Source organism: Sander lucioperca, chromosome 1, assembly GCF_008315115.2.
Source record: "Sander lucioperca isolate FBNREF2018 chromosome 1, SLUC_FBN_1.2, whole genome shotgun sequence".
NCBI lineage: Eukaryota > Metazoa > Chordata > Actinopteri > Perciformes > Percidae > Sander > Sander lucioperca.
In genome coordinates, this window is record NC_050173.1 from 44,454,767 (window position 1) to 44,743,124 (window position 288,358).

General features: G+C 40.1%; 1 protein-coding gene and 2 long non-coding RNA genes across 5 annotated transcripts; all 3 read right to left on the minus strand.

Annotated features, from left to right (window-relative positions):
- Positions 1 to 13,511: 13,511 nt before the first annotated feature.
- On the minus strand, positions 13,512 to 214,964 carry htr4 (5-hydroxytryptamine receptor 4). Of its 3 annotated transcripts, XM_031317118.2 has the most exons (8): positions 214,442 to 214,964; positions 153,670 to 153,748; positions 108,026 to 108,139; positions 98,253 to 98,453; positions 77,991 to 78,144; positions 72,343 to 72,908; positions 45,954 to 46,053; positions 13,512 to 15,842 (listed from the first exon to the last, which is right to left on the minus strand). In XM_031317118.2, the coding sequence occupies exons 2-7, from the start codon at positions 153,723 to 153,725 to the stop codon at positions 45,990 to 45,992; spliced, it is 1,155 nt and encodes a 384-aa protein (XP_031172978.1). In that variant the 5' UTR covers positions 153,726 to 153,748; positions 214,442 to 214,964; the 3' UTR covers positions 13,512 to 15,842; positions 45,954 to 45,989. The 3 variants fall into 3 exon arrangements, with proteins under 3 accessions (XP_031172978.1, XP_031172975.1, XP_031172977.1); XM_031317115.2 differs by lacking the exon at positions 45,954 to 46,053; XM_031317117.2 differs by lacking the exons at positions 45,954 to 46,053; positions 214,442 to 214,964 and adding an exon at positions 171,511 to 171,622.
- Positions 134,852 to 152,570, minus strand: LOC116062449. The gene is made up of 3 exons (XR_004107972.1): positions 152,317 to 152,570; positions 136,320 to 136,326; positions 134,852 to 134,862 (listed from the first exon to the last, which is right to left on the minus strand). It is a non-coding gene; the product is annotated as an uncharacterized LOC116062449 (long non-coding RNA).
- A 53,874-nt stretch (positions 214,965 to 268,838) lies between the features above and the next one.
- LOC116062448 lies at positions 268,839 to 269,893 on the minus strand. Its single transcript, XR_004107971.2, has 3 exons — positions 269,662 to 269,893; positions 269,318 to 269,323; positions 268,839 to 268,866 (listed from the first exon to the last, which is right to left on the minus strand). It is a non-coding gene; the product is annotated as an uncharacterized LOC116062448 (long non-coding RNA).
- Positions 269,894 to 288,358: the final 18,465 nt, after the last annotated feature.

Sequence of the window (288,358 nt, forward strand, 5' to 3'; positions counted from 1 at the left end):
ACAGCCCTATGTTCCCACATTTCTAGGACATTTTCAAAATTAGGTCTTGTGTTACATTTCCTTTAAATTTAAGCCCTATCCTCCTACAACATTTTTTAGGGTTAGGGTTAGGGGTTAGGGTTTGGGGGATAAAATCTGATACAAGTTTATGAAAAAGGAAATGTGGGAACATAGGGCCTAATTTTGAAAAAAATCTTAGAAATGTGGGAACATAGGGCTGTGGGAACATAGGGCTGTTGGAACATAGGGCCTAATTTTTAATGAAAAAAAAATCCTTAGAAATGTGGGAACAAAATGTGGCAGACCGGGTTTATGTACATTCATACTCAGCTATATTCCATATTAACTCAGGCAGGTGAAGATGGATTAAAGGATTCTTTTTTTTTTTAAATCTTGAAACAACCATTGCAAACTGGCTTCTGCTGCATTTGCCACGTCGGATTTGGAGACAAACACTGGAGGCAAACGTCTGTCGTTTTTCAGATCATTTTGTACAGAAACGATTCCTAATACAACTGATAATGACAATTTAAGTTTTTAATCCGTGTGAAAGATACATGCTGTGGCTGGACTTTAAGCTGGACTGCTGTAGCATGATTTGTTAGCTTGGTGTCTGTTCCCTTGGTGACAGTTTGTCTCTGCCACAGGCAAGGAACAGTCAGAGAGCTGTCCTCGATCGGTAACCACATTATACTCTCGTCAGGAAGGATTTTCTCCTCCTAATTGAATCGGCTCGACGTGTGGGCTGGCTGCTTTGCTAACTTCACTATCTCTGTCTGCACTTCTTGTCTTTAAGTCTCTATATCTTTTCTGTCCATCTTTCTTTTGTTGGTTATGTCACTGTCTCTCCCCTTTCTAATTTGGAGGTGCTTTATTGCTGTAGAATACAAAAACACTTCCTGCCAAAAGGAAAAACAATATAAATAGGGTAGGATTCAGTTTGCAAAGAAAGCATAGCAGTATCAAATTAATCAGTTTTGATTAACTGATAGATTATCTTACGATTGCATATGATTTAAATTACTGCCAATCATTTTCCAGTGTATACCTGAAGAGTTAACATTCATTTGCAAGTTTTATTTTGCTAAAAAGCTGGAAAGCTGTCAATCATGTTAGCGATACTGTATGAAATTCATCACTGGGATAATTTTGACATTGGAGATTTCAGAAAGGGCTTCACAGCATCCTTTTTTACAGCATCCAGGTTGCTGCTACTAAGTCATCTTTTTAGATCATTTAACTGATTTTGTGCAGTTTAAAGTTAGTTAAATATAAAATTGTATTTTATGCATTTTACAGCAGTCTTATTTCAGAGATGGTGTGATTATATTACTATATATAAAATATAGTGCGCAAGGACAGACAAATGTTAAAAGTTGGATTACATCTTGCAGGATGAAAAGCAAACTCTCCCTTGTAGCTTTTCACTTTTTTTTTATCATGCCTACTTGTGCCTACATGGGTCATTTTTTGGCAGACACAGGTATCTGACAGTTGGACCCAATGCAAACACCACGGACTGTACACAGTACACTGTAAGAAATAAATCCGTAGAAAAAAGGATACTTTCCTGGCAGGAAATTACCACTACCTTTTCCATTAAGTTTACAGACATTTCTGTTAATCCAAATATGGACAATTCTCTAAATTTAAAGGATATCCTCTATACCTTTAACGGACATTTCTGTTAAAGCTTTAGTGCGTACATTTTTTATATTAATAAACGTCTGTTACAGTCAAGCCATTGCCAAATGAGTTGATACAAAGCTAATTAAGACTATCAGCTCCACACAACTCTCTCTGTATTTCTCAGTATGACTATGTTCAGAAGATTGTGTCGTCCGGTGACTTTCCTGCGCAGAAACTCAAGTGAAGATAATTTCCTCTTCTGAAGAGTCCATCATGTTTTTTTAATCCTCCGTGTCCTCCTTGGCTACTAGCAACTGCGTGGGGGGGGGTGGCTGCTGTGCGCGATCATGGAAGGCTTGTATCATGTGGAAGCACCGACAGTTTTGTTGTCATTACTTTGAATTCCTCATGGGGCAGACAGAAACTACGCACTATAGCTTTAATCCAAAAATCTAAATACGGAAAAATACCTGTGAAAAATCATTACAGAAAATTCCATCATATTAACACGGAATATCAGCCAGAATTTACGGAATTTTTTAATAGTCTATTCAACCTTGATAGACCACAGAACGAGGGGAACCTGCTCAGAGGAGACTTTCCAGGTCAAATGCAACAAACTCACCTACTCTGATGGATTTCAGTAACTTGTTAATGAGAGAAGCCAACGTACAGGGGTGAGAGGTTTGACTGTTATCCTGAAATTGCATGGAAAAAACAAATTCTCTTTAAAATTGCAACGACTGGTATTCTCACGCCATTTCAAAGCGCCTGTTTTCATATTTTTATTATGAATTACTTAGTTGCAAAAAACACAGAATGGGAAACGGGTCAACATTTTTTGGCTTCTTATCTTTCAGTATGGTGCAGAACAATCAGCAGCTGAGCTGTGCACTGAAAATAAAAAGCCAGTAGCAGCTGGGATACCCCTGATAGCACACATGAGTGGTATAAAACCAATAAACAAAACTTGCATTCACTGTGGAGCTAAATCAATAATGATCGTTATCTTGTGGTGCAATAAGTGATTCTGCGCGAAAATAGTTGATACTTGAACTCAACTGCCAAACTAATACACCACCCCGAGATTCACAGACAGAGAACTACTGGCATATTCAAGTGCTGCCCCTCCCTACTATCAACTGTCACTGCCTGTTGTTGATTGGCTGGAACAAAGTGATGTGGCTCTTGCACTTTGTTTCCCATTTCCACAGCAAGGGATTTTGTTTTTAACGCACACAGAAAATAGAGCGCTAGGTGACTGTGAGGAGATATTCACTGATTTTGACAAAAAGTGTATTGGATTAACATCACTTAATATACCTTTAAGCATAGGCGTAATTTACACGGGGGATGGGGGGGTTACAACCCCTCCCAATAATCAAAAATGGCCAGTGCAACCCACCCCAAAAACCTATTATAACTTCCTTTACATAAATAAAGACATTTGCACCATAAATTGTTGCCGAACAAAATCACCAGAATGCAGAAAATGAAGTGTTTGACACACAAAATTCAATTCAGCTCAGAAGTGGAGATCTCAACCCCCCCCAATGTTGAACCCAAAGTTACGCCCTTGCCTTTAAGGGTTAAAAATCTTTAGGCATGTATCTATGGCAATAAATGAAACATACATCTCCAAGAACCACAGCACAATATACCACTTTATGCTGTAAAACAGTGCTGCCCTGGATGATGTGTGTTTCTCTGAGGATCCTGCAAGGTTGAGTGTCAATGGGAATGAACAGAGTCTGAATCCAAAACATGCTGCCAAAGCAAATTGAAGCTGAAATCCAAGCCGTAAATCTAGAACTGAAGTTCACTCCGTAGAACTTCGGGCAAAAGTTCATTCCCGGAATATGATATATGTATTTATTCATCATTATTTTATTGTGCAGTATTATTCATGGTAGTCTGTGTATATGTTCATTAATATTTATCAGTGTATGTGTATTTGTGTTCATATGCTGGTCTGCGTGGGTCTCAGTGTTGAGACTGCATTCACACAGATGTGTCCAAAATTCCAAAACCATAGATAATGCAACAACATAATCCCATAATATATTATATATTGATCTGAAATTTCCAATTTGTGTAAGAAGTACTTTTGATACTTTAGGTCAGGGGTGTCAAACATACGGCCCGTGAGCCAGAACCGGCCCAACAAAGGGTCCAATCAGGCTGGATGACTTTGCAAAGTGTGAAAATTGCAGAGAAGTAATTAATTCCAAATTTACCACTTTAATCTCAGAGAATATCCAAGTTCTTTTTCCATAAATTAACGACTTTAAAGGTCCAATATGTAATATATTTACTGTAATAAATCCAAAAATGACCCCAATGCGTCATCAAATATTAAGGAAACATGCTAAGTTTAAATACTATCTTTTCTGACAACAATGCTAATGCCAGTATTTTCTCCTTTTGAATTTTTTTTTGTCTTTTGGCCTGTGTGTTGTTATCAACTGCCCAGTTTTTTATGTCATTTCAACATTTGTGTACTCACATTGAATTGAGTAACCGAGTTGGTTACTCGCAAAAACAATTGAGACACAGCCAGTAAAGTGATCCTGCTAACCCTGCTAACCCTGCTAAAAGCTAACGTTACGGATGTTTACAACGTGTAGCCTGCAATGGTGAGTTATTTATTCGGGAAGCGATTGTTGCTGTTAATTCTAAGCCAATAAAGTGTGTTCAGTCGCGTGGAAAGGACGGCAAGGTTGTTGTGTTTTAGCAGTTCATACCGTAATTCTAAGCCAAGAAAGTGTGTCTGTCAGTTGGGTACAGAGCTCCGAGTGAGCACGTTTTTTTTTTACTGTCAATATAGCCGGCATCTTACGTTAGCTATTCCGCTGTGCTGTGAAGTAATGTCTGGCTATGTGAGACAAGCGTCTAGCAACATTGTTGTGAATGCTGCGGTCTCAGCCTGGCAACCAACGTGAACTTTGAGTCTGTGGAGGAGGGGGCGGGGGAGATGACTCTCTCCAGTATTTGTACTGCAGTAACTATTTTAAATACTAGCTGTCAGTATTACATATTGCACCTTTAATCTTAAAAATTCTGAGTTTTTTCTTGAAATATTACCCTTCTCTCCTGGATCCGTAACATTATTCTTTTTTTCTACAATGGCCTTAGAACGCTGTCGGAGCAGAAGCAATGAGTTTGACACCTCTGCTTTAGAATTTTTTAATGCATTACAGAGTATTTCTGCACTGTGGAATTGATACTTTTATTTAAGAAAAAGATCTGAGCACTTCCACTGTACCACTGTGCGTACTCATTACTGACATGTAAAGTCATGTGACATTAGTGAGATGAGGTCTCATAGAGGATTCATACCTGGTCTTGTCAAGAATTATTGGTGAGTTTTTTTTTCTCCTTAAAACCTGCAGATCTCATCAGAGCGTTCCTCAAGATTAATGGCCACACACTGAAAGAAGACAGTTGAGGGATATAGTGATGAATTCAGTTTTCATAAGAAAATAGTTATTTTATTTTATTCACCTTGAAGGCCAATTAGTTATTCAAACCAACACACTGGCTGGGATGTTTCTTGGATACCAATGTATCAGAGAGACAGTGAAGGATTACACAACTATAATTTATTACTTAACACAAATAATGACGTGGCTAACCCTTTTATTTATTTTACCAGTTTATAGTTTAGGATTATCAGTTCACATCCTATGGAAGTACAGCCTGGTCTGCGCTGTTTCTTCACATGGCTGGAGACTAAACTGAATGCAGAATTAGGACAATCAACATTTGCATTTTTTAACACTTAGGAGATAATGTTGCTTTTCTTTTTTATTGGTGCCAGAAAATAAAAATTTAAACAGCAACTCATTCAACATTAAATGTTTTAGAAATTGTATATTACAATACTTTAACTCCCTTGGAGCTGTCATCAAAGTGTTTTGACTTGATGCCTAGTTTGAAGAATTGCCAGTTCAGTGCCACTGACGTTAGACAAATCCTATTTCTGCACACTGACGCACCCAAAAGGATGGAGCATTTTAATTTAAATGACCCCCTCGACCTTTCCTCTGGATCTACTTTCAAGAAGTAAAAAAAAAAATCAGTATGCTGTTTGTTGTGAGGAACATGTCTGCCTATGTGTGCCAGAGTTTTACGAGTTGGACGCATCCAGCCGCATATTTTCAGCTATCCATCAAACTAAGAGATCTGCTTCCATTTTAATCACTGCAGCAGCTGTTAACAGCTCACTCACCAGCTCTGATTTATGTGCTTATAACTGGAAATTTGGGAAGCCTATTCTTGTGCATGTGCTAATTTTCTTTCCACTTTCTTCCATATAAAACTGCAAGACAGTATTACTAAATAATGCACTCCTGCATGAAAAAAAGAGTTGTGTGGCATCCAGGTGGCCTCAAGATTTAAGATGAAAAAATCAATATGAATAAAATTAATCAAAACCAATAGAATAAAGCTCATAATGAAAAGTAATACTAGTTGCAGCCCTCAGCATGAGATAAACAAGTTTTTGTTGTTTTTTTTCTCATTAGGGCCAAGAAACAACATCATAACATTTTTAATAATGGCAATATAGTGTGAGACAAAGCTGATTTAGTGTGTAATGCTCCTTCCATAGTTTTGTGCCTGTGCTAATTTTCTTCCCACTTTCTTCTATATAAAATTGCAGGACAGTATAACCAAACAATGCACTCCTGCATCCAGGTGACCTAAAGATTTAAAGCTATAGTGCGTAGTTTCTGTCTCCCCCATGAGGAATTCTAAGTAATGACAACAAAACTGTCGGCGTGTCCACATGATACAAGCCTTCCGTGACCGCGCACTGCCCTCGCCCACACAGTTGCTAGTAGCCAAGGAGGACACGGAGGATTAAAAACACAAGATGGACTCTTCAGAAGAGGTCATTATCTTCACTCGAGTTTCTGCGCGGGAAAGTCACCGGACGACACAATCTTCTGAACATAGTCATACTGAGAAATCCAGAGAGAGTTGTGTGGAGCTGATAGTCTTAATTAGCTTTGTAGTAACTCATTTGGCAATGGCTTGAATGTAACGGACGTTCATTAATATAAAAAAGTTACGCACTAAAGCTTTAGGATGAAAAACTCAATATCAATAAAATCAATAAAAATCAATACAGTAAAGCTACTAATGAAAGGAAATACTGCTCACAGCCTTCAGCATGAGTTAACAAGTTTTTTTCTCGTTAGGTCCACAGAGAGCAACATCAGAAATTATAAATAACAATATAGTGTGAGACAAAGCTGAGGTGGTGTGTAATGCTCCTTCCAATAGCACAGAGTATCTCTGCTAAGAAGAAGCCCTTTGTGTGCCTTATCTTAAAGAGTTTTTTCTTTCTGAACGGCGGTCATAATCTTCCTGAGTGCCTCCAAGTCATCAATAGAATAGAATAGAAACAGAGAAAGAGAGAGTTTGGATTAGTTCTGCGAGGCAAGCCGACGCGCTCGCTGATTCAAAGTCAAAAAAGAAAGTCAACACCAGGATTTTCAACATCTTTGTAATCTTTAATTAGCCTTTATCAGAACTGTCACATAGCAACAGAAAAAAAGTCATACACATTTCAGCTCCCTGAAAGAGAAGCCTTTTAAGTCCGTTTAATACATGAAAATACCCATTTTGTTCTGTCAAAATAAATACTGAGAGTTTTTATAAAAGTTTTGTTTTTTTGTCTCCTTTAGACAGTCTGTGGGAGTTTGTTTTCTTTCTTTATATACACATTCATGCTGTAAGCTGCAAAACATAAATGAATAAATAAAAAAAAAAAGAGATGAAATGGACACAGAGAATGACATGGAGTACAACTCAGGAAGTTGCCCAAATGGCAGCCATTGTGGAAATCCTGCTTTTTTTTTTGCTCCACATTTATATTGGTAGAATAATTATTCAGGTCCAAACTTGCCCTGTATCCTGCAAATCCAAGCAGAAGATACCAAACTATTACTTGAAATGCATCACAAAGAAAGACTTATGCAGTGGCTGCATGAGAACGTATGCAACTGACATTGAAAAAAGGCAGGTAAGATGTTAAAAACATGTCCAACGGACATTTTCATTTTGCAAATAAAAAAAGGCAAAGAGGCTGTGCTGAGAACTTCAATTACCAATATTACCTGGGCGGTTACATGAAGTGTATAATCCAGCATTATGTGCTAAAATGAATAAAACCAGAAAGTTGGCGATTATTCTGGATAAACTTTTGTTCACCGGAGTTTTTGTATTTGCAGAAATATTGAATCACCAACGACAGGAATAATTTCCAAAAAACAAACAAAAAACAACACAAACATTATTTTGGAAATCAATTTGACATACGCACTGCATCATGGGATATTTTGGTGGCAAAAGGTTATTAAAGGCTACTGATTCTGCTTAAGATAAAGAGGAAAAGAATGGATTGTTAATGGAATTTAATACCTTAATTATCTTCCATCCTCCTGATTTTTCCAACAATGCAACCCTCACCAATCACCAATAGTGGATGACTTACATATTGCATTTTGTGGCAGTGCTGCTTTTCTGGCTCTAAACCATTCTTCTGCTTTGTATAAATGAACAAGAATTCCGCAAACTCTTTTAGTTGACCACAGCTCACCTCCAGCACTCTAAGTGCAATTTGCCTGAAGTTTTTAGCGCTAACTTTGTGTATTGAGTCCCACTGATAAGCAACAAGAGGCTCGAAATCCCACTAATGAACCGGGGAGTTTGAAGACTGGCAATGGATTTCACAAAACTTGAATTCATATTTCTTCACAGGTGGACAGATGCTATAACTGTTTCTTTGAACAAGTGAAAATAAAAATATAGATTTCTAACTTGAAAGTGGCAGCAAGGTTTTCATTTTCTCACTTCTCCCTGAAATAGCTACAAGATGTAGTGAATATCAGATGGTTCCTAACTCGAGCGTGCTCAGATTGATTTTTTTGTATCTTGTGACGTGTTTGGTACCATCTCCAAAAATGGTCTTCCTTTCACTTTTTGGCTCATTAAATTCCATGAAAGTAGGCGAGATTGACAGATTGACTTTCCTAATTCTAGACTGAGCTTCCCACACAGTGCACACACACACACACACACACACACACACACACACACACACACACACACACACACACACACACACACACACACACAAACATCTCCACAAGAATGGACATACACACTGCCTGACATTAAGCTTACACGGATGTCATGGAAACTGCAGCCGTGGAACTGGGCGGCTATTGAACAGCAAAGTAACGACAAAATAGGCAGAATATAGAAAAACAAAAAATGCATGACAGTCAAAGCCACAAAGCCTGTCTCCTTTTATACTTATGGAAAAACAACAAACATATGTTTGTTTGAAAAGAAAAGTGTGGGTTTAAAGATGCTGAAAACATGAGTGTGATTGCTTTTAAAAAAGGCTGAATTTGCAACCTCTTAGGGCTGAAAACGTCTGCGTGGAACAGTTTTATTTAGTTTATAATCTTTGTTTACAGATGTTTGTGGCCTCACTCTGCAGCAAGAGGTCACGTTAGTGTAAAGTCCTTCATGAGGACACACAGTTATTGCCACTAGAGCACATTATTACTAACTCATTTTTATCTCCATTTACACAATGTTGGAAATCCAAAATCATCAGGAAGTAAAGGCTAATTTTCTCTGAGAGCAAAACATATTAGGACAACTTTAGTGAAACTAACTGATATAGCACGTTAACCATCTAAGTCAAAGAGAAATGAGAAATTCTTATTTCACTATATTACGTCACAGGTAACTGATACAAATATACATGATTTCGAGCTTTTGAAATTAAATATCAAAAATGATGTTATTTTATAATAATAATAATAATAATTATAATTATATAATTATATATATAATAAAAATGTTCATTGAAAAATTAGAGGGGGAACAGATAGGTGACTGATCGGTGATCCGAGTTAAATGTACCTCTTGGTTATCTTAACAACATTTTGACATATATTGGAAATATATAATATTAAAATTCACCTAAAAAAAACATCCATGATCTGTTTTTTTGGAAGGGATTATTGAACCTTTAAGGAATTACACTATTTGGGCTTAATAAACTCCTGACATATCTCAGACTAACTGCGCTAAATTGATCCTTCCTTAAATCACAAAAAAAGTGCTTGTGCTTCAGTCATGGAGAGGTCACAGTTTGAAAGAGTCGGTTTTGGAAAAAGAAACAATCAAAAAAAAAAAATGTATAGCTGTATAACGTGTTGAGAAAATAGGGAATATTTCCCATTTTCTGCCTAATTGTTTGATGCTGTAAAATTCATTTGTACTGCAAAAAAATTCAACAATACTGAAGCAGCCACTAACATTCGGCATACAGAAGAACTTTTTACTTTAAGTTTTTAGTTTTTCACGAGTCGAGCAGTTTTACTAACCCATTCTGTCACACTGACCATTTTAGACGTGTTGACAACTGAGAAGCTAAGCTTCAGCTCTCTTCCAGGAGCACTGAGGTGAAGAACATCATCTGAACCAATGAAAATGAAATTACTTGAAATTGCAAGGAATTATGGGTAGGGGGGGGGGAATATTTTTCTGATATCTGATATAGCTAACCGTTTGCCAGGCTTGGAAAGTCAAGTGTAACATCATGAACTCAGGGATAACTACCGTCTGGGATCATATAAGTGTGTTTTTATCAACTGGTGTAAAAACCAAGTGAACAGCAGTTTTTTTGAATACGTCATGTTTCGACCTCGCCCTTGGTGGGATGTCGGGCTACCAGAAAGTGTCCTTGAGTAAAACACTGAATCCCCATGAGCTTGAAAGTAATTATCCATCCCACATATGTATTCCGCAAAGAGTATCAAACACACCACTAGTGCTTTAAAAGCAGTCTGTTAAGAAATCGCTCCCTCCTTCAGACAGGCTGTGGTCTGAATTCCAATTTTCATAGCAGTAAAATATTTAAAAACGTCTATAGAAACTTTTCAAACCATTCCAGCAGCATATTCCACTTTTCTGTTACTGATCCATAGCCCGACACCTCAGCAGAACCTGTCTTTCACCATCTTTTTTTGAAAAGAAATCACTCTTTGGAAGCATACAGATGGGCAGCAGATAGTTGGATTATCCTGCAGGGATGTTTTGAGACAATAATGTGGACATTTTAATACTATAAATCACCATTTCAATCCATTGTAGCCAACATAATCCAAGCTGATTAATGAAACTACAAACTTCTTGCAGCAGCTCAGAATGTGAACAATACTCAAAATAGAGTTTGGAAAAAGTGTCTTTCAAAATCTCATGGATAGTCATGTTTTGCTTAAGGGCACTTCAGCATGGTAAACAGCTGCCTGCAGATGAAAATTATCTCTATGTTAAAACTGGTGCAATACATCAATGGCATCGACAATATTTATTTCAATTATTGTACATTGTCCCTTGTAAATGACAAAAAAAATATATATACACTGTATATTAAAAATTTACATTTTGGATCAATCAATTTAAGTAAGCTCTGTCCTTAATGCTGACTCTCTGGTCTTATAAAATTGCATCTTATGGCTAAAAATGTGGAGATTTCACCATCTGCAATGTGCAATGTTGTAACATGATGGTAAAGAAGTGAACAGAACTGTACAGCATGTCTGATGGCTTGACTGAAGCAGCTGACCCTCCTCTCACTCTCTCTCGGATCTGTGATGTCTGAGGCTCATCTTTATGTATCTGGAGTAACATGAGTGCTGGTGTCATTTTTGAGTTTCAGATTGGATATTTCCTCTGAACTCTGACTTGCTAAGTCAAGCTCAATTGGCTCGTCTCTGCAGGGATTTGTAATTACCTCGGCCACCCAGTGTTTCTAGTCAAGAGCTTTTGGGCTTTTCTTTCTGCCAGTGAATCAGTGCTCAACGGTGTTTTCATCTGATTAACTGATTTGAGAGGGCTGTGTTTGCTCCTACACTATGCAACTCTTCTTTAGAAGGTTCACTTCTGTTCTCTATCGTATCGAGACTATCTCTCTGCCATTATATATTCCATATGTACGGGGATGATCCACCTGAGGTCAGGTACATGGATACTTCTTTAAGACACACCGGCTTGCCCGGCCATGCCCTATGCTATTTCTTATAAAGCACCTGTCCTGGCGTGGACTCACTGATAGTTTGATCTGAACCGTCTCCGAGCGGCCTACAGCTGGAGAGATAGTCTCTTCACTCAGAGAACCAATGTTATAACGTAACTGAGCATTTCTGTGCCTGCTTTGGCTCTGGGAGACACAATGTTCACTTTTACTATCTGTCTATATTTTACAGCTGCCCCTTGAAAACGGTGTGTTACCAAAATGTCAATTTTTCATTAACCAAATAAAAACAACCTTGTTTTAAAATAATTAACAATGTTTTGTTGAGATAATCAATTTGATTACAAATTAAGAATTTGATTGAGAGTTTAAGAATGTTTAACACCCTAAGAAAATTGGTGAATTCTCTGAACCCATAAAGATTGTTCAGTCCTCAAGTTTATCTATATGTATGATCCATGAAAAGTTGGGTAGCAATGCTTTGTTGGGTATTACTAGAAAATGGTAATTTGGGGTCTCTCTTTCACATCTTAACATCTATAACCACATTGGTTCCATCTTTTCAAAGTCAAACTTGGAATAATGCTCTTGATAAAGTCATCTGTTAAGCTGCATTGATGGTTTTTGACCACAAAAACCAAAAGCTGTGAAGCACAGGCACAGTCCTGACATGTCATAACGTTTTTAAATGTTGGTATGGCTAATGTGTTAGCGTGTTTGCACATCCAGTAGATAGCCAACATTATCATTGAAGTCATGTTGGTCCACTTGATCATTGTTAAGTCTAATATTAACTCTCTTTTTAAGGCCCTGACACACCATGGAGACTGTTGGTCCAAATTGTACCGACGGTGAGTTTTTGCAGTGTGTCCCGCACCGTGGCCACGCGTCGGCTTTTGTCGACCTTTTTTGGCCGATTCGTCGGGTAAATGGCCAATCCATCTGATTTGTTGTTCAGTTTGAAAAACAGTAGTGAGGAAAGCAAACAAACAACTGTGAGAGCGCACACAGAAGGCTCTTCTCATTTTTCATCCCATCTGATCGATCCAATACACATAAAGCTGTCAAAACTGGCCAAAAATTAGGTTTGAATGTTCCTTCTAGAAAACACATAGGTTTGAATGATTGGAATATCTATTTTTGCACATTATGTCCATAAGATGGCAAACGTAGTATGTAAAACAGCTACATAACTAACTGAACCAACTGTTCAGGTGTATTTATTTCAACATAAAAATGTTTTTTAAAAGATTGACATATACCGACAAAATACGTTTTTCTTAAAAAAGTTTATAAACTAATATCCTATACCGTGAAATTTAATATTAAGACCAAAAATGCTAGACCTCTCTCTAAATCGTGCTTGGTGCTAAACGAACCAAGCTAACTAGCCGGCCGGCCTATAAATTAGTAATATGTAACAACTTCATGTTTCATTCACTCCCTTTTGTCACATCTTAGGAAAGCACATTGCTATCGCCAGAGTGACAATTTTGTCCGGCTGATTTTCTGTGCAGCATGAAGGCATGTTGGGTGGGTGGAAGTAGCGAGCTGACGTTAGCTAACTAACGTTAGCCAACGGCCGCACAGTCCCTCAGCTCCCCACCGCAGGGAGACTTCTTTGCAGAGAGAACGGATGACAGCCCGGTAGATGGACAGTCTGGTTAGCCATCTTCCATTGTCAGCTGTCTTCCTGATGGCGAGTGAAGCAGAGGGACCGTAGTCTCTGTTTGCTGTACGCTGCTGATTCAGGCAAACGCTGCTTAGTTGTGGGTATCATAGCAACGTTTTTATCTGGTTTCCCTTTTCTAATGACGATTACCGCCCCCTGCTGGCATGGAGAGTTATTTCCTCTCCCGCAGGCGCAGAACGTACGTGGTATTTGGCCGTCTTTGCGGTGTTTTCAAGTGCAAACCTTTGGCTAAGACAAAGGCGATGTGAGGCGAAGTGAGGCGACGTGAGCCGACACCACAGTCGGCCTGCGTCGCCACTAGTTCTTGCCATCTGCTTGGTGGGTCAGGGCCTTTAGATCTGGTTTGGTCTCCATCAACTCCTTAGAAAATGATCAGGATCAAGATGCTTCGTCTATGTGCTGTTAGCTGCTAGGCAGGAGCTTTAATTTTGGTTTATTAGAGCATGTTTACTGAACACAGCTGCTTGTGAGCACTGAGGCCACTGAGCCAAATAGTAAGTGTGCTGTAATAACAAAATAATGAGCTAAACAGGCTACAAAACTTTTCAGAGCTAATTACCGTCGCCTAGGAGTACTGGCCCAATCTTCATGAAACTTGGTGGAAGCGTGTAGCACGGGCCAAGGAAGAACACATTACATTTTGGAGCGGGTCCGAATCACAGAGCGGATACAAATAATTTTTAATTTTCTTTTAACAATAGGGGAGATAGGGCATTTGTCCTTGGTGGAGGTTTCTCCGCTCTCAGAGTGCCTTTCTAGTTCTCTATGGGTTCGTCACTGGGAGTGAGCACTTCACATTATACAGAGTCATTGATCCATAATGAATACAAAAATAGGGATTAGGGTTAGCAAACAGGGGTTGCCATTATACATTATGCAGCCTCCCCTCATGCACTATCCTTTCTCCATTCCAACAATACTCCTACAATATTCTGTTGTGGCAGCAGCATTACTAACTGTGTGGAGAGTAACTGGTGACTAATCATTTGGTGAGATTCACCCTATCTGGGACTAGCCTTTTGGATGAACGAAGTCCTGGAGGACTCAAAGAGGGCAGGAAATGAACTATAACTTTTTTTTTTTTAAAGGAGCAGGTTCATTATGCGTACAGGAAAAACAGTTGGCTTTTGTGTTCTCCGTTTCCATGAACATGAACAAATGGAAACATTTCTGGTACATTCTTTAACATGGGCTCATGGCGTGTCGAGATGGAGCAGAACTTTACATCACATGTGGACATGTATTGTACACACACACACTCAGAAGCACGCTTGTATGAAAACATACATTAACAGCATGGAAACACATACATACGCACACAGACTGCAGAAAACTGAAAATGTAATCACACACACATCATAACAATGCAGGTATTGCTCCAACATCATCACAACGCCTGAATCATTCATGAGCAGCTTTTAATGCGTTGTGATCCTTTAACTTCTTATTGCGAGAAAAAAACAATGATTCAGACGGGGCCTTGAGGAGTGATGAACAGGGAGCGTGAGCTAGCAGCCTCTATAATAATGCACTTCGACAGTTCAGCTCAGAGATTTAACGCAGCCTTGCAACCACATTTTCCTTTCAGCTTAGTGAGGATTTAGAAAAGCTGAAAAACTTTGACCTGGGAGACATTAAGGTTCTTTAGTTTTGTGTCAAGGCTCAAACACGTGATGTTTAGCAAAGGAAATGTTGTTCTAAACTCTGCCTCTTTTCATGAAAAACACTTGTTTCAAAAGCTTTGTTTGTCACCTTATTATGCTCTACCGCCAATCTTTCTGATTTTGTACTGGAAAACAACAGGGAGCATCTTATAATAATCACAATAATGTCCTTTTTACGTAATATCAAATAGCTTTGGCAACATAATTTTCACTTCCTAGTCAGTCATTAATCACATCTCGTGCTGTGAAATTCTCCTACACATTCCACCAAAGCTGCCGGTTCGCCACATGACAAGCTGGACTTCACAGCTAGCTACCAGCAGGCCTGCTGATTGGATCACCGTCGCAATCTGGCTCTGATTCAGTTCGACTGGGACAGCTCAGTCTCTGAGGGCCAGAGGATGGGAGAACCAGCATGACAGAGAACAGCATCAGAAAGACTGGGAACTGGGTTTGTTCCAGTCCACTAGTTTCAGCTGAACTTTAAAACCAGATGCACCCTTTGCAATGTCACATTCCTCGCGTAGATCCCTAAAGTCCCATTGGGGCTCTGTTCTATTTATTTATTATTTTTCTTTTAGATCTGCTGAGTTTGTGGCATCTGCGTTGAATTTGTGAAGGCTGCGGTGTGTTTCCAGCGTCTCTGTGGTGACGGTGTTCGAGCCGAGGTCTTTGGAGATGTGACTGAGGAGTCGTTGTTGGTCACAAGCAGGACTCGTGGGACTCTGTGGCGGTGTGCAGAGACTTTTTCTTCTGCTCTGTGTGGTTCCCGTTCGAAAGGACAGAATACCTGAGAGAGAAAACAGAGGACAAAAACTATAATGAAAATAATTGTTAGCCTGTGCAGCCTTAATGACATGTTTAAAAAAGACAATATATATGAATACTGCATAACAAATGTTATCGATTTGAATCCCATTTCCTGCATTTCTACATACATTTAGGGATTATGGTGATACAAAATCCAGTGTTGTGGCTGTAAGCAGTCCAACAAAGTGCTGCAGCGAGGGACTTAACACTGAGAGATGCATAAACACACTGTGACGCGCTCATGATTGTATTGCAATGAGTTATTCCTCCACACGTAAAATACAACTAGCACTGCAGTTACCAAATGTAAAGTTACTTTGTGAGTCGAAATAAGTGCGTTAGTGCGGCGGTCAACAGAAAGTGTTGGCTCCCAGGCTCCCCCCCTCTCTGTCAAAGCCCAAAAAACCCAGGTGAACAGGTGAAGCAAACAAATACGTTATCACTTCCACTGAAACCGCGATGAAAACGCCCACCACCTACAATATAAGTATATAACAATCAACAAATAACACAAATGAGACCATAAACAACGTACAATATGTGGCTCCTACATCCAGGAAATAATTAAGTTGATCATAATGATAAATTCTGCCAGAAAGAATAGTTCTAAACTATGTATTGGAAAAAGATCTTACTTTCTTTATTGTTTAAAATAGGGGCCGATGTTATCAATACTGCAGACATTTGATTTTGCACAGTAAGAACCAGTTACTGTATTAAAACATAGAGCTCTCATGTGTCTCAAACAAATATCTTTAGGCCTTTACGTAGGCCACAGGCATCACGGTAGCTGTATAGGGTCTCTAGAATAAAAACATAGTAACAAGCCCCCAAAAGTTTGACACGGTCAAACTGCAGTAGAAATAAATTGAACATCTGAACTTTGTTATCATGTCCTCTGCTGCTTTAACCCTTGTGTTGTTCCCGTCGACCATGCAACTTTGTGTTTTTCTGGGTTGAAATTTCAACATTTAGTTGTTCTTTTTCTACACTTTTCATGACGTTTTTGTCGATTTTATTCAAATTTTCTTGTCACTTTTTGTCAATTGTTTTTGGCGGGGTTTTTTTTATTATGTTTTTGTCCATTTTTTTGTCATTTTTTCTGATGTTTTTTTTTTTCTCACTTTTTTCGATTTTTGTCACCTTTGGCAATGTTTTTGATGTTTTTTTTGTCACTTTTTCCAACATTTGTCGCTTTTTTCAACGTTCTTTTGTCATAGTTCTGATATAGAAAGTTTTTGTAAACGGGTCAAATTTGACCCGAGGACAACAGGAGGGTTAAAGCCACCACCCGGCTTTCGTCAAATTAAATAGAGGTGAAAAGAGGCTGCTGTTGCAGTCTGAAAGGGTGTTGTGGGATACTGCAAAGTACAAAAGTAGCACTTCATTCTTAAAAAGCCAAGGTTTTCCAAACCACATGAGCTGGAGCTGACATTTACCCCTGTTACCCAGACTGAACTTTAACAGTAGAATAAGCTTATATTCCAACATTACAGTCAGTATCAGACCTGGTGCCCTCGTCTAGTATATTCACTGCCAAACAGTTCAGACTTGATAGTGCTTTGTAAATGTATAACACACTTAGTTAAAGCCTCATAACAGTCTCCTGGTGAGTCATTTCTCAGCGTAGTCTGATCTCTGCTTACTGGAAAAGTGATTACCCAGACTTTGTAACAAGACGGCGATCGGGAGAAGCTGTCAAAGCTGACCTCAGGTTGACTTTGTTACGAGACATTAGTGGTACAGGAAAGAGTGACAGTAAACTGGAGCAGAGGAGGCAGAGATGCTTTAATGGTTCACACACACTATGGCTGGATCCACGCTCACTTAATGTGTTCAAAATCAAAATACAAGCCGAGTAGAAATACAGATGTTCTCTGAACTGATCCTGTCTTGAATTGTAATCTATCAAATTTTTGTATTTTATTTTTTACGATGTGATGAAAAGTCTAAAGGCCTGTGTGCCAAACCAATCTTTTTTGTTTAATGGTTGTTGTATGGTTTAGTAATTTAAAGATACAGCGAGACGTATTTGAGTCTAATAGTAAAATCATTTTAAATGTATAGATCGGCAAAAGGATGATGATGTGCAAAGTATCCAGGTGTGCAAAGCTTGTCCCGTCATAGCCAAGGTTGTAACCGCTGCCAAAGGAGCTTCAACCAAGTTCAAGTTCAAGTTCAAGTTCAACTTTATTTGTACCCAGAGGTAGATTTTGTTTGCAGTAGACTCCTCATACATGCATATGGGAATAAACAAAGAGGCACATATCACACATCATTCAACTTAAGACAGTGGAAATTAAGAAAATTAATTTTTAAAATTAAAAAGTTCTTACCAGTCCAGATTATACTTAAATATTGATGTGAACTAAATACTAATAATAAAAAGAAAGTAAAACAAAATGAATCAGTAAAAATGAGTTTACCTTGTGAAAACATACATAAAGGTTAAAATATAATAAATAAATACATAAAAGCAACAATAAATAAACACCTGAGCAAAGTATAGCTATGACTTGTTCCTCAGTACAATGGCTGCAGGGACAAAACTGTTTTTGTGTCTTTTTGTTCTACACCTAGGGATGGATCGTAAACCTACGCCCAGAGGGGAGAAGCTGAAACTTTGTGTTCAATGGATGGGAACTGTCGTTTAAAATTGAACCAGTTATGCGCTGTAACTGTTTTGTGTACAAGGTCTCCACGTTGAGCTGTGGCTCACCAATCAGCCTGCTAGACCACTTTACTATTTGGTTGAGTGAGTTTTTATTTTTCAAAGAGAGGTTCCCAAACCAGGCTGCTAGCGCAAAATGATAAAACTGATTCAGGGTGGGTTTACCACGGCGTGGTAAAAGAGGGTCATGATGGATTTGTCAATGTGGAAGCGACCCAGTTTCCTCAAACACAACAGGCGCTGATGCCCTTTTTTACACACAGCTTCACAGTTAGTTTCAAATGTGAGTTTTGAGTCTATTATCGTCCCCAGGTATTTATAAGATTGCACATATTGAACAGTTTGACCTTTGATTGATGTAATTTCTTGTGTCTGGATTTTTTTTTCTAAAATCAATGAGCATGTCCTTTGTTTTGGCTACATTTAGTACAAGTACTGAGTTAAGGGTATGAATACTTATTACTGTAGATATTTCAGTTTCTTTCTTTTTAATACATTTGCAAACATTTCTAAAATCCTGTTTTCACTTTGTCATTATGGGGTATTGATTACAGATTGATAAGGCTGCCACATAACAAAATGAAAAATAAAGTGAAGGGGTAGATAAGATAAGCAGCTTAGAAAATTGAGAAATATATGGAGCAAAATAAGTGTAATATCAGGAGATAAATCAGTGCATTACGCTAATTTACGAGATAAGCAATTCCAAATTGACAAATACATAATGTCACTGTCCAATAAAAACTATGTATCTCCAAAAGTTGTCTAAGGATTAAGTTGTTTTCTTTTCATGGGTTGACAAAAATCTACTTCTTCAGACAAATAATCCATTTAAAATAGGATGTATTGCTTTGGATTATGTCCAAAAGGATTTTCCACAAAGATTAATACAGTACCTGGCTAGAGACGCATGGCTTTCACAGGACAGTGATAAAATACAGTTAAATAAAAGTCAAGGTTGCCATTACGGAAAATCACACTTGACTGAAATGACAAACACATTTTTCTCTGCTATGAAATAGGCCAGAGCTACATTTAGCAAAACACAATGATAAAAAGAAATCATTTGTATGCTGTATTTTACACAAATTTGTTCAAGCAAGCAATTCTAATCTGACAAAAGAAGCATTTAGCAGAAAGCACAAAGGATGAAGATGACACAGAGACTAATTACATGCCCAACTATACTGTAACTGTAATTAGTTCAGGCAAACAGTCTTGCACAAACACATTTCAATGTGACATTAGTGCACAATCACAGCCAACAAGAGCTAGGAGCACATTAGTTAAAGTCAACAGAAACTCATTCGTAAGGCGTAATGGGTCTCATTTGTATACAGTCTATAGGCTTCACTGCAATTGAATGAGAAGAATGAATGTCTGTGGTACACATGCAGGTATTCACGGATGCATGTGTGTGTGTGTGTGGATATGTACGGTGAATGATTATGCACATTTTGTGCAGACACATCTGTGTATATGTACAAATGTATGTGTGTGTGTGTGTGCACCACAGAGGCCTCACCGCGGGCTAAAACCATTACGAGCTGTTTACACAAACACCCTGACCAAAGACACTTCCTGCTGCCGAACTGGCCGTGAAATTTACCTTCCAGACAGCCTCGAACATTTAGGGCTTTTCGAAAGGAAACACAGCTACAGATCCTCGCCAGAGCAGAACCCAAAATTGCTGCCATATTGCAGCATTAAACCCTCAGCTGGTCTCACTGTGGTTCTGTGAGTGGGACGGTGTCACTGCTCATGTTCTTTGGTGGAAACAAAGATGTTGTAGAGCCATGTTTGAAAGGAGAGCTGGGGAAAGTAAATAGATTTTTTTTTTTATTGATCTTACATTTATTAAATCCCAGTAACACATATGTTTTCAGTCTTGTATGTCTCGCAAGGGCGTAACTTTGGGTTCAACATTGGGGGCGTTGAGATCTCCACTTTTGAGCAAAATTGAAATTTTGAGCGTCAAACACTTCATTTCCTGCATTCTGGTGAGTTTTTCGGCAACAATTTGTGCCTTTTCTGAATCAAGCTATGGTGCAAATATCTTTATTTAAGTAAAGTTTTTTTTTTTTTGGGGGGGGGGGGAATGACACCAATTAGGTACAAGCTAATTAAACATCAAATCAAGTGCACCATGTACTGTAAGCGGTTATGGTCTTTGTACCACTTTGATGCTTTTTGCATTCATCGTTAAGTGCTTCATGCTTCACAACACTAAAATGATTCCAAATGATGGTATAAATGAGGCTGCCATCTGTGAATGGATGTGACAGCACACCAAATGGTGTTTCTAGAATGGGCGGGGCTGGTGCAATCAGCTTATTGCCGCTGTGTGATTTTTAGGATTTTCAGATGAACTGAAAGGTTAAATGCTCTTTTGTGGGTTCAGACAACTGTCTGCCAGTCCCAGACTCTACTGTTCTCAAAAGTTCACATTTGGACAGTTTACATGGTTAACACAAAATGCATTAGCTTTTCAACAAACAGAATGCTTTCGATTATAAGTCGTAGCCCTTTTTTTTTTAAACGGCTGTTTTTTATATATGTATAATGTGCCACCATTTGTATCTGCATACGTTTATCCCCAGCTTCCGCAGAGGTGGATGTGGTTTGAACCAACAAATAATCAATTCTCCCCTTATTGTTGTCATTAGTTTGCTATTCAAATCTTTGCTTTGCAGTGACATATAGTATTAAACAATAAACCAACCCTGAACTTGAAGTTGGTATGTTAGTATGAGCTGCAACAACACTGAGGGTCATGCCAAAATTCACAATAGCCGTAGAAAATAAGTCTTTACTTGATATTAATTACAATATAACTGACATGCAAGATAAAGTAAACCAGATTGAAGTTCAAAGTTCTAATTTGCAATTCAAATTATAAATAAGAAGGAAAAACTACAGAAAACTTCTAAAAGCCTCATTAAAAGCACAAACTCTTTACATGAAAGCAAGTAAAGAACAAAGTAAAAGCTGCAGCAATCACTGATGTAACATACCGAAACATGGATAATAACGTACAGAAAACTGCAAACTGGTGTGTGTTCATTTGGGGCATTTTTTATAATAAAATAAAAAAAATTGGAGCAGGACATGTGGCTGCATCCTTTCTGTGTTTATTTGTGGTTTTGTTTGTACACAGCTGAGCCAACAGCAGGATGGAGATTTGTTTAATTAGGCCGGGGGAAAGAGAGACAGAAGGCCCGGATTACGAGCAGACTAAACATTTCTACGTATTTTGGGCAACAATGTGGCGAACATCCATCTTTCTAAAGTGCCCTTTAGCAAGATATTGACCCTGACGTCTGATGTTCCTGTGGAGGCGTGGGGAAAAAAAAGAGAAGATTTCTTCAATGAAGATTTAAAAGGTTTTGAGTCCAGGGGGCATTGAAATATGTATTTTATAACTTGGAATCTATTTGGCAGAGCACTGACATTGTATATCACACCTGTAAAGCTTCTTCGCTTCTTGTTTCTGCTTCTTCGATACAATTTGAGAGTGTTTTAAAAGGGAAAGTTCCTTCCTTCTCTCCAACACATTAATGTGACTCATTAAGGATTAGTTATTACAGTCATGAATATCCACCTGGCTGGCTTTCTTTTCTCCATTCTTTTACACAGAGACATAAACAAATATACACCCTACTTATATTTTGGAAGTTATTGTTTACGGTTACCTATTCCTTGCCCACAGCACAAATTAGGCTGATTTTACAGTATTATCATAATGTAATGTTTTACCTTGATTCACCCTTTTCTGAGCACTAGGATCTTTTCTAACTATTCCCTGTTTCTGTTAGAACAAATTCCTTTCATATTCACTACAGGAGCAGCAGCTTGTTTGGGGACCTTTTTAAAGGGCACCTATAGTCATTGGAAAAGACTTTTATCACCTGTCACTTTTGACACACACAAGCGTTTTCATATTGGCCGCCAGACTGTTGTGGGTGTGGCTTACCTGTGTCACAGAGCTTACAGAGTGGAAGTGAAGCAGACTAAGAGCGAGTAGGAAGAGAAGGGATGTGTTTTCTATATGTTGGAACATTAGACGGTCAAATCCCCCTGTTTTCCGTGTCCTAAATGTCTACTAATGAACTATCAACGGAGTGTCGACGCTGATCGACGCCGCACCAAGGACTGAGCTGTTCAGAAGATGGAGCAGTGCTTAGCTAAGTAGTTTCAAATGCACGGGCAAGCCAAACTTTGGAAGCCTTAGACACCTGATAATATCAAGATATACACTTTAATATCTCTGGTTGTATTTGACCACTTGGCCAATGATGTAAATCAATGAGGGACTGCTTTGCATGTGAAGAATAGTCTATATCCTTGAAGTTCGACTTGCGCGATTACTCTGGTGCCGCGGGAAATTCCGCCGGATGCATGTATTTTCGCCAATGTACGTTTCCTTCCGCTTTCTTTGTGTCGGAATTTTAAACGACAGTTTTAGGACTATGGTTAACTGCTCCTCAGATCTCTGCAGGGTAAATTGAGACAGCTAGCTAGACTTTACGTCCAATCTTTTTTCTCCATGTGGAGTTTAGCGCCGCCCATGACGATTGTGATTGGTTTAAAGAAATGCCATTAAACCAGAGAACGTTTTTCTCCCATCCTGGAATGCTGTGTGGACTAGCCAGACCCTCCTCCGTTTCACAGCGTGTGGATGGTCTGGCAAAGCGAGATTATGTGATGAAGTACCTTGATTTATCAGGTATTCAATCCACTCAATACCTTTGAATACATCATAGATAGGTGATTCACTGAATGTATTTAAAAGATGTGAATGCCACTGTATATACGTACGTGTACTTTTGATCTGGGCAGTTTTTTTCTGGTTTGGACTATTTTCCCTGTGCACAAAGCCATATCCATAAAGAAATGGTTTCCTCAGTTTTCTGTGAAAGAACTTGACGGGCCTGCACCGAGTCCTGAGCTCAACCCCATCTGACACTGGAACAGCGATTGCGAGCCAGACCTTATTGCGGAACATCAGAGCTTCATCTCACGAATGCTCTTGTGTCTGAATGGGAACAAATCCCTGCAGCAAAGTTCCAACATCTGGTGGAAAGCCTCAAACAAGAAAAGAGGCTGTTATTGCAGCAAAATATATCCCACTTTTACCAGGATGACGTGTTCAAAACTCAATGTTTGGGTATCCACAAACTTTTTGCCATGTAGTGTAAATATCACTGCAGTGGTAGCGGGCTTTATCCACCCATTGTAAAGTCACATTTAAAGTAGGTACTAAGAGCATATACTGTCCTGTAGCTGTGAAAATGGCAATACATTTCTTGAATCTTGAATATGTGATGTGATGATATCTTTTGAGCAAAACACACTGCTTTTTCTGACACCTGTTTTACTGAAAGCTAGACTGCTTGAGGTTTATGACACCATTAAATTGCTGGAATTAATGTGTTATCATCTTTTGTGAAAGAAAATGATATTTACCAAAAAACACATCTTCTGATGGCCATGTTTAGTGATTTCGGGGCCAGAATTGAACACATGTTTACACTAGCCTACAAATAAGCAGAATCTCAAATAATAATCTTTGCTAACACACACATTCCTGAATTTGCCTGCTTGAATGTTTCTTTTGGTAAAAGTTGGTAAAAATGTGACTGCATCTTTTTTAAACCCCTTTCTCCAAAAGAGATCTAATATTCCACTTCTCTGGGCGGCCAACGTCCCCCACTCACTCACACTCTCTCTTGATGACCACTCTCGTCTCTCACCCTCTCATCACCTACTCAGCATCTCTCTCTCCCTCTTCACTTCTTCTGATGGTCCCACTCAGAGTCTTTCACTCTGAAGTGCAATAGTTGATCATCCCAATCAGGAAGCCTTTTCCTCTTCTTTTGTATTTTCCTTTTTTTCCTCTTCTTTCGTGTTTTCCTTTTTTTTCCTCTGCTCTGTGTCAGCTGTCTGTTTCTGCTCGGGTCACCAAGACAACAAGTCGCCTGTTTCAGCCACATGCCACTCGAGGCAAAAATACCTGACTGAGAAACGAGAGCTCACAAGCCACTGTGATGCTGATGAAAGTTGATGAAGCAGGGGAAGGCATGAGGACAGAGAAGCAAAGTCCCTCCCCTTTTCGGTGGACCACCATGGGACCTTATTTCAGAAAAAATATGTATGTAAAGTGTTATGAAAAGTAATTATTTGATCCCGTTTGAATTGAGTCCTGAATAGTCTATATCGACAACGTTATATTTATGGGATTGTTCAGGTGCCGCCGGAAATTCCGCCGGATGTCTCTCATTTTCGGCCGGATGTCCGTTACCTTCCGCTTTCTTTGTGTTGGCGTTCTAACCTCCGGTGGATTTCTGAGGACTATGGTTAACTGCTCCTCAGATCTCTGCAGGGTAAATCCAGACAGCTAGCTAGACTATCTGTCCAATCTGAGTTGTCTCTCGCACGACTAAAACAACTTTTAAAGATGTTCCACCAAAACAAGTTCCTTCCCGAGGCTATTTCCAAACGGCCAGAGCAGAGTTTTTCTCCCATCCCGGAATGCTGCGTGGACTAGCCAGACTCTCCTCCGCAGCGCTGTGGAGGAAGGTCTGGCAACGTGAGACTTAGTCATGAATTAAACACATGACGTTCGTCAATTTAAAAGATCATTTTGCAAGTCAAGAAAGTAAAACTGTTAGACATACTGTATAAGACTTTGAAAATATGTAATTACACAGACTATTTGCCCCAAAGTCACATAACGTTTCATACCGGGATGTAACATTACTTACACGAGCGACGGGTCTTGCTAATTCTTTCGCTTCCCGGCTGAGGGAAAGATAGCATTGTTGAACATAGCTAACCAAGCTAGCGATGAAGCCGAGCAGCAAGCAAGGTGACGTATATTGTGCAAGACGAGAGATGCAGAGTTTCTCCACTTGCAAAATTATCTTTTAAATTGACAAACATCATTTGTGTAATTCATGGCTCAATTCAAACAGGATCAAACAATTATTTGTCTCTTGCTGTTCACTACCATATGTATATATATATATATATATATATATATATTTATTTTTTTTTTTTTACGAAATAAGGTTCCATAGGGTCCATCGGAAAGGTGGAGGGACTTCTCTATTGAAAAGGTCAGAATAGCAGCCGAGATGGAGCAGAGGAAGGATGATAAATATGAGATAAACACAATAGACCGGAATTTGAATAGAAAAGAGATTACACAGCACTGAGAATAAAAGGAAGAAGATTATTTTATGCAAACGTTTATAAGGTTTACTCCCACGAGGAAAGTTTGCTTGTAGCTCAGCAACAAAAAAGAAAAATATGCATGTTGCCACGAGCAGAATGACTTTCTGAAAAAAACTCAATTTTTGCACTCCTCTAACCTTAAAGGAAGGTTTGTTTGCAACTTGAAGATAAAAAAACATGTGCACAGGTACTGTAAGCAAAATCATCATGAGTCTTCACTGAAAAAGGCGAGTGTCATCACCTCAATTACAGTGAGACTGAGTTAGAGTTTCTGTTACAGTGTGGTTGGGAAGAGGAAAGGAGAGAGGGCAAAAAGAGGAAAAGGAAAAGCTGAAATAATTTAATACAAGAAGTTTTCATGTTTGCAATCTTTCGCCCTAGCTACATAGCTACACTCGTAAGAAATAAATCCGTAAAATTACAGAAAAGGTCCTGGGAGCTCAGGTCATACCCGGACTTTGCCCCGTGATTAAAAAAAACTAAATAGGGGCAGCCTCTAGCTCACCCAGTAGAGCGTGTGCCCAATGTAGGCTGAGTCCTTTGCAGCGGCCCGGGTTCGAATCCAACCTGCGGCTATGTGTCATCCCCTCTTTCTCTCTCCCCACTTTCCTGTCTATTCACTGTCACTATCTAATAAAGGAAAAAGCCCCAAAAAAAATCTTTAAAAAAAATAATAATTATGTTTGTAGCTACAGTTAAAATACAGAACATGTTCTGTTAGGCCTATATAAAATTATCTCATACAAAGCTGCTCAGTTAGTGAACTTCTGAAAACGTTGAAAAAAACCTTCAGAAATGTCAAAAAAAGCGACTAAAACAAAAATGTTGTAAAAAAACGGCCAAAATGTCGTAAAAAACGCCAAACTTCAAATTAAGTGACAACATGGACTTCTGTAATCTCTCCAAAACCAACCTCCGTGCTTGACAAAAGTTGCAGATCATGTTCTATGGACAATTTCTGTTAAACAGTCATACAACTGTTAATACACAGACATTTCTTAGCTTGTACTGTATGTTCACAGTCATGACGTCTATTTGCACACGTCCTTTCCTGAGTAAAATAAAGTACAAGTAAAACTCAGGCAGAAGATCCAACAATAAATGAAATATGTTGATCGGGCCTCCAGAGTCCAAACGATTAACTTAAAGTTTTCAGCTGGTCAGCTAAAGCAACAGTGCTGACACCAGGTCTACTGAAAGAATCAGAAAGATGTCCTTTCATGGGATTACATTTTACAGGCTAGTATTCTTCCTCTCATGCTCGATAAGGCAGGTCTGAAGACACGTCAGAAAGCATTAGGGAGAGCTGAGAGATTTTTAGCCGGGGCCAATCTGCACCCAATCTGCACCAGGCAAACAGAAAAAAAGGCCAAAGAGATGAAATGCTGAAGGAATGCGGCTGCACAGATCTTGCTGTTTCCACAGTGATGGAGCCCCATGAACATTGCATATATGGTCAGAGGAATGGAGGTGGTGGGCGGTTAATGAGAAACCGGTTCTGAAGTGCGAATTGTATACCTTTTCTCAAAACTTTGCACAAAGATTATTGAAGCGAAAGCTATAGGGCATCAAAACCCCACAGCAGCTGAAAATAGTGGGCAAAAAAACTAAATCAAAAGATTATTTCTACCTCAGCTAAAGCTGAAATGTGTGACTTTCTACATACCTCTTTAAAGCATGAGTCAATATTTCCTACACAGTTAATATTGAACAAATGCCTACATGTAATGTCAATAGTTTGCTTTTAGTGACAAACAGCTGCAGGCAGCACAAAAATGGAACCGTGTAAACCCAATGCTGGTGTAGCAAGTAAAACATCTCACAGCTATGAGCCAGATTTTTCTTTTCACAGGGGTTTGTAGAAACCAAATTAAAATGAAATTACAGGTGCACAGAAACATGGCTCTTGTGGGATGTAAATGTTGCTCTGCCTCACTCGGTAGTTAGTTACCTCAATAGCTAATTTAGACGACATTTAGACAATGACATGTCTGTGCACTCCCATCAAACTGTCTTTATGAACCTCTAGTTCAGCTTTAAATTCCCCACTGCAAACTTGGAAAAAGATTGAACTAAAAATGTGTGGGCTTTACTTTACAGGAAGGTAAATGTGTATGCATATACTTTATTGTGTAAAACTTAGCATTTTATGCAAAATGTCCTGCTGCCCCCCTTTGCAGTGCACAAACCGAGACCAAAAAATATCATAAAAATTAAAAGAGCAAACATTAAAATTATTTCAATTTTGGTCAACTCTACTTGGATTAGTACTTTAAAAGTACCTCATCAATGTGACATGTTTTGTCCTGCAGTGTGCAAAAAACAACAACACACAAAACAAAGCCAGGTGAGTATTTGATGCAGTTCTAATACACTACTGAGGGGACTCTGAGCCTGACTACTGAGCAAGCCGCTACTTCAGCTAATCTGCCAACCAGCATTTAAAACGTCACAGTCTTCCCCGTCTTCCCGACCAACTTCCTTCGATCTAAGACAGCCAGCTCCTCCCCCGCTGAGCCACTCTCTGCAAACAAAAACGTCCTTCCCTTTTCTGTCACAGCGATAACATCTGCAATTTCAAGCTTCGTTTCAGAGAGAGGGACAGGGGACGGAGGGTGTCCGTCATAACCCTGGCGAGGCCTCTCTGGGTTCAAACCAAGGCACTGCACTTGAGGGAGAGCTTTTGAGATGGACACTTTAATTCGGCCTGTTATCTTATGTATTTACTTTCCTTTTCTTTTTAGAGGTTTTAAGCTTGTGGGCCCGTAGGGCTCAATCAGGCTTGGGTCCTCCACTGAGCTTTTATGAGTGCAGAAAGGGGTGCTATCTCTGTGAGAAAAACAGCTCAACGGGAAATGGACCTTTTACTGATAACAGGGACGCTACACAGTCAACATGATTGGCACAAAGCAAATACATATATGAGGACTGGTGGCACTCTATGCTGTTCTCTAGTGGAACACTTTGTCTCTGGCTGACTTTTTTTTCTCTTCAGCTTTCCACTTTCTATTTTCTCTACACCAGTGGTCCTTACTCGCTCCCTGTAGGCTTGTAGCGGCTCTGAAAGTTTGTAGCTCGCTCCTTAGTGAAGGATAGCGGATTCACAGCAGTTAACAAAAGATCCCAATGACCACCCAGAATCCTGGAAAAAAAATGTTGGTCTGTACATTCAGTATATAACAAATTATAAATGGTGCCTGTAACATACCTCTCATAATGTGAATTGTTTTTGTAATGGCCTATTTACGTTAACACGTGTTTCAGACCCTTGTATGATTGGTCTTGGATGGGCTCTTTGCCCACTCACTGTGATTTCTGCCTGTGCTACTGGCCTAAAGAACCATTTTCTGGAAGCTATACAGTGACCATTTCTTGTTGAGTGTGCTCTCAGATGGCTGTAGGCGTACTGAGCTGACCTGCAGCGTTGAGCTGAGCAGCACTGAGGCTGAAAACACTGAACCCCCTGCTCTGTTTGTCTCAGAACATCAAAACAGGATTTAGCCAGGACACACGCACCGAGGCATGAGGGTGAAGTAGGTAGCAGGCGGGCCTGTGGGGAAGTCATCAAAGCACAAATGCATGCACGCGTCAACAGTACGTGCATATGTGTGTGTGTGTGTGTGTGTGTGTGTGTGCATAGTACAATACAGCATGTGGTCAACACACTCATCAAAACAGGAGTATCTGAGCTGAATCCTTAACGAGCAGGAGTTTTCCTCAAGAGAATCCTGCACCAAAATACACATGTGGAGTAGACTAAGCTTCGAGGTAAAGTGGGCCGGGTTTTTTTTTTGAGAATGAGTTCAGTGTGCTGCTGGCTCTTAGTGGATCAGAGGTTTGATTATTTCTGGATGACTGACGCCTGCAATGCACCATTCCTTAACTAATTGCTTACATGACTGGAATGAGGAGATACCACTACTGTGTGTGTGTGTGTGTGTGTGTGTGTGTGTGTGTGTGTGTGTGTGTGTGTGTGTGTGTGTGTGTGACTGCAAGTGTCATACCTGCATGGAAGTTGTGTATATCGAGAAGTGGACTACGTGTGAGAATTCAGGCTTCTGCTAAACAGCCCTTTTTATTCATACTTGACTCTGATTTTCGAATACTAGCATAGACTAATTCCTTGTATTACAGCTACCGCACAGGTCCCAGAGGTTGATGGTTTATTGCCTTTGTTGAAACAAAGGCGTGTCGACAGCAGTTGTTTGGAATTATGTATTTGAGATTTGAGTTATAACTGATCTAACCAAGGTGATTATTGTAATCAAAACCTACAAAAAGTAAGAAAGCCTGTCTACTTGTATGAAAACTGCAAATGTAACATGCTGCACGTAGTTTGTATATAGTGTCTTTAATTTTTTGTAACGTGTGTTTGGAATAAGTTAGTTTTTTTTTTCTTTTTTTTCTGGCATCCAAAATAGTTGTCATTAATTTCTCTGAGTAATTTCTTTCCCTGACCAAATAGTTGGAACTGAACCAAAATAAACAATATTCTCAAATGTCCAAACTCACACTATAAATAAAGTAACAATAAACTGAAATATACTTAATAAATAATCCAAACCCACAAGTAGAATTACTTAGACTTCTTTATTGAGTTTATATAATGAAATTGCTTAATGTGGTTCCATAACATATTAAGTTCAGAGTTAATGACGGATATTATTAGCAAAAATACCAACCATTATGACTTGCAGGACAGTTGTGGCCAAAACATCCCCACAGTTCTGTGTGTTTACCAAACAGCACACTTTAACACATGACAACATGTTTCCCCAAAATGGAAATGTAGCTTTTAGGAATGAAACCTTTTTTATTTTCACATCGCTGCTTTTGATATTCATTATTTCTTGTTGGCTAACCAATCGGTTTGGTTGTCTGGTCAAATGAGATCCTCCAAAAGAGGTTTTTCTGCCTTTTTTCTGGTGGGAGAACATTCACATTGACACTTTAATAGCTAAACGCCCACGGGAAGATTGCGGAGAAGATTGCAAAGAACTGCACAGACTGCAAGCAACAGGCCAGAGGCATCAGCATGGCTCTGGTTTGAACCAGGTCAAGGTTCAAGCAGGGCCAGGAGCGGCTGTGTGTGCACATCATTGCTGTAGTCCCTTCTGCTGTAGCCTACAATATGTACATGCATTGCTACTTGTTACTTTGCTAATACTGTAATACAGGGTTCTTCAAAGTTTTATAAGCAGAGGACCCCTTAACTGAAAGAGAGACCTAGCAGGGACCCCCTAATACTAATATTGTAAAAAATGAAGTTGCATATAAAACTGGGCCTACAATAAAATGTAGGGCGGCCTAAAGCCTCTATGCATACCTTTTTAGTGCATAGAATACTAAGCTATTAAAATAATATGATTTTATAAATCATCTTTTAATGTTAACCATACATCTGGCACAGTGAATCCTTAGGAAGAACTGTATCTGTGGATGGCTACCTTAGTGACTACCTTACCCATGGGCCAGTAAGCCTATCATCAGTGGGGATTTATATTTGCTAATAATACGTTGGATTCATGTTAAGACATTTTAATTTCTGAAAAAACTTTCAAATATTAACAATAATTTGGAGGCTCCCCTGCAGTGATTCTGAGGTCGCCCTAGGGGTCCTGGACCGCCTGTTGAAGCTCTCTTCTGTAATACATTTGTAATGTTACTTAAGGGAAGGGAAATTTAAAATACACACTTTTATTTATATAGGAGTATTGTGGTATTTTTTTACTTCATTAAAGCAGAGATGTTGTAGAACCAAGATGCCCCAATTCAGTTGTTTCCTGTATCTTTGTTACATGGGTTTTGCCACTGCCACGCCTCTTTAGGAGACTAAATATCCTGAGTGTATTGATTCCAATGAAAGAAGCGAACATAAAGACAGATTATGACTGATTATTTCGCCCCATAGTCACCAAAGTGAATGTTGGACCCATTTTACACAAGCCATATCTCCAGAACATTCTGACACTGAAATGGCATTTTTTCAGACGGACACATCAGGAGAAAATTTACTTTATTCGAGACCTGTTTCATGAGATCTGGTTCAGGAACGTCGAAACAAAACAAATTTTCTTAAAGGTCCAATGTGTAGGAATTTCTCCCATCTAGCGTTGAGATCATATATCGCAATCAACTCTCTCGCACCACGCAGTTCAAAGTACGTATTACATCTACGGTAGCCTTCACGCTTCAAAAAGCTGGTCTCTTGCTCTTTTCAGTATAATTTTTCTTTTTCTGGCCAAAGAAGAAGTAATTTGGATTTTGAATACGTGTGGTCCTCCATGTTTCCTTCTTCAAACTTGCCGGGGCCGCGAAGCGACGATACCCATTAGCAGCATTAACAGCACCTGTGAGTTTATCATGTGACAGCGAAAACGATGTCACATGCAAATGCACAATGCAAATACCCCAGTTCATGCAAATGCAAATGTAAAATGTCAAGCCAAAAGTAATACTTGGAATTGATGGTGGTGTTAAATATTCATGAAAAAGGTTTGTTAACGGGCAACACAGATTTTGATAATGAACAACTAAACACGTTACATACTGGACCTTTAATGCTAAATATGGCTTTTAGCTGTGTAAATATCTAATGTTGACAAAAGAAAACATGAATAAATTATGCAAATATAACTTTTCATCCATCCACACAACGTTTACTACAATTTCAAATGAGGACACGCCCATCTAGGAGACAGGAAGTGTGTACAGTTTCATTCCATTGGGGCAGCGTTAGATGTTTAGTTATAATGAACTTAAGTATCCATCTTATATCATCCTCATGCACATAAACCAGAACGGACAAAACACTAATAAAAACATGGCTCCATAGCACTTCTAGTGGTCAAAAACTCCACATGGTCCCTTTAAAAACATTAACGCTCGTAAGGATCTTAATGCTTCTTCCATCCATGCTAATTTGAGCTAAAACTCTCCCAATATGTTATCAAATTCTCCTCAAATTGCAAAAGTCTAAATCTAGCTCTACCTCTATCAAACATCCATTTGTTCAGGGTCATCCATTCCAACATTGTTTTTGCTCTCCAAAACATTTTCAGTATTTTGTTTTTCTAAGCAATTATGGACAAAGTCAGCCATGTATTTTTCATTAAAAGCTCAAAATGTGCCATGAGTTAATTTGAGTGCATCATCTGTAAATTACATTAACACTTCCTACTGTCTAACATCAGCTCAGATAAAATGCTATAAGGCAACAAAGAGCTGACTTAACAGTTATGACTGTAGTGTGTACTGTGGGACTGCATCTTATTGTCATAATCTTCAGTGGTCTCAGAGAAACATATTAAGCATTAGTCATTCACTAAAACATAAAACATTTTGGATGTTCATTTCTTTGAAATCTTTAGCGCAGATGACGCACCATGAGAGAACCAATGTCACTTGTCATCAGCACATGATTAATATTGTCCTTTTAGACTTAGACATTTTTTTATGTTTCAATAAATGCTTCCTAAAAATATACTGGGTATTTTATAAAAGAGCTTGTCAGTATTTCACTATAAACTGTTGTACCTGTAATCTTCCGATGACTTTAAAACCAATGTTTGTCCTTTTTCTTCTTTTTTTCCTGCGTGCGTGACTGGAGACAAACTCAACCATCAAGTTATATAATCTTAAAACCGGGTATTTTATAAAAGAGCTCTAAACACTTGTTTTGCTGTGTTATTGTAAATAGCTCATGTTTGCCATGGTCCTCTGGGTTTTAAAACCAATGTTTGCTGTTGTTTTTTTCTGCTTGACTGGCGACAGAATCAGTTCCTCTGTCAAACTTCAGAAGAGACTGCCTGAATAATGACAGATGCCCGTTAGCAGTGCTGTCCTCTGCCGAAATGCTGAGGAGCCCTAATGAGTGGACATGCACACAAATGCACTCAAAGAGAGCCAGAAGTACACATTTATACTCCACACCAACACACACTGTGGTTAAGACCGTAGCCTCTTATTCATCCGCTCTCAACTAGGGCTTACTAAACAAATGTCATCTTTTATAAAGGGACAATTTCAAATGGAGAGCAAAATAACTCTTTTGACCACTTAGGAGCATTGAACAAGATATACTAGCAGTACACAAATTAAACAATGCTTTCTCATAAACGGGTTCGTATGATATGTTACGTAAACTTTGCACAACAATTCGTATGATATCCTACGAAATTGTGCCGAACGCTGGTCACGTGACGACCAGTCACATGACAGTTAAGTTCAGCAGTCTTTACAATAACATTTAACCGAGAAAAGATGACTGTGAGCCCGGTACTGGTCACCGTGAGGTGCTGGTTGTTTCCAAAGCCGTTGCAGATGAGTTTAGCCAACAAAAAGTGATCATCATGCGGCGACGACAGTTAAGTTTAGACACCAAAACGTATGGTTAAGATTAGAAAAAAAATCGATGTTTGAATTAAAACACTGCTACCCTTAAGTAGTACTCCCGGGACAAGTGTTTCATGGGTGAAAGTATCGAAAGCCCTGTGTTTTATAGTCTCGCATTGCCAGACCTTCCTCCACAGCGCAGGTGGTCAGGGGGTGGTGATGGCGCAGTGGATATGACACATGCCTTTGGTGTGGGAGACCTGGGTTTGATTCCCACTGCAATACATCAACCAGTGTGTCCCTGAGCAAGACACTTAACCCCTAGTTGCTCCAGAGGCGTGTGACCTCTGACATATATAGCAATTGTAAGTCGCTTTGGATAAAAGCGTCAGCTAAATGTAATGTAATGTAATAAAGCGCTGCGGAGGAAGGTCTGGCTCGTCCACACAGCATTCCAGGAAATAAGAAAAACGTGCTCTGGTTTATTGGCATTTCTTTTAACCAATCACAGTTGTCTTGGGCAGCGCAAAACGCTGCACGGCGCAACGGCACCTCTCCAAAATAGCCTCGGGAAGGAACTTGTTTTGGTGGAATGTGTACGTTCAAAAGTTTTTTTAGTCGTGCAACAGAAAACTCAGATTGGAGAGATAGTCTAGCTAGCTGTCTGGATTCACCCATTACTGTGCATTACTCTTCACAGCTAGATGTACAAATGGTTCATGACAACATCCTGAATTATAACATGTTATCAGTTTCTACAGTTGTTCTGGTGCTAGGAAGCAGTTGCACAATGACACGTCGAGCAGGCATAATCTACCCAAACGGTCGTTTTCTGGGTGAGGACGGGCTGTTGTTTTTATTAATCAGGTCTTACAAAAGGACCGAGCCGTTTTTTTTTGTTTTTTTTTGCATTTTGATACTTTTGTTATGAAATGTCTATGTTGGAGGTGATGCTGTCCATCTACTGTTTCTGTTTCATCCTTGTCTTTTAATGGATAAAGACTCAGCCATGTTGTGAATATACTGGCCATGCCTTTACCAATTCTCAAAAAAACCACAACATGCCAAAACATGTTGATTGAAAAGAGTGCAGTGCGTGCAGTTACCTGGTTGTTTTCCCAAAAAGGAGCTTCAAAACTGTTATTTTTTTATATTATTTTTAACGTACAAATGACCATTCTCTTACATGAAATATTGACACATACAGCATCTGTCTAACCTACATGCACATGTGCTGTCACTCTGCGACATACAGTATTGTCCCGGCTGTCTGAATGATACCAGCAGCTTACTGGGAGCATTTAATCTGATTACTGACATGTTGACCGGTTGGTGTTGAGGCCTGAGGAGGACAGTAAGTCCATCTGTTTCCAACTATGCTCACAGCTACCAGCCAGACTGCCATTAGTAAACATGGTATTTAGTGGCCACTTTTAGTGGGAAAGAGGAAAGTACCCTAAGGGACGAGGCCGTGAGAGACAGAATATGTGTATGTGTGTGTCTGTGTGTGTGTGTGTGTGTGTGTGTGTGTGTGTGTGTGTGTGCGTGCTTGAGAATGAAAGAAGGAAGAGTTCAAAAACAGATTATCTTTCTCTTCTTTCTTCTTTCTTTTTCATACATATAAATTCCAGTCAGAGAGAATCGCAGAGAGACCGCAGTGTTACCCATAGCAACATGCACCGCTCAATATTGGCACCAAGATGCCTCGATTATTCCTAACTTTCAAACACGTCACAGGTGACCTTTAAAAACGTTGCGAGGAGAAACTCCTCTTTGTGTTTCCAAAAATAATATCTCAATAATGTGAGAAATCAAGCTGCCAATTACAGGAAATAGAGAACGCTGATCACGATTACAAAGTTGAGAATCTTTGTGCACACTTTGAGCAGCTTACAGGATCTGTAAAACTCTAAACGTGTCAGAGCTCCGCACCATCAGGCATATGAACATCTGGAGGAATTGAACCCTAGAATCTGTTGAAAGAGGGCAAAAACAGTGGCATCTCTGGCAATTTAAACACTTGGTATTTAAATGTTCCATTTTCAAACTTCATAAAATGTCTGCTTTCCATGGGTCTTGTCTCCAAACCTACATCAGTTTTTGATGGATGTCTCACAAGATTATTAAAACCCTTCATTTTAAATGCTGCTCAGTCAAATTACATTTTAACAAGAGCAACATGTAATTTGACTGAATTTAAGACTTTTGAAAGTCTTAAATTTGGCTTTGTGAATCTGAAAATACTCAAGAACAAAAGTGTGAAATTGAATAAAGCCCTGCTACTTTTTAGGTCCAAATCTTTCCGATGAAAATGAGCCATCTCCCATTCAGAGGCCAGATCCTCCATGTTTCAGAACTACTGAAAATATCACCAAAATAATGTTCTTAAAAATCTTTCTGAATGGACATAATTAACTTAAGAAATATTTTTTTATGTGTGAATGTCAGTGTTGTGTGTAACGCGTTACAGTAACGTAACTACTTTTTTCGGGTAAAAAGTAGTGTAACGTGCTACTACTGAAAATGTGGTAACGAAACGTAGTTCCTTTTTCAATTCGGCGCAACGTTACTTTTCCCAGGGACAGATTTGACAGCGACACTGCCTTCTCACAAGCTCCACATGGTAGGCTACGTGACAGAGGCTGGTAGCAGAGCAATCATGGCAAGTGAGAAGCAGCCAAAGCTAACTTTTGAGAGCGTTTTAAGCTTCGTGGCTTTTTGCTGGACGGCGCTCTGAGCCAGGCAGACGCAAAGCTGACAACCTCACAGATGGGTGCGGTGGAGATGGCCTCATACATACATGCAGCGGACCGCTGTGGACTTGTGTCGGTTGCACGGACATGCAAGGATTTCCCGAAAAGGTCCGTGCATGTGTCTACGACAATACACGGACCATCGTGGCTGCTCGACCAGTACAAGTCGATACAGACATTACATAACATAGTATACACTAACACCGTGTAACGCTGATGACCTGCCGATGTGCATTCAACCCGCGCTGGACTCGTTCATAATCAATCAGCCGTCACTCTGTGAGTAGAGAATCCAGCCTGCAGTGTAGTTCAGACACTGATAAACCAAAGATTAGCTTTATGGTCAAAGATAGTTTTTGTATAATTAACTTCAGTCTCTGCCAGAGACGCCTGCTTTTAAAAGTAACGTAAAAGTAACAAGTAACGTAAAAAGTTACTTTCCATAGGGGGTAACTAAGTAAAGTAACAGATTACTTTTTTAAGATGTAACGAGTAATGAGCAAACACTACTTTTTAAAAGTAACTTCCCCAACACTGGTGAATGTACATCATTTACATAGGATATTATTGCATTGGCAAAACAGATGCATGTTTGGACATTAACTTGACTTATGGGTCTGGACAGACACATGTAGCAGCTGTGAACCACATATGGATTGCTAATGGTGAATTTATATTGTGTGTGTTTTCAGATGTGAGCCAGATGCATCTATATTGTTTATGGTAATTACCATAAACATCTTGGCATTATTCATCTTGGCAGAGTTGACAGATGTGTTTGTGTGTGTGTGTGTGTGTGTGTGTGTCTTTAAAGGGAGAGAAGGAGACTACCAGAGGAACAAACAGAAAAGAGAGACAGAGATGGTGAAGTTAGCGAGGCAGCAAACCACACCAATTCAATTAGGAAGTGAAAATCCTTCCTGACCAGATTAATATGGTTACTGACTAAGGACAGCTCTCTAGCTGCATACTACACATTTGTTTCTTACGTATACCTGCCACCAGCTCTGGAGAAGGAGCCACGCACATACTAAACAAAAATGTAACTGTTGAGTTAACGGTAAGGTTCATGCTCTGCTGCAGTTGTACAGTGATTAGTCTATATCCTTGATGCTCCACTTCTGGGATTGCTCGGGTGCTGCAGGAATTTCCGTCGGATGCATGTCTTTGCCGATATCCGTTTCCTTCTGCTTTCTTTTTTGTTGAAACTCTGGTGGATTTCTGAGGACTATGGTTAACTGCTCCTCAGATCTCTGCAGGGTAAATCCAGACAGCTAGCTAGACTATCTGTCCAATCTGAGTTTTGTCTTGCACTATTTTGCAGCGGCTCCGTGCGGCGCTTAGCAACGCCCATGACAATTGTGATTGGTTTAAAGAAATGCCATTAAACCAGAGCACGTTTTTCTCCCATCCCGGAATGCTGTGTGGACTAGCCAGACCCTCCTCCGCTCCTCAGCGCGTGGATGGTCTGGCAAAGCGAGACTATACACTGATGCAGGTAGCTCTGCCTTAAGGCCCTGGCACACCAACCCGACGGCCGACCGTCGGCAGAAAAGGCAGTCGGACTGATCAGTCGGCTCCCAGAGGTCCAAAAAGTGCCTTGGAATACACCAAAGCGACGCCGACTTGAGTGTACATTCTGCACGTGCGCGAGACGTAATATGTCTCCATAACAGCAGGCAGCGCTAATCTGTATTGTCGCCCAAAAAATGAAAACCGGAAATAACGAACGCGTCACGTGGGTCTGGCTTCTTGTTTGAAATACAATCTCATATTTCACTAAAAAAAGTTAATTGATTTAATTGTTTCTGAAAACATTTGAAGAGAGAAATAGGCCATACAGTTGCTGAATCTGTCTTCATTTCAGATCGACAAAGGTCAGTTTAAAAGATTTTCGTCAGATTTTGAGAGGCGTCCATCACTCATCCCGCTCGCCATTTCCGGGTTAACACTCCACCAGTCAGATTGGTCATTGAGTCCGACTGCCTGGCCTCCGATCCAGCAAGTCAGGTCGGCCAAAATGAAGGCCGACGGCCCCTTCGACGGACGACGGCACAGACTTGAGTCATCGACCTCGCCAGACTTATTATCAGGTTGGTGTGTCAGGGCCTTTAAAGGAACACAGCTTTTTGGGAGACTGTCCCATTAATCAACTTGGCTCTTACACAGTGTCACATCCAGTTAATGGAGGTCAACTATGCTGCTTCACCTAAGTTTGTGGTGGAAAAAATGCTTTATGATTTTAATCTTTTGAACTTGAGTTGTGTGCAGTTTTCATACCTCGCTGGGCGGTTATTTATGGAACTATTTCCGGTGAGTGGACACATATTGACCCCTGCCAAGTGAGTTTTGCTGTACAGTTTCCGGGTGTTCGCATGAACCATTCATATGTATAGCTACTAAAAACTAATACACTGGAATTTGTATGTATTCCATGTATTTATGACTGTATGCAGCACAATGACTGCTGATGTATAAGAGCGCAAAGCAGTGCGGAAGACCTGAACACAGGACTTTCAAGCGGGGGAGCGTAGTTCATGTCCTGGAAGAAGTTAAGGGGAAAACAGCCCTAACCCTAACAATTAGACTTTCACCCAGGAAACAGGTGTTTGTGTCCCAGGATTACTACTTAAGGGGACTGGTGTTTTAACGCAAACCACAATCTTTTTTCAATCTTAACTAGACGTCTTTCTCAGTATTTACCTATGTCAGTGAATGAGCTGGATCTTACAGTTCTCACGTGTACCGTTATTTCAAATATACAATAATTTATTCTCCATACAGATCCTATACCATAGCTATCAACACAAATGAAAGTCCCACAGCAATAAAAGCCAGCATGGGCAGTGAGAATGAAAAACACACACAATAATGTTGTTTAGCTGTAAGAAAGGGTCACTGCATGCCAAACAGCAGCCAAACACACGTGCACACACACACACACACACACACACACACACACGCGCACACACACACACACACACACACACACACACACACACACACACACACACACACGCACACGCACACGCACACACACACACACACACAAACATGCAAACATGTCAAACACACGACGGAAATCCATCATGTAAATAGGAGAAAACTACTGCAAAAACATGCATGCAATAATGCTAATGCCAAAGTTTACTCGCAAACACACACACACACACACACACACACGCACACACACACACACACACACACACACTCACAAATATACGCGCAGAAACGCACACACACACACACACACACTCACACAGACACACACACACACACACACACACACACACACATACACACACACACACACACACACACACACACACACACACACACACACACACACACACACACACACACACACACACACACACACACACACACACACATTGCTTCAGTTCTGTCATATGTAAGGATTACTCTTCTAAAACTACAAACCAGCCAGTAACTTAATCAGCCTTTCGTTGCATAATGATGAATACAACATTATACATAAAAAAACTTTGGATGTTTGTTTTTTAACTTGGACTAAAACCTTTAAACATGTCAGCGTTTAAGCTCTCATAAAATATTGTAAATGTAGCTTTGCTCTTTGATACCTCTGTGATGAAATCCCATTGACTAAACAAAGCTTTACATTGTCAAACTGTAGTTTATGAACTCATGATGTTTGCTGTATCCCCAGCGTCAGCATCCTTCCACTGAACTCTGCAGAGAAAGTCGACTGGATCGTGTGTGACCCCAGCCTTGACAGCTCCTATGACAATACAAGAGTGTCATTGAATGCCCTGGTCGTCCCTGCCAGGGACAATGTCTGTTTGTTTTTTTGATCTAATTATTTAAAATATCTGACACAAAGATATGAAGGGCTCAGCACTTTTCTTTCAACATAATCAAAGAAAAAGAGGCCCAGTGTGTAAAAAGAAGCTCCTGACTGACACATGACCTACTGTCTCACAGTTTGAGGGGACCAGAGCTCAGTAAAATTACTCCCACACACACACTAGCATTCATAAACTGTCAGCACACACATAATCTCTGCAGCTCAGGCACAGGTTTACAGTTTTTCTTGATTGCTTTGACTTGCTTAAAGAAACTGAGATCCACTCGGTTTTCATCATCACTGTCTCAGCAGAGCAGAAGACACCTCTTGCAAATGTGTTAACCCTTTCTCATTGGATTGACACATTTTCCCCACCCTTTTGCAGAACAGTTAACACGGATGTCATTCAAGCAGTCCAAACTCCATTGTTTTAGCTATGGTAACCAACCAGAAACCATTTGTTCCTAACTATTAGAAACTACCTCCATCAGTATGAAATCACTGAAGCACCTGTTTGACACTCCTTCACACAAATCTTCAACTAGCAGTCAGTCTGCAGGCCTTAAAGGTGCAGCGTCTGTGTTGTTTTTTGCCAACATGGATGGAAGAGGTCTAAGACAGAAGAGACTGAGTATCAATAGTGGCTATTTCTTATACTCTACAGTAATAGAGGTTTATACTTTATTGTAATAGATTTTAGTTTTATTGTCTTAACTTCTTATACTCTAATAAAAATTATTTTGGTTTACATGTATTATATGTAATATTTACAGTATTTCAGTTTTCAGCCACAGTTTGAAAATAAGAATCAATGGAATCAATAAAATTTGCATCAAAGCATTTCTGATTCTGGATCCAAATCTTTGCAAGAAGGCAAATTTGACAACAAATGTCACTGGCATGAAAGCTGCGTACAGTAATAGGCTACAGTGACAAGCAATGGTGCACTGATTCCCACTGAGTGCTGTATTTTATATTTTGTTGTCCACTGTGTAATGGTTGATTGGAAGAGCTCATACACTTGTTTACAAGTTGTGTTGTTTGAAGGCAAAATTTTCTTTTGTTGCATATTTTAAATGTTTTGGCACGGTTAGAGCCTTTTGCAAACAAAATGTGTCATTTTGACCATGAGTGCCACTGTTTCGGCCTGTGTGTTAACTGTTTTGAAAATGTGGAGTTTGAGTTGACTGCTGTGTCAAAGCAATCAAGAAAAACTGTAAGTATTATCACAACTTAAAAAAAACCACAGAATAAGATAATTCCGTTGCAATTTGTAATAACAAAATTAAAAGTTGGCCCCTCCTCCCCGGCAAAACAAGGGTTGAAGAAAGCCAACCCTAGATTGGCTCTCCTTTTGGAACAAGCTTTGTCTGTTTGGCATTTTGCCCGCTATATTTGCGTTCATTTCAACACATTCTTACTCCCAACTCGTCAAATACTGACGGGTAGTCAGGACCCTTTGGCGTAATTTTCGACACACTTGGTCAGTACTCCTTTGGCATCACTTTTTAACTCTCTGTGTCAGGACCCTTTGGTGTCATTTTTCAACATGCAGAGTAAAACCACTTAGTTAGGGTCAGGAAAAGATTGTGGGTGTGGTTGAAAGATGTATGCTTAATTAAGTGACACGTGTGACAAGAACGGGACGCGAACCCCAGTCTCCTTGGTGAAAGTCCTGTATTGTTTGTTTCAGTTTTTAATGCTACTCCCTACCATTGTTAGCTTATAAATCTAGATGCACCCTAGCAGCAGCAAATATAATTTGAAGCCAGAGTCGTCTAGCAACTCTCCGTTGGCTTGTGAGCTGGAAAAACCAAACTCTAGCCGGGCCAATCACCATCGTGTATAGAGTCGGTTGGTGGGCTTAACATAATGACGGCAGAGTTGCGACGGTTCCGCGTGAATTCCCTGCTACTTGAAAACAAAGAAGATGGCTGCTGCTGCTGGCGAACAGCGGTCTTTCGAATTTGACTTTTTCCGCGACTCTGGAAGACTTGGAGTTAAGCTTTTCTTTGAGAAAAGAACAAAGAACGGCACTGAAGTCATTCCTAAAAAAGGAAGATGTGTTCAGAGTTTTGCCGACTGGATACGGCAAAAGCTTAATCTATCAACTAGTGTTGCTCTGCCTGGTTGTAGCGCTATCCTACTGCATGCAGAGGGAATTTGAAAGACAACCGTTTATCCTACCCCTCGGATTGAGCCCTGCCAATGGTGAGTTCCCAGACCCAACATCTTGATGTGGGTCTGGCTTGTCAGGCTATACCATTGTCGCTGTTCTTACTACATTATTGTACAGCGCCGCAGTTGAGTGGCTACTCTGCTCGGTGCGTCCCACATCGGTATGCGACTCTGAGGACCACAGGACAAAGCATCAGTATTTGACGAATTGGGCTGGGTTTCTTCGGCACTGCGTCTGCCATTTCTGAAACTTCCTCTTGGATGTTTGCTTAGAGTCCAGCCCTCACACACACTTCACGCATTGGCTGGGATCTACACACCCACTGCCCAATGGCTGATGGTCAGAAACGTCCCGAACACAGCACAATGAAATGAAAAGAAAAAGTACAGGCAGAGGGCACTGTCTCTGTAGATATATTGCTTTTTAGAGGTGCTATAAATAAACAAATAAAGTTATTAATATTAAAGTTATAAGATCTGTAGTCCTAAGAAATGACTGAGAGGGATTATTTTTGTATGAGTCTATACATGGTTTTTAGGAAGGTCCTCCTGATTCTGCTATTAAATCTCATTTCTTGTGATGTCTTTCCTTCAAACATACATTCATACTTTACGATGATTTATTCATCCACAACAGGAGGGATAAAGACGTCTCTGCATCTCTGCAACCAGAGATGTTTAGGTTGTCAAGTTTGTCTTCTTTGCAAACGTAAGGGTGTCCCTACAGACCCTGCTGGTAAAAGTTCATTTCTGACTGAAAAGATGAAAGGGAAATGAGCAACATCCTTCATGAAGACTTCCTCCACAGTTGCAGCGCTGCTGGCTTTCAGGTGGCTGGTTAGTTGAGTGCATACAGCAGTACCATTTAAAGAGCTATGACAACTATCACACTTCACACGCTCTGAAAATGGCGCTGTCGTCTGCAACAAACAGAGGAGAGCACATCTTTGAGCTAGCTGTTTGTCAAGATCATCATATCCATCCATAGTGTCAATACACACATGTACTTGCTACTTAAGTTCTCTCTCGTGCCTATCAGAAACACACATACAGTATACAGCTCCAGGACAGCCAGTGACCACAGTTGAGGATCGGTCAGATGGCATCTTGAGGTTCCTCTGTTCTGACCGGAGGTCTGGAATCCATGTCAAGAGAAATTGAAAATCACAACGGAAAGAAAAACAACAGCAGAGCAGCGGAAAGTCAGCGACAGGTTTGCAAACATTTAGACATGTTGTGCATGTCAGCAGAAAGTCTGCGGGATAAAAAAAAAAAAAAAAAAAGCTCGGAGTTTGTGAAATTTTAAGTAAAAAAATGGTTTATCCTACTAATTCTTACATCTGCACAGACACATTCTACCGTCCGGCCTAAATACCCAGCATCCCTTTCTTAACTCCCTACGCACTTTTAGTTTGATCAACCCACTATGAATCACATTTCAAGTCTTTCATAATCAAGCAAATGTGTGTGTGTGTGTGTGTGTGTATGTGTGTGTGTGAGTGTGAGTGTGTGTGTGTGTGTGTGTGTGGGTGTGTGTGTGTGTGTGTATATGTGTGCAGCTAGTCTAATAACCCCTCAGGGAGACAAACAGTGTTGTAGGAGTGATGTAATTAGACCAAAGCTGCCTGCCAACAGCAACAATTGTTCTTCTAAACTAAACAAGAAACTGCCATTGCCTTAATAAATGAACCATATGACTGTTTTCTGATCTGTTACCACTATGGTTAAGTTTTGATAGGTCAAGGTTACTAAAACTACTTGGTTAAGGCCAGGGAAAGTTGTATATGTTGATCACATTTCAACAGCACTGCAGTTGACTGTCTCTTAACCTTTGAATTCTTTGTTTGCTCTCTGTTTGCACTTTTGTAAAGTGTTTTTACCAGCTCTGTAAATGCAATGATTAGTTCAATGCTATCTTGTAGTTTCTGCAGTTTAAGGAAAAGAGGCTCTTTCTTTAATGATCCTCAATGTAATTTGCTGAGAATGAGAGCACACACTAAATGGCTGTAAATGTAAACACACACACACACACACCATGATATCTAAGATAAATCTAATCCATGTGAAACCGAGTCTGTGTTTCATGCTTCATTAATTTCATGTGAATTGTTTTTACACTTGATTGTGGATTTTAGCTCTGCTGCTGAGAAGATTAGAAAACAAAGAGGGTAGCTTTCCATTCTGCTCTGCAGGCTTTCCTCTGAAGTAATACATGAGTGTGCCAGTACTTCTTTTCTTCAATATTCGTCATGCACATCTCCAGCATGTTATGTAAAATTCATTTTATTTCCCTTGTCCATGCCTGCCTTTGTCCTCTATGTGTTTGACTGCTGAAAATGATATTTATTCATTTAAAAATAACAGGTCTGCAATTGCATTTGCAAGAAAGCACTGAATACCATCGAAAGAGGCCAACATGTCTTCACTTTTAACTTTGTGCCTCCTTGGACAGAAGAAGCAAACAATATTACGCATTTTAACTTTCGATTTGTACGCCACTGTTTGGAGTTTCATGTGTTTACTGTATATTGCAAACTCAACAATGACAGTTTTCAGTGTGTCAGAGGACTTCAGTGGTGCTGAAAAACTCAGTAACTCAATTCACAGTACGTAAAAGAGGAGACTCTCAGGTAGTACAGCTGTTGAATATGACAACACCCACAAAAAATATTTTGTATTTGTGTCACCGTGTGCGTCTTTGAAATGAACACGCACGCATGTCAGTCAATAACACAGAAGGACATCTATTGCCAGTCGTGTGGTAGAGGAAAAGCCTCACCACGATCATGCATATCTTCACATCTCTTATCCTCACACTGTCTGCGTCTCTATGTCCTTCTCACTGCATCAAGTAACGATTGAGCGTCATTCAGAAACATTTCACGGAAAACACTATTCATCCCGAGAGCATTCAACGGTATTTGTGAAAGAAGAGAGCATTTGAAAGAGAAGTTGATTAAGAGCCAGCATTGTTAACACAAATCTATTTCTGCAAGGTTATGATCTTTAAGTAAACAAATAAGACATTTCATTGAATTTTTTCTTTTCCATATAAATGTGTGTGGATGTGAGTGTGCGAGGCTGCAGACTCACTTGCTAGAGCCTTGAGACGCCCTACACATACAGCAGCTAGACAGGCACTGGCCTGGTGTTGCAGAACCAGAGCAGCAGCTTGGAGGCAGAGGAGCAACCGCTGGAGAGACAGGGACAGGAGGAGGAGGAGGAGGAGGAGGGAAGGAAGGAACACATGTGGCAGGTGTAGCCAGTGAAAGAGAGGAAATGATAAAGGTAAAGGACACAAAAGGAAGATAGAAGGAGAAAGAAAAAGTAAGGTTAAAGTAATGAAAGTAGGGAAGGGAAGGAAAGAAACAATGCATGCCAAGAAAAGACAAAGTAGAGAGATAAAGAGAAAAAACAAAGGGCAAAAACAAATAAAGTGGATAATCAACACAATTAATAAAGGAATGCAGGGAAGAAGAGTGTGACGGAAAAAAGAGAAAACAAAGGAAATAACAGAGAAACGGAAATGAAACGAAATGAAAAAGATTGAACAATGGAAAGGAAGAGAAGAAAAGGGATTGGAAAGTGTGTGGAAGTTAGAAATGATGAAAAAGACAACAAGCATGGTATAGAAGGAAGAAAAGAAGAAAGTTAAGTGGACAAATTGGTAGGAAGAGGAAGGAAACAATGTAGAGGAGCAATAGGTTAGGAAGAGACAGCAGGAGGTGAGGGAGAAGAGAGAGAGAGGGAGGGAGGGAGAGAGAAAGGGAAAAACAAGGTTAGTTTACACCCAGACCAGTGTGTGTGTGTGTGTGTGTGTGTGTGTGTGTGTCTATGTGTGTGCATTGTAATTAGGGCAAAAAACTGCGAGCACCAACATTGATCAAAATGTAATTAATTTGGTGTCAAATGGGCTAAAACAATGCAGGACACATGCACACAAACAGCGACATTATCTTTAATGTTCACACATGTGGACTTAAAGCGACAAACTTTCTCCTGCCTCCCACAACCCTAAAGCTTGTAAGCGTGTTTAGCATTGTCAGTAAGATCGATAGATAGATAGATAGATTTTTTATTGATCCCAAAAAAATGGGAAATAACATTGTTGCAGCAGCAAAAATTTCAGACACACAGCACACGTACAGAGTAAACATGAAATAATAGGAAAAAATATACATGAAATAATAATAGAATAATAGAAGTAATAATAATAATACAGTGGTGCACAGCAAAATAGATTGTTTTCTGTACAATGCATTCCCAAGAATTGGTTTCTATGGCTCCTAAACGAGAATTGGGAAGACGTTGATAGGAACAATCAGCAGTTTCTCCATTTTATTTGAAGTACTGCTTTTATTAGATAATATTGTGTGCAAAGTGAGAGAAAAACTCATGGAGAAGCTAAATAAAAAAAGTAGAAGGCTCTATTCTCTGGGGTCATGAATGTAAATGCACAATTTCATGTCAACATTGACAGTAATCGTTGAGATTTCTTGTCACGAATCATGGATTCATGTTGATTAAAAAAAAAGACAGGGGGCAGTATACAAACATGTCAACAAAACATTTGAAATTTCATGACAAGTATATTTAAAAATCATAAGTTGTACCAGAGTTTTGGACAAACCGACACATCCATCAAAACCCTCAGTGAGCATCTGCCAGCAAAGGAAAAATGAAAAGGCAAATCATACCCTATTCAAAACCGTCAGTCAGTGGCATGGCGGTCTTACATTTTATGAGCCTAACCCCGATCTGTCTGCTTTGATGTTTGATGGGGAGCAGTCATGTGGACATAACAACCCAGAGACTTTGAAGAACCCTCCCCCCAGACTTAAGCAATCACCAAGAAACTGAACAGCTTGTTAGTGGACAGAGACAGAGACAGGCCGACAGTCTCCAAATTTCTCTCTGGGGGGATTCTCATCTAACAAGCATATAGTATGTTGAACTACTGTCCTGTAAGTCCAAATCAAATCTAATTGTAAATCCTGTGAATATCTTAAATACTGTCAAAGAGCCAGTGTCCCATCAGTACAGGTAAAAGTCACATGCTAAAAACAACTATATCTTAAAAGGTTCACATTTTTTTAAATGTAAAAATTACAAATCTAATTAATTTACTATTTATTTGACTTTTCCCTGTGTATATACTGAAGACAACACACATTTGTAGCAGATTTGACAAAACCCAAAAGCATAGAACACTTTTGATCACGCAACACATTACTGGCTTAAATCTAAATATCTCCAATGACCTTTTTCACACCACACGGTATTATACAGCCCTGTGGTTCCCACAGCTCGCATCATTTGCACCCAGTGACACCTGCTGCTATGGAAACTATTCAAACTTGTTATAAATGAACAGCCCTTTACTAAATGTTATGCTCTGCCTGATGCAGGCTGCACATTCATGGCATTACATAGTTTTTTTTAACACTGGCTGCTGTAAAAGCAGTGCAATTAAAGAATATATAATAAAGAGAAAACAAAACTATTTGCTGTAATTGTAGACAAAGAGCAAATTAAATTTTGGGTTGGGAAATGCAGTTTCTTTAAAGCAGCCATATTATGCTCATTTTCAGGTTCATAATTGTATTTTAAGGTTGTACCAGAATAGGTTTACATGGTTTAATTTTCAAAAAACACCATATTTTTGTTGTACTGCACCGCTCTCTCTCACTGCTGCAGATCCTCTTTTCAGCTGGTCGCTGTTTTAGCTACAGAGTGAGACCTCTTTTCTTCTTCTTCTTCTTCTTCTGTACTATCTTTGATTGCACTGCACATGCCCAGTAGCTCAGATGTAGATCATGTCAGCTAGCTAGCTCCATAGACAGTAAAAGAAAGGCTGTTTCTCCAACTTCGGTCAGTTACAAGGCAGGATTAGCTGGGAGACTTCTAAATGAGGGCGCACATGTAAGTAGTTCTTTTGTAGATTATGGTGAACTTGTGTGTGTTGTAGCAGTGCTTTGCTATTGAGAACGAGGTAGCATGCTAGCGTTAGCATGCTAGCTAGCTACGAGCTAATGGTTGCGGCTAGCCTGCTCGTTTCGGCTTGTGACGTCACAAGCCGTGCCGATTTTGACCAGCTCACCCAGAGACTGAAGGCAGGACACATTCAGAAACCGTATCTCACTCTAAACAGCATGGATGGATTTTTTTCAAAGTTTGTATGTGTGTGGAAGCACCAGAGACACAACATAACACCCCAAATCCCAGAAAAAGTGATTTTTTCATAATATGGGCACTTTAAGTTTTAACATTAGATCCTTTTGGTCTGTACTACAGTGTATTACCATGGATGACGTGTCTCCACTTCTATCCTCTGTACAAAATTGTAGCTTATTATATCATAATCTGCTATAACATATTTGGAAGCAGCGCCAGACAGTGAGCATGTGTGGAATGTTAGCTGCAGTTGTTTGTTGTGAGCTTGTGGATGAATACAGCTGACAGCATCATAGCAGCATTTAACCCGGCAGCCTGAAAGCAATGCTTCCTGTTAGGATTTTCTCTGTTTGATTTTGTTTATATCTGCGAAACAATGCAGTCCACACACACACACACACACACACACACACACACACACACACACACACACACACACACACACTACTGTTATCTTTTTATCTTGTATATGAATACACACATGCACATCAGGCTAACAAACATAAACACACTCACACACTGACGAGTGGGGACAGTGTGTGTGGTATTGCTTCAGGTCAACAAATGAGATGCCACACATGCACACGCACACACACACACACACACACACACACACACACACACACACACACACACACACACACACACACACACACACTGAACACTGGTGGAAATGTGATGAAGAGATGAAGAGAAAAACATTTCTGAGAAGAGATGTGGACAGATAGAAAAAATAGGAGTGTGGGCAAGAGAAAGAAAACAACACAAGAGAGAGGGAGTTAAAGAGACAGAAAGAATATGAGAGGGGAAAACAGGAAAAGGGAAAGTAAGAGAGAAGAGATGGAAGATAGCACAAAGGAAAAGACAATACATATAACCTAAAGAAGGAAAAGAGAACAATGGAAAGCAAACCTAACTGTCTAACTGATGAAAAATAGTGTCTTAAGAAGTACTCAAAACTGGTGGTTATTAAGTCATATCCTATGAAACTATAATAGCACAAAAAGCAAATTCAAACCGGCTCCAAATTAATCAACCAAAAAATATAAATATCAGCTGTTAATTTCATCTGAAATTGACAATATAGGTGTTGTTTTATAAGTGAATCAATCTTTTATCTGATCTCATAATCCCCTTATATCTATTCTCTAAGTCTTTCCCCATTTCATCCATTCAGTTGGCAGACTCACCCCTGTGTGATATGATCCGCTGCCACATCTGAATGTCCAGTTTATCATATAACTTGTAAACCCAGTTGGGGTGTGTTTAATAGAGGCTGTGATATTTTTATAGACATTATTTGGGATGCTGTGCAAAGTCAACAAGTATAACAGGTTTACTGTAAATGAATAAAACTATATTTTGCTTAAAGGTGCCCTGCCACACAAAACCGTTTTTCCTTGTATATTTTGAAATATGTGTTTGTGTTATGTTGTGAATGTGAAAATGAACTGCTACCTCCTCTGTCAGCTCTAGCCACTGAAAAGAAATAAGCAGAGAAATCTTGCCAATTACAAAAGCTGGTCAGTCTGACGTTGTGTTGCCTGAGCTCATTACTATTCATGAGCTCACCCAGTTGCGCTGGGTAAAGGATGCTGATAGACAGGCTCTCATTGGCTAGCTGTTAGCTAATCAGAGCCAAGCAGCTTAGCTCATTGAATATTAATGAGGACTGGCACAAATCGAGCTGAGTCTTCCTGCAGGCTTTCTATACCACGCTAGAATGGCTTGAAACAAGGTAACCAAGGCATTTTTTCCACAACAAATGTTACAGAGTCCATGGTAGAACTTCAGACATTACCACAAAGTAATGAAATATGTGTGGCAGGGCACCTTTAATGAATGACAGAGCACAAAGACAGTGAAACCACTGAGAGACCACAGCATGAAAGAAAATGTATTCTTAGATTTCAACTTGAAACTAACTTTTTAAGTCAAATTCTTTAAAAAGCAAGACGCATCTTTTTAGTCAGGCGTTCATTTAGCCACATTGCTGCAGTACTACTATGTATCTTATGCTTTTCGTTTTACTATGATTTACTGTGATGTATCGTGCTTTTTATGATTATCGATTTGTTTGAATGTACTTATTTATTTGGCCTGTGAAGCACTTTGTGACTGTCTGTGATAAGTGCTATATAAATAAACTTTACTTACTTAATTCAATAACCAATAATCAATTTTAAGACTTTTATCTTGAAGCAGTTAAGTGTTGACTTTAAAGACTCACCGAGGTTACCAACCATCTGACTTATTACATAAAAAGCAAGCCACAGGTGCCCTGCACCGTTAGCTGAAGAGGTTCAGGAAACACATTTGCCATTTAGATTACATCTCAAGCCTCCAACTGTGAATGCCAAGCCAAGCAACTCCATTCCAGACACATCGAAACGCATTTATGCCATACAAAGATGGTTGCAAACATCCTGCTGCGTGAATATAAACCATAAGTAAATGTAATGTGTCCATTTTCTGTATTAAACAGCAAAAAACAACTGATGAAATTTGACTTATACCAACATATCAGGTTCATCTACAGTACAATGTATCCTGTTCAATAGACAGTCTTGTTGTAACCCATCCGAGAAGAAAGCTGATCCCAAATCAATAGTTGCCTTACACAGCATTCTCTATGGTCGACTCAACGATTGTACAGCGCCAACTATCACACATTAAAAGGAACGAAGATCCCTTGTCTTTCCTGTTCCAAAGCTCATTTACACTTTAATGTTACAAACAGATGGTCTGCATGATTTATACATTGACACACACAGTAGTCTGTGTAAAAAGTACTATACAAATGTTTAAATTGGGTTGAAAAATGGTTGAAAAATATGATTAAAATGTGTTAAAAAGCAGTTAGAGCTGACATGAGATAACAGAAATGTGTATATTTTCTTTCTTTGTGTTTTAAAGGTTTTTCACCTGCTACTGCTACTGCTATACTGCTAATGCTACTGCCACTGCTATACTGCTACTGCTATACTGCTACTGCTACTGCTATACTGCTACTGCTACTGCTATACTGCTACTGCTACTGTTATACTGCGACTGCGACTGCTACTGCTATACTGCTACTGCTACTGCTACTGCTATACTGCTATACTGCTATACTGCTACTGCTATACTGCTACTGCTGCTACTGCTGCTACTGCTATACTGCTACTGCTATACTGCTATACTGCTACTGCTACTGCTATACTGCTACTGCTAGAAAAGACTAAACTGTTAAGCATCTTAAAGACCTACAAAAATCCAAATGCTTTCCTTGGCTGAAGCAATAATTCAAATGGAACTGTCAAATTGAACTGCTGAAGTATGCCAAAATAAAAGAAGGAAAAAAGGAAAAGAAGTGTTTGGTCATTGAGTGAAATCCAGTTCTTTATTTCGGGGTGGATGCTTCAAATCTCTTTCAAGTGGGGAATCTGCACAAAAATTAGAAGAGACTTGACACATAATGTATGCAGAGCGCTCTGTAGCAGATGTCACGGGACCACCCGGCGCTCTCCTAATTTTCGTATAATATCATACGTTTTAGTGTGCCTAACTTTTCGTACGATATCATACGAACCTGTTCGTGAGATTGCGTTGATGTATGTATGGTTTCTAACAGATTGTATGGGTGGGTGTGTGCTGTTTAGTTGCTTCTTTTATTAGCCTTGGAAGTGAAGCATTAGCTTTACACAATATGTGTGTGTGCTCTATACATGTCTTTTATAGGTATTTATGTTCACACTGCACTACACTAGAATTTGTACAACCCATTATTTTACAAACAATCTTTTTAACCTAATCTTACTTTTTTAACCTATTTTAAAATCTCAATTTACTTCAACTTAACGTTTTTATTTATTACTCTACTTTTTTTACCTTGAATTTGACTGTGAGCAACTGCAACTAAACAATTTCCCTGAGGGGATCAATAAAGTACTCTGATTCTGATTTGGATGTCTGTGAGTGTCCACCCTTTATTTTCTGACTCTCCTCCAGCAGCACTGCAGAACAAACAAAGCATCATGAAGCCGAGCAGCAGCTATATATTTTCAGCCAAAGGTAATATCCCCAGCTGGAGAGAACTCAGTGAAAAATGAAGAGAAGTTGCTCTATGTTTCGCCAGCAAAAACCTGACCTGCTGAGTGTGATAACATTTTTCACACCCCTAAAACATATCAGACTGTCTGAGAGCTCAAAACCTCCAGAGAAAGAGAGAGAGAGAGAGAGAGAGAGAGAGAGAGAGAGAGAGAGAGAGAGATCATTAACTGCTGCTGTTCAACACATTTCCGCAGGTCATGTTTTTATTTGTGATGGAGTGTATAATTGACTTTTGGTTGAAACCGCTTCCCATCAATTTGCCTCATCTACTGCATCCTCAGTTAGTGATCTCCCAGCACGTCAACATGCTGCTTTACTCAAAACTCAGTGTCTTGTGGCGGCGTTGCATTCTGATCTTTTTTCTGCTCCTCTGGGTGTAGCAAATTGGTCTCTGCTTCTTCCATGATGGATTTCTCCCAGTGTAATTGCTGAACATTGGTACAAAATAGCAGTGGCAGAGCTGTTTGATTTTAAGACATTGACGCCACATAGAAAAATCTAACCCTTAAACATAATAGGCAGTTAAATTAACCAGTTAGAAGTTTAAATTTCATATTCCTACATTTGCAATTGTTCTTTACAAATAGACATTTTGAAAGCATTCAGTTTAATTTTTCAGCAGTTTAATACAAGCAGGGGAATTAAAATCAATAAGTATACCTGCTGACACTAATGTTTCGCCACAGTTATTACCGTGATTATTTGTCATGCTTTTTCAAGGATTGCAATACAATCAGTTTTGGTTTAATTTTGTTTGACTTATCATCTTAAAGAGGGGTTTCAATGTGAAACATGCACATATTTTACAATGTGAGAGCAGAGCCTTAAATTAACCCAATTTCATCAAAGTTTCTGTTTCCATTTAGGAGAGCGGTTTGCCCCCATATTCCCTGTAAGTTTCAGAGGCTGAATATGCGTGTCTTCGTCCTATGATGCATCTCCGGTCTTCTGTTTAAGTAGTATAACTTAGCACCAAAAACCACCTATAAAAAAACACTGAAACAAATCTCCACTTTGTTTCAGTAAATGTAAAAAAAATAAATAAAAGTCATCACTTGTATGAACAGATGTACGTTTTACAAGGCTTTCATCACTTGAATGGCCTTCTTTTGACTGAAAGTACTGCCAAACAACACGTTTTCTGCTCATGAGTTCCATTTTCACTTTCTCACAGCCTACTGCATTGAACGGTCCAACTACGTAAACACCTTCCCGTAATCAACGACGGTGTCATTACGTCAACCAGCGTAGCGCGCGTAGTGCAAGCGTAGGGTTCGGTTCGGTGGAAAAAATTCTAAGGTTCGGCAGAAACCGAACCCCATCAAAAAGCCCAATATTCGGCCGAATCCGAAGCTGAATCTTGGATTCGGTGCATCCCTAAATATTATATTCATATCTTTCAGCATCCTTTAGCTAGTTCCTTTTTCTCCTCCACATATGTCTTTGCTGCCAATACCGCACATTCTCGTCAGTGATGAATGAAGCTCATCATATCGTCATTTAGGAAACTTTGACACTTTGATTGAAGGAGCTCTGATGTGAACATTACACCGTGATGCACTCAGCTGCACCTATCGAATCACACTCATCTCAGTCCTAATGGAATGAAAAGATATAATGAAATGAGCTAATTTGCGATCCAATGCAGGATGCTAAAGTGCTGAATTGATTCCATCTGAAAAGACAATTAACTTTTAATTGAAGTACAGAGCGTTTCAACGTTTGTCTGTCAGAGAGAGAAATTGTATGCCGATGTATCTGCACTGGTGTATCTGTGTGCACGTGTGTGTGTGTTTTAAAAGCGTAGAGGGAACAATGGGAAATGATATACTGACGCCTCTGTCTCACATCTACTGAAAAAATACTGTATACACAAAGCTGTAGTATCTTGAGGATAATTCAGCTCATATTTAATGACTATTTTAAAGGTGATTCCCCCCCCCCCACACACACACACACACACTGTTAAAAGCACAGTTGAAAACACTTTACTGCTGTGTGTTTTTAAACACCTCAGTGTGCATAGCATCGGCACGAGTCCACATGGTGAAAGCTGTCTGTGTTTTCTCTGCTCACTGCAGGTGGTGCGAGCCTCCCTTTGGTACAGCAGCATGTCACAAATGATGGAAGTGGCCTATTAAGTCAAGACTTTAAAACACGCCGATATGAATCATGTTCTCTGTCATTTGCAGGAATGCAGACAGAAAGATCCAATATAAATATAACGTCTATGATATTACACTCTGCTTTCTTTTTCTTCTAACACTTTCTCATCTCCATCTCATTTCCTTGGCCTCTCTTCTATTTTAATTTGCTCCTTTTTCTTCATTGTCCAATCTCTCTCCTGTCCTCTCTCCCTCCTCTTCTGCCTTTTGTCTCCCCTCTTTTTCCCTCCCCACCTATCTACAGTTATACTTTTTTTGCCTGTTATTTGCTTTTGTCTTAACAGTCTCGTCCTTTATTCCTTTCATCCCATCCAATATTTCCATTCCTTTTTATCTCCTTTTTGCCTCTCCTTACTTATTTCCTTTCCTCTCTCCTCTAACTAAATGCTCTTTTTTATCTTTAGCTTCCCTCTTATCTCCTTCTTACTTTCCTATCCTTTTGTTTTTCTTCTCCCCTTATTTCCCCTCCTTTCTTAATCTTCCGTCCTCCTATTCTTTCCATTTTTGTATGCTTTCCTTGTACTCTCCTCTCCTTCCTTTTCTACCCTCTCTTTCTCCCTATCCTCTCTCTCAACTTTCCCTTCTTCTGCCTCTCCTCTTTACTCCCCTTTCATCTCTTTCTTTCGTTATCCTCTCCTCTCTTTCCTCTCCTGTCTCTCCTCTTCCTTTTTTCTTTTCTTTTCTCAACGTTAGTCTTAAACCCTTTTTTCTTTTCCTACCCTTCTCTCCTTTCTCTCATCTTGTCTTCTCTCTCTTCTCTCCTTCCTTTACCCATTTTCCTTCTTCCTCTCCTCTCCTCTCCTCTCCTCTCTTATGGCAGTGAAGAATTGCTTCTTGAAAACAGTTTGTTCTCTCGGCACCGACAGGCTTCAGAAATATGACTCCAATGAGACTATAAACACTCACTGTTTGTGTGTGTGTGTGTGTGTGTGTGTGTGTGTGTATGTGTAATGGAGTGTGTTAATATGCCTTGGAGGATAAAAGTATTACGTGTCATGCTTTACTTGGCCATTGTTAACAGGCTGATACATCATATTCAACCTGTATATTAACCAAACAGCTGCTCTTCACACTCAATGCCTGAGTGTGATTTACAGCAGGTTTACTGTGATTTCCCTACAGCCAAAAGAACTCTACACATCAACGGTTCTATGTTACTTGCTTCACTGCTGTATTGTATTGTCATTTACCGTGCACCAGAAATCACTTGTCAATCACACAGTGCAGATGGGACTCTTGATCATGTTGTATCTTTATTGTCTTGTATTTTTACAGTGTTCAAGTATCACAACAAACTATCTTTAATTGTGCATATGTCACACGTATTTGAGTCATTGATCCTCCCTTATTGCCACAGCCTGACCAGTGCTTTGCAGTACCTAAGGACTAAATCGCATCAGCATCAGTGAGCCAATAAGCACGCAGCATGCTTCTACCAAGATCTAATAATGCTGTGATTGGCTGTGTTTTTGTTTTGTAAAATTGGTATCGAAAAAAGTATCATTTAGGAACCAGTATCAAAGTCACAGTATTGGTATCAGTACCGGTATTGACATTTTTTTAACGATACCCAGCCCTATAGACTACCTGCAAACAATCATCTGTCTCCCTCAAGCCTTTGCCAGATTGTCTTGTGTTCCTGCCAAGCTCCCAAGCCACTTGATCCAGCCTTGTTTCTTTGACATGTGAGTGACGTTTGTCCTATTTTCTAGACGACATGGCTTTCTTCTGTACCTCTCTACCTTACTGCCGGACCTTTTGGATGTTTTTTTTACTTTGCCGTTTTTGTCAGTAAAAACTCAATAAAGAGACTTCTGTGTTGTCTGCTTCTTAGTCCTCTCCACGTTGTCTGACTCAAGTGATTGAGACGACAATAGCAAGAAAAGAATGGGATAATGGCAAACGAGCTGGGGTTAAATGGGGCTTAGCCTACGCTCTTCTGTCACAACTAGGGGTGGGAATCACTAGAGGCCTTATGATACGATATCATCATGATACTTATGTCACAATACAATATTACTGTGATTTTAAACATATTGCAATATTCTGCAATAGATTGCGATTCATTACCTTTTTTCCAACTTCAAATTTTTCCCAATTTCAAATAATGTCCCCAAAAGGAAACTTTGTCAACATCCGTTTTATCTAAAAAGATACATGTCTCTGTTTGTTCATCTCACTTCAATTGTATTGCTCCAAAATGGGATTGTCAAGCAGACAAATTGACCAACACATATATAATAAAAGATCGATACTTGGCGTCTGTGTATTGATACAGTATTGCCACGGAAAATATTGCGATACTATGCTGTATCGATTTTTTCCCCCACGCCTAGTCACAACGCATTCTCATCAACGGGTCCGTATGATATCGTGCAAAAATGCATACACACCAAAAAGTATGATATCCTACGAAATTAGGAGACCGCCGGCTTGTCACGTGACGCCGGCTGGCTCCGAGCTCCATGACGCCAAGCGGCAGTTGTTTAAGCCGCTACAGAGCTTCGCGACGCGGGCTACGGACCTCTGTCACAGCTCGGCAGTTAGTAGATGTGTTTAACTAAAAATGTGTAACGTTCAGCCGGGTACAGAGCACCGCGAGCTGCCGCTCATTTTAGCGGAGATTATGGTTAAATTTAGTCCACAAAATATAAGCATTTTGCACCAAAACAACTATGATATGATTAGGAAAAAAGATCGTGGTTTGATTAAAACACTCCCAAGGAACAAAAAGTCCTGGGTGAAAACGGGAAGCAAACTCTGCTCCCTGGCTTGAAAGTCCTGTGTTTTAACGCCGACCCATCCCCCACCCTAACCATCTCCCAATGTGGCCACCTGCGTTTATACATCAGCCGTCAATGTAGTGAATACAGCAACAAAAAAAACGCGGAATGCTTACGAATTACAGTGCTCAACTTTTCGGAGTTTTTCATCAGGGGACGCATATCTTCAACAATGTATATGTTTGTACACTTTTCACGGTCCTAATAATTCAAACCATGGCTAAAACATCTTTTTTTTGTAGCTGTAGAGAATATTCCGAAATGAGGTGTTGTAAGAACTTGCAAATGGATGGATGGAGTATAACTAATTATTTATGTATTTATTTTTTATATAACAGACTTCATGCCTTTTGCATTGCAACATGGTTTGGAAGTTTTAAAGCTGGGAGAGAATGATACATTTCCCTGAGTGCTCTTAAAAACCAAAACTACATAATATCGTTAAAACTTTTTTCCCAGCAAAACGTAATAAGTTATACTTTAAAAAAAACTACGTGGGCGCCACTGTGAGAGGTTTTTAATTTGAAACTCGGGCTGGGAAGGAGTTATGTGCTCATTACCAAGTTGTCCTTGGATAAATCGTAGTAACTGCTTGTTTCTCCGAAACTCTTTTATAGTTACCATTAAAATCTTTTTTTTAAAGAAGTTTGCAGCAGCTTCTCTTTGCACTCCCACTGTTGAATATTCTGCACATACAGACACATCCACAGGCGGTCTGGCTGATTCACAATGTGTTCATTTACATGTTAATTTACACCTTGCATTAACATTAGCAGCTTCCCCTATCCAAATTAGATACACATGGAAAACAAGTGGGGGTTTTAGAAACTAGTTTACATGATCGAGCACATTCCATCAGATTTCCTGACTTGTCTGATACATTTCAAATGAAATGCTTTCAACCAACTGTGAAAACCCTTTCTCAGATAGTCTGCTGTGAACGTATCTGCAATTTTAAAGGGTAATTTTGGCCTACTCCAAAACAACAGACTTCCAGAATGCCTTTTCCCGACTCACGTTCCACTCTCCACACAGCTGTCTTTGGACAAGAAGTCACCTCGTGAGATCGATAATGTTGTCAGACACTTTGAGTAAAAATCTGAGCCTGTAAGGAGCAACAAAAAAAAAATCACTTTTAGTAGACAAAAATCAAGGCTGCAAAATTGCCCCATTAGGTCACATTGCAGTTCCGATCTTGCTCCATACTGGACCACTTTCAAAGATTTCAGTCTATTAGACAGAAATGCATGGGGAAATGGGGTCCAGGTTGAAAAAAAACCTTAAAAAAGTTACTCTTTAACTTGGGCTCTTGTATTAAAAGGGGCGCTAAGGCCCATCTATGGGAATTGCTGTTTTGAAAATGATGATGTTTGACAGATGTGTCCGAAGAGAGTCGGGCTACTTTTATGCTAAGCTGAAAAGGGTTTTAGTTTCTGTTTCATTGGTTCATTTAAATTATATTGCTTCTCTTCATACATTTTCCTGAAACAGAATAGCCACAATTTAATGAGCACTTTTAGAGAAATCAATTTGCCGAAGAATTTATCAATTCAGTCATTTATTCATGTCTTGAGGACACTTTGTAGATTATCTTTTAAATGTATTATTTTATTTTGCTGTAACAACATAACAACAGGTTAGGATGCCTCAGTACTTGAGATTTGGTGATTAAAAAGTCATCAGCTTGTCGACTCATGAAACAATTCATCTGCTATCATCTAAAAAAAAACATTTACTTTTTATGCTGAAATCTTTTTTAGAATACATCACTGGCTTTTTTCTCAGATTGCAGCTATCTCATTTTGCCTCCTGACTCCCCAGCTGTTTCAATCACATTCACAGTTGTACAAAAAACAGCAACAAAAGGCCTCATCATCGCCCACATTTGTTAGGCGATTGTGTCAACGATACAAGCGAGTCGTGACATCTAACCCTTCCGCAGCCAATGATTAGCTCAGAAACAGGGGCCACGAGAGGCCGCTGAAGGTCGGACAGGAACAAACTCCAATCGGTGTAAATTGAGCGAGTGAATGTTGTATAACTGGACCATTACCCAGAATGTAGCAGCCAAATGAGCCGTGGTACGGCATGTCCTTGTACAGCCATTGTGTTAGTTAAATTACGTGATGCAGTCTAGCTGTAATTTTGTTCCTGCTGCGTGCTCGCCCACACACAGACGCACCACTTTCCAGTTTCACCATGACCATCACAGTATGAGGTCATACCTGTGACTTGTAGGAGATGGATGACCAGAAATATCCACCATCACTTCCTTTGGATAATGACCTGAATTCAACACAGTGTGTGTCTCTGACATGTCACTTAATCCCACCTTGGGTCTCGCTCTTGAGCTTTTCCTGTACTGTATCAGTCAAAGAAGCAGTCTCAGGCGGAGATGCCATACCCCTGGCATTTTAAAAGCCATTACCCGAGTCAATGCTGAACCCCTCCACTACCTCAGTCAGGCTGCATGGCCTCGCTGTAATGGACTGAAGTATAAAAGTAATAAAAAATAGGGTCATGCCCATAAAATTCCCCAGTGGGATGCAGGGCTGGGTATAACTTAAATTGCTCTTTTAGTCACATGCCCAAGTGAAAATTGAATTGAATTGCTGTAATCATTCTTCTTGTTCATAATGGGGTACATTGTTACGCTCTGTTGATATTACACACAGGCCTGGAATACACACACAGCCCTATACATGCACTAATGGAGAGATGTCAGGGGGGGCTGCCCATGAAAGGCTGCTCAAGGGCACCTCAGCAGTGCCCAGGATGTGAACTCCAGCTACCAACCCGCAGTCTGAACTTGGTCTGTGCGGGGACTTCACCAGCGACCCTCTGGTTCCCAAGCCAAGTCCATACAGACTGAGCCACTGCTGCCCCCATACAAGTAGTTCTGTTGCGTTAACCTAAGCAGACCCTGTACGTTGAAAAATGATGTCAAAGGGGTATCCAGAGCGGTAAAAATGTGACACCAAGGGGTCTTGACCAAACATCCGTATGTGATGTGTTGATTTTAGTGTGTTACTATTCTTCCACTGCAACTCAACAGGAAAACACTGAGGGGTTTTTATACTAAAAATACTGTAAGGTTAAAATATATCCACCTAATTTGTCTAACACAGAAAAGCAAAGGCTTATCAGCTTAGTTTAGCTAAGTAGAGATGGATGAATGGAGACATTTTGGGTGAATCAAATAACATGTTTCTTTTTTCCCACTTTAATCCACAACCATCATGTGTAAATGTGGGATTCATCAACAAATACATAAGGTCCTGTATATTTCTTGAAGGAGGTTTACAGTGGTAATTGTATTATACAGCGTATTAATTAGCCTACCGGATTAATCTGTAATATGTTAATTAGCCTGATGGGTTTTTAATAACACAGCTGTGTTTATCGAAGGCACTTCACATTGGAGTGTGATGGTTTTAATTCATTAAATTCACCTGACTGTGACTCTGTGACAAGACTTGCAATCTCATACAGTAGACAGCGGTTTAGTGTCACAACCCCCGAAAAGACAAAATCAGGATGGCAACTTTACACTCCGACTGTGCATCGTTGGCAAACAACATGGCTGAAAGCACAGGGTCCTGTTCATTCATACTACAAACTAATTATCCATCTTTATTCATGTTGTGCTCTCATGCAAAGAGGCAGTGGGACTCAATGGACTCACACATTCTCATCATCATTCTCATTAAACAATTTTCTGGATACATTTGAACACTTGTTGTCCATTCAAGAAGACTGCTATCATTGATGCATACATTTAATTTGCTAGTGAGTTGGACAAAGAAAAGACAGTTTCCATCTTAAAATTTCAAATCACATATAACGATCCAGTCGTTAAAGCTACTTTGACAGCACCAGGCTGAGTAAATTCATCTTAAAAGCTGAAGCAATTTTCTGCCTGCAATTGTCGATGAATGAGGCTTGTGCAGAACTCTTTTTTAAAGCCTGTGTGCAACAAAATAACTAATTTGCAAACATTTCTCTGACAACTGACATGAAATCTCTGTGCTCTTAGCAGACAAAGTTGTGCAAATGCTTAAATGTAAAGATCTTAAATACATTAAATATCGTAATCTTAGTCTAAAGATTGCCTAATTTAACTAAATGAGTATTATTGGACATGCGTTTAATAGAAACATTAATGCAAAACCAAAAGGTTTTAGTTCTGTAACGTTAAAGGAATCATTTATTTTCTACAACCTGGTGATATTTAACCCTCTGAGGTCTGATGGCATATTCACATATCTTCTTAAATTGACCTTTTTAAGGTATTTGCATATAACTGATCCCCATGTGTTTCATATCAAAATGTTCAGAACTATTTTCTGTATAGTGGCGATAGAGATAATCTGGCGCTAAAGCTGAAACAATGATGTTCACTTTTTGAAGTTCCTCAAATCTCTTTTGAAAACAAACCTTAACTTATGATGTGTTGTACAAATTGTTTCGGTGCTTGAACTGAGTTTACCAAAGTCTTGGGTTATATATGATTAAAATAGTAAATCAAATTTTGTAATATTGTCATTTGAGTAGGAGTTTTGTCAAACATTGTTTTGGACGCGCCGGTACATCTTTCGGGGTCAACTCACCAACCTAACTATCTCCCAGTTAACCCCAAAAAAGACAAGCAATCTTTTAGACCTACCTCCTTGTTTAAATTTGACTTGCTGTAGTTGTACGCACACACCTTTCTTCTATGCACTAAGGGATTACTACCAACATTCCAGGTGATGTAGTTTTTTGTATGTATCTTGGATTAAGCCTGAACTGGGGGATTGTTTACAACATGTGTTAATGTGTTCCTGAGTCAGAGCTCAGCAATTCACTTGCGAGTAAAATGTAGTTTTAACTATAAGGTGGCTAAAACAAAAAAAAAAAAAATAAAAATAAAAGTAATACCAAGGATCTAAAAATGGTTAGTCAATACAGGTTAGGGAGAGATTTTTATTCTTTATTTTATAAAGGACAACACACATTAATTAACATTTCTGTAAATGTGCCAGTGTTAGCCAGCCAGCTAATTTTCAACTGTAGTACTTTGGCCAGATTGTATTTATGTTGAAAAAATACAGCTGTAAGAAAAGAAAATAGAATAAAGGACTTTAAAAAAAAGTTGCCATACAAAAATATTCAAGAAACAGTACAGTGGAATATGTGTTATGTAAAACCCTGTATCTGGCATCTCTTAGCAAAGGTCAGACAGGCCAAACAAAGTGATTAAGACGTCCTGGGGGAAATGCCCGTCACTGTAAATGCCCAGGATCAATTCTATGGAGCTAAAAGAGTCTCAATAAAGATAACATACATTCACATATGCACACACAGGATTCATACATGCACACACATGATTCATTAATACACACACAGGATACACAAATGCGCACAAAATTCACAAATACACACACAAAATTTAAAACAGAACATTCCCTGTTTAAAAAAAGGCATTTGTGTGTCGAGCCAAGTCAGGGCAGTCTCAAAATTCACACACAAATGCAGTGAAGTTCACAGACTGCAAGCAGTTTGTAAATCAAGAAATACATTTCTGAATCTTGTCCTGTGCATTTCTGAATCTTGTGTGCATTTGTAAATGTTGTTTGCATTTCTGAGTTTTGTGTGCATTTGTGAATTTTGTGTGCATTTCTGAATTTTGTATGCATTTGTGAATCTTCTGTGCTTTTTAAATTTTGTGTGTGTATTTGTGAATTTTGTGCGCATTTGTGTATCCTGTGTGTGTATTTATGAATCATGTGTGTGCATGTATGAATCCTGTGTGTGCATATGTGAATGTAGTGTGTGCATTTATCTTTATTGAGACTCTTTTAGCTCCATACAATTCAGTCATCCTTAGTGTCAGGATCAATATGCCTCCTTCACACCAGAGACACATTAATCAAATTTCCTTCGGGATAATAAAAATCTATCTTATCTTAATGTTTTCAGATTTATTCTGTTTTTCCATTTATCGCTATCCTGTAAAACCCAAGGGGTTGCACGATACATTTAAGGGTTTTACAGGATGAGTTACAGAAAAGGAAACATATTTCTGCTATACTAATCACGTTGACCATTTCCTAGCTTTCTCTAATCTTTGTTTTTATGTTGTAAAATACTGAATATTATCACCTCGACAGGCCTCGTAAAACTATTCAAATTAAACAATGAAACAATCTGAGGTATATCTGAGTATCTGAGGTACTCTTTAGTTGAACTGCTCACAGCCCTTTCATATTTGGGAAAAGTAATCCATGCTCTAATATCCTCAAGATTAGATTATTGCAACTCCCTACTGTATACGTTGGTATCAACCACTAAAAAAAAGGAAACATATTACGCCTGTACCAGCATCTTTGCACTGGTACAGTATCCAATTCCTTACGAGATTGTTCTCCTGCATGGTCTCACCCCAAGCTAAATTATATTAAAAAACTTCTATCCCCATACATTAAAGCTAGGCCCCTCAGAACTTCAGATCTGTTGACCATACCATGATCTCATCGGAAACCTTTTAGAGAGAGGGCCTTATCAGGCTACATTTACATTGCTACGTTTTGGTTTAAAAACAAATATCTTTTTCTACGTTCACACCTCACATTCACACTGCTCTGGCGTTTCAGAGCCCCTAAACCAGAGATATTCGAAAACACTTCGGATTCGGTTCTGGTTTGGAATCTGTGGGGTTGTGTTCCAGTCTCAACAGCCGCAAACAGAGAGAGAAATAAACTCAGACCATCAGAGAGCAGGGCTTATGTGTGTGCCTTGTGGCTGAATTCATTTCCAGCCAAAGTAAACTGCTGAAAGAAAAAACTATTCACAATGTCTTCAGGTTATCTGCTTTAGTGGGTTGGTGTGTATGAGTATTTGCATGACACAAAACTAATTTCCTGATTAAGTATTTATGCATCTGCTGCCATTCCAGCGGCAAATAAATGTCACTAAGAAGTCACGCATAACACTTCCAGGCCAGCTGCCAAAAAATAACTTGGCAGCTGGCCTCTGTGCATTAATCAGAGAAGAAATCTTACAGCTATGGTGAGAGTTCTCTGGTGGTGTTTTTTTGAGCTTTATGAGTGCCATCTGAAATTAACTGTAGTTATCACTCACCAATTTGTAGGTTTTATTTAGAGCTCAGACATCGCTGCTGTCAGGCACAAACCACATATGTTAAGAACGCTCCATGACAGAAGAAAAGCTTCTGTTCTATCTCAACACGTGTATTTTTCATCTTATACAACAGAGTTCAATATAAGGAGGTGAAATAGATACAGTTTTTAAAAAAAATGAGATTGACAGAGTTTGGAACTTTTTGTTGTAAAACAAAAAAATGGATATTCAATTTTCTTTTCTGTTTTTCAATTCACCTACTATTATTATATATTCTTTTCATATTTTTATCTATGTTCTGTATATATATATAAAAAAAGCAGGGGGGATGTTAATTGATCATGCACAACAAAACAAAACATGCAATAATTAAATCCCCCTTTCAATACCACCATGGATAGTGCCACTCGGCCAGCCATGCCAAAACACTTATTTATGTACTTCAATATCCAATGAAAAATAATCTCAAAATGAAATAGCACAATGTGATGTCAACATAAAACACAGCGCTTTCAAGCCGGGGAGCGGCGTTCACTTCGTGGCTAAAACAAAATACTTTCAACCAAGAAACACTTGTTTGTTCCTTGGGAGTGTATTAATCAAGTTTCGGTGCCTAAACTTAACTGTAATAAATTGTCTATTGGTGAAGTAGCATTGATCACTAAATAATTCAGCAAAGGCAGGGACATATAGATCAGAAAGAGGAAATCCCACACATACTCCCAGGCAAATCGCACCATGTATATATCATTTTGCAAAGACACATTACTAATTGATCAATTCCTTTTTCTACCCAGAAACAACATCATATACCAACATAGTAACGGCAAGATGGCCTAAAGGTTTTGGTGCATAAAGAGAGGTATTGTGTGTGCAGAGTGGCCTTGATGGAGAGGCCAAGGATATTGATACCTTTGTCTAATTAATTAGAGCACAATTGTTTGTTAAAATGGGTAGAATTATGTCCATGGTTCATTTGATTAAGTGTTAGGTTACTGTCGGGGTTCCCTTACATCTCTGCTTTTTCTGAGCTCTTTTCTTCTTCTTTTTTTTCTGAGCATTGGGAATGTAATCAGCGAGAGAGTGAGCACAGAAACAGCAGATGAACCACACAGAGGGGGCGTCACACTTGTTTAATTTTGATGGACTTGAGTACTTGGGGTGTTAAAATTAACCACTGCTTTGATGCAAGGTGATTCGGACGTGGACGATTCTGCATCATTGTAGTGACAGACCATAATCGATTATTGCCTACTGATGCGTGTTGGTTTTCCAGTCACTGCTTTTTTTATGTTTTTGCCTTCTGTCTGCTGTGTTCAGACTCCGCTACATTAAGGAAGTGTCTTTTTTAAGAGCAGATATACAATAAAAACATATCTGACTGCTTGAATTAGTTGATGAAAACCATGTTAAGCAATATATAATAATATTGCGGAGCTGACGCACCGTGCATCGTTATAATGAATCGATTCAAATTGTTGACAGGATAATCATAATCGAATCGTGAGACCAGTGAAGATTCACACCCCTATTGAGTACACAACTGTGCTTTACACCGTGATCAACAACTCATCAGAAATTGGTTTACGTCTTAGAACAAATTAAAGCTATAGTGAGTAGTTGCTGTCTCCCCCATGAGGAATTCTAAGTAATAGCAACAAAACTGTCGGCGCGTCCACATGATACAAGCCTTCCGTGATCGCGCACTGTCCTCGCCCCCCACCTCTCCTCCACGCAGTTGCTAGTAGCCAAGGAGGACACAGAGGATTAAAAAAACATGGACTCTTCAGAAGAGGTAATTATCTTCGCTTCGATTTTCTGCACGCGGAAGTTGACGGTTGACACAATTTTCTGAACATAGCCATACTGAGAAATACAGAGATTAGCTGTGTATCAACTCATTTGGCAATGGCTTGAATGTAACGGACGTTCATTAATATAAAAAAGTTATGCACTAAAGCTTTAAGTCAAAGTTAAGTTATCCTGCAATTTGGTGCTAAATATCCAATATGTACTTTTTTTAATTTATTTTATATATGCCTTTATCAATCTCAATCAGCAGCCAACCAGGAACAGCAAAAACATAAGCATCTCCTCCCACACAAGTTACTGTATCTGTATTTCAATTACCTCAGGCTGGAAAAGTGTAGCCTATCCGCTATTGCTAATCTATTGGCATTGATTAGCAATCCCATGAGCCTGCTACTGATAATTATTCTGTTCCAGGGTCCACTGGAAATCTTACAATACAAGGTTTTACCATCAATGAGACATGAGGGCCAGAGGGAAGCAAAGATGAGTCATAAATCATATAGCATATGTAGACAGAGTAATATATCACTTTAATTGTCACTTGCAGCTGGCTGCCTTCACGTCCTTGTGCTGTTGAATCATTTTTGTTGTTGGATATACGTGTTAGAATAATGTCATCCATCAAAAGCCTGGAATATTTTTAGTTTGACAGGTCCAAAACCTGAACCTCCTAACCCAGTTCTGTGCCAATCTACCAGGTGTCACAAGCAGAGCTTTAAATTAACTTTTTTTAATAGTAGTAATAGTAGCTAGTACATTTTTCAATTTACCAGCCAATCAGATTTTCCACTAGCCACATTTTTACAAATTTCAACAAATTTTAATAACTTAATCACTTATTTCATCGATTCCGCATGCTAGACGCATAGCCGACGGTTGTACAACTCGTCACGCCATGGTGTTCATGGGTAATGTTGGAATAGAACTACAAGCAGTGTTGCCAGATAAAGATTACATTTCCAAGCCAAACACACACAAAACTGCCCAAATTTCTTGGTGGAAAACAGACCAATCTGGAAACATTTCTGCAGCCGGCATTCAAACAGAAACAGAGTTATTTGTATCTTTCATCACCGACCAAACTGGCTAGTACCTTTACAATGTTAGCCGCCAAAGTTAGTTTTACCGGCATTTGGCGGGTGTCAATTTAAAGCCCTGGTAATAAGTATATCCACGGTAGCTATAGACATGGAGAAGCTCAAGGAGGTAATGATGTGAACAGTGAACGATGTCCTGTGGAGCTTTTGAACAGCCCACATTTCTGGTTTCCAGTTTTCCAGGGAGACCAAATCAGACCAATGGATGTCTTCCAGCATAAAACCACAAACCTCTGATGTCCAGAGGTGCCAGCGCATGGTGGATTTCCTATCAATAGCACACTCAGAGATATAATGAGTGTGTAGGAAAATATGTAGTGCATCACCAGGTAGGAAACCCAACTTCTCATGACGTTTATCATGTAAACTGCGGTATTAGATTTGTTGAAAACCCATAACATGCACTGCAGCTAAATATGGCAGTCAGTCGGGGGTACTGTGCCATTAGTGTCTAGCATAGTATCCTCCAAAGAGCTTTATTGACACTGCAGTCCTGCAGGCTAAAATCTCAATCGCTGCACAACATTTTTTTTGTTTTTTATATTGCTTAAAGCTATTCCAAATCCATATTCACACTGTGATTTATGATACCAATACAAAATAGATTAATAGATTGATCCAAATAAGAATGATAAACAAATAGGAGTTGAAAAAACAAGAAAACATGCCACAGATGTTCTTGTGCTCAGGCTTTTTCCTTTGGTTTACAGTTTTAAGGTCAACTGTTCATATAGCAATTTGTCAAAGGTTATTCTGTATATATTTTTTATTTTGTCAAATGTATAAAGCATTTCCACACATGACTTGTGCTTGCTTACATGCAGAGCACCTAGATGAACTTCCTTAATTTGCACCCAAAATACTAACTTTAATGGCTACTTTATATTTACCTATTTTAACTACTGTTCTGTTTGGAGCCCTGGATACCCTGGGCCTCCTTAACAGGTATAACTAACAATACATAACTTTTTGGCAAGCAAAACAAACATATATTCGTTTGTACAGTACATAGCCCACACAACATTTAAAACATGAGATGTAATAACAGTGCTTTATAATTTCTGTATTTTTGTCACATTTATTAAATGTGCAAGCCATGTAGGTAGGATAGAGAAGGGTTGAAACTGTAAAACCTTTTTATATGTTGGGTTTTAATTTGCTCAGAACAAAATAAAAACATGTTTTTAAAGTATTCAAACACATACTACACATACAAACCATGATACTCTCTCACTTATCCTACTGTGTTACTGTATGGGGCCAAGCTTCCCAGACAACAGTCAAACCCATCATATCATTATACAAAAAGGCACTGAAAATAATGGATCGGAAACCAACAATGTGGCACCACTGTTTGATAGTACAGAAATACAAGCTTTTAAATTTTGATAGTTTTATTAAGTTTTCTTTTATTAAACTGACTTTCAAATGCGCAAATAATCTAGCTCCAGCCGTACTCTGTCCTTTTGTGACAAAAACAAATACAAGGAGAGTGGCCACTAGGGGAGCAGTGGGTGGCAACTGCATAGCAGAGGGGCGCAAAACCACTTTCGGTCAGTCATGCTTTTCAGTGATAGGGACCCATTTTTGGAATAATTTACCAACAGAAATAAAAACACAAACTGAACTGAAAACATTTAATAGAATGGTGAAATACTGGCTGAAAGAAAACCAAACATGTAACCACTGAGTCAGTTGTCTTGTAGTAATGTATTGCCTGTGGATGCATGGCTGTTTGTGTATGGCTGCCAAGGTTATGGTTAGGGTATAGGTGAGTGAGTGTGAGCGTCCGGGTGCTTGGGGTTTGTGTTGTTACGTGATGTGCTGTTCTGTGTAATGTGGTCATGACTCTGTGAAATGTTGATGTGATATATTAGTATACAATGTATTTGCTGCATGATTGTGTAACTCACACTATGTAGTTCTTTTTAAAAATTATATTTGGATTATTTTTCTAGAAAGGCTTGACCAGGGACTGGGGTTGCAAATTAGCCAATTGGCTAGAAACCTTTTATGCAACACATCTACACATATTGTTATGGCTTTGACTATGATAATTATGTATGTAATAATGTACGCTGCATTGTCCCTGACAAACTAATAATAAAAATGAATAAATAAATAAAATACAGCAGCGAGGTCTGTGAGCCCCCAAACAATGAGGAAGTAAATCCAATGTCAACAAGGGTTCATTTTTTGATAATCTTCTAATCTATTTTTTATCTACAACCTGGAAGAGGATGAAAAAAAGCACCTGTTTTTGGTTTATATTTGTTCATTTGCGGTAGAATTAACGATTAAGAACACAGAAAACCCACAGACAATAAAACTAAAAGCCACTAGTCGTCTCCTGGTATTACTACTCCTGTGTGAGTATTTAAGTAGTGCTCACTTCTGAGTGAAAAATAATGAGTGCACAGATGACTACCATATGGACGGACTCACAATAATAGCTTGCTTTCAATCCACAGTAACAACTCTCTGGAGGTAGTCCAGAAATGTCAGAGAGGGAATGAAAACGCCGCACGTAATGCCGGGAAAGTGGACATTAATTGGTCAGGGCTTCAGTGTTGTTATAAACACACTCATTGATTTCTTACAATGACTTCCAGCTCCGTAATGTCTCAGGATGTCAACACCATTTTGAATGAAAATGGTACATCTGCTGCGTCGATATTACAACAGCTAGCAGACATCGCCCCATATGGTTTTCCACACAATCACTCAAACAAATTGTTGTCTGAAGCTCAAACACGAGTCTCAAAGGATCTGCAGCTTCAGTGTGCTAGAGGATCACGCTCATGTACTAAACACTACTTAATAAAGTCTATTTTAAGCATTTTACATATGCTTTGATATTTGCTTTCTAACATTTCTGCCAGATCATTTCTTTGGTCAGAACTGTGACTTTTACAATGCATACATCTGCGATTTCTGGCCTACAGTAGCCATGACCGTATATAAAAAGGAAATATAATTAAAATCATTAATAACTTAATTGATTACACCCTGTCCAAGTGATGTCTCGGTGTATGTGGAGAACATGTAATTTGCAAGTGTGTCAGTTCTCATTGTCGTTGTCCAAAGTCTCAAAGGCACTGTTCCTTCTTAGAAGAACTCATTGCAAGCTGAAGCGAAGGGAAATTAAATCATATCTGACCTTTTTCAAGTGCACAGGATGAGAAAGTAAGAAATTGGGATCTACTGAAAGTGCTTTTGCAGCATGCTAAGGTTACTAAAAAAGTGAGTGATTCACACTGAAAAGGCTGCCAGCTATAATGAACGTGACACTGTGCGAAACTTTGTCATTTTGTTATCAAAATTAACATAAAACATTCAAATTAAACATTTTGTTCCACTGCAGTTTTGTTAAAAAAAGCCTCTTATGTTATAAAAATGAAGCCTTACTTTTAGAGGAATTAAAGGTAGAATACCTTCACTAAACATATGAAAATATTCCTCTTCATACACACTGCCTTAGCGTGTCTCAGACTGGTTTCACATTTTACATAAATCTACGAAGAATCACTCAGAAGTTCAGACCATGTTTGGTTTCTGAACAATGATGACATTTTTTTCTCCAAACACTTCAACAGTCTCCAGCAATGGAAGTCTGTATTTACATTCATTGCATAATTGTTGTAGATTATCTTTTCATTCTCATAGTCAGTTGAACTGCTGGAAATGGTAGGACTAGGGCAATGCCAGAAATACACACAACAGGGGAAGAACACTGAATTAAACTGCCACAGAGATGTACTCACTACAGTATAGTGTGTATAGTAGTCACCTACTATTACTACTACTACTACTACTACTATACTCAGATTGATAACTTTTGCTAGCTGGCTTTGCTAGCGTCACTTACACTTACCTTTCTTTATGCTTCCTTACTTAGTGCAGATACAAAATGTAGGTGGTCCCAGTTGTGTCGGTTAGCGTTACATTGCAGAATTTACACACTGCTGTGTGTTTTCTTTGAGATGTTGTTTTGCAAATAAACTCTTTAAAAAAATATAATAAACAAAATGTAATTAATAAAATGTTATTACTAACGATTTGGCTGACATCTCCCAGACAGCCAGAGTATCTTCTCCTGTCACCTACATTTACTTTGGGAGTGCGTGTTAAGGGGGGCGGGGAACGGTCTCGAGACCAAGACCCGTCTCGAGTACTACAACACTGCCTGATACACATGGAACCAGACCCGACCAATGAAATGATTTAGAGAACTTACTTGAGTACATGTGTGGAGCCATTGATCTGCGTGGCTGTGCAGGGAGCGCCGGACCCCAGGATGGACGACCTGCGGTACCTCTTCCTCCCGCAGCACAGGATGATGAGGAAGGCACGGCGGAAGGATTTGTTGAGGAAGGCGTAGAGGATCGGGTTCAGCATGGAGTTGATGTAACCCAGCCATAAGCAGGCCACCCACAGCTTGTCTGGCACTGTGTAGTCTATAAAGGGGTCCACCACGTTTGTGACAAAGAACGGCGCCCAGCACAGGCAGAAACAACCCATAATGATGCACAGAGTCTTTGCTGCCTTGGTCTCTGTTCGCATGCGGTGGTTGCGTTGATGGTCGGCAGAGTCCGTGCTGGCAGCGGCTCCTCCCGCCCGCTGCAGCATGCTGATCTGCAGCGCGTGTGCTCGCGCCGTGATGTAGATCCTCTGGTAGGCCAGCACCATGAGGACCAGAGGGATGTAGAAGGCCACCACAGAACAGGTGAGGGCGTACGGCTTGTTCACCATGAAGACGCAGGACGTGGAGTTGCTGCCCTCGCTGTGGCGCCTCTGCTCAATCTGGTAAAAAGAAGTCACATCAGAGAGGACAAGATTCAGAGACATTGCCGTTGTATTGTTTCATGCACCAGCATGTAAAAACAGCAGCAATTAAACTTTTATGTTAGCAGCCTGTTGTAGCATTTGGACCTGTGATTATCCCAAACATAGTCTACATCCATGACATTCCACTTCCGGGATTGCTCCGTGGTCGTCGGAAATTCTGCTGGATGTCCCTCATTTTGGCGGGATGTCCGTCACCTTCCGCTTTCTTTGTGTTGGCATTACATATCATACTCCTATGGATATAACAGGACTATGGTTAACTGCTCCTCAGATCTCTGCAGGGTAAATCCAGACAGCTAGCTAGACTATCCGTCCAATCTGAGTTTTCTGTTGCACGACTAAAACAACTTTTGAACGTACACATGTTCCACCAAAACAAGTTCCTTCCTGAGGCGATTTTGCAGCGGCGGCATTGCTCCGTCTGGAGCTTAGCACCGCCAAAGACGATTGTGATTGGTTTAGAGAAATGCCAATAAACCAGAGCATGTTTTTCCTCTATCCCGGAATGCTGTGTGGACTAGTCAAACCCTCCTCCACAGCGCTGTGGAGGAAGGTCTGACAATGTGAGTCTATTTCATGCTTTGAAAAAATGAAAACAAAATACAGCCATGCACAAATGACTCAACTCACATGAACACACATTTAATTAACTAAAAGGTGGAATATTGAGAACAATACATAGTTTGTTGGAATAAGTACTCAAGTAACCACACACATGCGCTGAGCTACTGGACAGCTCTGACCTGCTACGCCACAAAATGCCTTCAGACTTTACAACATCACTCTTAAAATCTCCAGAGTCTCCAGTTAGTGGGGAACACAGCTCTTAAGGGAGAGGGAGGCGCTGCACATCACCATTAATCAAAGTGAAGTCCCATGCCAGTTTTTCTTCCGCTATCATCTCATAATTGTGGGCAAACTATGGCTCCGGGCTGTGAGATGAATAACACAAAGATCAATCCATATCTCTGCGCTCTCATGTGTAAGTTATTTTTATGAATGGGCTGCCATGTTTAAGTGTTCAGTGTTTTTAATATGAGCTTTGACGTTGGATGCACACAATGATAAAAATATAAAGTAAAAGTGTAAATAGGAGAAAATAGATACTTTTTTTTATCTGTGCTTGTACAGTTAACAGAGTTCTTTCTCAGTTATCATATTTCTTTTCTATAAAATATAGATTTATTCTATTTAAGTCTTGCCAAAGGGGACACACTGGAAGCAGTTCTTGTCACTCATTCCACCATTAATCTTTTGAGCCGTGGAAAAAAATTGCCTTCCTTTAAGACACCATGAAATAAAAAATCTGGAAAATCATATGGATGTTGTTCCAAGTCTCTTTGAAGTGGTAATTTGTACCATCTTTACACCTTATTAAAGTCAACTAAGTGCTAATCACTTAAGCAATGGTAAGACACATCAAAACTGTAATAAGGAATGAGTCCTTTTCATCCAAGTGCTGATGGCTGAAAATGTTATTTTATGATTTTAAAATTATAAAATCAACTTGCCCTGCCTATAATGAGGATGCTAATTTCCAGTATCTTGACCATTTCTTTATGCTAATCAATGTTTGGAATGGACTGTGAAAAGGATTTTGTTTACTTGGTCCATTTAATTTTAATTGCAAGTAAATTAATTAATTAATTGCAAATGAAGGCCAAGGTCAACCCATTCTCTGCAAATACATTTTCCGAGTAGAAATAAACGTACTAATGTGTTGGATTTGACAATACTGAATAGCGTTATATAATGTTATTTTACGACAAGCTAATTAAAAAGCTTCTGCCAAACAAAAACAAAAAAAAATGAAATATGCTCTCAAATTGGCAGGTTTACAAATGTTGGCAGCAAACATGGCAATATGGTAACTGTAGCAAGTTACAACATAAGTAGGGTTGGGTGATAATTTGATAAACTGATCGCAGGATATTTTACCAGTGTGTGATATTATGATATTTTAATTCAATTAAGAGACCATTTATAGATAGGATTTAGATAAGTGGTTGGCAATATCTGCTTTTGACTACAATACATCATTTGTTGGTTCATTTTCATATCATTAATCTCAATCTGCAAAGTTCATTTAAGTTTGAATAAATGTAGTGGAGTAGAGGTATAAAGGTGCAGAAAATAGAAACACTCAAGCTAAGTACAAGTACCAAAAAACTACTTGAAAATGACAGTTGACAATCGCCATAGTGCCCAATTCTAATTACAAAATTAAAATAATATTACAGACATCTTGACTTGAATGATGGGATTTCGTGTAAAACCACAGAGTGCACTCCATGACCAGTCAAATCTGTGTGTTTCACAAAGCCATACAAACAGTAGAAACCATTACAAATAGACAGTGGCATGTACGTGTGTCTCTACTGCCTCTGACTTCTGGTTGTTTTGTTCAGCTTTGGAGCCGCAGTTTGTGCTAGAACTGAAGGACTACTCTGAATATTCAACAGCTCTAATTAGACCCAAAGAGAGACGTCGCATCCCTGCTGCACAGCGCTAACGTCACACTGCTGTCGTGCTGTAAACTTTCCTGTGTGTGTGTGTGTGTGTGTGTGTGTGTGTGTGTGTGTGTGTGTATGTGATATGTGTGAGTCACTGCCAATGCTGCCAAAAACGAGCCAGCCTCCTGTTGACACTCAGCTCGAAAGTAACTTCTCACTGGCTGTCAGATAAAGGCAGACAGGGCCGAGCGAGGTTAATAGTAGCTGGGGGAGTCTCTCTCTCTCTCTCTCTCTCTCTCTCTCTCTCTCTCTCATCACATGCTCATGTTGTCTTTGTCTGCACACCTGTCTGCCTGTCTCTCTCCTCTTCTTCCTGCTTTACATTGCTTTGTGTTCATCTCATCTTCAGTGACTTGATTTCTTGAAACATTTCATACACAAATGTGAACAACAAATGTCCTTTAAACTTTGATATGGTCAACCATGTAATGTTTTTGCAATTTCACATCATGTTTATAGCATGTGTGAATACTTTTTCATTGTCTGACTTAGAAATACTGCCTAACACAGGGGATCTTCAATGTTTTTTAAGCCAAGGACCACTTAACTGAAATAGAGACGGAGCAGGGACCCCCTACTAGATATATTGCGTAAAATGAACTTGCATACTTGGCTACAATAACATGTAGGGCGGCCTAAAACCTTTATACATACCTTTTTTTGCATTGAATACTAAGCTATTAAAGCTAGAGTGCGTAGTTTCTGTTGTCCCCATGAGGAATTCTAAGTAATGACAACAACACTGTCGGTGCGTCCACATGATACAAGTCTTCCGTGATCGCTGACTCTTCAGAAGAGGTCATTATCTTTACTTTAGTTTCTGTGCGAGAAAGTCGGCAGACGCCACAATCTTCTGAACATAGTCATACTGAGAAATACAGAGGGAGTTGTGTGGAGCTGATAGTCTTAATTAGCTTTGTAGCAACTCATTTGGCAATGGCTTGAATGTAACGGACGTTCATTATTATCATAAAGTTACTCACTAAGGCTTTAAAATGATAATTGTTGACATGATTTTATAAATCATCTTTTAATGTTAAACATATGTGGATATGTATCTGTGGATGGCTACCTTAGTGACTACCTTACCTACTAAGGCCAGTAAGCCTATCATCAGTGGGGATATATATTTTTCTAATAATATGTTGGATTCATGTTAAGACATTTTATTATTTGAAAAAACTTTCAAAAATTAACAATAATTTGGAGGCCCCCCTGTATATTCAACCAGACCCCCTGTTGAATATATCTGACCAGAACAAAGCATGACAGAAGCATCCTTTTTAGTTACAGTACTAGTGTACAGCTTGATGTTAGAGGTGAAAGGTCGCAGTGATTGCTGCAAGCTTTTTAGCGCAATAATGAGGAGCTTTGGACCTCTTTCTCTACATCCTAACTCTGTTTTCTGTATGATCTAACATAAGCTTCATGTACTCAACATGATCTGGAGGAGGTAGCAGCTGCTTGTATTTCATCTCAGTCGTTCCTAACGTTTATGGCTCATGAACCTTTGACACATATCAATATTGTTGACCCTTTCTCACAAGTTTTGGCTTTACTGTGGATATATGTAATGAGCAGTTCACCCAAAGATTGATTTTTCCTGCTGTTGTTTCATTTGAAGGATTTTTAGAGGCATGGCGGTATATAGTATCCAGTAGTGAACAAGAAAAAAGCTACATTTAGAAAAAAGTTTGTGTAACGTGTAACAAACATTTAACCGTTCCTACTGGATAAAGTTGCATTAGAGAGACTGTATCCGCTCAGGAAGACCATGACGTGTGGATGAAATCCTCAGAAACACCAATAAGTGGACCCTGTGTGAATTTGCCATTTCCAAGAGTGTACATTCAACCTCAATCTTTTTCTTTCTTATGTCCAGACAGCAACTTGTTTCCCTCTCAGATTGATCCTGACCCCAGGTTGGGGAAGCCGGGTCTACACCTTTGAACTGTATCCTTTCTTCTCATCCCTCTTTCTGTATTCTGGCTTGCATTTAACAAACCTCACTGCACAAACAAGACTCTCATAATACTGCCTCAACTGTTAAATACTTAACATTTTCAGATAGAAATAAAAAAAAAAAAAAAACAGCTTGACCCCATGTCTGTGGTGTCAGTGGCTTTGTACTTTTGTTTGTGTGTCAGACATGTTGATGTTGTTTCCATAGCAACACATGGAAGCATTTCCTGCATCTTGTAAACAATGCAAACTCCTCAGGACTAAAAAATCTTTTCAGCAAATGTGGATAATAATAGTTTTTTATGTTTATGTAAAACATGATTTGTTCTATTTCTTTTGACTGTTTTTCTCATTTTTGCGCTCCTTTTGTTTTTCTCCCTTACAGTCATCTCCATTAACAGCAGTAAATTATAATCATAAACTTGCATTTCCCATGGAGCTGTAAAATATTTTTGGCTCCGTCCCCATATGGAACCAACACAGGCTACTCAGTGAATCCTTTCCTCTGGTGTGTACACACACACACACACACACACACACACACACACACTACAGTACTCACCAGGTGGTCGATGCCGATGCTGTTCCAGCCCTGCATGATGGGCAGGAAGGAGATGAAGGTGGGAATAACCCAGCAGCCGCCGATCATCAGAGCCACTCGCATAGGCGTCATTTTGTTCTGGTAGACCAGAGGCTGGCAGCAGATAGCATAGTACCTGCAGACACACAATAGAAAAGGGATACCCAATCAACACAACCATGCACTGAGGGGTGGCAACAGATAACATGATATATGTAGACAGAAGAAAATGTGTCATATATATCTTGATTTAAGAATAGACCCTCAGCTTCCTGTCTTAAGCTGTCCCTTCAAATAAAGGCCAAAAATGCCGACAAAAATAATCTTTGAAATAAAAAAGTCTCCTGTCTCTCTTTGACCCATTCACCACCCAAACAACGATACAATTAACCACAATACCATGGAAGAGTGACTGTACATGTACGTGTAAACATGTTAAAGTCCTGCAGGCAAGTCTGTTACCAGCACTATTTTGGCCACGTTTAAAAATACCTTTGTACATGTGGCCTCAGTCCCTCTATTTCTGTCCCTTGTTTCCTTTTTTAATGAGCTCTTTTAGCAAGACAAGAAGGTGCTTGCTGCCAATTATGCATTTGCAAAAATGCTAACCACCAATAATTAAGCATTAGAACATTTTCAACAATCAAATGTCTCACTCGCTTTCCGCTCATGTCTCTGTCTTCCTTTCAATCCCTCTCTCATTGACTCTTTCTGCCTCATTTTGTTAACTTCATATCTGTATGCCTTCTATAAGCTCTCTCTCTGTGCCATCATTTTAATTTCTACTATTCTTTTTCTCCTTTCCTCAAACTCTCCCTTAACCTCCACCTTTCAACCTGTTATCCTTTTTTTAAATCAGCAATTATCCCCATGTCCCCATTTCTAAAGCTTATCTGATATCTGAAAATTAAGTAAAGCATAACAAGAGGACAATAACTGTCCTGGCATTATCACAGTCCACCTAAAGGCATCAGACTAATGTCCTCTTCTTAGGACTATTAGTCAGTAAATTGTCAGATGGCCTTGGCTGCTGCATTGCTGCTGCAGACGGGACATTCAGTGTCTCAGCTACTGCGGCCCATCAATTGTCCCCCGCGACATTTATTAGTCCTACAAGAGAGTGTGGACAACTTCTGTGTTTCGGAGGTCATAGAAGCTGTAGTTCAAATTAAAAAAAAAAAAAGTGCAACAAAGCTGACCACAGAAATTGACAAATTTCAAAAAACTTTGGGCCATTTTTTAAGCCTGCAAGTGAGTGTTTTGCTGCATTCATGGGGTGTTGGAATAATCTAAAAAATGATGTGACTGGGAAAACCAATCAAATCGGAACAACAACAAAACAAAATTTTGCTACACGAGTTGACGCCATATTATGGAGAAACATGGCTGACGAAGTTGAGTTGATGGTAAGAAATTTGATAAATTAACATAGTGCATATCAACTTTTTGCTCACATGTAATTAGTAGGTTGTAATAGTTAGTTGCTGTTGCATGTAGAGTGACCTAGATTAGTTAGAAAAGTTATTAGCATTTAACCTGATAACCAGGTACAGCAATATTTTAGTGGTATAAGAAATGTACTGGTGGGTGCAGCAACAAATCCAAAACAAAGTCACTAACATAAAGCTTCAAACTTGAAATAAATAATTGTTTGAACGCTCCAAGCTATTAAAATAAAACGACTTTAAGTTTATGAACACACCAAAGTTGGAAGAACAATTCCCAACTCGGGAAACGGCACCATCCAAGGAGCACATCAATGCACCATTACATACTCAAACATTTTTTTGTGAAGTATTTCTTTAAATAACATTTAAATTCAACAAACACTTTCTTTCAGTCCCTCTGACCCAGATCTGTCTCTTCTATTGTCCACTTTCCTCCCCTTTTTTTTTTACACTCTCTTCATGTTTTTTGCCCTGCCTGCTATATTTCTCTCTTTGATGCCAAAAAACCAAGCAGCTCGGACTTGTACAACAAGATTATCTTGAAACAAGAGAATCTGAATGAGCACTTTTAAAATTCATGTTTCTCCCTGTATCTACATCTGTCTCACTTAATTTATAACATACTCACTAATACACACATTTGCTCTGACTTTTACTTTGTCACCAGCAAGTGTTTGTATGTGTCTGTGTGTGTGTGTGTGTGTGTGTGTGTGTGTGTGTGTGAGTGTGAGAGAGAGAGAGAGAGAGCCTGATATCAAACACTGCAGCAGGAAACAGCATGCTGTCATGCAGCGATATGGCTGAGACGACGCTGGCTCTAAACAGCATGAATGGAATCGCACGGATCATAGAGAAATAATGAGCACAGGGAGAGGGAGAAGGAGCGAAAGAGATGGAGTGTGAAAAGAGAGGAAGAAGAGCTAGGCAAGAATAGGAAAAGAGGAAGAGAGAGATGGCATTGAAGGAATGTTTAAGACAATATAGGAAAAAAGGGAGGAAAATAAGCAAAAAGAGATGAAAGAAGTAGAGAAGAAGGGCAGGAAACAGAGGAAGGAACGGGAGGATAATAAACAGATTGGGTTTCCCAGAAGAGAAAGAGAGGAAGAGAAAGAGAGACAGATATTAAAAGCTCAAATGGCAAATGCTGCATTGATCACTATAACAAATCCTCTACATCTGCAATTTTATCTGCCCTGGTCAATGACTGTGTTTGTGTGTGTGTGTGTGTGTGTGTGTGTGTGTGTGCGCGCGCACATACTGATCGCTCAGACCTGTTCCAGTGTGATAGGAAACAGATGAAGTCAACCAAGCGAGCCACTCAGACCTCCATACCCGGGTGTGTCTGTGTTTGTGCTTATGTGTGCCGTTGCACTTGTTACAGATGTTTGTGTGCGCATCCATGTCATGATTCAGTGTGTTTATGATTTTTTGTTTGCGTGCAAGTGCAATAATGCAATTATTTAATTAGAACATTTATGTTTTCATGCTGTTTGAAATTGTTATGTAAAGCACTGTGAATTGATAGTGTGTATGAATTGTGCTAAACATATAAGCTTGCCTTGCTTTGCCATTTCCTATTGAACTATTAGTGTTTTTTTTTCTACAAGAAAGTGAGTACTGGATCATTTTAAACAAATCTCATCAGGTAATTTCTCTCATTTTAACTCGTGCTCTTTAAAAAACACTTAAAGAGCCGGCAAACCCACACAGGTGTTTTTAATGACTTTGGTTGATTAGATTTAGGGGGCCCTATCTTGCACCCGACGCAGCACAACTCAAAGCCCGACGCTAGTGTCTTTGCTAGTTTAAGAAAAAAGTTTGTTAGTTTCCTGTGCAGCGCCCGCGTCGTTTAAATAGCAAATGCACCTGCGCCCATCTTTGCACCCATGGGCGTGCTGGTCTTACAGGAAGGTGTGTTCAGGTGCATTCTTGACGTATTGCTATCTTGAGGCAGCGGGAAGTGATCGCGCCATTGACCAACAAAAACCTGGTCTAAAGTCAATAGCACAGCATTTCATTGTTATTTTAACAGCAAATTAGTAAAATGCACCTAGGCTTATGTACAGCACGCGCACACTATGCTTGTTACACACACAGGGACGTGCAGCAGCACACAAACATGCAGAAGATTACAAATAAAAATATTACAGTGCAAATCCGCCATCATAATAGCAATGCTCCAAGGTCCAAACGCACCTGGCTTTTAAAGGGAATGGGAGATGATCTCTGATTGGTTTATTGCATGTTACGCCCAAAACACACCTATGAATTAACAAAGACACTAAGTACAACCCTTTTGAACCGCCCGGCGCACGGACCCTTTTTTCCGCCGTCAAACTAGCAAAAGTGGATTTGGACACGCCCTAAACGCACCTGCGCGATGCGCTTCACCCCGTGCGCTTAGATTGTTAAAATAGGGCCCTAGTCATCAAGTGATGAAGTTGGGCGGAGCATTGCTTGAAACTCTACGGCCTATTACTAAAGGTAATAGGCTCGCCTCAACAAATCCAACAAACTAAAGCCTGGTTCACACGGGACGATTTTAAAATTGTCGGCCGATTTTCCAATCCTGAGAGACCCCACACACGGCGATAAAAAATCACAGGTCTAACAGTTTTGGTCGTACAGCGTGTGGTGCGCAGCACACGGCAAAATCAACACATCACACACGAACCGATTTGACTCCCGAGCATTCCCAGGTCAGACGGGAAATCTCGCAAAATCCCTCGAGATCAAACGTGACTTCAGAGTAAACAATTATGGCGGACGAAGAGGATGCAGTGGCTCTATATATGTCTATGGTGGTGATAATTTGTAGTTTGTTTTTAACCGAAAAAAAACGTTATCAAAAGAAAAGGCGATATTCAAAGAAGTGGAGACAACGCGAGCATGGACTATACTTGCTATACTTACCTCTGACGTCCACCGGACTTTCTGGTGCGCCATGCCGCCGGCTGTTTTGATTTTGTTTCCCAGTGCTTTCCTCGCCGCCTCGTCACCTCGCTTTCTGATTGGCTACACGCCACAGTCCACAGGCTGCGTGCTCGTTTGTCCCCGGGGGACAAAACAATCCAACATGTTGGATATCCCCGATTTGAGATCGGAGTGGTCCCGACGTCCTTCCGAGCAGACGAGAGCAGTCTTAACACACCACACACGGCAGGAATATCTGATCAGATTATTTTACGATAATCGGAGCATCCTTAAGATTGTCGGAAGGGGTGAATCGGGGCTAAAATCGGCCTAATTATCCTGCCGTGTGAACCAGGCTTAAGAGGAGATCGAAGGAGCTGTCAGTCAATTACAGTCTGTACACTCCAACTACCTTGAGAAGAGGTCTAATCAGGCAACCTAAGTGAAAACACCAGGGTAAGTGGAAGCTTAAAACGGTACATAAGTCACTCCGAATGACACACTTACAGAGATGTGTCCACTCTCTTCTGCCTCTTTTGCTTTACTTGCTTTTAAGGCAGATTCACTTTATGTTTAAGTGTCAGCACTCTCGTCAACCCGAATATACAGCAGCAGCAGGCTGCTATTTTCAGCTAACAAGCTCTAATAAACCCACAAAGCAGTTTTCTTTAGTTTTTTTTTAGAAACTAGCTGGTGAAGAAAGTGGAAGATCTAGCAGCTAAAGAGGATGATTTGTTTCTCAAGAGTTGGTGGACACCAAACCAGAGCTAAAAGGAGAGTGAGTGTTGGACTCGAAATTGAATGCTAATGTTACTCTGTAATGCATCTGTTTGCTAACATGTAAGTAAAAACAGCTTTATGAAGCAATATGTTAGAGCGGTTTGTCTGTTGCTTGCTTTTTTGATTTCTATGTACCTAAGTGCTAAACAAGATAATTAATTTGGCTTTAATACTCTTATCCAAATACTTGATTATTCATAAGAATGCTAGTTAGATAATTTGAGTATATATTAATCCTCTAACTCCCAAACTTATCCTCTCCACAGCAGCTGACTTTACACATTTTTATAACCTTTGCTCATCCTCAGAGGGTTGACTGAACGCGCTGCAGCAGTATTAAAGCTAATCCAGTTCATGCCTATTGTCAGTCACTGTTGATATTTTGCTGCCTCCCCTGCTATGGTCCTACCTCATTACTTTTTTGCGGTGCGTGGCATTTCGCAGCCATCAGTAATTTGGAGGAGGCTGTGTGTACTGTGTGTGGTCTGCATGTGCTGTGGCATTAGAAAAGGTCAAGAGGCCCATTCTATTTGAATTGCCAAAATAGACGTGTTGAAAGGTTGCAAATGGATTCTTTAAGTGTGGATGTGGAGGCCTGAGTCACACAACCTCCCAGTGTCTTCAGCACAAGTATGAATTCTTGAATTGTCTGGATATAAATGTCCATACACAAAAAACACACACATGCACAAAAGCACAGTATGCACTCACACCCCCAGACGATCAAATACAAACAAAGAAGCAACATAGATGCATAAAGGCATGCGCGCACACACACACACACACACACACACACACACACACACACACACACACACACACACACACACACACACACACACAGATTAACCTGGGGAAGATTAGAAGCAGACGTAGCACGGTTGAATGGCAGCGTGTCCTGACCATGAGCACTTTAAATGGTCCCTGTTTCCTTTCGATCTACAAAACATTTCTCTCTGTTTATTTCTGACATTTTTATTCAGACATTTATGTGGAAGCTGGTTTCTGAGAACAGCCAAACCCAAAGTATGTTGATGTATTGAACGTTCACACGCTGCTGCGGAACATTTGATTTTGTCTTCACCTAAACCATGAGAGAAGGTTGAAATCCTCCTTACTGCCTATTTAAGTTTACATCCTCCATTACTTTAAAACATAAAGTAGCTTTGTACAAAAGCAAATGAGTTGGGTAGCACTATTAAAAGGCATTGTGTACTGTTGTATATAATTCTGATTTTTGCAGTAAATACTGTACACAACAAATTTACTTACATCATTTGTACCAATGAGAACTGGTACAAGGCATATGCTAACCTAACCAGCCTGTTCTCATGAACCATTCATTCAAAAAGCTACGAAAAGTTAAGCACTGCAATTCGTAAGTATTATTATATTTTGTGGACTAAATGTAACCGTAATATCTGCCGAAACGAGCGGCTCTGTACCCAGCTCAAAGTCACCCATTTTCGGCTAAACACATCTACTAACTGCCGCTGATACAACCGAGCTGTGACGGAGGTCCGTAGCCCACGTCACGAAGCTCTGTAGCGGCTTAAACAACTAGCAACTGCTGCCGCCCGGCGTCATGGAGCTCGGAGCCAGCTGGCGTCATTTGACCAGCCGGCGGTCTCCTAATTTTGTAGGATATCATACCTTTTGGTGTGGATACATTTTCATCTGATATCCTACGGACCTGTTCGTGAGAATACGTTGAACATACATGCTGTAAATTCAGGAAACATACTTTACAAAAAGAAAATAATTATATAAAAATTTTAGTTTTTCAATAATTTCCTGTGCTGTCTAGTGTCCCACCACTGTTCCATTTCCACAGTGCATTATTTGTCCATAAACACTGCAAAAATGGAAAACTGGAAAAAATGCTAATATAATATTATCTTTTTGTTTGGAGAAATGCTACAGCACTATTTTATAAGTGTTTGAATCATTTTTAAAACCTGGTGTTCATTTAATTCTGTTGGTTTTATTTTATTTTATTTTTTTAACATTGTATTGTGTTATTATTGAAACTTTTAGTCTTGCTTAATTAATTTTATTTCATTTCATTTTTTTATTTCTGTCTTCATTTCTCATCTGTGTTTTACCTTTGTTCTGTGAAGCACGTTGGGCTGCATGCTTGAATGAAAGATGAAATGTATAAATAGTTGAGTTAGAAGAAGTTAGTTTAGTCAGTTACTTTTTCTCCGGAGATACAGGGGTGCTATGATTCAGGTGTATATGCTTGTACAGGGAATATATGATGTAACAGTTGAGTCTATCTTTCAGTTTTGGAGCAATAGGTATGAGACACGAGGGAATTCTTTAAAACTTTACCCTAGAACATGCCTGTCTGAAAAGAGAAAGAATTTGTTTACACTTTGTGCGGTAAAATCATGGAACGAGCTTCCAGAAGAAGTTGTGCGTTCCCTTTCAATTAATTCTTTTACGAATAGGTTGGATGCATTTTGCCTGTCAAAAGGTGTAATGTATAATTATAAAGCTTGTCAGTAATTTATGTAACTTAACTTATGTACTCTTATTTATGAATTTTTAGAAAATTTCAATCATGAAATTAATATGTTTTATGAAAACATTTGTTTTGTGTTGCTTGAGTCTGGAATAGAGGATTTTATATCCTGTACCAGAATTTTTTTCAATAAATGAAATTTCAATAAATAGCTTGGACTATTAAACACAACACAGAGTGGCTCGTATCACCTAGTTCTTTTTTTGTCTTTAGTCTTTAGCCAGCTGATCAGACTGATTTGATCCACCTGGTGCTGGTGGAGCCAGGTGGATGCAATCAAATGCCGCTAATTAGGCTACATGGTAGGACAGAAGACAAGCGTCACTCTGGCTCTCAGTGTTAAGAATTAACAACTACAGCTTTAGCTTTAGGAAATTGGGGGAAAACGTGAAATATGTTCTAACACTTTCTAAACAGTAAGCCCCATTCTGTCAGTCATCAGCATCTTCTCCCTTTCTTTTGGAAAAATGTAATCAATGTTGGCATGTTTGGACATTTTTGGTGACAAATGATATGAGAGGGGGCTCAGTCTCATGCAGAGAAGCGGCATAAAGGAGACAATGAAATGCCGAATGAATGCAGGCACCGTATTAAAGCAAGAATGACTCTGCTTCACTGTCTTCATCCTGTTGTGTCTTTACAGTCACCCAGCCCACCCTCGCTCCATTTCTCTCTCTGTCGCTATACGGCAGGTTTCTGCGATGCATTTTCCGCCTTGAGTTTATGACTGCATCATTGAGTCCTTCACATAACCGCTGTGCTATAATAATGTAATTTTATGCGCTGTTGACTCTCATCTCGTCTTTCTCTATCCTTTCTTTGTCCTATTTGCAGCACTCGTTTCTAACTTTATTAACACGTCTATCAGTGATGTCACAGCAGTATTCATCCTGCATTGCAAAAATGAATGCACCATATGATTATCGATATCTACTGCTACCGTACATCTATTATAATGTGAAATGATTTCAACCATGCAATTTTGCCATGGCTGCATTAGCATGTGTAAAACGTCCAGCCATGAATTTAGAAACAGAGTATGCCATTTGTTTCTACTAGAACATGTTTACAAGCTTTAAAAACATTTGTTTAAAAAACACACTGTCCTTCTTATACTGTCTGTCTGAATAGACCTCTATTCACCCTCTGTCTGAAATAATCCGTTTTGGCGCCTGTGTCTTTAAGAAACAGAAAAAAGCCCAGTCTCCTCTGATTGGTCAGTGGTTGCGGGTCTTCCGCATTTGCACTCTTAGAGTCTCTGCACCATCATGTAGCCGGGGAATGACTATAATGGTGTTGTAGCAGCACTTTCTACCTCTATATATAGTTTAGATGTGCCATCACAACTGTACAGAAGTCCTGACACAGTTTCTGTGTGCATTTCTCGGTGGATCTAGCATTTTGATACTTTCACAGTATTTATATAGCACGTCATATAACATAAATTAAACGTCGATATAGAGCTCTCAAGTTTCTCTGTGTATGTTAGCCTCTTCACTGACTGCCTTTTTGTTGGAACACCCTACTTGCGGTGTTTCTGGTATTATTAGTCTTAATTTATTTCCATATAGCCCTTTTCAGCATCTACAGCTGACAGTGGGTGAATGAGAAGCTTTTTCCTGCAGCTGTTCACTTATTTTCTATGTTCTCTCACTTGATTCTTCTTTGTCTTTTCTGTTTTATTCTCCATTTCCCCTTCTTTTCTCTTGGTATCCCTCTCTTTTCTTTCTCGTTCTCTGTCGCATACACAAGCTTGTGTTGGCGTCTGTCAGCCAAACTCTTAAAGTCAAAAAACACCAGAGGCAACAGTTTATTTTCTGCACACTGCACACCAAGAACATCAGGTGACGTTTCAAGCTGACTCTTTTCTTCTGTTTTCAGATTGTTTTTTTTTGTTACAATTCAGTGTTTTTGTGTTTTTATTTTGAGTTTTAGCAACCACAGTGACCTCTGACTTGCTTCAAGGTCTGCTGCATAGAAGACAAACTCAGACTCAGATGAGGAAAAGGTAATAGGGCTTGCGCAGAGCAGATATTTAGACATGTCAAAGTAGGAAAAACACAGGTGTAAATGAATGAATGAATGGCTGAATTCCATTTAGGTAAACAACTTATAAATGGAACATGTTTTTGTCACATTACAAGACGTGGCTGAATTTCCTCAACAACTGACAAAGTCAAAACGTTCAAAATCCTCATTTTGCTTCTCAGAAGGGAAAAGAGGGTGCCACCATCACAAGCACGACACACCGCAAGTCCCAATTCAAGCAGTCAGACATTTTTTTACCCATCGTTGTTTACGCCATGTTGTGTTTCTGTAATGCTCTGTCAACAGCTCGACAGAGCATTCATTTTTGGGTCAGGAAATATAGTGAATACTATTGAATGCAGTGACAGTATTTGACAGTGGTAAGAACATAAATAAAATGGAAATGGTCTTAAAATGTTTGTCCTTTTCCCCCTCTAAATTCTTTTATATTATGTATTCAAAGATTTCTCATTGTTCCCTTCTGTGTTTATGCTCTTTCTCTTCCAGTGATGCAGTCAACAGATGCTTCCTTTTAGAGATTCCTCATAATAATAATAATATACCAGCAAAAATGTATTTACTTTCCTAGTCCGTTATTGTCTCGTTTTGCTCTTTTCTTATACAATCAGTTTGATTTAGGATGCTGGAAGCTACAATCAGCAGCGTTCCCTTTCCCCTCTCAAAAGCATAAACATGTTGGAAATGATTTCTTCATCAGCCTTTCACTCAGTTGTCACCAGATGCTCTGAAAACATTGGGTCTGTGTTGTAGGAGCAGTATGTTGTACCATAAATCAATCCAGCACAATCCCCACCAAATCCGATTATCCTGTTAGTGGTGGTATAGATTTTTTTGTGGGAAAAATGAGATTAATCTCTCATAATGAATAATATTTTGATTTGCTGGTGTAAAGAACAACACTCACAGTAGGCTATGTATATTTTTCTGTCACACTGTCTCTCATTGGAGGTAACTGACATTTAATAGAATAATGAGGCCTTTGGGGCCAATTGCAAGGTAAAGTGGTCATGGCAATTGTTACAAAAAAGTCTTCTATCAGAGAGAAGTTTGGGATGCAATGAATATGGGTATAACCAGGCTGTGATTTGTGAAAAAAAGCTACATTTTTTGATCATGCACAACTAGAGATGTTCCGATACCGATACCAGTATCGGTACCACGTAATAAAGCCCTAAAGAAAATCTACGTTAAAGTAGTTTATGTTCTTTTTCCGTTATAACTGACTGTCAAACTGCATAATGAAAGAAAGTTCTGGGGCGTTCATGTTTCACAAAGAGTTTAACCTGAGCCAGACCGACAACAAAGATAGAAATCCTATCACACGGCGTCCCGGAGCTCTGTAGTGGCTAAATACAACCAGCAACTGCTGCTCGGACTTTATCATTCTATGGCACTGTAGACTGTTTACGTTACAGCGCTTACTTACATCTATTTTAGGTATATAATTTATGGTCTATTGGTGAAGTAGCATTGATAACTTTGAGGGGGGGGTACATTTTGTCCCCACCAGGGATAAAAATAATTCAGCAGAAGCAAGGACATGTGGACCAGAAAGGGGGAAATCCCATGAATACCCCCTGGCAAACTGCACCCTGGGTATAACGGTGCACACTGTTTAACAGTCTCTACGAAAAGTAATTCATGGTGTGCCACTTGGTTGTCTATGTGAAAACTGATGGTGGTGGGGTAAAGAACGAAAAAAAGAGAGAGAAGGTTGCCTGCTTTCCCACCTCTGCACACCTGCCCAATCCTTTCATTAAACTCATCTGTTTGGTAAGGTTACAAAAATTCCAATGTCAGAGGGAAGGGAGATTTCAGATGTTGTTCAACAAACGCACAAGCTCTTAACCCGTCCCTGGATAAACCACATCCAAAGACCTTCAAAAAGATCTCAGTTTTTCCAGTTTTCCATCACAACTACATCCCCCAGAGGGGCAGATCATAATCTTTTGCTCGATTCATAATGTCAGAAAGTGGGTGAAGCGGTGAAGAGTGCAGCTCCATGCTTCAACAACTTATATAACATATATATCTTCAAAAGCCACCCAAGACTGTGCTTGTTCTCCATAAAACCCCTTCTTTAAAGACAATCAGAGACACAGAAGTCTGATATAAAGAAAAACAAAGCTTTGTTCAGATCCAGACATGACATGTGCGTTTGTTCTTGCAAATATTTGAATGCATGTTGTGTCCTTCTGCATATGCTGCTTTCTGTTTGTGTTCTTGTGTGTTATAGTGTCTCTTCAGAGTGTAAAACAATGCCAAATGTGATGGAAGCCGAGGCTTTAAAGTGCCCATATTATGAAAAAAATCATTTTCTGGGATTTGGGGTGTTATTTTGTGTCTCTGGTGCTTCCACATACATACAAACTTTGAAAAAAAAACATCCATGCTGTTTTGAGTGAGATACCAGTTTCTGAATGTGTCCTGCCTTCAGTCTCTGGGTGAGCTGGTCCAAATCTGCAAGGCTTTCTACGTAACTAGCCAAGACGAGGGGCCTAGGGGGCTAACCGTTAGCATGCTAGCGCTAGCATGCTAGCTCGTTCTCAATGGCAAAACACTGCTACAACACACACAAATTCACCCTAATCTACAAAATAAATTGTATAGAACTACTTACATGTCCCTGTTCTGCAGGTATTCCACACAAAGTTGGAAGTGCGCCCTCATTTAGAAAAAGTCTCCCGGCTAATCCTGCCTTGTACAGGCCAAAGATTTTTGTTTGTTTGTTTTGTTTTGCAGAAACACCTAGTTAGCTCATGTAATCCTTACCTAGCTACTGCACATGTTCGACTGACAGCAAAGATCTTACAGAAGTTGAGAGGTCTCACTCTGTAGTTAAAACAGAGACCTGACACAGGGTGAAAAGAGGATCTGCAGCAATGTGCAGTACAACAAAAATATGGTGTTTTTTGAAAATGAAACCATGTAAACCTATTCTGATACAATCTCAAATTACAATTATGAACCTGAAAATGAGCATAATATGGCCACTTTAAATTCTACTTTGAAAGTTCTACCTGCACCATATATAAGTTTATTTGATATAGCACCTTTTACAGACAAAGTCACAAAGTGCTTCACATGATAAACATTTGTAAAAATACAGTAGGATCCAACAGAAAATAAGCAAGGAAAAATGAATTGAAAGACCAATGAAAATCATTTAAAAGATTAAAACCTAAAACCCAAAGTTACAAACATGAGTCAAAAGCAAATTTAAACGAGTGAGTCTTCAGCTGCTTTTTGAAAGCATCAACAGAGACTGCAGAACGTAAGACAATTGGAAGGGCGTTCCACAGGTTTGGAGCCACCACTTCAAAGGAACGGTCACCTATAGTTTTTAAGCAAGTGCGTGGGACCACCAGTAATCCCTGGTTAGAAGACCTGAGGGCCCTGTTAGTAGTGTACCGATGGAGCAGGTCAGGATCCTTGAGGAACACCTTCATAAAGGTTTCATGAGTACTGAGGGAAGGCGACACACTTGAGCAGGTTCAAACATACACTTTTTTGTGGAAAGGAAATGTCTTTCACTTTCTGTATTCCTTTTCTCTCTTGCTTTGCACTTTTCAATCTTCAATCTTTCTCTTTCTATGTTGCAAAAATTATTTTCAGCCGCCAAGCTATGATTATTTTTCTTCTCTTTACCCTTTTGTACATCAGCTGCTTATGTTCCCTATGATAAAGACAGTTCTTAATACTTTGGTACAGTAAAGCTCCTCAAAGAGTTCACAGCAGAGGGCTGTTGCAGTGTAACTCTGAGTCGCCTGCTTCTGCTGACCTCTGCAGCTACTGTTGTAATGTTTCCGCTTGAGACTTTTTTTTTGGAATTGGAATCTAACTCTGCCAGTAAATAAAGATCTGTCTTGATTAAAATAAAGTATACTGCTGACTACTATTGCAACAACCTGTACTCTTTCAAGGATTTTCTAAAAAAAGACAGCTTCTGACACAAAATGGTTTTCAACTTTAAATGGATGTCACTTGCGCCAAAAGTAAGGCCTGTTTCCCTCCCTGAATGGTCGAGGTGCTCTCTCCCAAGGCACTTAACTCTAATTAGTGTGTTTTGCCCTGACTTGGGCCTCTGCGGAAGAACCGCCTCTCAGGCCTCTTTCACTAATAATGATGATAATAATAATTATAATAATAATAACCCAAGCCAAGTCCTTATGGACTGAGCAACTGCCACCCGAGGTTCTGCCTTAAAAGGCTCAGGTTTTAGCTACTTTCCCGACAAATAATGGATACTTTAATGGATACTTTTTGCTGACTATTTCCAATGCATGCAGCACAGTTCTAGATGTTCTAGAGCGAGGGTTGTGTGTGCTTTGTGTGTGTGCTAAGGTGAGATAGAGGTTGGCCTACCCCTTCTGGTGGGTGAAACTTGTTTAAAAGAGAAAGAAGTGAAAACAGAGGGTAATATAAAGCTCAATGGCCAGCAATGTATGATATTGTCGTTCCCCGAAAACAGCCACATAAGTTAATTTTTCAAACAGCAATTACAACTTATTCTAACATTTATAATTGCAGCGCCGTCTAGTGGCTGTGGTAGTTATGATGTGAGCAAAGCAGGAAGTAAGGTGATGAAGTATAACCGTGGATTTCCACAGGATGCAGAACGTCTGCGAACCGGCTCCGCTGCGGAACGGCTGCGTGCTCCGCCGTCCGTCAATACCCACCAGGTCCGGATTTGTTGCGTAACGGCTGCGGTCAGCCGACCACGAGATCTCGCGAATTGACGTATGTTCGCGCGATATGACAGGATGTAGTTTCTATAAACAGAACCACAAAACCAACAAAAGTTTGTTTCCATCCAGAGGAGTAGAGGGGAAACAACTCTGTGCTGTGTTTTCAAGGTGTAGTGCAGGAAAATATGACCCGCCGTGAGCACGGTGAATTTTATTTTGAAAAGTAACCGGATGTTTTATTTTCTTTCTGTGCTCGACTTCCTGTCCCGCACAATCTGAACTGTGCTGAATTGCTGCGGAGCTCTCCGTCGTCCGTCAAAAATAGAAGCTCTGCGTATCTGCTCCGGAGGGCTGCGGACTGATGGAACTGGGACGGAGTAGGGACGCAGACGTTCTGCAGTCAGTGGAAATACACCCACTGACTTTAATGGAAACCTAATGACTCCGTCGACGTTCCGGAGACGTTCCGGAGACGTTCCGGAGACGTTCCGCAGACGTTCCGCATCCAGTGGAAATTGCCGGTTAGAGTGCCAAATTTCCACGTAAGGAGACAGGATGGGGTTGGTGGATGGGTCAAAAAAAACACAGGACTTTCAACACAGGACACTGGAGTGTGTGTCCTGTTTGAAAATAAAAGTAAACGGCGAGTTTTATTTTAACATTAACGAAATAAACTGAACAATTGGAGCTACTTCTCTTACACGTCACGTGCGCAATGTAAGTGACGTAACGTCTGATTTTACCCCAAACCCCAATCTTTTTCTAAACTTTACAAAGTAGTTTTTGTGCCTAAAACTAACCAAACTGCAACCTTTTCACATGGTAAACGAGTTTAAAACCGTGACCGTTGCGTTCTTTGGTTAAGATATAAGGTTGTATTTACTGCAACCGCTAGGGGCGCTAATTTATGAAACACTCCTGTGGGTTGTAATAGAGGGTAGGAAATAAAGGACCTATATCATCGCATTGGTTCGGAGGACTTGTTGGACTGGACAGAGTTCAGTAAATGCTCCCTGGTTAAATAAGGTTGAGCACAAAAACTGAGAGATTCATGTAGAGGTGTAAGCATCAATATATATGTTACTGGGTCAGAGTAAATGAAGATGAAGAACAGCATACATTAAAGATTTAATTTCCTAACATAACTATCAACTGTTAGAGGGAATATCCCTCTGGAATAATGCAGTTGCAGCCCAAAACCACTAGAAACCCATAGCACAACATGTAATCATTACCTGTGAAAAGAGTTAGACTTATAAAGTGAAGCAGAGCAAAGTTAGAGGGGTTTTAGCAGAAGCATGTTTAGATGGCCATTTGGGTACTATCTGGACCTGCCATTTGACTCTTCTCAGGTACCAAACTTTTAAACGCATTACATTTCACTTATATGTCCCTGTAGTTATTTATTCCATCTAAATATAATGTTTCTGGCTTTGATCTATAATCAAATATATCATTTGTTTCCATTTAAGTAAAACCATACAAGGGAAATTAAGTTTGACTCTTACTTGAGCACATTTACTTACAATAAAACAAGCAATAAAACCTATATGTATTTTGCATAAGTGACACAGGCAGATATGACGAGAATCCATTGGCCAATTTGGATGATTGACACCTCTATTTAACCGTCAGAGCCAATGGAATTGAGTGACAGTCTCAAGCTCAATGTCAACAACAACATTGGCCAACCACAACGAGGCTTATACACTGTTGGCCAATAGATGCCTCGTATATACTTCATGTTAGAAACCTCCCCCCCGAACTGAAAATGCCGGTAGACTGTCAGGAACTGTTTCAAAGGGACACAAAAACATTGGAATAACACTTAGCAGTGCCGAAATGCCTTCGGGAACAAGTTTTCATCACAAAACACCAAAGGTAAGACATCATTTATGGTTATGGCTGTATAAAGTGACGTTACTTTTTGCTCTTCTTTGGCTGCTATCTCGGTGGTTTTTCGTCGTAGAGTGGTAAGACATATAGCGTTGGAATCGTCGGAGTTTCCCCTTTCATATGACATATCGTTTAATAGGTTAATAGGTTAAACAACAATGAGACGTTTATAATTAATTGCTAAAAACCAACAAAAATAATATGCTACTATAATGAGACAGGAAATAGATAATCAAATGACTAAAATGAAACAAAACAAGGCACAACAGCTACAGTTGGCAAAGTAGAGAGGAAAAGTGTGCTAAAACTGAACACAAATAAGACAGACAGATACTGGATCGATGATAAAGACACGCTGGATATCATAGCAGGAACCTTTTATTTCAAAATAAAAAATGTCAAAGTTGTCAAAGCACACAACACTTGAATGTTCTTAATTTTCTTTATGAGCATCATTACACCCAGCAAGCAGGGGAAGAGGGGAGAGTTATTGGCATCGGCAATATTGTTCTTGAGAGAAACATCAAAATCAGCAAAAGAATCAGGCAATTGATAATTTATATCACTAATAGTTAGTGGAGGAGGAACATACAGTCTACTGTGGATGTGATATGATTCATCGTGGACAAGGGGAACTTTGGGAGTAATGAAGGGTGATTGCCTTTCATTGAATTCATAACGGAAGTTGTGCTTTTCCAGGATGCTGAGGCAGCTGGATGTATCGAGTACAAAGATCCTCAGCCAGATAATTGAATAAAGAAACCATTTCCTCATTTACTGTTGCTGAGCTTTGCATCTTTGGTTTGTGTAATTTGGAAAATTCTCTTGCTGTGCCAGTATCCCCCAATGTTACCCATCATTTGTTTTACCTTAAACGATCCAAAGATTTTATTCAGTGTAGAAATCCCCAAAGGCCAAATACATACAGTACCAGTCAAAGGTTTGGATACACTTTCCCATTCACTTGAATGAGAAAGTGTGTCCGAACGTATGACTGGTACTGCATTTTATGAACTCTGACTTTCAGAAACTTCGAAAAGTTTCAGCATCACTCACTCACTCAGTTCATTTTTTAAGGCTTACACTATTACAGCATGTTTAGTCACTGAGCAAGCAAAAGTCACTGAACACAAATCAGCTTGAGAAATATGATAAGACTGTTATTTTTCCTCACACCTGTTTCACTTTGAGCATTGTTTGGTTGATGTGGTTTAATCGGGAGCATGCCTATGTTCTCACAGCCTTATGTTCCCACATTTCTAAGATTTTTTTCTAAATTAGGCCCTATGTTCCCACAGTTCCCACAACCCTAACCCTAACATAGGGCCTAATTTTAAGAAAAAATCTTAGAAATGTGGGAACATAGGGCCTATTTTTCAGTGAAAAAAAAATCTTAGATATGTGGGAACATAGGGCTGTGGGACCATTGGGATGGGGGAACATAGTGTTGTGGGACCATTGGGCTGTGGGAACATATACATTACATCCAACATTATATCCAACTGCCTGCATCATAAGGCTTACTGTGACTGGTCTGACTTTCTCACATCACAGGCTGCTACCTTCACCCTAAAAACAGTGAGCAACAGAAAAGTAATCACAGAAATGTACCAACCAAGTCACAGTTTGTTTACTGACTAGCAGGCTGTAGACATTCTCAGGAACCACAGCCTATATATATGTCATGCAATATGTTTTTTCAGGCAGGAATGTATAATGAGGATCATGGTGGGAGAGCTAGCAGGCTAACCTGCTCCCAAGCTAACCCATTGCAGGCGAGCTAGTCTCTGCCAGCGCTGCGGAGGAGGGTCTGGCGAGTCCACACAGCATTCTGGGATGGGAGATAAACATGCTCTGGTTTATTAGCATTTCTTTAAACCAATCATAATCGTCTTGGGCGGCGCGATAAGCGCCGCACAGAGCAACCACGCCTCTGTAAAATTGCCTCGGGAAGGAACTTGTTTTGGTGGAACGTGTACGTTCAAAGGTTGTTTTAGTGATGCAACATATTTACCCTGCAGAGATCTGAGGAGCAGTTAACCATAGTCCTCATAATTTGTCCGGAGTTTAAAATGCCAACATAAAGAAAGCAGAAAGTAACGGACATTCGGCCAAAATGAAAGACATCCGGCGGAATTTCAGGTGGCACCTAACTAGCAAGTGATGTCAACTGAAGTGAAAACCCTCCAACACCATGAAACAGCTTTTATTTTTTTATTTTAATGTTTATTTGTATAGAGACAAGTATGTAGCTTGATTCTATGCCACACACCACAGCCTTTATAGCCTGAGCTAATTTGCAATGGTTGTCCCCTGATGGGCCTTTGAAATACATAAAACTCAACAACAAATATAAAAGACAAAACACAAACTAAACAATAGATACATACATTAAAAGGCAAAACTCAACCAAAAAGATGAACAAAACAATACCAGACACAGACTAATACAATAAAACCAGCGCCATAAAACAGGAAATACCAGATCATACTAAGTGCATGACTGCTCCCTCTTCATGAACTTTTGTTTCAGTTGGAGTTTAAAATGATCCCAGTCCGGATCTGCCTAAGGAATTTGCAGAGCGAGCATAAAAAAGCTGTTTATCTGAATGAGGATTTACACAAGGGTATCTTACAATTCTCGTTGAATGCTCCACGTCTTACAGAACAAAATGCTGAAGCTCTGAGTGGAACCACTGCGACTGTAGTCTCGCTTTGCCAGACCATCCACACGCATGTTTATAATGTTTATGACACGTTCATGACAGTGTCATGTCACTCTTATGTAGATACCTTCAAGTAAAGTGTAACCCAAAGTTGTAGCGTAGCCTGCCGACGTCTACAGACTTCTCGAACCAAACATACTTGCTAAAAAGTGCGAGTGTCTTAAAACGGCTCTCTAGCTTGCTGGCCAGTAAGCCTGATTGCTGCAGGCACCCTTTTGCCGGCTGGTTGGTTCACTTCCTAGGGTACCAAAAGTGAACCAATCAATAGGCATGATTTACACTGATACCCAAACAGCAGGGAAGCCTGACTAAACTTGTATAGTGCTCTCTTGCAGTTTGAATCGTCTGTTAACTTTATGTCCGCTGCTGTCCTGAAATTTGTCAGGTGCTGTAAATGCTCAAGAGTTTTTTTTGTTTTTTTTCCCCCTCTGTGTTGAAATGAGTTCCATCTTTCTGGCTGAGAGGCAATTGAAAGAACTTATCCCGCACAGTCCGTGCTATCAGTCTGGAAGTCTTCTCCCTCGAGTTAGTATCAAAGCCATCAAAGTAAGAGGCAATAGATTCACTGATTTAATGTTTTAGCCCTGGATCAACTTTATGTGGTGGTGAGAAAGATGAGGGTGCTACTTTGTACAGTAAGTTTTCTACTAATAAATCTTTTTTAGGAGTTTGCTTGCTCAGTTAAGGACATTTCTTTTACTTTTGATAGGTTTTGTTAAGTTTCTTGGCAACATGTCTACCTTCTGAAATCCTCTCCAAGTAAAACCAAAACTACATTATTTACAAGACAAGGCCAGGGGAAAGTAGGAAAATGCATCTATGTTTTTTTTTGTGAATTGAACTTTAGATTCTGATCTGGAATAACTCATCTATACAAATAAACAATAGATCTGATTTAGTCACTACTGTAGATCACCTCCCATACCCATAACAAAAGTTTGTATATGTCAAGGCCTCACCCCTGTCAAATTTCCTGGAACTTTTACTCTACACATTGTCTTCTTCTCTGTGTCCGAAACACCAAGCCAACATTTTAAGATCTACACAATCCACAGGCCATCTTGGAAAAGCTCCATCTTGGAGGGGGAATATGCTGTTTTAGTCTGTTTATATGTTACCTATTAATAATGTGGTATAGATCTGTGCAGGTTTAGTGTTATTTCATGCCAAATTAAACCCAAACCTACAAACAATGCAAACCAGACCAGAAAGTCTCACCTGTCCAGGGCGATGCAGCACAGGTGCAGGATGGACGCAGTGGTCAGCAGGACATCCAGCGACGTCCGGACCAGGCAGAAGGTCTCGCCGTAGATCCAGTGCTGGTGAACCAGCTCGATGGCCCCAAATGGCATTACCAGCACCGACACCAGCAGGTCGGCAAACGCCAGAGACACGATGAAGTAGTTGGTCTTAATTTTCCTGATGGAGGGGAAAGAATGAGAGGAGAGTTTAGATCAATATCCCTTCTTGTGACCAACGAATCAAACAAACAAATCATCATTATTTAAAATGCATTTTAAGATCATTAAATGGAAGGCGAGTGGAGTAGATGGACATGTATCGTTGCTTTTTTTGACCGTTTTATTGGAAACAAGACGAGGTTTGAATACATAAAAGGTTCTAAATTTCAATTTTAAATTGGCATTGCTGTTGCTGTTGAGTCACACATGTAACTGAAATGGAGAGGGAGAGAGATTATATTGTTGAACAGCAACAAAAGTGTTTATTTTTAGGGGGCGTGATGATAGAGAGCTCCGTGAAAAGTAATTATAGAAAAAAACAAAACAAGAGCTCCCGAGAGGTCCTCGTAATCACGGAAACAAAACACATTAAGCAGCAGTTGATTTAACATGAACCTTGAAGTAATGTTAAGGGAAGCCAAATGGACATGTTTCAATTATCATGCCATTTAGGAAATCCAGAAATAAATATTAATTGAATCCCATTTGTTAAATAAATAATGGGCATTGATTGGAAAACAGTTTTTTTAGCATGTTTTTCACATTCAATTTGCATTTTGCCAAGTGTGTTTTTATGATAATTAATGCAGACAGCATTACGTAGCTGAAGTCAGCAACAAACTACTCACTAATAAGCAACTTTTTAAACTCACAGTGGTTCTCAAACTTTTTACACCATGTACCACTTAAGAAATATTAGGCTCTCCATGTACCACCATTATGGCCCATGTTAAAATAGCGTATCATAGGCCTACCCTATTTAGCTACGGACAGTTCACGCAAGAGGCAGGTTTATTCCTGAAAACAACATTTTCGGGTCATATCTGCTTACTGTTGATGCTAGCAGGTGCTGTGGAGACTGCTTAAGAAGCGACTGGCAACAGGGCTGCTCGATCTATTATCCTCCTCATCTACACTTCTCTTCCTAATAGTTCCTGTTTGGAGCCACAATTGCAGTGTTTTTGAACCATTCATTTTACCTCTGCTTACTATCTTGCCATCACAGCTCGTAACTTATTATAGATGTATGCGCTCTCTGTTCATGAATGTAAATACATGTAGCTGATATCTAAACAAAAAACACTACACTTAAACAAAAAAAAAAATTGTATTACTTTTAACTGATCATAAGTTTAAGTATTATTATCTTTGGGAATGTTGTATTTCTATAGTATTATGTTTTTAAATGAACTTTGATTAATTTTAACAGTGATTCAATCTGCGTTCCACTAGAAGGAGCTCGCGTACCACCAGTAGTACTTGTACCACAGTTTGAGAACCAGTGCAGTAGAATATACAGCCGATAGGGATCGCCATTGTATTACAAAAAAGGTAATTCCTAGTTAAATTTGTTGATTCGTGATCAAAGTTCCACCCTAGGGTCACATGAAAAGCTCCAAAAAGCTAATGGTTGGTAGCCTTGGAACCAGACGAATCTGCCGAGGTCATGTTGCATTTGCTCTGGCAGATATGTCTGGCCCCCCTACCGTTCAGACGGATTTCTAGACGACCAGTAGCCTGACGTTGTCATACTCAGATTCTAGTCAGAATATGAGTCTGATGCTGCTCCGTTGGGCTGTGATTACGGGGCGTGTTTCAACCGAACCAGGAAAGAAAATGCCTCTGCACTCAATTGGATGGACCTACAACCAATCAGAGCAACGGATACAGACGTCACAGAAACTGCAAGTCAAAGGCAGGCTTAGACAGAGCAAAGGCAGAGGCGGCAGTTTCCGTGTCGTATGGACGGGTGTGGCAATGTGTATACATACGTGATCGCAGTTCTCTGTTCCTCTTTAAAATTAATGCGCTGTCGATATCTTCTATAACAGATGCAATGTCAGAATCTACACATTTCAATTCTCCAGCAGCAGCCATCAGTTTTGTAAAGAAATTCAACCCAAGCGCTCTTTGGTGACGTGGTTGTATTATGTTATGGTTGATCATCTGTCCATCATCGTATAAAGCCTGATAATTTGATTGGTCCGAACAGCTCTGGTTCGAGCATAGTTGCTCCACAATGGATCAAGTCCAGACCAAACTTCCCGACCTCAAATGTTGTGGGCGGGGCTAGGTTCGGCTGGCATCCAGGCTAGACGACCAGGCCATGGCCTGACCAATCACAACTGTTTATCTGATATGGGTTTAATACAATGCCTGTAGTTAGCGAACATACTGGCATACTGTGTCCAGTGCAACCCACCAGGCTGAGGAAACTCAGGCAGTGCTGATCAAATATGAATCAAATATACAGTCCTGCTTGAAAACAGACCAAGCACCGCCACAACATGCATGTGTCACTCAGAGCTACGTTGTGTCATTGCTCTGATTCTATTCAAGGTCTTTTCAATTGTGTCCAGAGGCATTTTGGTCTGTGCCACATGGAAATCAAAAATGAACTGAGAGGTTCCAGACTAAGACACATTTGGGAATTTGTCTCGATGCCAGGCTAAGTGAGTGGTTTGTTTTCATATGCTATATTATTTGTACCTTGAAGCTGTTTTTCATGGTTTGGGCTTTGTCCCTTAGTTCCAATAATGGGAAACCTTAATGCTGCAGCATACCCTGCCATTTTAGACAATGGTGTTCTCGATGAGTATAAGGCAACATGCACCACTTTCTTTGTCACCTTTGTGCACGGAATTAATTCCCCTGAAGACAATAATGTTCTTCCACCTTTGTGGCAAATGTTTTTGTTTAGCCCTTTCCTGTTTCAACATGATGAGTTGTGGAAGTGAGAATGTTGAGAAAAGGCATCAAATGCTCAATTCTTCTCAAACACACCCAAACTTGAAATGGGGTGAAACCACAGAGACAGAAAGAGATTAAGGTAGATTCATTCTGCAAATAGGTCGAAAATTAGGATCATAAAAGAGCCTTGAGCACTGAGTCCACCTTGATTGCTGTAACTAACAGCCTGCAGAGTATTATTCCCTTTCTGTGTGATAAAAGGTGGTTTTCTTTATCTAAGCAATACAGCTGTCACAGGCAGACGCCGGGCTGTTACTAAAAAGTATTGCTGAGATTAAAAAAAAGACAAACATTATAATAAAATGGACCCCAATACGTATTTTACTGTCATCAAATACATTGTTCTAAGAAATCCTAAGAATTGATTTCAAAATACTTTTGCTGGTTTATAAATCACTAAACGGTTTAGGGCCAAAATACATTTCTGATCTGCTAGTACACTATGAACCACCCAGACCTCTCAGGTCGTCTGGGACAGGTCTGCTTGTTGTCCCCAGAGTCAGAACTAAACAGGGGGAAGCAGCGTTCAGTTTTTATGCTCCACATATCTGGAACAAACTACCAGAAAACTGCAGGTCTGCCGCAACTCTCAGTTCTTTTAAATCAAGGCTGAAGACCTATCTATTTGATGTTGCCTTTCTTTAAATAACTGTTCATTTCTTATACTGAAGTTGCATTGTTGACACTGTATGACAATCTATATAAGCATATAAAGAGAAATTCCTATTTTATCTGCTTGTATATATTTAACTGTTTTAACTGCTCTTTAATGTTTAATTTCTTATACTGCACTGTAACTTTTATTCTCGTATTTTATCTGTTTTTAATTTTTTTATCTGATTTCATGTAAAGCACTTTGAATTGCCCTGTTGCTGAAATGTGCTTCACAAATAAAGCTGCCATGCCTTGCCTTGCCTTCTGTGGGACAAGGCGCTGGTTAATTGCCAATTATGGGTTGGACGGTAATTACCGATGGTCCCTGGAACTATGAAATCACAGATTTTTATCACGTAACACTTAATTGATAATTTGTGTCCTTTTTATATTTTTGTTTGTATTTTTCATATGCTAATTCGTCACGTTTTGAAAATATGTAATATTGTGCATATGCTATCTCTTTCTTTTTATCTCTCTCTTTGTTATAGGGGAGCCACTGGGTGTCCACATGAGCTCTGTGTGTGAATGAGCCGCTCCTTTTTGAACTGGTTATTTCAGGTGAAGTACATCATTTGTACTCAGTGTGGGAGAGAGTGAACGGAGAAACAAAGTCACAGCTGCAGTGTGAATGAGTATTATGTATTACCGGTGAAACAAGACAATGAAGGCAATGAGTAACCACGACCCAAATCAGGCTGTTAAAAATCATATTCGATTAGATTTCTGTATTCAAAAGGGACAACACACATTAATCAGCAAGAGCACAGAGTCCAACATGTAAATGTGCCAGATTCAGCCATGCAGGCTAATTTTCATCTGCAGTCCCTAGTCTGCACTCACTTGTTCCCACTGCTATGCTTTCTTTTACTGTCTATCAAACTGTAGGGTAGACTCTTAATCAGAAGAATAACGCACGGACAGCAATCATTTCTATATGTTCAGAATCAGAATCAGAAGATGTATTGTCATTGCACAAAAAGGGATGGGAGCAGTCTTTGATGATTGCCTTAGCTATGCTGAGGCAGTGGGATGAATAGATGTCCTTCAGGGAGGGGAGGGGCCAGCCAATGATCCTCTGTGCGGTGTTGACCACTCTCTGGAGCTTCTTCCGTTGTGCCTCAGTGCAGTGGGGGAACCACACCGTGATGCAGTAGGTCAGGATGCTCTCGATGGTGGAGCGGTAGAAGGTCACTCGCAGCTCCTTGCCGACATTGTTCTTCCTGAGCACTCTCAGGAAGTGCAGGCATTGCTGTGCCTTCTTGATAACAGCTGTGGTGTTTGCCGTCCAGGAGAGGTCGGCAGAGATCATGGTGCCCAGGAAGTTGTGGACCCTCACTAAGAAGGTGTGGACCCTCACTGTGTTAACTTTCACAGTAAAATTGGGCAAGAAAAACACACTGAAGTGGCACAAATAGTACACACACACACACACACACACACACACACACACACACACACACACACACACACACACAACATAAATATAGTTTGCCTGACCTAAAAGTGGATTTTAGAGGCCGATACCAATATCAATATTTGAGACGTGATAGAAAGCTCACATTCTTTTTTTTTTTTAAATACGCACACAACATCATCAAACATTTTTGACAGAAAACAATAATTAGTATGGTTATCAGGTTAACTTTAAAAAAACCTTTGTGCCACTTGAACACTTTTTTCAATCAACATCAAAGTTATTTTCCTATTATTTATTACGTTTTTTCAAAGACGTCACATCTCTGTACCAACCCACAATTTGTCATGTTTATTCAGCCGCTGGTTGCTCCTTTACAGTATTTTCTGTTGTGAATTGCATTGTGGAACAACAGTATACACACCAATACCACCTTTAAAAAAATGCATGCTAACATTTCAAGCTGCTGCTTTACCCAGTATGAGGTTACTAACAACTCAAAACAAGGTTCTGATACATGTGCATAATGCAGCTGGGACACACAGACTGTCACCCACACACATGCATAAATACTCCTCTGTCTTTGCATCGCTCTCTCTCTCTCTTACACACACACACACACACACACACACACACACACACACACACACAACCATTTCTCCTGTGCAGCTTTGTGCTTTGACGAAGACCAGAACTATGGACACAAACTGACGGTATAACACTTTGTCAGCCAGTTGTAACGTTAGTGACATTAAAGTGTATTTGTAACCTTCCTGATAAATCAATCAGAATCATGAATTTCTGTTGGATGAATTGATATAATCACTAGTCCCAACCCTATTTAACTGTGACCAGTAATCTGGTAGGTCTTTAATTTCTCCTCGTCGTTAATGTGGTTGGCAAAGCTTTGCATTCAGAGAAAAACATCACCAGCCAACCAGTTAACCAGTGAAAGAGTCAGCTGGCCTAGTTGTCCACGCTCTCTGCAGCGTGGATGGTCTGCCGTCTATAAATAGCTTCAGTAAGAGCGAATGGCTGTGAGGGTTTTCCATCTGCCTGTCACTAACCCAAACAGCCTTCAAACAGACTGTGAGTGCTGGAACCAACCAGCTGTCTGCTCGGCCCGCTGCATGTGGGGCCCAAATGTAAATCATGTTGGACATGCACACACATGTGTTCACATGCACGCATGGGAAACACGCACGCACCTATGAATAGATGTCTGAAAGCATGCAGAAACACTTAAATAATGTATGCACACACACAGCAGTGTTGGCTGTAATTCAGAACTGTTTAGATACCTATTACCATGCCCAGAGCAGGAGGCGTCATGTTTAGTTAGGATGACATATCGTGTTTAGCTTAAAGTGCTGAGAATAAATAAACTTTATTAAAAGGGATTGTGTTACTGGGTAGTTGGTGTAATTTACAGACGCACATGGTCCTGGATAACAAGGAAAGTAGAGGAATTAGATATGATGGCATTTAACAAGAAAATACAGCAACGATAAGAAGAAGTAGTAGCATGGAAAAGCACCATGTTTTTTCTTTATGAAGTTAATTACTGTGGTTATAGCTAACACAGTCTAAGACTGTCAACAGATGTCTCCTCCAGCTGGAGAAATGTCAAGGTTAAAAACATGTAAATAAAATGACCCAGGGGGGTAAGAACTAAACAACAATAACAGACATTAAGCTACAGTAGCAGTTTTGTTTTTTGGAAAATATTGCTTAAGGTGTTGACGCCAACAGCATTTTAATGCTGAACTTTCTCAATTCCTTTACGGCCACTCTGAATAGACTTTATTTATGAAATTACTTTAATAAATGTAATAATTTTCTTCCTTTTTTATAGAAAAGTAAGATGATTGATGATGATTCTGATTCTGATTCGGTCTACGACGGTGCTTTGTTTTTTTATTATGGTTATTACTGGTTGAATTTAGTTTTTTACAAAAAGGCACCAATCAAAAGGAAACCCAAGGTTACACAATGGAAACATGAGAAGAAAAAATGAAAAATGAAATGAATAATAAATCTTATAATAAATAAATTATTAAATAATAAAGTATCATGAGTTAAAATGTATTGTTACTTGTCAGAATAAAAAAGTAATCAGACTATCCCAAAACTGTTTCCCCATAATCCAAAGAAAATTATCTTCCAGCATTTAGCAGTTTAAATGCTAATAAAGTATGTGAGGTACAAAATGACAAAATAAGAAGACCCCTAACTAATATCCTAGTTATAATAAAGGACCAAAGAATCTCACATGAAGGCAGATTTATCACTGTAATTGCTTTTAGAGCTGCCCAATGTCCAGTATAAGCAACATACAGGCTGTGTGTGTGTATGTGTGTGTGTGTGTGTGTGTGTGTGACATGACACATTGAGAGAAACAAGAGGTGGTTGGTAAGAGTGGTCGTTTGTGTGGTTGTCATTGATGAGTGGTTTAGCATGCTCTGAATCACCCTCGGCTGAAGAATCAGAGAGAGTGTGTGTGTGTGTGTGTGTGTGTGTGTGTGTGTGTGTGTGTGTGTGTGTGTGTGTGTGTGTGTGTGTGTTTGTTTGAAATGCCTCTGAATTTGTCTGCCAGCTATCCTCTCCTGTGGGCTGCAAGAACTTTACTTGCTGTCCAGTGTTTCCACCTGTTTATTAGACTACTTGCTATGTAATAATATATATTTTAATACTTTCCCTGGCTCCTAAGTGTGACATTCTAACATTTAGCATGTTTGCTTAATCACAAACTTTTCAGTAATTTGATAGTTTGGCTCTGTGTGTCCACCGTGAATGTGAAGCAAAAGTTGCCTCGCATTTGCATGAATTTGACTGTGTTTGTTCTCCCAGCCAATGTGTTGGCGACAGATGTTAGCTGTCGGACTGTGCATGTGTTTGAGTGGCAGCTCGGTCTCTGATTTCACAACAGTTTTCCTCTCCTCTCTTTTCATTTTCTTTTCTCTGATTCCGCTGCATCGATGTTGATTACCTGTCCTCTCCATCGTGAGTCCGACAATGTAATGAATCGGTGGAGTACTCTTTTAAAAGGAGAAGGCTCAGCCTGAAACACTGATAAACACTAATGTGTTCCTGTTTAAGTAAGGACTAATAAGATAAACTAGAAAACACTCAGAGCGCAGACATCCGCCAAGGCCATGCCCTATCTCGCAAAATTAACAAAAGTGAAAACTAATGTGTGTATCTGCGCCGTGATTCAGATCCACTCGGAAATGTAATTGGTTCTTCCTTGTCCAACGCTACACCCTTCTACAAGTTTCATTAAAATCAGGCCAGTAGTTGTTCCGTAATCCTACTGACAGACAAACACACTAAAACATATCTTCCTTGGCAGAGGTAATAATGAAAATTATGAAAAAAGTACTGATTAACTGTTTTCTTTAATGATTGACTGACCTAAAAACTGTCCAACAGGCTGACAGATGATGTGGAATAACAGGCTGACTCTCTGCTGGCTGGTTTGCCAACACTGAACAGTTTTTAATGATGTGTTTAGAGTTATGTTTTATTTTTTTGTCACAAATACTGTTACCCATGGGACACTCCCACTGAGCAGGTGAATGTCTGTATGTCTCTTTGTGTGTCCATGTACTATGTGTGTGTGTCTTCTTTATATTGTGTGAATTAATGTGTAGTAGTAGTAGTGTGTGTGTGTGTGTGTGTGTGTGTGTGTGTGTGTGTGTGTGTGTGTGTGAATTTCCCAGTGGACAGAAAGAAAATGAGGCAGGGAGAATTGAAGATGGAGTGTCATCGTTCTCTCCTCAGGGAGGTGAGACATCACAACAGTGTCTTTGTCATACACACACACACACACACACACACACACACACACACTGCCTGTACGCATGTATACACAGAAATAAAACCTCAGTTACTTTCATTCCTACGTATACACACACAAATGACACGCATGTCACGTCAACATCCTGGGGACAAAGATCACCCTGGGCTCTCAGGTGCCACCAGGTAGGAGACAAAGGGAGAGAGGGTGAGTCCAACTATAAGAGAGACAGTAAGCAATAGAGGAAGAAAGAAAAAGAAAAGCTGGAGGAGGAGAAGAAGATAAATGAATCATTGCGGTGACCGCGGCGACAAATTGACCAGCCGTCCTCAGGATGACCTGCGAGCTCTCCCTGTGTTGCAGGCATTGCTGCAGATTCTCATTTAGCTTCAACGTGTAGAAAAGTCACCCCTTCACTGTGCATTATATTCAGGTATTGTGTGACATGTATATTCTTTCATTTCAATGTTGCAGTATGTTCTGCCGTAGTTCTGTGTTCAGAATCCACTTTCTAAAATCCTGTCTCAGAAGCAGTTAACGTATTATTTAAAAGTGTCTCTCTCGCTGTACTTCTCTTACATTCTTTCTGTCTTTGTCTCACTTAAACACACAAGGAGACACACACACACACACACACACACACACACACACACACACAAACATTCTCAAAATGCAGACGTACTACAGTTTGCAAGATGCATGTTGATAATGCAGACAGTATGAAGAGTTTTGAAAAAGTTGCTTCAGCATGGCCTGATGCTTAGCAATCAAAATAAACTGTAATTAAGGTAATATTATTTTAAATATAAAGAGTTGGTTATTGGTTTTTGTTAATTTGAAGTGTGTGTATGTAATGTGGAAGATAAATGAATATATTTAGGGGAAAGGAGAAAAAAAAGCTATGTCCCACCTGAGTTGTCTGTCCTTGCAGACGGCCACCATGACCAGCAGGTTTCCCAGGATGCTCATCAGCATGACCAGAGACAGGAAGCAGATCAGAGCTATCCGCTTTGGCATGCTGTCACTATGGAGACACCAAATAACAACACATCAGTTAAAATCGTCAGAGTGAAACTACAGTCTGTATATCTGATGAAGAGAAGAAAAGTTAATTAAGCTGCACTGACAAGATTTTTTAATGTCAAAATCAATCTTTCTTTTATCAGCCTATGTATATATATATATATATATATATATATATATATATATATATATCATGAAGAGGAGCTGCATCAGCAGAAAGTAATCCAGTCCCTTGACTTCAACTTGTCTTAATTAAGTTTACATATCGGTAAAGGGAATCAGGGAAAGCAGGATTTATAGTACATGTAGTAAAGTTCCTGCTGCTGATCAATTTGTCTCAAGTTGTATATCTGATGTAACACTACACTGTTAACCTATTATGACAAATCTACTATATGTGACATACAGTAGGCGATTTGAGGGGGGATGCCACCCCCCTTGTTAGCAAAATGACCAAAATGCATGCCCCTTGTTAACCTGCCATCCCCCCCTGTCTATTCTCTAGTAGCAGAGAGAGTGTATTGGCCGAGGGGTTGTTTAGTTGAATATCTTCGTTTAGTCTGCCTGACTTATTGATCGTTTAGTGTGAAGTATCTGAGGATAAATCCATAGCGCTGTCCATGGTGCTGATGTAGCAGACAGATTTTTTTATTGTGACTTCTGTCCTGAGTCCTGCCCTTCTGTCAGTTTCGTCAGGGATCTACAGCATAATATTCTCTAAACTAATCCCCAGATCGCCTACTGGTGACATATGATATTTATTTCATTTCCACCGTGAAATGATACAAACAAGTCCAGAGTTTATGGTTTTCTGAGTGTTGCTTTTCTACTAATAACTGTGTTGGTTCTGTGATTACTGCGATAATTTAAGTGCTGTGGTAACTTTGATTGTTAGTCTGTGGACAGCTGTGGCAAGAACACTCACTTTACTGTTGCTCAGCATGATTTCTTTGTTAGCCTATTAACCTAGCTTCTGTTGAATTAAATGCCTAAATTAAGTACCTCTGCGTAGTCTGTGTGTATATATATATATATATATATATATATATATATATATATATATATATATATATATATGTACAACTTTATTCTAGCACGAAGCAGTAGGGGTGAATTGCTATATCTGTTTGCCCATGTTTTGTTTTGTCTTTAGTTTAGCAAGTTAGGCTTAGTAACTGTATTTTTGTTTGGTTCTTTTTGGTATAACTCCAGATGTGAAACTAGGATGCTTCTTGTTTATTTTTTATTTGCTTTGTTTCACTCTGAAGGTAAGCTCTGAAGGTAAGGTATAACTGTAACATTATGAGATCCATTTACAGTGTCTCAATCTATCTTCTAAATTACAAGGTCCTCAAATTGAGTCATTTTGTGACTGTTGCGAGTGCTGAATGGCATAAAATTCAACATCTTTGACACTGAACAATCAATAAAACTGAAGTCTTTGCATTTCATTTCATTCATTAATTTACAATGAGCGGATCATTTTTCAAGGACTCTATGACAGCTCTTCACAGTGTGAAGAAAAATGCAACAACAAAAAATCAAGGTATATTTTTTTTCCCAGATTCAGGCAAAAACGGTTCAGAAGGCCAGATGTAGTGTGCTAATTAATTATGCACCACTGGGAACTTTGATATATTTTATGGCAGAAAACTGCAAACGTTGGATTTTCACTCCTTGGCATGGCTTCAACAAAACATCTCAAGGTACAGCAAAGTAGCTGGCATGAGTTATGAATTAAAGCCCTCGGAGTGAGTTGTGTGGTTTAAGGGCTCTCTGAAAATCTCAGACTTGTTTGACATTGGTAATGCATTACAGTCATCCTCCTGAGGTTTGTGGTCTCTCCTACTTTGAAGGCTTGACAGGGGGTGGAGGGGGTGGGGGGGTTAGCGCACAGTAACACCATCACCACTGACTTTACACAGGAGTGAGAACAACTCCATTACACAAGCATGATTTCAGTTTTCTTTCCCCATGGCTTTGTCCTGCAAGTCTATAGAATATCACAAGTTTGAGGGCAATTTATTTGTGGGTTTTATGTTCTGTCCACATTATGTGTAATATGCTAATACTCTCCTCTATGATTCACTGCTGGAGTCAGGAGCTGTAAGACGTCCCTAGCTGCCAAATTATTTTACTCTCCATCTGAGGTTCAAAGGCAAAGTGATAGTGTGCAAATGAGGCTTGTTCTTTGATCGGTGATGCCAACAGACTAATCAGATCAAATGGGAATGCTGACAGCTTCTCAAAAGAAGCATCATTATCAGCCTCTAACACCACGCTAATCTTCTTTCATCTTGAATTTGTCGGCTACACAGTCTGACTCTTCCCCTAAATGAGACATTGATATGCTTGTTATTGTAGTAGCAACCGCCTTTTGACCAAAAAAGTCAGCGACACCATTTGACAATATAGGTCATTTATTCCTACCCTCTAATACGACCCACAGGAGCGTTTCATAAACTAGCTCCCCTAACGGTGGCAGGAAATACGACCCACAGAAGCATTTTACATCCTCATATCTAAACCACAGAACATAGCGGGAGAACGTAATGGTTGCGGTTTTAAACATGTAAAAAAAAAAGTGAAATATTCGCAGTTTTGTTAGGTTTAGGCACCTAAATGACTTAGTTAAGTCTAAAAAAGATGATGTTTTTTGGATAAAAATCAGTGCATCTGTTACGTTACTTCACTTACGGTTATGCACCTGACAGAGAACGTGACATAGTTCAGTTTGTTCAGTAAAAACTTTCCCGTCTGAATTACTATGGCCACTAGAGGGCGTCGTCACGATGAACGTGAATATGAGTCGGAATTTGTGCTTGAACAAATGACAGTCTCCTTTTACCACATCTGCGTTTATGACAGGCAGCATACATATTTCCTAATTTAAGCAAGAGCCTCGCATCAATTTGGATATGACAATGCAAAAGCAGCACTTTACTACCCTAAGCTTTTACAACACACTCACTTGCTGATCATTAGTTGCCTGTCAACTTCACATTCTAAATCTGCTGGCATCTGCTTTCTAATTCTTGGGGAACAATTAAGCTCAGCACCCAGCTGTCCGGTGTGAAATTTATTTATTTTTTAAGATTTATTACACTCCAAGCTCTTATTTAGCAACAGCATTGTAACCTGGGAGCTAAAGCACAACCACAGTCCTCTATTTAGCGTTGATGCTCAGTTGCACTTTGAGACACTGTAGAAGAAGAAGAAAGTGTTTTTTCTATCACACTACCCACCATCATTTCTCTGCCATACAAAGTTCCATCCGACCACATTTAAAGGTAAAGTGTTCATAGCTGTTTTGAAAGGTTGGGGTGGGGGGGTGGGTGGGGGGGGGGGCTGCTGCCAAAGAAAGGAGCAAGATGCAAAACTCATGCAATTGGGGAAAACACTTTCAGGCAGTCTCTCTTCAATTCATGATGTTGCACCCAGTTGTTCACACAAAAGTGGACTAAAGACTGAAAAAGAGAGCTTGACAGAGAGAAGTGGAAACCCTGCACAACAGGTTGTTCCTGCATGCAGTGGGCATGATTTTGATATTGTCCATTCAGGAAAGTTATACAAATGTTAGATGGATCCCACCCAATTCCCATTTGAAAGATGTGATTGTGATTTCAGCGTGTGAACCTGCTGTCCTGACTTTATTCCACCACTGTGGGGCCAGAACAGAAGAGCCTTGACTGTGACGAGTGCTAGACGTGTTTTGGATGAGCAAACATCACATCGTTGGGTTTCCATGATGACATGAATCTTAAAAGGTGAGCTGTCAGGTCAGGTTTATTGACTTGACGTCTCAATATCACATTAAGTCTCTCGAAGGGCCTTTCAGTAATCATACCAGCCCAAACTTTCTAGAAACTCCATGAATAAACGTCACAAAAAGACCTTACACCCATGCCCAGATGTTACTAGTGTTAGAAATGATCGTAACAGAGAATGTATGAGTAGTGATTTAAAACTAAAATAAAGAGAAATAACAGAAAACTGTGAGAAATCAGACAAACCAAAAACAATTACACCAAAAAGCAATCAAGCATTAGGGAAAGCATTTACAACAATTGCTTGTTTGCAAGTAAATGAACAAAGATGTCTTGAAGCAACTCAAAGATGTGGTTTATCAAGCTCATCAATTGATGATGAAAAATGATGATTAAGTTAAACGTTATTTGTATTTATGCAAATTATGCATTATATTATACAGTGCATGCTCCTGTGTATTTACTATGTGCTTAGATTGGAACAGACAGTGGTGTGTTCTGACTGGCAAAATGCATTGACAGGTGAGATGTTGGAGGCATTTTTGTGCTTTCAATCTTCTCTTTTCTATTGCCTTTTTTTTGCACCGCAAAAGTCTGTGTTCTAAATTGCTTTTCCAGATGTTTGAAGAACTCTTTATGCATTGTGTCATTTGCTCCTAAATCCTAATTTAGTGAGACTGTGCAAGACAAACAGAGAGAGATTGCAGCAACGCAGAGCCAGAGGTACAAGGAAAAAAACAGAAAGCTTGTAACTTTGTTGAAATCCGATACACATGAACTTTGACCCGTAGCTAAGCTGAACTTCTGGTGGGCAATCAGCAAGTAGCAGCTTCAATTTGTGACAGATCAGGGGTGACTGAGAAAATACCTCCCCCAGACAAGAAGCTTTAAAGCTCCAATCCGCCACTGGATAGCTGGTTTCTTTTGCTGCCCCATGAAGAAAACATTGACTTTATTTCTTCACGGTTTTGAGGGTCTGAGTGATTTTGATGCATGTGCTAAACATGAGGCAAATTTTTTTCAAAATAATTGCGCAAAATGTTTTAATAGTCATCTCCTCAACTTTGTAAGGAAGTGAAAAAGCATTACCTACACTGCCTCAGAATATCCTCTGCATTACAGCTATTCTGGAGCGTGGCTTGAGCCTTCAGAGGGTCTCTATATAGCTCAACAAGCTGCTAAAGTGCTGCTGATTGGATCTAAAGAGCAGGCTTTTTTTTCTCCTTTAGCCCTGATGACTGGCAGGCAGAAACCTCGGTGGTCCACACAGACGGCCTGGAATAGTTGATGCTGCAGGAAGAGAGCTCATTGTGTGAGGCAGCATGAGAAATCCCGTCTGACTGCACTAGAGTGATTCTGCATGAAGCGTGGCAAATGAGGTGAGCTTGTTAGATCCAACCCGATACACGTGTCGACGTCAACACGGGCATACTTTGCAGGCGTCAACGCTTAGGCTTCAACACCATTCATTTTTATATATAAAATAAATATTTTATTTTTTAGATTGCCATTTTAAAACGGGCCAGAGACAACAGGTGGAAATTGGCCTGCTGATCTAACTCTGGCTCACTTACAGTTACTTTGCTGTTGACTAATGAGCATGATCTAAAATTAGGAAAAAATAAATAACAATGGCAACCAAGATTACAAGCTTTCCTTGACATTGTAGCATGTAGCTACATGTAGCAGTTTATGTAAAAACGCCGCAGTAACGTCTGTTGCATGCACATTTATGGTCGAATGCTGTTGACATCGATACCAGGTGAGCTGATTGCACACAAGTTATCATCTTTGGCGGCCTCCCAAAACTTAAAGTTAATATAGTGAAAGCATCTGCTATTGCATAAAAATTTAAAGCTATTAAAAAAAAAAAAAAAACTAACTTGTTCCACCTTGCCCAATTTGGTTCCACCCCACACTCGACTGTAGCTGCTGTAATCTCTAAAAACAACACAGGCTTCAGTGAACGCAGCTAGTCTGTAGTATAAAAAAAAAAATGTTTTTTTTTATCGTTAGTTGGAATCTTATTTGTTATTTTTTAACCAATTTTATATCTCTTTCTGTATGCTGCACATTACTAATTTACTTTATGGTTTCCTATTAAATGTTGTGATGGAGCTCCTTTTAAGCAGCCAAAATAAGACGTAAGAACAAACATATAGCGCACATCTAGCACTTTTACCATCAGATAAGATTGAAAATAATATAAATAATATCAATTCAGAAAGGGCTAAAGCTAAATCATGCAGAGTGGAGTGCACAGATGACTCTGCTGTGCTACATCCAGTGCTCATATATGATTTAAGTGCTTCTCTCTTCTGACTTCTCTGACAGTCCTAGAAAGCATCATCATTCTGATTCTGATTCTGATCATTCTCTCAGCATCATGAAACTTACTATGTCTGGGTGCGAGGTCCAAGAAACAGCAGTCCTATACGAGGGGACAAGACAGCCAACAGAAAGGGATTGGAAGGCCATAATTCTTTGAGCATTTTTTGTAAAGGAAACAGAAAGATGATCACTGGGAAGGTGACAACACTTTGCAGAGAAGCTGCATAAATGTTAAATCATTGCAAGCTCTGATATGCTTTTTTAAATAATCATGGTCATGGTTTAGCCTGATAATCGCACAAACTTTTTTCATTCAGCCAACATTGCAACGTAGTGTTTGCTAGGAGCTGTGATGTAATTTCTGTTGGTTGTGCTTGTAACTGTTTTTGTCGCAATTTTTCTCTCCCAGTCGTTGGGTTGTATATATGTGGAGTAAGGTCTGGCAACACCACAGACACATTCTAGGATAGGAGAAAAAAACACTGTGGGTGGTTTGCATTTCTTTAAACCATTCACAATCATCTTTTCAGCGACAGTGGCTCTGCAAAAAAACAACCGCAATCTCTCTCTGTTTGTCTTGCACAGTGTCACTAAATTAGGATTTAGGAGCAAATGACACAATGTATAAAGAGTTCTTCAAACATCTGGAAAAGCAGTTTAGAACACAGACTTTGCACAAGATTGCAAGCACAAAAATGCCTCCAACATCTCACCTGTCGATGCATTTTGCCACAGTCAGAACACACCACTGTCTGTTCCAATCTAAGCACATAGTAAATACACAGGAGCATGCACTGTATAATATAATGCATAATTTGCATAAATACAAATAACTTTTAACTTAATCATCATTTTTCATTTTCGGGAAGTAACTGGTTTTGCTGGAACATTTACACCCCGCAAAAGAAAACTGCATGTAAAATGAGAAATGAATGAATGAAATGTACTTCCATTGATCCAGACTAAACCCATTCTAACTAATTAGGTCCTGCATCCAGGGGCCAAATCCAGTTGTAAGGACAGTATCTATGTCAAGGGCAATGCAGGAGTTCCTAGGATGCATGTCTTAATAACCCTAAATTAGTGTGTCCGCCAGTATTGTGTAGTATAGTACGCAGTTGGTGTCCGCCCTCTTCACATTTAATCATGGGTTCTTTGACATATTATTAAATAGTCTATATCCTTGCCAGATGCATGTATTTTCGCCGATGTCCGTTTCCTTCCTCTTTCTTTGTGTTGGAATTTTTAACTCCGGTGGATTTCTGAGGACTATGGTTAACTACTCCTCAGATCTCTGCAGGGTAAATCCAGACAGCTAGCTAGACTATCTGTCCAATCTGAGTTTTCTGTTGCACGACTAAAACAACTTTTGAACGTACACATGTTCCACCAAAACAAGTTCCCATGACGATTTTGATTGTTTTAAAGAAATGCCAATAAACCAGAGCACGTTTTTCTCCCATCCTGGAATGCTGTGAGGACTCACCAGACCTACCTCTGCTCCGCAGAGTGTGGATGTTTGGATGATTATTAAATAACTGGTTACTAGCTTTATAGATCTTACTAAACGACATTTCTGTAATGGAGCAAGTACAATTGCCAAACACAATTGACCAGATCTCACCCCCATCCTAATGACAGTATAAAGTTGGAGGCAAGCCTCCAACTTTATACTGTCTCTTATAAGAAAAACATAAATTTTCAAGGAAGCTGAAGGCCTCAGCGGGAATCCCTAATTGCAAACAATAGATGTCTGGACACTGGCGTTCCCTCTCAGCAGGCAAAGACAAGCCTGCTATTATGCAGATGGGCACCAGAGGCCATACCAAACTGGTATCAAACGCTACTTCTCAGCGTAATACACAGGGGGTAATGCGTCAAAACAGATGGCTGGGTCATGACACATTCTCCTGCTGGCTGGGACCACAAGAGAGCGAAAGTGGATGCCGGAAAAAGAGAGTATAATTAAGCTTGAAAGCTCGGGAGAAAAACAGAATTGTGATAGCAAGTAGTTCTCTCAGCTTGAAATTTTTGACAAAAAAAACTAACATTTATTTTTCTTTCTACTGCTTTTCAAAATGACGGCTCAGTGATTTAGTCAGTCCTCAGTTTTATTACATCCGTATCCATCTAAACCTTCTAATTTTTGGAAATCTGCTCATTTCTTTTCTGACCAGGGCAGAAAAATAAAGCCACCAGCATGGAAACTATTCAACTTAACACCTGTATGTAATCTTTAACCTTAAACTCAAAATTCCGACGAGCTCCAGGATCAATAAATGAAACATCATTTATAGCATTTTTGTTTCAAATATTGAATGACCCACCTTTGTAGATGTATAAAATTGTCAATCAAGTTTTGACGTGGTGTTTTAGTCACAGTGAAGGTGCCCACGTCTAAACAGTTGGTCTGTGATTTGCTCTTTGCGAGTTATGTTTTTCCAGTCCCAGAAGATTATTTTCTTTCCTGTGACGGGGGCTCTTTAAACTAATGACTGCAGCTGCTGCTGCGGCTGAGGTTTACCTTCTGAAAGACAGGTTTCTGTTTCTGCACTGAGCTGAAGGGTCAAACTGGAGTTTTGTTCCAATTAGGCTCTGCTACCTTTACCTCCCTTCAGTTTTTACAGGATAAAACGGCGCAAGAGAGAAGCAGCAAAAAAGGTATGAAACACAATCTGGTATAAAAGTGTTGGCAGTCAAAGAGCTCCAAAGAGCATTTAAGTGTTTGTGACAGTTCCAATGAGTGCAATTCAAACCTGATCGCTGCTTTCAGAGCTTGTAGTGTGATGAACATTGTGAGCGACAGTTGATCTGGTGTAAAAGTATAGAACTGGCTTCATCACTTTTTATTTGCCCTGAGGGTGAGTGGCAACAGAGGAACAATTCTGGTTTCGTACAGCCTGACCATGCAGATCCACCTGGCCGTACGACGCTTCTGTCACGCCGCACTCCACTTTATTCGTATGGGTGACTTTAACACGCCCGCAAAGCATCCCAGGAAGGTGGAGCCATTTGAAAAAATGCTGCGCATCAAAAAGCTGGCCGAGGCCCATCTTTATGCAAATTAATCTGTTGAACGTGACTATCCAATGAAAGCACAAGGTTGTAGGTCCTTTGTTGTACCACAACGGTGCCTGTGAAACTTTGGTTCCACTTACAAGACAATTTATTGGTTTAACGATCTCTTCCACGACCACCTAGTAGTCCATGAAACAAAGTAAACTAGGATTTGGAGAAAGATATTGACTGTTGGTGTTTCTGGTGAGGATTTGAGATTACATTGAGTACTTAATATAAAACAAGATTTCAAAATGGCTTGCATTGTTTGTATAGGCTATTCATATTTTCTTATACTGTTAAATACATTCCTAAAATGGTTGTACATTTGTGAGAAACACTTAACACAAGTTCAAACGAACTGACTATGAGCCGCAAACTGACATTTTAAATGAAACGCCCGCACACGTCTGAATGAGGGGAGGCATCGCGACACCACGCTTCAGTCGTGTCGCAAAAGTGGATCCGCAGCGTGAGTCTTGTTTCCATTGTTGTGGCCATCATTATTTGTAGAAGAACACTGTACTCATTGAGTACATTTGTGAGATCGGGGAAAACGAGGTCAAGAAACACAAACAGTGAGACAATGAGACATGTTTGAAAAAATAACCACAATTTAGACACATTTAATTGAAACAAAGACAAAAGAACCGAAAAGATATTTCAGAAACTCTCCACGGTAAACATTCATCACAGATTAAAGACCGGCTTACACTTCAACTTTAACCTACTGTACTTGCCATAGTTATCTATGCATAGTTTGCCCAGTATATATCTAATTATTACAATTCCACTAGGCACAAATGTATGTCCAGATATGGTGTTCATTGCTAATGCACTTCTAAAGCAAGGTGGAAAGTATGTAGCTGGGCATGTAGCGCATCTGACTTTCACTTAGGAGACCTGTCCTGTCAAAGACCTGCAGGAGCATTTTAAATTAACTATTTAAATTAATTTTTTTTTTAATTAGACCTGTTATCAAAATGTCTGTATTTAAAAAAATATAGGTTTCTTTTCCAACCAAATTACCAGGAAAATAACATGGATGATTCCAGGTTCGTAAGTACAGTTAATGATCACTACTTTCATTGAATTTTGAGTTGTTTTATTCAACTTTATAGCATTTGAAAACAAAAATTAAACGGTTTCTAAACAGTATTCCGACTCAACTTTGACATACACGAGTCTTTGATTATCCATTAACATACATTCCTCTAATATTAGTCAAAATAATTCATAATTTCTGCTTGCACGATGCAACAAAATCAAAACACAAGGAAGTTAAGCAAAGGTGACGATCTGATTTGACCAGACATTTACCAGCATACATTAACAGGATATTTTGGTTGTGATGACGGTTTGTACAAGCAAAGAGTTCATCCGATTGTTTACATGGAAAATTAGAGCATATTAAAGCTTGCTTTGTGCACCCTTCATTAGGATTGTCAAGCTTGTGTAACTCCCTCAACTACGATGTTGCTCATAACATACCAAGTTCGCTGTCTTAAACCCAGTAGGTCCCCCCCCCCACACACACACACACACACACACACACACACACACACACACACACACACACACAGTCATCTCAGAGCTTTTAACCTTCAGCGGTAAAACAGAATGAATCTGAAACCCAGCATGGCTTCAGGTTCCTCTGTTCAGCTCCAACCATCAAACTTTGACAACATCAAAGACACCAGTGCATCATTTCCACCTCCCAAACAGAGATGAGGCTGTTTGTGAAGGTGCAATGCTGCAATTGGCCCAAATGCTGCAGTTAAGTAGTCTAGTCTACTGAAGATAAAAGCATGGATACGTTTTTCCAAGTCCTGCTGAGACATAAGTCCTTTAACCCTTGATATATTTTTAAGGTGGTAATAGGCTGACTTTGTAATTGTCTTAATGTGGCTGTTGAAATTCAGGTCTGAGTTCATGACTACACCAAGATTTCTGGCTTTGTCTGTTGTTTTTAACATTATCGTTTGAAGCTGAGTGCTGACTTTCAATCGTTCCTCTTTTGCTCCAAAAACAACCACCTCAGTTTTTTCTTCATTTAATTTAAGAAAGTTCTGGCACATCCAGTCGTTAATTTTCTCAAGGCACTTAGTCAGTTGTTGTATTGGACTATAGTCCCCTGGCGATAAGGTTATATACAGTTGTGTGTCATCCGCATAACTGTGGTAGCTTATTTTGTTGTTTTCCATAATTTGAGCCAGTGGAAGCATGTAGATGTTAAACAGGAGAGGCCCCAGAACGGAGCCTTGGGGAACTCTGCACGTCATATTTGTATGCTCAGATGTATAATTCCCTATCGACACAAAAAAGTCCCTATTCTTTAAATAAGACTCAAACCACTTTAGTACTGAGCCCGAAATGCCAACCCAATTTTCCAATCGGTCTAGTAATATGTCATGGTCGACCGTATCAAATGCAGCACTGAGATCAAGTAATACTAAGACTGAAATTTTGCCACTATCTGTGTTTAAGTGGATGTCATTAAAGACTTTAACAAGAGCTGTCTCAGTGCTGTGGTGTGGTCGAAAACCCGACTGGAAGGTATCAAAACTGTTGTTTAGTGACAAGAAAAGGGTCAATTGTTGAGAAACCGTTTTTTCAATGATTTTACTTAAAAATGGAAGGTTTGATATCGGCCTATAGTTGGTCATTAGTGACGTGTCTAGATTGTTCTTCTTTAAGAGTGGCTTAATGACTGCAGTTTTCAGGGCCTGTGGGAAGATACCTGAAAGAAGAGACGTGTTTACAATCTGTAGAAGATCTGGAGCCAAACAATTTGCAACATTTTTGAAAAGGCCCGTTGGTAGAATATCAAGGCAACATGAGGAGGTTTTCAGATGTTGTATAATGTCCTCCAGGTTTTTATAGTTAATCATACGAAATTGGGTCAAGTTGGAATCTGTTTTGCTTGGACACTGTGACAACACATACCCTGTACTCGATATGGAAGCACTGACTGTTTGTCTAATTTTCTGAATTTTGTCATTGAAGAAGGTGGCAAAATCATTGCAGGCCTTTGTGGATAAAAGTTCAGATGCTACTGGTACTGGAGGGTTTGTTAACCTATCGACAGTAGCAAACAAAGCACGTGAATTATTATTGTTTTTGGCAATAATGTCCGAGAAGAAGGACCGCCTTGCATTCCTCAGTTCCAAATTATAAATGCGAAGTCTGTCTTTAAAAGTGTTGTAGTGGACCTGGAGATTAGTTTTTCGCCACCTGCGTTCTGCTTTTCGACACTTTCTTTTTTCTGTTCTTACCAGTATGGCATTTCTCCATGGAGATCTTTTCTTATCAGAGACAGTTTTTACCTTAATTGGAGCAATGGTATCAATAACATTTGTAATTTTACAATTGAAATTGTCTACAAGCTCAGTGACTGAGACCCCTGAGAGGGCGGGTGTGGACGAGAAAAGCTGACTGAATGTTTCACTGGTGTTGTCAGTGATATACCGTTTTCGTATTAACTTTGTTTGGACACTTTTTTGCACAGAGATAGTGCCATTAAAGAAAACACAGGAATGATCAGAGAGAGCAGCATCAGTCACCACAACCTTGGAAATGTTCAGACCCTTCGAGATAATCAAGTCCAGAGTGTGCCCCTTGTTGTGTGTGGGCTCCGTCACATGCTGAGTCAGTCCATAGTTCTCAAAAATACAACACAGTTCTTTTGTCCCTCTATCCTGGGGGTTGTCAACATGAATGTTGAAATCACCAGCAATAACTACACAGTCAAAGTTAATACAGATTAAAGACAGCAGTCCACTAAAGTCGTCAAAGAAGGATGCACAGTATTTAGGTGGCCTGTAGATAATTAGAAATAAAGGTCGAGAGGGGGACCTTAACTGAAGAGCCACATATTCAAAAGAAGCAAAGTTTCCATAAGCTATTTGAGTACATTGGAACGAGTCGTTAAACAAAATGGCGACTCCACCTCCTTTCTTATTTGCTCTATTCTCACTCATAAAACTGAAGTTAGGGGGAGCTGACTCAATGAGAACAGCATCACTGTTGTTATGGTCTAACCAGGTTTCAGTTAAAAACATAAAATCAAGATTGTGTTTACTAATAAAATCATTGATTAAAAATGATTTACCCGCCAAAGACCTGACGTTTAGTAAGGCTAGTGTTAGTGTGTTAAAATAGTTATCTGTCTCATTTTTTGGGACAGGCTGTGGCTGACGAGGAATGGATGCTAAATTTGCTAAGTTGGCAGTTAAGTGCTTCTTTTTCTTACTTAGCGGAGTCACCATTATTTTTCTATTACCTATCACAACATAGATTGAAGAAGAATTGAATACACAGGACCCAGGCTTGTCCTGGAAAGAGTCATGAGTGCCACTAGGCATGCAACCTGGGCCCAGCACATATCAGTTAAAGCTTGTTTCATTCTGTACACAAGCATACTTATCAGTCTGTTGAGAAGGAGTTAGCTGCCGTCCTTGAGGGGGCAGAGGTGCCTGGCGTTTTACTTTCAGTGGTTGATGCTGGGGGCGAGTGATGGGAGAATGTAGTGGGGTAAACTTGGTTCCAGCATCTACCAGCTGCTCCATCCGGTCAGTGAACCCCAACATGTGGCAGGGGGACACAGGGGAAAGGGTGAATGGGGAGAGCGATGGATCCTCAAAGGCGTCGGTGATGGTACGGGGGTTTGAGGAGTGTTGGACGGGTGAAGGGGGTTGAGATTTCTCGTCTCCGCTCTGAGGTCCTCCATGGTCAAATCTTTGCTCAGGTGGGGGCTGTGGTGGATCACTGCCGCACTTTGTTGTGTCTTCCTCCTGTTTTGTTTGTGTTGATTTATCTTGTCCTGTGTCCTTGGCCGAGGGAGCAGATGTGTGGTGCAGAAAGTAATGTAGGCTAGAGGTGAACAGCTTTACTCCTGGCTTGTTAAGGAAAAGTCCATCTGCTTTAAAAAGATGTCTGCGGTCCCAATGTTAAAATTGTCAATGAACCGCAGAGAGTGGACGGTACATGCAGTTGAAAGCCATTTGTTCAGTGCCAACAGTCTGCTGAATCTCTCAGCTCCTATTCTGACTGGTGGTATAGGGCCACTGATAAACACCTCTGCGTTTAGGGAGCTGACTGTGTTCAGCAGATTCATAAAGTCACGATTCAGCACTTCAGACTGTTGCTTTACAACATCATGTGACCCTATATGCAGTATAATGTTTTTCACAGTTGGGTGTGCTGCCATGATATCCGGGATTCTTTGGGCTAAGTCAGACACCATGTCTTTGGGAAAACAGAGAATTTTGGTGTTTTTACTGCTTTTTATGTCTTTTACAGCAGAGTCACCCACAATCAGAGTTTGGTGCCCAGTCGTTAGCTTTCCCTGTAGCTTTTTACTTTTTGAATTGCTCTCAGTCCTTACCCTGCTGTGTGACGATGAGACGCAATCCAGGTCATGTCCAGGGTCCTGCAGCAGAGGAGCAAATCTGTTATCCAGTTGCACACTCAGTTGTTGGGGAGGCATTTTGTTGCTAATTCTCCCTTTTGCAGTTGTCCACGGCTGTGTCCTACTGAGTACAGGGGTAGAAGAGGCGCTCTGCCTGGATGGTAATGCAGGCCAGCCGTTCATATCACAAATCTCAGGGCGCTGTGCCCTGCCCGTTAGTCGTCCTTTCCAGGAAAAGGATTTACTCTTAGGCTTTGCACCAAAAGAGTTCCAGGGAGGACTATCACTTGTTGATTTGTTACTTATTCCACAGCCCTCCTGTTTGTCCGTAGTCTTGCTGGTGCTAGTTAGCCGTGTGTTGGCATGCTTCTGTCCATTGTTTTGGGTCAATGGTAAAGTGGTGTCATTCCCACATGATCCGTTCACTTCCAGGTTTACTTCTAACCGTTGAAGTTTGGTTTCCAGAATAACAATCTTCTGAAGGAGTTTGTAGTAGTCCTCCACGGAGAAGGGAGGCATCTTTCTGCTAATTAGCTTTAGCTACAATCACTTTGGGACAGGCTTGAGCTATTGGTAGGCCACGCTCACGCACAAAAATGTTGAAATATGACAAAAGTCTACTATGTCTACAAAAAATGTATAGTCCAGTGATTTGTAAGTATCCAAGAGCCGCTGCTCATAGTTTTCTCTCAGAGGAAAAGTAAAATTATCAGCAGAAATATGCAAGCAAAGGCAGGAGCAAGTAGCAAAGCGTCTGCACTGTAAGAAGCAGGAAGCATGAATATCCACAGAGTAGCCACGGACATGTGCCGTTTACTAATGTCATTTTCAGGTTGTTTAGGTATCAAACTTTATTTTTCAATCAGCTGCTATTCATTCCCGGCCATACAAATTTCACAAAGCTTTTTTTGTGCTGGGGATATGCATGAATAATTCCCTGGGTCAGGGCACTGTCAGATTTAACTTTCAACCGACTGACAGATGACTGACAAGAGCTTTCCTTTGCGGAAACATCAACATCAACTCTTCCCTGTATCTCATATAAATGTGCTATTTGGTAAGCTGCCCGTGTTTTTGAAGTTTTGAAAACTGGACAGGGATAAAAAGCTGTTTGGAAAGACTGAAATCAGTTTCTGATTAAATTAAAGCTGGTGAATAATGCCTAACTTTAGTAAATGTTCATGAACTTTAGATTTAATTTTCAAAATAACACAGATTGGTCTGGCTTAGCTGCTTCATCAATGTTTTCCGAACTGCTATGAAACCTTTGTTTTGATTTATCTATTTATTGTGCTATTCACTTTTTTTCTTTGTTCAACAGTTGTGGGTTAGGGTAAGGAAGTGTGTGTGTAGGTCTGTAATTGAGAGCCTTTACTGTATGTATGTATGTACGTATGTGATTTTGTCTGTCGTATTGTTCGTTTTATGTTGGACCCCCTTGAAAACGTGATGTTCATCTCAAGGGGTTATCCTTCAATAACATTTCTTCAATTGGCTGGTACATTAGGTGTCTGTTTAACTGACATACTGTAACTAAACGTTTAATAAAGATCCAGTCAGTTCAATATTTGTTCTAAATCTAAATCTAAAGCTGTTTGTGGTTGCATTAACATTGCCTGTTTAAAGTTACCAATTTTAGCAGGTTGGTGAAACAATCATGAATGAATACAATCTGAATGCCCAAAAAAATGGCAATTATTTATTGTAAAAGATCAGGTTAAAGCTGATATAAGCCTGCTTTTTGGAGGCAGCTTCACTGCCATTTTGAGCTGCAAAGGCTTCACATCGTCCAATGAAACAAGTAAAAGCAACTGATAAATGTGATTCTTACAAAATGCTTACCAAAATGAGGACTTCCTGCCCTGACAGTGTAATGTACTGATGGACCAGAAATAGCTGAGCCCATTTCAGGCCCCGTGAAAAAACTCACCTGCACTCCCGAGATGGCTGCCTGAACGTAATGCAACAACCCTGTCTTCCTGAATGGGACAGTTAATGATGTGTGACCAATGGTGTAGGCAGGGAAGGGCAATAAATGTTCACTAACCTTCCTAACACTAAATACACCAGAGATGGTTTAGAATAGAACGGAGGACCTCAAGAGTCACGTGTGTGTGGGCTCTGCCTTGTGATGAACGTCACTAAAGGCCAGTTGGAAGAATCAGGATGAACTCACATGTACTGTTTCCTTTTCACTGAAAGACATTATGAACATCAACATTGCTGCATCGGGAAATACTTCATTTGGTCCAAAGTATACTGGAGCACACGGATTTGAGGCAAGTGCGTCTATGGACCAAATCTCTGAAGTTTTTACCGAAACAAGATTGCTCTTGGTTAAAGCGTGTTAAACATTTTCCTTCGCGTAAACTTTGCTGCATTTTTGAATTTGGCAAATGTAAAGGCAATGTTCAGCGAATTTCAACAATATCTCTGTATTTCTAAATTAAGGATATGGTGGCCTACAGTCCTTTCCCATGTGCTCTGTGTCTCTGGGGCTCGGCTACAGCTGCGAAATCTGCTGTACTGCTGTATGCCAGTGATGTCACTGATGTACAAAAGAATTACAGAGTGGTACTTCAGCTTTGGTAGCTGGGGCGAAATGCCGTTCAAAACAAGCAACGTTTCCATCAGTGAGAGGATGTTATGAACAAGTAGTTTTTACAATGTACATTTTACGGTGTTTTGGCTGACTCGGATATTCAAACGTATTCAGCCAGAGTGAGGCCGAGGGAGACTGCAACTGTCGGTCGCCGACTCCGTGACAGCCTGTATGTGTGTTAGGCCTACTCTGCATGGTTTTATTGCTCACTTGGAAAGAGGTGGGCTTGAGACCTTCTTTACGATCCCAAAGATAAACAGGAAAAGATAACCAAGACCAGCAGGACTTTAGTGTCCTCTAAAAACTAAATTACAGATAATGACAAATTAAGAGTAAAAAATACCAACACAGCAACTATCACACAATTGCTCAGTTCAAGGCCAATGCATGAACAGATTTCAGCTTAAAAAGGTGTTATTTTGAAGCAGGAAAAGCCAATGACAAGGCAGTGTTCCAACATCTAACATGGTGATGTATTAAATCCTTATCATGCGCTCCAGTGAGGTCTAACCGTCTCTTATTAATTGATCTCTAATTACCCTGGGTACTCCGCTCAACTGTGAACTTGTAAACTTGTAACTGTTTGCTAGAATTACCTGTAATTGACACACTGTTGGCTGTAGCACAAACTTGTGGAGGAAGACATGCTGAGGGTGCTATAAATACTGGATGCTCAGGGAGGTCAGTAAAGTCCACAGACCACTGAATGCCCCCTTAAATACATAAGAAATAATTAGGCTTGGGCTCTCTTCTCTTCAACTCGCGTCCATCCCTCCATCTCGCTGAGTCACAGTTCTGAATTTAGTCAGATCTCAAAGAAACAGGCAACACATTTTCTAAGTCATCATTGACTAATTTCTTGTGATACTCAAACTCAAATGAGTGACACAGCAGCGCGAAGCATCAGACGTCCATCAGTGTTAGTGTGGCACAAAGACGCGCTGCGACAATATGAGGCTAACTGTCTCAAAACTATTTCCCCAGAGGCACGAGGCGTGTTTCTGGCAGCTTCCTACACATATCCTGAAGTAGAAACAACACGCGACAGGCCACTCAATATGAGTTCAGCTTCATCCAATTACTTAACATGAGTTTCTATGGTAGTAGATCCATTTCCTCTCCAATTATCAATAATTTATTGGCCTCATCCTGCTTTGCCCTTAATGCAACAGGGGAAATCTGGAAATGGGCTGCACCTGGGGCCGGTCTGACTGAGCTCACACCTCCACCCCCCAGCCACATTAGACAAAGACGTGCTTCAGAGGTGAGGCTAAATTACTAAATGATTGCCGACTCCAAAAGACATGATTGACATATCTTTAAATAGAAATGATCCTGTCATTACAAAGTCTAAAGTAATGTGTTTTTTCATGAAGTTGAATAGGGAGCACATTACCATGCTGCTCAATCTCGAACCAACTCGCAGCACGTTATGAATCAGAGCTGTCAGCTTTCAATGTGTGCTCACCGTTGGCGCTTTGCAAAATCGAAAGCATAATAAATGCTCCGGTTTAAAGAATTCATACAAGTTACATCAAAGAAACATCAACGCTCTTTTCAACCATGTGCTGAAAACATAAAATTATCTAGCCATTCCCCAGAGGAGATGTATGTGAAAATGCAAATGTCCAAATCAGTTGGACCGGACATGAAACGGAATTCACCCTTGTTTACAAAGACTGTGTAATCGCCGCTCAATGTATGAGAGCCGCTCATTGTGCGGAGCACTCACGACGAGCGAGTGGGTGTGTTGATGTTGTTTCTATTATGTGCCTCGCAAAACTGGAAGAAATAAAACATCAGAGGGTAAGGAAGAAGGGTGATTTACACATAGATGCCAACAAAAATGTCTAACAGGAAAGACAATGAGATTCTGGAACTTCTCTCTGTAAGGGTCTACGTCGAAATCAGCCGATAAAGGAGCAGCAAGAGACTTGGTTTTTCATGACCAAATTACAAACCAGCTACGTAACTGCGGTGTAATATGCATCATGTCCTGCCTCCTGTGCGCTCTGCCCAGTGCCACCCCTCGCCTAAACCAAACAGAGTATTTCTGTTAAAATGAGAATGCGTCTGACAATCTCCTTTTGTGTGAAAGGGAAACTTTGGACAATGTCCGCACCTGCTTTGCTGACATTGTCCAGAGTTCATGTGTGAAAATGAATGAAGTTGCTTGCTAAAGTCAGCCTGCTAATAATTAGGTGTCCACGCTAAAGTCAGCCTGCTAATAATTGGGTGTCCACGCTAAAGTCAGCCTGCTAATAATTGGGTGTCCACAAACTGTGGGTCTTTACAAATGTACTGTAGAAGTACAAAAGTATGTGTGTGTGTGTGTGTGTGTGTGTGTGTGTGTATGTTTGTAAGTGCCATATTAGTCAGCTGTAAAATTATCACTACTTAAACACAGTCAAACACAATTGATAGATTAGTCACCTTTTCTTTTTGTGACTTATGTAAGTTAAATTTTCCATTTCTGACATTAAGCTCTAGCCCACGGCGAGTGAGAAAATGTAAATGAATCAGAGTTTTTAAGTACAAAACCTTCAAACAATCACAGTAAGAGAACATGACCTAGAGAAACACAGCGTTATTTACATACGGACAGACTGACTGGAAATGTTTTGCCTTTATTAAAGCATCACATTTATCTTCGGAAGGCTCCTGGGGAATTTCAAGCTGGTGACGGCAGCAGTCAAACACCAATTTGGGTTGCCTGGCAACATGTTTTGACTCGGAGTCAAGTGTGACTCTGCTTTTGTTTGCTTCCCCATCACACCAGCAAAGAGAGTTGCTCACAACAGCTTCGTGATTAGAGTCACACAGTAAACACCACAGTAAAAACAAGATTTTTTTTGTCGCCTGAAAGCGTTGAACAAATCTTACTCTATGTAAAAAGTGAAGCCATTTTTTTACTGTATGATTGCTGAAGATAATCACAGTGGATTGTGGAAGTGGTATTTATCCTTGTCTGTCCTGTATTAGTGCTCTAGATAATTATCAAAAGGAGTTTATGAAAGGAGTCATACTTTTTACTGGATGATTTGCTGAAAATAATTACAGTTGGTATTTATCCTCGTCTGTCCTGTACTGGTGCTACAAATGGACAGTAGAACATAAACACAACTCAAATCTGAACCTCTCATAGTTTTCAGTGGCTCTCAACTAATGGTGGGTTCCATTTGTATTCGGAAGTCGGCATTTCCAAGTTCCAAGTCGGAAATTTCAAATGGAACGCCCCTTAAGGTCGGATTTCCGACTCATAAAATGGAGCAACTCGAGGTGCTTCTCATGTCGCTAAAATTGCCTCCTTGACTCCTCCACTTGCCTCCCTTCCTCGCGTCTTAGTCCCTCCCACCGAGGAGGCACGGGACAAACACGAGGAAATCATCGGAGGAGAGAGGAAACGAGCAAATGTGTTTTTAGAGGGATGAGACATTCTTTCCTCTGAAGCGTCAAATGAATTTTTCAGCTGTATGGGTGGTTAGCAACTCCTTCAGCTGCAAGGCTTCCGGGAAGGCAGCTATCGTGTATCCTCGCCTATAGCTCCTCGATGATCCCTCCTCGATGCTCGCTCCTCTCTCCTCTGGGCAGAAATAAGAGCTTCAAGCCGGCCTTCACCGGGGAAGGACAGAACAACTTCCAGTTCAGCTGAAGACCGAGGAGTCGAGGAGCTGTCAAATAAGGGCCATGAGATGCAGCCTCACAGTACCCTGAGCAAAGCCTACCTCGAAATCCAACATGGCTGCTCTCTGCATCAGTACAGTAGTGTAGTGTTAGTAGTGAAAGATGTAGTAACATACAGTTTATTAGCACTCCTGTCTTATTTGTGTCTCATTAAATCAGTCGTATACACCGTACTGTCCAACTTCTATCTGTCGACATGTTGCTACGCTGTTTCTATGCACAAAATATAGCTTATTGCGTTGTTATCAACTGGTACTGCTATCAATGGCTAACCTGGCTAGCGCAAACATTCCGACTTGCAGTACTGGAACGCAATCAACTTGGGTGTGATGTCATTTCCAGCTCCGACTTCCGAGGTAAATGGAACGCAGTATAACCCCTCATCTGTTATTTACAACTTCTGATGAATGAAAATACTGCAAATGTAATTTTTTTTACCTGATTTCTCTGGGGAAAGAGTTCAATTGCAGCAGCAGTTTAGCACAAAAGACAACAACTAAAAAACAGTTTACTTTCTCTTAGTTAAATTTATTTGGCATTCAAAGTCAAGTTTGATGTCTGATGTCATACATTGCATATTTTCTGTTGGTATAAAAAAGTTAAGTTCATTTAATTAGATAATACTAATTGAAATAATACAATAGTAATTAGTGTATACAGTAACATATGGTGTTACTATGGTTAGTATGCAACTGGGGACACAGGGAGAGCAAAGGAAAGTGTGTGACACACTATTTTTCTTTCACAAACATATTATTAGGAGTCTTTGATTTATATTGCAAGCTTAATAGCTATTTATGGCTATACTTGTTTGTAAAATCTGAGTGTCTTGTCATTTTAACAAAGACATCACAATTATCTTGTTAGCATAAAACATTCACAGATCCTTTACGCCGACATGCTGTCAAAACTTTACATCAAAACCACTCAATTTAGGACATCTAGCATCAAATCAATACAAATTGTATGATGGCGAGACAATATCTCTGCCACTTCTTCCATCCCTTACTGTCTCACTCAACTTAAAAACATGGCTTTAATTGTATGGTAGGCGGAGTTGAGCTGAAACTGTGTAATTAATATGCAAAATCTTGGATTTGAAGCTGCACAATGAATTGATTCCACCCTCTCCCCTTTTTTTTCACTGCTCACCACTGCTTACTACAATAAAAGCTAAATAATGATACAAAAAAACATTGCATGAAATATTTATGATTCACATTAGAATTTTTAACTTATTCTTCTTTCAAACATAACTTAAAAAAGTGGCAAACAAGTAGTCAGCACTGTCAACACTAATTAAGACACTAAATCGTGCTGCCATCTCGTCGCTTCTGCTCTGCCTGTGTGGGCTTCTTGTGCGCTGACTGTGAGATTGTCTGTTTCATCATTGTACAGCTAGGCTAATCTTCTTTTGCTTGTTACTGTCCCAGCAATGTTGTTTGTGTGCATGTCTACCAAAAATTGATGTCTGTGCTGTTGTGCCATGTTTGTTATATGGTCTGACAGTTCAGCTAAGAGTGTGTGTGTGTGTGTGTGTGTGTGTGTGTGTGTGTGTGTGTGTGTGTGTGTGTGTGTGTGTGTGTGTGTGTGTGTGCTGGTGTTGATCTTTACCAACTGTTGTGGTTTTTATGTTATTTTTTTTTAGCATTACTATAATCAACTGGCATTATATAGGGCCAAATCTGTTTGTATTATTTATAGCTTAATCCTTTTATTTCTTTTTAGGGTGACCTCTTATCACCAGTCCAGGGACAGCAGATGTAATATAGCCTCCTGGCTAATTCTGGCACATTTTACATTTATTTATGTATTAATAGTGTGCATTGTCCCTGATAAATAAACCTGAAATAAATTAAAAAAAGATTGCATTCAGAGAAGAATGAATTAGAGGGTTAACTTCAAAAAGTGGTTTTCTGTTAAACTTTTTTACAATTTCAGACAGAGTATTGGAGCACTATAATGGAGCCACATCCAATAATATGAAATGAAATACTCAGCAGCGACTGAAGCTAGTGTAGTTTCAACACGTTCTCACACTCATCTCGTAAAATATGGACGCTTGGTCAGGTGCCTTTGTCGTTCTTATTGACGCTAAAAGTCTCCCTTAGCGCTTTAAGTAAACGCGCTTGGTCAGGACTATTGCCATCCCTTTTGACGCAGTTATGTTAAGGAAAAGGTCGTGGGTGGGCTTACGGGTGACACGTGGGAACTACGGGACGGTTGGGTTTAGGAAAGGGTCGTGGAGGAAAGAAAAAAGCGGCTATAGCAAGCGTGACAAGCGGGACGTGAACCCTGCTCTCCTGGATGAAAGTCCTGTGTTTGACCCATCCACCACCCCAACCAATATCCTGACGCGGAAATTCGCCCTTACATACTACTCGCTAAATCCTATCTAACTGCTGCTCCCCCCGGTGCGTTACACAAACACGCTGAAAGACGCCTTTTTCGTCGCATCAGACGCTGACAGCCACTGTCCAAACGTCCTTATTTTACGAGTTCGGAATGAGAACGGGTTGGTAGTTTATGTTGATCTCTCCCCTGTTGGAAACGAGTAAATTCTGGGACTTTGGGAGGTCTCCTGCCCGGGGGTGGATGTCCGCTAAAGCTCTTAAGATTTGGGATGAGTGCAATATAGTGTGTGCATATGGCTAAAAGGATTCTCATACTGGATTCATTGAGCTCAGAAAAGTAAATAAGTATACATCAAAGAGTCACTGAGAAAGTTGCAAATGGCAAGAGAGACAGAAATGGAAAGTCAAGCAGACATAAAAGGCACATAAGAAGTGATGATGGAGAGAAGAGGAGGTGGCGTCTGCAGAGTAGACTGTGTCCAAATCTCACCTTGGTATGACTGACCCATGGTAATCCATCATTCTGTGTCATGACATTTGCTGAGCTCAGACAGTCAACCCTCAAACTTCACTTTGGGCAAGAAAAATCAGGGTCAAACTAATGATAAAATGCTCCTTTGCCTATACTGCTAAGGCCTTCTGCCCAAAGTGTCTATCAATGTCCTTTGGACCTTCTACGGCAACTTGTCCATCAATTGGATTTTTCCAGTGGAGGACTGTAAGAATAAGTCTGTTTTTCAGCACTTCCTCTGTTTCACATTTATTCCCACCCACACACTCGCCCAGTCTTCTGCTATTGGTTTTTGAGCCATTGTAGTAAGGTAAAATGTGGTGCCTTTCTCAAGGAAACTCTGAAAGTAGTTCTATTCTAAGGACATGATGTGTGTTTATCATTTTAATACATAATTCAAAACAAGGGGTTAGCCATAGCAGGTACAAAACCAGGCTAGCTGTGTCCCCCTGATTCCAGTCTGTACACTAAGCCGAGCTAATCGCCTCCTGGCTCCAGGTCCGAACACAAACATGAGAGTGTATCAATCTCCTTACTTAAAGCTATAATGCGTAGTCTCTGTTGCCCCCATGAGGAATTCTAATAACTGTATGCGCATCTACATGATACAAGCCTTGGGTGATCGCGCATCCCCCTCCTCCACGCAGTTGCTAGTAGCCAAGGAGGACACGGAGGATTAATAAAACATGATGGACTCTTCAGAAGAGGTCATTATCTTCACTTGAGTTTCTGTGCGTGAAAGTCGCTGTTCAACACAATCTTCTGAACATAGTCATACTGAGAAATACAGAGATACATACTGAGAGAATTGTGTGGAGCTGTGAGTCTTAATTAGCTTTGTATCAACTCTTTTGGCAATGAAAATGCTCGTGAAAATGAATACGCTTATATCCCAAAATATTTAACTATTCCTTTCAAATATCTGTGTCATGAAACATTGACTGATTATATCCCTTATGTTCCCCAAATTAGTATGTCATACGAAAACCATGTGACGGTACATGAGATGCAATGATACACTTTTAGTAAAGTTTGTAAGACTGTCACCTTTTCATTTATTTATTTTTTGTTCAAATTATTTTCCTATTTACTTTACTTATATATTATGTGATATGTATTTGTATATGTACAGTGTATGTTTAAGAACTGAGATGACTGACCGTTGAAAATTGAATTCTAAATAAAAAATGAAGTAAAAAAAAACAAAACATAATATACGTAATATTATGTATTTGTCACACGTATGTGAGGATTTATACAATAAAGATAACAATAATAAAATATTGTTTTATGTAAAAAGAAAAAAAAAGATGCAATGATGTTTGATGTTGCTACCACACACAGTGCTTGTAAGGTTTACAGACCTGGAGGAATAGCAGAATTTTGGGGGAGCATGCAGGACGCTTCAGAGACGTGACGTGTACTCGCAGCATGCAGCAGTTGAGCTTTGCCACAGTCATCGATGTGTGCTGCTCCACCACCTACAGAGACCACACATCCCTGCTGCTGAGCCACGCAGCCAAAGTGCGAACCTTTTTAATCCGCTGATCGAGGAACTGCAGGGGGTGGACTCAATGAAAGACAAATCTATGCAAAGTAATGCAGCAAATCAACCTTTTGCTCAGCTTACAATCATCCATCTTTGCTGGATCTGTCAGTCAGGTTTTAAAGGCTATAGTGTGTGGTTTTCTTGTGCCTGAATCAAACAGCTGAATATCAACTCCCAGCAGTCTGTTGGGCTGGGGCTGCTGTTAGTTTGCAGCTGGGAAACACTGTGGTTGGTTGGTTGGTTGGTTGGTTGGTTGGTTGGTAGGTAGGTAGGTAGGTAGGTAGGTAGGCAGGTAGGTAGGTAGGTATTGTCCCATGAGGGAGATTTGTTTTCACAGTCTGTTTCATGCACATGGCAATATACACGGACAAATACATCAACAGATAACATTAAGACATGGTATATAGGTATATAGACACATAGAAACAACGACACCAGATCTATACAAAGTTAGCGGGATAGTTTGTTCAGCAGTGCTATGGCAGAAGCGACAAAACTTCTGCCAAAGCGAGTCTTTCTACACCTTGAGTCCTGTATCTGCGGCCAGATGGCAGCAGTGTAAAGTGTGGCTATAGAGAGTGATTAGTGTCATTGACAATGGCGAGGGCAAGGCGTGTGATGGATCCATCGTTCAGGTCTGAGATGTTGGGTGTAGGGGAGCTGATAATTATTATGTAATCATCTTCTGTCTTGCTGACTAGTTGTTAGGAGTGCCTTGTCAACATCCTGTAGTATGGGCTTGGAGACCCTGACACCTTATTGTGCTTCCATTTCTGCTAATTTAGCGGATTCATTGCTTTTAATAATTTTTCTGTCTCTCATTATTAAAGTGTTTCAGCAGTTTGTTCTCGACATGTTGAGTCCTTTTTTTGTTAGGATCTTCATTCATGTCTGAGCTGCGATAGACTTCTTATCTTTGCATAGTTTTTTGCCACAGTCCTGCAGACGTGCAGGCTGTACTCTGGTAATCAAACCACCTTTGGTTGGTGTTTGTTTTATTACTGCTCTGACTAGAGCACTAGACTAGAGCACTATCGTCTCTGTTGCCTGGTTACTTTTTGTCTTTGGTAAAGGACAGCCGGTGAAGAAGCTGCAATGTGCTGACAAAATAAATCTATGTAAGTGATCTCATGTAAGTCCAAGGGGTTTAACTTCTCACACCGACAGGAGACATCCTCTGGTAACAGTGTGTGTTGTTTCTTTGCTAATATTAAATTAAACAGATGTTTGAGATCGCTAAAGAATTTTCTGCTTTTCAAATCTTATCAGAGGTGCTAAAAATGTCTGGACATGATATCACAAAGCCAACATCTGGCCAGTTATCAACAGAACAAAAACACACTGCAAACACAGTAAATTGAGCGAGCAAAATGTAATATACAGAACCAACGTCTTTTCATGCTGCTTTTCCTTTTTCTTTCCTTCTCAATCAAGTTGGAAATGGACAGTTAGAATTCTACTAATACCCAAAAAGGGCCAGTAAGCTTCAGAGCAGGTTCAGAATTGGATCTGCTTACATGTGCATCACTTGGTAGACGCATGACAATAATCCAGAAGGACTTTGCATCGTGTATCTTGACCTCGGCTGACCAGGACCAACGTGACAGCAGAGCTGCTCTGCGCAGCCTGATCCCTCCCGACAACCCCCACTGCAGCTCCCCTTCCCACTCAGCCACAGTTGAACTGACAGAGAGTCACAAAAATACCAAACACAAACAGGCGAGAAACCAACCTGGAGTATCACATGTACATCAGACGAAAATGGCACTTTGCTGGCTCAAAGTCTCATAGTGAGGAAAACAAAGCCCAGACTGTTAAACTGGCAAGAATAAGGCAGACACAGCCATCATTGTTCAGTTTGATTAATAATGAGCCAAGATCAAGAGAGACGCCGTTTTTCATCTGTGTATAAAAGAGCCACAGTGATACAAACCTAATGTGTGAGATGTTCTATATAAAAAAATTAGATAAATGTGTGTTTGTCATTGTGTGTGTGTATGTGTGTGTGTGTGTGTGTGTGTGTGTGTGTGTGTGTTTGTGCGGCAGCTGGCTTATCCATAAACGTAACCAAACTGCGACCATTTTACATTAATGACATGTTTCAAACCGAGGCCGTTCCATTTAGATATGAGGAAGGAAAACGCTCCTGTGGGTCGTATTTTCTGCCTCCATAGGGGCCATCATTTATGAAACGCTCCTATAGGTTGTTTAATAGGGTGGGAATAAATTACCTGTACCGTCGTATGGTTTGGAGAACTTGTTGAACTAAAGGGTCTGACAAAAATGTTCTCCCCATTTTATACCATTTAGTGCCAATTTTGTAAAATTTTGGATTACGAGACTTTTTTCAATTTTCAATGTAAAAATTAAGATTAGCGATGGTTTGTGACACTGTTTCAAAACCAAATAAAACAAATACATCATGTATACAAACAATAATTATAAAATAAATATATAATACATGAAGAATACATAAGAAAATAGGAGGTTTGATATGCCAAATTCAGCATGAAAGTTGGGTGCTTTACACACTTACTTTCATCTCGCTACATACAGAACAAGAGCAGGGCTGTACTGACTCTGAATATCAGCCCTGGACATACATTGTATGCTAAAATATTGCCCAAAATGTGTCATCCCTAGAAATACGGAGGCTGTGCAGTGAGAAGCTTTAGCTGTACTGGCTATACATTTTACTTTTTCTTTCTATTTGTTTCCAATAAAAAAGCTGAATGACTGAAAACTCATGTGATGCTACTGGAAGTGTTCTGATGCAGTAAACTTAACCACCATCTGCTCCTTGTAAATTCAGACAAACAAAGCCATTAGTCATTTTAAGGACTTGTCTTGCAAACTAATGTCTGCTCTTTATGAGCTCACATTTGTGCTTTTGTAGGATGACTGATCAGAGCACACCATGGGACTGTAGGATCTTAGCATCTTGCTCAAGGGCACAGCAGCAAATTCTTATAAGATGGTCCTCCAGCTAAAGGACAGCCAGCTTACTTTCTATGCTGCCCCGCAGCCATTGTTGAATAGACTGGGAAAATGAGTCTTAATTTCAGGGTCAATACCCAAGCTGCTCTTAGCACAACATAAGAGACAAAATAAAAAATTAAAAATGTGACACATACTGCTGCAAAGTGCTTTCAGGCGAAAGACATAAAAATACAACTTTATGACAAATTACTATGCATCCTTTTGAGACCTTTGCTATAAACATGGGGAGTTTAATACAGTGTTTTGGAAGTACACCAAATCAGAAAGTTTGCTTTTCTCATCACACAAGTTTGACTACACAACAGCCTGCTTTGCATGCATGGACACACTCACACCAAGGTCAAAGACGCTGTGTGCTTTCAGGATAAAACATCTGTCAATGAACAAAAGTCAAGATTGTTCAGTCCAGTTATAGCTAAATTTCCCACTTCCACATATTGTTTAAACTTGTGAGGATAACATCCACATGCCAGTGCACAGTGTATTGTCATTAGGGTCTAGATTGATGACACAGAGGTTTAATCTATCAGGATGAACATCTGTTTTTGGTGGGCTATGTAAACTTGTTTTTCCATGCTGGGATAAAAATGTGGGGATGAGGTTCCAATAACCTTTAAAATATTGACTGATATAATCCAGTGCCGATTACCGAAACATCTCCAATGAAACGATACCTGCATACGAACTATTTAAAAAAAATTACTATTTGTATGGTTTTGCTCGCAGCTAATCACTGCAGGCGTTTTAGAAAAGAGAGGTTTCAAATAAAGTACCAAATTTGTGCTGGTATTGGTACTGGTATCATAATTTTTTTAACGACACCCAGCCCTAGATCCTATTCAAGTAAAAATCATTATATGAGTGTATAAAGATGTAAACTGGGCTCATAACAGTTTATACCTCTGCAATTAACTCTGGACTAAACAAAGAGACTAGTGGTACTCAGTCTGAAGCTCTTTACATGGCCGGAGGCCATCTATAACTCGGCACACAAACAGCGATGTTTAAGCAGTGGCTTTAATTTAACTGCTTATCAAAAACACATACACATCGTGTATTTCCATTACATTAACTTCAAACTTCAAAAATATTAGAGCATACATTTACACTACTAAGAGTACAGCAGTTTAGTGTGAGTTTAAGCTGTTTGATACACTATCTGGCAGTGTATGGTGGGGGTTGTGTGTTCTTGCTGCTAGAACAGAGGGTGAAGTGTTAAGGCCTTTTTACAGTCGCCGTTCCTGACCTGTCGCGCGACAATGTGACGTCAAAATGACGTAGATCTCGCTGGTGCGCGAGGATTTAACTCATTTTTATTTAACTTATTTTTTTCAGCGGCGCACAACAAAGCGGAAACAGGAAGCATGGACGAGTTCTCTCTTGTAAACTTACTGGGTTAAGATGAGCTCTTTTATGGTGAATGAAAGGCCTGATCAGAAGTAGGTCATCGAATCGTTGTGCAGACATTCTGAAGTATTCAAAGTGCTTCTCTTCGTCTATCATCCTCTTTTGTTTCACGAGGATATTGAACTCACCGTATTCGGTATACCTCGGTTTGTCTGGCGTTATTTAAAGGACGAACATTCCACCTTCTTTTTCTTTTGTTTCTTTGCAAGCAGGCTCAAAAGCAGCTGTTCTTTGACTCCAATATCATCTTAGCCACTGTTGACATTGACGTCAATGCTGCTGCCAGTTCTGCCATTGTTTACCTTTTTCTTCTTCTTCTAGTCCGTAGAAATAGCAAAGTCGATAGCCTTTCCTCGGTTGCGACACCTCTGTTCTGGAGAAGACTGCAACTAGTGTCGCGACCACCATGTGCAAGTATAAATACTTACGCCGCTCCCATGACGTCATACTGTCACGCGACTGGTCGGGAATGGTGAGTATACTGCACGTTTTAATGGCCCATCAGCAAAACAAAAGGATACACACACTCTTATTGAGTAACATGCAAGAAAACATTTCACCCTAAATGTTGCAGTATAGCTGACAGTGGTAGCCTTTGAGCAGCACAGTGAATTCATATTTTTCTCAGTCTATATTAACTAGTAATGATAACAAGGCAGCAAAACATCCTTTTTTTTTTTTTCTAATAGAATTTGGCTATAATGTATGTAAATTTGCCACCATAGGAACATGGTTACATAGCCTAACCTTTGAAATGAGCGTGCACGTGTAAAATAAACAAATGTAGGCCTAATTAAAGGCCAAATTACAATAACTAAATAGACTAACTCAAAAAACAAATAGCGACACTAGAGAACAATAACTACAGTAGGCTATAACTACTGTATAATAGACATCATTGACTTGGAATGAACTTGATTTGCTACCTGTCTCTGGGGGATAGCTTTAGTTTAGTAAAGCTTAATTTATTGTACAATAAATTGTCATGGTTGTGTATGTTTCAGTTTCCTGTTTTATTTTGTAGTCTGCTTTCTCCCATGTCATGTCTTGTTTTACTTCCTGCCTTGTGTTTTCCCGCCTTTGTGATTGTCCGCCCCACCCTGATGTGCTCAACCCGTTCTCATTCCGAACTCGTAAAATAAGGATGTTTGGACAGTGACTGTCAGCGTCTGATGCGACGAAAAAGGGGTCTTTCAGCGTGTTTGTGTAACGCACCGGGGAGAGCAGCAGTTAGATAGGATTTAGCGAGTAGTATGTAAGGGCGAATTTCCGCGTAAGGAGGTTGGTTGGGGTGGTGGATGGGTCAAACACAAGACTTTCACCCAGGAGAGCGGGGTTTGCATCCCGCTTGTCACGCTTGCTATAGTCGCTTTTTTCTTTCCTCCCGTGTGTCACAGAACCGTACACCCACCCACAACCTTTTCCTTAACATAACTGCGTCAAAAGGGACGGCAATAGTCCCGCCCAAGCGCATTTACTTATAGCGCTAAAGGGACGGCAATAGTCCCGACCAACGCGTTTACTTATAGCGCTAAAGGGACGGCAATAGTCCAGACTATGCGCGTTTACTTAAAGCGCTAAAGGAGACTTTTAGCGTCAATAAGAACGACAAAGGCACCTGACCAAGCGTCCATATTTTACGAGATGAGTGTGAGAACGTGTTGATGTGCTTCACCTATTCCTGAGCCCTCGTGTCACCTGTCCCTTGTTTCACCTCATTACCTTGTGTATTTAGTCTCTGTGTTGGCTTTGTCATTGTATTTGTTTTGGGTGTTTGTGTGTGGAGTCTACCCCCTTTGTCTCGGTGGTCCAGTTTTTGTGATTCCTGTTCTTTTGTCTTCCTCTACGTTTTCGAACTATTTTGCCTGCTGCCTTCAGGAGTCCTTTGGTTGTATCGCTTTTGTTATTTGTATTAAATACTCAAGCTCACCACTACCTACTGTCTCTGCATTTGGATCTGCCATCCCCATAAACCCTCTAACATAAATGGTAGCTTAACTCACTCACTACACTTTGTGAAGGAATCACCACAAGCTGAACAGGCTGAAGTTCTTCAATCACCAAAACAGAAGAGAAAGTCAAGCTGTTAGTCTTCCTACAATACCTCAAAGAGACCATATGAAAAGAAGGAAAGTATGAAAGAGTGTAAGTAAAGAATAAACTGAGAGCTACGAATTGTGTTTTTACTAAGAACATCAGACTCTACACGCAGCAAGTGTTAAAACATCTCGAGCCAAGAGGGGCCATAAGTAGTCAAGTGGTTGAACAAATGATACAGTCAGCAGTGATCAGAGAGGACCTGGTTTTAAATAAACGGTGGCGCCCGTCTACAGTTTCATCACACTTCCTGTAATAAAAGAGTAGGTGTCCTTTTTCTGGATGGGATGTCAGTAGGAAACAGTACACCTACTTCCACAGCTCTTTCTCTTCGCTGTACAGGCTTGTATACAGTATCAGAATCCCTTTTTTTACAGTGAATGTAGAGGGATTTGATGTGACACTGCTGCAGCTAAATGTTAAGAAGTAACAGTAATATGAACTGACAAGTGAACCGAATTTCAGCTAACTCATGCTTATGTTGTTGTGACAGCTTACAGGTATCAGTATATGACACGTTCTTATTTAACCCCGAAGCACATTGACAATCTGCACGTCTTTACCCCAAAGATTTTAATGTCTTTCTGGTCTCATGTAGATATATGTAGACACTGCAGCATGTGGGATAGAATAAACATGTCTGTCATATCTACATGATAATCATCATGATCATTTCCTTATCTCCTTGGAGGATTAAAAGTAAAAAAAAAAATCATGAGTCTTGCTTTCTCTAACACACACACGCACACACACACACACACACACACACACACACACACACACACACACACACACAGTTATTCATCTACCTACAAACAGTTAATTGCAAGGCTGTAGTACTCAAGTCCGGTCTTGGACACGATCCGGACTCAAGACGGTTTTTCTATGGTCTCGGACTTGTCTCGGACTCGCTGGTATTTGGACTTGGACTTGTCTTGGTCTGCCACTGGTCTTGGTCTCGACCGAGTCCAGGTGTCTTTATTATGTTTATATTAATATTGGAGGGAAAGTGAAAGACTGGCCACCTGATAACCAATCACACACTAGATTATCTTCACACGCCCTGCATCTGCATGCCCTGCTAACGTTATTGCCATTCATTTTCATTGATTCACACACACTGTAACAAACGAAGATGTCCGCCAATTCTGCCATAATCAAATTTGGTTATAGAAATCACCAGAAATTTCTCAGCACTGCGCTTAAAAAGAAACACAGGGCAGACTGCAAATTCTGCAAAGCAACAATTTTTTTCTGACTCGGTTTTGACTCGGACTCAAACCTTTTTGGACTCGGTCTTGTCTTGGACTCGAACCTCTTTGGACTCGGTCTTGACTTGGTCTCGACTAGTCCTGGTCTTGGACTTGTCTTGGACTCGACAAAGGTGGTCTTGACTACAGCCCTGGCTAATTGTATTCCCCTCACACCAGAAACGACTGACAAAGAGAATAGTCACGTTCAAACAAAAGTACAGCATCAAATCAGTTCATCCATGAGTACAAGGCTACGTCTTAAGTCGTTAAATTGTATCCCCGGTACACCCCTTTCTTGCATCTTAGTCCATCCTACCAAGGAAGCATGGGAGGGACGTGAGAAAATCATGCAAGGAGAGAGGAAACGAGGAAATGTGTTTTAGAGGGATGAGACGTCCTTTCCTCTGAAAAGTCATGTGAATTCATCGGCTGTATAAGCGGAGTTAGCAACGGCTTTCCACTGCACTTTCAACTGCAAGGCTTCCAGGAAGTATCCTCACTCATAGCTCCTTGGAGATCCCTCCTCAATCCTGGATACTGGATCATGGATCCTTGATCATCGATCCTTGATCCTTGATCCTTGATCCTCGGGGCAGGAATGAGAGTTTAGAGACGGCTTTCGCGAAGTAGGGCAGGACAACTTCTGGTTCAAGTGAGGATCTACAGGGACCTATCAAATAAGAACCTTGAGAAGCAGCCAATCTGGACATTTGTGCCTAATTTGAAGAAATTCCCTCCAGGAGGCCCTGAGATATCGCATTCACAAGAATGGAACAGAAGGAGGGAGGGACGGACGGACAATCGAAAACATAATGCCTCCTGCCACAGCTATCCTCGGCACAGAGGCACAACAAAGATATAATCACATATGTGAAAGTCTGTGTGTGTCTGTCAGTAAGATCGGAAACACTCTCTGCAGCAGGGGAACAACTCTGTGTGAAAACACTGGGCAGACTTTAACTCAGAGCCACTTGTCAGCACAAATTAGCTAATTGATCTGCACTTAGCATGAAATATGACATATTTGTTTCAATGGAGAAGCTGGCAAAAAAACATTCTTCCAACCCCTCTTTTAAGTTTTATTTTATTTTTCCTTGTTTGTGTGTTAAAAACAGCATGAGTCAAGTTCAAATCTTCTCTGCATCCAAAGCAGGAGTGACATGTTTGGAAAGTTGCAACTGAAGAAGTTCCACCTCCTCATTTATCCTGCTTTTGAATTGTATTAGTGATGCAAAATGAAATTCGGCTCTCCCAAGTGATTAATGGCCCGAGAGTCTTTTGCTCGGCAAAGGATGAAAACATGGGAAATAAAGATTAAAGTAGTATTCACCACCTCTCACACTTTATTCAGAATCTGTGTGGAATGCTTACCTGGGCAAAACACAGTGTAAGTAAGTAAGTAAAGTTTATTTGTATAGCACCTTTCACAGATAAAAATCACAAAGTGCTTCACAACAAAATGTAATACAACAAATTAAAATACAAGAACATTTAAATACTAATAGAAAACATAACAAACAACCATAACAACCCCTCGACTAATTAAAAGCCTGCTTGAATAGCAGAGTCTTCAATTGCTTTTTAAAAGATTCGACAGAATTCACACAACGTAAAAAGGGAGGCAAGACATTCCACAGCCTATAGGAGCCACTGCTTGGAATGATCGATCCCCTCTAGTTTTAAAATGAGTGCAGGGAACCACTAACAGCCTCTGACCTAATGACCTCAGACTACGGGTGGGAGTATGAAGCTGTATCAAGTCAGAGATGTAGGGAGGAACTTGACCGTGAAGGACGCCAAGGGCAATGTGTTCTACCATCTTGCGACAGTCTGTGATCTGAATTGAATCAGCATAGTGATTTGTAATTTCCACCTATGGCAGAAGGCATTTACTTGTTTGTGACCATATGGCAATGTTAGTGTAATAGTCATATAGCTTTGTTTCTTTAGCTATTAGATGCTTCACTATCTTTTTTACTGTATCTGTGTGCCGTTTGGTGCTGGACAGGTAGAGTACAGTGGGTTCAGTACAGTGTCCAAAACTATTTTTATGTCTATCTGGGAGGAAAACAATTCAGAGGCCTAAATCACGTTAGTTTCATTGCCGGAGATTTTGACAGCATCGTTTGCGTGCTTTGATTCAGATATGAGCCTTCCTAAGTTGAATGGGAGCCTCGGCATCTGTTTTTGATGTGTGTGCACACTCAGCCTCATGTATCAGAAAATGCTTTTTTTATGAATGGAGAATGTCTTATTGAGATTACGTCAGCAGTTGCTGAATGAATTATTCAGTCCGTGTTAAAAAAATATGGTTTACTGTGTTGGCTGCCAAGTCTGCACTCTGCAACAGAGCCAAACGCCGTAAGTAGGGCTTGAATGGAGGGATAGAATGTGCTGCCACTGCTGCAGTTAAGAATCAGTGTGTCAACATTGTGTACAGGTGGCTTGACGTGACAGATGATAAATGAGGCTGAACCCTGCCACACCCTGCATGCAAACTCTGTAAAAAATAGACTTTAGGTTAAAGAGCTTATTTACTCTTGCACAACCGAAGGAGCTGGTTCAGAGTGCTGGACAGTGACGGACTGGGATCAAAAAACGGCTCTGGCATTTGCAACACACTAACTAACTGCCTTCCGAGTGAATCTTTCCACGCACCTCGCCGACAATCTTGAATATCTGTGGCTGCATGCATAAAATAAAGTTTCAAAATTAACCAAAGACAAATTATCAGTAGTGACTCCTAGGCCAGTCTTTAATACTACTTCCTACCGTCATTCTACGTTATATTCCAGCAACGTGGTTGAGCAGTTGTGACTCTGTGAGCCCAGTGGGTCTCATACAGACGCTCAAGGGTGCCTTGGTATCAGACTGAGGGCCACTGACCAAGCTGCCGTATTTGACAAGTTAAGAGTGAGAACCGGTTGAGAATGTCAGATATTACTGCAAAACAGACAAACCTTTCTACAAAATATATATTTTCTTTCACTAGTAATTGTTTGCATTACTATCATCATCTGGAGGGCATTGTGTACACCATTTATCCCTCTCATGGTATGTCCACAAAGGGAATGAGTGAGCAAACAAGCGGGCCGACGCGACCTGCTGTCTCCATCTTTCTGTTTAGTTTCATGCTGTCTGAGGCCAAACTTCCCTGTTGAAAGCAATCATCCGGAAAACAGGATCTGTCACAGGACACCTGAGGTGGTGAGGAGAGGTAAACAGCAGCGTGAGAGGGAAAGCGGATTCGAGGAGGGTAAAAGAGAAGCTCGCTGCAATCTGACCGCTCTTAGTCAGACTGTATCCTATTGACTTATGACTCAAACACGCAGGCCTGTTCCGGGAACATCACACTTGATGGTTGCATGAAAGTCCTTGACATGATCTATTACATTGCCGGATGTGTCTGACATGTGAAATATAAGTATTGGTTGAAGATAGCTATAGTTTGACAGTCCATAGATATAAGCGGGGACATTCTTCTTGCATGCAGTGTCAGCTGTTTCAGGGTCTTCTTGAAGGGCAATTGATGCTTTCCATAATGATATTTACTGTTGAATCTTGTGCAGTGTCTTTAGCCATCCAACCAGTGAGTGAAAGCCCTGATAATGTTCTTGCCATGTTTATAAAAAAATCAAAGCATGTTGGGCTTGTGTCAAACAAAGGATTTGATTATTGGTTTCATTATTGGCTATTGCTACTGGTCCTGCCATTTAAGCAACTTAAAGCACAGAGGCACCATTTACCACTCAATTTACTTAAGGAACAACTACTGAATGTGCACGTCCTACATTTAGATTTAAATACAAGATGCAAAATGGGCATTGGGAAACTGCCTCTTTGGTGGAATTTGAGCATCTTCTCATTTTTTTACCTCCAAACTCTTCTTTCTATAACTCAAACCTGCTCAGAGAGATAAACTAAACACAACTCAATATATGGCCACACCCAAGAAAGATCAATTTTAGATAGAGCATGTTCAGCAGACATAACTTTTGTTTCAATTGAACAGTGTGCCAAGATAAAAGACAGTTTGTGTTACATCTGCATTATGTCACACTAACATTACTGTAACTATGTAGCCACTAAAATGGCTGCATTTAAAATGTCATGTTAACCAAGTGTAAAGCTAGAACACAGCAAACATAAAAGGACATGCTGTAACTGTGTGATGTACTGCTTTTCATTTCATATTCATTTTGCATCACACGCTGTGTATATGGAAGATCAGCAATACTGCTAATGCATATGTAGTGCACATACCTGAATGCATTGAGTATTGGTATGAATTAAAATTGGGTTCCATGTTCCTTATTCTGGTGTACGCATGATGTAGTGATGAAATTTGGAAATCAAAGGTGTCTATTAAATGGATGTGACAAATAAGATCATACGAGAAATTATTCAAAACCATCTTCACACCGCTATGCAAAAATGATTACGTAAAATGTAAATGTGTGACAAATGTATCATCTCGCCCCCTTGACAAGCTAACAGGAAGGGTTGCTAAACAGTCTCCACCAATCATAACATTTCAAAGGCTGCAAAAGAACTGGGTTGTGCAATAGAGCCAAATTGGCAAATTAAGATTCCTTGCTCTGAGGCATTTCACTCTGCAAATAATCAGTAATGCACTAAACAACCACGGACTACTTCTGTAGCTTAACATGCACATATGAAAGATTTGTGTGTTTAACAAAATTTGCATATAATGAAACTATAAACGTATAAAAGTGAATCACTTGTGTAATGTTGTTATTTATGTAGGCTGATAATTAAAATTTGACAATAATAATAAACATAGTAGATGTACAATAGATCTGTATTGAATCTTAATTGTTGGCATTTACTTCATTTACTCATTTGTTTGCTATCATGCAAGAATGTGTAAATGTGCAAGAATGTGCAATTATAGTGCTATAATCTAATGCTGCCTGCAAACAAAACTCAAGCTTATTTAAATCTTTTAAAACCTCATGCACGAAAGTGAACATAATGTGGACTACATGTGGCGCAGGAACAGATGTTACAAGGTGTTAACTGGGTAATCAGGCCAGAGGACAAAAAGGCCAGAGTGGTAACTGAGCGATAAGTCGGTAATGTGATGCCATACTGCCTGCACATGCAGTGCAAGATTCAAGATTCAAACTTGTGTTCATCCATCTTCTTCCGCTTATCCGGTAACGGGTCGCGGGGGTAGCAGCTCCAGCAGGGGACCCCAAACTTCCCTTTCCCGAGCCACATTAACCAGCTCCGACTGGGGGATCCCGAGGCGTTCCCAGGCCAGGTTGGAGATATAATCCCTCCACCTAGTCCTGGGTCTTCCCCGAGGCCTCCTCCCAGCTGGACGTGCCTGGAAAACCTCCCTAGGGAGGCGCCCAGGGGGCATCCTTACCAGATGCCCGAACCACCTCAACTGGCTCCTTTCGACGCGAAGGAGCAGCGGCTCTACTCCGAGCTCCTCACGGATGACTGAGCTTCTCACCCTATCTCTAAGGGAGACGCCAGCCACCCTCCTGAGGAAACCCATTTCGGCCGCTTGTACCCTGGATCTCGTTCTTTCGGTCATGACCCAGCCTTCATGACCATAGGTGAGGGTAGGAACGAAAACTGACCGGTAGATTGAGAGCTTTGCCTTCTGGCTCAGCTCTCTTTTCGTCACAACGGTGCGATAAATTGAGTGTAATACCGCACCCGCTGCGCCGATTCTCCGACCAATCTCCCGCTCCATTGTTCCCTCACTCGCGAACAAGACTCCAAGGTACTTGAACTCCTTCACTTGGGGTAAAGACTCATTCCCTACCTGGAGAAGGCACTCCATCGGTTTCCTGCTGAGAACCATGGCCTCAGATTTAGAGGTGCTGATCCTCATCCCAGCCGCTTTACACTCGGCTGCGAACCGATCCAGTGAGTGCTGAAGGTCACAGGCCGACGATGCCATCAGGACCACATCATCTGCAAAAAGCAGCGATGAGATCCCCAGCTCACCAAACTGCAACCCCTCTCCACCCCGACTACGCCTCGATATCCTGTCCATAAATACTACAAACAGGATTGGTGACAAAGCGCAGCCCTGGCGGAGGCCAACTCTCACCTGAAACGAGTCTGACTTACTGCCGAGAACCCGGACACAGCTCTCGCTTTGGTCGTACAGAGATTGGATGGCCCTGAGAAGGGACCCCCTCACCCCATACTCCCGTAGCACCTCCCACAGTGTCTCCCGGGGGACCCGGTCATACGCCTTCTCCAGATCCACAAAGCACATGTAGACCGGTTGGGCATACTCCCAGGCTCCCTCCAGGATCCTTGCGAGAGTAAAGATCTGGTCCGTTGTTCCACGACCAGGACGGAATCCGCATTGTTCCTCTTCAACCTGAGGTTCGACTATCGACCGAACCCTCCTTTCCAGCACCTTGGAGTAGACTTTACCGGGGAGGCTGAGAAGTGTGATACCCCTGTAATTGGCACACACCCTCTGGTCCCCCTTTTTGAAAAGGGGAACCACCACCCCGGTCTGCCACTCCTTAGGCACCGTCCCCGACTTCCACACAATGTTGAAGAGGCGTGTCAACCAAGACAACCCCTCCACACCCAGAGCTTTAAGCATTTCTGGACGGATCTCATCAATCCCTGGGGCTTTGCCACTGTGGAGTTGTTTAACTACCTCAGCAACTTCCACCAGGGAAATTGACGACAATCCCCCATCATCCTCCAACTCTGCCTCTACCATAGAGGGCGTATTAGTCGGATTTAGGAGTTCCTCAAAGTGCTCCTTCCACCGCCCTATTACCTCCTCAGTTGAGGTCAGCAGCGTCCCATCCTTACTGTACACAGCTTGGATGGTTCCCCGCTTCCCCCTCCTGAGGTGGCGAACGGTTTTCCAGAAGCACGTTGGTGCCGACCGAAAGTCCTTCTCCATGTCTTCTCCGAACTTCTCCCACACCCGCTGCTTTGCCTCATTCACGGCAGAGGCTGCAGCCCTTCGGGCCCTTCGGTACCTTGCAACTGCCTCCGGAGTCCCCTGGGATAACATATCCCAGAAAGACTCCTTCTTCAGTCGGACGGCTTCCCTGACCACCGGTGTCCACCACGGTGTTCGTGGGTTGCCACCCCTTGAGGCACCTAAGACCCTAAGACCACAGCTCCCCGCCGCAGCTTCAGCAATGGAAACTTTGAACATTGTCCACTCGGGTTCAATGCCCCCAGCCTCCACAGGGATGCACGAAAAGCTCCGTCGGAGGTGTGAGTTGAAAGTCTGTCGGACAGGGGCCTCCTCCAGACGTTCCCAGTTCACCCGCACTACCCGTTTGGGTTTACCAGGTCTGTCCAGAGTCTTCCCCCACCCTCTGACCCAACTCACCACCAGATGGTGATCAGTTGACAGCTCTGCCCCTCTCTTCACCCGAGTGTCCAAAACATACGGCCTCAGATCAGATGAAACGATTATAAAATCGATCATTGACCTTTGGCCTAGGGTGCTCTGGTACCAAGTACACTTATGAGCATCCCTATGTTCGAACATGGTGTTCGTTATAGACAATCCATGACTAGCACAGAAGTCCAACAACAAACAACCACTCTGGTTTAGATCAGGGAGGCCGTTCCTCCCAATCACGCCTCTCCATGTGTCTCCATCATTGCCCACGTGCGCGTTGAAGTCCCCCAGCAGAACTATGGAGTCCCCTACTGGAGCCCCATACAGGACTCCATTCAAGGTCTCCAAGAAGGCCGAATACTCCGAGCTCTTGTTTGGTGCATACGCACAAACAACAGTCAGAGTTTTCCCCCCCACAACCCGCTGGCGTAGGGAGGCGACCCTCTCGTCCACCGGGGTAAACTCCAACGTAGCGGCGCTCAGCCGGGGGCTTGTGAGTATCCCCACACCCGCCCGGCGCCTCACACCCTGGGCAACTCCGGAGAAGAAAAGAGTCCAACCCCTATCCAGGAGTATGGTTCCAGAACCGAGACTGTGCGTAGAGGTAAGCCCCACCAGATCCAACTGGTAGCGCTCCACCTCCCGCACAAGTTCCGGTTCCTTCCCCCACAGAGAGGTGACGTTCCACGTCCCCAGAGCCAGCGTCTGCTGCCCGGGTCTGGTCCGTCGAGGCCCCTGACCTTCACTGCCACCCATGTGGCAGCGCACCCGACCCCAGCGGTTCCTCCCACAGGTGGTGGGCCCATGGGTTGGCAGATAGCAGATAGTATTTCCACTAATTAAGAAATAGTAGGTAAGATTAAGAAGTATGCTAATTATGTCAATCTTGCATTAAAGAGAAGTGCATTGAAGTGTGATGAGTGTCAGTTTTGGTTCCTCTAAGAATACCAGACATGTAATTCTGTAGGCTACAAACTAGTGCAAATGTCCCACTGGAACAAGCAAACTGGCTGACTGATAGATAATATTCACATTTCCTAGATAAACACTAAGTTCCAAAATCTAACGAGATCTTTGCAGAGACAAGAAATTATTTAAGCTAAACGTTGGTGATGGATGTTTAATTGTTGAGGGATGTTTGTGCTCTCCTACTGGGCTCTTATCTCATTCATACTGGAGCTACTTTAGAAAGAGACAAAAGGTGACAACATGTAGAGATCCAAATAAACAGACAAACAAGTTTGGACTTAAATTAGCCTCTGACTAGGGCTGGGCAATATATCAATATTATATCGATATCGTGATATGAGACTGGATATTGTCTTAGATTTTGGATATCGTAAAATCGTGATATGACACAAGTGTTACCTGTCCCTGGTTTTAATGGCTGGATTACAGTAAAGTGATGTAATTTTTTGAATTTACCAGACTGTTCTAGCTTTTCTATTATTTGTCTTTATCCACTTAGTTATTATATACACATTAATGATGATTATTTATCAAAAATCTCATTGTGTAAATATTTTTTGTAAGCACCAATTGTCAACCCTACAATATCGCCGCAATATCGATATTGAGGTATTTGGTCAACAATATCATGATATTAGATTTTTTCCATATCGCCCAGCTCTACCTCTGACAGAAAGAGAAAGAAAGCACAAGGAAGAGTGTTGGTATCATTGTGAAGATAATTAGTGTCGAAATACACCAACAGAGACTCGCAGTACAACTTGTCTTCCTTTTGTCTGTTGTTGTCTTTTCTATTCTCCTATCTTTGTTTTCTTGAATTACTGTACGTCTGCTATTTTTCAGTCTCTTTTCCTCTATGCATCATTTTAGTTTCTATTTTCTTATCTGTGGCTCTGTGAGTCAAAAGAAGCAGTCAGAATAAAAGTGGTCCCACTGCGCCTTCACAGTGATAATGAAAGAAAAATTCAAATCTCTCCCTCATCCGCAGGACTAAAAAGACGTTAGCCAGGCGGAGGAAGCTGGCACATTCCAAAGCTTCGAAAAAAGACCACCCAACAGTTTCAGGATCCCTGTTTCAATCAAACCAACAAGCCTGAGGGCAAGCTGACTAGAGAGGCAGTGAGCTGTGCATTAGAAATCCCACACTGTCTATTGTTTCCTCAGCTGAGCCAAACATCTGAAGATGCGAATGCCCTTAAAGAAGGAATCAGGGCAGTCAATTTATTTTTGATCTGGAGACCTCAGCGATTACACAATGCAGCAGCCATCTCTGCTATTTTTCAGATAAACAGTTGAGTTAGATACACATTGTGTAGATGAATATATGAACAGTTCAGATGCACACACACTGTTTCAGTCAGTGCAACTTCATTAGGTGAGACTGAGGCTACATTTACATTGCTACATTCTGGTTTAAAAACCTACATTTACACCCTATTGTTTACACCTCGCATTCACACTGCTCTGGCGTTTCAGAGCCTCTAATCCGGAGAAATTAGAAAACACTTCTGACCCCGTTTGGGTTTGGAATCTTCAGGGTTGTGTTGCAGTCTCAACGGCCTCATGCGGAGACCTTTAGCAGCACCGACACTGATGCCGCCTTATTGGGTCATGACATCTCGGTCGCTGAGACTAAGCTATTAAAGTTGCAACGCTGCCTCCTGTTTACCCTGGAATATGCATGCGCGGTATACCAGAATGTTGATGAGATATGCGTTTTGGCCGTGTAAGTTTAAGAGTCAGAGATTAGTTCTTCTACTGCAGCTAAAACCACTTGTGTGCATGGACATCACTTTTGGCTCAAAATTCCGCTTAAAAACCAAAACGTTGCAATGTAATTGTAGCCCCATATGTCAAACTGCTCTGGCACCATACACAGTATAAACAGATGGAAGTTAAAGGAACAACCTTAATAAATTAAAGATAATAAATGCACATGCGTCCATGCAGTAAGGGTCATAAGGGTTCACTGAGTGGTTTGATTGAATGAAAATTTTGAATAATATGCCGTGGCCTTACTGTCACCAGATCTCAACCTCATTTAACACCAATGAGAAATTTTGGGGCAACATCACAAAAACACCAAATGAGAAAAGATCCTTTTGGAAGAAAAGTGCTAATCCCTTCAGTAGAGCTCAGAGACCTGAAGATGTTTTTGTCGAGGAGCTTTGAAGCTGCACTGGTTGCTTGTGGGGCACCAACACTTCATGAAGACACTCAAGTATGTTGCTTTATTTTATTTTATTTGTCACCCATCTGTAAGTAAAATCACTCTAGAAGTGGAGAGATGATGGAGAGTCTTGTATGCTGTACAGATTGTAAAGCACCTTGAGGCAAATTTGTGATATTCAACTATATAACTGAAATTGACTTGACAAGTGTGGGAGTCCACATTTATGAGAAAAGAAATACCTCACAGCATCCGTACAAATTGAGGTCATTGGGCTATTTTGCTTGCTCTTGGGGGGGGATTGTTGGGTCTCTGTAAATTATAGAGTGTGGTCTAGACCTACTCTATCTGTAAAGTGTCCTGAGCTTACTCCTGTTGTGATTTGACACTATAAATACAATTGAATTGAATTGAATCCCGTTCTAAAAATGCTAATAATGCCGACATTCACAAATGAAGGAATACAACAGAATTCAAGTGTACATTATTTCGTTGCTATAAGCTTGCCCATCGGCCTCCATTGACAAAAATAATAACATAATAAAAATAAGAGTCTCTTTAGACTAAGCATCCAAATTACCATAAAAAGGCATGTAGAGTACAAGTGGCCGACAATGTGCAGCAAAAGTTTTCAGCTTCTACTCATGCCCGGATTATCCATAAGGGCACTTGGGCCACTGCCCAGGGGCACCAACCATTCACAACCAGTGGGGGGGGCACCACATGACACAAGCTTTAACAATATTTTCCGTAAATTGTTATATTATTCACTTGAAATTGTTGAAAGACCATACATTACTAATTTATGAACACTAATTTCACAATAATAATAATACATTATAAATAAATCAATATTACATGACCACTATCACTCCCCTCCCCAATCTGTCAGAGTTGAGTTGGTCCACAAGTGTGAATGTACGTGCAAATGTAGCATTTGTGGGATGAGGGAGGTTAACAATAATCAAAAGTAGGCAGTTTAACCCCCCGAAAAATGTTATCATTATAATAAATGTAAAATATTAACTGTCATAAAAAATTATAAGTGGTTGGCTTTGCGCCCAACCCCTCTCTGTTTTTCAAGCACACAGTACAGTGGGTGTGTTTCGTGAGTTTATTCAGTATGCAGAGAAGTGTAAGAGACAGGTCCACAGTCTACGCTTCTTTTACTGTAACTCGTATTTCTTTCAGAGGACTTTGTGCAATAAATCCATATTCTTAGATCTAATATTGATATCTTATTCATTTTCGGTCCTTTTATTGTCATTAGCTGTGATGCTAAAGCAGTTTTAGCTTTCCCATGATGCTTTTGAAAGTTTTTGACCAATCAGCAGAGTTGCTTTCAGGGCCTGTGAAATAAAGTCGGAAAAATACAGATTTGACCAACCCACAATTTTGGCTTTTTGAATTGATAGACATTTTGAATTGAGATATTTCAATATAGGACTCACTGCTCATATGCCTACATGTATGTAGTTGGATAAGTTAGTAAATTACATTTGAGAAATCCCCTTGATTATATCTGATATTTTTGGCAGGGGGGACAGCAACTGTTGGTTTCTCTTTGCATAATGAAAATGCCTTGTTTTTTGTTAGTTTTTTTGGCTTGTCTGCTGGGCTGATGTACTGATGTGTATTGATTTTGACATTTTGAATTGAGTGCTGTGATTTTGAATTCGACATTTTGAATTGAGACATTTGAATATAGTGCTCACTGCCCATATGCCTACATTTATGTAGTTGTACAGCACCAAAAACATTGACAAAAGCGCCAAAAGTGTCGAAAAAGAGACCTAGAGAAAGGTTTTCAGTTTTGAGCCGGGAGGACGACGCATGGTCGAATGGAAGACAACACAAGGGCTAAATGTTATAATTTTGCATTTGACTGAGTTTCTTTGTTTTTCCACGTGTTTTGATGTGTTGCATGACCATTGTCATGCAGTGTTCAATCACAAAGACAGTGATTATTCGACATAAAAGCTGATTAGTTCTCACCTCTCACTGACAAGCTCCTCCATCACCGGCATCTGGCCTGCAGCGCTGACATTCATGTAACCATAAATGCAGAGAGTCCCTGCAGACAGAAGATCACAATTAACAAATTGACATAATCACATATTTCATTATAGGCTGAACTTTTAATCACAAATATAAAACAATTCATGCAGTTTGCAGACTCAGTAGATCACATTAACATGAACGTAGGCTATTAACTCAAAACAGAATTATGCAAATGCAACAATTTCCTTTGACATTTAAAGTCTACTGCCAATTGACCGGCACTGTGTGTGCTGCATCAGACATTGGGGACAATAATCTTGGATTAAGCAAAGGGTAGACTGAGTAATTACATTTGTTCAACCTGAACTGCCTTTCAAAACTGCATCCTCATATTATGCAAAACCTTAGAATAAGTATTTATGGCCATGTCTTTCCTGTAAAAGGTGGAATATTTCCCAAGAGACCCCCTGGTTAAGTAGAGGTAAGTAAATCAATAAATAGACAAATATGTTTAAATTTAGCATTTGGAGTTCAATCCTTCAATCCTTCAATTTATTTGCTGGTATACCTCACTGTGATAACCACACAGTTGGTAATGCTTTAAAGTGTTCATATTATGCTCATTTTCAGGTTCATAATTGTATTTAGAGTTTGTACCAGAATAGGTTTATGTGATTTAATTTTCAGACAACCCCATATATTTGTTGTAATGCACATTGCTGCAGCTCCTCTTTTCACCCTGTGTGTTGAGCTCTCTGTTTTAGCTACAGAGTGAGACATCTCACTTCTGTTCCATCTTTGTTGGGAGTCGCACATGTGCAGTAAGTACAGCTAGCTAGTCATTTGCAGAGTATGAGGGAGTGCCATGCTAGCAACTAGGCGAGCATTATAATTTTTTACAGTTACAAAGTGATGCACATTCACATTCACGGAAGTAAAGGCTGGACTACAATAGAGCTGTTTGGAGCAGTTTGTGAACAGTGTTTTCTGTTGGAGATGGTAAGTCCCTTTGGGGTGGACTTTGGGCTTTTTCACTTTGTAAACCCATAACGTGCACAAAAAGATATATAACACAATAAAGGAAAGGGGAAAAGCCAAAAAGCATAATATGAGCACTTTAAGATATAAAGGTGAGATAATGTTTCTACCAGGTAAAGTGTAAATAAAAGCAAAGCTCAAAGGGGAAATGCTTGTAATTCCAATAGTTTTTATTATACATTTTTCATGAAAGGAATCTGGATTTGTCGCTTGGAACCATTTGGGAGAAGCACCAGAGTTTTAGAGGATATTCCATAGGCAACTGGTTGTTGATTTTTACCAAAGGTGCAATTTTCGAGCTTTTGCTTTTCAAGTAAAGAAAGATTACGCTGACCTGGGTTGTAGAAAAAATGTATCGTTTTCATTTTGTTAGGTAAAACAACAACAGCAACACAATCTTAAACTGGAGATAATCTTCGGTCAGCCTGGGAAGCCAGTAAGAGGAAATAATGCATCATGGGATAATGTGACTGCTAACAAAACCGTTTTTGTTTTATGCTTAATCTCCCTTCAACCAAAACAGTGATAGAGCAAAGTTCGATTGTTGGGTAAATGTAAATTTCCACGGGCGTGCAGGCAGGATGCACACTAAAGGTCAGCTCAACAGAGAGATCAGGAGGAGACGGAGGAGGATCACGGCCTGCAGATTTACCCCCTGCATAACACAACCTGTTAAGCTTCAGCCATATGGGTAGCTGTCAGAACCAGTTCAACATGCGTACATTTAAAGCTATGATGCACAAATCCAACAGAAAAATGAACAAAGTCATTCAATTATCTCCACTATAAATAATAACATAAAGGGAAGGGTTCATAGCCTCAGACAATAGATAGAACATGTTGTGCTATGCAGCATGAATACATAAACTTTCTGTTGTGAAACGAAGGGGGAACAAATTCACCCTCGCTAAAAATGTCACACATACATAAAGATGTTTGTTCTTTCATTATTTCCTTCTAGTCTTGGCAGTAATATAAAGGAAGCCCAGATTTGTGACATCCAAAATAATGCTGGTGTGCATAATCCTCTTACACAATGTTTAATCTAACTCTCTCACACACACAGATGCAGAAGCTAAACATGCAATCATGTAAACATTGATCAATATAACATCATGGATTACTATACAAATGGCATATGTTCAAAATGCTTAATGCATACACACACACACACACACACACACACACACACACACACACACACGCACACACTGGACTGCATACTTATACTAACTGTTGCATGGATTATTTATTCTGGAGCTTTTACAGCAATGAAGACAGACTGCTAGCATTCCTGGAAAGTTATAATCTCCATACAGAAACTGAGCACAGTTATGGTTATAGTTATACAGTATTTCCAGGCGTGTTATCTTCCTATTTTTGTGATATGTCAATAATAGCAATAATGCTCATATTTAGCTCTTTTTGCCCCCGAAGATGATGTTGTATTCCTTTATAGCCTTTTCAATGCAATGTTATCAAGAGCAAGTCCCTGTTTTGTTTGTATGTTGAGCATGCACACGTGTCCAAGGGGATGCGATGCACACTGTTGCCAGCAGGGGTATCGTATGCACTTTGTGCAAAACTTAGTCTGATTGATTTGTAATGCTGAAATAGTCATTAGATAGTTGCATGCCTGTTCTCATTTCTGAAAGTTTGAAGTATGGACGCCACTGTAAAGCTACTCAAGATGGATTTCTCTCATGGTCAATCCGTGGTTGATCACATGATGAATAAGTGGGGCCCTGATCTCATCAGACATGGCTCCCCTTTTTTCTCTTCTTCCCTCCTCCTCCTCCTCCTCCTCCTCCTCCTCCTCCTCCTCCTCCTCCTCCTCCTCCTCCTCCTCCTCCTCGTTGTTGTCCCCTGTCTCTCCCTCCTCCTCCCCTTGCTCTCTGTCTATTGTTGGCATCCATTGTCCAAAACAGGTAATCTGACCTTTGACCTATGTATAGGCCTATACTAAAGCAGTGATTGGTTAGTGCTCAGTTATGGCATAATGTGTTTGCACATGTGTATGGCGTTATATATGTGTCACATTCCACAGCAGAGAACTATATTTTGCAAGCGCATTACATTGCATTTTGAACAGAAATGTACACTCGCAAAAAATAAATGCGAGACTGAACAGCAGTAGACCTGTCACACTATAGCCACATGTAGCTAAGTAGTTTTTAATACTTTGGTTACATTACCGTATTTTATTAACCTGAATTATGTTGCTATATTAGCTTGCGAAGGAGCTATCCGTTGCTAACGCTAATTTATCTCAAAAAGCAGAAACATTAGCTAACTACTGCCAAGATATGATTTCACTAGAGACCAGAGAGGTGTTGTAAGAATCGTCAAGTGTTGTCATGTGTTTACGCTGTCTTACAATGAAACCATATCTTGGCAGTAACATTAGTTAGCTACTCCTTTTTGACATAAATTAGCTAGCTAACGTTAGCGTTAGCATCGGATAGCTACTTTGCAAGCCAATAAAATATATAGCCTTGGCAAACAGAATTAAGGTTAATAAAACACAATAACTATGTAACCAGTATTACAAACTTCTTACAAGTGGCTGGATTGTGACATTTTAGGTGTGTTCGGATGAATACGTTGGATGCATAGCTGGACTTTATCCATGCTGGGCTAATGTTAGATTGTTTGTGAAGGATGACGTTAGTCACACACGGAGATATGTAATTCAAACAACGGTATTGTGATTAACACAACTATTAAGGCATGTCTGTAATATACCGGTCGGTCAATAATATAAAATACTGTAGATCAGTGCTTTCCAACCCTTCTGGTCTGAGGTTCCCCCCACAGCCCTGTCATATAAACTCACATATCCCGCCCTATCAATTCCCAATGTATTCACACTATTTATTTATCACACTTACATTTTCATGCAATTGAACTGTAAACATTTAGGTTGGTTTGGTCAGAAATTCTACTAGCTAGCTAGGCCTTTTACTTGAAGTGTGGTTAATGTTTCAAAATTCATCCATTACTTTTAGCTAATCATTTCAACTGTTAGTTAAGTCAGTAGGCCACTTTTAGCTGTTTATTTCTACCATTGATTACTTCACTATATGTTTAAACATGTGTTGAGCTGTTTTAGCTGATATATTGTTTTAAATCAATCATAATTCAATTATTTTAATTAGTTAAGCTGCTCCACAATCTTTCCAAGTACCCACTGGCTACAGCAGAGATACCCCTTGCTGGGGCATCATGGCAGGTGTTGCGTCAAAGACTTTCCCTGTAGATGTCTTTCCTGCTACTTGCGATCTAATTGGAGATGAACAGCCAATCAGAATTGACCTTTTGATTCTGCGATTGGTTGGTTTTGTGGCACACTTGTAACGCTGTGAAAATCTGAGCGAGCGTGTCTAGAGCTGAGCGCGTAGAGAGAAGAGGTTGAGAGCGAGGGAGACATGACCAGAGCGCAGCAGCGTCTACCTGCGAGCAGAGAAAGACATGCAAATACATTTATTGTGCACGAAATAGGTTTTTGTTTACTCAAACTGAATTATTTTTTGCGAGTGTACATTTCTGTTCAAAATGCAATGTAATGCGCTTGCAAAATATAGTTCTCTGTGCTCAAAACATACAATTACTCGCTCAGGAATGTGACACATATATAACGCCATACATGTGGGGAGTGTGTGTGTGTGTGTGTGTGTGTGTGTGTGTGTGTGTGTGTGTGCCCTGGTAAATAAGTGTAGCATTTTGATTGGTTTTGTTTGGAAAAGGAAAGCAAGTCACTTCCTGTTTGATGTTTTGTGTCTTAGGTAGAGAATTGTGTTTTAGTTTTAGGGACCGTTTGGTATTTATGGAATGGACCACTGAAGGAAAATAGGGGAGGGTCATGTCTTTTTATTCTTTGTTGAGGGGAGGTTCATCACATTTTTTTTAGCCTAAGGGGGAGGGTCACCCAACTTTTGTATGAGAAGAGCAACATTTCAAAGTGGCTTGTTTGGTGCGTATTTATCCATGTAGCTCCATGTAGCTCTCTCAGTCTCGGCCCCTATCGCTAGCAGATGGGTCCCTCCTTGTTTAGTCAGCCAGACCTGTAGTTTAGAGACCGTGGGATTTCTCAAACTGAATAAATCCCGCGCACACATATAAACACAAAACTGCTTTGCTAGCTCAATCGTGTTGCAACTAAGACATCTGCTGAAATCATTAGCATGATTGCCGTACTGTTTAGTTCAAAACATCCAAAACACCGTACGAAAACATAGCTGACCAGACGCAAGCTTTTATTTTGAAAAGCCAAAACTCACGCTGCGGACAGCACCAGTCGGCAGCCGGGAAGGCATGAGACAGACATATATCCTTTCGGTCCCGGTGATTATTTGTGATTATTTGTGAAAATATGCAAATGACAGCCTTTTCAAGGCATTTGAGAAGGAAGGAGTGGTAGCATGCAAGCTCCCAAATTGACGCTCATCTGAGAAATGGAGTTTTGGATAATGTTCAGCTTCGGCAAGCTTACCTATGCTAAAATATACAATGACTGAGGAAGCCTAGTGACGAGTCCATAGCAACCAGTATTGAATTAATTACCCAGTGTGCTTTGCTGAATGGTCTCATTGTTTTATTGTTTTATTTCATGTGAATACTAGTTTACTAGATTAGTAACTTAGTATTTGAAGTAATGCAGCAATGCAGGAAGTGTGTATTTAGTTTCCATGCTTATTGTGTTTCCACAACAATGTTAGTGAGTAAATCTACTGAAATGGCCACCACACCGTAACAGAGGAGTGGGATGCGTAAGATGAGAATGCAGAGGTTTAGTCAATATGTCATGGCTGTAGAAAACAATGGGAATGTGTACATCTTTTCCAAGTGCAAATCAGTACCATAAATTGTTCATCCCCTTTCTCCCAGTCATTTTGGAGAGTCATCCAAAATGTATTGCTGATGAAGGGAGGGTCAGATCTATTTTGACTAAAGGTCCCAAAACTCCTCCGGTGGCCCCTTAAATAAATAACGAACAGTCCCTTAGGCAATTGAAAACTGAGTGGAAGGCTGAGAAATAGCTTATGGTTTTGGAGATTTGGTGTGTAGTTTTGCACTTTGAGTGAGAGGTTTCAAAACTCACGTGACATAAAAAGATTTTGTGTGTAAGCAGTTGGAAAAAACTGTAATTGACAGGTGGTAGTGCATTAAGTGCAGTAATGCAATAGCTGAATGTCAAGGAACAAGAAGACTGCTAGCTTGCATACATAGATGTAAACAATGCAGCTTTTGAAATGTGCATAAATTGGTGTTGCAAATGTTTTATGAGAACAGAAATTCAATCTACGCCTTCACTAGACCTCAGGATACACATCATTGATTTTGGTGATAAACAGTCAACACAAACATGACTTTTCTTTACAAGAAACAACTTATGATATTTAGACGGATAGAAACTAGCTAGCCTTGCAAAAGGCTACAAACACCACACCCACAATGCAACATTCTCTCAAGTAACAGGCTCACACTGAAGCATAAGATCCACACTCTGTCTGTTCAAAGAGAACGTGTGAATGTGTAAATGTCTTGTCCTTGAATAAGATTTCCACCAGAAGATATCATGCATCATAATTCATGCTCACAACTTTAGGGTTTCATTATCGTTGTATATCCTTACATCGTGGCGCCCTTCCTTTTAACCTTTGAAAAAGACACGTTTCTAGAAAACGACAGGGGATTAAGGATTTAGGATTAAAGAATCTGACCTTCATGAACACTTTACTATTATGGCCTCCATTTGTTATCTTTGTTATCTTTAATGAGATAATAAATGATCTTTATCAACATTATCTCTTGATACAAGTATATAATAAATATGAGAAGCTTTTGGATTTTGACTGAAAGTTATTAGCACAACACCATGCTCCCATGGTTCAACTTGCTAATGTGAAGAGACATCCAGAGGTTGCTGGACATAAGAGGTTAAAGGTCATATGTATCGACCATTTGAGCACAATGACTTGTGAAAGGGTCCTATGTGTATGTATGTGCCTGTCAGGAAGAGGTACCTTCAAATACATAAAGTACACTTAGAATGAAGGAGACGGCCATCATCGTGTTTCACTTGGATACTGAAGTGTGCAGTACTGTGCTGGTAGATGTCATGTCACACACAAGCACATGCTAATCCATCCAATGTACCAACACAAACAACAATGTAGGTTTGTATGTACTTACAGATATGGATTCAGAATATATTGTGAGGTGCTTTGGACAGAATCGTCCTCCAAATGTCACATATTCCATTCGCATGCAAAGAAAAAACATGCACACACACATACACACTTTAAGCGCACCTACATTATTTAATCAGGGTTAAGCTTTAATATCTAAATATTTGGATAAGATGGACCCTGGCTTTAAAAGCCTAAACGCATATTAAATTCATGGCATCGTATATTAAATCTGTCTACAGTCAGAGACAATGAAATTATTGTGTTTTAATAATAAAGTTTGAGATTAAGTATAGAAACCTAATGCACTAAATATAAATGAAGATTATTTATTTACTCTACAAAATGCATTAGAACCCTACAATCTTCTGTCATTTTTACTTACAGATGTCAAAATGTCTCCAGTGTGTATGAAATGTGTTATAGAAATACACTTCCATCTTTAGAATGACCTTAATAAGCTGTTGATGTACAGTATTTTGAATGAGTGCATGCCAATGGGACAACTGTTTGTTAAGTACCTGAAGTATGCAGCCCATACCAAAGTATACCATCAGTACATGAACTGGGAAGTTCTCCCTCACACACTCATATACTGTACAATCTGTTGGGCCCCACCGAGTACCCCACTAATGGGAATGGAAAATAAACTTTAAATGTGTCTTCCTGCATCAGACTCCAGCACGGCACAGAATCTCCACACCACGATAAATCAATTATTGTGTTTCACTCCCTCTATGTCCTCTGAATAATTTGGCAAGTGCCAAAGTTTTCACATTCCATGTTTTACAGTTTTTCACAATCGCTATGACACTTTTTTCAATACTTTTAACAACTTTCCTAAACTCTTAACGCACCAACATACCTACAACACACGATTGGCAAAACAGTTAATTTCATGCTCAAAATCACACATTGTAAACTAAACTCTAACACTAATTTTCAAAATACAATAATATATAACACAATACAGTATGTCCACCAAAACAATGCAAACATGTCTCAAAATCAAATAATTCTTCCAAAACACTAACACACGTTCTCTTTCCACAGGAACATTTAGTCAATCATAGCACAATGTCATACAAAACACTAACATCAGATGGAATTACAGAAACTGCATTATTTGATATGTGTCAGGTCTGCCCTTATACAATAGACAATAGTGATTGTATTGATCATAGATTGTGTTTTGCACTTAAGTTTCTCTTGTAGCCTCTCTACATTTTTGTTTTGTTTAGTAAATGCATGCATATTTTTTGGGCTTTTTGGGCTTTTATTTGACAGGACAGCTAGTTGAGAAAGGGGAGAGAGAGAGGGGGAAGACATGCAGGAAATTGTCACAAGTCGGATTTGAACCCTGGACCTCTGCGTATATGTGCGCCTCCTCTACCCGCTGAGCCAACCCGGCCACCATTTTGTTTCTTTTGCTGCAGAGATACAATACAAAAAATGAATAACCCATTTCAGAGTATGAAAAAAAGGAGACAGAGACAGAATTGTCCTGGTACTCCTCTTCCTCTCCCTCATGAAGGCATTTTTCTTATTTTCTGTGTTCATCTACAGTATATTGTTCAAATAGGACCTCTTTTACTGTACTACCATATGGTCATGCGATTGAAAGAACCTCAACACCTGAGTGGTGTGTTTCCTAGAAGGGATGTGTGATTGATCTATTTGTATAACTTCAATCAGCTGTTTCTCAATAAATGCATGTATAAAATGCAGGGGATATATTTGTGTTTAAATTTACAATACGATCAGCTGTTCACTTTGACTTTAGCCTATAAGTTAGGTTTAGAACATAATGTTATCTGTTCTGGCATTTTGTGTCAAAGCAACAAGAAATGTGTTAATTGTATAGCCTTCACAGACAGATGTTGTGCTAACTGTGTTAAGAGTTTAGGAAAGTTGTTAAAAGTATTGAAAAAAGTGTCATAGCGATTGTGAAAAACTGTAATGGCACTCATTTATTCATTGTAGGCAGGTTGTACAAACTGTAAATGTTGGCATAAGTTTTAGAAAAGTTACTTGTAGTTAACTCTTCACCAAATAACAACAATACTTTTCTAATTACTCATACGCAGAAGTAAGTATTTACTTGTCTTACACAGTCTACCATATTGATATTATTTCACATCAAGTAATACTGTAAAGTCATAAAATTGCACAGTGATGTCCGTGCCAACACTTTAGCTGTATAAGAGATTTCAGTATGAAAGCTTCCATGGACCATTTTTAATGGTTGCCGGGAGCTTCCATTATCTAAGGGTATGCTCTTAAAATAATGTTTTTGTTATGTGGCGTTTCTGCAGTTATTTTTTTAAATAAATAGTATAAATAAATTGTGCCTATATCTAGATTTAATAGCAAGAGGCTGAAAGGATGAACACTCATACCCATGTATGTCCTGGTCAGACCTTGGTGCCAGATAATTGTTTTTTCTAAAAATATAAATGTAGCATAATCCCAGCTGTCTGACAGCAAGAAATGGCTCAAATTACCGAATAGCATCAGAGTTGCATTGTGTAACCATATGTACGTTTAATATCATCACCGATAATTGGATGGACTTGTCAAGTGAGAAAGGGGCTCTGTTTCACTGGTGGTAAAATAGCACCAGAACTGTACACTCACCTAAAGGATTATTAGGAACACCTGTTAAATTTCTCGTTAATACAATTATCTAATCAACCAATCATATGGCAGCTGCTTCAATGCATTTAGGGGTGTGGTCCTGGTCAAGACAAACTCCTGAACTCCAAACTGAATGTCAGAATGGGAAAGAAAGGTGATCTAAGCAACTTTGAGCGTGGCGTGGTTGTTGGTGCCAGACGGGCTGGTCTGAGTATTTCACAATCTACTCAGTTACTGGGATTTTCACGCACAACCATTTCTAGGGTTTACAAAGAATGGTCTAAAAAAGGAAAAACATCCAGTATGCTGCAGTCCTGGGGGGCAAAAATGCCTTGTTGATGCTAGAGGTCAGAGGAGAATGGGCCGAGTGATTCAAGCTGATAGAAGATCAACTTTGACTCAAATAATAATAATCCATCATGCCTTGTTACCACTGTGCAGGCTGGTGGTGTGGTGGTGTAATGGTGTGGGGGGGTCCCTTTTGCCTTCAGAACTGCCTTAATTCTTTGTGTCATTGATTCAACAAGGTGCTGGAAGAATTCTCTAGAAATGTTGGCCCATATTGTTAGGATAGGGTCAAACACAGTATTAGTATGGTGTTCCTAATAATCCTTTAGGTGAGTGTATGTACTTATGTCATCATGTAAACTGTCCTTTTGCCTCACACATTCCAATACATTATTTTTCATGCTGCTGTTCTCCTAACTCTGAACTACATTGGAGCACTTTGCCTCCTTCAAATAAGGAAAAAGAATGCAATCACCAAGAAAGTAATGTGTGGGGTAAAACATTAGCTCACATGGCGCCACAAGTACATACTGATGCAGATTTTCCCACCTTCGTCCTACACATGTACAATGAAGGTCATGGCACCAGTGTAAACAAGCATTCATTGGTCCAGAACAGATTATTATATCATCATAAGACTGATTTGCCACTAGTCTGAAATCTCCTTGGCACTGTCTTAGGGTCGCAGCGAGCCTGCCGACTCTGTTCTATAATAGACACAGTCAGGGAGCTGAGGCGGGTTGAATGCATGACAGAGCTAATGGGCGAGGCCGCTGAGAGGGTCTGTCAGCTCTCATTCAGTCACACAGAGAGGAGGGAAGGAGAAATACAAGGAAAATGATGACAGTGTGAGAAACTGATGGAGCAAAGTGAAAGAAAGAGAAAGGTGATCCCAGAAAAGGAAAACAAGGAAGAAATACTGAGTGGGTGGAGACAGACATGATTGCTGCATTTTTATGCACTGACAATCTGGTGGCTCAGGCAAACTGGTTTTGGGTCGATGCATGAAAACATTAACAGTGGAATTTAAAAAGTCCAGGTAGGCTCATACTCCGGTAATGAGACACGCTGTCTGTCTGTCAGCATGGAAATATCTTAAAGTTTGGTTTTGCACAGCATTATGGGTACATCATGATATCAACAGAAGCCATGGCAACAAGCAAAGGCAGAGGCGCCAGAAAATTCACATCGGTTTATAGCTGCCAGGCTGTTCAAGCAGTGGGCGGGACATCACAAGTGGACAGAAATATTCTGTTAAGAGGTTTATTCGTGGCAACGAATGGGAGACTCGGCTGCAGGGAATCAAAAGTGCATAATAACAGTTTTACATTACAGTGCTGAACCAGATTACAGACAATCGCCCAGTTAACGTACATATATGTAAACACAGCTGCTGATAATATGAGAAAGTGTCAATGATTATGCTTACTTGTATGAAGTAAAGCGACTATTCGTCCTGATGGAGCTTACGTCTGTTTACTCTGTGTCTGGGTCTCCCTGTAGTCATTAAGCCGCTGACAGAACATTCCTCTGCCAGCAGAATAAATCTCATAAAATATTCAATGTTCAGCCACCAGCTGCCCCTCAGTTACGGAGAGAAGTCTGAATGGAGTGGTAGCGGGCTGTTCCTGTGTTGATGCAAAATCCTCCCCCTAACCCAGTTAGCTCTACCCGTTGACTGTCTGGCTTTTTAATAAGACTTGTTGTAAGACTTAGACAAACTAAGTGCAGGGGTCTGGAAAAGGGAATCCAAGTGCACATTAATGTTTGATTCCCGTTTTCCTTAAACCTACATTGTGTAATTTTTTTCTTTCACAAATATGTGCTCATTCATGTGTAATTACTTCCACCAACTAATCAAAGTATTCTCGTACGCGTAGAATCTGCCATTCAGAATCCTTCAGAATACATATGAGCGAGTCACTCGAATGACGGCCGCCATGTTGTGCCTCCATCTTTAAAATACATTAGCCAAAGAAGGACATACCTCCGCCTTTCGCCCTCTTACACTCAGTGGTACCGTGACGAATGCAAGGGGGAGATTACTCGCCAGGGAAGCGAAAAAGAGAATTAAAACGACAATGCCACAGGCAAAGCAACAAGACCAAAGTTAATATTGGAGTGGCTAGAACAGCGGCGTGTAAACGATGGAGATACTAAGAGCTAATTTCGGGTTTGGCCACCATACGAGTTAAAACGCGCTCGGAATGGGAAGGGCTAGAAAGTAATATTCAGTTGGTTGTCATATACAATTTCCCCGCTACAGTTCGTACACAATGTAGCTTTAAAAAAGCTAGCATGGCAGGTGGATGGATCAAACAAACACTGGACTTTCACCCAGGAGACTGGGGTTTGTGTCCCATTTGAAAATAAAAGTAAATGCCCAGTTTTTCCTTAACAATTAAACAGAACAACTGGAAAAAGTAAAAAAAAAAAAAAAAAAGAAAAAGTACAAAAGTTAAAAGTGAGCAAACAAGCAACTGAGCCCAAGCAACAGACACAGGCACATCAAGTCCAGCAGACAACTCCAGACCGACTGGCTGGAGCATCGTGGGAGTGGAGGGCTCGTCTGTGTTTGTCAGACTGTGTGGTGGAGCTCTTTGGTTTAGCCAAAGGCTTCCAGTAAAGATGGGGCTAATCTGCAAAACTAAGCTCCTGTTTGCCGTCAGCCCAGCGGCCTCCTTGAGTTGACCACAGAGACGGTTTTGAGTAGGCCTACTTTGCTAAGTGTTTACATGTCTGCGTCCAGATTTTGTCACCACGATAGCATCACAACCGTGAGAGATGCAGTCAGCAGCGGTTTTTGACACGGGGCGAAGCGGGCAGCCGCCCGGGGCGGCATTTTTTCATGACACATGGGGGGCAGCACGAGCACTTAAAAAAAAAATCCAAAATCGCAAATCAGTTTTCTATTATCTATCATTTCACTGTGTGGAGAGGGTGCCGTGCACAAAAGCTGTGTGAGAAGGGGAGGGGGGGCTGAAACAGAACTAAAAGTAGGCTAGATAGTAGAAGTTCACGAAAGTAATCCAACTTGGTAAAAAAAAGACAATGCTGCTCTGCCAAATTTCTTCAAAAGAATGAAATGTTGATAATAAAGAACAGTGATTTAATAGTGATAAAGGGAATCAAGAGATAGATAATCGAGATAGATAGATAGATCTGATAAAGAGACAGATATTTTTCTTAGGAGTTGGTAGAGACCAAACCGGCGCTACAACATAAGCGAGTATCAGAGGCACACACACATGATTGAACGGGATGATAATGTTGCTCTGTGTCTGCTGGATGTGGAAATATGCAACCTTGATGACACGTGAAGATGTTTGTTTTAAAGGAGTTTGGCTTAATGGAGATTTAAAAGTTTCGTCAGCAGAAACAGTTACAAATGCAAACTTTACATTTAACTTTTCATAGCAATTTATCACACTTGTTTCAGGACAGGCTAGATTTAACAACAATGCTATGAGGTGAACATTCATCACAGGTGTACATTATATTTGAAATGTCAGACTTTGTGTGAAAGGGCATTTATTCTGATTACAATTAAATGAAATCAGTGAATTTTGGCACTAAATGAAATTTCAGGATTCACGTTTTTACGGCAAACAAAACAGCATGAATGAAAAAGAGTAGCCGTCACACTTTATGGCGTTCATGTGTTGACAGGAAATTAACCCCATTAAAGCTGTTCATACCAGTCAAACGGATAATTACACAAAAAGCGAAAAAGAAAAGCTGAGTTCTGCAAATACTGAAGGATGCATACACACACACATACACACACACACACACACACACACACACACACACAGAAACACAGTTCTAAGATTTAAAGTCACCAATATTAGCCAGATTTACTGTATGTGTGCATGTTTCTAACAATCCAGCTGTGTGGTTTCGTCCCCCACACCGTCTGTTGTCTGTCTCCTCACTAAGAGGCCCATTAAGCCTCAGTGGAGAACACACTGTTGAGGGAGGCGACATGAGCCGGGCCTGGTCTGGGATAAACCAAGCCCTCTGACAGTGAGAAAACTGAACCTGTCTTGAGGAGGCCCCACTGGGCGAGACTTCTCTGGACATGGAGCAGGGATGCAGCAGAAGGAAGAACACACCTGAGCTCGTCTGACAATTGTTTCTACAAATAATTAAGCAAAAGTACAACTGAATATGTTTTGGGAGGAAACATAATGTTGTCAAGATCTTTTTAAACTAAGAAAAAAACAATATATTTCTTTGGCTTTCTCTTATCTGCCTTTGGCAACTAAAGCATTGCTACGGTATTTATTGGTCTATTTATACAGCTAAAACATTTGGTTCCGATGTTTTAGCTGCCTAAATATAATGTATTTATAAATATAATACTGCTTAAATTATTAATTAGGCCTAAATAAATAAAACAAAAACAATACCAATTTGAAGCCATAAAACATTAGACATAAACCATTTACCCTACAAAATTGGAATAGAGTTTCAAATGTAAATGTATTGTGGGGATTTAAAATAATAATAATAATAATAATAATAATAATAATAATAATAATAATAATAATAATAATAATAATAACTGTTTGTATTACCTTTCAGACATGCAATACAGCTCCAAGTGCTTTAGGGTTATGTAGGGATAGGGTTAGGCTAACCCTAACATTAGGGTATATTGTCTATATACATTAGGGGACTTACATTTGGTTCTGTTTGTAGAATTACTATTATGTGTATTTTTTGTTATTTTTATACAGATTGCATTATTTGGGTGTACATAAAAATAACTGCTTTAAGTCCTAATACTTGATATTTTATTAATTCATGGAAAGGGAGATCAACAACTGTTGTAAGTTTTGGTGGGTTTACCTTTCACTGTATTCTGTAAGTTAAAGCGTAACTCTCGCCAAAATGCAACCTTTTGTGAATATACCCATGTCAAACTTTTGTTTAAAAGCATAATTAGGATGGAACGACAAAAGAACAAATTATCCGTGCATTTATATGGAATTAAGCTTTAGGAGCTTTCCATCTTTACTCTCCTCCCTTTTACGTTGCATTTAAACGAAAGTTTGACACGGGTATATTCACAAAAAGACCCTAGGTTGCATTTTGGCGAGAGTTATGCTTTAAGACGACTAGACATAATGCACTTTGGTGATTTCATGTATGCTTTATTTCTTGACCATAACCCAATTGCATACTCCATTTAGACACAAGTCACGTCCTTATTACAGCTGCTACATGATAACTAAAGGTCTTTTGCTGTTTGCTGCATTATGCGATAAGGATGCCAAAGGACCCAAATCCTGTGCATGCAGATTAAAAACATGATCTGATCTGATCTGATCTGATCTGTCCCTTGATACTTTCTCCTCCATTGTGTGCAAAGCAACTGACCAAATGTACTGCATCACATTACCGATGATTTATTACAGTCAATAAAGCTTAGCAGGTGGAGCAGGGTATACTCTATACACTGCCAGAGTTAGGGGTTGAATTCCACAATGCTCAAAGTATTTGCTCTAATGTTACAAAATTGAACATTTAAACTTAATGAAAGTTCTTAATATAGTAAATAACAAGTTGAAATTGTTTAATAACTAGTTTATACTTTCCTTTAAGAGCTACAGCGGGATCAAGTCACTTGAGAAGCCTTTCATTAATGGTTGTTGGAGTTTGAAGTTTGAAGATCTGATCCATGCATAACGCAATTGTTACTTTTTTTATTTTTTATTTGACATTCTGCTTTATTTTGACAAAATCTAGTCTGTTGATTAAACAGATTGTAAAATACAGCAGAATCTAAAGAAATCTGCTGTGGCAACAAACAAATTGTGCCAGTGATGTTTAATTTGGAGGAAACTATCATTAAAAAAAGGTCACTACAATACACTATCTGACTGTTATTCTATTAAAACAAGAATAGGCTTAATATTAGCATTAAAAGTACAGAAATCCAAGGTTTCTTAAAACTAGATGTAAAGAAAAAGTATACTGACAACATCTCAAATCAAGGTCCGCTTGCAATCATTTTCCAAAGCTTTCAATGGCATCTCACCGTCTTTGTATCTCACGGATGCAGTTTGAGCAAAGTCATGGCCTCAATTCTGCATATTTTCATCTCACCGCCTTTATAAGAGGATGGAGTTGCTCACACTCAGTCAGTGTGGGATTGAGTGGAAAGACCAGTCAATGGATCATGATTTAAGATTATCGTTAAACTATATAAGTATTTTAATGAGTTAATATCTTAAAACTGGACCACTGAGAAGGATCTGAAATACTACATGAATTCTCCAGCTTCGATACACATGAAGACAAGGAGTTTAACTTTGCTAATAACAAGTTAGGGGGTGAATGCATGTTCCTAGTTTAGGATTTTAAATCTGTACCACACTCTGTAAACTTGAAGGGGGGTTACAGTTTGTACTTGCCAGCATTATATCCTCACACCAGCTGCCGTCCTACCTTGAATTCCTCCCTTCTGTTTTAATTCAGTCCAATTATCTGCCTGCTCCTGTGTTCTCAGAACCCCTTCAACCAAACCCTCATTACTAAAATATTCCTCTTCACTGTGTTTTAAGGAGGAACAGAAATTACCCTTTAGACATCTGGACAAACTTGCTCTTGACTTTTTCTTCCAAGTGCAGGCACACAGATGACTCTGTTTGGTTTTATTTGACAGCGGTAATCAAATTTGCCTGCGTGTCGGTGAGGTGCAGTCCAGCTGCCAACTGTGTGGATCTCCAGGCGGGGTAATGCTTCACTGTGACCGAGTGGAGCCCCTGTCAATCCAGGTGGGAGAGGGAAAAGTAACGACATTCTGGCAGGGAGCACAGTGTTCTCCTACCCCCACGAGACGAGGACACACACTTCTGTACCTCTTGATTAATTTTCCAATTTAATTTAAATGCTAATTTGAGTTTGATGGCAGTCTTGGGGCTCTCAATAGCAAGATGGATGCATCTCCTTTAGTTCCTGTATTGTATTAGGGCTCAGTAAGCTCCTTTTCATTCTCACGACTGTTTCAGGAAGGCTTCTAAACACAGAGAGCTACACCAACCTGCAGCCAGAGAGCTAGCTCCAAATTTGCTAATAAGGAACATCCCGTGGTATCTGGATACACTGTGCAGCTATAATAGTCTATTTACTCTCAACGGATGAAATCCACCAAGGCTTTTTGTCAATTCCCAAATGCAAACTCCATCCAAACTGTTCCAGGCTTATTAAGGTATTGATCCAAGGCTTGGGATGATGCCTTGAATCATACGTGGTATTAGAGAGGGGCAGAAAAAAGAAGGGACAGAGGGAGCTAGAAAGTAAGGAAGATGAGGAGGAAAAAAGAGAAGAAGTAATGGCAGAATAATAGGTGGAAAAAAAGAAACGTAGATGATAAAGAATATCAAAAAAAGAAAGAAGCTTTAGGACCTTGCCGAGGGGTTATTTGACCCTGGGTCTCATCATGTTATTGATTCCTAACGTCATATGACGCTGGATGGTATTTCATAACTAAAGGTCAGTACGGTCTCCGTTCATAAGACCTCTGACGGAAAACAACGCAATTAAAAACCTAGTAAAGAAGAGAGGTAGGAATCATAAGGGCCATCTGCTTAAAGGTGTATGATCTCATTCTGTTCTGTTTTGCTTGTTATACCTTTGATATAGATTTCTTCTAGAGTAACATTTTACTCACCAGTTCCATTGTGAGAGATCTGCAGACACAGCTTTGCAACAGTCCAACAAGTCAAGAAACACAAGTGTAATCCAAATAACTGACCCCATCTGTTTGAGTGTCTTTTGTACTATAAAACTGCATGTGCACACATAGTTAATACAGTTGGGCAAATATAAACCAGGAAGTAACTCTGCAGGGTCAAATGGATGTTAAGAACAGCTCTTCATTTTCACTTCCTCATAAATTATTTCATAAGTTCTTTAACTTTTTAATGATCCCTCCAAAGTTATGTCCCTACCTTCAAGGTATACTATGTAACTTTTCCCTCTTCGGTCCCCTTACAGGTTGTCTCATTGGAACTCCAACCGCGTGAGCTGTAGCTCCAAAGAGACAACCTGTAGGGGGACCGATCTATTAAAGTAAGTTTAGATATATTAGAAAAGGCTGCATTCTGTTTGGGAAGACAAAAGCTCTCCCAGTAAATTAAACTTGCATGAATTTGAATAAAAGTAAAACTTCCCAAAATAATCCAAACAGAAGTGGGAGTTTCTTTCTTTCTTTTCAGGCTTATACACACAGTCTACATCCTGTGAGTCAGACTAATTGATTATGAAAATAATCATTAGTTGCAGCCCCAAGACAGAGAGATGTTACTCTTGAGGAAATAAACGCGTACGCGTCAATACACACTCTGGGCTGAAAGAACTGTCTGAGGAGGGTTAATAAACTTCAGCTGCTATTTTGTTCAGATATTGGCTTGAACTGAATGTCAGAACAGTCAATAACACACAAGCGATTGGGAGTGGTCCCTGTGCGCTGAGTAGTCATCAAAAACTGACCTTTCAGATGACTGACTGTCCTATCTGTCTACCTGTCTGTCTGTCTTTCTGTCTGACTGTCTGTCTGACTTTCAAAATGACTCCGTGGAGTTTTGATAGCAAAAGCCATAAAAACCTGCTGGACTGTCCAAAGAGCATCTGGAGAGAGAGTGACTCATAACTGTATAAGCCATGTCACTGACCACATACACACAACACACACACACACACACACACACACACACACACACACACACACACACACACACAGATTGCAAAATCTATGGCCAAAGAACTTCTCACACACACAAAAATACAGCACCTTTAAAACATCAGGCCAAATATATAAATGTCAGGAGAGGACACGACTTAAAAGCAAAGTTGGTACAGAGTTTAATGGGGAACAGAAAAGAGGAGAGAAGCAGAAAAAAAACATATTGAGGACAAAAGGGAATGGGAGTGCTGATGCTAATTTAACATAGCTCTCCTAAAAGTCTTGATAATGTAATTAGTCTCCTTGACTGCAAATGTACACAAGGAGACAGACACATAGGCAATTGTATACATATACTTAAAAATGTGCATTGTCTTAGTTCCTTCTGCTATTAAGTCAAACAGCAAAACTTAATCATACCGTTGCTGCAGGAGTCGAGCCTGTAGGGGGCACTGCAGACAAAATATTGCTTTAATGCTATAAAAAATGTATTCTGTTGCTCAAATATGGACAAAAACAAGTCTAGTGACCTCAGACGCCCTTGTATTCCCACAGTGACATATGCCCTAATAACAGGAAACAGCACCATAGAAATATACAAATTAGGAACAACATTAATCCTTCTGATTACTGGAAAAACCACATTTTGCCAAAGACATCAAACTCACATTCAAGTGGGCTGCAAATCTACAATTTCAGGATTTGTCTTTAAGTGAGGGGGTCTTAAAATAATGCTACTTTAAAGAAAAACCTTATTGTTAAACAATATAGACCTAATGTTCAAATTAAATTACTATTTCAAGTCTTTAGCTCTGTTTCATAAAGGTAGGGCTTCAAGTAAATAATCACAATGAGACAAAAACAGGACCTAAACAAACAGACATACCTAAAGCCAAAAAGGTTGTATTTGGTTATAATTTTGTGATAATGTTCATTTTTATTCATGATGTTCCCATGGAGCAACTTAAAGTAATCGTCTTTAATGTCCTCTACTCCCACATTTCTAATGATAGGTCTGTGATTTCATGTAGGCCTACCTAAAAGAAGACGAGGACACATCAAGGACTGGGATTATCAAAAGATTGATTCACACAAGATTAAGATATTTTAAAAAAAAGTCACAGAAAGCATCAATTTTAACCTTTATCTAACCAGAAAGTCAATGCAACATCAGTCCCTTGCAAATATGACTTAGGTGCCATCCACACGGAAACATTTTTTGGTGCAAATGCACATTTTTAGCATCGTTTGGGCCCCTCGTCCACACGAATCCAGTAAACACACTGCCTGAAAACGCACTTTTTTGAAACCGGGTCCCAGGGTGGATAAATTCGAAAACGGCTCCCTTTTGGCTTCGTCTGGATGGTGAAGCCGGCTTTTTATCATATCGATGATGTCAACGCCACACCCCTCGACCTCTCACCCGCAGCCTGCACTAGCTAGTTTAGCTAGTTAGCGCGCTAACGTTAGATCTGCCAGCTAGCGCGCTGCAATCATGTCCGATGGCAGACAGAATTGCAAAATAAAAAGCAATCCAACAGCACATTATATAATGTAAACAAATACATGTTTCCTTGCGGAGGCCTTTATAAAATGAGGAGTGGTGAAAGTTATTATACTAGTCCATGGATGTATTAAGAGAACGTTAGTCTAGCTAGTCATGTTATGATGGGAAGTTAACTCTTCTTCTCCGTGTTTTGGTGAATTTCTGTAGCAGAAACAGCGCCGCCTATAGGCCTGGAATATGAAGTAGCGCATTGAGTCATTTGGATCTGGCCCCGTATGGACGAAAAAACGAAACGAATCCAGGGAAGACGGGTAAAAAAAAGATTGTTTTGGTACGTGTGGACGTGGCCTTAGAAGACATGTAGCTTATGTTTCCAATAGCCTAAATCTTATTTTACTTTAAAATAAAATGAAGTGCAAAAAACAGACAGAGAAGACACAACAAAATGAACGCGTTCAGTATTTCACAGCAGACTCCGTAAAAGTTTATTACCAGAGCAATGACTCCCAGTCAGGCCACCACCCTCTAAAACAGACACTTTATTTCTCTCACCCCAATGCCTCTTTTGTCATACATTGTTTAACACATGCCCTACTTTTACAACCTAACACCCCCAACAACTTAATGAGTCGACTGACAGCCCTGCTTCCTCTCATTTAGGTTGTCTGTGGCAAAGTCCAAGGCCAGGCTGTTACAATATACTGTATACTGTTAACAATACTGGCGCTCACAGGCCGGCTGTATTGACTAATACTTCAAGGTGTGTGAAGAAACAATAAACAGCCACTGTAGATGATCATTTTAGTCCTCATGTGTGTTTATTGCTAGAGTTTGCTTTAAACCTTCAGTTTCATGGCCGTAAACTGTCAAAATCTGCCATTGAATCTCCTGTTTGCAGCAGACTTTACCACTGCGTTGGGTGTGGGTGTGTTACAAATATTAAAGGTCCCATGGCATGAAAATTTCATTTATTTTATGAGGTTTTTTAACATTAATATGTGTTCCCCTAGCGTGCCTATGGTCCCCCAGTGACTAGAAATGGTGATAGGTGTAAACCGAGCCCTGGATATCCTGCTCTGCCTTTGAAAAAATGAAAGCTCAGATGGGCCGATCTGGAATCTTCCCTTTATGACGTCATAAGGGGCAAGATTACCTCCCCTTTCTCTGCTTTGCCCGCCCAGAGAATTTGGCCCACCCATGAGAGAGAGACATCATGGCTTTCAAACAAGCAAAGTGGCAGTTGGTCAAGGCCACACCCCCACTCTCCACCTTGCCCCCCCCCCCTCCCCCCCGCTCTCTCCTCCTCAATAGCTACAGACACAGAAATGGCACATACTAAGGAAAGCTCATTGTGGGACTGGCTCTAGTGGCTGTAATTCTGCACCAAGGCTGAATTTCGGGAAAGAGACTTCAGATACAGTATTAGGGGACCACTAAGGTCTATATAAAAGAGACTTCAGATACAGTATTAGGGGACCACTAAGGTCTATATAAAAGAGACTTCATATACAGTATTAGGGGACCACTAAGGTCTATATAAAAGAGACTTCAGATACAGTATTAGGGGACCACTAAGGTCTATATAAAAGCATCCAAAGAGCACCATGTCATGGGACCTTTAAGGAAACAGTGTTCAGTCTCAACTAATGCATCAACACCTGCAACTGCCAACTGGCAAACAGTCTCTCTTGTTTCAATGTGAAAAACGTCTGGATATGACGCGCAAACTGTGCAAGTGAAATATGAAGCAATAAAAACCATGAGGCCGGGGATATGATGCTAAACAAATCAAACCAAAGAGCCATCATAACTTAACCACTAAATATGTTGTTTGCCATCCAAAACAACTCATACTGGATGAGCATTTTGAATATGCCACCTCTATTGGTAAAGTCTGGTTGAGTTTAGGCAACTGAAACTACTTGGTTAGGGTAAAGCTAGTCTCACATTGCCAGACCTTCCTCCACAGCGCTGCGGAGGAAGGTCTGGCTAGTCCACACAGCATTCTGGGATGGGAGAAAAACGTGCTCTGGTTTATTGGCATTTCCTTAAACCAGGGGTCTTCAATGTTTTTTAAGCCAAGGACCCCCTAACTGAGAGAGAGATGGAGCAGGGACCCCTTACTACAAATATTGTATAAAATGAAGTTGCATATTAAACCGGGCTTACAATAACGTGTAGGGCAGCCTAAAGCCTTTATACATACATTTTTAGTGCATAGAATACTAAGCTATCAAAATAATAATTGTTGGCATGATATGATTTATAATCATTTTTTAATTCTCAACATAAATGTGGCACAGTGAATCCTTGGGGATTAACTGTATCTGTGGATGGCTTTCTTAGTGACAGTGTTACCTATAGGCCAGTAAGCCTATCATCAGTGGGGATTTATATTTGCTAAAAATATGTTGGATTCATGTAAAGACTTTTTAAATTTTGAAAAAACTTCCAAAAATTAACAATAATTTCGAGGCCCCCCAGCAGTGACTCTGAGGACCCCCTAGGGGTCCCGGACCCCCTGTTGAAGATCTCTGCTTTAAACCAATCACAATCGTCTTGGGCAGCGCTATGCGCTGGACGTAGCCACGGTGCCGCTGCAAAATTACCTCGGGAAGGAACTTGTTTTGGTGGAACGTGTACGTTCAAAGGATGTTTTAGTCGTGCAACAGAAAACTCAGATTGGACAGATAGTCTAGCTAGCTGTCTGGATTTACCCTGCAGAGATCTGAGGAGCAGTTAACCATAGTCCTCAGAAATCCAAAAAAAATTCCAACACAAAGAAAGCGGAAGGTAACGGACATCCAGTGGAATTTACACCGGCACCTGAACAATCCCCTACGTGGAAAGTCGTGGATATAGAATAGGGTTAGGCTGGCATTTTTTAAAGAAACCAAACCAAACTGTTGGTCGGAGATCTGCCTTTTCTTCTTAAAGTGGACAGTCATCATTCACATGTACACAAGAGGTCAAATGTCAGGAAAATGCAAACACAGAACACACATTTTAAGTGTTTGAATAATGCTGTCATTCCTATGCTGAGGAAAGCAAGCAAATGCAAATTAGCCAAAATTCAAATAGACAAAATATTAATAGGCAAAAATATAAAACCAAATTGTGAATTGCAAATATGTGATATTGAAAGATGAGGTAAGTTATTTAATCAACCTACTTAAGGTGACTTTAAGAGGCAGCACAATTAAATATAAAGTCATTGCAAAGATAAATGGGGACACCAACACTCGCTAATTCGTGAAGACGTGTCAGCTGACTCAGAACACTGCTGCTCGAGTCCTCATTAAGACCAAAAAGTGAATGACATCACTCGAGTACTATGGTCTTTACCTGGCTCTCAAAGAATTGAATTTAAAATACAACTGTTGGTTTATAAAGCACTGAATGGTTTAGCGCCAAATTACATTTCTTACACTGCACTGCAAAGTAACTTGTATTCTTGTATAAACCTGTCTTATTCTATTGTAGCTGTATTTATATTCTCCCTCACTTTCTGTTTTATTTCTGTATATCACCTTGAATTGCCTTTTTGCTGAAATGTGCTATACAAATAAAGCTGCCTTGACCTTGCCTTGCGAGAACTGAGAGTCAATTATTGCATTTTGATTTACATTGCTAAATACCTAGCTCCTCTTGTCAACTCATGATTATTTCATTATTTAGTTATATTAATAAATTCATCATTTGGTCTGGTCTGAATGTCCACCATCCTAAGCTTGTTTATCGATGTTACATTTACAGTTAAATATTACCAGGAAAAACAGCAAATCCACACATTTAAAAAGCTGGCGTTTTTGCTTGATGAACCATTAATTGATCAAAGTAGTTGTGATTAATTTTTTTGTTGATCAAATAATTCACACACTCAAATGGAATCAAGCTGCTTGTTCAGCTCCAGCCTCTGAGGTCAAACCCAGATAAATTCTGCCTCCAGAGCAGCTGTGCCTTGGAGGATTTGTCTGTAAACTAAAAATCCAATAAATACTTTATTAAAGGTGGTCATTAAAAGTGACATTCAGTCCTACCCTTAAACACAAAGGGGAATCACAGAAGAAGCAGTGGGGAGGAGTCCAGAAGAGCCAGCATGGGTTCCCAGTCCCATTAACCTTGATGGTTGTTTCTGTTACAGTGAGCAGCATTAATAGGAGCGATGAGCATGTAGCTCACACACACACACGCCTGTACATCACTGTAGCAGCTCAGTGAGGGCACTGGAAACTGTGACCTGTTCTCTGGTTAAACAGACAGAGATAAGGAGCTGAGAGCAAACAAAGCAGTGGATCACTGTGTGTGTGTGTGTGTGTGTGTGTGTGTGTGTGTGTGTGTGTGTGTGTGTGTGTGTGTGTGTGTGTGTGTGCGTGTGTGACATTCCCATGCATGATAAATGCCCAAGTCTGTTTTATCAACATGTGGTTATGCAATGGCCTATCACGAATAAATAAGGTACATAAATCAGCCATGTAGTGTGTGTGTGTGTGTGTGTGTGTGTGTGTGTGTGTGTGTGTGTATTTCTGAGTGTGTATGTCTGCATATATGCATTTGGAGTAATCTCTGTTTTGTTGCTTTTCTTTGTGATTTCTTTGTATGTGTGTCTGTGTGTGTGTAGCCTATGTGTGTGTGTGTGTGTGTGTGTGTGTGTGTGTGTGTGGTGTGTGTCTTTTTATTGCAGTGCCATAATCCCAGTAGTCTTAGGCAACCACTTCCTGGCACAGTGGCAGTGCAGAGTTGATAAACTGACTCAACCTCAGAGTCCACAGCCATGAAGACATGGTACTATAAACCATCTATCTACAAAGCAACTGTCTGCTATCTACTAGATTAGATTCTTTATTCTGCTGAGAGCTGGAAACTTGGAACAATAAAAAGATAAAAAAATGTTCTGCAGCTCTCCTCACCCTTGTTAGAAAAGTTATAATTAGAAAGAACAAACTGCGATAAGGCAATCACTTTCTGACCGAGTTGGTAAGAGTGGTAATAGTTTTTATGTGATTAGTTGATCATCCACTGAGATCCACCTTGACTTTACAGCAGCCCTGATACTTAAAGGTCCAATATGTAATATATTTACTGTAATAAATCCAAAAATGACCACAATGCATCATCAGATATTAAGGAAACATGCTAAGTTGAAATAACTATCTTTTCTGACAACAATGCTAATGCCAGTATTTTCTCCTTTTGCAATTTCCTTTCCGTGACGTAATTTCTGTTTGTGTTTTGGCCTGTGTGTTGGTATCAACTGCCCAGATATACCTGTAAAAGCTTAAACCCAGCGTGCTACAGCTGTAACGTTAGTACAGCCATGAAAGCAGCAAACAAACGAACGGGATCAACGGACATAAATTCTAAATTGTACTGACCTAAAAGAAAACTGTTTCTAACAGTTGCGTGACCAGAGATGTTAAAAAACCCCAGGTAAATATTGGAGATATATTTGAAAGATGGAGATAGCTTAGAGCCCAAAAGGACGGCGAGTTTGCTAATTTCCTCCTGAACAGGTAGCTAAGCATTAGCTTCAGGCTAATTTATCACGGCTACAAGGGACGGGCATTTTATGTCATTTAAACATTTGTGTACTCACATTGAATTATATAACTAGAGTACCCAAGTTGGTTACTCGCAAAAACAAATTGAGACACAGCCAGTAAAGTGATCCAGACTGGTCCTGGCTAACGCCGCCATGCGAACCCTGCTAACATTACCGGAGGACCAGGCAAGCGGGCCAAAGCTGTTTACATTGTGTAGCCTGTTCAGCGGCCGTAGCCGACAACGGTGAGTTATTTTACATATTTCACCTTTAAACACAACCTACAAAGACAACTGAACGCTTGAGATTAATATATGTTTATTCAGCCACTAGATGTTTGATTTTCTTCACCTTTCGCTTACTGTGCCTGTCTGCTGTTTGGTGCTGGGTTGGTAGTGTACAGTGGGTCATTCAGAGCTTGTTTTTTAAAAACAGCTACTGTTGCTGGAAACACGGTTGATGAGATTGCGGAGACTTAACCACACAGTAAAGGGTTAGGGTATACAAAACTACAGTATGAGCTAAAAGGGCCGGAATAACTACAGCTCCAAAGCTGGCTGATAATTCTTTGTTGGTTCATAACTGTACAGTAAGTAAACCCTTTGACTTTACACATAATCTGATTTACTGTTAATTTAAAACAGAAATGGTAAAGAACAGGAATTTGAGAAATGGAGCTTCAATACAACCATTCATTGATAACCCAGCACCATAAAAACACACAACTAGCTGCTGTTTGGTGCTTAACATAATAAATCAGGGCTTAGTTTTCCACATATTTACTGCAGGTATTTACTATTGTTGTCTTATGCAGAAGTTGTTCACCTGCCAAGTAAAACAAGCAAGTAAGTAAATAGCAAGTGTAGTTTCCCATGAAAGGCTTTGCAGGACTTGACTTGACTTGACTTACATGATGCACAAATTGACAGTGCGATGTATGATTACCCGAACCTCACGCGACAGAAGGTATGTTACACAGAACCATCTGAGAAGCCGTCGTTGGAAACTGTTTGGAAAAGTGCAGGCACTTTCAAAAACAAATACCTGGCAGGTGATTGGATGAACCATCTGTCTATCACGTCAGTCACTGTTGTTTTGTCACAGTCACAGCTGTAACACCTAAACCCCGCCTGTAGCTATCAGTAGCTCCTTATTCCGACCTTACACCAAACGACTTTTGATGCGATTCCACTGTCGCAGACAAATTTCCAATATCAAAATGAAATCATGAGAGCCTTGCTAGAGTTGGGCACGCTCCCGTCGTCTCAATCGTTTGGTGTAAGCTGGTCTTTTTCCCGTCTATACGTTCCGACAAAATCACACGTGTTTGATATTATTGTAAGTTTTAAGTCTTGGTAGTGAAGTTAAATCATGTGAACATTGTCAACAACCAATGGGTGCGCTCCCTCCAGCACCAAACAGGAAGCAGCAAATGGCTAGAGCAAGGGGGTAAGCTTCGCTTCAGAACTCAAACCTCCTATGGCGCCATTTTGATGCTACCAAACGATCACCCGACGTTAGCATTCCATTGACTGCCATTCATTTTGACGTCACTTTGACAGCGAATAACTTTACATCTGAAGCATTTAAAGACTCTATTTGTCCATTGTTTATTTCTAAAGAAACACGACAATGTATAAAAGCCTCCATGACCTTGAATATCACATTATGGCTCCCTAGCAGACATTTTTGTAAAAATAGGCTAACGATTGTGTCATAACCATGCAACTTACTGTCACATAGTAGAGAAATTACCGTATAGTACAGGAGAAGCTCGCAGACAGTTTTGACTTACATTAGCTGTTTAAGTTTAATTACTAATGTTAACTAGCATTTTAGTTAGCAATAATTAGCCTGTGGCTATGTTATCTCCTTACATATACCTACGCTCTCCGTCTCTGCAAGATTGGGAATGATTGAGATTTCTCTCGGCACAGCTACCAGAAGACTTCCAACTTTCAGACAGGTTGCTCACGTCACATTTACATCGTCTCTCTCAGTTGGAGGCTGCGCAGTAATGCTCAGCGCTCACCGGAAAAGTGCTTCTAATATCCTTCACTGGTCTCCGTCCAGAGTAACGGGATCTGTTGGTCCATTCTTATATACTGTCTATGGGCTAGAGACAGTGTTGTTTATGGTTGCTATGGCGCTGTCCTAAGGTAAACGCTAAAGAGGGAAAGTTGCCAACCCTTCTGAAGCACGTTACCGGCTTTTACCGGCGGATAAGAGCGGACCTCCGGGTACTGCCTCCATTCATCTCCATGAACGGCAGAATATAAAATCTGCAGTTACCAGCTAACGCTAGCGGTAGCTAGCTACCTTGGTTAAGTTTTTCAAAACTAATCTAGTTGTAGTCTTGCAATGTGTGACCCTGCAAGATCCCCAGTCGTTACATATTATGACAGTCTTTGACGTTAGATGTGAGATGATCGTCTTTAGATGTGAGATGGTGTCAGGCTGTAGTCTTTTCAAAGTCTGTTCAAAGTCTTCTACGTAGTGTATGCTAGGCATTACCAGACGCTGTTTGGTTTGGGCTGCTGATGTTCTGACACAAACGCTTTTACTTGAATCCTGACAAAATGGCTCTTCGTGTGATGTGTGATCCCGTGATTCTTGCATGATCTCATGATATTGCAAAAATCCGACTTTCGTGCAACGTAAAAATTTCCCCTAGACATGTAAAATATCTGACAGACAGACAAACTTTTTGGTCTGAAAAGTAGCAACTAAACATTCCGTACTTTATTTTAAAGCATTGCGTAGGAGAATAAATATCCACATATTTAGTTGTGCCCCCTGGTTAAACAGTATGAGGGCCTTTTTGCCATAAACTGAACCAGCTCATTTGTTTGTAGAAAGGAACAGTCTTCAAAGTAGACCAGTCAACACAATGGGGACTCTAAAAAACTCTACGCTAAAAATAGGATCCATTACATTAGCTCATAACAAGTGCACTGGCTGGGCTGGCAGGCTCACTCACTCTGGCAGGTCAGTAATAAGACACCACTCACTGGGCCTTGAATCAAATACACACTCAGCAAAGCAAAGCTTAGACAAAAGGAACTCTACCTACAATCTACAATCTACCTCCTTTATTGGTCTTCATTTTGATGTTTTCTGAACAAGAAAGGTTGATTCTCTGGCTCCACGGGATTATTTATGCCTCCAGAGTAGCTCTGACTCGGAGGAAAGTTTGCATAACTAAAACTCCATCCTGCTCCCCTTAAAGTAAATATCGCCCTCAGATGCTCTCACACTGTTATGTTCAACACATTCCAGGACTTTTGCTGTGATTAAATGTTGTAATTCATCGTATCGTTACAGACACCCTAAACCTGCTTTTGTCTGTTTAAACTCCATTTATCAATTACCTACTTTTTCAAGAATTACAACAACACCCAGAGGACGTGTGTCAGTTTGTTGTCTGTTTTACGAGGATGTGGAAAGATCAAGTACAATATTGACCAAATGAGGAGGAGTATTAGCAAATGGGGTGAAAAAAAGGTTTGGACTCTAATTCGAAACGCACTAGCTGCATCACATTGTGGATTTATATAAGGACAGCTCAACTAAAACATACTAAATAAAGCCATGCAAATATTTTTTTTTGAGAAAACATTTAAAAAACTAAACTAAAACCCCAAACAATTTGCATGGCTCAATACCACTAGAAGCGAGCGTGAAAATGTTTTCATATTAGCCTAGCAAATGCCACATTATAATGAAATTGTCTTTATGCCTTCCAACAGTCTTATGAAATAATTTAGAATATGGTTAAAATGTCATTAGCTTATTAATGCACAAAACCTGAAACTTACATTTACTTTAATTTATAAAGACCTGAGACTGGGATAATGCTGCATTTACACCTCTAACCAAGTAAAATAAATAATCACCTGAACAACACTGGGATTTTAAAAAGTGACACCCCCCAACATGGTGGATCTAACAATGCCTGGTAAACTGTAGTCTTGCATTGCCAGACCTATCTCCACAGCGCTACGGAGGAGGGTCTGGCTAGTCCACACAGCATTCTGTGTGAAATGTGAATATTTTCTTGTTTCTTCACACCTCTGTGACAGTAAACTGAATATCTTTCTGAGTTGTGGACAAAACAAGACATTTGAGGACGTCATCTTGGGCTTTGGGAAACTCAGATCAACATTTTTCACCGTTTTTTGACGTTTTATCAAACAACTAATCAATTAATCGACAAAATAATTGGCAGATTAGAAAATATTTAATTGCAGCCTTAGCTGAAATGATATCAATAAAGAAGAACACCATATTTGAATAAAGCATAATGACGTGGGACCCAACATTAAAAGTAGATTATTGGGCATTTTACTGAGACTTTACCACAACTACATTTAATATGTTTAATTTTTGCGCTCTCAACTGGAAACCATGTCAGAAGAGAACCATGCAGAGGGATTTACTGGTTGTTACAAAACATGGCAGTCCTGTTATTTTCAGACTAATGTCCCATCACTAACTTGACTTTTATGTGCTTGGAACCAAGCAGGATGACAGCTGGCAGATGTTGTTAGTGTCACTCACACTGAGAGCAGTATCTGCCTGCACTCTGTCTTTTCTGGGAGGGGTTGGAGGGTGAAACCTTGAAAGCATCCTTGTACAACCTAATGCAAATGGGATACAAATGCACCACCAGTACATCAAACTAATAGTCTCGATGTAGCAAAATGGTGAGGGATATTTTGAAGGACTTGCCTGCAGTTCAGGGTCCAAATGAATAAAACATCCTGTTTAGTGTTCAAGGTGTGGTATATGTATCTTTTGTTATGCATAACATTCATTTTAACACCTCTTTCTACATTTAATAGAAAATGGTTTTAGACAACAGAGGCACTCGAGGAGCGCTTGATTTACTCTGCCAGACACTTGAACAGCGACATAAATGTTCATCAGGTGCACTTGATCGAACTTGTCAGATGAATGTCTCTTCAGTTACATCTTGCTAGACTGAAAAAAGGAAAGCTGAGAGGCCGAGTCCATTTATGTCTTCACTGTGGATAAAACTTCCAAAATGTCCTTTCCTGAAACATACTGATATGTTTTACCAAATTACACAAATTGCAGTTTATTATAATTGATTGTCTTTTGTGGGATCCTGCAGTGTTGTACACTTCAATTGAGACTGTCCTCCCTTGAAAAAAACACCCACATCATTTGTTTGTTCAAGCAGTAATTACAACCTATATTCACGTTCAGGGCTTTAAATTTTCACCTGCCAACCCACCAAATGTGGGTAAAAATTAACAAACATTTTAAAGTTGCTAAAGTTTGGCCAGCGATGAATGGAGTGAAGGGTCTGTTAGAATCTGCAGGTTGCAGAAATGATGTGACAAGTCAATGTTTCCAGATCGGTCTGTTTTTTTGCCAAGAAATTTGGGCAGTTTTGTGTCTTTATGGCTTGGAAATATATTCTTTATCCGGCAACACAGCTTGTAGCACTAATCCTACATTTCCCATGAACACTTAGTCGTGACGCGTCAGACAACCGTTGGCGTGCCCAGCGTGCATGGTATCGATTACGAACTACGCTGAAAGGGAGAAGACGAACGGAACGGAGCCAAACAAACCAGAGGAGCCAAAATGAAGACGTAAAGATAGTAAAGGCTATTGGAAAATCTACTAGCCATGTTGGCTGGTGATCAAAAAAGTTCATTTAAAGCCCTGTTTACGTTTATAGTGACGGCGGCCGCTAGTGGCCGTAGTAGTTCTTACAGGAGCAAAGCACGAAGTAAGCTGACATGGATAGTATAAGAGCGCCAAATCTCCATATGAGGAGGCAGCTTGGGTGGATGGGTCAAACAAACACAGGACTTTAACACAGGACACCGGGGTTTGAGTCCCATTTGAAAATAAATGTAAACAGTATTTTTCTTTTAACGTTCTGTGTCACATGCGAAACCGGAAGTGAAGATGATTGATTGTTGACTGATTTGAACCCAACCCACGATCTTTTTTAAAACTTAACTAAGAAGCGTTGTTGCTTTAACATAACCAAGTAGTTTTTGTGCCTAAACATAACCAAACGACATATTTAAAACCGCGACCGTTACGTTCTCTAGTTTAGATATGGGTCATGAGGTCATGTCATTTATGTGGGTCGTATTAGAGGGTAGGAATACACGACTGATATTGTATTTTTATTTTATTTGTCAGTTTGTTATTCAAATTAAGTGAATTATTATCTCTGCTGTTTATATAAGGTATGTAACAGAAAAACATACTGTGTTTTTGTTTTCCTACAGTTTCTATATTAACATTCTACTCATGAAATGTAGTCTCAGTTAAGGCAGCTCTCTGTCTTGTTTGTCTGGCAGAGTGTTTTTGTCAGACAAAATGTTTTACTGCTGCTTTGAGAACAAGTAGTGCTATATAACAAATCCATAACTAAACAGTAATAAATCAATGTGCTACTTCATAGGGTTCCTCACTGGGGGCATAATAAACTCAAATTTTAGAAAGAAAATAGCTTCACAGGATGAAAATAACAAAGGAAGTTATCTCCTTTCAGTTTCTCACCAGTCATGATTTTAATTCCAAACTAAATGGATCACTATTTATTATAACCAAACAGGCTCTCAGGTCACAGATATCCCAGTATTAAATTTAGAAGACAAATGACCAGATAGTTCTTAATATTTTAGCAGATGACAGCAAGCTCTCCCAGGGAACAGTGTGTGATGGGAACCATGTCCCCCTAAATCATTTCCTAGTGGAGCTCCGCTAAAAATAAGCCCTCCAGAGGAGCGCCTCAGTCTGGTTCATGTACAGCAGAACGCAGACAGGACACTGTGGGGAAACAAGGTCTGCCGATTGGCTGGCTGAAATACTGCATGTAGACCATGCTGTATTTTCTATGGATAAAACTACAACCTCTTACAGGAAAACGAATGGAGTAGCCTACATTAATCTAGATAATTACATGAAGGCAGAGAATCAGAGCATCACTTCAGAATTATACTTGGTTCTGTTCAACTTTCCAGTAATAACAAAGTGCAAAGTATCAACGGAATTTTAAGTGGATAATTATGTGGCTGGTTGGGGTTATGCTCTCACTCTGTGCAAACTTTTCCAAACAGCACTCCTGCTGTTTGTTTTCTTGTCAACCAAAACGGGTCGCAGAAGCTCTACACTTGCCATATTAAATGAGCTGGACACCATAACAAACCACGCAAATTATTATAATCAACCAGAGTGAATGAGTGAGTGCGTGAGATGAGTAGGGCTGTGATTAGTCGACATAATCAACGACGTTGATTATAAAAAATTGTTGACGCATAATTTCATTGTCGACGTGTCGTTCCAGATATGTTCTTAAGGGGGGAAATAGCAATCTTAGCACTTTTCCCCTTAAGATGATTTCTGGTTGTTCATTTGTAACCACAATGCACTACAGAAAGTGCTGGGGGCAATATCGCTTTCAATGTCTGCCATGACTGCATGACTCTTACCTGGATGAATGATGAATGATGGAGCAGCGACCGAGACTTTCTGCAGTTTGGGGACATTTCACCGAAAAATAAACCCGGCAAACAAGGGCAGTGCAAACACTATAAAGGACACTTAGCATTTCATGGCAGCACAACAGTGATGCACGAGAACCTTAAACGGAAGCACCCTGGAGCTGTGTCTATTCCAGATAGGTACGTTTTAGCGACTGTTTCATGCTTTAGCCAACAGGCTATATGTTAATGTTTGTATTGGAATGTTTGTTAAGTTTACCTGTCAGAAAACAAGGGTTCATGGTGCTATCTAAGAGAACGCTATTTCAGTTCTGTTAGCTAACGTGTTAAGTGCAATAGTAAATTATAGGAGTGGAGTAGCCTACCCTGTCTTGTCGTCTTCTCTAGTTTTTTCCCTGGCATTTACTATCATTTATTCTGAATAGTAAACCTCCTCCACTTAAAGGGCAATTCATAGTCCAGGCGACAAGTGTCGCACGACAAAAAATGACATCAAAACGACAAACTTTGTGTCTGCAAGGGTGTTGAAGAGCTTTTTGCACACATCAAAAAAAAGGGCGCAGATGTTGTCGCGCACTCTGCTTGAATAGCAATTCAAAGTTCTACGTTCTGGAGTGTTGCCGTGGTGCAGAGCAGTTACGTTTCTTTTATAAACAGAAATTAGCTATGTTGTTTTACAAGTTGTCATAGAAATGACCATGTTAAGGCAGAGACAGGACAACTAGGTGACATTCACAGGTGTACAGACTTAAGGAGGTGAGGTAAAACATGCACTGGAACCCGGTACAGGAGCCCCGCCCAAAGAAAGCAGAGCTCGAGGGCGTGACAAAAATAATCATTTACTAATCGAAAAAAAAAATCAACAGATTTGTCAACTACCAAAATAATCATTAGTTGCAGCCCTAGATATGAGGCGGGGCTACAGTATGTGGGCACTGCAGCGTTTTGTATGTCAACTCGCTGTCCGAGAGGAGAAACTATCGATTGTGTCAAAAGTAGCGATACTCAAATTAATGAGTATTCAAACCGTTTCAAATGTTTAAAAAATTGCACACAAAAAAGTCTATATTTTACCGTTAGTTTTGCAGGTATTTGGTCATAAACCGAAATATTGGAACAATACTTTTTCTTTTACCTTGCTAGAGGAAAGGTTGAAGGACCACCAAAGTTATTCCAATTCATCCTGTGAGTTAGTAATGTGTGCACCAAATTTCATGGTAATCCATCAAGTAGGCTATTTATCAAGATATATTTCGGTCTGGACAAAGTGGTAGACCAAACAACCGATCGACATTCCCATGCCTAAAGTCATGCTGCTATCATGGCTAGAAGAATGTAGAGCTCATACAGCAGCATCGCTTGCTTTGATTGGATGTCATTTGCAGATACAGATTGTTAATATCGGGTGTAAATGGTGTCAACATTTTAGATGTATGGGAACAAAATATTGGTTTAAAAAAATCCACATGTTTAAAAAAATGTGCCTGACCTCTTGTTTCTCTTCTTCTGTTTCATAGTGTGATCATTCAGTGGTCACTTGAATATATATGTGGCTCCATCAATGTGCTGTGATCTCATATGTTGCACTGCTGGGGCCTTTTTAATGCTGAAGATATTGAAATGTAAGACTGCTGCTGTGCTTGTAAGTCTAGCTGAGTGAGAGTTCAAGCTAAGTAAATAAAACTAAAGACATCCTGTGATTTCAGGCAGTGTGTGTGTTTTTCAGAGAGTCAGGTCCTGAGGTCTAAGTGGTGCCATCTCAGCCTTCCGTTATTGACTGCCCAGACAGCCCTGCCAGGATAAACTGATGAGTTCTCACCAACCTCAAGACCAAAGGTAAATACTCGGGCAGTTTGCAGACGGGCGTCCATGGACTGATGTTCAAGTGTCAGATCCATGTTGTGCTCTCTCTCTCTCTCTCTCTCTCTCTCTCTCTCTCTCTCTCTCTCGCTCTCTCTCTCTGTCTCCCTCCTTTCCAGTTTCCTGCAGAGCTGAGAGACAAGCTCTCCTCTGGCTAACTCTCGCCTCCAAACGGGTTTGTATGATAATGTACGAAAACGTACCCTACGAAATTAGGTGACTGCCGGCTGGTCACTAGGGTTGGGTACCGAAATCTGGACTTTTTTTGGGTACCGATCAGATTTATGTCTGTACTATCGAGGACCGATTCCCGTTAAATCAAACGGTGCCAAATTTTGGTACCTGAGAGTGCGTAAGGGCAAGCTTATCTGTCCTTCCTGTATGTTGACAGACACACACGCAGAGCTGCGGTGCAGACGGAGCGAAACTACGTTGACTTTGCAGTTCTCTAAGTCACAGTGAGTAAAGGCAATGCCAGTTAAGCAGTTGCAAGTGCCGTTACATTTTTCAAAACTCAACGCAGACAGTGTTTGCTGCAATATAATATTAATGGCGAGCCGAAAGCAGTCACGGTGCAGTTACACTTCCTGTGACAGGCAGGCACACCAGTGTTCTCTATGCCCTGGTGACTGACTGACTGGCTCAGCTTGTAAGGCAATGTAACCTTATTTTAGCAACAAGGGAATTCAAAGTGCTTTACATGAAACATTAAAGAGCAGTTGAAAGAAAAAGAAACGGAAAACAGTCTAAAAAATAATAAGATACAAATACAAGAATACAACTTCCAATGCAGTGGAAGAAATTAATAATTATTTGATTTAATAGTTAATAGTGTAGGGAAGGGTTTGGGAGGAGAGAGGGAGGGGTTTTATTTTGTGTGGAGTGTAAACTATTCTAAATAAATAACAAAATGTAAATAGGTAATTATTTTTACAACTGAAATTCATTTTAAGTTATTACAGAGGCAAAGTATCGAAAAAAGGTACTGTTGGGTACCGGAACCGGTAAAAATGTGAGTGGTACCCAACCCTTACGTGGAATATATATGAATTACAGTGCATTATTTTTCGTAGTTATATGTACGAATGGTTCATGAGAACAGCCTGCAAAAAACATAATTCAGTAATCATTCGCTGACCCCTGGTTAGCTTGTGTCAGACAGTTTCATATTCATATTTATGGGGCAGCTTTGCAAAGAAGCAGCTAAAAAAACACACATAAAAGCAAACAAGCCAAATCAGACTAACATATCTGTGATAGAATAGCAGTCCCTCTTTGCCTGCTCTGTTTGAAACCACTTCCCTCGCCTCCAGCCTCCTTCACACAGACACAGAAAAGCAAACGCTTGGAAAGGGTTTCTTTTCAGCAGGGCCAGTACAGTTGGGGGGATTGATGAATAATGAAGCCAGGTGGCAGAGGGCTGAGCTTCTGCACACCGTGCCAGTCTGCCTGCCAGCATCGCCAAACCAGTAGTTTGGCGATTATGCTTTATGTGCACAGCTGGATGAGTTTGTATCTGAAAGTCTGCAGTTGCAGCTGCTGTAGGAGTTCCCCCCTCTACATACTGTACATTCTGCACAGATCCTGATCCGTCTGACACAGGTTTGTCTTAAACATTAACCCAGGGGAGCAATTTCACTTCTCCCTGTTGACCTTTATCAGGTAACTTTGCCCAGATGTCCACAGAGTTGATAAATCTAAATGTAAAAAGCCAAATAATAAAGTATGTTTTAGTTTTTTAGCAATTATTTCTTGCATTCATTTGTAGCTGCTGTTATTCAACTGTTTCACTTTAAGTACGTTTTGATGCTTTGATATTTTATATATAATTTTACATTTTAAAAATGGTATTATACAATATAAGAGTATGTAAAAAATATTAATATTACATTTACATTACATTTGTTTCCAAATTACAGAACTTAATTTTGACCCGTCTTTTCATTTAAGCACATTTAGTGAAAGGTCATATTTTACATAAAAATGTGTTTGTAAAACTATTTACTTGAATTAATTAATGAATTAATGTATTTTTGTTTAGTCTATAACATGTCAAAATAAATAAGGGCAAATGCTCAAGTCCTCCAAATTAAACCTCACGATACATTGTTGACGTCTATTGACATCGATTAATGAACTAATAATTGTTTCAGCACTTGTGATATGTCAGACTGCCAAAACCCATTTTAAGGACAATAACTGGACTTAAAAATACAGCTGCAGGGGTCTTAGACTGTACTGCACTGTATGCTTGCTGCACTGCTGAGTCACATTAGCTCCAGACAAGAGAATAATACTCAACTTTTACTATTTCTCGTGTGGTAAGTGGTAGTTTCACAGATGGCAGATTTATACAGCACTTTTATCCTGAAAACAAAGTGGATTACGAAGCCTCGCAATCGCCTAATAACACACACACACACACACACACACACATTTTTGTATTAATAATGTCATTCAAAGCGCTGAGCTGCACATCGGGAGCAGATCTGAGGTTCCAATATGTGCATGTTTTCAATGGGGAGGAAAATGCTGTGGTGGGATTCTTTGTCCAGCTGTATCTCTCCCTGGCCAGAAGCTGATATTGCTTACGGTTGAATTATACACTTCCTAATTAAAAATAGATTTTACTACACTTAATTCTTCATGCTCACCTGGGGAGCTGATGATTCAAACCTTGTTAGTGTCTGCCGCCTTGCAGGGATGGAAATATCAAAGTCATCCATAGACATGGCTTTTATTGTATCACGAACACCAGTAGCAAATTAAGATTCCAGTAAATCTCCGCTTACTTTCCCCAGGCAGCGAAGAATGTCTGCAAGGTAGTGTTATCTAGTCACGCACGGCTATAGTCCCTAATTAAGTGTTCATTAAATGAAGTTACAGATATTAAATTACAGCGTGACTATAAATTACATGATCATCGTAGAGGAGCTGGTTGCTAAAACCAAGGGTATATTTTACGCTGTTGGTTATAAAATCTTTAATGGAGAGACTGTCGACATTAAAATATACTAATTTGAAAATGCTAAACATTTAAGAGTCCCTGGAGTTTTATTGCAGGATAAATGCATGAATGTGGATTTTGGAGTTGGAGTTTTGTGATATTCTCTGCATGGAAGTCAGCAAAACCTCCAAAAGTTAAGTCGTCTGAAACTGTTATGAATGCAGATATGACTTGTACAAGACAAGACAGTTTCCCTGGTCTTAAAAAAAAAGCATATAAAAGCCAGTAGGAAATTATTAGAAAAAGTGTGGGAACCAGCTGAGAGATGACAAACTGTTACTGTACAATAAACTAATCATGTGTAAAACAATGAATCATTGGAGAGAGACTGTTATATGCAGGCTGAAAGGAGAGATCGCACAGCAGACTCCAGAATCTGTGAGGAGGGTTTTTGTTTAGAGAAACATATCTGAGATCAGCTGAGAGATCTAAACTCTGCAGTGTTTTCTTAGAGCTGCTTATCACCAGCCGACCAACCGCGGCTTCAACAAAACACCAGTTTGTAAACTCACTGATAATCTTTGCAAGATACAACGGAAAGATGCAGGACAGCCGTGGACATTGTGATGAGATTGTTTAGTCAAAAGAAATTGTTTTGTAGTAGAACTCAGTGACCATGGGATCATGTCAATGGATGAAATAGATTATATTTTATGTTAGGGTACATTTTAATTGGGCAAATGTAAATACTGTCTCTTTTCTTTCAACTGTCAGAAATAAAAGAGACATTTAAGCTCACTGTACTTATGCATTATGTAATAAATCAAGATATGATGTAGCGAAATAATTCACACCATGTATATAATGAATACATTGGAGACCAATTTCTCTTTCCCTTAATCACACATGCACACAATTTATTTATGCAGTAAACACCTCCTCTCGCTTGACCCACATCTCTATATGCGGACCGTCTGTTTTTATGGTGTTTCAATACTGTCTGTGCTTCATGCTGGATGGATACAGCACGCACATGGCTTAATGTTTATTTACAATAACGGCGCTCGTATATATAGCCTATGCCCTGGAGACATTTTGCGTTTACATTTCAGTGACTATGTTTACATGCACATAATATTCCGGTCTTTGCCTTTATTCCAAAAAAGACGATATTCCAACTAAGCTGTTTACATGGCTAATGAAAGTGAATATTAAACTAATATTCCCGTTTACTATTATTTCATCAAAGTTTACCAGCAGTGGTGGACTTGGCGTCATCCCTTTCATTCCTTCAACCAGCTTCTTGAAAAGGTTGGCGTAGCGATGTGTGTGCATATCCAAACACCTCTTGATATCCAAGTCTTTTATAATGTTTAAAAGTAGCTGTGTTTCTCCTTCTTATCGGATGTGCAGCCTTGCAAACTGTTGGCCGGTTGGTTTGTTTACAGCAGCCATAGCAACGCACAGAGCTGACCATAAGGCGTAAACAGGTAGCAGGTCATAAACTGGGAGTAAAAACCTTGATTGAGACGCATATTCCGAATGCGCTGTATACATGTCCAAACAATGCCTCTAAAACCCGAATAATACTGGAAAATCCCGTCTTAATCGAAAAATGCTATATTCGGAAAAGGGCTTTATTCGGAATAAATGACCTGTATCAAATTCCGAATATTGTCATATTCTGAATAATAGTGGAATATTGGTGTGCATGTAAACGTACTCCATGTAAACAAGCTCAATTGAGTCCTCGATCACTTCTACAACTCGTTTGTGTGGTTTGATTATAATCCTCGATGATCTTGTGTGTGTTCAAGACACACAATAACAGGTGCAAACAGAACAGATTAGTGGATTTACAGTTGGACACTGAGTCACACACATATCCAACCCAGTATCACGCCTAAGCGTGTAATACACCCGCTGGTCCATAGGGCTTTGGCGTGTCAGTGTCACGTTTTGCCTCGCCAAGGCGCAGGGGCGTAGCACAAAATTCTGGGCCCTGTATAAAGGCATTTTCTAACCCTAACCCTCCCCGCATCCACAGCTATTCATTCTAGCATCTTTTTGGGCCCTCCTCACATGAGGGCCCTGGGTACTCAGTCCCCTTTTTCCCCGCAGTCCGACACCCCTGCCGAGGCGTGAACATGACACGCATGTATGAAGGTGCTATACCAGCAGGGGGCGATACTTTCCTCAATGCCAACAACTCCCCGCAGACCAAAGAGAAGAAGCATACAGTACAGTATATTCCAACTTCCTTCCCCCTCCAGGTAAGATGAAGATACGTGGTTCATATATTTATTTTTTATTCATTAATGGCTTTTGTTTAAACTGTTTTCGATTGCCTATGAGTGTTGTCATGTTAATGTCATTTCATTTGGCGGTAGAGATGGAAATTGAAGGATTAAGGAAATGTGTTGCATAAATAAGCTAGCTTGTTTCATCATTCTAACGTTAGCTGAAAGGCTAGCTTGACAGGTCCATGCTTGGACCCGACGCGATCCGTTGGAACCGGTCATGTCATGTCCGGTTGGGTCTGTTTAAGCTATCATTAATCCTTATTTTGCGTAATTTAAAAAATCCTGTAATGTGTTGTAAACGTTGTTTAAGCCTACGTTACCTCTGACATTATGTGCATGTGCGGACCGTAAAAGAGCTTTGTAATCAGGGCTTGACATTAGCACTCGACAAATGCGGGTAGATTTCGGCAGTGGCATTACACGCTTAGGCGTGATACTGGGTTGTAATACTGTTCATACACACTGCCATACACAGATTGTGTATCTCTTTACCTGGATAGATTTTACACTTTTTCCCGCATTTCTTTCTATGATTCTCCTTTTTTTTTGCTCTGTCTCTGGGTCTGTGACAAAATGTACATTGTGATAGAGAAACATAGGATCCATGTGGCAGATGTTTTAGTTCAGGAGTTTATGAGAAAAGTGTGACAACATTATAAAAGCTGCTTTATCTTCTATGTAACTGGGTGTGAACTAACAAAGGCTTGTTTCTTGACCGATAGCCTTTCCCACAAATGTCATCCTGATGATTCACAGACAAATACATCACAATTGGAGTTTAATGTCTTCAGGGGAATCGTAATTCATGTATAAAAACATAATTGTGTCTCCTGAGGGAAAGCATAGACGTTGCTTCCAAATTCTTTTCCCCAGAACTGTCCACCACATCCCAAGAACGTTTGCTAAAAGGACAAGAGATGTGCAACATTTAACATACTGTAGGTTAAAGATGCTGGGAAAACAGTAGGGTTTTAAAGTGTCTGTCTCCACCAGCCCCAATCTGTGCCAGCTAAATCAGTCTGGTATAAACAGCTGTCAGGTAAGCGTTTTTAACACTGGCTTGAGTTTCACACTAAAATTCCTGTCTGCGATGCTCACACTTTAAAAATACTGAAAAACTACAAGTACAACAACTGTATCTCATAACTCACACACCCACTCAAGATCACTTTATCTTATCTGGACGCACAATAACAACCATCCTGGTGCTTCCACATGTTCCCATCCATCCATCTGTCAGACAATTATGAAAAATAAACAGTGCCAAGCTCAGTGCTTGACTCCCGGCCTCTTCAAAGCGTCTGGGTAAACAGTTGGACCAGTATAGACCAAATATGTCCAACAGCGCTGTAGAAAGTGCTGCACTCACCGAGACAGCAGGTTTTTCTTTCTTTTTTTCCTGCAAAAGTAACGTGAAAACATAACGTAGTGGAAGCTGCTAAAGGCGACTAAGTGGGTCAACTCAACTAGAGGTTGAGTGCATCGCCAAGGGGGCTCTTCACTGATGATTCTTTATCACATACATGCATTTCCCCTTTAAAACTCTTTGATCCAGTTTTTAGGATGCAGTAGCCACCTTGACTGAGCGATAAAGTCAATGCAGAAGTTCCTTAACCACCATGTCCTGATCATCTCTCCAGAAATACAAAGTCTCTCATTGAAGATGTTCATTTACTAATATCATTAATAGTTTGAAGATTCTTTGTGGCACTAAGGAGATATTCCTTAAGACTTCACAGGGGCAGGACTAGAAAATATGATTACCCCCGCCTGGTGCCACCCACCCCAATCTATTGGGCTAGAATGCTATCAATCTGACAATAGTGACTTGGCTGCCTGTTCTGCCAATTTTCACAGCCTTTGTCACATGATCAATTGATGTTTCCATGATGACTATCTAAAATTCTGATACCACGGAACCAGCACACAATTTTTTTTTTTTTTTTTTAAATGGCAGACTGAACCTATAAAAAAATGTGTATTGTATTCTGCTATTCCAATTGTTTAAAATGAAAACAAGTGAAACTAATAATCAATGTGATGTTTTAATTAGCAGAATTACATTGTGCTGTTCTATCCTATTGAATATTTCCTATATCTCTGAAGAATGAATCCAGGATATCTCTAAAGAAAAGTCTTAACAACAAACAATACACACACACACACACACACAAACACACACACACATACTCACACAAAGATTTACAGATGTAGAAATATCCAAACTAAAAGGAGCCTGTGATACATACAACCTTATTATTCACATTACTCATTAGAAATAGTCTAAAAGACATCTGACACCTTCTGTGTTGTCTGACAGTAAAGATAAACCTTTGAAAACCATTATTTCTTACACAAAAACCACGCTCTCAACACAACTTAATTGGCTTGTTATTGACCGTAGCAACCAATCAAATATTTCCAAAAGGCAGTGTGTGTGTGTGTGTGTGTGTGTGTGTGTGTGTGTGTGTGTCTTCCACATGTTGACTGCAGGTGGGCAGCCTTCATAACAATATTCACACACTCTTCAGTTTCTTTGAAGTGAGCTTTGATGTAGAGCAGCTGAGAAACACACTTTAGGATTACAGTGATATTTAATTTGGCCAGAGGGCTCACGTTTCTCAACACACACACACACACACACACACACACACACACACACACACACACACACACACACACACAGACTCACACACACACTTCAGTCAACTACAGATGTTACCAACATCAGAGATGCTTACTGATATTTACTGACAGGTGCATGTAGCAGATTTGACACAATTTTATCAGATCTGATTCCATTTGTGTATCCGTCTTTTCTATTGGACTCATTAATAAAACATACACAACCAATCCAAATGATGATTATACATTTGAATAGTTTATTTATATATAAAACAGGGCAAACTTTTTTTTTCTTGAAATATTTCAACATATTGTTCTAAGACTAAAATTCTAAATTTTACAGTAAGCACCAAAAAAAAAGGGATTGGCACAGTTAGAGTTATTTAATCCTATAAAATTAAAATGTCACAATTGTGCTTAAATAGGAAGGTATGGTCATGCTTTATTTTACAGGTCTCTAATCTTAGTTCCCCCGGAAATAATTACATAATTTGAATTGAGAAAAACATAGAACATATATTTTTTTCTCCAAATAATTAACCTTGGGAGTGTTTTAGTCATTACAATCCATCCTATAGTTGTTGAGATATTTCAAAATTGTAAGAAAACATCTCTGCACCATGTTCTGAATTCTTGTTTGTGTGAAGATTTCTTGGATTTATCTAAGTGTAATAGAACATGTTTGCAGCTTCTTTGTTTTGTACTTGCTTGAAATCTTCCCTCCAAAAACCCTTAAGTAGCAGTCTGTGCTTTCTTGCTGCCGTTTTTTTTCTTCTCTCTGTGGCTCTGTTCTGTCATAAATGGCTTTTGGGTTTGATGTTAGAAGCTTGTTAAAGTCAAAGTGAACTTCCCTTGGGTGAGCATCCCCTCAGAAATGGGAGTGGGCATCATGGATCGTTGCTCAGGTCACATCACAGTGTTACATCTGCTATGTGACTGAAGCAAGCTGCTCTCAGACCTGACTTTACGACATTACGCGAGAGTCTCAGGTCTTCCTTTTGTGAGCATATTGATTTTAGAATTGCAGCCTTTGTAGGTAAATTAACTTAATAGGCTGAACAAATTACATAATCTAAATGTAAATTGAGGATAAGAACAAATGCTAAATGGGTAAAATGAGCAGACAGAGTGCATCAAAATGGAAATGTGTGCGTGCTTGCATGTTTTTCTAAATGACAAAGAGAGGTCAGCCACAGCTGTCTGTTTCAAATCTGTGTTTGAGCCAGAAACACGGTCAGAAATCACAATCATTGCACTCCTTCTGTAAGAAAAAGTAGAGCTGCAAAGATTAATTGATTAATCGGTCAGATGTCAACTATTAAATTAATTGCCAACTATTTTAAATCATCCGTTTGAGTCATTTTTTATGTAAAAAAATTAAAAACTATCTGATTCCAGCTGCTTAAATGTGAATATTTTCTAGTTTCTTTACTTCTCTGTGACAGTAAATTGAATATTTTTGAATGGGGCCAAATCAAGACATTTGAGGACTCGATAGAAATACTTATCAACATTTTTAACCATTTTCTGACATTTAAAGCCATAGTGCGTAGTTTCTGTTGCCCCCATGAGGAATTCTAAATAATAACAACAAAACTGTTGTTGCATCCCACATGATACAAGCCTTACGTGATCGCGCTGAACATAGTCATACTGAGAAATCCAGAGAGAGTTGTGTGGAGCTGATAGTGGTAATTAGCTTTGTATCAACTCATGTGGCAATGGCTTGAATGTAACAGACGGCCATTATTATAAAAAAGTTACGCTTTAAAGCTTTAATAGACCAAACCACTGATGAATTAATCCAAAAAATAATCCAAAAAATAATCAACTATTAAAATAATTGTTAGTTGCATTGTTAGTTTTTATCAAAAAAGCAAAAAAGATCCTGCAGATACAAGGTCACCAAATAATTATTTAGACATAAAATATGCAGCCTTATGACGAAAGAACTAGTTGGGGAAGAGCGGACACAAAGACCTGAGAGGTATTGTTCCCTTTTGTTTCAGCTTGAAGAAAGCGACTGAGTCTTATCGGAGATGAAGGCCGACTCTACCAACCTGCAGCCTGCATGCATAAATAATGACAGAATACATTTGCTTTCTCACATTTTGGGAATTTAGCTGACGCTCTTATCTGGAGGGACTTGGAGAGAGTGCGAGCACAATCAATTCAACTCCATTAGCACCAACTTTACAAGAAAAAAAGTGCACAGGTGAGAGTTAAAGATCTATACGGAAAAAAATATCCCTGTAAAAGCTGAGAATGACCATCAATAACAACAACCTAACCTAAAAAAAAAAAGTTTTATTTATTTATTTAAAAGAGTTTATTTTATTAAGTTTAAAGGCAGCTTATCAAGTGATTTGAACTGTTTTCATGGAGGATAAAAGCACAACTGCCCTGTTTATAGTCAGATGCATTAAGTCAGAGAAGTGGGGCTGTAAAATGTTACTTTACACAAAGGAAAACAAGCCCAAACTTCCTTTTTCCGACTGATCATATTTTATCTGAACAAAAATATTCATGCACTTAAATGAATTATCTACTTTTGTACCAATACTTTTACTGTTAGGACAAAGATTAAACTGCATAATTTGACTTTTATTAAAAGTAGTATCCCATTCCACAGCTGTTATGTAGGTAAAATTAATCTGATTGATTGTGTTAAGTTTCGGAATGACAATACAAATGTGAGTGGAATGATATTCATGAGGTTTGGAAGTTAAGCATGCTATAGCTACCTAGCTTATATCGAAAGCAATAGGCTAGCATTGTTGGCTTGGGCTTATCAGTGAATCTGGATAACTTAAAGTGCACAGAAACAGCACAACAATATTATACACTGATAGTATTAGACTATTTTCACACTGGATTTTTAATTGTTTTGGTCTGAACCTGAGTCTGATTGTTACACTTCATTTTAACCCCATTCACTCTTACAATATGCTTTCCTTATCAAAGTACAGATGTTAACTTCTAATGCCAGTAAGTGATGTTGGTGCCCAGTTTGACATTTGCAGAAAAGATACAGAACAATGTAGGCAGAGGCAAATGCAAAGTACAGTGTAAATAGTATAGAAGTAGAAAATAAATAAACAGATGCTAAAGATGTTTAAAAAACTGCGATGTTCCACTGCTCTCCTAGGCATCAATTTAATGTGCTGGTACATCAGTAATTATGGCTGTTACTGTACTGTTGTGGCTGGCTGGACTCAAAACGAATACTTTGATGAAGAAAACTCTTGAAGCCGTAAATGGGATACCATTTTAGGACATGATATAAAACAAAATTCATACAGTACCAACTTTTTGATTTCAGACCAGGTCATACAGGTGAACAACGGTGTGCAAGCACCCTTACCGTGAAAACACACCGTGCACGTCTGTGGCAGTGGTGGCCTAAAGGTTAAAGAAGCAAGCTTGAGACCGGGAGGTTCAATCCCCAGACCGACAGGATAAAATCTGGGTGGGGAAAGTGAAAGAGCAGCGCTTGTCCCTCCCTCATCACCACCACTGAGGTGCCCTTGAGCAAGGCCCTTAACCCCAACCGCTCCAGTGGAGCTGCTCAGTGGCCAGCAGATCAGACTGTGGTTGTACTGAGCAGCTTCCAGGTATGAATGTGTGAATGTGACAGGTCGTCGTTACAAATGAGAATTTGTTCTCAATCGCCTTACCTGGATAAATAAAGGTTAAATAAAAAAATAAAACAACCATAGCCCTTGAAGCGTAGATATGTGCCTGATCGTGCGCCTGGCCATTCATACCGGAGGCGTATTTCTCTGCGCCGGTCACAAAGCGATCCTTCTCCTCTCAGCTCTCTCGCTCTCCCTCTCTCTCTCTCTCTCTCTCCGATAGAAAGAGAGAGGTTGAGTGCAGAAAACTGTTGTAATTGAAGCATATATGTGGCTGTGTGTGTGAGTGTGAGTGTGTGTGTGTGTGTGTGTGTGTGTGTGTGTGTGTGTGTGTGTGTGTGTGTGTGTGTGTCACTCTCTCTGTCCATCCGTCAGTCTCTCTCTCTGATGCGCGTGTCTCGCTGTGAGAATTCAAGACAGCCAAAATCACCATGAACCTGTGTGTCGCCAGACAGATTGGATAACATGGGCGGCGAAATGAAAATTGCTGCGCTTCGCGGCTATATTTTACGGTTAAACGTGTCGTCATGGGAGCGCCGTAACTATTTATACTTGCGCGTGGTGGTCGCGACACTAGTTGCAGTCTTCTCCTGAACAGAGGTGTCGCAACTGAGGAAAGGCTACTGACTTTGCTATTTCTACGGACTAGAAGAAGAAGAAAAAGGTAAACAACGGCAGAACTGCCAGCAGCATTGACGTCAATGTTTCGATTTGATTCAATGACCTACTTGGTTGGATCAAGCCTTTCATTCACCATAAAAGAACTCATCTTAACCCAGTAAGTTTACAAGAGAGACTAGCAGTCACTCTGAGAGTCCTGGCACCCTCAAACTCGTCCATGCTTCCTGTTTCCACTTTGTCGTGCGCCGCTGAAAAAAATAGAGTCATCACCTCTGGTCGCGCACAGCGAGATCTACGTCATTTTGACGTAACATTTTCATTACAGGTCGGCTGCGGCGACTGTAAAAATGCCTTTACGCTTTGTCTAAGACTTAGTTTGGCTCCAACCACTGAAGATTACCAGAACCAATGATATTTTATCTGTCTCCAGAGCAGCTCTGCCTCGGAGAAATATCTGTATTACTAAATCAAATCTGTGTGTAGAGTTTGATGTAAAAGGCTTTAAATGAGAACATTATCTGAGGCTAATTTACTGCCAGAGGAGAGCATGAAAACATTTAGGCGTCAACATCTAATTAATCTGCATCCGAAAGTAATTTTAGAAGCTAGGCTCCGCTGGATTCACTATCGCAGCCTGTTAGAGACACAAACGCACACACACACACACACACACACACTGTGCATACCCACAGTCACACAAAGATTTACAGATGTAGAAATATCCAAACTAAAAGGAGCCTGTGATACATACAACCTTATTATCATTACTCATTAGAAATAGTCTAAAAGACATCTGACACCTTCTGTGTTGTCTGACAGTACAGATAAACCTTTGATTTATTGTATTGACAACAATTTTTATCAATACAGCTGCCTGCGTCGGCCTTGTAACAGCTCACACTACACGAACACTTTACATGTCAAACTGAGATTCAAAGTGTACGTTTACGCATCAAGTTCAAGTTCTCCAACTTGACAGCATTTTATATTTGGCTCTGACTGCTGTCAAAATGCTTCTACTACACAGCAGTAGCTTGGCTGAACGCATTCAGTGTAGACCTGCTGCTGATGTTACAAGGTGTCAAACTCAACTTGGTCCAGACAGAAGTACAAGACCACACACACAAACAAAGACAAATATATTTCGACCCACACCGCAGCAGAAATCTATTGGAGAAGGAGAAGGAGAGTTCTAACCTTTTCTAACACGCTGTCGTGAAACTTCTCTGTTGCATTTTTGGCTGAATCAAGTCGTCACTGCTCAAACAGAATCTGTCTCTGTTCTCAGACTCACTGCCTGAGGTGATACACCAAAAATAAATGCAGACTTTCTCTCTTCAACACTGAACCACTGTCTCTCACTCTTGGTTTCCCTTTTCTGCCCTCCCCTCTCTCACATCCTTTTCTCTTGTTTATGAACTCTCAGTGCCCTTTGCTCGTCTCTTAACCTCCAGTCTCTCTATTTGTCTATGTATATATATGTGTGTGTGTGTGTGTGTGTGGTCTTTAACCCCGGCTGCTCCGTAATGCGTGGTTATCATCCACCTCTCTTTTCTTTCTTTCTCGTGTTCTTTTGTCATCTCTTAAGTGAAATCTATTTGACAGGTCCTGGCAATAGTTCCCTCCGTGCACACTGGGGCCAAAGTGCAATAAAAGACTTTACAAAGCATGTGCAATAATATTCTTTAACTGTGCAGTCAACAACCCTTTGAAACTTAATGACAAAATAGGTGTTTTGCCATTGCCTTCTCAAACAACACAATGTTAGAAATGTTTGCGGTCGACAATTTCTGTACCTTTCTGAAAACAGATAACCCAACATTCCCACTCATTTCACGTAGCTAACGGGCAGGTGTGGAGGTGAGAAAGTGAGGAGGTCTCTTTTGTCATTCTAAACATGTCTTTCTGTCACTTTTCATGTGACAGATCACGCTTTTGCAGTTGTGCCACCGAGACTTTGGAACAAGTTACCTCCTGACATTCGCACTATGACAGACATAGCTAATTTTCAATATAACCTCAAAATCTATTTATTTAGAATGGCTTTTAAGCAGCGTTGTGATAATTTCCGTTCTTCCTGCTTTTATGTATTCTTTTTTTGGTTTTACTGTATGTGTTATTCCTTTCTGACTTTACTGTATGCATATGTTTTACTCTCACCCAAAGAGGATTTGTGGCAATATGTCATCTCACTACCTCTCCCTTTGCTTCTGACAGACAGCCATAATTCAACAAATCACAAGAGGTGACTGTCTGAGAAAACGTAAAACATAGCATTCAAACAAATGCACTCTGCTGCAAAACTTCTTAATGGAGTCTAGGTGCATCAAGCAACAACATAACAACAGTCAAATGGAATCCATGTCTACTTTTATCAATTACTGCTATCTGTATTCTTAGAAAAATGTTTCTTTCATATATAATTGAAGCAACTGACTTAAAGCGTATCTTTGCTCCTTTAGAGCTTCTTTTTACAGTTCATGTTCTTATCTTTAGGGCTGAAACGATTAGTTTCTACTTACATAGTATCGGAAAATTAAATCAAGTTCATTTTAAGTATATTTGTTTACAGTTCATATTTTCTTATCTTCAGGGCTGAAACGATTAAATGTTTTTTTTAGGTGTATTTGGGGCTTTATAGTAGAGAGTCGACAGTGGACAGCAGACAGAAAAGGACGGGAGAGAGAAGGTCAGACTTTAACCGGGGACGTTGCAATTACATGGTCAGAGCCTTCAACCCAGAGGCCACCAGGCAGCCCCAGTCAACCGATATCAATTATTTAAGTCATTCATCAACTAAAAATGCCAAACATAGACTGGATCCACCTTTGTAGGCTACATGTGAGGATTTGCTGTTTTATGTCGTCAACTGGATATCTTTGGGTTTTGGACATCATCATCATCATCATCATCATCATCATCATCAATTTTATTGCCAGACTCAAGGTCCATTCAGAAGACACAGACATGACATACAACATACATTAAAAAGAGAAAGATAGACATATACTGAGAAATAAAAACAAAAGAAACAACAATACTGCATTTCTATAAAAGACACTTATACCAGTGTTTCCATAGTGATGATTGGTATCGTATGGCACTAAACCTAGGATTTGCCAGCAGCATAACAATGCTGTTCTGGGACACGTTCAGGCGACAAATGAATTTGTAGATAATTCTGGAAGGTGCTGACCTCTGCATTACAAAACAGGTCACTTGCACTAGAGCACCTGGTTTTGTTGAGCAGTATCCTCATACAGTCATTATAAGCCACCTTAAGCTTCTGCATGCTTGCCTTTTTAAACTTAGTCCATAAGGGAGCAGTATACAAAGGAGTGCAATATGCTTTAAACAGACTAATTTTGACGTCATCCGTGCTCATGTGGAATTTTCTTACCAGCATGTTAGTTTGGGCATATAATATAGAAGAAGCAATGTGAAGATGTCTCCTTCTGGTGTCTCCGACAATATGCAACACATTCTCAATCCCAGCGCGTCAAAAAGTAATGCTTGGTCAGGTGCCTTTGGTGTTAGTTACTGATGCAAAAAGTGTCCTTTAGCGTCTAGCCCTTTGACGTCACTATTTGACGCTCTGGGTCAGGACAAACGTTTAACTGGCATGCGCATGCACAAGAAAGAGACAGTTAGGGTTAGGAAAAGATCGTTGGTGGGGGTCACAAAATGTACTTTTCATTGACAAGACAAGAACGGGACACGAATCCCGGTGTCCTGGGTGTTAGCATGGATGTATTAAAAGAATGGGTAGAAGTCCTGTGTTGTTTGACCCATCCACCACCCCAACCAACCTCCTTACGCAGATTTCCCATCTTTCATACTACTCGCTACCGTTGTCACTCTTGACACTTCGCCATCAGACAGCACCGCGGTCGAGCTGCTGCTATACCCGGTGCGTCCCATACGGACGCTAAAGGTTTTTTGCGTCCGTATCCAACGCTGAGAGCCACTGACCAAGCGTCAGTGTATAATGAGTTGGGAGTGAGATAGTCTTGCAATGTGATAAGCATTTTGATGTGGATGGTGAAAAGTAAGATTACGAGGGACTCAACTCCTAATCTCTCTCTAATAACCTCAGCACCTGCTTTCAGATCCTGCCCTGGCAGGAGAAATGCTGCACCTGTATTCAAAACAAAGAGGCACAGGGCCAGCGTCATCCCCTCTGCTATTAGGCTTACTCTATCTATCTATCTATCTATCTATCTATCTATCTATCTATCTATCTATCTATCTATCTATCTTTCTCAATCCATCTATTTATTTTCTGATTTTTTTTAACTAAACACCCATGTGTTTGAAAAGTAAATGATCTATCTCTGTCTGTCTGTCTGTCTGTCTGTCTGTCATCTATCTATCTATCTATCTATCTATCTATCTATCTATCTATCTATTATTTATTATTTTATGATTTTTTTTGGACTAAACACTTACCCATGTGTTTGAAAAGTAAATTAAAAGATTAAGTTCAAAGCGGCAATACCTTCAGCCCTGCTTATCTTTAGCAGACTCGGGACCTGATTGAACTGAAGTCCTTGACAATGAATCGCTATAATCTTGTACTGTCTTGTCTCATCCCACTCTCTCTGTCTCTTCAGTCTTCATTGTGTGAAGCTAAAGGTTAGACATGAAGGTAGACTTTGTTGACAGGTTGCACTACTGCAAACACACACACATACACACACACACACACACACACACACTAGGGATGTAACGGTATGAAAATGTAACCTCATGGTCATAGTGACCAAAATGATCACGGTTTTTGGTATTATCACGGTATTTTTAAAAGTGTGTTCAATATGTTCAGAAAGCACTGATAGGACTACACAAGCTGAAATACTTTCAAAAAGTGTAACAGTGTTAATTATATTACAAAAATATATTCAAAACCTTATCAAAAGTGCAACTTTTAACATCAAAGGAACAAGGGTTCAGCATGTAAACAGTTTATTTGCTACGCAGTGCGCCTGCGCGGCAACTTCAGGAGACTCGGATGAAGCTGGGAAGGATTAAACACACGGTTTCCACACCGTGGTAATCCACCGTGATAATAATGATCAGTCCCTCCAGAAAAACGTGATTATGCGATCGCATAATTCAATGCATAATCAGCCAAAGTCCGCATATTTATGCGGGGGCCGCATTTTTTCAAATACGCTGCACTTAAGCTGCATAAATTGCTGATTTCTGCGCAAATTATGCGGGGCTTGCATGATTTCATAATCCCCGCATTTTCGTTGCAAAAAAAATCACATATATCTTAGCAGAAAGTTGAAAAATGTTGCGTTTACTTCACACAAGAGCAGCCATTTTCCCCTGTTGCCGTGGGAACGTTATGAAGTACGTAATTACGCGACGTGAACATCATCGAAAAGCTGCAAACCCCGCAATGAAGCCAAGATGAAACCGCAGTTTTTGCAAGTTCCCGCAATTTCATCGCATAAAATTGCATAAATATCCCGCATATTCCATTGCATTTTTTAAGAAAACGTGCCGCATAATCAATTTTTGCCCGCAACAATCACAAAAAAACATTTTTCTGGAAGGACTGAATGATATTTTAAATTGTTATCGTCAACATTTTTATCGCGGTTTACTGTTACACCGGTAATCGTTACATCCCTAACACACACATGCATGCAAGCACGCATGCACACACACACACACACACACACACACACACACAGTGATGCTGAGGCTGATAATGAAATCAAACTGACTTCTTCACAGACAACACACCTTCTCACTTCCAAAAAAAGAAATAAACTTTCTCTCCTGAATTCTCTCTTCTTTAAAAAGAATCCTCCTCATCCTTTTCCCACTCTGTCAGCCTTCACCACCCTGAATCCTGTGCAGGACGGCGTGATATCAGAGCCTCGGTGTGTTTAGCTGAAGCTGCCTTCAGAAGCCGATCTGACAGCGGAGCGCGTCAAGGACTGGAGGTAATTACCTCGATTTAGCAGCTTACATGAACACAACAGGCTGACTCGGGGAGATTTAGGGCTCATTCTGACGCTGCTGAACAATATGCAAATCACTGCTGTGTATGCCTCTGTATGTGTGTCGGTTTTTTCTATGAAGCACACTACTTCATGTGCAGGGTGATGGGTTAAAGTTAAAGAAAATACACTCATAGCCTGTTATTTGTTAAAAAAAGTCTTAGTAATTTCATCGAGTGTGAGAATCTTAAAATCTGTAATATGGTTAAAAAGATCATACATTCAGGACTACTAGTTCATAGGGAGGGACTGATTAAAATCATATAATTGTGTTTAACAGTTACAAAGGGTTAAAGTTCTAAGATAATGTGTTATGTTGTTTACTTTATCCTTTATAGTCTAATTGAAGGCTAAAGTATTCACCTGTGACCTACAAAATGGTCTTAATCTATTAGCCTGAGATTGATTGCTTTTGTCTTTTGCCCACTAATTGGCTGGGGAAATCGTGGTACTTTCCTCATTACACTAAAGTTCTCAGTGAGGAAACATCACTGCATCACAGATGCGTAACACAGGCAAGTACTAATTAAGACCAATATTTCAAATAGCTAACTAATGTGGAATGGAGTTGAAATAACCTGGAATCATCAAAAAAAAGCTGGTATTCAAGTAGTGTTCAGGTCTTGAATAATACCTGGTCTCATTGTTGTCTACACGTTGCATGCTCACATTTACAAAGAACACTGGTCACTGGTTACAGCATGGGTGATTTTGCCAGTTTTTTTAGTACAGGTTGTGTAAATGTGAATGCTGTAATTGATTGAACTTGTGATTTTAATGCAATTAATTATGCAGCCAAACACCAGACCACTTTGCTGTCACCCTGTCAGGTGTGTGTGTGTGTGTGTGTGTGTGTGTGTGTGTGTGTGTGTGTGTGTGTGTGTGTGTGTGTGTGTGTGTGTGTGTGTGTCCAGCAGATTCAGATGTTGACACAAACTGCTGGATTGTTGCACTCATTTTGATCACCCTAGGCAGCAGAGGGCGAGAGACACAAGCAGATGGAGGGAGAGAGAACGAGAAGGGAGGGAGAATATGTGTAAGGCATTGTCATGTGAAAACCTTGCAACTCCACTGGTCATCTTCATGAGTTCAGCTGACTGAACACATGTTCATTCCTCCCTTTAAAGCCCTCTGTATGAACTTCTCTTACAACACTTGAGGATAAAGTCAGAAATAGATTATCATAAAGAGGCACGAGGCTGTTTCTGACCCAACATCCACACTAGAGCCCGACCGATAAAGGATTTTTAAGGCCGATATCGATACAAATATTTGGTGATTTAAAAATCCGATATTCCGATATATATAAAAATAAAAATCCAGAAATGCATAACAAAACATAAACAGATTTCCCTAACGTTAGTTATTTGTAGTTATTTATGAGTCCTCACTAAAATAATATGATAATGCAGTTTAAAAATAAACTTTAAAAAAAAAATTGTTTTATTGTCACAACAGAACATCAAAATATATTATAATTAATTATATTATTATTATATAATTAATATAAGTTCTGATGAATAAAATGTATAAAAATACAAACTTAAAGCAGCCATATTATGCTCATTTTCAGGTTCATAATTGTATTTTAAGGTTGTACCAGAATAGGTTTACATGGTTTAATTTTCAAAAAACACCATATTTGTGTTGTACTGCAGTGCTCTCTCTCACTGCTGCAGATCCTCTTTTCAGCTGGTCGCTGTTTTAGCTACAGAGTGAGACCTCTTTTCTTCTTCTTCTTCTGTACTATCTTTGATTGCACTTGCACATGCTCAGTAGCTCAGATGTAGATCAAGTCAGCTAGCTAGCTCCATAGACAGTAAAAGAAAGGCTGTTTCTCCAACTTCAGTCAGTTACAAGGCAGGATTAGCTGGGAGACTTCTAAATGAGGGCGCACATGTAAGTAGTTCTTTTGTAGATTATGGTGAACGTGTGTGTGTTGTAGCAGTGCGTTGCTATTGAGAACGAGGTAGCATGCTAGCGTTAGCATGCTAGCGTTAGCATGCTAATGTGACGTCACAAGCCATGCCGATTTTGAACAGCTCACCCAGAGACTGAAGGCAGGACACATTCAGAAACCGTATCTCACTCAAAACAGCATGGATGGATTTTTTTCAAAGTTTGTATGTGTGTGGAAGCACCAGAGACACAAAAGAACACCCCAAATCCCAGAAAAAGTGATTTTTTCATAATATGGGCACTTTAAGATATGAAACTTAAAGGGTTAAACACGAGTGTTGCCAACAGGGACGTTGTAGAGAGCCCTCTGGTGGACAAAGCGGCAACACTTTCGTCCGTTTTTTTTTTTTTTTTTTTTTTTCATTTATCAGCCATTATAAATTCTGATACCGATAGTTTGGAAAATGCTTTATATCGGCCGATAATATCGGCCCGCTGATATATCGGTTGGGCTCTAATCCACAATATCTCAAGTGCAAATTCAATGTGTGACTATATGCACATTAATAGTCTGTGTAGGTCATGTCACGTTTGATTGCAATTTTTAACCGCTTCTTTTTCTCACATTGGCAAATATTTTTGGGATCTCTAGCCATGCAAATCTAGCCTGGTTCTCAACCTCTACAATTCCTGCCTACATCACCAATGTTTCCAGTGTTTAAAAAAATAGCTTTGTAGATGGGATTAAGGATGGGAAGGGCATCTTCATGTGCCAGAGCCAGAAAATTAGCAAACACAAAATTGCAACAAAAATGGCAATAAGCCTGGATAAGACACAGCTGTGTTTCTTACACCATTAACTGTAACTACAGAGTCTTGCCACAGCTTCCATGTAGACTGAAAATGCCACCAATGGGACAGGCACGTCACTCACTCTGAGTATGCGTTGTGGTGCTGCTGTTTTGTACCAAGTGCACCACTCTAAAATAATCAATACTACAATAATTTTCTCTGACGTGTGATTTGACTGTTCTATACAGCACTAACACATGAACTGACTCTAAATATAGCATATATTTGCACACATCACAGGAACAGCAGGATGTTTAAATGGATAGGCAAACTGTTCATCACTGTCTGCAATTCAGTGTTGAGATAAGCACAAATTATCCCCCCAAAAAAACTGTGAGTCAGTGCTCAGGCCTAAGCTCTCAAGATATATACATTACTCATAAATAATCTAAACTTTGTTGCTGCAAGTATGTTTTAAAGTCTACATCAGAGATCTCCAACAGAGGGTGGGCGAGGGTGTCAGAGTTGCTGCAGGGGGGCCGCCAAATTATTGTTCGATGGTTTAATTTTTTTTTTTTTTTTAAATATGTCTGAAAATATACATCAACATGAATGATATTTCTTTTTTTAATGTACACAACATTGATGATAGGCTTACTGGCGTACATCTGAGATAGCCATAAGGTAGCCAAGCTTAAGGATTTCCTGTGCCACAGTTTAAAACGTGATGTATAAATATATGAATATGCCAAAAAAATATATTTTAAAAGCTTAGTATTGTATGCACCATAAAAAGGTATGTGTAAAGGCTTTAGGCCGCCCTACACATTATTGTAGGCCCATTTTTATATGCAACTACATTTTAAACAATATCTGTAGAAGGGGGTCCCTGCTCAGTCTTTTTTTCAGAAGGAGTTCTTGGCTTGAAAAACGTTGGAGACCCCTGGTCTACATTATGCCCAAGCGACAACCTCTGGTGCTGAAAAAGAGGAACCAAAAACTGCAGTTCCTCGAATGGCCACTTGAGGCTGTCTCCAGAGGCGAGTCAATCCCAATAGACCCGCATGTAAAAATGCCCAACTTAACAGCAGAAATAAACATCTTTACAGCATGGTACCGAAAACCGGTTGGGGCCCCAATTATTAATTTACCCCTTCATGACAATTGTATGTGAATCTTTATATAACTCACCCATTTAAATTATATTCAGACTTAAAGTTCTGAATAATTAGCAGAGCATTCCACTTTGAGTGACAGGTGGCTGCCGTCTCAGTAAGCGAGCACAGAGCTCAGCTCCATCCACACTCTACCTCTTGGCCCGTTTTAGGATTAGCCGGGAGTTATCAGACATCAGGCACTGCCAAAATAGCGATGACCGGAGCCGGCCACTTTGAGCTTAATTTTGGCTCTTCAGAAACCTATGGGACGTCACAGAGACTACATCCATATTTGATAAAGTCTGCATTCTGCCCTCTAGTGGACAAAATCATATAATGCTGCTTTTAGGTCAGGAAAAAACAATCAATTGGGGCTGCTGATTGGCTGAAAATGAAAGAGTGATAGCGTCCAACCAATGGTCCATCCATGAATCCATCTGACTGTTGTTTAAAAGCTCTGGTTCCCTTGTAATCGTATACCCCGTTTACACGTACATGGTTATTTTGAAAAACGGAGACATTTCCTTTCGTTTGTGCCCTTCGTTTACACGCAAACAGAGAATTCGCCTTCGAAAACGATTCTTTCTAAAACCTCCGGCCAGAGTGGAGCTTTTGGAAAACTTCGTTTGCACATTTGCATGTAAACTGAGACAAACGGAGGTTTAGGCAGCCGAGGAAGTGAGGAAGAGAAGAGAGAGGAAGTGATTCGTTGCTGTTGTTGCTATTTTCGGGATTCTGATTGGCTAACGTGGGCTTGAGCTTCTCGTTACACTGCCACCTACAGGTTTGGCATGCTCTTGATGGCATCGACGGCATACTGTATATACACGGGTACATGTAAATGAACACTTCTGAAAACTGACAACTGTGCACGATGTTATTTTTGAAAACGGAGAGCTTGAAATGTCCGTTTATGAAAATAGCCGGCCACGTTTAAACGTAGCATTAAAGTGTGGGCCGACTCCAGCTCAATATGAAAACCGACATAAGGCTAGCATGATTTTTATCCCTATAGATAAATCTGTAAAGTTGTATTTGAAAATCAAGTAATCTATCCAATTTCTCCCTTCTGTCCACATCTGGGTCACACAGTTAAGCAAGGTAGCTTGTCCTCCCCAGCACTTCATGAGAGATCCCGCGGCATTCCCAGGCCTGACGAGAAATAGAATCACTCCTTTTGGTTCTGGGTCTTCCCCTGGGTCTCCCCCCAGTTCAACATACTTCATAAAATGTCAGAACCAATGATGAATTATCTCTAAGAGTTGCCAGAACACAACATTTTCATCTCGAGATTTCTCTCTAATCGGCTGCCAAAGAACTAACATTAAAAAAGAAAAGCGAGGACATTTTTGAGGCTTTAACGATCAAATGTTTGACATTTTACTTGATAATTGACAAATGAATGACATTGTTTATCTCAGTTACTAATCAGTCCGTCAACTTTTTCTAAGAGTATAATTTAGGCTGAAGAAAATGAACTGTGGGCTTGATCCCACCTGCTCTCAAGGCAACAAAGTGGACTAGACTCTATGGCTCAAAAAACTAAAAGAATAATCCTTAAAGGCTTATTTCAAAAGCCAGCACAAACACAGCCACAGTCCACATGCAAACACTGGTGCACAAACATATGTATGCACAATCATGCACGGATTCAAGGCAATAACTGGTTAAAATGCAAAGAACACACACTCATTAATACAATACAGACCATCCAAAAATACAAAACCACCACTTGAGCTCTACAATAAAGCCCTGTCATAGTGGGGGGTCTCCCCCAGGGTTATTTTGAGTATCAAACTTCATTTCCTGTATTCGGATACACTTTTATGCACCAATTTACGGTGGAAATACCTTTATTTAGCCTATGCGAAGAAGAAAAACACAGATGACAATTCAAAATGTATTAAAAATATAATAGAAAGTATGTTGTTACGTGTCATTGGACATTTTTAAGTGGGTATATGGAAATCCTGGAGCTTTCTTAGTGGGTATACTGCATATACCTGCGTATCACGTAGACTACACCACTGGGATGACACATTGTACCTGCACCTTTGATCCAGGCACGTTGATTCCCTCCATGTCTGTATCATAAATATTACGTAACCATAATAAGCAAAGCCGAGTCGAGTACAAGTGAAGTGTATTCGTTATCACATGAATACATTTTAGAACAGTTTTTGCGACTGGCAATTTGTCAAACATTGAATATCAAGCAATGACATGGAATAATCTGCAGCTGTCCGTTTGTGATACTGTACAGCATTTAAAATGTTTTACAACTGAAAGAGATGAAAGAAGGAATCTGACAATGGAGTGCATTCAATAGAGTTCAATTGGCCTATCAAATCTAGAATGTAGCGGCCAGAAACCCATTGAGAATTCTACATATTCCTTCCTCAAAAACATAAACATGCAAAAGTCTTAAAATCCTTGCAGCTTTTAAAAAACAATCCGCACTATGTTTCATTTGCATGACATAAGTGATTTTGTTAAAGTAGACATTGTCAGAGTCTCTTTTAATAGTGGTAATGTCAGATTAGGATAGAAAGGTATTATTTAATTTAAACTCTGTTACAAAACAACTAGGGACCTTGCACAACAGCACATTGGTGATAAAACGGTACATATCCATTTAAAGGAGCACAAATGAGTTAAAAACCAATTAAAAAGTCAAGTACCAGGCGCAGTTAGTTGCTGTTACTCTCAAATGAAAACCACAGAATTACCATAACTCCCAACAATGCAGCAATATGACTTTCCATCAGTGGCTGGTCATTAAAGGATCCAGCGGGTCGCTTCAAGACTCCTGCTTCACACGCTTAACACGTGACAGCTGACAGTCGATACGCTGTGTGGATCTATAGGCCACCTTATCGATACATTACTAATCGGAACAAAATCGACAGGCCAGCACCCTCACACCCCCGAAATCTCATGTATGGAAAACTAGAATGCACACTTAAACAGATCGATATGAAGCGAGGAAATGGGAGTTTATAGCCTACCAGTGGAGGTCAAAAGACCAACCCCATTTAAAAAACGATAGGCTACAATATTACTTTTATATCTTTAAACTGACGGTGAAAGCACACTTGGGTAACTAGAATCTGCTATTTAACGTTATGGGATGCAATTGAAGATATACAAATACCATCACAAGAAGCCTTACTATTATCCTGCCCTGACGTTACCACCATGAGTTCCTAAAACAATATCATAATTTCCGTTTTAGAATGAACTTGCTTACTTAGAGCAAATGTGATATATGAATGTAATGTTAAATTGCATTGTTAACTATTTGGGGATTCCAAATACCTCCAAGGTGACTTTAAGCTCACACGTGAGTATCACAAACTTTAAATGACAAATTAGGATTGATTTTATGATTTGAGGAAGGTCGCTCTTCCTCGGGCTTGTCAGCGTCACCTCATCCCCAGAGATCAGCCGCTCACACTGGACACATGCGCGCGCTATAGGCTGATTATTGCGATAATAAACAGGATTTTAACTCACCATTTCCTAGTGGAGACGCCGGGTCCTGGAAGCATGTCACGACACTAAATCCCCACGAGCCACAATCACATAGTTCTTCGGTCCGAGCTCAGCGCCCAAACTAATAACTCAACCTTAAAAGAGAAAGTAACAGCAGACCGAGGTGGTGTCTGGCGCTCAGGAGTCTTCTGGAGGGGGGTTGGGGGTGGGATGATACGCAGAGCGCAGCGGATACAAGTGGGAAGGTGGAGAAGTGTCCGTGCGCAAAGAGCAGCAAGGGGCAACTGGCGGCGCGCGCCTAGTGCCTCCGCGGAGAGTCCGTGGGGAGAGAGAGAGAGAGAGAGAGAGAGAGAGAGAGAGAGAGAGAGCGAGAGAGACGGGGAAAGTGCAGAGGAAGCTCGTGGAGAGCCCGGAGAAAGTTCGTATAGAGGAGAAGAGACGCCGGAGATATTTGGAGTGTGAGCAGCCTGAGAGGAGTCAGCAGCGGAGATGTTACGCTCTGCCTGAACTCAGAGCGGACATTAACCCGCTCTGGTCTAGTCCCTCCTCTTCAGCCCTGAAGTGAAGGAAGCATCGGTCCATATCTCTCTCTCTCTCTCTCTCTCTCTCTCTCTCTCTCTCTCTCTCTGTGTTCTGTCATTGTCACTCTACACCTGTCTCTACACTTCATGGTTATGTCGCTGCATATACAGCTGCATATGTGCGCGCTGGAGTGAAAGTACAATGCCATTCTGTAGGTCATATAGGCACTGCTGTGATGTTCTTTTCGGTTCGGCATTAAAAAAAGAGAAGAAAAGACAAGACCTATTTTTTTTCCTAGGATGAATGATCTTGCCCTATAACTTTCATCCTTGAATGGAAATACCTATACATATCACCTTAAGGTCAAAGATGATATTTGTGGCTTTGTTGATTCATAGCTATGCCGTCCATTTTTCATTTGACCATTTATTCATTTAGCTGAGTTATAGGAGAATAGATTGACAATAAATAAGGATGTGAGAGACTTGCAGCATGTGCTTTAGGGTCACCAAAGCTAGAGCTGATATTTTCAACTATATCTCTGGTAATAGATGATATTTTGTGCAAAGAAACATTACCCATTCATTCAATTTGTCACACATTTCTGTATTTTATTTTGAAAATTCAGAGATTGATTACTCATCAAATCATTTTCAGGTTTGGAGAGGAGAATACATTATCAACATCTGGCACATCTCAGGACAACATTGCAACACGGTCTCACGGCAGTTAGTGAAATTGTCACATTATTTTTCATCTATTGATTCGTGTACAACAACACGTTTATCTAGTGTTTTTCGTGGTGGACAGCACGAAATGGGAACCATCTATACGGAGGTTGGGTTTAGGAAAAGATTAACGGGGCCTCCGGGGTGAAAGTCCTGTATTGTTTGACCCATCCACCACCCCAACCAATCTCATTACGCGGATTTTCGGCATTTCATACTACTCGCTATCGTAGTCGTGCTGTGATCACGACATATGCTTCCCATTGAAATACATTAGTTTACATTTTCGCGCTGGCCACCACGAAAAAAACGACAAAAACGTCCCCTTGAACACAAATCAATAGATTAAATAACGTGACCATTTCACAAACTGCTGTGAGACTGGGTTGCTCAGGAAGTAGCTAGGCAGATCAGATTCCCTCTTCTTTTAACCCTCCTGTTTAAAAAAAAAAAAAAAGTTTCCGCATCAGAAATTTGGGTCTCTTTCAACCAAATTGCCCCAAAAACAATAGTTACATCGCAGGTCAAATTTAGGATCAGTTCACTACTTTATAATTGAATTTTGGGTGTTTTATTTAATTTTTATAGCATTTGAAAAAAACATGAAAACTATGAAGTTTAGTCACTAAACTGTGACAGTCTGTGATTATCCACTAAATTGTAACTATTTGTCAAAATAGTTCATAATTTCAGATTTTTTGAAGTCAAAAATGAGGTATAATTTCATATAAATGAGGTTTTATTGATTATGAATTCCAAAAAAAGTGTAAAACTAGCAGTAATAGGTTGATGTTAGTGGTGAATCCGGTGGAAAAAAAGCGCAAAAAAGGGAATCTTGAAAAAAACAATTGCCTGAAACATAAAAAAAGTGTGATTTTCATTTTTTTACCTGGGAGTACAAGAATTTGCATGCGTTTACACCGGTTTTAAAGCAGATGGTCTCTTTCCACATCCGCCTATAATCTCGAAGAGAAACACAGGAACTTGTGTGGATAAAAAGCATTGCTGCAATGCCCTCTATATGCTGATTGTGTTTTACTTCTGACCACACCCAGCTGTGATGTAGTGTAGCACCTTAGGTGCAATGTGACATGTTACAGTAAATCAAAAAATCTAAAATTTTAAAAACAGAACCAAAAGAGTCTTTAATGAGGCAGTTTGCCAGTCGCAGGTGCACGAAGCGAACCAGGTCCGTCCCCCACTGTTAAAAATGAACAAGTCCCATGCTGCTAATATTCAGTTATTTTATAACAAGACTAGCTATGGCCTCATCATACTTCAACTCCTACAGTGAGCTTGGTGCAGAAAGAAACGTGGAAAAACAGAGATCAGTAAAGATGATTTCTGAGCAAGTATAATGATGCTAACACTTCCACGAATTCCATTTTATGTAAAGCCGTGAGTAGATAAATGTGGGATGTTTACAACCTGTTCATCATTAGAAACAGCTCTGGTGTTGAACTCCTGCTCTCCCTCTTTCATCTCCGAGTCATGTGTTCTCTTTTCCTGAAATGATCTGATCTCTATTTGTTTCTCTCCCTCCTTGCTTTTGAGATTCTGTCTTCCTCTTCATTCCATTAGTCACTTCCCTTCTAGGTATACTTTATCCGGGCCAGTTGGTAACGTTTTAGTTTGAGCAGTCACTATAATTCTGCCCTGGGCCATGCAATGCCATTTTGAATGCTTGAATGCAACAGTAACATGCATCATTTCCCTGAGTTTTTTTTGTTCTTCAGGTTTAGTCTGTGGTATCTGAGACTAATGCAAATCAGTGTTGAAAATATGATCTCGAGGCCACGAGCACACATCATTCTTTCATTTTATTTTTGTGAAACACCAATTACAAGTTTCACAGCAGTTGTGTGTGACAAATTATTTTTCCATCTTAAGGCCACACTGTAATTTTAAGAGTGACAAAAACAAACCAATGGCACATTAAAGTTCCCTTGGATTTTGTCAAAATTCATTCAGTGGTGTCGGATGCATGACGATTGGACGGGTGGCCCAAGGCTGATCTATTGTCCCACCCATGATGTATTCATCAGAGACAGCCACCACTGACGAGAACAGTGAAGACGCTACAAACCTCCTCTCACTCCGAGTCACAGTCTGGTCTATATGACAAAAATTAATGTCCACATTTTAGGAATTTAAGTTGGAATTTGCTCTAACACAGGGGCCTTCAATGTTTTTTAAGCCAAGGACCCCTTAACTGAAAGAGAGATGGAGCAGGGATCCCAACTACATATACTGTATAAAATGAAGTTGCATAATAAACTGGGCCTACAATAGCATATAGGGCAGCCTAAAGTCTTTAAACATACCTTTTCTGCATAGAATACTAAGCTATTAGAACAATAATTGTTGGCATGATTTTATAAATCATGTTTTAATGTTAAACATACATGTGACACAGTGAATCCTTAGGATGAACTGTGTATGTGCATGGTCTTAGTGACTACCTTACCTATAGGCCAGTAAGGAGTGGGGATTTATATTTGCTAATAATATGTTGGATTCATGTTAAGACTTTATATATTTTTTTTAAAAACTTAAAAAAAATGAACAATAATTTGGAGGCCCCTGTTGAAGATCCCTGCTCTAACACATGCGCAAGGTGATTAAAATAAATATGCACTGTAACGGTTTAAAGAGAGTTTACCTGTATTCCTACAGATGACGTTAAAGCAGCGTTTACAGACTGTCTCTGCATCTCCGTCTGTCTCCCTCTTCTGCAGATCATTTCTACGTGACTCATCCTAATCATCCTAATCAGCCATTAACGAGCTTCTCAAAAAGCTTAGAAAACCAATCCATGATTCTTTTTGACTGAGTTAATTTGATAATTCAGTCAAGAGGAGACTTCATGAAAGCAGTCCGACTCCTACATAAGTGAATTTGAACAGCGATAAGGAGAATTACTTTTACTGGTTGTGTTTCTAAAAATAGCTTTATAGACTTGGTTTACCGTTATTTCTGTGCTGTTTTTGAACGTCATCTTGTCATTAAACCTCTTTTAAATTTGATCTTATGCCCAGATAATGTCAATTTCTTTGCTAGCCAACCACAGTATCTTGTTTACAATTACTGTCCTTGTTACTAAGCTTTAGACCTCGGCAATGGCGCCAACTGTGCTTTTTAGGAGAGTTGTGTGTGAGCTACAGAGTCTCTGCTTCTGTTAAAAACTTTCATAGAATTTTCCAAATCTCTAATTCATTTGTGAATAAAAAGCACAAATTAATTTCAGTCATGTGGAGGATAAGAGGATACCTGAACTTTAATAAAATACAGTTTAATATTTTAACGTAAGAAGACAGTATTACTGTGCAGTACTTTGCAATCTCATCCACAATGTGTTATCTGTTATGAATGTTTCAATAAAAAGCTACACAGGGTTTAGCGAGTAGGATGTAAGGGGGAAATTCCGTGTAGGGAGGTTGGTCGGGGTGGTGGATGGGTCAAACACAGGACTTTCACCCGGGAGACCGGGGTTTGTGTCCCGCGTGTGTCTTTAACCGTCCCGTTAATGCCGCGTGTCACGGAAGCCGCTTTCTTCTTTAACCGGCCCGTTATTCCCGCCTGTCAGGAAGCGTAAGCCCACCCACGACCTTTTCCTAAACCCAACCGTCCCGTTCTTCCCGCGAGTCACGGAAACGTAAGCCCACCCACGACCTTTACCTAAACTCAACTGTCCTGTTCTTGCGAGTCATGGAAACGTAAGCCAACCCATGAGCATTTCCTTAACCTAACTGCGTCAAAAGTCCCGACCAAGCGCGCTAGTTAAAGCACATTATATGACGCTAAAGGAGACTTTTAGCGTCAATAACAACAACAAAGGCACCTGACCAAGCGTCCGTATTTTACGAGATGGGAGTGAGAATGTGTTGAAAAGTCAGACTCATCAGGAAGGTCTATTGCTGTTTAAAACACACAATCATTAGTTTTAAGCATTATGTAAGATGAAGACTCACTTTCATCTCATTGTAGGCCTATAGTACGTCATGGTGTGTGTGCATTTAAGTTTGTGCTTAAAGGTGTACAGTTTTTGGACTCCATAAAAGTCAGTCCAAAGCAAAGCATGAAACAAAAGAATAGTTACACACGTGTGCCAGCTTTCTATTTTGTTTTATAGTTCTCTAAGTGCTGCAAACACTCTTGCAACATAAACAAGTATTAGTACTATGACCAGTTTTACAAGATACAAATTACATTTCCAAGCCAAACACACAAAAACGCAAAATTGCCAAATTGGCTAGTAACTTTACAATGTTACCAGCTACCAGCATTTGGCTGGTTGGTGGGTGTCAATTTAAAGCCCGGCTTATACGTATAGGTTGTCTGTACTTTTATTGTATGTCTGTATTACATCTCTATGTTCAGGTCCCCAAGAGAGACACTCAGAGTGTGCTCCTAATGGGGATCCTTAAATAAACTAAATTAAAGTGTTTGCATACGTTATTAATTGTATCACATTCTGTCTCTCTGTCCCTCCCTCCAGCCACATTCCCACTTTCCTCGTCCACTGCCATTCTCTTCCTATCCACCAGATGTCCTCTGACTTTTTCTCCTGTCCCAGGTATCTCACTCCTACATCCTGCCCCTCCCTCGTGCCCTGCAATAACCCCTTCCCCTCCAGTCCCAGCCACCTAACCTTCTCCACCCATTGCTCACTTGCTCCCACTTACCTCATCAGCCCTGCAGATATTTAACCAGCCCCTTTTCCAATCACTCCTTAACAGATCATCAATGTTCCCCTGTGCTTTCTACCTTTGCTTTCACACCACCAGAACTTGAATCTTACCCTGACTCCAACGCTGTACCTGAACCTGCCTTTCTACCTTCACCTGCCAGTAAGCCTTCACCTTCATTTTTCATAAATTTCATATATTATTTAACGGTATCATTCTGTTTGCATTTAGGTCCTATCCCCTTTTGCCTGGCACTTACCCACTGTGACAATCTTTATTAGCATAAACTGGTAGCCTAACTAGTTATGCTAAAGTGTTAATGTAGTGATGTTTACTCTCTGTAATAAAAAAGCCTTATTGGAATACATTACTATCCTTCTATGAACTAATTATTCATGTGTTATTGTTGGCAAGCACAAACCATTAAGTCCAAGGACGGAGCTTGTGTCTGTGCTTATCATATTAAAGATAGCAGCTGCAGGTTCTCTGATTAACAATGAGTTACAGTCTCCCCGTACAGGGGAGGCGTTTTGATGCACTGAATATAAACTACCTGTATGACAAAGTTCTTTATGCACTCAGTCTGAGACTTAATCGAAGGTTGGCTGTTGCCTACTTGCAAGTGTGACATTAAAATTTAAGACACTCTCTTGTTTGAGCTTTTATTCACAGAAACCAGGACCATTTAACAACTAAATATAGTTATGCTAAATGGAAGATTAATTGCAGAAGTGTTAGCTAGTTATGCTAAAGTGTTTGCATGGAAGATTAGCTGCTAACCTTTTGAGCTTGTAATGCCAAAAGGTTAGCCTGGAAACTGCTAACTATGCTTAAACGAAAGCTTGATCTGCTTAAGTGTTGACATGCTGAAGCGTTAGCGTGGTAAATATTTCCTTATTAGGCCCATGCTAGTATGGAACGGCTAACAATGTATCAGTGATGCTTGCTTGGGTTGGCATTTGTTTTCATTTAAATAAATGTTTTGAGCAGTAGGTGTGTGGACTGCTGTGAGTACAGATGCTTCCTCCTAACTTTGGATGTTGGGTTTGTGCTGGCGTCACAGGCCCGTAAACTAAACTCGCTGAGGATAAATAGCATCATGTTACATCCTAACTACCAAAGTACGAGGTGCATTAGAAGTTGGAATAGAGATGCAGAGAGAGCGCGACCAGACTTTCATCTTTCCCAATATTCTTTCCCCCAAATTGTTCTGGGCTCGTTGGATCTCTGTGGTCTGGTGTAATGGCTTTGCTTGATGAGCTTTCACCATTTTCCTTCTGTCCTCCATTTCACAAAATGATATGTGTGTGTGTTTTTTTTAACCAAATCTTACTTTAGTTCACTGGCATCATGTCCCAGTTATTAGTTGTCAAAGTCCACTTGTAATGTGGATCAGTCTCATTTTTCAGAGGACACTTTGCAATTTTAAAGTAGTTTCTACAGGCAAATAACACAAAACTATGAAATAACCTGTTTGTCCTATATTTGTGGGACCTAAGGACAACCTGTTTGTCCCCAAATAATTTGAACCTCCAACCTGTGTGCCTGCTGACCTTCCAGCTGTGCATCCTTGAATTATTTCGGCTTAGCAGGTGTACCAGGTTGCGTACTGTACAAACCTTTGGCAGCCTATGGATGGGCAGTAATGAGTTTTGTTTTAGCTATCAGAGTATTTAACATGCACAGGACTATTGCACAATATATTCTTATATTTCTAGTGCAATATTATGTTATTGATTAACATTATGCTGACAAATGAGTCTGAAAATAACTGTTTAACATATGCATTAACAAAAAGGAGTGTTTACTCAGCTGCAGCCCCAAGGACACATTGGATTCCTTTTATTCTCAAAGTGCAATTAAGGTACAGGAATATATGAGGTTAACGGAGGAGCATCTAATACATCTACAAAAGTACAGGTACCCTCAATAAAGACGGACAACATATTCATTGTGAAAGGACAGTGCAAGGCATTAGACAGCAGACACTGCATTCATTACATTTAGGCTCTGTTTGTTCAGTGTTCATGTTTACAACCTGGATTGATTTTAAGGCTGTAAGTAAAAGCAAATGCTTAAGCATACATAACCTCCCCTTATCCAACCTCTTTTCTAACTCTTCTTTGAATACATATTCTCATAAAAGCCAAACAATGAAGTGATGAGCACAAACAATGGGGCAAAGTAACTTCTTTCTGTGTTATTTGTACTTTTCAGGGGAACAAACCTGCCAATACCATGAAAGAAAACAATTAGGTCTGGTACACTTTTTGTGTTACTTGGCACAGTCTAACCTATTTTCTATACAATACAGGAGTTAAATGAACTATAGCCTACTGTGTCTTTGGAGAAGGGAGTGCAGTGAGCTAGCAGGAGGTTGGCTTTTATAACTTTAGTCTAACCAGTCTGAGGAGATGAGGCTGAATAGTTAAATCGTGTTTTGACAGTGCAACATCTGTAGCTTCTGTCTCTGAACCACTCTGCTGCTATCAGTAGGAACTACATCTTTATCAGTGAAAGGAACAAAGTTGTTTGAAGCTGTCGTTACTTTGGGGCCCAGTCTCATTTCAAATTGTTTCTTTTGGCAGCTTAGAATGATTTGAACTTCGATGGCACCATAGTAACAGCAATGACATGCCTGAAAATGTCAGCCTTTTTTGAAAGAACTGCATCACAACTCATTAGGGTGGAAATGTAATACAAATCCACAAAAGTGAAATATTCAAACTCTTACTTTATAACACGGCAAAACGAAACCATTCCCTCATTCACTCACTCACTCACTATTCCCTATATAGGTGTTTATTAAGTAGTGAATATATAGGGAATGACCAAACGAGATTTCACTGAAAACATCGTTGCGTCAGGAGATGCGTCGGTTATTTGTGTGACAGAGGCGGGCGTGCCCAGCATCATGTAAACAAACCGAAACAAAAATACTTCTAATACGTCGCTGAAACAAACCAAGCACTCAGAGGAGGAAAGTAAAAGGATGTATATATGTTGCATGTTACATTTCACTGTTTAGAAACGAAAGTGCGCTCCTTTTTTTTGTCTTTTCAGTTTTCGCGGGTGCTTCTGCTTTTTCTTCTCCGCCGGTAAAACAAGACCGCGTTGCATTGTGGTATACGTGAGTAAAATGTAGGGAACATCGTATGTACACTCAAATTAGCAGTGCATTGTGGGTATTTTGTAGTGGGACTATAAAGTGAATAAAATTAACCGAGGAGAATTCGAACACCACTACTTCTCAAGTGCCACAACAGCAGATATTTTTGAGATTATTTTGGATATTTGACTAATTTCTGTTGGATAGCTTACAAATATTTTTTGATCTTTTCCTGTCACTTTTTTTTCAGGCAAAATTTGTCAGATTTTACTAATTTTTCAGATTTTACTATTTGGATATTTTACAAATTTTTGTCATATTTTACTAATATTTTTTGGGACATTTACTGGCATTTTGTTAGATATTTTACTAAATTTTTTGATCACAAAATATAATTAATATGTTCCCCAAAATATATGTGCATGCCCAATATTCTGAGCAACTGATGTAAACTGCTAACTTTTCTTGTCTTAAGGTAGTCAGTTATTTGTGAAGGAGTAGAGATAGTTTGATGACCGCAGGTGCTGCATGTAAAGCCAACTCGAGATCAGAGTCAGAACTTCAAAGTCTGCATGGTACTCTGATCCAAAATATTAGACAGCTTCTTCTGGCAGCTTGCCCATGTGGAGCATTTAATATATCTGGGCTTAGGCCTATATCATCGTCAGTAGTAGCATGCTACTGGTGGTCTTGCCGTGGGATTAACTGTACTAATAAAACTGTAGAAACATTGCGGCCAAACCGCTGTGAAAGCTCCCCGAACGTCATTTATTAGAGTCTGGTTGTTACTCCTGTCCACGGCAGTCTCCTCCACTCCATATCTTCATAACGGAGCTAACCGGAGCTGACTGGAGAGCTACCACTAATCGGAGCTAATCGTTGCTAACGGAGCCTTCAGTTCTTCGTGCCTGTATCCATTAACTGTATTTATTGACTCAAGCCTGAATAAAACCCTTAATTTGATTAAATTGGCTGTAATGTTAAACTACAACTCAGAGTTGTTTGAATGACAGAAATCTGCTCAGATGAGATCTTAATGAGTGCAGCAGGACATGTTAAGGATCCCCAACGGGTATTTTATCTGCTGAACCGTTAACAATACAAACAAAACGTGACGAAGCGTTGCTTTTTGACGTGCTAGGAGTGAGAATGTGTTTCTTTGACATGTTGATTATTTGGCCTTTTGTGCGCTGTTGTTCACAGTATTTGAAGTGAAGGTTTTCTATTCCAACGTGGAGTTTGGTGACAAAAGTGATTTTATTATCAAAAGATATGAGTTAGTGACCATGTAGCTAATGCATTTAAGTAAAATGGTATGGTTAAATTATTTGCACAAAAACTGTATTTCACTCACATATATATATATATATATATATATATAATTTTTTTTTTTTTTTTTACTTTCTGCTACCCCTTCCTCCATCCATCAGAGACATCATTATGCGCCTGTGAAAAAATGAAATTCATATTTGTGACCTGGCTTCCTCTCAAATAGACTTCCAGCTGATGCTGACCATGAGTGAACCCCCGGCTCTCTGTGGTTCATATCAGTGAAATGACTTAAAGCCCTGAATCTTTCAAACTGGGTCACATCTAATTCCCACCAGTTGAATTAGACTTGTGCATCATTTCAAACCGGTGGTTCTAAAGCCTTTTTTGATTTAGTCTGGTGATCTCTTAATATAAGTGAATGCCTACTAACAACCTCTGATCACAGATGGGCTTAATGGAGAGTGAATATTTCAACAAAATCCGTTTCCTTTTTAGGTTGATTCATTGTATTACGATGTGGTTTAGACAGCATTACATGTTGGAGAATAGAAAAGCAAAAGCTGAAAAATCTGCCAAGTGAATTCCATTAAATCACTTTGCCAACCTCCAAAATTATCTAACAATGGACTCCTTGGTAATTTATACATCAAGCAAGCCTAAGAGCCTTCTGCCATGCTGACATGCTCACAATTAAAATGATAACATGTTGATATTAAGGAAATCATTATCCTGAAGTCCATTACAGAAATCAGAGAAGAAAGACGCTCCTTAAGTCCAGAACTTGATTGAGAATAATGCTGTTTTTAGTATCAAAGTAATCCAGTGAAAGTTGTCTGTACATTGCAAACAGGAATTAATGGTGTCAATTTGCCAACATGGGGCTAGGGATAGTAGGGGGTTACAGTTTTGCAATGTTGCTTGAGGACAGCCCACAGTATCAGCCTTTGAAAACCCCTGTGCTAGGGAAAAGTATCATTCATCCTCTGGTCACCATGAATGGTTGCAGAGAATTTCATGTCAATCCAAGCACTAGATGTTGAGTTACTTCAGCCTAGGCTAAAGTGATGGACCCACCGACCGGCAACCGGCAAACAGACTGACACTTCCCTGAGTTAACATTTGTTTTGTATGCACTTTGTCCTGTAATGTGTGTTATGCCTCCTGGATGGTTTTGAGTGTTTAACCTATAGATTGTAAATTAGTGGACAGAGCATGTGTGACGTCACCCATTGGTTTGTGGAGATGAGTCGTCGAGTTTGCCGTTATGTGCGCAGCCATCCTGGTTGCGGATGTGACGATTTTAGACGAGAGGGAGGAGTGAGGGAGGAGCTGCTTACACTCTACGTTACGTTACACACTTTCACTGGCAATCACATCATAGCCATGCCTTAAAACACCTGCTTTATCGCCAATTTGAAAAATAAACGAGACCATAATTCAAAAAATGAACATCATTCTGTGTTGCAGAAGACTTAAAACTAGCGATTGAGACCATAAACTCATTATGAAAATGTTTACTGAGGTAATAAATCAAGTGAGAAGTGGGTCACTTTCTCATACTTCTACAGAAACTGACCTCCTTTTGCAACCGCACCCTTGCTGGAATTCAGACAGAATGCAGGTTTAAGGCACTTCCGCATTTGCAGCACTTCGCCGAACTGGATGCGTTGTCCATTAATATTAACAGTCTGTGGTTTAACCTCTGTTTGCCTTAGTAGTAGTTTTTATTGTCATTACGTTTCGTTATTAACCTACCGTTTTTAACTGTCAATTTTTACTCAGTGTTGCAATGTACAGCACCTTCTAACCATACATTTGAAAAAGCTGCTTTAAAAATAAATTTGCATTGTTAAAACGTGCCTCTGTGCCATTCATTGCAGTTGTACAGGACCATCATAGTGCACTGATGGTAGACATGCTGTTTATTTACATTTAAAACAGAAATAAGACACAGTCACCGTTTTGGCAGAGATCCTAATTCAATTCAATTTTATTTATAGTATCAAATCATAACAAGAGTTATCTCGAGACACTTTACAGATAGAGTAGGTCTAGACCAAACTCTGTAGTTTACGAAGCCCCAACTATTACAGTGGTTGCCTCAAGAGCAAGCATTAGCAGTAGCTATAGCGACAGTGGCAAGGAAAAACTCCTTTTTTTGTTAGGAAGAAACCTCGGACAGACCCAGACTCTTGGTAGGCGGTGTCTGACGGCACCAGTTGGGGGAGTGGTGAATGGTGGCAATAATAGTCATAATAAAGATAGTGGAACAGTGCTCACAATGGTAGTCGTAGTAGTTCATGTCATAGTAGGGTACAGCAGGGCGTTACGGGGTGTAGTGTGGCACAGCAGCCTGGGTGGACGCGGTTGGACGCGGCAGGACGCAGTCGGACACTGCGGGGAATCGCAGAGCGTAGCAGGGTGTAGTAAGTCCATAGCGTCAGCTGCACCCTGGACCCCGGTGTAGGTGCCACCCAATTCCAAGGCGATGTTCTGGGTGAAGAAGAAGCAAAGGGACTCCGGGGAGAAAACTCCCCAGAGCTAGGTTAGTAACAGGCATTTCTGGGACTAAGATGCACACAAAAGGAGACAAGTGAAAAGACAGAAGAGGGAGCGGCTCATTGTGTCCTTGGAAGGAGCTTCCCACAGCAGTCTAGAGTTATAATAGCATAACTAAGAGAGGCAGGCTAAAGAGAGGGGCCCTGGACCGGGCTCGTACTCTCCCCTGCCAGAACGGGCTTGTACTTCCTGCCTCCCTCTACTCTACTCTACTATGCTGCAACTCCTCACTCCCTAACTATAAGCTTTATCAAAGATGATGATTTTCAGTTTATTCTTAAATGTGGCAACGGTGTCAGCCCCCCGAACCCAAGTTGGGAGCTGGTTCCACAGGAGAGGAGCCTGATAGCTGAAGGCTCTGGCTCCCGTTCTACTTTTAGAGACTCTAGGAACCACAAGTAGCTCTGAGTTCTGGGAGCGCAGTGCTCTAGTGGGACAATAAGGTACTAAGAGCTCTTCTATGGATGATGGTGCTTGACCATTTAGTGCTTTGTAGGTCAGGAGAAGGATTTTAAATTCAATCCTGGATTTTACAGGAAGCCAATGCAGAGAAGCTAATACAGGAGAAATGTGATCTCTTTTGTTAGTTCTTGTCAGAACACGTGCTGCGGCATTCTGGATCAGCTGGAGGGTCTTGAGGGACTTATTTGAGCAGCCTGATAGTAAAGAATTACAGTAGTCCAGCCGGGAAGTAACGAATGCATGGACTAATTTTTCTGCATCGTTTTGCGAGAGGATGTTCCTGATTTTGGCAATGTTACGAAGATGGAAGAAGGCTGTTCTTGAGGTTTGTTTTAAGTGGGCGTTAAAGGATAGATCCTGGTCAAAAAAAAAATCAACCATAGAAACACTATTTTCATGTGATTTCATGCACAGGTTGTTTTCACAACTTTTCTATAAACCCGGTCACCCTGACTAAGATGTGCATGTGGGTCTATCCACTGAAATCACAGCACATCGGCCTTTGATTTTTTTATTTTTTTATTTTTTTTTTTCCAAGCAAAAAACCCCATTTGTAGTAATTTGTGTCCGTGTCTGGTAATCTGAGTGTGGCCAGTGGATGTTTTTTGTGGAGGTGGCGCGGTGCTGGCAGAGATAACGACCGTCAGACAGGATCAGACCGCTTTGATTGCCACAGCAGAGGCTCATATCGCTTTCTTGTTCAGACTTTGGTCCAACCCCCTGCCTCTCTTCATCCTCCTCCTTAGCTTCTCTGCTGCTTGTTCTCCTTCTTTCTTGTTTTTGTTCTTATTCTTTGCTCCATTTGTAATTATTCCTCTCTGTGTGTTCTGTCTTTTTTTAAATTTATTTTTATTTTGGCTCATTTTCCGACTGTTTTATTGGCATTATTGCCTCCGAAAGCTTTTACAATACATATGTTCCTGCTATATCAAAACTATGCAGAGAGAAGCCACCTAAGACACCTTGACAAGTGCATATAGTTTTCTTCATTTGTTGACATTGATTTATGTAAATGAGACCGCAGTAAAACATTTCGATTGTTTATTAGCTACATGACCAAGGCAGGTGGAGGTGTTTTTGGTTCAGCATATTTTTTTTTTTTTTGCAGCAAAAAAGAGGCAAATTCCCTCCCCTTACACTCCAAAGGTTTCTACCCTGTCATAACATTATAAATTACATGACAATAATATACTGGTGTCTATAACGAACAGATGTGTCACTTGTTTTTCAGTTTTCTACTACACAGTGAGCAGCTATTAATGCCTTAACGTATGGTTACCATGGTTTTCAGTGTTAGTGGTGGAACTGTGGGCACTGAGCCTGGTGCATTGCATTTTTGCTCAGAATCTGATTATTCAGAGACAGACGCTTGGCCAGTTAATAATCTCCTCAATGCCAAATATTCTTTCATTTAATTTTGGTATTTTGGTTAAGCCCTGTCTATGTTCCCCTTGTTAGATGTAAATGTTTTTCACTCTTAAGTTTTCTGTCTTGTTTTCTCTGTCTCTCTTGCCTTCTCCATCTTATATCAATTCTGCAACAAGAAAGCCTTTTCTATTAACTCATTACTCAATACACGATAAAATGACTTAATGGGTAACTACTGTTTTTTTCAACCTGGATCCTATTTTCCTATATGGGTTTTTTTTTTTTTTTTTTTTCTATGACTGATGGGAACAACAATCTTTGACATTGGTCCAGTATTTAAAGCGAGATCACTGCAATCGGCAGCGGCGAAACAAGCTACAATTTAAGTTAATAGGGCAGTTGCGCAGCTTGTATTTACCTTCACAAAAGTGCTTGTTTTGCCACTTACATGCTCAGAATAATATTCTAAGTGTCGGACAACTTTATGGAAAGGATTTCTATGGAGGTCAACCTTTCTGTTAAAGAGTAAGATCCTTTTTTAAACACAAACATCTTTTTAAACTTTTATTACCAAAGATTCTTTTGTAACTTAAAATAATGTTTCCAAAATCGTTTCAGTGGTTCATCAACTCTTAACAGGGTGAACGGCACTTCTGCATTCGCTTTGCGGCTCTCTATCGGCTATTACCGCACTATGCAAGTTTGCCAGATTGGGTAGCCGATCTGTAGTTCAAATGAGACAGCGGTAATGGACAATTCCGCTTCCAACCTGTAGGGGGACCAAAGAGGAAAAGTGCTTTGGTGTTGCTTTAATTCAAAGTCGACAAAGAAAATAAAAATATGAAAAGCCGATTTTGGGTCGTCTTTCCACTTTTCCAACCATGGTTATATTTCAGTTAGCCTAATAGCTGGTTTGATTTGCATTGAGAGATGATTTTATGGAAAGTACCCCATGCCAATCTCTAGGTATGGTGAAGGGTATGTGATGATGTGGGGCTATTTTAATTCCAAAGGCCAAGGGAACTTTATCAAGATGCATAGTATCCTGGATCCATGAAATAACTGGCCTTTTAAAAATAAAGCAGCCTGCCTCTATGGGAATTTAACATAGGGGTGTACTTACTTATGTCCCCTGTATTTTAAGGAAGAACATTTATTTATTTACGATACATTATTCATTCACAAAGAGTGTGTGTGATTAATTTCACGTTTGTATCTTGTGCAGTATTTATGTGACTGTAAAAGTTAAATATTAAGCTACCAGTTTAAATCCTGGTCATCTGTGGGTCTATTTGTGTATCTGTGCATCTGTAATGTGTGATTAGCAATTCAGTTTGCGCACATATCTCTGTGTATGTGGGTGTATTAAGCGCCTGGACGCTGCTCACAAACATAATCAGCTCTTTAATCGGAGTCTCTGGGCCAAAACAAGAGGGATGTGAAAAAGCTCAGCGGTTCCCTGCTGCTACTGGGAGAAACTGTCTCATGTTTCCCATTAGTCGATTCACTAGCTATTGGATGTTTAGTTGTAATAAAAAAGTAAGAAGCGAGGGAACGAAAGCGTGGAAATGTATCTAACAGCTAGGAAAGCTTTTTGTTTTTGTGTTTTTATTTGATTTCATGTAAGCTTCTTGCTATGAAAATATGAATGTCCAGCAAGCAAACTTAAATGGATGAATCTGTTTTATGTCACCAGCTAATCGGGAAACATGAAATATTATAATACTGAAATAAACACTTAAAACAAGCTGAAATGGAAAGAAATCAGCATGGAAAATTAATGGTATGTACAGGTATCTTAATTTGCCGTAGGTTTGAAATAACTTCAGTCTTTGACATTCTGCTTCCAACCTCTTATTTATATTGAATGTATCTTTTTAATGGAAGTGCAAATGAACAAATAAATGAAAATGTAATGCTTTGATAAATTAAGGTACGGACTATGCAGATCAGAATTGTATTAAACTGAGATCAATTAACACACGTACGAATAACTGACAGCGTGCAGAGCTGCAATAGCATCCCTTTAATCTACAACAAATGGAGTTCTTGCTTTTATCCTTTTGCTGTTCTGCTCACTACTCGCTATTCATCTGCTCTTTGTGGTTTTTGTATTCAGTCTCCAATCAAAATTTTCCTGATGTGACTACAAAGATCTGCTGCTCTAAAGGTTAACACTTTGTGTTTTCTTTTGGATTTGTATTATAGGTTGTGCATAATTGTGCGTCACTTCTGTATACACTGAGCTGTGTTCTTTCTCTCCACGATACAGTTTTGTATTTATTTTTGCTATATGCAACCGGGAAGCAACTGTATGGAATTAAAACGGTTTTAAAGTTATGGTTCATTCCATTTGCCGAGTTGGGAAGTCATTCTTCTGACTTCGTTGTGTTCATGAGCTTTAAACCATTATGAGGAAACAACATGGACGCTACAAAGATGTGTTGTGTTTCATTGCTCAAAGCGTTTAAACACCAAATCATAGCTGTTTCCAGTATTTATTTCCAGCTTAATATTAGTGATTTTGTCCCAGACGTGTTGCTGCACCAGTAACGTTACGTTCAGTGGTGGGGCTAGAAGGGGGGGCACCGCCCCCCTCTGAAATATGATTGGGCTAGAGTGCTGTCAATCTGACAATTGTGATTTCCATTGGATCAGAGTACTGTCACTTGGCTGCCTGTTCTACCAATTTCCCCAGCCTTTGTCACATGACTAATTCATCTTTACATGATGACTATCCAAAATTCTGATAACATGGAACTAGCACTGTAATAAAAAATGTTTGAAGTGGCAGACTGAGCCTATAGAAAATGTGTATTGTATTACGATTTACAATTTGTTTAAAATGAAAACAAGTGAAATTTATAAAAAAAATTGATATTTTATTTGTTTTATTGAGCAGAAATACATTGTGGTGTTCTATCCTATTGAATATTTCTTCTATTTTCTAAGCAGATTGTATGTATTCTGATTAAAATGTCCAGTCTCTCCAGGATTCCGCTGCCTTTTTTTGAGATTGTTGCAATGAAGTTGTGAGAGATGGGGAAAATTGCAAAAAAAAAAGTTGAGATTTTTTTTTTTTTTGTGGTATACTTCTTTAAAAATGAAAGGAAACTTGTTTCGGGCCGAATAAAACTACTCTGGGCTGAGTTTTCCTAGTAACCTTACCAAAAAGGCTCAGGATGCTGCAAATAATTTATTGAATGAATCAAATTTAAACATTTCTGTCAACGGCTTGTTGATCTTTACATTGTTAATTTCCTATCCTGGGCTGAGACACACATTCATACGGTTTGATAAAGTACTTATTGGACTTTAACTTATCATTTCACTTACAATAACGAGCGTAGCTGTCCTCAATGGCGAGCTATCATCTGTGGTGGAGGTATCGGTGTTTTTGGCCACTAGCTTTCTAGATGCGTGTGTCGTTGTGAGATGCTTCATTAAATTAGAGTTGCTTACAACAGATGTCGACAAAGTCTTCGCTCCTGGACATAATGTACATGCATAATGTAATGTACATGCACGTTCTTGCCTTTGACCACAATGAATTTGAAGTAGTGCTTATATCTCCACCTTGAAAATGCCAACTTTTTATCGGATTGCTCCTGACTCGCCATCTCTAATGCTTCTTTGAATCTCTGTTTAGCTGTTGTGTGTGTGTGTGTGTGTGTGTGTATGTGTGTGGCGCGTGTGCTTGCGCGTGTGTAAAAACACTGGCTCTGATTGGCTACCATGAAACATGACTCTGACTTAGCCAATCATAATCGCTTACCTCGTTATTAACCCACCTCCTCACTAGCTGTGAGCCAGGGGTGCGTTCGGATTACACAGTTTATTCAATCAATGCATAGTAACGCACCGCATTTAACGTCCAGTAACGTTAATGGCATTGTAACGACGGGAAAAGTAATTAGTTAGATTACCCCGTTACTGAAAAAATAACGTTGTTACCTAACGCCGTTCTTTTAAACGGCGTTATTCCAAACACTGCGTCGTTCTGACTTGATTCAGATTATTCTGACACCACTTGAAAGCAACATTAGTAGCTTCATATCAAAAGTCGTTTTTACAAGAAGTTTGAATTCACAACCATAAACTGGCCAGAGTATTTGCTAAATTAATATTTGGTGCTTTTGGCTAAAACGTTGCAGTTTGAAATATGCATTGGTTTGGAAAACCTGGTGTGTAGAAAGTAAATGAGATACTTCATTTACGCCACATGCCCTTAAGCAAGACACCAAACCAATAAATGCTTATCTGCAGTGGGACAGCGGCTGCTCCACAGTGAACACACGCCTGCGGTTGTACTGGGCAGTTTAATCTGACTGTGATGAACATGGAGCAGGGCAATATCGAGATCACTCAGCCAAACCCGGGTTCAAAAACACAAGCTGTGTTCAAAACCGTTCACTATCGCGGAAATTTTGCCATTTTGTAGTGGTGTTTGAATTCTCCACAGTTAATTTCATTCACTATGTAGTCCCCTGTAAAATATCCACAATGCACAGCTAATGTAAGGGTACATACGATGTACCCTACATTTTACTCCCATATATCACAATGCAACACGGTCGTGTTTTCCCATAGGAGAAGAAGCACCCGCGAAAAACTTAAAAGAAAATTAAAAAAAATGGAGTGGCCTTTCATTTTTAAACAGTGGAAATGTAGTCTCGCTTTGCCAGACCTTCCTCCACAGTGCTGCGGAGGAGGGTCTGGCCTGTCCACACAGCATTCCGGGAACATGCTCTGGTTTATTGGCATTTCTTCTCACAATCATCTTGGGTGGTGCAAAGCGCCGGACAGAGCAACGGCGCCTCTGCAAAATAGCCTCTGGAAGGAACTTGTTTTGGTGGAACATGTCCAAAGGTTGTTTTAGTCGTGCAACAGAAAACTCAGATTGGACAGATAGTCTAGCTAGCTGTCTGGATTTACCCTGCAGAGATCTGAGGAGCAGTTAACCATAGTCCTCAGAAATCCACCGCAGTTTAAAATGCCAACACAAAGAAGGCGGAAAGAAACTGACATCTGGGTGAAAAGAGCGTGATCTGGCAGAATTTCTGGCAGCATCGGAGCAATCCCGGAAGTGAAACATCCTGGATATAGACTGGTGGAAATGTAACCTGCAACATATATACAACCTTTTACCATTCTCCTGAGTGCTCGCTTTGTTTTAGGGAGTATACAAGTATATACAAGTATTTTTTGGTTTGGTTTGTTTACACAATGCTGGGTGCGCCCGCCCTCATCACACAAATAACCGGCGCATCTAATGAAACAACGATCCTTTCAGTGAGTTTCCGAAATCTCGTTTGGTCGTTCCCTATATATTAACTATGTAACAAACACTATATAGGGAAAATGCTGTGACTGAGTGAGGGAACGGTTTCGAACACAGCTACAGTCAAGACCGTGTCGATACTCGCCAAAGTGTACTTGAGCACCTTTTATTGCACAGACAGCTCCGCCAAAACAAACTAAAAAATCATTACACGGTTTCCCTGGGAACAAACCCTTAATTACACTGTGTGCAGCTCAAGTGCCCTGCAGAAAACCTCTTGAGTTGAAGAGAGGACGGCAGAGTTCGGAGTTGGAGCTGCCTCATTTCTAAATCAGTTTTACACATAGTTACCTCTGCTCACAAGTACTGAAGGTGATTAACCTTTTCACCCTGTTTGTTTACAGAAAATCTCAAAATGAGCCAAACAGATTTGTCTGAAACTTGGTGGACACCTCAACTTTAGGATCAGAGATCAGATTTGATGGTGAAATCTGATTTCCATCATTTTAATTAAAAAGCCAGTTGTAGTCATAACTGTTAGTAACATTTCCATGTCCACTCAGGGGCAAATTCAAAGTCTTGAGCTTGTACAAATGCTTAGCATTAGATGCGTTTGTGCTCCAATTAATCCTTTTTTTTTTTTTTTTTAGATTTTTGGACTTGTGTTCACTTTCAAACTTTTAGCCTAATGCAAAGTGTATGCTACACCAAAACCAGCAGATCTTGATGATGAATGATGAGGCATTATCTATTATTATACCCATGCTACATTCATCATTTGAATGTATTTTGCATAAACATTTAGATTCTAATAAGAGAAATGTTCCAAGCAGAGAAAGTCGATGAGTAGAGTTTCCAGATCAACAACATAACTAAACACACACAGGACCTTCACTTAACAGCTTCCCAATGTTCACTACTTGTTTAAAACTCTGCCCCGTCGGCCGTTTTCAGAATCTTTGGGAATCGACCTATGATGTTGTTTAGATATGAGGATGTGTTGACAGAAGATAATCCCTGAAGAAATAAATAAAAGGTTTGTCATTCATCATAAAACATAACAGATTGAACAGATGGGAAGTTAAACATGAGAGATTGGACATTATTTTCAGCCTCTGATAAATGGGAAGTAGTCTATGTCCACGATGTTCCACTTCCAGGATTGCTCCGGTACCGCCGGAAATTCCGCTGGATGTCCCTCTTTTCGGCCAGATGTCCGTTACCTTCCTCTTAAAGGACTGTGGTTAACTGCTTCTCAGATCTCTGCAGGGTAAATCCAGATAGCTAACGAGACTCTGTCCAATCTGAGTTTTCTGTTGCACGACTAACCAACTTTTGACCTTACGCATGTTCCACCAAAACAAGTTCTTTCCCGAGGCTACTTTGCAGCGGCACTGATGCTCCGTCCGGCGCTTAGCATCGCCCAAGATGATTGGTTTAAAGAAATGCCAATAAATCGGTGAACGTTTTCCTCCCATCCTGGAATGCTGTGTGGACTAGCCAGACCCTTCTCCGCAGCGCTGTGGAGGAAGGTCTGGCAAAGCGAGACTAGATGGGAAGTGACAGTGACTCTACTGCTCTGACTGATCTGTGACCATTGAAAGTTGTCTACGGAGTAGTATGTTAAAGGTAGTTGGCAAGTCACTGCTGGGTGTAAGTCCTTTTCCTGTACAACTTTATAATTCTTGTTATGTCTTCTACGGGCCTTACTTACTTCTAACAGTGTTTAGAAGGTTGGAAAATATTCACAGAGAATATAAAACCCATGCTGTGGCCCAGTTGCAAAGATTGCAAGATTGAAATTGCAGGATCTGTTTAACAAGTCGAGTCATGTTTTTGACAAAATTAAATTACAAAATGAAATGTACTTCAAAATGCCAGCAAGCAGATTTAAATGGCTTCACTTACATGTGCTTTTATTGCAATGCACAATAGAAATGGAAGAGCAACTTGTAGAAAGGGAGTGCAATAATATATTGATTATGACGAAGTAGCATATTTGTATTTATTTTATGTTTTCACCTTTTTTAATCTGTAATGTTAGAAATAGTATTGTCAGATTTAACGGCCCTTGATGAACCTTTAGAAAACAGTCTAGAAACAATTTCCAGTAATTACTAAAGACGTTTGCAAGATAAAAGATTTGCAACTGTTTTATTCTGTTCAGCAAAACCTTTTATTTTGTACTTTTCTATCATGGATATTTATGTTTTCAAAGTGGAGCAGTGAGCAGCTCCAGAGCGACTTGCAGCAATCTGAATATGCTTAGATGATTTATTCTGGCAATTTGTATGGAAACCAAAGAAATGACCCAAAAAATGCTGAGTTATTATTGTTTTTCTATATGGCTGATGTTATTTCACACTTCATGTCCTGCCAGCTCAGTGATAAGCCAATTTTTCCATGGCAATATGCAAACCTCTGTGTCTTTCTTCTTCTGTCATTTCTGTCTTCCTCTCTCTCCCCTCTCTAATTTGCTGCACTAACAGTGTAAATTAAAGCCAACACTGTGGCAACTTGTTTTACTTTCTCCCTCTTGTTTCTGTTGTAATCCCTCCTTTACCCCTCTGTTTTTTTCCCTTCTCTCTGCCTCCCACTTTCTCTCTTTTTTTTGTTTTCTTTCCCAACTTATCCTCAGCGGAGGAAGAGTTATGTGATGGTATTCCACTTATCCCACATACTGGGGCGTTACACCGCCCAATTGTATTTGTTCTCTTTTGGGGGGGTTTGAAAATCCTGATAAAGGTGTGAGGTGCATGCAGCTGTTTGATAAGATGTATTTTGTCGCTTTAACACCTGTAGCTTTCTTCATTTGGTCTGGACCAAAGAAAAGGAAAGTTCCTTGCTTTGTATTATTTCTGGATATTGTTATAATAACTCAACATTATTACTGGTGTTTTTTCTTCAATATACTTTATGCAAGATATATTCTTCATGGCCTCGGCTCACTTACACTAAACTCCTATAACAATTTACACGTTGTAGAAGTGTGCATCCTGATCATAGTTCATTTATAAAATCCTAGCGCTCTGTCTCTCCAGCCCAGCGGTCTTTCCAGTTAAATTTAAGAGGAAAATAAGAGGAAAGAGGTGACTGTGAACCGGGTACAGAGCACCGCGAGGTTACGGTTGTTGTTAGCTACGGTTGCAGTTAGTTTTGCCGTCCAAAGGTGACTGTCCTGTGGCGATGATAGTTCAAGCAACACAACAAGTTAAGATTGGAAAAACCATACTGCCTGTTCTGCCAATCTTCCCAGCCCTTGTCACATGACCTATTAATGTTTCATGGTGACTTGACTTGACAAAATTCTGATTCCATGAAACCAGCACTTTTCTTTTTTTTTAAAGTGGCAGACTGAGACTATATTAAAATTTGTATTGTATTCGGGCATACATTTTATTTCAAAATGAATGTTATGCGTTTTATTTAGCAGAATAACATTGTAGTGTTCTATCCTATATCTATCCTATCCTATACCTATCCAATATTTCCTATATTTCTGGGGCGCCTGGGTTGCACACCTGGTTGAGCGTGCGCCCTATGTACGGAGGCTTAGTCCTTGTCGCAGCGGTCGTGGGTTTGGTTCCGACCTGCGGTCCTTTGCTGCATGTCATCCCCCTCTCTCTCCCACTTTCCTGCCTTAATCTGTTTTATAAATAAAGGCTATGAAAGCCAAATTAATTTCCTAAATTTCTAAGCCAATTTCCAATGCCTTATCTCACACACACACACACACACACACACACACACACACACACACACACACACACACACACACACACACACATCCCCCGGGCCCCCCCCTGACTGATTATTGCCCATTGCATTTAATAGGTCGGCATCAAAGTTTACCAAAAGGACAACTGCCGTCTTCATTTACCGCCCTGGTACAGACTGTGGTTACTACTTTTCATTTTTCTTACCAACATTTTTCTTTACCTTTTTTCCTTGGTGTAATTTCACCCATCCCTGACCACAGCGTTTCAAAGCATCTGCTGTTTCGCCCATCACATCCCTAACCATTTCATCTTCTTCGCTTTTCCCAGTTACACAAATATTTTCATTCTTAGGAGCAATCATTTTCTCTAAAGAGCAGGGGGAAGGTATCACAGTTTGACAAAGGCCAGAGTTTCACATTTGATTGAGGGTCGGTAAGAAGAGACTTCCACTCTGAGGCCTTTCCCGTCTCCGCTGCAGCAGCTGAACTCGGTTTGACTTCTTCCAAATTTCAGAATATTTTTCAAAAGGGTCTGATTGCTGCAGAAGTATTTTTGTGGTTAAATGCCTTCACAAACACCATCTGTGCCGTGTAGGTGGCAGGAGGCAGGAGAATACATTGTTACATTTATAATTCTTCCATTTTCCCACTCAGAGAGAAGCTGATTGGGACGTCTGATGACTCAAATTTACATACTGTAGAAAGCCGCGGCATGACGCCTCTCGTAGACTCCTGGCTTTATTCACTGCACCTTTTCACACAGTCGGCTCCTCTGTCTTCTTTATTTCACACTGTTTTAGCCTCCCTCTACATATCTCCCACCTTCACTTACTGTAATCAGTTTAAAGTACTTAACGTCAGAGTTATAAAACCCTCCAAAAACCTGTTTGAAACTTGTCCTTTTTGGATTTCTGTGGTTCATTCTTTTAATCCTGGAGTAAAGTTTGTAACTTGTAATTGAAAACATAAAAAATCTAGTTGAAACATGAAATTTCATTTAAAAAACAATGGAAGCAATCCAATTTTCCTTAAAGGGAAAAACGGCTAAATGTGTAAAACCATAAATTATCACAAAAATGACTAAAAAGCAGGCAAGTTAAAGTTGTTGTGAACAAACGGAGCATCATTTATTGAATGACAGGAGCGCATTAGAGTTTAGAGAAAATACATGTCCCTCCTCATTTGAGTGCAGTGGTCTGCTAGCTGCATGTCGAATTTGCAGAGCAGAGCTTTCTCGTTACAGTTTTTCATCATCGATTGTGTGTTGGGGCAGGCCCAGAGAGCAACAATAGCTACTTTTATGGGAAATATGTCAGGTTAAAATAAACCAGAATTATCCTTTAAAATGATACAGAAGCTAGAGACAGAATTGGACAGTTTTGTAACTGACTGAGAGGACATGTGTTCATCTGATATTCCAGTTGGACCTCAGATTTTTGATAAAACAGAAGGAGTGCATCTCCGTCGCGGCGTCTAAAACTAGTTTTTGATTGTGAATTACAGTATAGTCAACGTTTACAGACGTCTGAACAGGAACTCGTCAAGGAGTTTACTTTATGAGACTTCTTGTAGAGTAATGGTATGTGTCCATTCTCAGCGTCATTTCCACGCTTCCCATTCATTTCTATGAGAGCAGCCGTGCAATGCATTGTGGTAGCATCGCGGGGACATCGGAGAAGCGGGGCGTCGAGTTGCTGGCTCCTCATCTGCATAAAATTGGCCGGCTCTGCTCTTTAAAAGCTGATGAAAATCTTTTAAACTGACCTTTGACGATCTGAAATAAAGACAGATTCAGCAACTGCATGGCCTATTTCTCGCATAAAATGTTTTCAGAAACATGTTGTCGCGTGTTGTCTCATCACCACACCTTGACACACCTTCAGGTACGTATGACTTCCGGTTGACTTCCTGTTTCCTGTTGTAGACAACGGCAGCTGCAGACTGCTTAACGCTTAACGTCCTGCAATTTAAGTCCTCTACAGTGAAATACAGTCACTCTTTGCATCGTCTAGCTGTATATTCCGATGACCAGCGTGGTTCCTAGAGTCTCTAAAAGTAGAATGGGAGGCAGAGCCTTCAGCTATCAGGCTCCTCTCCTGTGGAACCAGCTCCCAATCTGGGTTCGGGGGGCAGACACCGTCGCTACATTTAAGACTAAACTGAAAACTCTCCTCTTTGATAAAGCTTATAGTTAGGGAGTGAGGAGTTGCAGTGAACACCTAGACCGGCGGGGCAGGGTGTATAGCTGCAGACACAGCACCCCTGCTTTTCTCTGCTTCTCTTTACAGTCATCAGATTTACCTATCGTATAATCAATAATATAGTGCCTCTCCTAGTTATGCTGTTATAATTCTAGACTGCCGAGGAAGTTCCTTCTTATGACACGCTCTTTTCTTTTGTTTCCTTTTATGCACATCCTGTCCCAGAAGTGCTTGTTACTCACCTAGCTCTGGGGAGTTTACTCCCCAGAGTCCTTATGTTTCTTCTTCGCCCAGAACATCGCCTCGGATTAGGGCGACACCAAGACCTGGGTCTTGGGTGCAGCTGTGGCTATGGACCTGCTACACCCTGCTACGCTCTGCGATTCCCTGCAATGCCCGGCTACGTCCTGCTGCGTCCACCGCGTCCACCCATGCTCTGCTGTGCCACGCTACATCCTGTACCGTCATAACCCCAACCGTCAGACACCGCCCACCAAGAGTCTGGGTCTGCCGAGGTTTCTTCCTAAAAGGGAGTTTTTCCTCGCTACTGTCACAATAGCCACTGCTAATGCTTGCTCTTGGGGGAACTATTGGAATTGTTGGGGCTTTATAGAGTGTGGTCTAGACCTACTCTATCTGTAAAGTGTCTCGAGATAACTCTTGTTATGATTTGATACTATAAATAAAATTGAATTGAAAAAATTGAATTGTTTCGGTGAACTATTTTCATAAAATAAGAAATCATATTCCAAACGAGCCGCCATTATGGACGGTTTTGAAATCAGACAGGAGCAGACCGACCCACGTGATGCGTTTGTCCAATCAGGTGCAGCCATTGCGGTTGTAGGAGGGTCTAGTCTGTTTTCTTTGCTTGTCAGTGGTCAGTGAAGAGAAACTGGTGGCAAGCCGATCCGGCTGGCGATCCCATCCGTGAAAACAACGCTTAGATATGGACATGTACCATAACAATGCAATGACTTCGCTCCAGAATATATTTTTTTTGCATTTCTTCAAACAGCGTTTATTTTTCATTTATACACCACAAGTCACTGCATGAAACATATTTTCTATAATAATGCCCATATTTTCACAGACTTAGCAGCTTTTCGGAAACTTTAGTACCTTTTGTATCCAATTTTAAGTGTGTGCTACACATCTCAATCCCCGTGAAATTGTGCTCACATGGCGATGTCCTTTCCCACAATTACCCACAGGTGGCTGTTAACCCATTCCTGTTAGACTGTGTTCAAACATAAATCAGACTCCTGGGGATGTGCTGGAACAGTGCCAAAGCAGATTGTGTGTCATTACAGTCAGTAGCTGTGGCAACCTATTGACTAAGTGATGCATAAATGTTGTCTACAAACACTAATACAATTATGCTTGGGGAAAGAAGCCTGTTGAGCTCCCAATAAACTGTCATCATCATTTCCTCTTTTGACCTTCTCTCAACCAGGTTTCTGTGTCACACTCAGTCATAATGTCAGTCTGTGTCTGTGTGGTGTAATTCAGGCATGGAGATAAACATTTTCTGACAGCTTAATCCTTTTTTTCGCTGTGAAAAGTGCATTTTTGATTATATACATCTGGGCCTGGATTTATCAAGCCTCTGAGAATTACTCACAAGAACACTGCTAAGAATTGACTTAGAGTAAAAAGAATTCTTGGCTCAAAGCTGCGCTTAAAAGTTAGTTATCAAGCACCTCAGTCGTAATTGTGTAGGACTATACCTTAAAGTGCCCATATTATGAAAAAATCACTTTTTCTGGGATTTGGGGTGTTATGTTGTGTCTCTGGTGCTTCCACACACATACAAACTTTGAAAAAAATCCATCCACGCTGTTTAGAGTGAGATACAGTTTCTGAATGTGTCCTGCCTTCAGTCTCTGGGTGAGCTGTTCAAAATCGGCACGGCTTGTGACGTCACAAGCCGAAACGAGCAGGCTAACCGCAACCATTAGCTCGTAGCTATTGGTGTTCAATAGCAAAGCACTGCTACAACACACACAAGTTCACCATAATCTACAAAAGAACTACTTACATGTGCGCCCTCATTTAGAAGTCTCCCAGCTAATCCTGCCTTGTAACTGACCAAAGTTGTAGAAACAGCCTTTCTTTTACTGTCTATGGAGCTAGCTAGCTGACATGATCTACATCTGAGCTACTGAGCATGTGTGAGTGCAATCAAAGATAGTACAGAAGAAGAAGAAGAAAAGAGGTCTCACTCTGTAGCTAAAACAGAGACCAGCTGAAAAGAGGATCTGCAGTAGTGAGAGAGAGCGGTGCAGTACAACAAAAATATGGTGTTTTTTGAAAATTAAACCATGTAAACCTATTCTGGTACAACCTTAAAATACAATTATGAACCTGAAAATGAGCATAATATGGCTGCTTTAAGCGTCAGTCTTAGAGATGATTCACGACACTTTACTGTGCTACAAAGGGGGTTTTGGATGACAACATAGACATGGACCAATCACTGAATAGATTTTCTTATTTCAGAATATTCTCCGATAAATTCACATTGAATGGTGAAATTCCTAAGAGGAGTTTACATTCACACATTTGATAATAAAGTATTTTCAGGAGAATACATTATGATATACACATTGGGAATGAAAGATGAACATGTTTTCCACCATGTCTTAATTACAAATTTTAAACCAGCATGCTGTTAACTGACCTGCTCCTGGGCCCGTATTTAAACTTCTCAAAGTGCCATTTTAGTCTTAAAGCTTTAGTGCGTAACTTTTTGAGATTAATAATCGTCCGTTACATTCAAGCCATTGCCAAAGAGTTGCTACAAAGCTAATTAAGACTATCAGCTCCACACAACTCTCTATATTTCTCAGTATGGCTATGTTAAGAGGATTGTGTCGTCCGGTGACTTTCCCGCGCAGAAACTCAAGTGAAGATAATTTCCTCTTCTGAAGAGTCCATGGTTTTTTAATCCTCCGTGTCCTCCTTGGCTACTAGCAACTGCATGGAGGAGGAGTGTGGGTGGTGCGAGGTCACGGAAGGCATGTACCATGTCGACGCGCAGACATTGTTGTTGTCATTACTTAGAATTCCTCATGGGGGCGACAGAAACTACGCACTAGCTTTAAGTGCTGAGAATTCATGAAATGTACTCCTACTTTCACACTTAAGTATAAAAGCAAGTTATCAAATTTCTTAAAGCTAGGAATCACTCTTACTCTCCCAGTGATTTAAGGCAGCTCTAGAGGTCTCTCCAGTGGTTAGGAGTTGCCAGACAGAGACGTGCGCCAATCTTTCAGGAGACGAAGAATGTTTTTGAAATGTTTGACGACGAGCAGTTAATCAAACGATATCGTTTGGACAGAGCAGGCATAAAATATCATACAATCTAGGCTATATATAGGCAGGTCAGTTAACAGCACACTGGTTTAAAATTTGTAATTTAAGCGTGAATTATGGTTCGGCGGAGGCTCCACGCAGAGCTTTCAACGTAGCCTACGTAAGTGCCCTGAAGTTTATACTTCTATACTATATACTACAACTGTATAGAATACTACAACGTTGGTGTGTGCATGTGTCTGTGTGGGGAGTGTGTGGTTGATCAAGGGAGAAGTGAGAGAGTGACAGCGTTCAACTCTGGAGCGAGTTGCGACTCTAGAGTCATAGTGGGAGAAACAAAGTGTCTCCCCTGTGCTTTCTGACTACGGTGGGAAATCTGTAGCAAGAAAAGTTAACCCTCTCCTTGATTTCATGTTGTTTATGGAGAAGGAGAACCAGGAAATGAGTAGGGGGAAATGGAACGCTACGAAGCCCCAACATGCGTCGCCGCGATGTGTAGTTACATTTTCCGAGAGGTGCACGTCAGGCTACGGCGTAGGGTCCGCCGTAGGGTCGTGTCTCCACGTACCTACCTACGTATCCTCGCATATACGAGAGCAGCCTTCCTGGAAGCCGTGCAGCTGAAGGAGTTGCTAACTCCGCCCACACAGCTGACAAATTCATGTGATGCTTCAGAGGAAAGGACATCTCATCCCGCTAAAAACACATTTGCTCGTTTCCTCTCTCCTGATGATTTCCTCTCTCCTGATGATTTTCTCTCGTCTCTCCCGTGCCTCCTCGGTGGGAGGGACTAAGACGTGAGGAAGGGAGGCAATTGGAGAACTCGAGGAGGCAATTTAAGTGACATGAAATGCAGGTGCATTAAATGGCCTCCTCGAGGGTGCCCGGGTTGCTCACCTGGTAGAGCGTTCGCCCATATGTAGAGATTTCTCCTCGACTCAGCGGCCCAGAGTTCCACTCTGACCTGCGACCCCTTGCTGCATGTCGTTTACCACCCCCCACCCCCCCAAAAAAACAAAGGCCACCTCGAGTCCTCCACTTGCCTCCCTTCCTCACGTCTTAGTCCCTCCCACCAAGGAGGCACGGTAGAAACGCGAGGAAATCATTGGAGGAGAGAAGCAACGACGAAATGTCTTTTTAGAGGGATGAGATGTTCTTTCCTCTGAAGCATCACATGAATTTGTCAGCTGTTTGGGTGGAGTTAGCTGCACGGCTTCCGGGAAGGCTGCTATCGTGTATCCTCACCTATAGCTCCTCGATGATCCCTCCTCGATGCTCTCTCATCGGGGCAGAAATAACCGCTTTAAGACGGCCTTCACCAGGGAGGGACATAACAACTTCCGGTTCAGTCGAGGACCGAGGAGTCGAGGAGCTATCAAATAAGGGCCATGAGATGCCCATTGCTCCCTCTGCCTTCAGAGGGTCGATCTCCCCAAGTTCACTTCAGTTTTTCAGACAAATGGACCAACACTCATGATGGCGTAGACCCAATGCCATAGAAACCACTTATACTGTGAATCTCATAACAATAAATAGCTGCACACTACATCTGATAATTCATTGGTGCTATAAGATGAATCGTGAAACACAGACCAGTTAGCACAGTCAGTCAAAGTGCCTCACCAGCAGTGTTGGAATGTAACTAAGTACATTTACTCAAGCACTGTACTTAAGTACAAATTTGAGGTACTTTACTTGAATCTTTTCTTTTCATGCCACTTTCTACTTCTACTCCGCTACATTTTAGAGAGAAATATTGTACTTTTTACTCCACTACATTCATCTGACAGCTTTACTAGTTACTTTACACATTAAGATTTTTACACACATAGTAGTAGTTTATAAAATATGATGTTTTATTATAAATTGAACTACCCAACAACATAATGGCCTACAAGTACAGATTAAATAATTAGACCATTAAACACAGAACTGTTTGAAACGTTTCCAGTTTCTAAAATGTGAGGATTTTTCTGCATTGAGTACTTTTAATACTTACATACTTATACATAAGTAACATTTTCAATGCAGAACTTTTACTTTACAGTGTGGTATTAGTACGTTTACCTAAGTAAAGATTCTGAATACTTCTTCCACCACTGCTCATCAAGGTAAAACTCCACATCTGGATCTAATGTACCTGGACTTTCTGGCCACAAAGCATGGTCTTGACTGTAGAGAGCAGATCCAGAGTGCTGCGGTTCAGAGGAACCAAGACGAGGGACTGTGACAGATGTGTTGACCCTCTTCATTAAGCTGTAAAAGAGGTTCAAAGTAATGCACTGGTAAAAAATTGCTGAGCAACTATTTGCAGTTAAGTCTTAAAGGATAATGCTCGGGGACATAAATGTGGCTACAGAGTCCATGTCTGTTGTTGACGTCCATGTGTCAGCAGGGATGAAAAGTAAGGCAAGGCAGCTTTATTTTAAACACATTTCAACAACTAGGTAATTCAAAGTGCTTTACATAAAACATTCAATGCATTGTCATGAACAGGTCAGTACAATATCGTAGGAAAATGTATGTGCACCAAAATGCATGATATCCAACGGAATTAGGAGACCGCCGGCTGGTCACATGACGCCGGCTGGCTATGAGCTCCATGATGCCGAGCGGCAGTTGCTAGTTGTTTAGACCGCTACAGAGCTTCGCGACCCGGGCTGCGGACTTCTGTTACAGCTCGGTCGTATTAGCGGCAGTTAGTAGATGTGTTTAGCTGAAAATGGGTGACTTTAAGCCGGGTACAGAGCACTGCGAGGTGCCGCTCGTTTCAGTGGATATTGCGATTAAATTTAGTCCACAAAATATAAGCATTTTGCCGCGACGAAAGTTAAGATTAGGCACCAAAACTACTAGTTAATATTTGTGGTTTGGATTAAAACACACATATTTCCTGGGTGAAACTCTTTAGTTTCCCCTGGGAAGTATACTCCGCTCCCTGACTTGAAAGTCCTGTATGTTAATGCCCACCCCGATCACCTCCCTACGTGGTCAGCCGTGTTCTTATACATCGACCGTCAATGTGGTGCAAACAGCCAAAAAAAATACGTAGAATTCTTACAAATTACAGTGCTTAACTTTTCGTAGCTTTTTGAACGAATGGTTCATGAGAACAGGCTGAAAACATTAAAGTTAAGAGAATATAAAAACAGCTAAAATATAATAAGACGGGTATAGAATACAAGAATAAAAGTTACAGTGCGGTGGGAAATGAACAAATGATTGATTGATTTAAAAAAAGGCAGCATCAAAAAGAAACGTCTTCAGCCTTGATTTAAAAGAACTGAGAGGGAACTGAAAGTTGCAACTAAGTGCATTTACTCAAGTTCTGTACTGACGTACAATAAATATTTCTATACTTCTACTTCGATACAATTCAGAGTAGGACTGCATGATATGAGGAAAATATGCGATAATATTGTTGAATATCACGCTAACGATATTACTACTAAATTAACAGACCTTAAAGTGTACACTCTGTTCTGCATTTCTGCTGCTTTCAATATTCTGCTAAAATACAACGGATTTCTTGTTAATATAAAGGAAATCCTTTGCAACATTCTTTTATTGAACAAATTGATCATTGAATTGAATACACTAAAAAAAGAATAACCGTGACATTTTTAAGTTCAGTTTTCTACTGATATTTTCTTTCAACTAATAAAAAGAATTTGTCTTTCGCGATATGTCGCAGCCTTTCGCGATATGGTTATAGAGCCAGTTGATAGCACGATGACGATTAAAAAAGCGATATATTGTGCAGTCCTAATTCAGAGTCAAATATTGTACATTTTACTTTTATTATTATTTGGCGTGCATACAAAATCTAATCAAATATCTAATCAAATAAATTATGCTGTATCATTGGTTAAGATGAGGCTTCATTGATCCCTGTGGGGAATTTCACAAACTACTCAGCAGTACATACAGAAAAAAGTAGTCCCACCTTTACCAGCAGCAACATAAAAGTAATGTACACATTAATGCATCAATAATTAGAATCCAATATAATATATCATTCTGAAATGGGCCATTCTGCATAATAGGTAGTTTAACTAAGTACATTTGAATGCTTATAATCGTGTCATTTTACGTAAGTTAAAGTTTGAATGCAGGGCTTTTACTAATGCAGGAATTTTACTTGTAAGAGTATTTCGGCACTGTGGTATTGCTACTTTAAGTAAAAGATCTACATACTGAAAATCTGGAAACAATTTACCAATATATTAAGAGGGGACATAGGGAGCTTCTACAGAGGAAAAATGTGGGGCAGGATACCTAAATGGATACCTACATTTAAGTAAGTGTTTTTGTATTTGTGCATATCGTAGCTTTGCTATATAGCGTTATATATGTGCCTCATTACGGAGCGAGTAATTTTATGTTTTGAGCACAGAGAACTATATTTTGCAGGCACATTACATTTTGAACAGAAATGAACACTCGCAAAAAACAATTGTTAATAATTGTACTACTGAAAATTCAATAAAAAACATTGTCAAAATATCAAGGCAAAATGTTTGCCTGAAGTTGGTCTAGTACCGAAACGTTGCCTACTATTAGATTTGATATTTTTTGCAAGTTAGACAGTGAGCGGGAGTTTCTTTGCAACTTTTGACCTGCTTGTTCCCCTTCCTACGCACAGAGAAGGCCATCAAACACAAGTTCAGGGATGATAATGAAAGGAAACGCTGAGTTTGATTTATTTATTTGCAAATATTCATGTGGCAAAGATAAGAATTTCAAAACTCCTGCAGCTTCTCACATTCACGCTGAATATGAAAAATTGTATTTATGTTCATGTGTCGTCTCTGAAGGAATAAATTTAGCTCTGACACTCCGTCAGCAGCAGCGTGAATTGTTGTCTTGTTGTTTAGCAAAATGACAAATCTCTGCCTCGGTCAGTGAGCCTCTCTGCTGCATAATGACAACATAAAATGTCTTTCTTCCATAGCTTATACCTCACGTTAGCATCAACAACAACCTGTCACAACTCACCCCAAATGGTGAATGTGTCACATGTGTGCTCACTAATTGCACAGATAAATGCACAAACCTGCTCTGACATATGTTGAATTATACATCAGATGTTCAAACTATAATAAAGATAAGGAGATGTGACCTCAGTGTCAGCATCTGTTTCCCACCTTAGATGCGTAGGAAAGCCTATGGTGCCAATAGTGTAAAGCATACTTTATTTGTTCTTAGAAATGTGTGGATGGAGCTCTGCTGTTGTTTTTTTTTTTTGTGTGTGACAGTTACTGCTGCTTCAAATGCAATCAGATTACACAGTCAGTGCTTTAGAGTAAAATCAACTCAAAAGCATGGATATTCAGTATTTAAATGTACTACCAAATTCTCAATATTTTTTTTCATTGCCATGTTATAGACCTTCTTGTGAGTGACTGGTTCGTTGGTTTGTTGGTAGTCTATATCCACAACGTTCCACTTCCGGGATTGCTCCGTTGCCGCCGGAAATCCCGCCGGATTTCACACTTTTCGTCCGGATGTCCATTACCTTCCTCTTTCTTTGTGTTGGAATTTTAACCTCCGGTGGATTTCTGAGGACTATGGTTAACTGCTCCTCAGATCTCTGCAGGGTAAATTCAGACAGCTAGCTAGACTATCTGTCCAATCTGACTCTTCTGTTGCACGACTAAAACAACTTTTGAACGTACACGTTCCACCAAAACAAGTTCCTTCCCGAGGCTATTTTGCAGCGGCACTGTGGCTCTGTCCGGGGCTTAGCACCGCCCAAAACGATTGTGACTGGTTTAAAGAAAAGACCCTCCTCCGCAGCGCTGTGGAGGAAGGTCTGGCAAAGTGAGACTAGTTTGTTGGTTGATAGAGAATTGACAAGCTTTCTGCTCAGGTGATTGGCAAACTGATCCGCTGTAGAGGCCAGGAAACGGTTTGGCTGACTGGTTGGCTGTTCGACTGCTGGACTAGATGTTGGACTGCCTGGTTGTTTTAATGGTTGCATGACTCTCTGATATGGTAATGTCAATAACCTTGCATCAGTGGCATTTGGCAGAAGGCACTATGAATAGCCACCGCCTGGAGGACCCATAATGCATTAGTGTTGTTTTTTTTATTCTGACTGAGCAGTGAGGGTAAAGCCTCTGTTTGTGTGTCTGCACACGAGTCTCTGTATCTACATTTAATGTATGTGGTGTTTAGCAACAATAATAGCCGTGAAGCAACCGCTGCTTCAGGGCATGTGAGCATGATCCGTGACCTGGCCCTATGTTGCTCTTTATTTTATCCCTGAGGCAGTCCTGTGAAGTGTTCCTATATGCTACCCTCTACATGCTTGTATTATGTGCTTTTGAAAAGATGAAAGGTACTGACAGACTGGATTAATGCAACCACGTTGGTTTAGTAATGAGTCAACCCCTGCTGGTCCTCTGCCACGAAAAGGTCTAAATGTTCTGCATCTCCTGTCTAGATGTAGCCGTTGTAGAAGCCACACATATCACTGCATGCTTGTGAAGCTATTGCTGTCCTTTTTATTTTCCTACCCTAAAAGAAAATATTGGATAAACTGTACAGCCTCCCATCGACACATACTCCGCCGTTTCCGAGCCCCCTAGACAGAGACATTTGGAAACTGTCCTAGTCTGGTTGACACCAGACCCTTCTCAGTTGTAACTGAGAGTGGGTCTGGGGAAGGTTCATTGACAGCTCATTTCCAAAGGGGCATCACCAGCGGACGCCGCTCAAATGCCTCTGGGCGCAATTGGATTGTCCTTCAACCAATTAAAACAAACGATCCGGGTGACGTAGCAGCGACAGCGGCATCAACGGGTTGCTGCGCTTCGGTGGCCGTCATGTTGAATGTAAACAAAAAGCTGCTTGCCGTCGCTGCGCTATCGTCATCGTGTAAAGCCCGCCTCAACGGTTGTGATTGGTGCCTCGATTTGGAAAAATTGGAAATGGGATTGAATGGGCTCTTGGCCAGACTGACTTGCAGAGCAAATCTTAAATTTGCCGGAAGTTAGTCAGGATTTTCCCAGGCTAGCGTTGCCCCTGTTTTGGTTTGAAAATGCCGGGTTTGCGTTATAGTCTGAACGGAAATAAACGGAGACCTTTGGAAATGACGATGCACGTTAGTCAGTCTTCTCAGGTACATATACCTTTCAGTAACAGTCGGTCCAAGCTAATCAATCTGTGGTCTTACTTTTCGCCATTGTTTTTTCTTTTTCTTGCTTCAAAAGTATTTTCTGTATTTTGAACTTATACATCCATGATATTCAACCGCAGAGTAATGTCAGACAATCTGCTTCCTGTTTACATCGGCAAGCACATGCCCAGTGTATGTGAACGAGTGAACAAACTCATTGTTTTTGTCTCAAAACGCCACTTAAAAATGAAAACGTAGATGTAGCCTAAATGTGCTGTGATACAAAGACTATGTCCTTAAAGGGGCTGGCTCACCAGATGTACAGGGCTAGGATAAAGCCTGACATGTCAGGCCCCTCCCACTATCTCTGCTATCTATTTTGCGAGGGCACCGTTGCTGCATATGAGCGTTAGCGCCGCCCTGGACAGTTGGGATAAGTTTAAAGAAATACAAACAAGTCTGAAACTATCCCAGAATAGATAACCGTTGTAGCCAGACCATACTTCAGCACTGACACACAGCAGTGGAGATATCGGTCTGGCAATGCGAGACTAATATTTCCGTTATTTACTACATGTTTGTTTCTTGTCTTGCGTCTTGTTCTGTACCTGTTTTTTTGTATCTTGATGTTTGCCCTTTTGTTTAGCACTGGGGACCAGAAAAACACAATGTAGGCCTACAGCACTGTATGTAGATGGATGACAGTTAAGTCTCTCTTATCTCTTAAGAAGCTGGATTCCTCTCTGTGCACTTATGTTTTGCTGACTGTGTATGTATGTAAGATTCTTATATCCTGCTAATGGCATTTAAAGGGAACCCAAGCAGTCTGTCAGCCAGCTCTCCTGTCTTTTCACATTGGTGCTGAGCTGATGTGAAAAGAACAGGGTGTGAATGGGGGTTTAATATGATGTGCTAATACAGCTGAATGTCAGGGTTGAAAAATGTTCTCCCCAGCGGCCCGCTGGAACGGGACTTATTGGCTGCTCCTAAAGTCAAAGACGTCTTCTCATAACTCCACAGTGTCTGGGTAAATAGCAGCCCAGGGCCTCGTTTTTCTATGCCCCCATTTTACTCTTTCATTCTGTTTTTCTTATTCCCTATAATTATTTTTTTCTTTTGCATACCTCTTTGCACAAGTCTCTCTGATTCAGTGTCTCTAACACATTCACACAGACAGAAAATAACAGAAACTGACTTACCATTTATTTATTTTTTTGTTATTTCTTCATTTTCTCCAGCAGTCAGTATGAGGAAAGATAAGTTGCTGGAGGCAGGTATCTCCTGACTCCCGGGGAATAACCTTCATTCCCCCCAAAAAGGAAAATATTTACTGTACTTCTGTGAAGAGGAATGTGTGAGGGAGATTGTATCATGTATTTTCAGTTTATCCAGTAGGATTTGAAAGGCATTACATAGGCCGAGAAGTTTCCCAGCCCATCGAACTTTGTGTAATCCAGTTGGTTACGGACATTGATTCTCCATGTTGTTGTGTTCTGCAGCAGGTAATGGGATTTTGGTGTTTCACCACACACACACACACACACACACACACACACACACACACACACACACACACACACCATATAACTGGAAATCATCACTGACTTGTAAAAAACCAAAATGTGAACTTCTCAGAACTGAAAAGCCTCATTTTGAGCTTGGTGATGATGCATTTTGGGAATAATCCAATGACATTTTCAACTATTTAAATAGACTTTTCTCAATTTATAAAAAAAAAAGTTTCCTATTTACACATCTGGCAGATACAGAAGACCATTATCATTTATTTTGAGTTGGGCTTGAATTATTTTGTTAGTGCAATATTCACTCACACTCCATAGAGCTGAGGGGAGAGCTGACTGGTAATTGTCTGACATGCGCCTCCTTTCACATTTGATCCATTGTTAATATAAACATATTGATGAATGCAGCTTTAAGGAGTTTGAAAAGTCTTTTATAGTCTCTATAAATCTCTTTTGTAAAGAAGCATGGTGCTTATCTTAAAAATTACATAACTATAAATTAAAGACTTCAACTTTAATTCAGTTATACTTAAAGTGCAGCATTGACATTTATTTTATCATAATGAATAAAGAAAATTGACCACAGGGGATAACAAGGAATATGGACGTGTTATCTTGCTGTTGGAAAGGAAAACAGTAAGTATAAAAAAAGTACCTTCTTGTCAAAAAAACTGAAACATGAATTATTTAAATATTTATATTATGCTTGTCTGCAATGCCATAAAAGTATATCCATGTGTGTTTTTTGTATAATATTATTCTAACCACTTTCACACAGACATTAGGCTTCTCATTATACAACAATGTATGAAATCTGTATGAATGGTCTAAAGCATCTCTGAAAATGTAGTTAAAGTAAGCATGTTAGGCAAGGCAGGCTTATTTGTAATGCTGTCAAACGATTAAAATATTTAATCGCAATTAATTGCACATTTTTATCTAATCTAAATGTCCCTTGATTTCTTTTTGTCCCATTATTTTTTTTTTCTCATTTTAATGCTCTTATCAACATGGAAAAGTGGATCGGCTTGCTTTGTGCTTTTGTCGCCTGGCTTTGACGAGGGTGCGGAGAATTCGCATCAGCTGTGTATGGCCATCAAGTGGTATTTCAGACTGGACGTGCTGCGATGATAGCTCAGTTCACAACGACAAAACACACAGATCACTTTGGTCTTGTCAATGGAACCATTTGGCAACTTTTTAAAAGTAAACTTTCCATTCAGAATCTTATTGACATCCATTTCGGCGTCTCGCGCTCTCCATCCCCTCAAAACGTAACGTTAGCCTACTACTCTTTGGCCGGCTCACAAGCCCAAACAAGTGTGTGGTGTGCCTGTTGTTATGTTTCCGGTCTAGCTAGATCCAGTGTGGTGTTGTAGTTTTTCTAACGTTACTAGTTGTTGCAACAGCATGTGAAAAAAACTACAAAGTTTGCTAGGCCAAAAAGAACGTCAATCTTGCGATAAAAAAATTGACGCCGTTAAAATGGGTTTGCGTTAACGCCGTTAACGCGTTTAACTGACAGCACTACTTATTTGTATTCAGTAGGATTCCTCCTCTGGGAACTCATGGCAATGCATACAATAGTTGTTGAGATATTTCACTCTGGACCAAGTGGTGGATAAACAGACAGTCTGACATTGCAAAAAATGATGATTAATCTTTGTGTTGCGCCTGTTTATGAAATGGCTACCGATCTATATATCTATCAGATGAGCTTATGCTGGGCAGAGAGACCATAAGAGAACTAGACCGACAGACCACAAAGATTAGCTATGATATTTACCAACTCACAGGACTGACTACGTGATACACACACACACACACACACACACACACACACACACACACACACACACACACAACACATAGTACATTAAATCTGTCAGTTAAAATCCTTGCATCCTAAATGTCAGCCTTTCACAAGGAAAAAAAAAAAAAAACAGCCATGTTTAACCTGGATGCTCGGACATTTCTGACATTATCTCCAAAGGAGTAATGAGGTTTGATGAGCCTAAAAGGTTGATGGGTTCAACCCAGAGGTGCACAAATGAAGAAGTGGAAGAGGTGTGGAAAGAAAGAAAAGGAGACTGGAGTTGTGAAAAGAAAGGGAGGAGAGAGGGGACAGACAGAGTGAGAGATGCTGTATACATTGAATAGGTAAATGAGAAGGAAAGACACACATGGCAGTGAGAAACAAAGGGAGAGAAGACGGGGAGAACAGCGAGAAGAAAGATGAGAAAAAAAGGCAGAGAGAATGAAAAGGCTAGATACAAAAATGTTACAAAATCATTTGTGGCCTCTGCTCTGTTGCACCTGTCACCACAGCCACAGTCCAACTGTACATCATTGCAGTAAAGTGTGAAGATTTTCATTGCATAAAATTTCATTTCGTACTATAGCGGTATGATATAGTACGAAAATGTATGCACACCCATACATATGATACCCTACGAAACCTGGCGACCGCTGGCTGGTCACGTGTAGTGGTGAGAATCACCAGAGGCCTCACAATACGCAATATATTGCAATATATTACCTTTTTTTCCAACTTCAAATTTGTCCCAATTTCCTGTCCCCAAAAGGAAACTTAGTCAACATCTGTTTCATCTCAAAAGATAAATTTCTTTTTTTTTTTGTTTTTTTTTTGTTCATCTCACTTCACTTTTTTTGCTGCAAAATGGTATTGTCTAGCAGACAAACTGACCAACACATATATAATAAAAGATCGATAATTGGTGTCTGTGTATCGATACAGTATTGCCACGGAAAATATCGCGATTTTTTTTTTTTCCCACTCCTATTCACGGGATGCCAGCTACAGTGGACAGCTACGAGCTCCATGTTGCAGAGCGGCAGTTGCTAGTCGAGCGGCAGTTGCTAGTTGTTTTAGGCCGCTACAGAGCTTTGTGACGCCGGCTACAGACCTCCGCCACAGCTCGGTCGTATCTGCGGCAGTTAGTAGATGTGTTTAACCGCTACAGAGCTTTGTGACGCCAGCTACGGTGCTCCGCATGGTGCTCCGCATGGTGCTCCGCATGGTGCTCCATCGTATCAGCAGAAGTCGGTGGTTCAGTTAAGCCAATAAAAGGGCATCGCAAGCTGTTGGTCATTTCAGTGGACATTACGGTTATGTGTAGGCGACAAAAAAAGTGAGCATTATGCGGCGCCAACAGTTCAGTTTAGTCACCAAAACATCTAGTTAAGTTTAGGAAAAATATTGCTGTTTGGATTAAACCGCTCCCAAGGAACACGCATTTCCGGGGTGAAAGTCTTCTGTTTCTTTCCCCAGGAAGTGAACTCCGTAGTCATCCGCATTCTTATACAGCAGAAATCATTGTGTTGCATGCAGCAAAAAATATGTGGAATGCTTACAAATTACATGGCTTAACTTTTCGTAGCTATATGAACGTATGGTTCACGAGAACAGGCTGAGTAGTTATGATCAGCTATTATTTTAGCCATTTTGTTGCCTTTATGTGTTGCAGTTTTCATTGTTGGTAAAAGAGTCTGCCTCTCTTGCGTGGTAGGTAAAAGCCTGCGCATGCATGCATTACATGTCAAACTCTTTGACCAGGTCTGATGGTAACGGTATATCATCAGTAACCACAGGTGAATATGGCAAAATAAGTGAAATCACCAGTGTGGGTGGACTATGGGTGTGTAGGGCCTTTAAAGGGGCACTCCACACATGACAACAGCTGAATAATGTGTTATGTGGCTCTGCATGCTTGGTCAAGTCCAAGAATTTTTTTAAAACTTAGGACTACAACATTTTTAACAAAGTGTGTTACAAATTGGAAGAGTTGAGTTTGAAATAAAAATGAAAGTGGATGTTCACCACACACAGGGAGGGTCTAACAAAGTACGATTTACTTTAGCTTGACTAAGCCTGAGGACTAAAAGTCAGGACATGTCGGACAACTTATTTTTCTTTAATTTGTATCTCGTTAGTCCTTCGACTGTTGGAAGTGCAATAAAACATTGCTGGAGTACCCTTTATAAGGATAATAACTTCTGTTGTCAATAGTTCACTGAAAATACCTAAGAGTTGGAGTGTTTAAACATTGGTTATTGACAAGAGGATGGCCTGTTGAATATCTAATTTATATACTGCTGTGAGCCAGGGAGAAGTCTCAAAACACAGTAACACCAGTAGATGAGTTGGACAGTTGGGATGAACAACAATTGTTACAGAGTAAACAGACATGTCAAATGTTTATTAGTTTATAGTACTTAAGTGTTTTGATTGACATGTGATTTCTATTGGACCCGTAAACAGGGTTTTTTAACTCCATAACACAAAATGTACGTGTCAAAGTTACTGCGAGGTTCTTTGGTTTAAACCATCCACCAAAGTTCTTAATATTCCTGCAGGCTCCTATAACCGGAGTCTCATCACTTTCTCCCTCTGCTATCCATTATCCCCAACCTCTGTCAGACTCTTTAGCACTCTTCAGCATTCATTAATATTGCTGTCAACCTCAATTCCCCCACCAGGCAAAGCTCAAGTAAGCTGAGTCCATCTTCCCTGAATAATAACAGAGCTTTGGATTAAAGCTTCAGCATGATTGTGCAGTTTAGTGCATTTCCAGTGGTGATATAATATATAATTTCTGTCCAATAGACCAATTTGGAGTGGATGTCACAGTTACGTCACTGCAATTGCGCACGCATTGTGGTGGCAGAAAAACAGCCGAAAACAATTGTGAATATACTGTTTATCACAACACATCCATGGTTTTTCATGGACGACTTTCTTATAATACATCCATGGGGATAGCTGGCTAGTTTCTTAGGTAGCTTGATTATTCCACCATGTTTTAATGCTATGTTGGTTACAGAAAATGAGACGGATAAGCTAGCTAGATAACTAGCCAGCCCTAACTTTAGCTTATCCGTCTTCGGAGTAGGCTACCTCCGCTCTTCTACCAGTGAAGTAGTCTGCCAGCGGTGGGGAGAGCGCGGGGTTAGCTAGGTAGGGACCGGATTGGGCGTTATGTTTACATTTTTTCAACCGGCCACCATCAGCCCAGCAACCGGCGACGGCTGTGATCGTTAACGTTACCCTCTCCCCCGTTCTCCTCCGTCGGCTGGGAGATGTGTTCAAACGTCCTCTTAGCTTTTTTAGACTAATAAATAAACAAAATCACAAACTTTCAAGAAAGGAAATATATGTACACATAGTTTCCTTATTAAACAGAGAAATATAACCGTACGTAGCCTAGTTACACCTTCTGCAAGGAAGACTAACGTTACCTTAACCTATCCAAAACACACTTCATTCAACCTTAAATTAAACTCACCAAAACTTAGTTTTTCCGCAGTTCCAGCAATCACCAACTGTGGTTTGGTCTAAATAAATCCTTAATTCACAGAGTAAAAATGTGCTGGCTCCACAGCTGTTTCCCCGCTGTGAGTCAGTCTCGCTGCCTGCCGAGAGGCTCGTTCATCCGAAGCAGACCATTAAATTAGCTAAATAAAATCAGCCAACAAGTCTCTCAGCTCTACTACTTCAGTCTACATTTTAGTCTGATAAACTGTAAATTCTTTGAACGAACGTAGCTAGCTAGGCTTAAGTGGCCGTGTTTTCATCTAAAGTGGGTGTCGGTACACAATCTGTTCTGCCTGCACGATCCGCCATGCGCATGCGCAAGATGTTCGCGCATGCGCAGATGATAATCCTGTTTTTACCTAGGATACGACACTGCACAATCTGTTCCACGCTAGCCTCCACCGGGAAGCTAACGTTAGTTTAGCTAACAGCTAATTCAACTAACCACTAGCTGACAGCTTGATTCAGTCTAAAATAACGTTAACTCAAACTAAACACTGGGAAAAGCAGGCTACAGCTAAATTAAGACTTTACAGTAATACCAATAAAGACTTTATTGATTGTATTTTAAATGAGCACAAGTAAAGTAGAACTGACGTAACAGCTGTTATATATTTTAACGGTTATTTTCAGGTTTTATTTTGAGGGTCTATTAAAGTTGTTACATGCTGTCTCAGCTAGCGGTTAGCCGAATTAGCTGTTAGCTAAACTAACGTTAGCTTGCCTGTGGAGGCTAACGGCAGACCGCTACAACTACGACTGGAAGCGTGGAACAGATCGTGCAGTGTCGTAAATCCTCATACAACAGCGCATGCATGAACATCTTGCGCATGCGCAGAACGGACCATGCAGGCAGCACAAATCGTGTACCAACAGTGGGTTGGGAAATTAATAGATCCCACCACAACTGTCACTTTTCTACCACCAGTTAAGCACCGCCCACAAAAAACGACATAATTGTTTACAAACACCAAAATGATCTATACCCAGTGAAAATCTGAATTATTGGAAATTATAGCCTGTGTATTGAAGGTGTTCATTATTAGAATGGTTTTTTTAGACTCGTGAGGCATTATCATGAGACACCTGTAATTTTCTTCTACCAAACTTTATTCCTCCTTTTCCTTGTTTTTCCCTCTAGTTCTCTTCTTTCTCCACTCTCCTTCTCCCTCTCAACGTTGGCATGGAAAAAGAATATTTCAGCTACTTGCAAATGTGTTGATGGTTGTGTTGCAGTGATTGCACATGTGCCGGTACAGTTAGCAGCTCTTATTAATCATGGGATTGACACCAGCTCAGGAAACGCTGACATGTTGGACCTTGTGGCGGAAGCAATTACGCTGAGAACAGTAGTTGGAGAGACAAGTGGGGGTTTTCCATTCGGGATCCAAATTCAAACCCCATCGCTCAAAAGTCAGAGCTCCATGCCTTGAAGGTGTTCGGCGACATCCTGTAAACCTCAACTTGTTGAATCAGTTTGTGTAATTTACGTTTGCGCTTCAGCAAAAGCTTTTATCATTATGCTCATTTCAGTTACATTCATTTGGAAGACTCTTTAATAGGTTTGAAGGGACATGTGGGCCACGCAGTTCCACGATCATGTTACATCATGTTACATATGCTTACCATGTATGGATTACTGAACGGGACTGCCGGGCACGGGCCCCAGGCTACCAAGAGAAAAAAACATAAGAAATAGAAAACTACCCCAAAAAGATGCAAAATGACTAAAATACATGCAAAACAATCTCAGAGATCTAACTTTTTTTTTTTTTCTTTTTTCAACCTTTATTTATACAGGTAATCTCTCATTGAGATGCAGGGTCTCATTCTCAAGAGAGACCTGTTTGGGACAATACACAACATCAGTTACAGACAGACAAACGGATTACAATAGTATACACAAGATTTACCAAATAGTATATACAAAACGAAAGTGCCAAGTAAACTTAAAACACTAAAATACTATAAACATGAACAAGATTCTAAAGATGTTTTTTTTCCAGTGCCCTTAAAATGAGTTTAAAATCTTTAGATCCTGTTGGTATATTCCAGGTTGAGGAGGCAGAAAACGAGAAAGCCTTTTAATGACTACAAAGAGACACAAAACGACTACAATCAACCCAAAATAACTATGAGCCATTTTTTTGTTTACATCTTTTGCTACGTTTATAATTCACGTCCACATTACTCCCGTTTTGGTTTGAAAACTCCGGGGTTGCGTTGTAGTCTGGACGGGCACAAACAGAGACCGTCTTATTTTAGGCTTACACACCTTTCAGTAACATTTCCACCTTGTCGTCAGTCCAAGCAAATGTCAGTAGTCCCTGGTCTTACTTTTGGCCGTTGTTTCTCATTCTCCACAGTATTTTCTGTTTGTTTTTTTTAAACTTATAAATCCATGATGACAAAGAGACGCATAATGAACACACAGAAATGTGAAACATCTCAAACTAGATGCAAAACGACTACAAAAGGACTCAAAATGACTAAAAATGTGACTCTTCAAGACTCGTTTGAGTGTCTGGTTAGACAGGGTGGGGGGCCTCTTACATGTCTTTCCACAGGGGCTCATTGTCTCATATTCTGTCCATGATGTTTACATATATCAAACATCTAGTTTAATTTATAGCTTCAGCAACTCCTAGTGGTAGGGTTAAAAAAAAAAACACAGTCCACGTCCAACGTTTCAAAGTCATGCTAAAAATATATATTTGAAAAGTGCAAGTACTCTGAGAGGGCAATAAGTTCAAGTAAAGCTCTGAGCTCTTGTCTAAATTATTTTTCTATTGTTTGGGTAGGAGTGTGACAGCATCATTCAATTAAAGAAACATCTTTCACACAAGAAAAAAGGCACATCTTTTCTATTTGAGCTAAGAGGCAGCAATGATGTGTAGTGAACGGAAAAATCTGAGAGGTCAGATTTAAGCTATCCGGACAGCAAACATCTGTTATACTCCAGTGTTGTTAAGCAAAACTGAATCCTTGCCAGGTCCAGAAATGCTGCTCTGCAGGCAACATTTTTCGACTGACAGTAGGTTGAATAAAGTTCATACTCTTCCACTACATCTCTTAGTATTTTTTTTTTTTTTCCACTTAAAGTAAAATAGCACCAGTAAAGTACCGTCTTTCTGCAGAGATCTGTACATATACTGTAAATCTATTGTATACTGCTGTGTTTTCTTCTTTTGAAGCAGAGGAGCTTCCTATTAAGTCTTTATGGTTTGAAACTTTTGTATTGTCACATCAGCATGGACGTATTCAAATATATTCTCTGTCAGCTCTGAGTCAGAGCCAGGTCAGACCTGCTGCTACCGGTTCATTGCATCTTTCGCCCGTTAATGAACCGAGTCCGCTGCAGTCCAGTGACACAAATGGCCACACATCGCATTGCGTATTCCAGTAAGTGCTATCACTCCATAACGTAAACCTCTGCTGCAGTTAAAGTCTGGCTCCCCATTTGATCTATTTGAAGGATATCAGCCACTGTGACAGTGTGGAGGCAGGCACTGCTGTGTACAAAGACATTTGTAAAGGGCAGAGTTTGTGCAGATGCAGCTGTTTTAAAAGTTCAACCTTGATTGTGTGTTTTCTGAATTACTGTCGCACTCTGGCTTCATCCTTTAGTGTCCGGAGGGGGGGAAATCACGTCTCTTTTCAGTTATTGGAAATGACAAGAGTGGATCTTGATTTGGTCTAACAAATACATTATGAAGATAAAGTTCAGAGGCCCTTTGTTGCAGTATGGATTGAGGATCAAGGCTTTAAGACACACTGAACCTTGGACTGTTTGTTTGTGTCGTTTGTCCAACTTTGTCCTCTGAACCATGGACATTACAAGAGCTCTTTTCTTTACGGAGGCCTGCTGTTTTCATCCCTGACTGGAACTGCTGTACACAGAACCATCTGTTCTTTCTCACTCTCCTGATCCCTTTCTGCTTTGCTGTGTTGCAGTTAAAGCAAAAGTAGGAAATACTGTATGTGCAAGAATTCATCCATTTGTGTATAAATACAGCATTAATATCATAGTCTCAGAGTTTCGTATTAACACCATATCCCCAAAAGCTTGTATATATTGTGACTTTCCTCACTTGAATTGAACTATATTTCCATTTAAAAATGTCATAGGCTACATAGAGGTCACTATGGGTTAGTGACCTCTATTGGCGGTCAAGAGGAATTGGAACAAAACTTTAAGAAGTTAAAAACAAGCTTCTGGCACAATGTTGTTGAATCTAAATCTTTATAACATTCCTAATGGACAGTACAATTATTATTTGTTTGCCATTACATTGAATTATACACACACACACACACACACACACACACAAACAATGATTGTGGTTTACCCATATCCATATATTCTTCTTAATCATATAATAGAACTAAATTAGCAGGAAATTCTTCATTTAACAAAACTTTCTTTGTATTTCCCCGTGGCTAAACAGACCTTAACTTGACTTTTTCCACATTTGTCTTGGGAATAAGCCTCGGCAGAGCAGTACTGCAGCCAGAATGTGATAGGGGGGAAAAAAAGAGAAACTTCTCCAATAGCTTTATCTGTTCCTCCGACACTGCATAAGTTTTATCACATTTACAGAAAATGAATGATACTCATTCCATGTTGCATTTACCCCAAACACAATCTGTTCTGTGCTCCCAAGGGGGAAGTGAAGAAGGAAATGATGATGCCAATGCAGCATTTTTTTTTCTGATTGAGGCAGGAGGAGAGATGAGAGGAATACGGAGACGCTGATAAACAGGAGAAAGGAGGGATTCAATCTCAGGGCACAAAGATTCATGGTCACACTTAGCATAAAGTTGAGGACGGAAATGCATCCAAAAGTTTCACTGGTTCCATTACATTAAGTGCCAACGAGGATGCCACCACTTAGATGCCTCTCAGCTGTAAACATCCTGGAAGACAAAGTTTGGCTGACAAAATACTTTACAGTTTTCATAACATAACACATTTGTCTTGTCATTTAACTTTGTTTGTGTTGGTTGCACATGCACATGGATATGTTGCATGCATATGTATGGATATATGAATATTGATGTTTCTATATACGTCATGTTTATGGCTGTTTGTGTGTCGGTCCTGTCTGTGAACTTCTTCTTCATCATCGACACTCGGACTGATTTAGTGTCAACACAAGTCTGGAGCCCTCTGTCTAGCTATGGTTCTCTTTGTTTTTCTATCTTTCTCCAGTTGTAAATTCCCTTATTTCTTTTCTATCATTGTTTCTTTAGCTGTGTTCGAAACTCAACTTCCCTCATTCATTCAGCTGTACATAGGTATTTTATTAATAATGGACTATATAGTGAATGAAATGAACCGTTGAGAATTCAAACACCACTGTAAAATGGCGAACACACTATATAGTCCAGGGAACAGTTTCAAACACAGGTTTTATTTAGTTTCTTGTGTTTTTGCAATTTTATGAAGAACCTTTTTGGAAACAAAGGAACAAATCCTGCACTCTGCTCTTGCGGTAGCATTGCCTTTTATTTCAGCCTGTTCTCACGAACCTTCCTTTCGAAAAGCTACAAAAAGATAAGCACTGTAATTCTTATGATTTCCGTGTATTTTTTTTTGCTGTGCACACCACATCGACTGCTGTGGCAGCTGGCCACGGATGGAGGTGGTCGGGGTGATGGGTGGGCGTTAACATACAGGACTTTCAAGGCAGGGAGCGGAGTTCACTTCCCGGGTAATACTATAGACTTTCACCCAGGAGATGCGTGTTCCTTGGGAGTGTTTTAATACAAACCACAACCTTTTTCCTAAACTTAATTAGTTGTTTCGTTGCCTAAAAGCTTGCGGTGCTGTGTACCCGGCTAACAGTCCCCTATTCTCAGGTAATTTAAAGGTGCTGTAGGTAGGATTGCGAAGATCCAGGACTTAGCCAAAAAATTTGAACATCGACAATTTCTCAGTCCCTCCCCCCTTTCTGCTAAAGCCCAAAACGGTCTCCTAAGCCCCTCCCCCCACAAGGGAGAATGAATGCGTGTGCATGAGCAGTGATTGAGACGCAGTTAGACACCCCCCCCCTGGCCCTGATTGGTGCATCTGAACAGGGAGCGGTGGAGTTTTGCAAATCTCACTACAGGCTGTAGGTGGTGCCAGAGGAGCTGGATTTTTTTTAATTACCTGCTTCATGTAGTTCTACTGGAACATAGGGTCAGTTTCAGCAAATATGACAGAAGGTTAGTTTTATAAGGCTTACCTACTGCACATTTAACCAGCAACTATCGCTGACCTGATGGAGCACCATGCGGTGCACCATGCGGAGCACTGTAGCCGGCGTCACACAGCTCTGTAGCGGCTAAACACATCTACAAACTGCCGCTGATACGACGGCGCTGTTACGGAGGTCTGTAGCCTGCGTCACGTAGCTCTGTAGCGGCTTAAACAGCTAGCAACTGCCGCTCAGTAGCGCAAAGCTCTGTAGTCAATGTCACGTGACCAGCCAGCGGTCTCCTAGTTTTTGTATGATATCATATGTTTTTGTGTGCATAACTTTTCGTACGATATCCTACAAACCCGTTCATGAGAATGCGTTGTTTTTTTTTTTTTACAAAAATGAATTTATAGAAAAAGAAAAAAAAATTTATAAAAGGTGATGCTATAGCAAGAACAGAGAGCGGGATTTGTTCCTTTGTTTCCAAGTTGATGTTATCTTCCAAAGCACCTGCACAGAAGACTTTTTGGATGTGCGAGTTGTTTCTTCCAAAAAATGAAGAATCTTTTTAAAATCTCCACTGAGATAAAGTTAGTGCAATCTGTTGTCCTGCTTTTTAAAGTATTTTTTTTTTATCTTACTTACTTGGCATAATCAAAGGTATTTGGAGAAACACAGTAGTGGCTGTAGAATTGTATTTGTTATGTTCCATGTTACCCACCAGCCCGTCTTCAAAGTCACTAATACATGAACTGACAGCTATTTTCTCAGGGGAAAGGCAGACACGCTGACCTGACGACGACGCTTCCTTTTGTTCCCCGACGATGTCACCTCCCCTCTGGGCTGACATGCCTTTCGTAAGCACCGTTGCCCTCCAGGAGAAGAAATCACCCGGTCTAATCTCACGGCACGTAGCAGGAAGGAGCTGGATGACAAAATGATGAGGCGCAAACAAGTCTCACCTTAAAAATACCTCAACAAAAGGAAGCAGAAATGCATGAAGTGTGTGTGCAGCTACTGTTTCCGTGTGACACAGCAAACAGGTGAATCCAGGTCCAGCCAGGTCAAAGTATGATGCCTTCATTATTTCAGGAAACTGTAGAAACATTTTTATCCCTGGGTGTTTTTTTGTTGTTCCCCAAGTTGCATTAAAACACAATTCACCACAACATCTATCTTTTGATGGTGAAACTGTCGTCTGCTGTGGGCTTGAAAAGTGGTCGTTAAAAGTTTGTAGTGTGCTTCATAATGCCAGGAAGACTATAGTCTATATCCATAACGTTCCACGTCCAAGATTGCTCCAGTGCCGCAGGAAATTCCGCCGGATGCATGTCTTTTCGCTGATGTCCGTTACCTTCCTCTTTCTTTGTGTTGGCATTTTAAACTCTGGTGGATTTCTGAGGACTATGGTTAACTGCTCCTCAGATCTCTGCAGGGTAAATCCAGACAGCTAGCTAGACTATCTGTCCAATCTGAGTTTTTTAACCTACACATGTTCCACCAAAACAAGTTCTTTCCTATGGCTATTTTGCAGTTGCTCTGTGTAGAGCTTAGCACCGCCCATGATGATTGTGATTGGTTTAAAGAAATGCCAATAAACCAGAGCACGTTGTTCTCCCATCCCAGAATGCTGTGTGGACTAGCCAGACCCTCCTCTGCAGCGCTGTAGAGGAAGGTCTGGCAAAGTGAGACTAGGAAGACTGTAATTGGAAGCTAGCTGTCACAATGGACTCCAATGGTGACACATTGTAATGAAAGCAGTTAAACATCCACAGAAACCTCTCCGCTCAGTTCAGTATAAAAACGTCACACTTCCTGGATTGGACAAACTGTTACGGGCACGCATCTATGTTCCCAGGGTCCCATGTTTCCTACACTCTAAGAATTTTTTGTGTTTTAACAGATATATGACTGTTTATCATAACAGAAATTGCCCATAGAACGTGATTCAAGGTTGTATTTCTGTTTTTTTTTTTTTATTTGTGCTCTGAGAACTTTTGTCGGCCACAGAGAGTTTGGGAGATTATAGAAGTCCACATTGTTACTTTTTCGACGTTTGCCGCTTTTTTTCAACCTTTTTGAAGTTTCTTTCAACGTTCTCAGAACATTACTAAGTTGGCAGCTTTGTGTGAAAAAATTTGATATACTGTAGGCATACACATCATTTCTGTTTTTTTAAATTACAGGTCAAAGTCCGGATAATGAGCTGCCAGAACTTTTTCTGTTATTTTACGGATTTATTTTCTAGAGTGTAGCTCAATATCCTCTTAATATGACACATTAAGAAGAACTTTGAAAGGGTTTTACGGTCTTAGCAAAGGTTTTTTCCATCGGTCAAATGTTCAATGTATGTTTCCTTGGGTCACTTATGTTGATATTTTTAAAACCATAACGGCTACATTAATCAGCATTTTATTTACGAGATGTTATCATGGTTTTTGTTACTTTATTTTAATGTTAATATCTCGGTCTTACTACCGACGAAATAGTATGGTACACAGGAAGACACGAAACTACGAGGGCATTAATATCCCATAATGCATTGCAGTCATTCATATCCGACAAATGGACAGCAACCACGCAGCTCTGTGACACCAATATCGCTTCCACTTACTGTACATATTTAATGAGGAATATTATCAACAGTAATCAGTTTTTCCAGTAAGTTATGCACCATGGAAAAGTGTCCAACCCTCCCGGATTCTCAGGAAGTGACGTAGTAATAACAGCTCAGCATGTCCAAAAGAAAGAAATGCATAATATACATAATACTAATGTATATGTAACACATGTGAGGATGTATACAAAAAAGATAATACACTGTATAACAGAAATAGTTCTGGCAGCTCATTAACCGGACTTTGTCTCGTAATTAAAAACTGAAATTTTGTGTGTAGCTACAGTAAAAATAACAAACCGATCTCACAGAATTCCGTGAAATGAATACGGCCCCTTAACTCAAAATCTCTGGCAGTTTCACGGAATCGCCGAAAATTCCGTGACGGGCTACGCACAGATTCCCTGATCACAGCACGTTTCTTTCTGCCAGTTGGGCTGCGGCAGAGAAGCTGTATAGCTTTGCTATTATTGGTATTTTTAGCCCAATAACCGCTGTTTTAATCAACATTTATTCACCAGATCTTATCATGGTTTATTTGTATTTCTTTTAATGTTATTATTTCGGTCTATTTCGGCCAGGGAAGCTGGATTGCTTTGTTGTTCATTGATATTTTTAAAACTATAACGCAACATCTATCAACATTTATTTAGATGTGATCATAGTATACATTTCTTTATTTTAATAATATTATTTTGGTCTTATTACCGGTGAAATATTACAGTATGCTGTAAAACAGAACACGATATGATCCGAGCTGGGCGCATGCAAAGCCGATTTCCCACAATGCAATGCGGGCTTTCATTTCAGAGAATCAGACAACAATCAGCGGGTCTTTAACGCCAGTATCGCTTCAATGTACATATATATAATCAGTGGTTTAGTCACCAGCAACAACACGTTGCTCTGTTTTGTTCCAGTAAGTTATGCACCGTAATGTTTTAAAAAATCCGCGGAATACTCCGGAAGTGACGTGATACGTGCCGCTCGGCGGATAAGAAGATAAAAAATACATAATATTCGTAATATTGATGTTTTTGTCTAATGTTGTATTTGAGGATGTAAACAATGAAGATATTAATAATAATAAAATACAGTTTCATGTATTTGTCTCACGTATTGTGACAACAAATCAAATCAGCTGAAGACTCCGGAAGTGGCGTAGTAATTACCGCACGGCATCTGTGAAAGCTTGCTGCACGTTGTAGCCTACCTGAGAATTTCATCCATCTTCGTCCGCTTATCCGGTCTCGGGTCACGGGGGTAGCAGCTCCAGCAGACCTGAGAATTTGTACAATAAATATACCAATAATGAAAAGTGTTTTATGTTTGTCTTATTTGTATTTGTTTTGACTTGTTCTGTTGTTAAAAACAAAAAAGAAACTACTTACAAAGAGAAGTAATTTTTTTATCTTATTTCCCATGTATCATTATTTAAAAACGCAATTTTCTAATTTTGTGGTTGATGAATGTTAATAGCAAAGACTAAAGGGGAAAAAACATGAGCATATGTATGTGTGGGACTTACCTTGATTTAACATCACACTGCATTATTAGTTGTTTTAAATAAATTACTTTTCTTTTTAGTTCAATTTTTTATTAGCACCATTTACCATTCAGACATACGGAACAATTCCACAATATGAACCTGGTAATATTGGATGGTGCACAGAACAGAGAAACACAAAATGAGCAAGTAGCTGACTTTTTTGAAATATCAATTTATGGTAGGCCTAACATATTAATTATTATATTCAGAAGATGATCCTCATATCAATCACCGTGGTTACAGCTTGTAGCCATATAGCCTTCAAAATTAAGAAGGGACTAGTTTTAGGAAGCATTTCAGGAAATTAAAAGGATAAGCAGATTGTTGCTGAGGTTTTTGTTCACAGAGCTATAGCTTTGTTTGGGTATGTGTACATATACAACATGTGTTTTGGCATTTTTTTCACAAACCAACTAAAACCAATTAATGGGCTCTGCTCCTATAGGCACCTTGGTGTTCATGTGGACAACACCTGGCTGGAAGGCCCGTGTTCAAAGTGTGTGTTATCATTTAGAGCAGACACAGTGAATCAGAGGGTTTATGTTATACGAGGCTGCATTACAGCGCATATTCATATGTCAGAAAAAATGACAATATCTAAAAACATCTCATTTAAAGTTTGGTTGTCAGGTGACTGTCATGAAGGTTGTGGAGAGGAATAGAAACCAGTCTCTCCAGGCAAGCACAGAGAATATGGTCTGATCTTTATTCTCCATGCCAAGTATGAGCTCTTATCCTCTGCTGGCACCCCAATGTAAACTAAATATTTCTAAACTATAGGCCTAATTTGGAGCTACCTCAATTAAAACTTTAAATAATGTTGCTTAAGGCTGGTTGTGGAATAGCTTCATGATATAATGCATATAGGGTTGTGTGTAGGTCTTGTCACTGTTTGTGAAAGATGAGCAATAGATTGTGGCTGATAATGTGCTTCAGTCTGGCTGCATATCACTTTGTTTATGTTTTTTATTGTAAGTATATGTCATCTGTATGATAAAACAATATGTCAAATGTTATGTGTGAAGCATTTGAACCTTAAGGCAGATATTCCTCTGGGGACAATAAAGTATCACCTGCAAAGTGGTCTCCATGATATAGTAAAAATGTAATTTATAATTATTAATTTAATAATGTATACTGTTTATTGATCCCCAGTGGGGAAATTACAATTTACACTCTGTTTGTTAGAAATCACTACACACACATGCTCAGGACCTATTCATGCACAAATGGAGAGCTGTCAGAGTTAGTGGGCTGCCAGTGCTGGACCAGCACCCTGAGCGGTTGGGGGGGTACGGTGCCTTGCTCAAGAGCACCTGGCAGTGCCCAGGAGTTGAACTGGCATCTCTCCAGCTACCAATCCACACTCTGTACTTTGGTCCGTACTGGGACTTGAACCAGCGACCCTCCGGTTTCCAACCGAAGTCCCTACGGACTGAGCTACTGCCACCCCTCAGCAACGACATCGTTGGAAACTTCTTAACCTGGAGAGTAACATGTCAGTCTGAAGATGATACATTACTCCTGTTTTGAAATATATTGACCTCTGAACCTTGAACCCAGTACATCTTTGAAGACTTGTCATTTAGCAACAGAAGGAGCTACACACATAGGACCAGCTGTTATAGAAGGTGCTACACACACACAGGACCAGCTGTTATAGAAGGTGCTACACACACACACAGGACCAGCTGTTATAGAAAGCTCTGGACCTCAGCTGTCAGGTAGATATGGTCACCAAAGTTTACTCACTGTAAGCACTGTCAAATATGGTAATAAGCTATTTTCACCTATTCAACGATTACATTTTTAAAATCAGTGTGTTCCCCATCCCAAAAAAACCCAGGGTGTATCCAAAATTCTACACTGCCAACTTCTAATTATGAGAAATATACCAATATATTTAGAAACTACAACTCCCGCTATAGATGGGCCCCAGAACCTGTTACAAAGCTTGTGCACTTGTAGTTCTTCCGAGGAGGGTGGGGGGACATGTTTGACTCCTGTGTTTCTGCTCTCTGCCGTGAGTGGGCTGAGCACACAATACATGAGACAAATACATGAAACTGTATTTTATTATTATTAATATCTTCATTGTTTACATCCTCAAAGACAACGTTAGACAAAAACATCAATATTACGAATATTATGTATTTTTTATCTTCTTATCCGCCGAGCGGCACGTATCACATCACTTCCGGAGTATTCCGCGGATTTTTTTAATACGTTATTACGGTGCATAACTTACTGGAACAAAACAGAGCAACGTGTTGTTGCTGGTGACTAAACCACTGATTATATATATATATATATGTACATTGAATACTGTAATATTTCACCGGTAATAAGACCAAATAATATTATTAAAATAAAGAAATGTATACTATGATAACATCTAAATAAATGTTGATAGATGTTGCGTTATAGTTTTAAAAATATCAATGAACAACAAAGCAATCCAGCTTCCCTGGCCGAAATAGACCAAAATAATAACATTAAAAGAAATACAAATAAACCATGATAAGATCTGGTGAATAAAGGTTGATTAAAACAGCGGTTATTGGGCTAAAAATACCAATAATAGCAAAGCTATACAGCTTCTCTGCCGCAGCCCGACTGGCAGAAAGAAACGTGCTGTGATCAGGGAATCTGTGCGTAGACCACCATCCGTGGGCCACTTAGTAAACTTCTGAAAAAGAAATCTGTTCTTTAATTAGCCTAATTTAAAGCTTTTTTGACACTTTTGACTCTCGCTCATCCAAGTTGGTGTTGTGAATAGCTACGTTAACTAGCCATACGTTAAGAACTACTTTAATTAGTTGTCGGAGTACAGATAAATGTCCCATAATGCAATTTAAAATGGAAATTAACAGAAAAACAACGGTGGATCATCTTCTATGGACACTTTCTGTTAAAATATACAGTCATACAACTGTTATTACACAGATATTTCTTAGAGTGTAATAATAAAATATTGTTTCATGTATTTGCATTATGGAGTGTTTGCTCGGCCGGCCGGCAGCCGGCAGCAATCTGAAATGGAATGAAGCCCATCCACGGCAGACAGCAGGAACATAGAGATATCACCACCGCTACCAATGAACATAGTAGTATGGGAGCGAGTAATGATTTTTTCAAAATCAATTAACAGGATCTCCCCTGGCTCAATAATGTCTGCTCCTATGACATGCAAACTATGTAACAGGGATACATCTCGCATTGCCAGACCTTCCTCCATAGTGCTGCAGAGGAGGGTCTGGCCAGTCCACACAGCATTCTGAGATGGGAGAAAAACATGCTCTGGTTTATTGGCATTTCTTTAAAACAATCACAATCGTCTTGGGCGACGCTAAGCCTTGGACGGAGCCACGGTGCCTCTGCAAAATAGTCTCGGGAAGGAACTTGTTTTGGTGGAACGTGTACGTTCAATAGTTGTTTTAGTCGTGCAACAGAAAACTCAGATTGGACAGATAGTCTAATCAAGTCAACTTTATTGTCAATTTATGCAATATGTGCCAGACATACAGAGCAATTGAAAATACGTTTCTGTTTAGCTAGCTGTCTGGATTTACCCTGCAGAGAACTGAGGAGCAGTTAACCATAGTCCTCAGAAATCCACCGGAGTTTAGAATGCCAACACAAATGCCAATGCAAAGAAAGCAGAAGGTAACGGACATCCGGCCGAAAAGGACATCCGGCAGAATTTTTCGGTGGCACTGGAGCTATCCTGCATCAGCCAAACTGCTTGCTGCCCCCTCACAGCGAGGGAGAACTAATCACTCAACAAAATCCCGACTGTTCACTGTCCTGGCTCCCAAATGGTGGAACGAGCTCCCCATCGATATCAGGATGGCCGAAAGCCTACACATCTTCCGCCGAAGGCTAAAAACGCATCTCTTCCGACTACACCTCTGATAAAAAAATAATAATAATTCTTGAACCTGCACTTTCATATGTCTCTTTGTAGTTTTGCTTATTTAAAGCTAATGTACTTGCACTTACTACTTGTTGTCTGGAGTTTGAACCTTCACAGTTGAAAGCACTTAATTGTAAGTCGCTTTGGATAAAAGCGTCAGCTAAATGACATGTAATGTAATGTAATGTAATCCTGGAAGTGGAACGTTGTAGATATAGACTAATCCCAACATAACACAAATACAGCAGTAAACTTCACTGGTTAATCCCCCTCCCTGTTTGATTTACTATGAATACAAGCTCCCAACTGCGAAAAAACAATTCAACAAACATCATTAATTTGCATCATGTTCTCCATATGGTTTTCCAACGTTTAAGCTTTGACTGGAGCTCTATTAATCACGTATTCTTATTTTTCAGTGGTTTAATTGTATAATAAATCTTTATTGTGTTATATATAATAACAATAATTTATGAAAGTGGCAATAGAACTACTTAAAGACAGGCAGACATTCCTCCTCCGGCCACACTATTTTATTCAGTTGCTCCAGTTCTTTCATTATACACACACATTTCCTCTACCCATAGGGCACTGCTCAGCCAAAAACAAGTGGGAGAGAAATACCAGTGAAGATTGATTTTAAGCACAGATCATATTTCACCTGCACAGGGAGGTTTTGGCCTGGACAGTTGGTGAGGTTCTGTGGTTTGGAGGGCCAGTTGTGTTTTTTTTTTCAGCAGAATGAGCAGAGAGGCTTTCTTTTGGTAATTTTATACTTAACAGTCCTGGGAGAGAGACAAAGCTGAGGAAAACAGACGAATCAAGTACGAGGCAAAATGTAGCACTTTCGACAAAGTGCTTTACAATGAATACAGAGTGAAATACAGATGAAGAGGGGCTGGAGCTTCAGTGTGTTCCTGTGCTGTTGTGAACAAGTGTGTAGAGTAAACGGTAAGTGGACGTGAAAGCACTTGTTGTACCGGTAATTAGTAAGTAAAGGCAGAGAGTCTCATGCAACACATTCATAAATCAGTACATCCTGAAATAGCCAATGAGTGTATATGTATTAGTATTTATTTTTTTGTACTTTATACATCTTTCCTGTAGAGATTATTATAGGAAATTTTTCCTACAAAGTGCAACAACTCGACCATCATAAATCATCACTTGTTTTATTCATCTCGGTATCTGTGTATGTGTCATGGTGGTCTACCTTGTCTCCTAGAAATTCAATTATATTGTACTAAATTGTTTCCGCTGCCTGAATTCTGAGTTACAGTTTCTTAAAGTGACTGAAGTGTTAGTTTCTTTTTCATAGTCAGTGTATTAAGGGGGCAGCAACAAAACATATTTTAGTCACCTAAATAAAGGCCTATCCTAAAAACTAATCAATATAAGTTACTTGTGTGACTTTGGTGAATCCGAAAACAACAAAGTCACACAATAACACAAACAAACTAACTGATAAAGGCAGCGGTAGACCTGAGGCCTGTACTACGAAGTGAGATTTGGCGTTAACGAGCTAACTTGAGGTTCAACCCAGGGTTTTCTGTATCACGAAGGTGGATCACTTGTGATCGGGTTCAATCACAGTGGTAACTTATGCTGAACACCTAACCTGGTCGGGAGCAGGTTAAGTTGGAGATCAGAGATCAACTGTGTAAAAGCACCGCCTACTGACCAATCAATACTCGATTGATAACGGCGTCACCGTTCTTAGAAGATCTGGTGGAGCTCGGTGCGCAGAGAGAGAGAGGGAAAGAGGGAGAGGGGGAGAAAGGGGTGCGCACATAAAAGTTAAAACATTTAGAGACCGACAACCCCGTTAACATTCCCTGATGTGTATATTTATGAAATACCGTAATTTCCACCGCACCTGAATATAAGCCGCATCCACTGAATTTTAAAAAAAATATTATTTTGAACATAAATAAGCCGCATATGTCTATAAGCTGCAGGTGCCTACCGGTACCGGTACCGGTACATTGAAACAAATGAACTACACAGGCTTTAACAAAACACGGCTTGTTACAAAAAATAAAAAAAATTAGCAGTAAACAGTAGCCTACCAAGAAAGTCATTGATCACTATCTTCCTCCTCCTGTGCACTGAAACCACTGAAGTCATCTCCTTCGGTGTCGGAGTTGAATAGCCTCAGAATTGCTTCATCCGATATTGGATCCTTTTCATTGTCACTCTCGTCACTTTCATCCGGAGGCAAATCCCCCGCTGAGCCCTCTTCAACACGCAGCAGTCCAGCCTTTCGAAACCCGTTGATGATAGTGGATTTTTTGACAATGCTCCACGCTGTCAGGACCCACTGGCAGACTTGACCATAAGTTGCTCTTCGCATGCGGCCCGTTTTAGTGAAGGATTTCTCCCCACTTGTCATCCAAGCCTCCCACTGAACACGGAGCACCACCTTAAATGCACGATTTACACTGATGTCGAGTGGCTGCAAATACTTTGTTGTGCCCCCAGGAATCACAGCTGGAATTGAGTTTGTCCTCTTGATGGCTTCTTTCACCGAATCTGTTATGTGGGCCCTCATGCTGTCCAAAACGAGCAATGCCTTGTTCCTGTGAAAGAATCCTCCCGGTCGCTTGCCGTAACACTCCGTATGCCATTCATGCATTAGGCTTTCCGTCATCCATCCTTTCGTGTTGACTTTCACAACAATTCCTCTCGGGAATTTTTCTTTTGGCATCGTCGTGCGTTTAAAAATCACCATCGGTGGAAGCTTTTCTCCCGATGCCGTGCAGCCCAGAACACAGGTGAAGTGCGTTTTTTCATGCCCAGTTGTTTTCAGCGTGACGGATGATTCGCCTTTCCTGTTGACAGTCCGAGTGAGAGGCAGGTCAAACGTCAGAGGAACCTCATCCATATTTATGGTGTCGTGCGGGTCAATGGAATGCTCCGCTATCTTTGCATCAGTGAATTTGCGGAAGTTTGAAACCTTTTCCTCGTAGTCGGGAGGGAGCTGCTGACACAGACTCGTCCGTACCCTGATGGACAGGCCTTTACGTCTCATAAATCTGAGACACCACGATGGTCCACCTCTAAAATCCTCAAACTTCATTGCGGTGGCGATTGTTTTGGCTTTCAGTCGGATCTGCACAGTTGAAACACCTCGGCCGTCTGCTCTCTGAGTGTTGACCCAGTCTTCGAGCTCATTTTCTAGTTCGGGCCATCTGCTTTTCTTCCCTCTGAAAGCTTTAGTTGTCTTTTTGCACTGAGTCAATTCCTCAAGCTGCTGTTTCCAATGTCTTATCATCGACTCATTAAGACCAAGCTCCCGTGCAGCAGCTCTATTTCCTTTTCCAACAGCCAGATCAATCGCCTTCAACTTGAAAGCTGCATCATATGCATTTCTCCGTGTCTTTGCCATGATGAGGGTGACAAAATGACTACCGTACCTGGGAAGTTTGAGCGCGCTCGATTTAATATAAACAGTAAACAAAGTTGTTTAACCCGTTCGGCAATTTAATTGGTCTAATAAAAGCTTCATGCCGCCAACTGAGCACGTCACAGAATGTGTTTTTTTTTTTATTTTTGATATTAGCCAGCTCTCCTTCCTGTTTTAGGAAGCAGCGACTGTATTGTGTTTTGCCTGTAAAACCGTGTCTGTGTTCTTCATATTTATGTAGAATTATAGTTTGCTCTTCTTATGTAAGATATGCGGCTCTGGTAGATGTTTGTGATTGGTCGTGCTGTGCAAACACCGCCTCTTTTATGTGAACGCGCGCGTCTCTAGATTGAAAAAACCTGGGTTGACTGAACTAGTTGATAACCAGCATCGTGATACAGTTTATGCGGGACCGCGGTTGTTAGGTTAGGTGAAGCCGGGTAACTGAAAGAAATCCAGGACATGTTGATCTCGCTTCGTAGTACAGGCCTCTGTAAAATTAGTGTGTTTTTCCAAGGAGTCTGATGGCTATGAAGAAAGCATAGATGGTAAGAACAGCTTAAGTTTACCGTTGTAAGTAAAAGGCTGTTTGACAGAAAGGTAACAGGAGCGGGGCTAGAAGGAGGTAGGGGTGGCACCGGTCCCCCCTGAAATATGATTGTCCCCCCCCAGGCAATTGGGCTAGAAGGCTGTCAATCTGAAAATTGTGATTTCCATTGAATCAGAGTACTGTCATTTTGCTGCCTGTTCTGCCAATCTTCCCAGCCCTTGTCACATGACCAATTAATGTTTGCATGATGACTATCCAAAATTCTGAGACCATGGAACCAGCTCTGGAATTCTTTTTTTTTAAAAAGTGGCAGACTGAGCCTATAAGAAATATGTATTGTATTCACATATACAATTTGTGTGAAAAGAAAACAAGTGAAACTAATAATGAATGTGATGTTTTATTTAGCAGAATTACATTGTGTTCTATCCTATCCAATATTTCCTATATTTCTAAGCAGATTTTCTATGCTGTATTCTGATTAAAAAAAAAAACTAATGTTGCCAACGTCACGGGCCACTGGTTGTGAAAGACTATGTATATATTTTACTGCCAAGCACCTAGAATGCAAGGTTTTAGGTTATATACTGTAGCCACAGCAGCACATACAATGAAATAACTTCTGGAGGACTGGACCCCCTGTGCCTTGAGAGACGCATTTCGGATTTGCAGGTTTGTGGAGGTGTTTGACAACTGAACATAACTGGAAAAAAAAAACATTGTTGTGCAAATGAGGTCGGTATGCCCGGTTGGCTGAAAAGTAAAATCATGGGCCCGTCGACTGAGGCCAACTGTTGTCTCTCTGAACTGTCTACGCTTTGTCTCTCTGTCTCTGTCTCTGTCTACTGTCAACGCTTAAGTGTAGTTCTTCATGCTTGACCCTGGTATGGTGTATTCAGGTGTTTGTACTCTGCAGCAAGATGTATGGTTTAATCAGGACTTAATTATGCAGGGTCGATGTTTAGCGCACAGATCCTAGAAGATGGAGGAAGACAGATGCAAAGCGGTGACAGTTAATTAACCAATAGCAATTGGCAATCCGACCTAAAGACATTCTCATTGTAGAGCTGGCACTTTTTACTGCACGCCTCTGTAGCTAAACGTTGGCTCCAACCTCATGAGGAGCCACCAGAAGATACAAGAAGAGATTAGCAGGAAGTGTAGAATAGGGTTTATCTCCATCCGTTCACTGATGATAACACTTGCACCTTGTGTTTATCCCGTGGTTAATTATCTCTAGAAGTCGTCCGGTGACTTTCCCACGCAGAAACTCCAGTGAAGATAATTACCTCTTCTGAAGAGTCCATCATATTTTTGTAATCCTCCGTGTCCTCCTTGGCTTCAAGCAACTGCGTGGGGTCATGGAAGGCTTGTATCATGTGGACGCCCCGACAGTGTTGTTGTCATTACATAGAATTCCTCATGGGGGTGGCAGAAACTACGCACGATAGCTTTAATAATTTTGTATACACTGTAAATTACCATGAGCAAACATTGTACTAGGGCTGCACGATATGAGGAAAAGCTGCGATGTGCGATAACATTGTTTAATATTGCGATGACGATATGACTTGCGATAAATATTCAAATGTGAATGTTAGCTATACTGTTCCCATGTCTTAGTGCTTTAATAGGTTCTTTGCGAACCTAAACATTGAATAGCCTATTCCCACTGAATAAAGAAATCAAATAGATCATTTTTTACATGCTTTTATTGAACAAATTACAAATAAATGAGGCATTATAACTATAAGAAATTAACATTCGACGAAAATCTTTTAAACTGACCTTTGTTGATCTGAAATGAAGACAGATTCAGCAACTGCACGGCCTATTTCTCTCTTAAAATGTTTTCAGAAACTCGTTTCGGTGAACTATTTTAGTACAATATGAGATCGTATTCTGAACGAGACGCCATGACAGCCTGGCTGTGAATTTCCGGAGAAAAAAGAACCACATGACGCGATCCAATCCAGCTGCCGGTTTTCATTTTCTGTGAAATAATCAGACTGTTAATGGAAACAATACAGAGCAGCGCCGACTGCTGCTATGGAGACGTATTACGCTTCGCGTCGTCTCAGTGTGTAAACTGTTTTCCCTTATTCATCGTGTCAGGCTGTCTGTTGCGATGTGTTCATTGCGCTAGTTCATATCGCAGTGACGATGAAAATTCTATGTATCGTTCAGCCCTACATTGTACTTTCAATGTTTCACTTCAATTCAAACGCACATTGGTAGTCTCACTGCTTGTGAGTAAATTAGAACCAGGGCTGTAGTCAAGTCCACCTTTGTCGAGTCCATGACCAGGACTAGTCGAGACAGAGTCAAGACCCAGTCCAAATGAGAGACAGCCAATACCGAGACAGAAAAAAAAGAATCCTCTTCAAGACCACTCACTTACCTGTTCATAATTTATGTGATGTGAGAGACAGTATGTCTTCTTTTTTAAGAAGATAATTTTGCTTTATTATTTGTAATAATCAAAAAGCAAGTGCAGAGTAACACACTATAGGATCAAATTAGGCCATATTAGTTATCTAAAATATGAAATGGAAATGTTCCCATTCTTAAAGTTATCACTTGTCCTGAAGAACCAAAATTGGCCAAAATGAAAATGATTGATGATTGAGGTATATGACGCAGCCAGGTGTATACCAGGCGACCAATCTCGATGCCTGTTCTAGATGGATTTTGAATTAAACTAATACCTGTTTTCTGAAGGAGCGCGCTTCATCAATGGTTTTGTTTTGAAGGACGGTTACTTTAGAACAAAAGCATACAGTGCTGGACTCGGTCGAGACCAACTAAAATATTTGGCGAATAGTCCGAGTCCAAGTACCAACGAGTCCAAGACGAGTCCGAGACAACAGAAAAGCGTCTTGAATCTCGAGACTCAAGTACTACAGCCCTGATTAGAAGTGACTAGAACAACCTGTCAAAATAAAGTAAGTTTTCTTGCATGCAGTGCCCCACTGAACCTTCAAAATAAAATACAAAACAAATAAAAGTCATTAATATTGTTTAAAACAATTAAAGAGAAGAATGTGTGATTTATAAAGTGAGGGAGTAACAGACAAAGTGAGATAAAAGGAGGATTGATGTGAGAAACAATAATTGAACATCAAAACATGTATTTCTTTATCCTCATGACACTGAAGTGGCAATTACCTTTCATATTAGCTCACAGGTCTGCACAAATGCTTAACACAGCGTTACCTGTCAGTCCGTATTCACACAGCCGGAAATAACAGAGTATCAACTCTGACGGATGATTATTTCATACGAACGGTGCTTTCACCTACAGCAAGTCACCTCCAAAAGCTGCAGAAATGACACATGCATCATGGCAGCTATTAGGAGACGAGCCAAGCTGCCTGAAGGCACACTGTGACAGCATGTCAATGGGCTCTGCTTCATCTCTATGTACACAGTCTGCCACTGTATGTTATACCGTCTATTATTATAAGTTCTACTTATTAAACGTGTACTGAACGTCAGTAAGATCTCATGTCAAGGTGTTAGTTGTCAGAATATTTTTGCTCCACTGTCGGTGATAGAAAATCCCTTTATTTTACTGTTGTTTACAGAGTTACAACACACACGGAGATGAGAAGGGTATGTATAGACTTATGAATAAGCTAAAGTCCCAATAAGTCGGCGTGTTCCTTAAGTCTTAGCACTCTGGTGCAAACATTAAAGGATTAGTTCACATTTTTACACGTCTGTCTAAAATCAATAGTCATAGGTTCCCATATGAACATTGAAGGAGGGTTTGCTTGCTCCCCCCTGTTCATACTGGCCATTAAAAGATCAATTACCAACGCGCTTTTAATGTTAGTTAAGGGGGAGGAAATCCACGAAACCCTCGTTCTGTGCAAAACTTTTTTCAAAAGTTCATTTGAAGCTAAAATGAGGCTTCAGCAGTATGAAGTACGTATGTTAGACAAATCAAGTGGATATCTTTCAAAGATACAGTCTTCTTCGACACAAAATTCCCTCTTTGTGTTATACTATCCCTCCACTGCAGCTCATATGGCTTCTATATCTGCTGGAGTTCAAGGAATTAGCTCTGTGGATTGCAAAAGAATTTGTTAAATAGGAATCACGATAATGTCATGACCCAAATTCAACTTCAGCTTTCAAATTTCACCAAATTTAAGTAGAGTCTGAGAATCTGACTGAATTACCATTTTGTTGCCGCATTCATTCAGCCTGACATTGTGTTCATGTTGTAGCCGGAGAAAACTCTGACGAACTTCCGGCAAATTTGAGATTTGCTCTGCAAGTCCGTCTGGTCAAGAGCCCATTCAAGCCCCGTTGATGCCGCTGTCGCTGCTACGTCACCCAGAACGTTGGTCTGATTGGTTGAAGAACTATCCAATTGCGTCCAGAGGCATTTGAGTGGCGTCCGTTGGTGACGCCCCTTTGGAAATGAGCTGTGAATGAACCTTCCCCAGACCCACTCTCAGTTACAACTGAGAAGGGTCTGGTGTCAACCAGGCTAGTTCATGTTAGCAGATTTCATATTGCTCTTTTTCTGTTTTTGCCCTTACCATTCAGTAGCGAGTAAATAATAAAGTAAAGGACAAATTAGACTGTGGATAACTGAAACATTGATTCATTGAGAGCTATTATAATTCACACTGTCAGAGAAGATCTGCTTACTAACTGCAGATGAATGACGTACAGCGCTTGTAGAAGACTGTGGCACTGACGCTGAGTCTATTTCCAATCAAACAAGAACTTTGACGGGTCAAAGGTGCAAACCACTTGTGCTGCTTAAAGCAATATTCCCTCAGAGCGCATTGTCCCCTGTGATTAAAGGATAATTGGGTTCAACCCCAGACAAGACCCCAGATATTTTCCATAATACCGATCGATTCTGACCACTGACAGCCGTGTTCATTTCTTCATCATCCGACTAATTATACCCTGTTAGCTTGGCTTAAGACCCGTGGACACCGATCACATCTGTTACAGCATAATTACAATCTGCTGTGAGACAATATCTTTTATCAGTATAATAGGCATCCAGTATTTCTATTGTAACTATACATTAATGTAAAATACACCCACTAACTTCCTTCCTTTGAGCTGCAGTCCTTAAATGACAAACTAAAACCCCATTCGGACTGAATTTCCATTCAGACTCCATAGGAGGTAATTTAAATATGAGTTGGTCAGTGATTTAAATACCGTCTGGAGAACGTATGTGGGTAATTTTTTCACCTCCTCAGTAATAATTACAGCCGCAATTACCTACTGTTTTTCTGTGAACTGGCAGGTCCTTTTGTCATTTAAATCCTGTTTGGAGTGACAACTTGCTGTCTAAAGTAGAACTTTCTTTTTTTCTTCTTTTTTTTAGCAGATTTGTGTCAAAATTTGACTTTTGTGTGAAAATGGAGGAAGTCAAAAATGTTATTGCCAGTCGGATAGATGGAAACACGCAAAAACCAACATATAGGCCTATTTAGGAACTATTCATGCAGTTCATGTTTGCAGTGTACCCTGTGACAGGCTGTAAACAAATCCCCCAGGTCAGTCAAATTCATCTGGAAGAGAGAAAAAAAAAAAGCTGTGTGGAAAAATTGTTAACCAAACTCTAGTCTATATCCACGACGTTCCACTTGCTCTTGACTATGGTTAACTGCTCCTCAGATCTCTGCAGGGTAAATCCAGACAGCTAGCTAGACTATCTGTCCAATCTGAGTTTTCTGTTGCACGACTAAAACAACTTTTGAATGTACACACGTTCCACCAAAACAAGTTCCTTCCTGAGGCTATTTTGCAGCTGCACCGTGGCTCTGTCCGGCGCATAGTGCCCCCCAAGACAATTGTGATTGGTTTAAAGAAATGCCAAAAAAACAGAGCATGTTTTTCTCCCATCCCGGAATGCTGTGTGGACTAGCCAGACCCTCCTTCACAGCACTGTGGAGGAAGGTCTGGCAAAGCGAGACTACCCAAACTCAAATTGTCTGTTGGTCTGACATTTCGTGTTTGATGCTTCTGGATTTCTTCTTGGTGGATAAATCAAAGGTTTTAACAAACTCCTCAAACCTCACCCCTGATGAGGAGAGGTCACTCTTTTATTATAATTTCCTGAAAGTTTAGGCTGATACAACTGCTATATTAAAACCTTTTCAAGCATGGTGGCAATTTTACGTACTTTTAAGTACTGCAAATTTGGAAGTGCCTTAAACCTGCATTCTATCTTAATTCCAGCAGGGGGCGACACATGTGGTTGCAAAAGGAGGTCAGTTTCTGTAGAAGTCTATGAGAAAGTGACCCAGTTCTCACTTGATTTATTACCTCAGTAAACATTTTCATAATGAGTTTATGGTCTCAAGATGTAAATTTTTTGAATTATGGTCTCGATTTTAAAATCGGCGATAAAGCAGGGGGTGTTTTAGGGCGTGGCTATGATGTGATTGACAGGTCGCGACCTGTCTTATATGTAATATAACTATGGGACAAAGATATATATATATATATATATATATATATATATATATTTTTTTTTTTTTTTTTTTACTTTGAATTATGTAGTCTAGCTTTCAGCAGCAGCTGCATCCAGATTGCCAGTTAAAGCGTGTAACGTCTAGTGTAAGCAGCATTGCCAACTCTCAGCTAACGTCACAGTCAGATAGCGCTAAACAATCTATGGCTCCTCCCTCACTCCTCACATCCACAACCAAGATGGCTGCGCCCGTAACGGAAAACTCGACGACTCATAGCAGATCTCCAAAAACCAATGGGTGACGTCACACATGCTCTGTCCATGTCAATGTCAGTGCTGCAGAAGCAGACAAACAATAATAACATGCCATGCCAATCTTCTTCAGCAGTCTCACTTTGTCTCACTTTGCCCCCCACTTATTTTTCCACTTGTCATCTGAAAACATCATGAAGACATGCAGTTTCATGCTGCTTTGCTTTACAAAAGGAACCCTGTTGCACCTCATTACCCCTCCCTCCTCCTGCTGATGTTTGTCCTACTCAAAAAAGATTAGGAGAGGGGTGGAAGGCCTGGGGAGTGATTTGAAATTTAAATATGTGATAGACACACCCATCTGGAAACATGTTGTCTGACTGAATAAAATAGAAGACTTAGTCACATAGTCGGGGTCTCATATGAGGTTAATGTTTTGACAGGCAAAGGTTATGATCTAAGAGGAAGAGGAGGATGAACTGGTAAACTCTTTCCATCTCCTTTTCTTTGATAAGACAGATCCTTTTGGGTGTTTGTGGTGGAATAGTTAGTGTGTAGGTCTACTGAGTTGTAGCGGTGGGACCAAGTTATTGTTTTGCATAAGTCTAAAGTCTTAACCCTTGTGTTGTCTTCCCATCGACCATGTAACTTTCTGTTTGTCTGGGTCAAATTTTAAAATTACATTTTCGTCTTTTTCGACACTTTTTGTCGCTTTTCCCCCAATGTTTTTGTCACTTTTTGAAACGTTTTTGTCACTTTTATCCAAGTTTTTTTGGTCACTTTTTCCGATGTTTTTGTCGATTTTTTTCTGCGCCTTTTTGACATTTCTGTGTTTTTTTTCCCACGTTTTTGAAGCTTTTTCCGAAATTGTTGTCACAACGTTCTTTTATTATTATTTTTTTCAAATGCAATAAAATTCAATAAAACTACCAAATTCAATTCAAGTAGTGGACTGACCATTTATTTGACTTATAATGAGCGTTGTAGTGAACCATCCATGTTACTTTTTTTTTGGGAAAATTTGGTTGAAAGAAACACAAATTTCTGATATGGAAACTTTTTGAAAATGGGTCAAATTTGACCCGAGGGTTAACATTACTGCCTCTTATGATGAGGCAGAGGCTGGAGCACACCGGGATGGTCGTAGAGGCACGGATATATGGGCAGTTCGGTGGGGTTTAAGCTGTTGGTGTTCTTTCTCTATTAGGGTCTATTTGAGTCGACTGGTTGAGTTGTATCAGGTCCCAAATAAGCTCTTTCTTTATTCATCTTTTTTTTCTAATTTCCCAACAAGTCCTCCAAACTATTTGTTATTCCTTCTTATTTCTTATTTCTTCCCTCTAATACGACCCACATGAGAGTTTTCCGTCTTCATATCTAAACCAGAGAACATAACTGTTGCGTTTTTAAACACACCGTTAACTTTGTGAAACGGTTGCCGTTTGGTTAAATTTAGGCACAGAAACTACTTGGTTAAGTTTAGACAAAAGATTGTGGTTTGTGTTAAAGCTATAGAGCGTAGTTTCTGTCTCCCCCATGAGGAATTCTAAGTAATGACAACTGTTGGCGCGTCCACATGATACAAGCCTTCCATGACCTTGCACCACCGAACGTTCATTAATATCAAAAAGTTACACACTAAAGCTTTAAAATCAGACGTTACTTAACTTCCAGTTACGCATGTGACATAGAACGTGACGTAGCTCTGTTTGTCCCGTTGGTTCTGTGAAGTAAAAAAAAAACTCGCCATCAACTTTTATTTTCAAACGGGGAACAAACCCTGGTCTCCTGGGTTTCTGTGTTTGTTTGATCCATCCACCATAGAGCCTGGATCGGGCCGAATTTTTCCGTCCGAACCCGGCCCGAGCCCGGCCCGAGCCCGACAGAGCCATGACCAAACCCGGCCCGAGCCCGTCAGGCATTAAGATATTTATGTCCGAGCCCCGAGCCCGACACAGTTAAAATCTCGTTTTTTTTTCTCATACTAATGACACATGTACGTTTGTTTGTATGGAAAGCCCGCTTTTATTAAGCAACTGGAAGGCATTCGGAAATGTCAACAGATGAGGCATCAGCGCACACAGGGGAACAAGCTCAAGTTAATAAGCTGTTTAATTTAAAATGTTCAAGGTGTTAACCTTTCCTGATCGCTTCAATTCCAACCGTGATCAGAAAACCAGGGGAGACTCATTACCTCCAGGGCCGACATTATATAACGTCGGGGTTAAAATCCCGTTTCTGGTGAGCAGATGAATGAACTTGGTTTTCAGTCTGGGGTTTATCTCGGACACCGCACACACTGTGTACAAGACTTAAACTTATTCCACCAACTCTGCTCCGGTCACATCTACACGTCTGCTTCCTCTTTCTCTATCTCTCTTCTGCCCACTTTACACACACACTGAGCTCTCTTAAAGGAGCCGCAGCACCATTTTACAACAAATGCCTTATCGCTCTGATGTGACCGAACCCGACCATCATTTCTAAATATCTGTCCGAACCCGGCCCGGCCCGTCGGGTACCGTCGGTAACTTGACTTATGTGGCTGTTTTTCAAGGGAGGACAGTCTCTATTTTCCACAAGTCAGTTTCAGATCAGGGTCAACATTTTGGACCCTTCTATAGTTGGCTTAGCTTGGAACATTATTTGTGGGTGTACACAAACTCTGTCATTTGTAATGGTTTTTAAGTTTTGTAGGTGTTAAATGAAGGTTTGAGACTAGTTCTATGTTTGAAAAGTATTTTTAAAATGCTCAAAACTTGTTGCAAATACTTCATTTCACTTATTGGTTTTTAAATGTAGAAATGCAAATTCTAAAATGAAAAATAAAAGGAATGTTGTAAAATGAAATCACGAAATTGGGTTATTTAGGCCTCAATGACTTGGAACATAACAATATTTTAATTCTTTCCAGATAAGGATTAAACATGTTTCTTATCAATAAAATATGTAATATGGGCAGAAGATTTCCTGCCAATGTGTTTGCTGTTGCAAATTACTGGTAAATAAGCTTACATTTTAGGGCAACAAGGTTGTTGAGTATACCTACAAATGCATTTAACCAACCTGTCTGTATCTTCTGCACCTCTCATCCCCACAGTTCAGCTGGCAGAGCTCGATGTCTTTTAGAAGAGGCAGAGACAGAAATAAAGTAAGACAGGCTGTTCTTCACAGACTGTGACAGCTAAATGAGACTGACGATAACAGGAACAAATAGCCGACATCTACTCTTCAAAGCACTGGAAATAACACCGAGATATAAATGAAAGTGAACAAGACTATCAACCTCTCTTGTGTTCTGTTCACTCGTCTTATGTCCTAACACCATCCATCCTCCTTTCTTCTCTATTGCTCTCCCTTTTATCTCCTCCTTCTCTATTGTTCTCTTAATCATTTGTGCTCCCTTCACTTTCTTATCTCTCTCCTCTCAATATAAAGTGCCCCATAACAATGTCCTAATGTGGCCAGATCCTCAGAAACAGGCTGTGCATCTTTTAATCCTTCCCCATAGCCTTGCTAGAGATTGGAAGAGTGTGGGTATTTATCATTTTATTTTATTTATCACATCTCGGCAATTAAGTCCCAAGTCAAGAACAAGTCCTAATCTGTTTCGAGCCCCAAACAAGTCAGTATGGGATTGTAAACGGCAAAGTTAGGATATTTTTACTGCTGGCTACACATGACACTGACCTGCCCCAGTCCAGGTAATATTTCTGGAAATGCCAAGGTGATTGTTGACGTAATTCCATGACAACAGGGGACGCGAGAACATCTTCAACACTGTGTATATTTTACACTTTTCTTTTTGTCTTAATAATTCAAATTCTTCGTAGCTGTAAACAACATAGGTTGCGTCCAAAATTGCATACTCTGCACTACTTACTCAATATGTATACTATCGTTCAACATACTTTTGAGTAAATAAACAGTAATGTGTATCTTTTCGACCCACTAAGCTGCAATTTTCAACATCACTTCCTGAGAGCCTCCTTGCTGTTGAAGATGCATAACCACGGTAACCCCTGCTGACCTCCGCTCCAGCGGCATCACCAGATAATGCTTAAATTACTGAAAGAGGAGAATAACTAGACCAACAGTCGTTTAAATATGTGGAAATGTAAAGTAGAGTGTTATTGACGTTAGCTCCTTGGTTTCTGTCTGTTTGTCTGTTATGAACGTTAGGTTTTTTTTAAGATTATTTTTTTGGACATTTTAGGCCTTTATTTATAGGACAGCTGAAGACATGAAAGGGGAGAGAGAGAGGGGAAAATCTCACATACTGTTTTAGTCTACTAAATAGCATGTTAGTATGGCATTTCAGACGCAGCCTTTGGGCCCTATCTTGCACCCAGCGCAATTGACTTTGTACACCGACGCATGTATCATTCCTATTTTGCACCCGATGCACAGCGGACTTTTCCCTCCACAGACTCACGTCGGTAAATTAAATTAGGGAATGAACTTGCGCTTCCGGGGGCGGTTCAGCAAAAAGAGGAGGCGTGTTCTGGCTTAAATGTTCCCTAGTGATATTTTGCAGTTTCAGAAAACAGTTCCGCCACAGACCAGGAAAAACCTAGTCTAAAGTCAGCAGAGACGTGTCTGTAAACTCGTGGTAACAAAAAAGAAGATTACTTGTGCAGAAAACAGGGTGTTCAACGCAACCCCGTTTCAGTTTTTTTAAAAAATGTGGTGCTACGTTTTGTCAGGGCTGAACGTTGCCCTGGTATATAGCAACCCTGAGGTTTAATCATGTGACCTATTTAACGTTGGCGCTGTTATACTTTGTCACCTCACTTCCTCGTTTGGTATTGCGATAAACAGCCACGAGAGGTTGTCCCCTAACAGGAATTTTAATTGAGTCGTTTTGAGCTGCTTGCATAATCGACCCATACGGTGCGTACTAGCTGCACTCTGACTACAGACACTGGACTTTAAATTGGATCTGCATTGGGGGTTTAAATAGCATTAACCTTTATAGACAGAGACAGAGAGAAGTAGAGAGGAAGCTGGAAGATGAGAGGCTTTGTCGTGTCTTCTGGGAGTCTAGATGAGTCATTCTTTATTGAGAAGGCAAAAAAGCTGCAGGTTAATAAGGAAAAGGGCGAGACACAAGAGGTAGATATCATGCAGAAGAAAAGCCGCTCTCTTCCTGTTGCGTCAGAGGCTGCAACTTAATCAGTCAAACAGTTAAGGTTTAAACACTGAGAAGCAACCTGTGATCTGCTTTTTAAAGCAACACTAGAGAACTTTTTGTAACTTAAAATAATGTTTCCAAAATCGTTTCAGTGGTTCATCAACTCGTAACAGGGTGAACGGCACTTCTGCATTCGCTTTGCGGCTCTCTACAGGCTATAACCGCACTATGCAAATTTGCCAGATTGGGTAGCGGATCTGTAGTTCGAATGAGACATAATGGGACAATTCCGCTTCCAACGTGTAGGGGGACCGAAACGGGAAAAGTTCTCTAGTGTTACTTTAAAGCATTGTGTACTTTCGTTAGATGTTTTTACCGCCCGTGTTCTTTGTCATCTTAGTTGTTAACGGAAAGGTTTTGCTTGGTGGTAAAGAAAAAACAATAATGGCAATGGTAATCATAACAGTTTGACATCATCTGTTTTGTTAGGAATCCCCCACAGCAGTCTGAGCATACCAACTTGCCATCATCCACTTTGTCAATTGAGAAAGCAACTTGTGTTTACTGACGAGATATAGGAGAATACACAGAGCTGCACTGAGCACACACAAGCCAGCTGACGGTTAAGAAGTGTCTTTGTTTTCAAAAGGTCAAGACTACCTGCA

Coding starts and splice junctions, on each gene's coding strand:
- htr4 (XM_031317115.2), bottom strand. CDS start 153,725: ATGAATGTCAGCGCTGCAGGCCAGATGCCGGTGATGGAGGAGCTTGTC. Junction 108,140..153,669: donor GAGGAGCTTGTCAGTGAGAG/GTGAGAACTAAT, acceptor GTGTCTCCATAG/TGACAGCATGCCAAAGCGGA. Junction 78,145..98,252: donor TGCTGCATCGCCCTGGACAG/GTGAGACTTTCT, acceptor GTGTGTCTGCAG/GTACTATGCTATCTGCTGCC.